This window comes from Trachypithecus francoisi, unplaced genomic scaffold (genome assembly GCF_009764315.1).
Source record: "Trachypithecus francoisi isolate TF-2019V2 unplaced genomic scaffold, Tfra_2.0 Contig01440, whole genome shotgun sequence".
Lineage (NCBI taxonomy): Eukaryota > Metazoa > Chordata > Mammalia > Primates > Cercopithecidae > Trachypithecus > Trachypithecus francoisi.
In genome coordinates this window covers 9,153,254-9,409,701 of record NW_022681431.1, presented here as the reverse complement: position 1 = coordinate 9,409,701, position 256,448 = coordinate 9,153,254, and the positions used below count along the sequence as shown (strand labels likewise).

Sequence of the window (256,448 nt, the reverse complement as noted above, 5' to 3'; positions counted from 1 at the left end):
CCCCACCGTGCAGCTACGGTGACCCCCACACCCGGGAGGAGTCTTCCGGGGCGCCCGCGCCCACACCCCACCTAGGCTACCTGCGAGATTCCTTATTTTCCAGTGCCCTCTTCTCAACGGGGGCCGATTCTGTGCTTGTGTCTGTCTAGCTTTCTGGACCAGGGCCATTGCTCTGTGGTCTGGATTTCACCAGCAACCCCCGTGGTTGATCTCGTGTTTTTCATTTCTGTCCTTTCGTCCTTGATAAACATTCACGGAAATAACCACCGAATAGTGGTGATGATCAAAACATACGAAGGCAAAGTTCTATCTTCCCAAAGACATTGTTATCGTCACCAGTACTCTAGACTGCCTCTCGAGAGGGGTTAGATGCTGGAAGAGGCAGCGGGGCTGGTGGTTAAGACCCCTAGGCTCGGTCTTGTGGAGGTATGAGTGGGAAAGCCATCTCTCTGGGTCAGATAAGGTCAGCCCCTACATGCTGAAGCCAATTCCAGGCTTCCTCACTAGGAATTATCTGTTAGATAATGCCGGTTCCTGTTTTCCATTGGATTCCACTGTGGCTTCCATTCAAGGCCCCCAGATTAGATCATAGCTGGATTCTGAGAGCACTGATTGATTGAAGTTTGTATTTACAGGGGCCTACCATCATATGCAAACGATGGTGGTAGTGAATTACACACCCGTGGTGGATATAGTGGACCTGTGCTCAGCATTCATTTCAACTTCCGTCCTCCTAGTTGAGATCTCGGCTTCCTGGTTTGCAGAGGTAGGGCACCTGGAAACTACATTACCCAAACTTCCTTGCAGCTAGGGTTCTGTATGCAAGTTAGGCTCTGCCAATTAGGCTGACTCAGAGATTTAAGAGGCAGAAGATTTAAGTGGCATCATAGCTTTTGACTGTTACTTCTAGCAAGCATAGAGCTTTTGAGATGTTGGGTTTTTGTTTTTCCCCAAAACCTCCCAGTGTCCAATCATTAGCTCTGAGAGTATAAATAGGCAAGGTGGTGGGGTCAGTGGTTTTCTGAACCTGGCATCGGGCAATGATATATTCTCAGAGTCACAATTGCAATGGAAATTCTTTGGATTACCTACTGGACTTAATAGAGGCAACAGTTTCACAGTGGGCCAAGCCCAAATTTCTGTCCATCCTCCCATCTGCCACCCCCAAACCCCAATCTCCCTGTGTTTCTCCCTGTGTCTTCCCTTTCTCAGTAAATGGTACCACGATTCATCCAGTTGCTCCTAATAAACACTCAGGAGTTGATTCTTCAAGTCTTATCAGTCCCCAACATGCAAGTCACCTGCAAGTCCTGTTGAATCTGTATGTAATATATACCCATTGTGACCACTCCTCCATCCATCTCCACTGTTAACACCTTGGTCCAAGCCACCATTACATTTCTCCTGTGCTCTGGTAATAGATTCCTAATTAGTTTCCCTACTTCCTGTCTTGCCCCTTGATAACCCATTTTCCATATAGCTGGCTGCAGAACATTCCTTTATTTTATTTATTTATTTATTTATTTATTTTTAAGACAGAGTCTTGCTCTGTCGCCCAGGCTGGAGTGCAATGGCGCGATCTGGGCTCACTGCAACCTCCACCTCCCTGGTTCAAGCAATTCTCCTGCCTCAGCCTCCCAAGTAGCTGAGATGACATGTGCCCACCACCCTACCTGGCTAATTTTTGGATTTTTAATACAGACAGAGTTTCACCATGTTGGCCAGGCTGGTCTGGAACTGCTGACCTCAGGTTATCTGCTCGTCTCTGCCTCCCAAAATGCTGGGATTACAGGTGTGAGCCACTGTGCCTGGCCAGAACATTCCTTTAAAATCATAATTCAGGTAATTTACACTCCTACTTAAAATCCTTAAGTGGCCTCATGTTGCATTTAGAATCCGAATCTTTGCTGTGGCTCAAGAGGTCATATGAGCTGACCTCATCTCTACCATGCCCCCTCTGGCTCAATGCTCTGTGGTCATTCTGGCCTTGCAGTTTTGCAAAGCCAGGGTCTCTTGCCTCAGGGCCTTTGCACTTGCAGTAACTTCTGCCTGGATTGGTTTCCCTTCAGATCTTGCAGTGGCTGGCTCACTCTCTTCATGGACTTTTCAGCTCACTTGTCACCTCCTCAGAGAGGCTTTTCTCACTACCCTCTTGAAAGTTGTCCCCTGTGCCTATCACTATCATAGCATTGATCACTGTCCAAAACTACGTATTATTACTCACTCATTGTCAGTCTGTCCAACTAGAGGCAGACATAGTATAAACAAGGATTCTGTCTATGTTGTATCCCTAGTATCTCTGCACAGAGTAGATGCTCAATAAATAATTGTTGAGGCCGGGCATGGTGGCTCACGCCTTTAATCCCAGCACTTTGGGAGGCTGAGGCAGGTGGATCACTTGAGGTCAGGAGTTTGAGAGCAGCCTGGCCAACGTGGTGAAACCCCGTCTCTACTAAAAATAAAAAAAAAATTAGCCAGGCATGGTGGTGTGCGCCTGTAATCCCAGCTACTCAGGAGGCTGACTGAGGCAGGAGAATGGCTGGAACCCAGGAGGTGGAGGTTGCAGTGAGCCGAGATCGTGCCACTGCATTCCAACCTGGACGACAGAGTGAGACTCCATCTCAAAAAATGAATAAAAATAAATTTTAAAAATTGTTGAATGTATTAACTTCTTTATGTCTCATTCTAGGGTGCATGTGGGTTTCATATGAAGACAAAGCATTCTAAATATTATGTCACTGTTAGGTAACATGACATGTTATGTTATGTTATATTATGTTATAGGCCCTTCCTCTCAGCAGGTTTCTAGAACTGAGTTCTCTCTTAGTACTGAGGAAAGTGATAAACTTAATGGAGAAAGGATGGGGGCTACAAATGAAGCTCAAGAGATTGGCATTGTCCCCCTCCCACCCCCCACAGTCAGGGACCACTGGGGGTGGAAGGGCCAGGATGGGATCCTTCAGAATACATGCTCACTGATTTCTTCGCTTGGTCTTTCACCTGTCTCAGGCCCATGTCAGTTCTCTGCCCATCCTATATGTACTTAACCTATTGTGTGCCCAGAGCTACCACTTAGCTAGCTTCCCTACCTCCACATCATTTGAGGGTTACCTAATCCCCAAGCCTGCCCAAGGAGTCAGACAAAGTCTCCTCTTCTTCCTTTGTTGCCCCAAAGACAAGGTCCCAAGCGCTCTTATGTTAGGATTGGGTTGCTAATCACTGCAGCAGAATAGTAACAGAAAGTTCTTGGAGCTGTGGTTCCTGACTCCTGCTGAGAGAAACCATTGTAAAGGGCAGGATCCCAGTGGTTTAGAATGAGCCACAGGTGGGGTTTGGAGTACCTCTTTCTTTCCCATAAAAACAGAAGCCGAGAGGCACCCTAAACTCCTTTACAGTGCTTTTTCTACACATCATTGGTGACTACGGACCTTAAGGGCCTCTCATTCTCCGTGCTTCTGCTGTGTCTTGGAGCAATGTCTCTGGGTTCCTCCTTACAGGGTTTCCCCATGGCTAGGAAGAAGGTACTGAGGTGAGTGTTTCTACATCAGGGTCACCACAAATCCTGCTAGGGACAGTTGAAGGGGCCTAGAAGGATTGCAAGGGTATTACTCTGCCGCGCTATGTTCTGCAGACAATGGCTACTGGAGAACTCCTCCAGCTTCCATAAGCAACAGATGACTTGGGAGTGTCTGGGTTGCCTGGGGTTCAGGCCTCCGGTTTTAAACAGCTTTCAAGTAATCTGGTAAACTCGGGTGCCCCCCTGTGGTTCTGAGTGGAACGTGTCCGTTTCACCTTCAGGGAAGGCGAGCAGGGTAGCAGGAGATATCCTCTGTCACCTTGCTACTCAGTGTGGTTTGGCCCACCCGCCACCAGCAGGATCTCAGGGCTCATTCCAGACCTGCTTTATTGGAATCTACTCTGAACAAGATCTACATGTTACAGTTTGGAAGGCACTGCTCCGGCAGCCCCCAGGATGGCCCTAAAGCCCTCCTCTTATCACTCACTGAGCCAAAGACCATGCAGCTCCCAGGCAGAGTTGACTCTCCCTAAGGACTAAAGAGGAAGATTAGGCCACATCCCATTTCCATACCCCTAACCACTTCCCAAGGTGTGCTTTTCTCAAAGCAGTATCCTTGGTTCTCCCTGGAGCTTTGGATCAATCTCTTCAAACCCAGGCATCAGGGCTGAGGGCAGTCAGCTTGAAGTGACTCGGCCCTGTCCTCATAGAGCTCATGACATTCATTTTTTCAAGCTGATTTGGTCCAGTCCATGGCATGTACAGCAGAAGGCCTGAGCTGTGCACAGTGCTGCTTGCTCCTTGCCAGGGTAACTGAACCCCTGTTGTAGAAGAAACGGGCCTGTTTATATAAGCACCTGTTATGGGATTAACCCCAAGAGTGTTGGTCTGAGTCTCAAGTTTTTTCCAACACTTCTGCACTGTGCTTCCATACAGATTGCTTCTCTAAACCATCTGGCTTTAAGTTAAACTTCTCTGAGCAGCTTGGATTTCTCCACAGCAATGGATCTTTTTGCATGGATCTGGATTCCATTTAGGGGCCCTGCCAAATGTCGAATTACAGATCAGAAGCCCTGGTCTCTACTTCTTCCTCTGTCCACAACTACCTCTGTGACCTCAGGCAAGTTGCAAATAAATGTGTTCACACCCGCCCTGACTTTGTCAAGGGACAGTGTGGCTGATGAAAAGTGTGTGCCTAGAAGCTTTGTGAGCTGCAAAGCACTTTCGGTAACTATGAAGCATTTTCAAAATGTATATGAAAGTGATTGCTATTGAAGCTTAAGATAATTTGCAGATGAAACCTAAGTATCTTTCTAATGCTCAGGAATGCTTGAAAGAAGGCAAAAATCCAACAGTTGAGATATACTTGGGGAGTCAGTCTCTTCTCCTGATCTCCATCCAGAGGGGATGATCATGTTTCTAGAATCTTTACAGGGTTGGTGTGAGTGTGTGTTGTTGGCAGGCAGGGAGTGGTCCCATGTAGTTAAACTGTTGCCTCTCTCTCTGTCTCTCTCTCTCTGTCTCTCTCTCTCTCTCTCTCTCTCTCTCTCTCTCTCTCTGTATGTGAAAGTGGTATCTGGTTAGGCCCACATGAGCTGTCTTATATGTCTCTCCGTGCAAAACCATGTGTATGGTTCTAGCTGTTAAGAGTTGAGAGGGCTGGGTTCTGGTTTGGTGGCCTCAAATAAATTCCTCAGACTTTCCAAGCCTCAGGTAACTTACTGGTTTATCCCTTCCAACTTGTGTACAGCTTAAGGTGGGGCCCTTCTGCTACTGATTTCACTGTCTAGTTTGGTTTCTGGGTCTCTTTTCCAGCGGGTCAGCCACTCTTTGCTGGTGCGTCCCTGTGCCAACTTCTGTACCTGAATTATTGCTCACTGAAGAGCTGGCATTTGGCTTTTTGGAAATTGTCTCTAACTCACTGAAAATGCAGGAAGCTTGAGTATAAAACTCACTCAGGAAAAAAAAAAAAGAACACATACTCAGAAGAAACCACAGGGCCTATCGGCCTGTCGTCATCGAGCAGACTAGAATAGTGTAGAAAACCCTAGGCAGAGAGGAAATGAACTTCAGAGAAGGGGAACACACGGCTGAGAAGAGAGAGGCAAGGGCAGGAGAGAAGGAGATTGCTGAAGCCTGGGGCCCCGAGATGGTCAGAGGATGGGAGACGGGGCAGTGAAACAAGGTTTCCTGTATCTTCAGCAGCAACAGACGTTTGGAAAGGTAGGAGTGAGGCTGGGCTGGGGTCGGACAGGAGGCCTGGGGGGCTGCTAGAATTCCTGGGGTGGAGAGGTCGTTTCATACTCAACACCCTTATAGGTCTAACTGTGCACCCACCAAGTTAGACCCAGAGCTCAACTTTGGGAGGGCTCTTTTCCTACCAGACTCTGTCTCCTGAACCAGGCCCCAACCAGGTCCCAAACTGTGCTCTTTACTGAGGGCTGTTTGCCCTGGGTGGGGGTAGGGGCTGTGCTAGCTTCATCTCTTGCCTCTTTTGCTCTCTTGCTCTGTGTTGACTTCATGGGACACCTTGGAAGGGAATGGAAGGGGCAGCTGGAGGGATAGTTTAGGATGACAGTAGAGGTTCCTTCCCCACCCCAGTGGGGTGCATGTGGCTGGTATTCACCTTGGACTGGGGCCTCTGGGGGCCTGGACCCCAGTCAGCTGTCCATCCTCTTTCTCCTTCCCTGGCCTCCTTGAACCAGGAAGTCCTCGTCCCCCAACCAACACTGGGGGGAACACCTGTCTCTCTCTCATGGCCCAAACTATCAAGCAGTGAGGCAGCAAGGTTCCGGAGGGTAGAGAGAAGTTCCTGGAGAACAGGGCTGCCGTCAGGATTTTGTACAGAAGGAAAATAAGTCGTCAGCCCGGGTCACATGCCGCCCTCCTCACTCCCTCCTCTGGGCCTCGGCCACTACCCCGCTTTCCTCTCCGGGACCGGAGTCTGCTGCGGTGGGCCTGTTTGGCCTTCTTGCAGCCTGCTTTGGGCTCATCCCTGTGTTGCTTTCTGCCTGGGCAGTCTCTGCTCCTGATCATGGCCCTCTTTCTTGGGGCTGGTGGCTGATCTCCGATTTTCTAATTCCTGCAGTCACTGTCCTCTTCTCTGCCTCCCTGGGTCTCCTGTGATCACCTCTCTCTCCCCATCTCCAAGTGGCTGCCCCAGTCCCCCTTCCATGGTTCCTCTTCTCCCCTTGGCTCACCATCTCCCATCTCTGGGTGGCTCCCTCCCGCCCCCGCTTCCCACGCCTCTGGCACAGAAATGGCGCCGCTTCGGGGCCTCACTGTATGGAGAATCGGACTGCGCCTTGGCCCGGCTGGAGCTGCAGGAGGGCCCGGAGAAGCCACGTCGGGGTGAGGCTGCCCGTAAGGTCATCCGCCTCAGTGACTGCCTGCGGGTGGCCGAGGCCGGCGGAGAGGCCAGCAGCCCCCGGGACACCAGTGCCTTCTTCCTGGAGACCAAGGAGCGCCTGTACCTGCTGGCGGCCCCCGCTGCGGAGCGCGGCGACTGGGTGCAGGCCATCTGCCTCCTGGCCTTCCCCGTGAGTCGCCCGGGGTGCCGAAAGGGCAACGGGGCGTGCAGGCCAAGGGTGTTAGATGCTTCCTGTGGGCAAGTGTTAGAGGAGTCAAGGTCAGGGTAATGGGGTGCTTCCTCGATGGCGGGGACCCGAACCCAGTGTGCAGACAAAGCCAGCAGGCTGAGGTGGCCTGAAAGAAGGCCTGGGCCAGAGTGGGGCCTGGTCGGGGAAGGTGGTGAGACCTGGGGCCTCCTCCCTAGGGGCAGAGGAAGGAGCTCTCGGGGCCAGAGGGAAAGCAGAGCCGGCCCTGCATGGAGGAAAATGAATTGTACAGCAGCTCGGCCACAGGTGAGGGGGCGGGGACTGCCCTGCTCTCCCCCGGGGGCTCTCCCCAGGGTGAGGTGGAGAGGAGGTGTGGGCTGGCTAGCTGCTGGCCCCGAGTCTTCCTGCCTTGTGGTTACTCCCAGCCTGGGCCAGCCCCCTTATCAGCCTCTCCTTTTCGCTTCCGGGTGCAGCCCAACCTCGGGGATCCTGCCCTGCCTTGAGTCTCTCCCTGGATTCACCTCATCTTACCTAGGGCCTGCTGGTGGGAGAGGGGAAGGCTGGGGGCCCAGGTGAGGGTGCTGCTTTTTTCTTTTTTTGAGACGGAGTTTTGCTCTTGTCGCCCAGGCTGGAGTGCAATGGCACAATCTCGGCTCACTGCAACCTCCGCCTCCCAGGTTCAAGCGATTCTCCTGCCTCAGCCTCCTGAGCAGCTGGGATTACAGGCTCCCGCCACCATGCCTGGCTGATTTTTTGTATGTTTAGTAGAGACAGGGTTTCACCATGTTGGCCAGGATGGTCTTGCACTCCTGACATCAGGTGATCCACCTGCCTCAGCCTCCCAAAGTGTTGGGATTACAGGCGTGAGCCACTGCGCCCGGCCCTGGATGCTGCTTTTGGGGAGCTGGTGGAGGAAGGAGAAGCTTTCATCTGCCTTCCATCTAAGCTCCACCTCCAGAGCCCCGGCAGTGGGAGGGCAGGGCCAAGGCTTCACCTGCAGCTGTGACCATAGGGACTGGGGTGGTGGCTGGTTTGGGGTGAGAGATGGGGTGGGGAAGACAAGACTGGCTCTGGCGACAGGGGCAGGAAGGATGTGGGCATGAGGTTGGGGTGGATGTGGGTAGGGGCATGATGCCTACTAGGGTAGGAGGTGGAGGTACCTGGCCTTTTGGAGAGTATGACCTGGTACAGAGCAGCTCAGCCTCCAAGACCCAGGTAGGGGGCCATGAGTACATGGATAATACTCTTTCTAGAAAACTTCCGGTACACTCATTTAGGACTGGGCAGTGGTGAGGCAGGCCAGTTGTTTCCCATTAACTGCCTTTGCCTTCTCTCTCTTCTTCTCCCCAGTTGCCCCCCACAGGGAATTTGCTGTGACCATGAGACCTACAGAAGCCAGCGAGAGGTGCCACCTGCGGGGGTCCTATACCCTCCGGGCTGGGGAGAGTGCCCTGGAGCTGTGGGGTGGGCCTGAGCCAGGGACCCAGCTGTACAACTGGCCCTACAGATTTCTGCGGCGCTTTGGGCGGGACAAGGTGAGTGGGAAGGTGCATCAGGGCAGGCTGAGAGAAAGGATAAGCTACGAACAAAGAGAGGTGATTGGGGAGAGGCAGAGGTGGACATCCAAGGCAGAGAGGATGGCGGGAGGAGGAGGTGGGAGGTGATCATGAGGTCAAGAGATTGAGACCATTCTGGCCAACATGGTGAAACCCTGTCTCTACAAAAAACACAAGAATTAGCTGGGCGTGGTGGCACGTGCCTATAGTCCCAGCTACTCGGGAGGCTGAGGCAGGAGAATCACTTGAACCCAGGAGGCGGAGGTTGCAGTGAGCTGAGATCGTGCCACTGCACTCCAGCCTGGAGACAGAGTGAGACTCTGTCTCAAAAAAAAAAAAAAAAGCATCCTGGTTCTGTGGCCTGGCCGATAACCTCCTTTCTCCCTGGCCCAGGTAACCTTTTCCTTTGAGGCAGGCCGGCGCTGCGTTTCTGGAGAGGGCAACTTTGAGTTCGAAACCCGGCAAGGCAATGAGATCTTCTTGGCCCTGGAAGAGGCCATCTCTGCCCAGAAGAATGCTGCACCCGCTACACTGCAACCTCAGCCAGCCACAATGCCCGCCTCGCTGCCCCGGCCTGAGAGCCCCTACTCCCGGCCCCATGACTCACTGCCGCCGCCTTCACCCACCACACCGGTGCCTGCTCCACGGCCTCGGGGCCCGGAGGGGGAGTATGCCGTGCCCTTCGATGCGGTGGCCCGTTCTTTGGGGAAGAACTTCAGGGGCATCTTGGCAGTCCCTCCTCAGCTCCCGGCCGACCCTCTGTACGACAGCATTGAGGAGCCCCCTCCTCCTCGACACGACCACATATACGATGAGCCCGAGGGAGTGGCTGCCCTGTCCCTGTATGACAGCCTGCAGGAGCCCCGGGGTGAGGCATGGAGGAGGCAGGCAACAGCTGACAGGGACCCTGGTGGCCTCCAGCATGTCCACCCAGCCGGGCAGGATTTCTCTGCTTCTGGCTGGCAGCCAGGAACTGAGTATGACAATGTTGTACTTAAGAAAGGCCCGAAGTAACAGAGGCAGCAGAGGGATGGTTCACCGCCCCCTGGCTTCTCCTGGTGACTCCTCCTGACCACTGCATCAGAAGAACCTCCTCTGCCCCTTCTAGAGCCCGAGGCCTGGCCTGCCTTCGTTGGGGCTGATAAATTGCCTCTCCCAGGGCCTGCTGGGTGAGTCACCATCCCAAAGCAGGAAGGGTGCCCTGGAGAGAACCACCCTCCTCCTACTCTTTTTCCACTTCCTCCTCTTTCTTTCCCCAGCTGAGGGGGAACCTGGGGCATTTAGGGCAGAGGGCAAAGGATGTCAGCAATTGCCTGGGCTGCTTGGCTATGCAAGCCTCCTGCCTGCTCATGGCCACTTCAGGGACAGCCCGGGCCCAGGCACCCAGGTGGATGGTGGCAGCTTCCTGCACCTTTCAGATTTCTCGGTGGCATTAAAGCATTTTTGGAACATTTTTGTGTGGCATGAATGCTGTGTGAGAGAAGGCTCCAGCTGACCACCCTTGATCACATCCTCTACCAGCTGCAAGGTCCCCCTGGGGCCTAGGCTGGGCCCCAAGCATCTACTCACAGAGGCCTGTAGAAGTCAGGGCACCCTGGGAATAGTGTTCAAGCATGTCTCCCTTTTGCTGGGATAAGGTCAATGTCAGAAAAATGGTGGGGGAAGCACTGGGGAGCGGGGGGAAAGCCGAACTGCAAGGAAGGAAATAATTGGATTGATGGAGCCTCTTACGCACCAGCAGTGGGAGTCATCAGCTGTGTGGTCCTGGGCCCTTTCCCTTCCCTGAGATTTGTGCACATCTTTGTAAAATGAGGAGGTTGCACCATGTGGACAAGGAGGAGCCTTCCAGCTCTGTGATTCTCATTGGCCCTGGGTTCCCAGGCCCCCGCACACCATTTCCTCGCAGCTCAGCCTGTGTCCTGGTGCTTGCTCCTCTTATCAAAACCTGCTTTCCTGGCTGGGTGTGTCCATGGACTTCAGCTATCAACCCAGTCCGCCGAGAGCACAGGCACTGTTTGTGAGAGGCTGTAGACGGCCTGGCCTGTGAGAGGCACACTGCCCAGAAGGGGATGAGATGAGACAAGGCACAGGTGTCTGTCACAGACTGGGTGTGAGTGCCACAAGGGACCAGACAGGGCCATGAGTGCCAGAGAGGTGACTATTTGTTGGGAGCGCAAAAAGACTTCGTATCAAAGGTACCATGTAAGGTGGGCATTTACGGGTGGGAAGGAGTTCCTTGGAGATTAAGGGAGTGTGAAGGAGCATCTTGGTTAGGAATGGGAGTATGGGTGAAATCATGGGGAGGTATGGATGTGTCATGTTCAGGTTGGAGTTCTATGCTCAGAGTGCAGGGAAGGTGAGACAATCTTGTTGGGAAGGCAGATTCTGACTGTATTAAGGGGAATTTGTACCTAATTAGAGGGAAAGGTGGAATGACTAAAGGCTTTTGAACAAGGAGTCCCATAAAAGCCGAGCTTTAGGGCAATAACCCAATAGCCCTGTGGAGGATGGACTTGGGGTGAGAGGGGGTAGGTTGGGGCTGAATTGAAAAGGGGAAATCTGCCAGGCACGGTGGCTTACACCTGTAATCCCAGCACTTTGGGAGGCCAAGGAGGGTGGATCATGAGGTCAGGAGTTCGAGACCAGCCTGACCAAGATGGTGAAACCCCATCTCTACTAAAAATATAAAAATTAGCTGGGCATGGTGGCGGGCACATGTAATCCCAGCTACTCGGGAGGCTGAGGCAGGAGAGTTGCTTGCAGTGAGCTGAGATCGCGCCACTGCACTCTAGTCTGGGCAACAGGGCAGGACTCTGTCTAAAAAAAAAAAAAAAGAAAAGAAAAGAAAAAGAAAAGGGGAAATTCATCTGGGCACCGTGGCTCACACTTGTGATCCCAGCGACTTGGGAGGCCAAAGTGGGAGGATCACTTGAGCCCAGGAATTCGAAACCAACCTGGGCAACATAGTGATGAGACCCGTCTCTATAAAAACAAACAAACAAACCAACAAACAAACTTAGCCAGGTGTCATGGTGCACACTTGTAGTCCCAGCTACTTGGGAGGCTGAGGCTGGAGAATCATTTAGCCTCTGCAACAGAGCAAGATCCTGGCTCAAGAAAAGTGGGAAAGGGAGAAATTCAGAAAGGACTGGATTCAAAAGATGGTATAGAGCTAGCACCTGTGGATCTTGGACTCCTAGTGGACTTGGAACACAGAGAAACAGGGTTTCTAGAGAGACTCGGGTTTGTTTGTTTGGTTTTTTTCCTCCTGAGATAGAATCTCGCTCTGTCACCCAGGCTGGACTATAGTGGTGCGATCTCGGCTCACTGAAATCTCAGCATCCTGGGTTCAGCAATTCTCCCCCCTCAGCCTCCCAAGTAGCTGGGACTGCAGGTGTGCACCACCACACCTGGCTAATTTTTTGTATTTTTAGTAGAGACAGGGTTCCATCATGTTGGCCAGGCTGATCTCAAACTCCTGACCTCAGGTAATCTGCCTGCCTCAGTCTCCCAAGGTTCTGGGATTACAGGTGTGAGCCACTACACCAGGTTAAATTTTGTATTTTTTTAAGTAGAGACATGATTTCACCATGTTGGCCAGGCTGGTCTCAAATTCCTGACCTCAAGTGATCTGCCCACCTTGCCTCCCAAAGTGCTGGAATTACAGACGTGAGCCATCGTGCCCAACCTGAGACTCAGGATTTGAGAACAAGATGAACTTAGTTTCTGATGCATTGAGATGGAGATGGCTAGTATTGATCCAACAAGATGAGTCCTGAAACTGGACAGAAGAGCTAGCGCTTAGGAGGGAGAAGGGCATAGACATAGGCATAGACGTCGACCTCCCACGTGTGCTGTGACCTCTGTTTCTCCTCTCACTGTGGCCTTTTCCCTTGTTGAAGGAACTTGAGCAATGGATCAGCTGCCTGGAGAGAGCCAGTGAGGGGCCTTCCTGTCTATGCGGAAGTCGCCCCCTGGCACCCTCCCTTCCCAGCCTCAGGATCACTGAAGGCTAGAAGGCCCCACTTCCAAGGATTTTACTCTTCCCCTCTTCAGGCCAGCTGTGGGAGTTGGGTGTTCTCTTTGGCAAGGTAGCCAAGTTTCCGATTTCCTAAGGTGGCATTTGAAGTGGCTGTCCCGGCTTAGCCCGGCAGGGGGCGGTGTTAACCTGTAGAAAAGGCCACTGGGGGCTTCACCACCACCAGGCTTAGGGGCTTGGCCCTGAAGGAAGGCATTTACTACCCGAAGGGCTTGGGGATAATTTGAGGAATCTGCATGTCAGAGCTTGTCCCTTCAGAGGCTCAGAATCCTACTCCCAGATGTGTGGACCCTGCCTTCAAGAAGTTCGGGGTCCTAAGCTGGACATCGCCCTTTTGTCCCCACTCGTCACTTTCCAGATCTAGGGACTTGGGTTCTTCCATTCTGATGCTCTCTGTGCCATGCAAGGGGAAGTGGTTGATTGGGGCTCTTGGGAAAGGTGGGGTGAGGGCTGGAGGGGCAGGGGAAGTAGTGTTTGGGGAAGTTGGGAGGGGTAATGAAAGTCCTTAAGACAGTTGTTGAGAAAATGCTGATCATGCCATTAGGGTCGCTCTCAGAAGATTTGATCCAAGGGGTGCTCCAGAGAATGGTGCATTTGATCCATTCTCTCCAGAGAATGGTGTCAGTGCCACTACAACCAACCTCAGCGGCACCATGGTCATCTGCAACGTATACCTTCCTCCATTCAACAAATGCCATGGGCCAGGCACAGTGGCTCATGCCTGTAATTTCAGCACTTTGGGAGGCCAAGGTGGGAGGATCGCTTGAGCCCAGGAGTTTGAAACCAGTCCGGACAGCATAGGGAAACTCTATCTCTAAGAAAAATTAAAAATTAGCTGAGTTTGGTGGTGCTTGTTTGTAGCCCCAGCTACTCGGGAGGCTGAGGTTGGAGGATTGCTTGAGCCCTGGAGGTTGAGGCTATAGTGAGCTGTGATTGAGCCACTGCACAGCAGCCTGGGGGACAGAGTGAGACCCTGTCTCAAAAACAAAAACAACAAAAAAGCAAATGCCATGGAGCATCTCTCACGGACCAGCCCCGCCTAGGAGCTGGGGAACAGCACAAACCCATCCCACCCTCGAGGGGCCTACAGTGTGGAGTGGGCAGGCACTTGTTCACTGAACACAGGAATGAAGGAGCTTGCCTGAGGGATCACCCTCCTCAAACAGACACACGGCAGTGAGGCCTGCTTAGAGGGTTCTTTTCTTTCTTTCTTTCTTTTTCTTTCTTTCTTCTTCTTTCTTTCTTTTTTTTTTTTTTGAGATGGAATTTCGCTCTTGTAGCCCAAGCTGGAGTACAACAGCAAGATCTCGGCTCACTGCAACCTCCACATCCTGGGTTCAGGCAATTCTCCTGCCTCTGCCTCCCGGGTAGCTGGGATTACAGGCACCTGCCACCACATCTGGCTAATTTTTTATGTTTTTAGTAGAGACGGAGTTTCACCATGTTGGCCGGGCTGGGCTCGAACCCCTGACCTCAGGTGATCCACCTGCCTTGGCCTCCCAAAGTGCTGGGATTACAGGTGTGAGCCACTGCACCAGGCCTCCTTGGAGGGTTTCTATGCCACCAGGATGCCCAGGGGCAAATTCATATGTAAGGAAACAGCTGCCCTCAAAGGGGACAGGGCAATGTCACAGCAAGTGATTGATCCACCCAGAAGGGCCTCTTGAAGGCTCCAGGGTTCGAAGTCAGACAGCTGTTGACACAGTGAGGTTTGCTGTCACCAGGATTCTTATAAACTGGTTTCATTTGCTAGTTATTATGCAGGGGTGACATCGGGGCAGGTAAGGATGGCTGCATGACTGGCATCTAGCATAGAGATGTGCACACACAGCACACAACATCATTCTTCCCGTTCCTTTTCTTCTCTGCTTCTCTTGCCTCATCTTGGATTTTCTTTCTCCAAAGCATAGAAGTGGTGTGTGTGTGTGTGTGTGTGTGCACGCATGTGTGTGTGTATGTGTGTTGGCCTGTGGTCGATAGTGTAAGCCTGTGACAGTGGGGGTGGCCAGGTCGTCCCCCCACTTCCCATCCCATGAGTTCTCCCCCTGGAGCTTCAGAATCTACAAAGACCCAGCTCCCTGGCGCTCTCTGCTCCTGCAGGCTCCTCCCTGACGACTCCACTCAAGTTGTTGCTGTCACTGCCTTTCAGCATTGATGCTAACCAGCCTCCTGCCTCCTGCCTCATGGGTGCTGACTCAATTAGCCAAGGTGCCCACCGCCTGCAAGGGCCATTTGTAAAACCAGTTGGGGTGGCTGGAGACCTCAGGCAGGGCAGGGCTGGGGAGTAAGTGCGGGAGGTTGGTGAGCTGTAAGGAGGAGGGAGAGGAGCCAGAGGAGCTGGGAGGGGGTATCTGATCTGATTAGGCCTCAAGCTGGCTTCCCCATGGCAGGAGGCTGTTCATCATTGCTCTGCTCCCATCTTCAGCTCCCGGGCGGGTCCAATGCTGGCCAGCATGAAGCAGAACCCATCAATCTCCAGGCTCTGGCCAGACCTGCTTCTCTCCTCCTTTGCCTCCCTGCAACCTCTGGAACCCTCTGCTTTTTCTTTTTTCTTCTTTTCTTTTTTTTGAGATGGAGTTTTGCTCTTGTTGGCCAGGCTGGAGTGCAATGGCATGATCTTGGCTCACTGCAACCTCCTCCTCCTGGGTTCAAGTGATTCTCCTGCCTCAGCCTCCTGAGTAGCTGGGATTACAGGCATACACCACCACGCTTGGCTAATTTTGTATTTTTAGTAGAGACGCGATTTCACCATTTTGGTCAGGCTGGTCTCGAACTCCTGAACTCAGGTGATCCACCCACCTTGGCCTCCCAAAGTGCTGGGATTATAGGCGTGCGCCACTGTGCCCTGCCTGCTTTTTATTTTTTTGAGACAGCGTCTCGCTTTGTCATCCAGGCTGGAGTGCAATGGCGTGATCTCAGCTCACTGCAACCTTGACCTCCTGGGCTCAGATGATTCTCCTACCTCAGTCTCCCAAGTAGCTGGGGCTACAGGACAGACCTGCCTACCATACTCAGCTATGCACCACACCCAGCTAATTTTATGTATTTATTTATTTATTTTATTATTATTTTTTGTAGAGATGGGGTTTTTCTGTGTTGCCCAGGCTGGTCTCAAACTCCTGAGCTCAAGCCATTCGCCAGCTTCAGCCTCCCATAGTGCTGGGATTACAGGTGTGAAGCACCATACCTGGTCAGAAGCCTCTTCTTGACTCTAGCTCCTGGATCTCTGGGCCAGAGACGGCTGGTCCGGGGCAGAGTAGGGGAACAGACTGGGGAGCACTGGGTTCTGACAGACTTGTGAGGGAGATGGGGTCCCAGTGCTTGGCTAAGTAATTTGGGGACCTGCATCCAGGGCGGGGTTGGCCTTGTGCGTCCAGGTGTTTGACTGGGGAGGGATGGGTGGGGTGGAGTGAGCGGTGTGCCGGAGGGGGCACCAGCATTTAGGATGATAAGAATGTTCTTGAGTTCATACAGCACTTTCTGTTTCCACACTGCTTTGGGGGCAGTTGAGTGTGGACTGTTAAGCACACAGACCATAGCCTGACTATCTGGGTCCAAAATCTGCTTCTGCAACTTGCTAGCTGTGTCTCTGGGCAGCTGCATCTGTTTCCACATATGAAAAATGAAGATGATGATAATATGTGTCTCAGAGGCTTGTGGTGAGGACAAAATGAGTGAATAAATGCCCAGCTCGGAGAACAGTGCCTGCCACACACAGAGCTCCGGGATTATCCATGATCTCATCTCACCTTCAACAGCTCTGCCAGGTGGGCAAGGCAAGACATCTCTGTCTTACCAACAAGGCAATGGAGGCATAGAGAAGCAGCGACCTCCTTGTCTTTGGAGGGTGAACTGAGGCTTTGAAGGTAGAAGGACTTGGTTGGGAAGGAGCTAGTCTTTTGATAAGAAAGCACAAAAGCGGAAGAGTATTTCAGGAGAGGTGAAGAGAACAGCATGAATGGCCTTTCAGCTGCTGGACGGGGGGCTTTAGCGGGGGCGAATGTGCACACCAGGGCAGAGCAATGCTCAAGTGGCCTATTATGCCCAGAAATGGGAGAGCCAGGAAGGGAAGATGCTTCACAGACTAGAAGACCTTTGGCTTCAGGCAAGGCTGGAGAACAGGCAGCCACGGCGGGGGCTTTCCTCCTTTCATCTGAGCTGCCACATCCACTCACCGCACAGCAGGCGGCTCATGGGGTGCAGAGGCAGGCTCCTTGCTGGGCAGGAGCACCTGGTTCATTTGACAGGGCTCACCAACTGATGTGATCAATATAGACCCCCGCGGCCACTGCCCTGCAGCCAGCCAGAGGAGCTCTGGGAACAGTAACCCTTCTAAGAGGAGGAAGCTGGGGAGGAGGTGGGCAGAAAGGAGCCAAGAGAGCATTCAGAAGGAGTTTACCATCTCTCCCACTAGACTGCAAATGTTCCAAGGGCAGGGTTCGTACTTTACCTGGTCCATTGTTCTATCCCTGACACTTAACACAATGCCTGGCACGAGGTAGGTACAAATAACTGCTTCTTGGTTGGAAAAATAAACGAAGCCCACTTTGCCTTTGAGGAACACAGGTGATCTCCAGTGTGTAATGAGCTGTGGTGCTCTAGAGGACTCTCTCTCCGTAAATAGAGCCCCTACTGAGGCCAAGAATCCCACCATTTGCATTTTGGGTAGAGCACCTTCCCTCTCCTAGCAGGCTTCTTGTAAAACACAGATGCTGTGGGGTGAGGCATCACTGGAGTGAATGAGGTCTCCCGAGCCCCCAGAGGGTGAGAATGGTCTTGAGCAGGACCTGCAGTTGGGGGCTGCTTGGTGTTGCATCTCTGATGCACTCTCCGAACCTGGCAGCCAGGCTTGCAGATGGAGGCACAGACAGGGCATGGACACTTTTCCCACCTCTCTCCGTGTGCCTATGTCCTCACCTCGGCCCTCGTCCTGCCCTGGATGGGGCTGTCTGGAAGCCCCAGGGGCTGCGAAACTCTTCATCACGGAGATTTCAAGGAGCATAATGTCTGATCCAGACAGGTTCTAACAGCATTCCAGCCTGAGGCCTTATTTTCGTACTTATGGAAACTGAAGACAAGTTAATTTTTAAATCCCTCTCAGGTGTTTTACATTTTATGAGAATTTGTTTATGGTTATGCTTCAGGGAAAGGACTCAATCACCAAAGTCAAGGCTTCCTGCATCCACAGGGAAATGTTTGTTGGTTTTTTATTTTTTATTTTTTTTAATTTTTTTTTGAGACAGAGTCTCGCTCTGTCGCCCAGGCTGAAGTGCAGTGGTGCAATCTCAGCTCACTGCAAGCTCCGCCTCCCGGGTTCACACCATTCTCCTGCCTCAGCCTCCCAAGTAGCTGGGACTACAGGTGCCCGCCACCACGCCCGGCTGATTTTTTGTATTTTTAGTAGAGACGGGGTTTCACCATGTTAGCCAGGATGGTCTCGATCTCCTGACCTCATGATCCACCCGCCTCGGCTTCCCAAAGTGCTGGGATTACAGGCGTGAGCCACTGCGCCCGGCCTCCTTTGTTTATTTTTTGAGACAGACTCACTCTGTTGCCCAGAATGGAGTGAGGTGGTACGATCTTGGCTCACTGCAATCTCCGCCTCGGGTTCAAGCAATTCTCCTGCCTTAGCATCCCTGGTTAGCTGGGATTACAGGCACGCACCACTGCACCCAGATAATTTTTGTGTTTTAATAGAGATGGGGTTTTGCCATGTTGACCAGGCTGGTCTGGAACCTCTGACCTCAGGTGATCCACCCGCCTCAGCCTCCCAATGTGCTGGGATTACAGGTGTGAGCCACCATGCCCAGCCAATGGGAGATAGTTTTTGACCTTTTATGCGAATGAGGGAGAGCAAAAGGGAGGGAGATTTCTGATTCCGTTCTACCTTCCTGCAAGGGCTATTATCATTGAGCAAGGGTTTCTTCCCCTCCCTAAGGCCATCACTGCATGGCTCTGAGCAAATTCACTGGGGAATGAGTGAGGGGCCCAGGCAGCTGAGGCTGAGCTGCTCTTTTCCTGCTGGTTACCTCGCTGCCCATGCTGGAAGGAAAGCTCTGCGGACTTACTCTCTTTCCATCCTCCTCTGATCACTACTCCCCTTATGTTACCATTGACCTTGATCCCTGAGGGGTAGCTTTCCCCAGCAGGCAACTTCAGAGGAGGTACAGCGGCCAACTCTGGGCTTCAATTCCTGCTTCCACCTACAAATAATAACCATTTGGCGCATGAGTATGCACGAGGCCATACAGGGTTAGGGCTGATGGGGTGAAGAAGTGAACTGGGATGGGTCCAGTTGAAGGGGAAGGAGTGGACACACAAAGGAACAAGCAGAGACGGGGTCTAGGAAAGGAACCAGAGGTTCCATGGTGATAAGGGGTCACCTAGGAATGGCTCGAGGGAGGGCAGCTGGGACAAGATGATCCTGCTGGGTCACAGGAGGACAAAGAGAAGCCTCAAGAGGTTGCTGGAGTAGTTACTAAAGCCAGGTTCCAGCCCTGCCAACCTGCCTGCAAGATTGAGTTGTCTGGCTGGGTGTGATGGCGCACACCTGTAATCCCAGTACTTTGGGAGGCCAAGGTGGCCAGATCACCTGAGGTCAGGAGTTCGAGACCAGCCTGGCCAAGATGGTGAAACTCCTTCTCTACTAAAAATGCAAATTAGCTGGGCATGGTGGCGCATGCACATGCCTGTGATACCAGTTACTCTGGAGGCTGAGGCTGGAGAATCGCTTGAGCCCGGGAGATGGAGGTTGCAGTGAGCCAAGATCCTGCCATTGCACTTCAGCCTAAGCTACAAGAACAAAACTCCATCTCAAAAAAAAAAAAAAAAAAAAAAAATTGGTTTGTCTGAACCTGGGGATTATGGCAGAGAAGCAATGAGAAAAAATTTGGTTTTCTCAGACTGTTGGCTGAAAGAGAAGGGAACCTGGCTGGCTCTGGAGTAGGAGGTAGGCATGGAGGAGGGGTTGAGGGCTCAGAAGCACAGCCAGCCAGGGTGGACTGGACACAGAGCACTCAGTAGGCTTTCATGGGCAGGCCTGGCAAGCTGGAGATGAGCCTTGCTGAAAGTAAGGACTGGTGCCCAGAGCCAGACATTCAGGGTCTGGGGCCCTCAGGGCCACTTGAGCCGAATTGACCAGCCATGCCCGGCAAGCCTAGCCTGAACCCACAGCAGAGACTGGGCCAGCTCTCTGCAGAGCATTCGGATCTTCAGGTATTATCGGACCCTCCAGACAGCCAATCTCTGTTCTCTCGGTCCTGACTTCTGGCTTGGCTGGCCCAGCACAGGGCCCTGTTCCCCAGCAGGCAAAATAGAGCTGCCTCCTAAAAAAAAAAGTCACTTTTGACTTTTTTCTTTTCTTTTCTTTTCTTTTTTCTTTCTTTTCTTTTCTTTCTTTGAGATGGAGTCTTGCTCTGTCGCCCAGGCTGGAGTGCAGTGGCGCGATCTCGGCTCACTGCAAGCTCCGCCTCCCAGGTTGTCACCATTCTCCTGCCTCAGCCTCCTGAGTAACTGAGACTACAGGCGCCCACCACCACACCTGGCTAATTTATTGTATTTTTAGTGGAGATGGGGTTTCACCGTGTTAGCCAGGATAGTCTCGATCTCCTGACCTGGTGATCCATCCGTCTCGGCCTCCCAAAGTGCTGCGATTACAGGTATGAGCCACTGTGCCCAGCCACCTTTGACTTTTTAAGATAGAGTCTTGTTCTGTCACCCAAGGTTGGAGTGCAGTGGCGTGATCTCACCTCACTGCAACCTCCACCTCCCAGGTTCTATGCCAGATTCTCCTGCCTCAGCCTCCCAAGTAGCTGGGATTACTGGTGCCTGCCACCACACCTGGCTCATTTTTGTATTTTTAGTAGAGATGGGGTTTCACCATGTTGGCCAGGCTGGTCTTTGACTTCTTTGATGGGGAAGGCAGGTGAGGACGCAGTAGGGCAGAGGGCACTGTGCTTGGACATTGTGGCTTGTTCATCAACCCATAACATCTGTAGGTCCGTGACAATGGATACTAGACAGGGAACTAAATTAGGAGCTCTAATCCCAGCTCTGCCACTAACTGGCCATGGGCTGTCCAGCAAGTCTCTTTTCTCTCTGGGCCTTATTCTCCCATCTGCAGAATGATCCTGGCCTGGATCAGGAGATCTTCAAAATTCCCATTAATGCTATATAGTCTTTTGTTTGGGGGAAATTGTCAGGAGAGCAAGTCAGCAGGAATGACTCTGCTAAGAGGGAATGAGGAAAATATAGGTTCAAAGTCTTTACTGAAACCCTGTGGGGCTCTTTTCTAGGATTCAGCTATGTCCAGAGCAATGGTAGGGTGGGTCCAGTAGCATGAGGGAAAGAGGAGCTCCCTGGGACAGAACTTACCCTAAAACAAGGAGATAGCCCTGCAGGTTCTCTGTGCAAAGCTTATGCAGCTTGAGCAAGGAGCAAATTTAGGAGGCACCATTTATAATGAGGGCTTAGGCAAGCGTGACAAACTTAACCAAGGCAAAAGAGCAAGCTGTCAGGTAGATGAGGTGCTTTGAGGATGGTATAGTGTCTACCGGGACACAATGGACTCGTGCACTGCACGAGTCCAGGTGGCACCATTAGACCACAGTGGAGTCACCTCTGGGCATCTATCTCTAGGACTTACCTCTCAACATGCCTCTTTCACTTAGAGTTCTTAAGGCCTTTGGGCATGCACTGCACATTTTGGTATTTGTCTAGTTGAGGTTTAAACAGAGCAGGGGATGGGACAATTTCGTCACTTTGCTACAGGATGCCAAGCACTGTCAGCCTCAGGAGTTTGGGAGTTGGTGGTGCCCAGCAAACACAGAAGTGTAGAAGCAGTGATCTCAGTGGAGATGGCACCAGTGCCAGAAGACACAGAGTCAGGCCCTGGGTACAGCCACAAATACCTGGGAGGCACTTTTCATGGACTTGTTTTGTTCATTAGCAGGCACCTCCAAGTGGCTGTAAAATCCAGCTTCACTCTTCCTGGGAAGCTGGTCTTATAGCCATCTCCCAGTCCAGCTGCCTCTTCTCCTTCCTGTCCTCGCTTGGCTGTGTCTCACCTGGGCTGGGTCCCAGTTGGGCTTACCTCCTTCAGCTACCAGAAACATCTGTCTCCAAGTGCGAATCATCCCTGACATGAGCCCTGCCCTCTTCATGTAGCTTTCTTCCTTGTCTTTCCTCTCAGCCATCAGCCTGGCTGATGCTTTTGTTACTTTTTTTTTTTTTTTTTTTACAGAGTCTTGCTCTGTCACCCAGATTGGAGTGCAGTGGCACGATCTTGGCTCACTGCAACCTTTGCCTCCTGGGTTTAAATGATTCTTCTGCCTCAGCCTCCCTAGTAGCTTTGAATACAGGTGTGTGCCACCATGCCCAGATAATTTTTGTATTTTTAGTAGAGGCGGGTTTCACCATGTTGGCCAGGCTGGTCTCAAATTGTTGACCTCAAGTGATCCGCCTGCCTCTGCCTCCCAAAGTGCTGGATTACAGGCGTGAGCCACCATGCCTGTCCTCTCTTGGTTCCTTTTACAAAGGGAGTCATGGACACAGAGGTCTCCCTTACAGGAGGAAGTGAGACAGCAGCTTCTGTTTATGGAAACCACAGTTAGCTGCAGAGGCTGCTTTGTCACAGCATGTCACATTGTCCCAAATACTGGGCATGGAGACCTCCTGGGGGGTGCAGTGGTCTTGACCCCTCCTGGGGCACAGGACTTTTTAGGATCAGAACACTGCACGTTTTTCTTTGTTCCTTTCCAGAAAGGCGTGGATGTTCTTTGTGTTCTTCAGATGAGGAAACTGAGCTCACAGAAACTGGATGATTGGCTCCAGGCCACTGGGGCTCCTAAGTGGCTGAGCTGGGACTTGGCCAAGCCCTTCCCAGCATGCCAGGCTGCCTGCTGGCTATGCTGCTCAATATGGTTCCTAGGGGAGATTCCTTCCTTTGTGACATGAAGAATTCCAAGGGGCAGTGGCAAGAGAACTAACTCCAGGGACTCTTCCCTGACAGCTGTGCTACCTTAGGCAAGTCACCTCGCTGCTCTGAGCTGGGGTCTCCCATCTGTCACATAGGTTTAGAAACAGGGTGGACCACATGGGGTTGTCACGTGGCTTAAATAAGCTCCTGGGATGAGAGTGGAAGTCGTGGACCTCTATTGAATCGTAAGTCTTGATCATCCTTTGGAGTCCTACATGGCAAACAAATGTCTACATTTTCCTCAGCTCATGTCTCGGGGTCATTGGAGCTTCCACGAGGCATCAGAATGAGAACAATGAGGATAGGGCACAAGACAGGCCCACTGAGGGGACCAGATCTAGAGACCCTTAGATCCACCTGCTGTGAGCTTAGTCAGCTCCCTCTAGGGATTGCCACAAGCTGCACAAACAGCCAGAACCAAGCGCAAAGGTCCCAGGGCAGAGGGAAGCTTTGGTACCTGTGGGCAGCTGACATGGCACCTGAGGGTTGGGCCCTGGCTCCTTTAAGAGGCTGCCCCTGCCAGCCCCTGATGTGATTCAGGCAGGTGGATGGATGATGGATGGTCCGAGGAGGAGGGGATTGGAGCCGGAAGAAGAATGGGATGAAGAACTGACCAGTCGGCAAAATCTCCAGCAGATCAATGGAGACCATCTGGATGGAGAGGCTGCACTTAGGGGCCAGGCAGGGAGCGCAGGGGCGCCCTGGAGCCTGTTATATGCTGCCCTGCTCCCGACAGAAGAAAGCAGCTGGAGTCTCACCCTGACTCTAGGACAGCCCAGAAACCCTCCTTGCCGACTGTACCCCAGGCAAGGCTCTGTCTAAGACCCTGGGAGAGGTTGTGTGGTCAGAGTGGATGTGCTGGCAGTTGAAGCTGTGCCCCAGCAACACAGAGCAGGTGGGGTTGGGAGAGTGTACTCCCATTGCAATGTCTGCATGCAGTCACATCTGAATGTGCCCTGGCTTGTCATTGCTGGTGTCCATGGGCACCCCGAGGTCACTGCTGGCTTGGGCCTTCAGGGTTTCCTCCTGCCCCCAGGAGGTGAGGCTCAGAGGGGCAGCCCTGCCACAGCATCAGCTCCAGGAGGCCCAGACGTGGGAGCAGCATCTGTTCCGAATGTCCTCTCCCCCGTGGCCAGACACAGTGGCTCACACCTGTAATCGCAGCGCTTTGGGAGGCCGAGGTGGGTGGATCACTTGAGGCCAGGAGTTCGAGACCAATCTGGCTAACATGGTGAAACCTCATCTCTACTAAAAATACAAAAAATTAGCGGGGCGTGGTGGTGCGTGTCTGTAATCCAGCTACTCAGGAGACTGAGGCATGAGAATCACTTGAACCCAGGAGGTGGAGGTTGCAGTGAGCCAAGATTGCGCCACTGCACTCCAGGCTGGGTGACACAGTGAGACTCTGTCTACAAAACAAAACAAAACAAAAAAAAGACTAGGCTGGGCACGGTGGCTCATGCCTGTAATCCCAGCACTTTGGGAGGCCGAGTCGGGTGGATCACGAGATCAGGAGATCGAGAACATCCTGGCTAACGTGGTGAAACCCCGTCTCCACTAAAAATACAAAAAATCAGCTGGGCGTCATGGCGGGCGCCTGTAGTCCCAGCTACTCGGGAGGCTGAGGCAGGAGAATGGCGTGAACCTGGGAGGCGGAGCTTGCAGTGAGCCAAAGTCACACCACTGCACTCCAGCCTGGGCGACAGAGTGAGACTCCGTCTCAAAAAAAAAAAAAAAAAAAAAAGACCGGACGCGGTGGCTCACGTCTGTAATCCCAGCACTTTGGGAGGTCGAGGTGGGTGGATCACAAGGCCAGGAGATCAAAACCATCCTGGCTAACATGGTGAAACCCTGTCTCTACTAAAAATACAGAAAATCAGCTGGGTGTGGTGGCGCTCACCTGTAGTCTCAGTTACTAGGGAGGCTAAGGCAGGAGAATCACTTGAACCCTGGAGGTGGAGGTTGCAGTGAGCCGAAGTCGCACCACTGCACTCCAGCCTGGGCAATAGTGGGGCAGGATTGGCTGAGCAGGCTGGGGTCCTCCCATGGAAAAGCCCCACCACCACTTTGCACATGGAACCTTCCTAAGTAGAGGGGCAATCTGAAGAGCACCCTCTGCTTTCAGGGGTTCCCCAGGCTAGCCTCTTGATTGGCTCCCTCAGAGCAGCCTGCACCCTGGCCAGACCAGAGCTGATGAGGGCTGTACGGGTAGGAGATGGTGACCTGTGCATCTCTTCAGAATGTCCTCTCCCTTGTGGCCGGGCGTGGTGGTTCATGCCTGTAATCCCAGCACTTTGGGAGGCCAAGGTGGGTGGATCCTTTGCCTGGGGCCTTTGCCTGGGGCCCAACCACATGCTTTGCATGAACTAGATGCTCGGTAAGGATGACTTCATCCATCAACCCCTGACAGCCTTCACTCTGTAGAGTCCCCTGCTTCATCCTTAATCATTCTGCCCTTTGCTATGGGGTCTGATGCCCAGAATGTCAGTATGCTGGCTCTTCCAGGCGGGCACCTGAGGTTCCAGGCCTAGTAACGCCTCCATGAAATGCCAGGAGGCCTCTGGGAGCTGAGGACTGGGCCACCCCTGGCACTAGTGGGGAACCCCTGCTCTAGAAAACCATGCCTCCCAGTGCTCCACGTCCAGGCCCAGCAGCTCCACTTGACTGTTGGGACAAAGATAAAATAAGTCCTTATGTGGAGGGGCTAGGCTGGGGAAGGGGAGCGTGATGGAGATTTCAGTGGTCAGGACCGCGGATACGTCTTCCCCAGGAATCAGAGAGAGCTGAACTGGGCTGAGGGGTCCGCTGGTGGTTGTGTGATGTGGGGGCCTGACTCCGGCGTGCTGATCTCCTTTGAGGCACTCTGAGTAGGATGGGAGAGGGCTCCCCAAATGCCTCCCCGTATAATTCACCCATTATAGCTTTACTCTGTTGGCTCGTGAAAGATTTTACCATTTCTAAAAGCTTCCCTTGTAAAATGCAAATACCTACATAAAGTGGTCATGCCTTAAGTTCATTGTCAGCCAACAACTCAATTTTTATCATTTGAGCGGAAAATAGGTGACAGCCAGAAATTTGATCTGGATAGAAGAATCAATGTGTGTGTGTGTGTGTGTGTGTGTGCGCGCACGCGCGTGCATGTGTGTGTGTGCATGTGCGCACGCGTATGTGTGTGTGTGTTTGGGTTGAGGGCAACAGATGTAGTTTTTCATTCATTCAACTGATATTGATCAAGCAGTAATGAAACGCTAAACAGTGTTCTTGGTCCTGGGGATAGAGAGTGAAAAAAAACAAAAACCTTTGCCCTTGTGGAATTTACCTTCTTTTGAGGGAGGAGGACACTAAACAAAAAACAAATAAAATTTATGATATGTCAAATGGCAGTAAATGCTATGGAGAAAAATACAGCAGCGGGGAGGGATAGGGTTATGGCTGGGGGAGGGAGCAGACCTTCTGGTTGTGGGCTTGGCTACCGGGGAAGGACAAGCCTCTTCTTCTCTGCAAGCACCAGGACTAAGGTGCAGTAGGCGAGGTGTCCAGGACACAGAACTGAAGGGGGTCCTTGCCGGCCCTCAGAGGCTGCAGGTGCCCTGGGGTCTGCCCTCTGAGTTTGCCCACCCCCTTCCTGCACCCCACGCCCCAACAGCCAGAGAACTCTCGGAGCCCAGTGGAGCAGGCTGTGGGGGAACCAGCCCCCTGGCAGACCACCAGCTGGAGATGTTCCCTGGGCTGTCAGAAGGACGGAGCGAGTGGAGTTGGCAAGCTCTGGACCAGCCCAGATTATGGGGGAATGAGGTGCTGGCTCCCAGGCATGGCTTATTACTCAGCCCTGTTCTGGGCAATTGCTCTTTTGTTTCATATCAAGATGGGGAGGGAGTGGAGCAGTACAGCCTTGTGGTGGGGCTTGGGTCACTCTGTAGCAGAAAGTGGAGGCTTGGGATGGTGTTGTGGAGGTTGCAGAGGGCATTTAGAGTGGGAAGTGTACAGGCTAGGTGGGTAAGGGTGTGTTTCAGAAGGTGCCTGGCCTCTTTCCCTTCCTGATTCCACTATTAAGGGTCTTCTTTGGGGAAGGGCAAGCATCTTCTCCAGGGAAGGGGATAGAGAAGAAAATAAAGGCATATCCCTGCCTCGAGGAATCTAGTGGGGAGGTGGACAGGTATTCAAGGTGTGGTGTGTTAGGTGCTGAGGGGCTCAGAGACACAGTGCTGGGGTGTGGGGGCCCAGAGGAAGGAGGCCTGACTCTGCCAGGGCACTCAGGAAGGCTTCCCAGGGGTGGTGACAAAGGAGTATCCCTCATGAGAACCCGCAGGGTCAAGGGACTGGGGCGCTAGACAAGGGAAGGGAAGGGCTGGAAGGATCTCAGTGATGATCTGCCCCAATCTCTTTCTTGACTGATAGCAAAACAGGACTAGAGTAGGAAAGAGAATTTTTCCAGATCCCACAGCTGCAGAGGGAGGACCAGAAACCTGGTCCCCAGGACTCTCAGTCCAGAGTCTTACCCTGTGGTTCTAGTAAGAGTTAACAGTAACAATCGCTTACTGAGCATTTGATTGTGTCAGACATTTACTGTTCTAAATGCATCCTATGTGTTAACTGTTAATTTTCACAAAAACTCCTTGAGGTAGGGATAGTGGCTATTACGTCCCCATTTTCCAGATGGGGAGCCTGAGACATGGCGCTTTGGCAACTTATTGAAGGTCACAGAGCTTATATGTGGGCAGCAGGGATTGCTCTAGAGTCAGTGCTCTCACCCTTGGAGGTGACGTGGACTGCTGGGGTCAACTGATTTCCTGGTTAAGGTAGGATGTGGCCCAGTGGCCCCTGTCTGAGCAGGGTTCTGGCCTGTGTGAGCTCTTCTCACTCCCAGAACCCTTCATGCTCCCTGATAGTCCTGTCAATTCTCCAGTGCCTCTGTTGCTTATGACTTTTTTTTTTTTTCGAGATTGAGTTTCACTCTTGTTACCCAGTCTGGAGTACAATGGCATGATCTCGGCTCACTGCAACCTCTGCCTCCCAGGTTCAAGCAATTCTCCTGTCTCAGCCTCCCGAGTAGCTGGGATTACAGGCATGCGCCACCATGCCTGGCTAATTTTGTATTTTTAGTAGAGATGGGGTTTCTCCGTGTTGATCAGGCTGGTCTCGAACTCCTGACCTCAGGTGCTCCTCCTGCCTCGGCCTCCCAAAGTGCTGGGATTACAGGCGTGAGCCGCTGAGGCCTACCGCTTATGACTTTTTGTAGATCCTCAGGCAGCGATGTGGTGGCAGCTAAACACTGGTGAACAACTGGCTCTGGGTGTGGGAGATGGGGATGCTATCACATGTAGCATTTGCTAATTTCCATGGTGTAAATATTCCCACCATGGCCTGTTTCAAGCTATCAATGGGATGTCAATTGGCTTACAAAACTCCTAAAAGATCTTGCAATCGGCTCTCAGTACAGGCAGACTCCAGCATACCACTGTGGCAGCCTCCCCACTTTGCATTACTGCTTGAAGACCCCTAATCCCTTCCCCTGCTGCCTCACTCACCGCCTCTGATTAGACTGCGTTCACATAAACGGGTATGATTTGAACATTCTCATCTTGGGAGGTCTGAAAATGGTTTTAGTTCCTCTGCTCAAAAAGAAATAACAATAAAAGATTCATGGAGTGCTTCCCACTATAATCATTTCCTGGAAGGGACTTTGGTGATTTAGTTCAAATCTTGGCTTTACAGATATGGAAAGTCCGCCCGAGAGTCAAGGGACTTGACCAGAGGCACACAGCCAGTAACTCACAGAGCCACAGCAAGAAACCAGGGCTCGGGACCCGTGGTCCCCTGGCTCACTCTTCTGCCACATCTTAGTGCCATTCTAGGTTCATGGGGAAGATTTGAAGGCAGGTAAGAAATGCACCACTCAATCGGGAATATCCTAAACATAAAACAATCAGAAAAAAATGCAAGATGATATTTTCGCCCTGCCACACAAGCCTAGGCTTTGAGCCAGTATCTTAAATGCTTCAAGTCTTAGCTCTATCATTTTAAAATGCAGATATTATTAATACTTACCTCACATTTCTCACAGGGGGATTGCGAAGATAAAGGAGATAAATGGCCAGCAAAGTACATTTAGGGTGAGGAAATACAAATAGCTCCTAAATGTGTAGAAGCATGCTGAACCTCATTCAAAATAAGAGAAATGGAAATTAAAATTACACCAATAAACAAGTTTTTCACCTATCAGATTGGCAAAAGTCCAGAAAGTTGGTAACACAGTTATAGTGGAGTTGTAAGGAAATAGAGAGTCTCCTATCTCTCATGGGAAGATAAATGTGTATAACCTCTAGGGAGGGTAGTTTGGCAATATCTCTCCACGGTTTAAATGCACATATCTTCTGACCTAGCAGTTCCATTTCTGGGAAATTGTCCTATAAATACATCTGCATAAGTGCAAAGGATTCGTTTATGGCTACTTGTTACAGAATGTTTATGATGGGAAAATATTGAGAAGAATGTAAATGCTTGGTAAGAGGGGTCTCTTTAAGATATTTTGTTTTCCCACACAATGGAGTATTATGCAGCTATAAAAAGGAAGGAGACAGAAAGCTTTGTACTTGTGTATAAGACATATCATCAAATGAAGAAAAGCAAGGCACAGAATAGTGTGTATAGATAGCATGCTACATTTTGTTTTTAAAAAGCAGAGAGGCTGGGTATAGTGGCTCACACCTATAATCCCAGCACTTTGGGAGGCTAAGGAGGCAAGATTGTTTAAGCCCAGAAATTAGAGACCAACCTGGGCAATGTAGTGGGATTCCATCTCCAAAAAATAAATGAATAAATAAATAAAATAAAATAAAATGAAAAGAGGGGAAATAGAAATATTTACTTATGCATACAGAATGAAATTCTAGAAGGATCTCTGAGGAAGTAAAACCAGTGGTTACCTGTGCGGGTTGAGGCTGGGGTTGGGAAGGGTAGGAGATGAGACTCTTCACTGTTGCCTTTTAATACAGATTTCTAAATTTTGAGTCTTGTCAGTGTATTAACAATTCAAAAATGTAAACTAAATATTCCTTTGTAAACTGCAAAGCACTGTGCAGATGCTAGTTACCTGAACTATTACTAATACAAAAATGAGCTAAATTGCATGGCTAGGATTACAGTCTGTAGGAGGCCGAGAGGAGAATGCCTGGGGGTTCTGCAGGGGCAGAAGTTAGAGTGGGGGTCTCAAAGGAAAAGTGGTCCTTGGTGTTTTACTAGAAAGTGATGGTCAGAATGCAGTGGTGGGTCAGGTGTTGGTGGCCATGACTGCTTCTCCTGCCCAGCTCGATCACTGTGATGGCTGTCTGTCACAGCTGAACTGTCTCACACATGACATGCAGCTTGTTTGGGTGATGGTGCTGAGACTCCACAGTTTGCCCAGGAATGCTGCCTCCAAAGCTCTGGCAGCTGTGCTGAGCTGCAGAAGGGCTGTTACCACTGAGTCTTCTGTTGGGCATGAGTGTGTGTGGCTGCTCCACTCGGATTAACCCATCTGATCCTCTCACAGTGCGTGCAGACAGAAGCTGTGATGATCTCCATTTCACAGATGATAAAACTGAGGCACAGAAGAGTCAAACACTTGACCCAAAGTTCAGCAGTTGGTGGTGACTCTAGGCAGCCTGGCTGGGGAGTGATCCTCTCAACCAGCACACACTACCACCTCCCCCACATGCTTTCCCTTTCTCCCATCGTGCCTGGATTAGGGTACCACCGGGGATCCAAAGGGAGCCTCCTGACTTGCTGTCATGTGGAAAGCAAGCATCACTAGTCAGGAGGGACCCCTTTGTCTCTGCAGGGTCTCACGTAGGGCAGGCAGAGTGCAGGGCACATCTGTGACTGCTCAGCCCATTGGGCTCTCCGCCTTTGGGACACAAATCCTGCTGCTTCACCTCTTCTCTCTGAAGGGCATTAGAGCACCACCTTCACCCCACCCCTGGGCCTCCTGACATCCCAGAGGCATATCTTAGCAGACAGAGGCCTCTTGTCAATTAGAGCAAGGCAAGGGCTGTGCTATCTGCAGAGGGATCGGGAGAGGCGGGGGTGCTGGCAAAGTGAGAGCATCATGTCTCCAATTAAAGTTCTGAGGATTCATCTTCTAACTCAGCCCCCCTCAGAAATTGACATTTATTAGGTTGTCAAAGCTGATTTTTCTTCTTGGCCCGTTCCTGTCGCCAACTGTGTGTGTGTGTGTGTGTGTGTGTGTATGTGTGTGTACATGGACATGAATGTAAATAAATACCTATATTTTGCTTTTCAAAAATTAAAAATGCAGTATTTATCCCTATCAGAGACCTGACTTCCTGATTCCTGATGGAATGGAAGGCCACCCAGAGGGCCAGGGCAGGCCTCGTGGGGCCTGAGGGGTTCTGAGACAGAGGTAGGCCTACCATCTGGAGGTGAAGCCGGCCTCATGCAGAGGCAGCAGTTGCCGGTTGCTGACTATGTGATTTTACAAGTGCCTCACCCCACCACCCTAAAAAATCTGTCTTCCCCACACGCCCCTAAACCTGGAATTTCACTTTTGGGGGCTCATTCCTCTGAATTTATTCATCTTTTTCCTAAAGTCTTTTTAAAAGTGAAATGTGAGTCCCTAAGAGGGGAACACATTAAATTGCTAACATCCCAGACAGAAGCATAGAATTCTGAGCAAAAAGAGACCCAGTAGTCTTATCTTCTCTTGTAGAGAGGAAACCAAAATCTAGACAGACTAAGGGATTTGCCCAAAGTCACTCATCACATTAGTGACAATGATGGTGCTGTCACTGAGTTCTCTAACTCCAAGCTCAGTGGAGTCTAGTTTATCAGATTTGTTTTCCTTTTCCTTTCCTGTCTCTCTCTTTTTCCCTTTCTCCCTTTCCTTCTCCTTCTTTCTTTCCTTCCTTCCCTCCCTCCCCCTTTCCTCCTTCCCTCCCTTCTTTCTTCCTTTCTTTTCATTTCTTTCTTTCTTCTTTCTTTCTTTCTCTTTTTCTTTCTTTTTCTTTCTTTTTTCTTTCTTCTTTTCTTTCTTTCTTTCCCTTTCTCTTTTCTTTTCTTCTTTCTTTTTCTTTCTTTCTTTGTTTTCTTTCTTCTTTTCTTTCTTTCTTTCTTTCCCTTTCTCCTTCCTTCCTTCCTTCCTTCCTTTCTTTCTTTCTTTCTTTCTTTCTTTCTTTCTTTCTTTCTTTCTTTCTTCCTTTCTTTTCTTTGCTTCTTTCTCTCTCTCTTTCTCTCTCTCTTTCATTTCACCCTGTTGTCCAGGCTGGAGTGTGGTGGTGCAATCATAGTTCACTGCAGTCTCGGAACTCCCTGGCTCCACAATCCTCCACCTACCTCAGCCTCCTGAGCAGCTGGAACTTACAGGTATGTGCCACCATGTCTGACTAATTCTAAAATTTTTGGTAAAGAGAGGTCTTCTTGTGCTTCCTGGGCTGGTCTTGAACTCCTGGGCTAAAGTGATCCTCCAGTCTTAGCCTCTTAAAGCACTGAGATTACAGGTGTGAGCTACTGCGCCTGGCCAGATCAGTTTTGTTCGGAGACAAGAAGAAGCCTGGCTGGATGCAGGTCCTGGGCTCACAGGTGAGGGAAGGCAAATGAGAAGAGGAGAAGACAGGAAAAAGGTAAGACCAATGTGCAAATAATTTTGCCCACTTCGTACTTTTTCTGATCATTGTATATGTTGTCATTTTCACTTTAATCTTTTGCATTTATGATTTGGGACATGAAAGTAAGAGACACAGTGGCTATCTGGTCTTAGCTTTCCTTAAGATGGCATATGACAAACTTTAGTTACCTTCCCCGCATTCACTATTTTTGCCATATTTTCTCGCCAGTTCTATTAATGTGACATAGCATTTTTCTTTCTTTTTTTTTTTTTTGAGACGGAGTCTCACTCTGTCGCCCAGGCTGGAGTGCAGTGGCCGGATCTCGGCTCACTGCAAGCTCCGCCTCCCAGGTTTACGCCATTCTCCTGTCTCAGCCTCCCGAGTAGCTGGGACTACAGGCGCCCACCACCACACCTGGCTAATTTATTGTATTTTTAGTGGAGATGGGGTTTCACCGTGTTAGCCAGGATAGTCTCGATCTCCTGACCTCGTGATCCGCCCATCTCGGCGTCCCAAAGTGCTGGGATTACAGGCTTGAGCCACCGCGCCCGGCCCGTGACATAGTATTTTTCATTAAATTAACTCATTTTAAAATTTGGTTTATTTCTTTGAAAAGGAAATTTTGGGCCGGGCGCGGTGGCTCAAGCCTGTAATCCCAGCACTTTGGGAGGCCGAGACGGACGGATCACGAGGTCAGGAGATCGAGACCATCCTGGCTAACACGGTGAAACCCCGTCTCTACTAAAAAATACAAAAAAACTAGCCGGGCGAGGTGGCGGGCGCCTGTAGTCCCAGCTACTGGGGAGGCTGAGGCAGGAGAATGGTGTAAACCCGGGAGGCGGAGCTTGCAGTGAGCCAAGATCCGGCCACTGCACTCCAGCCTGGGTGACAGAGCGAGACTCCGTCTCAAAAAAAAAAAAAGAAAAGGAAATTTTGTTTTACTGTTGTGCAAGGAAAGCCTGTTATCACTTGTTAGCAATCAATGGCAATCATAAAAATACATATAAGGGAATCCAAACAAGGTTATTCAAATTTACTTTGGTGCCTCTCTTGCTGAAAGCTCTTAACCTGTGGACGGTTTTCTCTTTGCAAAAAGGAAAATTAGCAAGTATCAGAAAGGCTTGAAACACCCACTAGCCACTAAGTGAGACTTCCTCCCTGAGGTCATCAGGGTCTGTATTGGCTTCCCAGGGTTGCCATGGACTGGGTGGCTTGAAACTACAAAAATTTGTTGTCTCACAGTTCCAGAGACTAGAAGTCTAAAATCAAAGTGTCAGCAGGGCCATCACTTTCTGAGAACTGTAGGAGAGAATCCCTCCTTGGCTGTCACAGCTTCTGGTGTTTGGTTGACAATTCTGTGTGTTCCTCGGCTAGCAGCCCCATAGCTGGAATCTCTGCCTTCTTGGTCATGAGCTCCCCCTGAGTGCTTTTGTCTTCATGGGGCTCTCCTCTCTTTATAAGTACAATGGGCATATTGGCTTAGGGGTCCACCTGTTCCAGTCTGACTTCATCTTAACTAATGACATCTGCACCAATCCTATAATATTTCCAAATAAGGTCATATTCTGAGCACTAGGGGTTAGGGCTTCAACCTCTCTTTTTGCAGGGGACCCAGTTCAACCCATGACAGGGTCTTTGAAAAAGCATTGAAAAGGGAGAACTTTTTTATGGTGTGGACAATGCCACTGAATGCCTGTCCAAGGGCCATCAGTGAGACCTGACTCCTTGGAGAAATGCTGCATTAAGGGGTTACGAGGAGGCTGTGAGCTCCCCTCATCTCTCAGAGGCAAGTGGCATCCTTTGGGCCTAAATGGGCCTTTGGTAACTTGGTTCTGGGGTCAGTAGGTGCCCCTGAAGTGGGGGTGGGTGCACTTGAGGAGGAGCAAATAGCCCCTCGTTGATCACAAAATCAACACCGCAGAGATTCTTTACAAGCAGCCAACATTTACTGAGATACTCTTGGGACAAAGACCCCTGTGTCCCTGGTTGTCTGCTCTCTTGAGTGTCTGGTCTTACCGGCTTGTCACTGGCAGCATCGGGCAGAAGTACAAAGGGGAAGGGTGGGCCAGGTGTGGGGACTGCGGAGGAGGAGGAAATTCTGTACTCCTGAGACAGAGGGGCAGCTGCGGCTCTGGGAGGACCACGTCAGAAGGACAGGCAGGCCCTTGTTAGCCACGTTCATGAACAGAAGCAGCGGAAGTCCCTGTTCTCCTAGAGCTGTGCCAGGGTCAGGGGAGGGGAGGCAGACAGATGATATGCCAGGTGGTAACAGTGGTAAGAAGAAAAATAAACCAGGCTAAGGGGAGAGAGAACATTCCCTGAAGAGTGAGTGGTGAGTGGACGGGCAGGAGCACCTCAAGCTTCCCTTGCAACAGGGGAGGAGGCTGGCGGGGCTGGGGCAGAGTGGACGAGAGGAAAGAGGCAGGAAAGGAAGGGAGAGGCAGGGGCCTGGCAGTCACACCTGGGTAAGAATAATTTATTCAATATTAAATGCCTAGGCATGAGTTTGAGTAGAGAAGCCAGGAATCTGACTTGTTTTCCATTATTTTATTGTAATAAAATACACACATGGCCGGGTGCGGTGGCTCAAGCCTATAATCCTAGCACTTTGGGAGGCCGAGACGGACGGATCACGAGGTCAGGAGATCGAGACCATCCTGGCTAACATGGTGAAACCCCGTCTCTACTAAAAAAATACAAAAACTAGCCGGGCGAGGTGGCGGGCGCCTGTAGTCCCAGCTACTGGGGAGGCTGAGGCAGGAGAAGGCGTAAACCTGGGAGGCGGAGCTTGCAGTGAGCTGAGATCCGGCCACTGCACTCCTGCCGGGCGACAGAGCGAGACTCCTTCTCAAAAAAAAAAAAAAAAAAAATACACACAACATAAATGTACCATCCTGACTTTTTTTTTTTTTAGACAGACTCTCGCTCAGTCACCCAGGCTGGAGTGCAGTGGCACAATCTTGGCTCACTGCAACCTCCACCTTGCAGTTTCAAGCAATTCTCCTCCCTCAGTGTCCCGAGTAGCTGGGACTACAGGCATGTGCCACCACACCCAGCTAATTTTTGTATTTTTAGTAGAGATAGGGTTTCACCATGTTGGCCAGGCTGGCCTTGAACTCCTGACCTCAAGTGATTTACCTGCCTCAGCCTCCCAAAGTGCTGGGATTACAGGCATGAGCCACTGTGCCTAGCCCATCCTGACCGTTTTCAAGTGTTCAGTTCAGTGGTATCAAATACATTCATAATGCACAGCAGTCACCACCATCCATCTCCATTACTCTTTCCATCATATCAAACTGAATCTCGGTACCCATTAAGCAACAACTCCCATTTCCCCTTCCCTCCAGCTGCTAGTAATCATCATTCCACGGTTTGTCTCTGTGAATTGACTTCTGTAGGGACCTCATATAAGTGGAATCATACAGTATTTGTCCTTTTGCATCTGGCTTATTTGACTTGGCATAATGTCTTCAAGGTTCATCAATGTCATGGCATATGTCAGGATTTCCTGTTTTGAAAATTTTATTTTTAGAGACAGGGTTTCACTCTGTCACTCAGGCTGGAGTGCAGTGGTGCAATCATAGTTCACTGCCATCTCGACCTTCTGGGCTTAAGCCATCCTCCCATCCCAGCCTCCTGAGTAACTGGGAGATACAGGTGCATGCCAGGCTGATTAAAACAAAAACCAAAAACCAAAAAACAAAAAGCTTGTTAGAGATGGGGTCTCCTTGTGTTGTCCAATCTGGTCTTGAACTCCTGGGCTCAAGCAGTCCTCCAGCCTTGGCCTCCCAAAGTGCTGGGAGATGTGAGCCACAGCACACAGCCCAGAATTTCCTTTCTTTTTTTCTTTTTCTTTTTCTTTTTTTTTTGAGGATGGAGTCTTGCTCTGTTGCCCAGGCTGGAGTGCTGTAGCACGATCTTGGCTCACTGCAACCTTCACCTCCCGGGTTCAAGCGATTCTCCTGCCTCAGCCTCCCAAGTAGCTGGGACTACAGGTGTGCACCACCATGTCTGGCTAATTTTTGTATTTTTAGTAGAGGTGGAGTCTCACCATGTTTGCCAGGCTGGCCTCAGACTCCTAACCTCAAGTGATCTACCCGCCTTGGCCTCCCAAAGCCTTTCTTTTTTAAGGCTAATATTCCATTGTAAGTATGTAGCACATTTTGGTTATCCCTTCATCCATTGTTGAACACTTGGGTTGTGTCTGCCTCGGGCTATTGTGAATCCTGCTGCTATGGACACGGGTGCACACATATCTCTTTGAGACCTGTCTTTCAATTCTTTTAGGTATATCCAGAAGTGGAATTGCTGAATCATAGGATAATTTTACTTTCTATTTTTGAGGAACTGCTATACTGTTTTTCCATTCTTTTTTTTTTTTTTTTTGAGACAGAGTCTTGTTCTGTCACTCAGCCTAAAGTGAGATGGCACAATCTCAGCTCACTGCGACCTCTGCATCCTCGGTTCAAGCAATTCTCCTGCCTCAACCTCCCCAGCAGCTGGGATTACAGGTGCCTGCCACCATGCCTGGCTAATTTTTGTATTTTTCGTAGAGACGGGGTTTCACCATGTTGGCCAGGCTGCTCTTGAACTCCTGATCTTGTCATCCACCCGCCTCAGCCTCCCAAAGTGCTGGAAGGAGCCTCCGTGCCCGGCCTGCTATACTGTTTTTCACAGTGGTTCCACCATTTTATATTCTCACCAAAGTGCACAAACAAGGGTTCCATTTTTTCCACATACTCACCAACACTTGTTATTTTCTGTTTTTTTTGTTGTTGTTGTTGTTTTATCTTTTTTTGAGACAGGGTCTCACTCTGATATCCAGGTTGGAGTGCAGTGGTGTGATCATGGCTCATTGCAGCCTCAACTTCCCAGCTCAGGTGATCCTTCCACCTCAGTCTCCTAAGTAGCTGGGGCCTAGCTAATTTTTTGTATTTTCTGTAGAGATAAGGTTTTGCCATGTTGCCCAGGCTGGTCTTGAACTCCTGGGTTTAAGTGATCTACCTGCCTTGGCCTCCCAAAGTACTGGAATTACAAGTGTGAGCCACTGCATCTGGCCCTATATATATGTGTATATATATACATTTTTTATAGTGGCCATCTTAATGGGTATGAGGTGGTGCATCATTGCAGTTTTGATTTGCATTTCCTTAATGATTTGTGATATTAGTGTCTTTTCATGCGCCTGTTGGCTGTTTGTATAACTTCCATGGGGGAGATGTCTATTCAAATCCTTTGTCCATTTTTGAATTGGGTTTTTGCTATTTTGTTCTTGAGTTCAGTAGTCTGACTTAGTTTTAAACAGATTACCCTGCTGCTGTGCTGAAAGTAATAGACTTTGAGAGGCAAAAGTAGGAGCAGAGAGAGGCTCCCACACTATCCAGACAAGGTGATGGTAGCTGAAGTGCAGGTGGCAGTGGTGAAGGTGGCGAATGGTGAGAAATGATCCAATTCCAGATCTACTCAGAAGGTAGATCCAGTGGGGTTTACTGACTGCATGAGCTTCCAGGGAGGTTTCAGGCTGACTCCAAAGTTTTTGGCCTGAGCTAGAAGAATGGAGTAGCCACTGACTGAGATGGAGAAGGCTTCAGGGTCAAGCCTGGAGGGAAGACTGAGGCTTCTGAGTGGAGTGTGTTGAAGTGAAGATGTGACTTCAAAGGGAAGATGGTTGCTAGGCAGTGGCATGGATGTGCCTGGAACTCAGGAGAGGGTCTGGGCAGAGAGGCACATTTATGAGTTTGTTATGAGTGTTTATATGGTATTTTAAAGCCATGAGAAAGAATGAGCTCACCTTGAAAGTGAGTGTTTACAGAAAAGGAGTCAAAGGATTGATCTCTAGGGCACTGCAACCAGCAGGGCTGTGAGGACAAATCAACAAAGACAGTGGAAAGGGAGTAGGTGGTGACTTGAGACAAGAACCGCTAGAGTGTTGTCCTGGAGGCTTCAGAAAGAAAGTATTTGGAGGAGAAGGACATGCCTCACCCTGTTCATTAAATGTGGCTGATTGGAGGAAATGTGTTAAAAGGAGGAAAGGCAGAGAAGGTGGGCTCAGAGGCAGGTGGGATGACAGATACAGTGGTGGGAGCCTGTGGCATTCATTGCTTCTTTTTTTAAGAATCATGGGCTGGGCCGGCGCGGTGGCTCATGCCTGTAATCCCAGCACTTTGGGAGGCCAAGGCGGGTGGATCATGAGGTCAGGAGATTGAGACCATCCTGGCTAACACGATGAAACCCCACCTCTACTAAAAATAGAAAAAAAATCAGCCAGGCGTGGTGGCGGATGCCTGTAGTCCCAGCTACTCAGGAGGTTGAGGCAGGAGAATGGCGTGAACCCGGGAGGTGGAGGTTGCAGTGAGCCAAGTTCACGCCACTGCCCTCCAGCCTGGGCAACAAAGTGAGACTCCATCTCAAAAAGAAAAAAAAAAAAAAGAAAAAAAAAAGAATCATGGGCTGAGACTGAGGGGTAGGGAGAAGGTGTGGGAAGTTTGAAGAGAGAAGAGAAGAAGCGAAAGTTGCTTCAGGAAACGTGGTGATTGTTGAGCTGCACTAAGGGCTCCCTTGACCAGTGGCAACTCCAGAATTTCTATGAGGGCCGGAGGGGTCTAGTTGGAAGGGAGCTTGACAATGAACTCACAAAAGAGCAGCATGAGGTTGTAAAAATGTCAGTCCTCCACATCAAGGAAAAGAGTAACGGAAGTGGAAGAAGAATAACCAATCCTGAAATAGCCTTGTAGGACCCCACAGGGTAGGTCTTACAGCAGTAGGGGACGGGGGTGGGAGGGCCTTCCGGACAGGGTGAACCCTATAGCTGGGAGCCAGGTGTCCTCTCTGTCACAGGTGTCCTTTCTGTCACTAGCTGTGTGCAGTCACCAGAAACACAGCCAGTGGGATGAGAAGGAAAGCCCAGAACCAGACAGACAAGAGCACCAGGGAGCCATGCCCCTGACCCATCAGGAAAGAAACTTCCGTAACACTTCCTTCTTGTCCCCTCTCTTCTCAAAGTAGCAGTCAGACATTTAGGCAGATCTAAGGGTATAGTCTGTATCTCTAAAGCACTTTGGTTGATTCAACACACATGCACCCACACGTGCATCCACACATCAAAGCAGTCATCTTGGGAGGCCATGAACTTATTACAAAGATGTTGCCATGGAACAAAATATTCCTGGAATTCCTTTATGGGAAATCCAACTGAGCGTGTGACATACTGTCTTGGCTGTTCTTTGTGGAGGTCACTTTTTGTATTTCAAGGGTAGACTGATTTCTGGGAACAGTCTAAAGTCATTTAGAGCCAAGTGTGATGACTACAATTAGGGATTAGAGTTTCTGTGGCCACTGATGAGGTTTGATACAGATAGAATAAAACTAGCGTTGTCTTGTTGAAAAGGGGACAGTTGTTTTATAGGATTTAATAAGGTACAGTGTGTAAAGTGCCTAGCATAGTTTTTGATCTGTAGCAGGCATTTCATAATTGGTAATTATTAATATTCCTAAAACAGAGACCCTGAAATCAGTACAAGGATTATTGAAATAAGTGATGTGTTCCCCAAGGTGACGGCTTTGAAGGCACAGACTTTATCTAGAATTATAAATTTTGCTAAATGTGTTTAAAAGAGCAGATTCACAATCTTTTTTTTTTTTTTAGATGGAATTTCGCTTTGTAAGGGCCTGGAGTCGGAAGGGCCTGGCATTGAGTTCACTTTCTGTCCAAGGCTCATGGCTAATCAATCTCTGAGCCTGCCTTCCTGCCTTCCTTCTTTCCTTCTCTTCTTTCTCTTCCTTCTCTTCTTTCTCTTCCCTTCCTTCACTTCCTTCCCTTCCTTCCCTCTTTTCTTTCTTTTCTTTCTTTTCTCCTTCCTTCCTTCCTTCCTTCCTTCTTCTTCTTTCTTTCTTTCTTCTTTCTTTCTTTCTTTCTTTCTCTCTCTCTCTCTCTTCTCTCTCTCTCTCTCTCTCTCTTTCTTTCTTTCTTTCTTTCTTTCTTTTCTTTTCTTTTTGATGAAGTCTGGCTGTGTTGCCCAGGCTGGAGTGCACTGGCACAATCTCGGCTCACTGCAACCTCTGCCTCCTGGGTTCCAGTGATTCTCCTGCCTCAGCCTCCTGAGTCGCTGGGGCTGCGGGCGCCCACCATCACGCCCAACTAATTCTTGTATTTTTTGTAGAGACGGTGTTTCACTGTGTTGGCCAGGTCGGTCTCGAACTCCTGACCTCAGGTCATCCACCCGCCTCGGCCTCCCAAAGTTTTGGGATTACAGGCGTGAGCCACTGCACCCGGCCGTGCATATTATTTATATACTAACCTATCTATAGAACCAAAAGTTGCAAGAGTTGCAGTTTGAAAAACAGGAGATTAAGTGTTCGATAATGCCGTTTCCAATTCTGATATTTTAGGCTTATTGCTAAGCCAGTCAGTGATCGATTGGTTTCATGTGCAGTTAAAAGTTACAGAGATATGTTTATGTAAAGCCATTAGCACAGATCAAGCTCAGAGTTAGTGTCCCATGACTGTTAATTGCTACTTATACTCTCATTTCCCAGGATTGACTTCAGCAACTTCTTCATTTTGGTTTTTCCCTATAGGCACTTCTCATTTTCTGCCTGCTGTGTCCTGTAATTTTTGATTGTGAGACAAAAAATTCTCTCTTCAGTCTCTCATCTTTCTCTCCAGGTTTTGTCTTCTGAATTCCTTCCCTTCACATTGATCCATATTAACAACCAAGCTCCAGGCCAGGCGCGGTGGCTCAAATCTGTAATCCCTGCACTTTGGGAGGCCAAGACGGGTGGATCACGAGGTCAGGAGATCGAGACCAGCCTGGCTAACATGGTGAAACCCCGTCTCTACTAAAAATTACAAAAAAGAAACTAGCCGGGTGAGGTGGTGGGCGCCTGTAGTTCAGCTACTGGTGAGGCTGAGGCAGGAGAATGGCCTAAACCCAGGAGGCGGAGCTTGCAGTGAACTGAGATCCGGTCACTGCACTCCAGCCTGGGCGACAGAGCGAGACTCTGTCTCAAAAAACAAAACAAAACAAAACAAAAAAAACCAAGCTCCAGGTCAGCAGGGATCATCCGATCACCTCTCACCCAATCACAGGCCTCAGTGGGCACTTACCTCCTGGGATTGGGCTTTGCAATGATTTTTGGCCTTTGAAGATTTTTCTTACTTTTCTACTAGCTCAGCTATGTATTTCTGAAATCCATTTATTCTGAGTTTCAAAATAAATGAATCCTTACTGGGAGGATTTTCTGGACATCTAAACTGCTTAGGACCTGGAAATGACAAGCCTTTAAGTACTTCTCAACAGAGAAATCCTACACACTGGAGGCCACCTCTCCTTCAACAGAGAAAGAGAAATGCACTACCTCCACTGGATAACCGAACGGCAAAGATCTTCCTTTGAGGGCATGGTGGGGTGGGGAGCAAATTAGGTGACCCTGAAGCAGCGTCTTGATTAAGAGTATGGTGGCCTGGGTTGGGCATGGTGGCTCATGTCTGTAATTCCAGCACTTTGGGAGGCCAAGGCGAATGGATCAACTTGAGGCCAGAAGTTCAAGAACGGACTGGACAACATGGTGAAACTCCATCTCTACTAAAAATACAAAAAATTAGCTGGGTGTGATGGTGTATGCCTGTAGTCCCAGCTACTTGGGAGGCTGAGGCAGGAGAATCACTTGATCCTAGGAGATGGAGGTTGCAGTGAGCCGAGATTATGCCATTGCACTCCAGCCTGGGCAACAGAGCCGGAACCTGTCTAAAAAAAAAAAAAAAAAAAAAAAAGGTATAGAGGCCTGAATTTCACCCCCAACTCTGGCTGTGATACTCACTGTGTGTTTTTGGGTGGACATAAGAACTGTAGCCTCATCTGTGTAGTGGACGTAAGAACTGTAGCACCTGATAGACCTTTTAGAAGATTAAATGAGCTTAAGTGCCCAGCATAGTGCCTGGCTCGTACCAAGTATTCAATAAATGTTGGCTGCCATGTTTTGTTTCTTTTCTTCCTTGGCTGCCTTAAGGCCATGGCGTTTCCCATCATCTGAAAAAGCAGGAGTCTCTGCACTAGGTGTCTGGGGACCTGGGTCACTGTCCAGCTGGGAGAATTGGGGCATGTCACTTCATCTTGCCGTTTTCTCACATATAAACGTCTTCCTCATCTGTAAAACGAGGGGGTGGACTAAGTGATTTCTAAGCATGCCTCTCGCCCTCATAGTCTGTGATTCTAGTAAGACTGGTGTGAAAAGCAAAATGTAACCCTCAAACCAGAGCATTTTCCCAGGCAGCCTTCAGTCTATCAGAGACTGTGCTTCCCAGAGCTGGTCTATTAAAGTTGGATCTTTGGAATTTGGCACCTATGTTCCCATAGGAGTAGTCTTTTAAGTGATGGTTAGGTTTCCGGGGCTAGCTTATGACACCCTGCTTACTGCACAGTGAAGCAGAGATTCTGCACATTTGCATTAGAAACAGTGGGAAACAATACTGTCACAACACTAGTAATTAAACCAAACAGAAAAACAATCCCATTGAATAAGAACTCATTTTTTATTTATCTAGAATCCTGGTGCTTGAGGGAAGCAGGTTAATTTAGAAGAGGAGGAGGTCTAGGAAACACGTAGGGGAGAATCTGCAATTTCGCTTCTGAGCTCTCTCGAGGGACTTAGACTGAGACTGGTGGCGTAGGTTCTTGAAATGTCTTATTTTGGTTAAAAATTCAAGGATACCTGCTAAACCATTGTATTTTTTCTTTGAGATAAGGTTGACCTATGTCTCTCATGTCTAAAGCCATCGTAATGATTTGAACTTACTAATAAAAAGTGAAGAAGGAGCGAGAAGAAAGGAAAATGAAAGATGAGAGGCAAGAATTCTCCTAGACATCCCCAACTGGTGACTCTCACGCATGTTTTGTTGGGCCTACCCATGCTGACCCACATAGCAGTTTAAAGTAAAAAAAAAATCACCTTCCAGGATATAAAAATTTCATTAAAATATATCCATGCTGGGTGCGGTGGCTCACTTGTAATCCCAGCACTTTGGGAGGCCGAGGTAGAAAGATCTCTTGAGGTCAGGAGTTCGAGACCAGCCTGGCCAACATGGTGAAACCCTGTCTCTACTAAAATTACAAAAATTAGTCAGTCATGGTAGCACGCCTGTAATCCCAGCTACTTGAGATGCTGAGGTATGAGAATCACTTGAACCCGGGAGACAGAGGTTGCAGTGAGCAGAGATTGCAGCACTTCACTCCAGCCTGGACACCAGAGTGAGACTCTGTCTCAATAAAAAAGAAAAAAGAAAATATTTCCTTTTTGGTCCCTGTAGGCATTTGTGTTTGAAGGCCCCAGGTGATATCATTCATAAGAGAAAGAGATTAAAAAGAGTTTGAGTGTAGGGCCAGGCATGGTGGCTCACGCCTGTAATCTTAGTGCTTTGAGAAGCTGAGGTGGGAGGGTCCCTTAAGCCCAGGAGTTTGCGACCAGCCGGGGCAACATAGTGAGACCTGTCTCTACAAAAAAAAAAAAAAAAAAAAATTAAAAAATCAGCCAGATGTGGTAGTGCACACCTATAGTCCCAGCTACTTGGGAGGCCGAGGCAGGAGGATCGCTTGCCCAGGAGTTTGATGTTATAGTGAACTATGATTGCACTGCTGTACTCCAGCCTGGGTGACAGAGCAAGACCCCATCTTAAAAAAGTGTGAGAGTGGGCTGGGTGCGGTGGCTCACACTTGTAATCCCAGAACTTTGGGAGCCCGAGGCAGGTGGATCAGGAGGCTGGGAGTTCCGAATCAGCCTGGCCAATGTGGTGAAACCCCATCTCTACTAAAAATACAAAAAAAAATGGCTGGGCATAGTGGAGTGTGCCTGTAATCCCAGCTACTCGGGAGGCTGAGGCAGGAGAATTGCTCAAACCCGGGAAGCAGAGGTTGCAGTGAGCCAAGATAGCGCCACTGCACTCCAGCCTGGGCGATAGAGCAAGACTCTGTCTCAAAAAGAGAGAAAAAAGTGTGAGAGTGGTTGCATGAAATAGATGATCTGAAGGAAGTAATAAAAGATAGAAACAGAAAAGGGAGGCAAGCCATGCATTGCCCCTGGGTCTGGAAGAGGGTCACGTTAGACAATTCCTTCTGTGGCCACCAGGTGGCCTTGAAGCTCTCGTACAGCTTGGTTGCTATTGGGAGTGACTTCTGGAGGGCTGGGAGAGGCAATGTGCAAATGTTTGGGACACTTCTATGTACTTAAGGTTTCTGAGTTAAGAGGCAGGATTTCCATGCTTGGCTAGTTACTACTATTCTCTGAACCAAATCCTGGGTGCCCTCAAAAGAATGTGCCTATATTTCTGATATAAGGGCAATTTGGCTGTGGTACTTGATCACTAGGGTGGATGTGGCTGACCTTGATGAGTGGGTGGGGCCCCCTCTACCTACACTGTTCCAGTTGAGACTGTTCCTAGCTCTGTGCTGGTTACTCGCAGGGACTGCCTCTCCTTGCCCATGTCACGGTGAGATGCTGCCTCTGGGTCTTCTTCCTCTCCCTGTACCTGTATCACTTGGCAGTTTCTGAGTTGCTGCAGCAGACCAGACTCCTCTGGGACATGGTTCTCAAGTTTTGAAGTATGCCAGTTCCAGCTGGGGGTGGGGCAGATGCAACATGCAGATTCCTGGGCTCCATCTCAAACAGAATGAAACAGATTTGGATGGGGTCAGCTCTAAGGTCTCTTTCAGTGCTGCAAGCTGGAATTTGACAGCACCGCCTGTATTTAGATTACTCCCCAGTCATGGTTATTCATGTCTCCTCTCAAGCTCACTTCCCTGGTGAGGCTGCAGCTGGTCACCCAGGGGCTCAGGGGTTAATTCCCTGATGCTCCTGGACTTGTTTACCTAGCCCCATCTTCTGATGCTGGAAAGGGGCCAGGAGCAAAGGCTCTGAGCACCCAGGGAAGAGTCTGGATTGTAGCCTTCCTGGATTCTGACAGCCTTTCTCCTCCAGGAGCACATGCTACAGGGCTGTGATGCAAAAGGAACCTGGGTCTGAGGTGTGCAGCATTCAGGATCCTGTAGGGGCTGTTCATGTGGTGAATGTGACGTGTATCTTTCTCTGTGTTTCTGCATTCCAATGCCCCAGAGCTTGCCTTCAGCTCACAGTATGGAGGGGTTATTGACTGAACGGTGACCCTCACTGCAAATTCGTATGCTGCAGCCTTCATCCCGACTCTCTTTGGAGATAGGGCCTTTCAGGAGTTGATTCAGGTTAAATGGGGCCATAAGAGCAGGGCTGTAATCTGATAGGATCAGTGTCCTTATAAGATGAGGCACCAGAGATCTCTCTCTGTGCACATATACTGAGGAAATATCATGAAAGGACACAGCGAGAAGGTGGCTGTCCACAAGTTAGGAGGAGAGGCCTCACTGGAAACTGAATCAGTCGGAGCCTTGACTGTGGATTTGTTGCCTCTGGAGCTGTGAAAAAATAGATGCATGGTGTTGAAGCCACCCTGTCTACTGTATTCTGTTATGACAGCCTGAGGTAACTAAGACAGGAGCAAATACTGATTCATTCATTCATTCAAGCAGGAAGTATGTTTATATGTAAGAATTACCTATAGGTAGTCTTTAAACTCATCTGGGCTTTGGGTGATCACATTGAAATCACTGTGGGTCAAGTTTTCCCCGTCTTGGTCCATAATTCCCCAGGAGTCTCCTATCTAGCTCAGAATTCCAGGCCACAGTCCCTCCATCTCTGTTTTGGCTCTTTACTTGCTCATTCCCAAATTACTACTCTTTGCCTTTATAAAAAAAGCCCAAAAGGTCCGATGCCATTCTGGAGCATAGCTTAGGTGCATACATGGCCGTGAGGCTGTATCTGTGTGGGTTTGTGTATGTGGACACCAAACATTCATGCAGGTCTGAATGGTCACATCGGAATCTGCATAATGAGGCTGTGGGTGTGCTTAGGAGTGTGATGCCACGTACATTTGTTCACATATATAAGACTAGATTGGGAACCTGAAACCCTGGGTTGATACTAATTTTCTGCCTTTCAGCTATGTTATTTTAAGCAAGATACTTAATTTCTTTGGGCCTCAGTTTCTTCATCAGTGAAACAGTGAGGATGGACTGGTCAGAGGAGAGCTGTAGGATGACAAGAGAGGGACTAGGCAAAGCCCTGTAAAGGTTCCAGCTGCCCCCAGATGAGAGGATTCCAGCCCTTTTCCCCCTGAGGCTGTGTGCCCTGGCCCTGACCCCGGACAGTCCCCTCCTCTGCCCTTGTGGCTTGTTGACCCTGATACCCAGAAGGGTGGTGTGACCACGAAGCAGGTGCCCTCTGCCAGGCCTGGGTTCCCAAGGCTGTTGATCACCTCCGTTTTCTCCTCTTTTCCCATGGGCCTGAGCCTGGTCCATACTCAGCATGCAGTAATTATTACTGAATACATAAATGAATGAATGGCACATTGTAGACACTCCATATCCAATTATTGAGTGAAATGAGGTGTCTTGGGCAGGTGGGGGTCTGCTCTTGTCAGCTGGAGTGAAGATGGGCAGATAAGGGAGGAAATTAGCATTTCTGGAGCAGCTTTCCCCTGAGAACAACACGAATATCTGCCCTATTGTTTGGGAAACAGAGGAAGGGCAAAGAAGCCCTCTGGGGGTGTTTGCAAGCATCCTCATGGCCCCAGAGCCAGGAGGGGGGAAAAGCATGTAATTAGAAAATCGTCGTCTCTTTGCCATATGATGTTCAACAGTTTCCATTTATTGAACAACTATTATGTGCCATGTACCAGGCTGAAATCCCAAACAAATTCAATCATTATCTCCCAAGAGAAGTTATCATATATATATATATATTAATTTTTATTTTTTTTTGAGATGGACTCTTGCACTTTTGCCCAGCCTGGAGTGCAGTGGTGTGATCTCAGCTCACTGCAAGCTCCGCTTCCCGGGTTCACGCCATTCTCCTGCCTCAGCCTCCCAAGTAGCTGGGACTACAGGCGCCCGCCACCACTCCCGGCTAAATTTTTTTTTTTGTACGTATAGTAGAGACCAGGTTTCACCGAGTTAGTCAAGATGGTCTCGATCTCCTGACCTCGTGATCTGCCCCCTTGTGGCCTCCCAAAGTGCTGGGCTTATAGGTATGAGCCCTTGCACCTGGCCGAGAAGTTATCTTATTTAATCCCTAAAACAACTGTGTGAGGAACAGGTGAAATGTGGCATAGGAAAAGAGTTTATAAACTGTAAAGTGCTTTAACATGTCAGGGATTGTTCCGAGAATGATTAGTTTCCCTTTCCCATCTCTGCAGTTTGCCTGGCAGCCACCCGGTGCAGGGTTGGCACCCACCTTGCCTGTCTCCTTCCCGGCTAATTGGGGAGGCTCTCCAGGCCTGATTTATGTGAACACTCACACATTCTCCCACTGAACATTATTCTAATCAGACACCTCATTATTGGAAGCCAGCCTCCTTGGGGCTGCCTGGACAGGGTTATTACAGGATATTATACAGACCATTTGCATGGCCACCTTCAGGTCATTTCCATCACTTTAAGCTACTTACAGGCCCATTTTCTTCCCCATAATATTTGCCTAATTCGATTACTCCATGGCCTTAGCTGGCTCAAAATGGAATCAAAAGTTACAACTGGGAGCAAAGTCAACTGGATCCTGACACCCTCTCAGTACTTTGGGGCCTACCTGGTCCCAGGTGACTGCTGGTGGAACCAGGCTTCCCGTCTGAAGGGGGACAGCTGAACCTGGTGAGGAGGGGGATGGGGTAGGAAAAGGGCAGCTTGTTGGATGGGCTAAGATTTATAGGTTGAGATGACACAGAGGACCCCTTTCCAGCCCCTGAGTTCACCTTTAGTAAACTCATTCAGAGTCCCCTGTATGTCTCCATCACAACCCTTAACAGACTTTGTTGTAATCCATCATGTAATATCTGTTTTTCTGCCAGGGAACAAGTTATGTGAGGGTAAAGACTGCTTGTCTTTTCAATCTTTGATCTCCAGCATCTAGCCCAGCACCTAATGCATAATAACTGATTAATGAATAGACAAACGTTTGTTGATGGACTCATTGAATGAATGACTCCGTATTGCTTTTAATCATTCTTTGCTAGGAATGTGTGTCTCTGCGACCGCTCAGTAATGAGTCTTGATTTGGTGTCAAAGCTCCTATTCCTTTTACATTGTTTGTCCTCCCCCTGTATCTGGTCCTGAAGAGTTCAGTCTGATATTCCTACTCATGTTCATGCACTGTGCTGGGTGAGAAGTCTGGGAGGACAAAACTCTAGAGCGGTGGTTCTTAACTGTAGAGCAGGGAACTCCCAGGGGACTTTCAGCAACGTCTGGAGACATTTGTGGTTGTCACGACTGTGGGGATACCAGCAGCATCCATTGGCAAGTCAGGGATGCTGCAAACATTCTGCAATTCACCGTAAAGCATAAAGGCATCCGGTTCAAAGTAGTGATGGTGCTCAGGTTGAGAAACCTCACCCTAAGGTAACCCAACACATTTAACAGAAGGAGGGATGTCAGAGTTCCTCAAGGTCAGCTGAATTTTGCTGAGGTTTAAGGGGATTTTTTTTTTCTTTTTCTTTTTTTGAGACAGAGTCTTGCTCTGTCACCCAGCTGGAGTGCGGTGGCATGATCTCGGCTCACTGCAGCCTCCGCCTCCCAAGTTCAAGTGATTCTCCTGCCTCAGTCTCCCAAGTAGCTGGGACCAGAGGCATGAATCACCATACCCAGATAATTTTTGTATTTTTAGTAGAGATGGGGTTTCGCAATGTTGACCAGGCTGGTCACAAACTCCTGACCTCAAGTGATCCACCTGCTTTGGCCTCCCAAAGTGTGAACCACCACACCTGGCCAATTTAATGGGATTTTTAGATGACACCCTCTTTTCCCTGCCCAAGTTCTGATCATGAATCAGGGAGGAGATCAAAATACCTTTTAGTTGCTGAGAAAGCTATTGCAGAACAGGACTTTAAGTCTGCTATTTGGAGGAGATTGCTAATTCTGCACCCCTGAAATGAATGTATTCATCTGCCTTGAAAACACAGTCCTTCATCTGGGGCCTAGCAGAGACAGGAAGAGGACACTTACTGCTCTGAGCCATGCATACCTAGCTTCCGTCCCCACTCTGATGAACTCTTCTTTTTTATAATTATTATTTATGTATTCTTTTATTTTTTTATTTTTTGAGACGGGATCTTGCTCTTTCGCCCAGGCTGGAGTGCAGTGGTGCAGTCTTGGCTTGCTGCAAGTTCCCCACCGCCCCCCGGGTTCATGCCATTCTCCCGCCTCAGCCTCCCAAGTAGCTGGGACTACAGGCGCCCGCCACCACACCCGGCTAATTTTTTGTATTTTTAGAAGAGACGGGGTTTCACTGTGTTAGCCAGGATGATCTCGATCTCCTGACCTCATGATCCGCCCACCTCGGCCTCCCAAAGTGCTGGGATTACAGGTGTGAGCCACCACACCCGGCCAACCTCCCTCTTCTATTAATAAATCTAACGTCTCCTCCTTGAGCTCCTCCCTCCTTCTATTCTGGAGTTTACTCGGACTTAAGAGGTCAAGCAGATCCAAGAGTGCAGCAGTGTGAAAACTCCTAAGTCACAAGACAGGTGGATGGAGTGTCCCTTGCCTGGATTCAGGGCTTGCAGCTCTGTGAGCTCGCACACAGCCTTAGCCCTTTTTCCCAGAGCGTGACAATATGTCAGGATAGGTGTCCACAGGGGCTGTTATCCTTGGTCTGCTTTGGAATTTGATGTGGGAAGTGACCCAGACCTTCCCGCAGTGGGCTTGGAGCACCAGATTACTGTGAGTCCCAGGACCTGTGCTCCACTGACACAGGGCTGTGGGAGATGGCTGGACTTCTGATAGGGTGGCTTCTAGGTCCCAGGAAACAGAATGGTAAGCGATGTGAACTTGGGAGCCCTCTCCGAGTGTGGTACGGAGGGTGAGAGCCAGTGCCTTTGAAAGGATCATGGCCGCTGATACGATGGGTATCTCACTAGTGCTGATACTGGACTGAATTTGAAATGTATCGTTCTTGCAACACTTCAGTGTGATCCTCAGGTGAGACAGAAACCCTCCAGAACATGCCTAAGATTGAATTTTTTACTGATTCTTGAGAATGGGGGCTTGTAGCCAAGTTCAGTTTGATTTAGACAAATGATAAAGTGACATTTCTTGCACCAGTTTGCAGAAGAAATTCCTACCAGTTACATTGAGCTGTATCAAACATTTTAATCTTTGTCAACCCAGTAGACAAAAACTGCATTCTTTCCCGAGACAACGAAGGGGAGAGGAAATCTGTCTCAGTAGATATTTTGAGGCGATGAAGACCAATTGAGGAAAGGATCCTCAAGGGCCAGCCAAAGACAGGAGAGGGACAGGGCGACTGAGAGGAACCACATGCTCCACCTGCCAGCCAGACCTGCCAGCCTGTCTCCATCCAGCAGACACCAAGAGATCCCTTGGGCTTGTTAAGGAGGTGCCACCTTTGCAGGAGCTTAGGGAGTTGCACACACTTGTCACAGGGTGTGGCCTCTTAGTTCTAGAATCTTTGCTCTTTAGGACACCTTTGCTACCCACCTTCCTATACCCACCTGTGCACTAACCCTCTTACTTTGTGTGTGTGTGTTTAATTTGTTTGTTTTGTTTTGTTTCGAGACAGAGTCTCATTCTGTCGCCCAGGCTGAAGTGCAATGGTGCAATCTTGGCTCACTGCACCTCCACCTCCTGGGTTCAAGCGATTCTCATGCCTTAGCCTCCTCAGTAGCTGGGAATACAGGGGTGCGCCACCATGCCCAGCTAATTTTTTATTTTTAGTAGAGATGGGGTCACCATGTTGTCCAGGTTGGTCTCGAACTCCTGACATCAAGTGATCTGCACGCCTCAACCTCCCAAAGTGCTAGGATTACAGGCATGAGCCACCACGTCCGCCACCCCCCTACTATTTTTTAAAAGAAAATATTCCAGATTCCAGAGCCTGGCACAGTGGCTCACGCCTATAATCCCAGTACTTTGGAAGGCCAAGGTGGGAGGATCATTTGAGCTCAGGAGTTCCAGACTGGCCTGGGCAACATAGCAAAATCCTGCCTCTAAAAAAAAAAAATTAAAAATTAGCTGTGTGTCATGGCATGTGCCTGTAGTACCAGTTGCTTGGGAGACTGAGGCGGGAGGATTGCTTGAGCCCAAGAGCTTGAGGCTACAGTAAGCTATGATCATGCCACTGTACTCCAGCCTAGATGGCAGAGCAAGAGCCTGTCTCTAAAAATAAATAAATACATAATCATAGATTCAATACAAGCCCCCTGAATACCCATCCCCAATCCCATAGTCCCACTTTCTCCTGTGAGATAATTATTCTCCTGAATTTGGAGTTTATCATTCCCCTCATAATTGTATATTTTTGCTGCAGATATGTTTCCAGAAACTATATATAAACACTTATATACATATACATACAAGTACATAAATGTATGTGTATACAAGTACATATAGTTTTGCATAATTAAAATGTATATGGACAGTATTATACTATATAAATCTGTAACTTGCTTTCTCCCTCTGAACATTGAGACTTAGCCTTGTGGTTTTTGTAATTTTGGTTCATTCATTTTCACTGCAGTATGTAATATGCCTTGTATGACTATACCAGAATCACTTCTTCATTTTTCTGTTAATGGTTGTTTAGATTTTTTCCCCATTTTCTTCTATGCTTGAGCACCTGAGTATTATGTGTGCAAGGTGACAGGGATCTCCTTATACCGTGCGTAGAGAGCTTTGCTGGGACATGTACATAGGAGCTGAATTTTGGGGCTGCGGAGGATATACATTTTTGACACTAGTGGAGATAGCTACATTGTTCTTCCAATTAATTGCTTATCAAACAGTGTATGAGAGCATCTGTTAGTCTATCATCAGTTGACATTGTCAGATTTAAACAATTTTTTTTTGATCTGGTGAGTACAAAACAATACCTCATTGTTTTAATTTGTATTTCAACATTATTAGTGAGGTTAAACATGTTTTCATGATTTCTGGCCACTGGGCTTCTTTGTTGTATGTGAATTGTCTATCTATTTTCTTTGCCCATTTTCCTATTGGGTTGTTTGTCTTTTTCTTATTGATATGTAGGAATTTCTTATAGGTTCTGACTATGAAGCTATTCTCAGTCGCATGCAGTCTGTGGCTTATCTTTTCATTTGTTCATGGAGTCTCTTGTTCTGCATAAGCCTTTTTAAAAATTTAAATTAACTGTCTTTCTTTTTCTGGGGAAGCCAGGACTTCTAAGAGATGGTGTCTTAGTCCATTTGTGTTGCTATAAATGAATGCCTGAGGCTGGATAATTTATAAAGAAAAGACATTTATTTGGCTCATGGTTCTGCAGGTTCTACAAGAAGCATGGCGCCAGCATCTGCTTCTGGTGAGGCCTCAGGAACCTTCCACTCATGGCGGAAGGTGTGGGGGAGGAGGCATCACATGGGAAAAGGAAGGAAGCAAGAGAGAGGAAAGGGAGGTGCCAGGCTCTTTTCAATGACTGGCTCTGGGAGTGGGGGGAACTCTCTAGGGAACTAAGAGGGTGAGAGCTCATTACTCGGGGGACGGCACCAAGACATTTATAAGGATCTGCCCCCATGTCCCAAGCACTTCCCACTAGGCCCTGTTTCCTGCACTGGGCCTCAAATATATTTATTTAGAGAAAGGGTCTTGCTCTGTTGCCCAGACTGGAGTCCAGTGGTGTGATCATGGCTCACTGCAGCCTCTGCCTCCTGGATTCAAGTGATCCTTCCACCTCAGCCTCCTGAATTCTGGGACTACAGGTGCATGCCACCACTTTTTTTTTTTTTTTTTTTTTTGAGACGGAGTCTTGCTCTGCCGCCCAGGCTGGAGTGCAGTGGCCGGCTCTCAGCTCACTGCAAGCTCCGCCTCCCGGGTTCACGCCATTCTCCTGTCTCAGCCTCCCGAGTAGCTGGGACTACAGGCGCCCGCCTCGTCGCCGGCTAGTTTTTTGTATTTTTTAGTAGAGATGGGGTTTCACCGTATTAGCCAGGGTGGTCTCGATCTCCTGACCTCGTGATCCGCCCGTCTCGGCCTCCCAAAGTGCTGGGATTACAGGCTTGAGCCACCGCGCCCGGCCAACACTTTTTTTTATTTTTACTTTTTGTAGAGATGGGATCTCACTATGTTACCCAGGCTGGTCTTGAACTCCCGGGCTCAAGCTATCCTCCTGACTCGACCTCCCAAAGCACTGGAATTGCAGATCTAGTTCACCTCGCCCAACAGCCCCTTGTGTTTCAGATGAGGATGATGAGGCTGAGAGAGGACATGGCTGTCCAAGGTCACATAGCTAGTGTTGGGCAGAGCTGGGGCCAGGGCCTGGACTAGTCATGTAGACACTCAGGCGGGGTGTGTGTGGGCACCCCTTCAAATAGGCTTTACCAAATATTTGTTCCATGCTCTGTCCGTGGGGTTGGAGTTGGTGCCTAATGAGAGTGTGGGGTTCCTGCCAACCCCTGTCTATTTCAGTTGGAGTGGGGACCAAGTTGCTGAAGAAGCTGTGTGTAGAGGCCTGAGTTTGAGGCACCATATGACTTGTTTGTTGCATTGATGTTTTGATGTCCCTCACAGACTCATGCCCAGGGTGTGTGCCCTGAATAAGTTTTTCTAGATCTGGGCTAGAAAGTCTCTTTGGGGAGGGGTGGGGACTGCGATCTGTGAGAGGCCTGTGGGTAGAGCAGGTGGCTGCTCCAAGGTCCTGCTAACCAGCTTGACCATAGGATTTTTCATTCAAACTGGGACACTTGAGAGTGTGAGGGGAAACTATTAATGACAGAGGGACAAACAGCAGTGAACTGGGAATATCTCAGGCATTCCGGGACATCTGGTTACCCTGCTTCTAGAGTCTGCCTTTCTGGTGGTTACATTCAGTCTTCCTCTGCTGATTTCTGGCAGTCTCTACCCCACCTTCTTCCCACTGCTCTGGAGGGATTTGGGGCCCTTTTCCAATCACCCCAGGCCCTTAACACCACTCTCTCCTTTGCAAAACTGCTTTTAGAAGTCCTGTCTCCTTCTGTCCAAATCTCATTCATCATAAGTCCCTTTGTGGCCACCCAAGCTTGTAGTCAAGCCTCTCCTGAGTTCCTAGAGCACTTACTCTACATTGTTTATTTAGACACTGAACTTGGAACTTTGTGTGCCTTGTCTCTCCCAGTTAGCGTGTAAGAAACTCAAAAATAGAAGCATGCATTACACTTCTTTGCCTCTGTCCTTCAAAGAGGCTGACTTGCCCTTAAGCAAAATGTCCCCTCTCAGCCTGTCCTGCTGTTTGAATTGGGGGAGGGAGTCTTTTTTCCTTTAGAAGAGTGAGTTTCTTTTTTCTTGTTTAATTTTGAAACGGAGTCTTGCTCGGTCGCCCAGGCTGAAGTGCAGTGGTGCGATCTTGGCTCACTGCAAGCTTCGCCTCCCAGGTTCACGCCATTCTGCCTCAGCTTCCTGAGTAGCTGGAACTACAGATACCCGCCACCATGCCCGGCTAATTTTTTGTATTTTTATTAGAGGTGGGTTTCACTGTGTTAGCCAGGATAGTCTCGATCTCCTGACCTTGTGATCCACCCACCTTGGCCTCCCAAAGTGCTGGGATTACAGGCGTGAGCCACCGCGCCCAGCTGAGAGTGGGTTCCTTTTTTGAAATAATTTGTCTCTGTAGCACATGGTAATTGCAACAGTCCTTACTGTGTCTAATCTGCACTTCTGTTTTTGTGGCCTTCTCTCCTCTTTTTAGGCTACTTTCAAAGGTAGTTCTCTGGAACCTGGCACAGCAGGTGGTTCAGCACATCAGCATGTCAAAGTACATGTTTGAGCTTGGTGATAAACACGTAGTCATAACCACTGAGCAGGAGCCTCTAATTTCAGGGCTGAGTACCTGTGGCGTCACTAAGAGAGAAAGCCCGCCTTAGAAAAGATTTTCAAAAAAGCCTTCTCATTGCGAGGCCATAGAATTAGTTTTAAGACTTCTTGACTTCTGTGATAATCTCAAAGGCTTCTTTATCAATGTGTGGCCAGACGATGTTGCTCTCAGGTCATAAGCAATGAGCTTATCAGAACTCTTTGTCATCTTGTGGCTGTGCATAGACCTAGAGGGGTGAGGTGGAGCATCACTGGTCAGAGATGGATTATGTTTATTATTATGTTCTGGTGCAGACTTAGAGGTCTATAATGGCTTGACATTCCTGGACGTGACCTCAGGATGGTGAGTCCAATACCACAAGACATTTTCCTAGTAGGAGTTAAATTGGTTTTGTGATTGTTGCTTCTTGAGGAAGAAACACTTCATAGAAATGGAGTTGCCACATGGAGGCTGAAAACCATTTTTTTGTTTTGTTTTGTTTTTGTTTTTGTTTTTTTTTGAGACAGGGTCTCGCTTTGTCACCCAGGCTGGAGTGCGGTGGTGCAATCATAGCTCACTGGAGCCTTGACCTCCCAGGCTTGAGTGATCCTCCCACCTCAGCCGCCTGAGTTGGAAGCTATTGTTTTGTTTTGAGAACAAACACGTCGTGAGCTGTACAAACCCTGCTTCATGGTGGGAGAGGTGAAGGGCTGGCTAATTAGAGTAGCAGGGATGTGATTGTCTAAGAAGGTGGCAGGGAGGTCCAATTGCACACTTGTTTTCTCTTCACTGAGGAAAGCTGATGTGTGCAGATGGTGTGGGATTTCATGAAGGCCTCTTACAAGTTTCTCTTCTGTTGATTTCAAGATCAGGGCAATAGGCCGGGCACGGTGGCTCAAGCCTGTAATCCCAGCACTTTGGGAGGCCGAGACGGGCAGATCACAAGGTCAGGAGATCGAGACCATCCTGGCTAACACGGTGAAACCCCGTCTCTACTAAAAAAAATACAAAAAACTAGCTGGGCGTGGTGGCGGGCACCTGTAGTCCCAGCTACTCGGGAGGCTGAGGCAGGAGAATGGCGTAAACCTGGGAGGCAGAGTTTGCAGTGAGCTGAGATCCGGCCACTGCACTCCAGCCTGGGTGACAGAGCGAGACTCCGCCTCAAAAAAAAAAAAAAAAAGATCAGGGCAATATCAGGCCGGGCGTGGTGGCTCATTCCCATAATCCCAGCACTTTGGGAGGCTGCAGTGGGAGGATCGCTTGAGGCCAGCAGTTAAAGACCAGCTTGGGCAACATAGTGAGACCCTGTTTCTACAATTTTTTATTTTTTTCTTAAATCAGCTGGACTTGGTGGTGCACACCTATTTTCCTAGCAACTTGGGAGGCTAAGGTGGGAGGATCACTTAAGCCCAGGAGGTTGAGACTGCGGTGAGCTGCCATTGCTCCATTACACTCTAGCCTGGGCAACAGAGTAAGGCTCTGTCTCAAAAAAAAAAAAAAGATCAGGGCATTTTGAAACTCTGGTTTCACATCTGGAGCTCTGGATGTATGGGGAAGTCCTGGGGCACACAGGTTCTACACTGTAAGGTGCTTGACTGTGGATGTCCCTCGATGAGTGACAATTATGTCCCTAGCAGTACTTTTATGGAATCATTCTGTTTTTTTTTTCTTTTTTTTTTTTTTTGAGACAAATTCTCGCTCTGTCACCCAGGCTGGAGTGCAGTGGTGCGATCTCAGCTCACTGCAACCTCTGCCTCCTGGGTTCAAGTGATTCTCCTGCCTCAGCCTCCTGAGTAGCGCCTGCCACCATGCCTAGCTGATTTTTGTATTTTTAGTAGAGATGGGTTTTACCATGTTGGCTGGGCTGGTCTTGAACTCCTGACCTCAAGTGATCTGCCTGCCTCAGCCTCCCAAAGTGCTGAGATTACAGGCCAATTCACTCTTAATAGCCCTGAGCAAAGTCCAGCAGGAGTGGGAGTTGATTCACTGCTGGGTGATACTTGCTTAAATGCCTTAATCACAGGACCCTGTGGTCTCCACAAAGTAAACCATGAGGCATCATTAGCATCAACAAGACTTACTGGGTTTCTGAAATATTTTCAGGTCACCTAACTTAATGATATTTCATGCTTCATCTTTTCCAAACCACTTCAACATTCTGTATTCTGAAGATATTTATTTATTCATTCATCAAACATCATGGGTAAGTGCTGCGGATACAGCAAAGAACAAGTCAGACATGGTCTCTGCCCTCACGCAGCTCACAGCTGATTGGTGGAGACAGGTTGTAAACAAGAAGGCATGATGAATGTTACGAAAGAAAGGAAAGTGAGCAGTGGGTGTCTAATGCAAAGCGGCCTTTGCCCTGACTTTCCTCCCAAATGCCCATTTTTTTGGAGGACATTTGAGGAAATCTGCTGGCATTGGCCCTGGCTGGGCTGTTCTAAGGCAAACCTAGTCCTCTGATTTCTTCCCCAGAAGCTTTAGCCCTGCCCACATGGCTTCTCCTAGAGGGAGTCACCCTGCAGGTCTGAGGTTACTGCTGGCAACGGAAGCACCTTGGGCACTGCAGTCTGCAATGTGCACACTGGCCCTCAGCTGCTGCACCAAAGGGCGGTAGGGAGAGCCCTGGGACGGCATGCTTGATGATTCCTTTTATTTTTTATTTTTTTATTTTTTACAGAGTCTTGCGCTGTAGCCCAGGCTGGAGTGTGGTGTAGTGGCGTGATCTCGGCTCACTGCAACCTCCACCTCCTAGGTTCAAGTGATTCTCCTGCCTCCACCTCCCGAGTATCTGGGATTACAGGTGCCCACTGCCACGCCTGGGTAATTTTTGTATTTTTGCTAGAGATGGGGTTTCACCGTGTTGGCCATTCCGGTCATGAACTCCTGACTTCAGGCGATCCACCTGCCTTGGCCTCCCAAAGTGCTGGGATTACAGATGTGAGCCACCACATCCAGCCATGCTGGATGATTCTGGAGGGGTCCTGGATCTAGCCGACAGCCACCCAGGAGCCGCACCACGGGGAGTGCTGCGCAGGTTCTCAAGTGCACATCTCACGGCTTCTCTGACAGATGAAAATAAAGATCTTGGAATTCCAGGTGATGTGGGCTGCACCTCCCTTGTGAGTTCAGCACAGTGAGTGCACTTAGAGTTGTCCTTTCTCTGGAGGAATCTGCTCTCTGAGCCTCCAAAGCTACGAGTGTGGGTGTGCCCTGGGCTGGGGTTGCTTTCTTTGGATGCAGATACAGACGTCTGGAGCTGGTGCTCCCTGAGCCCTGCTGCCTGGTCCAGTCGATGCTCTCTGTGCACTGTGTCATGGGAACAGCAAAGGCCATTCCTGTAATATCTGAGAGCTGGGGTTGTCTTAAGAATAAAGCACACTTGTTGAGGACTCTTTGTGTGCTGAGTGCTGTGCCAAAACTTTATGATTTCACCCCATTTCATCTCAATGTCTTTTCATGTAGGAATTGCCTGTTAGCTCCATTTTCTTTCTTTCTTCTTTCTTTCTTTCTTCTTTTTTTTTTTTTTTTTTTTTTTTTTTTTTTTTTTTTTTTTTTTTTTTTTTTTTTTTTTTCTTTCTTTTTTTTGAGACAGAGTTTCGCTCTGTCACCTAGGCTGGAGTGCAATGGCGTGATCACAGCTCACTGCAACCTCTGCCTCCTGGGTTCCAGCAAGTCTCCTGCCTCAGCCTCCCAAGTAGCTGGGACTACAGGTTTGTACCACCACGCCTGGCTAATTTTTGTATTTTTTTTTTTTTTTTTTTGAGACGGAGTCTCGCTCTGTCGCCCAGGCTGGAGTGCAGTGGCCGAATCTCAGCTCACTGCAAGCTCCGCCTCCCGGGTTTACGCCATTCTCTCGCCTCAGCCTCCCGAGTAGCTGGGACTACAGGCGCCCGCCATCTCGCCCGGCTAATTTTTTGTATATTTTAGTAGAGACGGGGTTTCACCGTGTTAGCCAGGATGGTCTCGATCTCCTGACCTCGTGATCCGCCTGTCTCGGCCTCCCAAAGTGCTGGGATTACAGGCTTGAGCCACCGCGCCCGGCCTAATTTTTGTATTTTTAGTAGAGACAGGGTTTTGCCATGTTGACCAGGCTGGTCTCGAACTCCTGGCCTCAGGTGATTGGCCCACCTCGGCCTTCCCAGAGTGCTGGGATTACAGGCGTGAACCACCACACCTGGCCTTCCATTTTATACAGAGGAACCTTGAGGCTCAGAGAGGCTAAGTTACTTGCTGTAGACCAAACAGCTGTGCACGGCTGAGATGGGACCTGAATGCAGCTCCTCTGAGTCCAAAGCCCAGGTTCTTTCTGCTGCTCACATCATGGCATGCTGTCTCCTGCTGCATCCAGCAGCCTCCCATACTGGGGCTTTCATTGGGCCCTATAAATGTCAAGCTTGATTTAGGGAAGAGACAACTGTGGAGGACTTTATTGTGAATTCCACATTGAAGGGGGATGGGCAATTTATCAACCAGGAAATCCTGACTGCAGTGTCGAGACTGATGGCATGGCTCAGAGATATAAGTGCTGCAGCTCTTCAGCCAGGCGCCAGGCCCTGTCCTTTCAACTGGATCCAGTCACTGAATCTGGGAGCAACCAAGGACATTAGCAGCTGCTCCACTGTCAGTATGTGTGTCCTAGGTAGGTCCTTGGTATCCCCAGGTGCCCATGAGCTCTGGCCCTCCTGCAAGCTCGGCTGGGCATAACTGGTCCAGCAGTCTGGCTGTGGTTCTTGTTTTGCAGTTCAGCTCCTCAGTGGCAGGATGCCCTCCTAAATCCTAGCCTTGCTGGTTGGAGATCTGTCTCTCTGGCTAACTTTTGCTAGCTTAGTGAAAGCCAGGGCTGTTTTCTGCACCTGCAGGTACTGGCTAGGATTCTGCTTAAATCCAGGCAGAGCTCTCTGAAATCATTGAGGACTCCCGCTGGGAGACCGGATCTGCTGAACTCATGTCTATCAGCTGTGGCTTGATTGGACTCAAATTGGGCTCTGTGATTTCAGCCCAGGAGTGGAGTAGTGGCAGCTCTACATCTGAGTTCCTTCTCTCAGATCCAAAATTATCCTCCTCTCCCTGCTGACCCGTGGGTAGGATTCCAGCATCTTTTGCGTCTGAGGCTCGCAGATTCTACCAGTTGATTCCATCATGAGGTCCAAAGTTCGTTGCAGTGAGTGATGGTACCCAGGAGAAGCATGATTTTAATCATCCCTCAAAAATGTGTAAATTGTCCTGGTTTTAGATAACGTGGGGCTGGGAGGGTTGGGGGAGAGAAAACCTGCAACAGCAAGTGTCTGCACCTTTCTTGGGGTCAGGACTACAACCTACTTCTTTTTTTTTTGAGTCTCACTCTGCCTCCCAGGCTGGAGTGCAGTGGGGTGATCTTGACTCACTGCAACCTCTGCCTCCCAGGTTCAAGCAATTCTGCCTCTGCCTCCTGAGTAGCTGGGATTACAGGTGCCCGCCACTATGCCCAGCTAATTTTTCATATTTTTAGTAGAGAGAGGGATTCACCATGTTGGCCAGGCTGGTCTCAAACTCCTGACCTCGTGATTCGCCCGCCTCACCCTCTGGGATTACAGGCATGAGCCACTGCACCCGGCCAGTGGTAGTAGTTCCAACTTCTTTTCTGAACGGTGTCCTCTGAATGTTTAAGGCAGTGATTCTCGACTGGGGAGGATTTTGCCTCCCAGGGGACATTTAGCAACATCTGGAGACATTTTTGGTGTCACATCTGGGGGCTTGCTTTTAGCATCTAGTGGATACAGACCAGGGACGCTACTAAACATCCTACAGCGCATAGGCTGGCCCCCTACAACCAAGAAATATCTGGCTAAAAATGTCAGTAGTGCCAAGGTGAAGAACTGTGACTTTCAGGTGAGAGTGGAAAGTTGATGCCTGAAGCCGGGGGCCAGCGTGAATCTGAATCACTCGCGTGCAGCAGTGCTTATGTTTAGAGCAGTGTCTTGAGCAACAGCTACAAGCTTAGTGGGTGAGGTCTGTGGTTACCAGCAAGACAGGCTCCAGCTCACAGCAGTGCTGGAGCTGCTGGCAGAGATAAGCCCCGTTGTGTGGCTGGGTGGAGTTCTCTATTCCCACGCTAAGCTGGGGTGCTTGCATGGTGTCCCTTTAGCACCCCTATACTGGGTCTACCAGACTTGGCATTTTCTGAACTAGTCTATTCTGGAGCGCTATGGGGGATGGGGCCCAGGGATCCAAATGCATACCCAGGGTCCCTTCTCCACTTCCTGCCTCCATTTTCCCCTCCTCTGCCTCTGTTTCTACCCCACCTTTCTTTAGGGCCATTCCACAAGTGCCTGTAGCCTCTAGTTTTTCTCCCATGACAGGATTTCAGAGCCAGACAGAAAGGACTCTGCTCCCATGTCAATGACAAAGACCTGTTTACCCACTTTCCAGGACAAGAAAAGCCCAGTTTTTAGAAGCACAAAGGCCCATCCTTCCCTCTTTGAGGGGGAAGTGAAAATGCTTCCCATTCCTCCATTTGAGAGGAGAATTTCTCGCTAAAGCAGCAGAAACTAAAACCAAACACAAATTGAGTCGCCCACTAACCAAGAGTTCAGCAGGAGTCTCTGCTAGGCATAAAAAACAGGTTTCTGTGCTGTGTGCTGGAGACCACCCAGTGCAACGTTCTCATTTTGCACATAGGACAGCAAAGGACCAGAGAGGGGAAGTAACTCATCCAAGGCCATTCAGGTGACTGGTGTAGAGCCTGGGCAGAAGCCAAGCTTCCTGATTTTGAGGCCGTTCAGCGTTGACCTCGCCCCCAAGTCATCAGGTATGGAAACTGAAGAGGTAGAAAACATTAGAAAGAAAGCACAGCACATCCCAACACACCTAATCACTGTGAGTGCTGGGAAGGTACTTCCCTTCTGGCCCCAACTCCCCAGTTGATTCCTCAGCTAGAAATAATGCATGGTCCTTTTTAAGGCCGTTTCACATCCATTATCTCATATGAGCCTCGGTTACTGTGTGAGGGAGGGAGGGCTGGGATTTGACTTTTGTTTCACTCTTGTCGCCCAGGCTGGAGTGCAATGGAGTGATCTCTTTTCACTGCAACCTCCGCCTCCCAGGTTCAAGCAATTCTGCTGCCTCAGCTTCCTGAATAGGTGGGATTACAGGTGCCTGCCACCATGCCCAACCAATTTTTTGTATTTTTAGTAGAGACTGGTTTTCACCATGTTGGCCAGGCTGGTCTCGAACTCCTGACCTCAGGTGATCCTCCCGCCTCAGCCTCCCAAAGTGCTGGGATTACAGGCATGAGCCACCATGCCTGGCACTCTCCTTCTTTATAGATAATAAAAGCAAGGTTTAAGCGGTGAAGTGATTTGCAGAAGGGAGATTAGAACCCTTATCTTTCTACGCAAAATCCCTCTGAGATGCTGCACTACAAGCAAGCTGGTTTACCGGAGACACTGCTCTAGGTGCCTCTGCTTCTTTTGTCTGTTTCCATCCACTGCTTTGTTATCGTTTACCACTTTATTCTTTGTTTTTTCTTTTTTTCTGATTTTTTCCTGGTTCCTTTTCCTGGTCCTTACATCCTTCAGGTCCGACGCTCCTGCAACCTACAGCAGGCCTGGCCCTTTAGATAGGTGCTCATCTGTATCCACGCGTCTCAGGCTGCGAGCAGATTCCTGATGGAGGTGGGGAGGCTCTGGGATGGAGTCTGGATTCCCTCGAGCTCGGGCACTTGGTTACTTTCCTGTAGCCCACTTGGGCTGTCTCAGTCTCCTGCTTGAATGGAGAGCACTGCTCCCTGCCCCTCCGCTTGAGGATGAATTCTGTCAAAAAGGGTTAAAAATTATAGCTGAGCTTAATCTGGATAGAGGTTGGGTCTGCTCATTTGCATATAAGCATCTCCTTCACTCCTAGCCCGGCAATTTGCATCTTATTATCCAGGTGCATCCTTGGTGATTTCTCCCGAGAATGGTTGGTTGCATTAGGCTCTATCCCTCTTTGGCCCTAGGAGCCTTTCTCCTGCCCTCCTGGCCCCAGTACCCTTGACCTGTCTCTGCAATCACGGCTGCAGGCTGTTTCCCAGTGCTCAATGGACCCCTCTGCAGAGCTGTTTCCAGGACTGACCAGGGAAATTGGAGAGCCAGAACTGGGGGTGAGGGTATGAACACAAAAGGCCTAATGTGTGTTCGCATGTGTATGTATGTGTACACTCATGAGGTATTTGCCTTAACTCCTCTATGCCCTTGTCCCCATCCCAGGTCATCCTTGGGCAGATCCTCTTTTGCTTTGAGACAGAGTTTAATACGCACTTTATGTAATGCCACCGAGGTAAAAGGTTGGGGAGGGGGCATAAGGGACAGGTTTGGTTTTGTGCTTTATCCCCCATGGCTGCTCCCCAGGTACAGACCCTGGGTCCAAGCCCTCCCGGTGAATCTCTGCTTTTCCTGGTGCTGATGTCTCCCTAGGGAAGCCAGCCCTGCACCCCTCCCCTTCAGTCCTACCTCTGAGGTCCCAGGCGGTTGTAGTAGGGGACTGGCCACATCCAGGGGTGAGCAGAGGGATCACTCGGAGGGAGGAGAAGACCTTTCGTGGAAGGTAGTCAGGGACCTGCCTGTAATGCAATTGCTGTGTTGGATTCCCTTCCGTCCGTGGCATTGCTTGATGAAGTGAATCAGAACCAGCTCTGCTACCGTAGAGAGTTGCAGGAGAGAGGGTGAAGCACAGTAGGTGGGAAACAGGCCACCGAAGCCAGAGCCTGTGCTGCGTTCACCTGGGGATACAGGGGTGGAGGAGATGGACAGGTGTCTACTGAATGGAACGCACAGTCTGGTGGTTCTCAGACAAGATCATATGGTGGAGTTAGAAACAGGTGAAGAGGGAGAATCTCAGGGCCCTGTGGAAGGCTTCCTGGAGGAGGTGGGCTGAGCTGTGACAAGCCTGCAGTTAGAGATGAGAGAAGGACCCCGAGGCAGGTGCATAGAGGAGGGAAGCCAGGCTGTTTGCATGATGACAGTGGGCCAGGATAGCTGCAGTCTAGAGCCTGCGCAGTGACTAAAAGCTTAGCTGCCTCAGGCAAGGCTCTTGGATTCTCTGAAGTCAATGTCCTCTATTATGAAATGGGAATGATAGTCCCAACAATCCCTTTCAAAGAGCTTTGGGGAGAATGCAGATGAGACAATGGAAGTGACCAGTGCTGGAGATGGGAGGGAGCTGAGAAGCTGAGGGCTGTGTGGAGGCACGGCAGAGGTCATGCAGGTGCTTGCTTTGGGCCTGAAGCATAGGGCCTCCTCAGGAGGTAAGGGGAAGAAGGTTCTTCCTAACTGGCTGCAGGGTCTTCCGGACCTCAGTGTTCCTATCTGTCATATGGGGTGGACAATCCCTGGAGTTGTCATGAGAATTAAATTAGATAATGTGTGGGATGCTAATATTGAAAACGAATAAAGTGATAGAATGCAACGTGTTATGTTTGTCAGCGGTCTGGAGTAGGAGGGTGGTGAGCAGGGCTGTGTCAGGGCTGGGGGAGACACTTGAGACCTTGAGGGTGCACCACTGAAGGAGCAGGTGCAGACCCTGCACAGGCACAGCCCTCAGAGGGAGGGCCTCCTTCACTGCTGCTCTCTGGGTACCTCTCTCACACTATGCTGGTCTGGGCCCTGGAGGTGCGAGCTGGCCTTCATTCAACTGCAGAGATGGGGACTTTGGGTGGCCAGTGGATTTAATGTTCTTTGAAAAGCTGGATTTATGTTTCTGCAGCCAAGCCCTGCCCGAAGTGATGGCACCATTCTCACTGGGGTGGTGAGTCCGTTTCATGTGGCAGTTCTCCGAGTGGGTCCCAGAACCTGTAGCATGAGCACCTCCAGGGAACTTGCTAGAAATTCAAATTCTCCACCCCACCCAGACCCACTGAATCAGAAACTGGGGACAGGGCCCAGCAAGCTGGTTTTTTTTTTTGTTGTTGTTGTTTTGAGGCAGAGTCTTGCTTGGTTGCCCAGGCTGGAGTGCAGTGGTACCATCTCAGTTCACTGCAACCTCTTCCCCCTGGGTTCAAGTGATTCTCCTGCCTCAGCCTCCCAAGTAGCTGGGATTACAGGTACCTGCCACCATGCCCAGCTAATTTTTGTATTTTTAGTAAGGCGGGGTTTTGCCATGTTGGCCAGGCTGGTCTTGAACTCCTGACCTCAGGTGATCCGCCTGCCTTGGCCTCCCAATGTGCTGAGGTTACAGGTGTGAGCCACTGTGTCTGGCTGCAAGCTGTGTTTTAACAAATTCCAGGTGATTCTGATGCCACGAATGTGTGGGAAGTACTGTGCTATGGACTGGTGGGCAGTTGGATCCTTTGTTGATGGACTGAAACAATATACCAGCATGGAAAATCACTTTCTCCTTCCTCCTCCTTCTTCTTTCTGTCCCCTCTTCCTCTTTTTTCCCCCGAGACATGAAATCAACCTCTAACACATGTGGTTCCAAACCTGCTTAGATTCTCTAGATCACCTCAGAGAATAGAAATGTATTTCTAACACTGCTTCCACTTCAGAAAAAGACTAAATGACTAACAAGTGTTTGAAGAGAGGTTCAAATACTATTAGTATGAATACATTGTCTGATAGTAATATCAGAGAATGTCAACCAAAACAATTGAGATGTGACTTTGCCGTCATCAGAATAAAGTCAGGAAAGTGGACAAAACACCTTTCTGAGGGTAACCAAGGACTCTACTGAATTTGCAGGGAGAAGCACAAACTGGTAGACTGATTTTGGAAAGCAATCTGGCAAATCCGGTGCTATTCATTTTTAAGAATTAATTTAACATGCCAGGTATAGGGCTTACTGTGTTTTAGATACCGTTCTAGGCAATTTACAGATACCAAGTCAACCAATTACTTATTTGAGTACCCATGACTTAGAAACTAATGATCCTACTCCTAGGAATGGATCCCGCAGAAAGTCTCCCACAGTCTCTAAAGGGACATATGTAGAGTGTGTTGTTTGTGGCAGAGGGAGCTGGAGGCCCCTTGGTGTCCATCATTGAGGGGACAGAAAAGCGAACTGTGTTGGGCCCCCTCTGGGATCCTACACAACTTTGGAGTCATCCAACCAGATACTGACAGCAACAAGGACAGAGCTGAAAAAAGTAAAACGCAGAATAACATTCAAAATACAATACCACTTATGAAAATTCAAAACACATTTTGAAAACAATGCTCCATGATGTATAAGGATATATACATATTGAAGACGTGCAGCAAACACATGAGGGGAGGTGCCTATAGTGCATATGATTTCTTTGTTTCTTTTACTTATTTACTTATATATTTATTTTTTTGAGATGGAGTCTCGCTCTGTCACCCAGGCTGGAGTATAATGGCACGATCTCGGCTCACTGCAACCTCTGTCTCCCAGATTCAAGTGATTCCCCTGCCTCAGCCTCCTGAGTAGCTGGGATTATAGGTGCCCGCCGTCATGCCTGGCTAATTTTCGTATTTTTAGCAGAGACAGGGTTTTTCCACGTTGGTCAGGCTGGTCTCAAACTCCTGACCTCAGGTCATCCGCGCACTTCGGCCTCCCGAAGTGTTGGGATTACAGGCATGAGCCACCGCGCCCAGCTACTTATTTTGAAACAGAGTCTCACTCTGTCACCAGACTGGAGTACAATGGCATGATCTCAGCTCACTGCAACCTGCACCTTCCAGGTTCAAGCGATTCTCCTGCCTCAACCTCCTGAGTAGCTGGGATTACAGGCACACGCCACCACGCCTGCCTAATTTTTGTATTTTTAGTAGAGATGGGGTTTCACCATGTTGGCCAGGCTGGTCTTGAACTCCTGACCTTGTGATCTGCTCACCTCGGCCTGGAGGTGGAGCTTGCAGTGAGCCGAGATTGCACCACTGTATTCCAGCCTGGATGACAGAGTGAGACTCCATCTCAAAAAAAAAAAAAAAAAAAAAGGAAGACCACATAATAGTTCTGACAGCTGCATCCCATGTGACACAATGACAGGCCATTGTGGGTGATTCACCCACCTCGGCCTCCCAAAGTGCTGGGATTACAGGCGTGAGCCACTGCTCCCAGCCTCTGGTCTCAAACTCTTGAGCTCAAGTGATCCACCTGCCTCAGCCTCCCAAAATGTTAGGACTACAGGCGTGAGCCACTGTGCCCTGCCGACTTTCTGTTTTGGAAGATTTCGCACATAGACAAAAGTAGAAAGAATAGTATCACAAACCCCCACCCTGTCTAATTCCGTTAGGGCTGCTATAATAAAAATACCATAGACTGGGCGGCTTAAACAACACATTTATTTCTTACAGTTCTGGAAACTGAAAGTCTAAGATCACCGCGCCAGCAGAACCAGTGTCTGGTGGGGGCCCCTTCCTGGTTCATAGACAACTGTCTTCTTGCTGTGTCCTCACGATGAAAAAAGGTGAGAAATATCTCTGAGGCCTATTTAATAAGGACACTAATCCCATTCCTGAGAGTTCATCCCTCATGACCTCATCACCACCCCCAAGCCCCACTTCCTAACACCATCGCCTTGGAGGTGAGGATTTCAACATATGAATTTTAGGGGAACAAAAACACTGAGTCTTTAGCAGAACCCTACCCTTCTTTAGCATTTATCAGCACATGGCCAATTTGGGGTATCAACAGAAGACCATGGCTTGGAATAATAAAAATATCTTCCAATTGTATAGAATATTCAGTCTTGCACACAAACATCTTTTACAGACGGTGTTTCATTCAGTTCTCACAACCACCATGAAGGAGATATTCTTCTTTCCATTTTAGAGATGAAAAGACTGAGGCCTCTGCCCATGGTTGATCCTGGTGGTGCTGGCCTGGGTGTTGTGGCTTCCCAGCCAGCCCTCTCCTCCGTATTCACCAAGAATGCCAGAGCTGTGTGTAGTGGTCATTAGCCCCACTCCCACTATGCACGAGTGCGGTGGCCCAGGGCAAGCCCTCTCCCTTTCTGGGTCTTGCCTAAGGGACTCTGCCTCTAGATGACCCCGGAGGCCCTTTCCTAGCCTGGAGTCCTGAGGTTCCTGCCACTGTCTCCGTGAGTCCTGCCTTGCCCCTCCCGGAGCTCAGTGCCCTCCTCCCTGGTGTGTCCTACTTAACAGGAATGGAGCAGTTTAGAAACAACCTAGAAAACCGAGAGAGGCAGCCCACGCAGCCCCACGGCCCCTCTCCAGGGGCCCAGCACTTGCTCTGGGTGACTGGTTGGGTTGTGACAAGCAGGGAGAGGGACCTCACTTGTCCCCCGTTTCCACTCAGGGCTCACTGTAGCTGTGGGGTTCTGGGGATGGAGACCTGGTGGCTTACAAGATTCTCGGAGAGAAAACCATGAGATTCTGGAAACTCCCTCAGGGGACCCTACTTAGCTCTCAGCCAGCACTGAGACCAGGTTCCAGAAACAGATCTTTTCTTTTTTTAACCAGCTTTTTCCCCCCATAGTGACCCACTTTTGTTGTGGAGGCCCCCAGGCGCTATGGCCACCTTCCTGAGTCTTTTTTCTGAAGGACGGGCTCCCTAAGGAGTCCTAGCTCCCTGCACTGTGTTTGGGAAGGCCCAGGCGGGGGCACAGAGTGCCTTCCGGGGTGAGGAGTGCCCCTCCTAGGTTCTCAGGGCCAGGAAACAAGTGTTCCAGGTTCCTGGAGCCACCATACAGCCCTCTGGTCTGGAGCCCTTGCTTCGTTTCTGAGACATAAATGGAAACTCAGTCCCTGAGTTCTCTGTCCATCTGCTGGGTGCCTTCGGGAGGTGGCAGGGGATGGGGAAAGGAGAGATGGACAAGGAGGTGATGGTGCCAGTCAGCGACACAAGAGCTGTTAACACAGGACCTAAGGATCATTTCACATGTAGATATTGACCACTCCCTAAATATCCAGCCTCGGAGAATGCAGGCTTAGCGAGCTCTAGGTCTAACAGGGAGCCCTTTGGGGGCAGCATGGGAGTTGGAGGCTGCAGCCACAGGGGTACACATAGAGAATTCCTGTTTTGTGACTGGTGTGGACTGGGAAATATGGGATGCTTGACAAGGAACAGGGGCACGTTCCTGCTCTCAGGGATTTGCAGTTTAGTTGTTTACACATATGCACACACACAAACACACACACATGCACACAAACCCACCCACCCACGCCCCCCCCCCACACACACAGAAAGAAAGAGAGAGAGAAATCATTGAAGAACAATTAAGCACTTGAATTCTGTGGGTGTAACCAAGGCAGTCTGAGAAGAGATTAGTCTAGGTGGGAACACACTAATACTGTTCTACGGCAGAGGTGGTGTTTGCATCTTCTACTTTGCACGTAGAGCTGTGCAGGAGCAGCACCAGGAAGGGGCACAGCATGAACAGAGAGGGTGGAAGTGCACATGAGCCTCGTTTGTTCCGAGGACTCTGAGGGAGATCCACCTGCCTGGGATGGCGTGGAGTCTAGAATACTTCATTCCACGTGTGTGGTGTTTGGCCATGGAAGGTAAAAGGAGGCCAGTGGAGTCAGGAAGCCTGGCAGACACGGGGTTGGGAATGCATCTTGGTTAGTCCAGGCATTGGAGCTGGTTCTGAATGATCTTCTCAAGCCCAGAGGTGGAAGCAGGTGTAGGAGGGAGAACAGGGCACTGCAGAGGCCTCAACAGAACCAGCAGGGCCTCTTTCCCTATTGCTGTGAACCAAAATGCCTCTTCCCAGCTCCTGTTCCACTTGCCATGCTTGCCAATCCATCCTTTCCCATGGAATAGGGATAATGATGGTTGTACCTTGGTGAGCTGATATTGTACCTTTGAGATTAAATGAGGAGGGATCTCACGTCTTAGTGACAGTGGCTCAACACTGGCCTTCTGATGCTCCTTGGTGCAAGCAGCCTGGGTGCCATGGAGGGTGGCAGCAGGCAAACAGGTTCCTGGGTGGAAGGGGCTGGGTACCCGGTGAGACCGCACCTTCAGGCTGCCAGTCCTGTGGACTGGAGGGGGAACTCGTGGTGCTTTGTCCTGGGCCCATCCATGGCTGCCCATGAACAAATTGGCACACACTATCCTCCTCTGAGGCCGGGTCAGCCAGAGCAGGGGAGATGACTGGAGGACCAGCTGCAGAGAGAAGCTACCCTCTCTGTTGATAGCTAGAGAATGTCAGAACGACCAGCAGTAGGGAGGAGCTTCCCACTCCAGGGATGACCTATCTGCAGAGGGTAACAACCCATTCCAGGGCCTCCCCTCTGCTAAGAGCTACAGAGACAACTGGATGACCTGCCAGCAGAGAAGAGCAATCCACCCCAGGCCTCCTCCTCTCTGCTGAGGGCTGAACACTCACTGGGACAATCTGGCTGCAGAAAGGAGCTACCCACAATGGGTCTCTGAGCTGTTCTACTGCTCAATAAAGCTCTTCTTCGTCTTGCTTACCCTCCACGTGTCTGTGTGCCTCATTCTCTCTAGTTGCAGGGCAAGAACTCGGGGCCTACCAAATGGCAAGGCAAGAAGAGTTGTAACACGAACAGGGCTGAAACATGCCCCTTGTTCACCACGTTGTGGACAAAGAGAGGGAGAGAAGAGCTGTGGCCCTTCGGGGGCCCAAACCTGGGAGCTCCCTAAGCCAGGTCTGTGACTCCTCTCTGAGGCCCTGTGATTCCTGGCATCTCTGAGCTTCCAGGTGCCACCACATTCCAGGCCGGCACTGGGGAAGCTGCTTGCGGTGTGCCTGGTCCAGCTGCAGCCTCACAGAGAATCGGTGCCCGTGCCGGCACCTGGAGCTGCCCGCCCCACTGCAGCAGCCGGCATGCCTGACCGTGCACAGTGACCGGACCCCACGATCGCTCACTCAAACACCCGTCCCCGCTCCACGCCTGGGTTGTTCTTGGCAGGTGTGGGATCCAGGCCCGTAGTGTGAGCCGAGCACAGGCTGAGTGGGTGGAACAAGCTGAGCAGGCCTGAGAAAATGCTGGGCAAAGGTGCCACTGGCCACAGAGGTTTCCAGCCAGAAAAGCGACACCCCAAAGATCCTGTAACATTAGCATAAGGCCTGGCTCTCTGAGGAGTCTGGTGGCTGATTGCTCTTCTGTTGATGGAGCACCTTCTTTCTTCATCTGGTTGATGTCTTTGCTTCCTTGAAGCCCGGCACCACCCCTGGCCCGGGACGGGGCCTCTCCGCACTCTGACTGGCCCTGGGGACGAAGCACCAACATGGCAGACCTTTCCCCCAGCGCATGGGGGCCTCCTCCCAGGGCCAGCGACTGTGGCTTCTTTAGCCTCTGTCTCCCCAGCACCTCTGTTCTGGCTCGTAGGAGAGGCTCAGAACATTTCTGAAGGAATGAATGAATGCACGAAAATGTGTAAGTGCTCTGCAAATTGGCAAGAATTCACAAAAGTTAGTTAATATGCTTCTCTAGAGACTGAGCCTTGGGCAAACACTTAATGAAATAAACAGGGCTGGATTTCAAGGTGAAGGCCAGATTGGAGCAAGTCTTGCAGGGATGGTTTTGGGGGTGGGGGTGCACATCCTCCTACATCCTCTTCTCAGCAGCCCCTCCACCAGCCCAGGGGCCCAGGTTCTCCTGGCTCCTCAGTCACACAGCCTGGTAGCAGCAGTGCTGTCATCTTCTTTTTATGGGAAATTTGCTCCCCACAACCCCACTGAAATGGTGTTTCTTCCTGATTATAGCATCAATCATTGTAAAACACTCAAATTTCAAACAGCAAAAATTCAACACAGAAGGTTAAAAAAAAAATCTCTTCTCTGGTGGGGCGTGGTGGCTCTTGCCTGTAATCTCAGCACTTTGGAGGCTGAAGTGGGCGGATCACCTGAGGTCAGACATTTGAGAGCAGCCTGGCCAACATGGTGAAACTCCGTCTCTACCAAAAAAATACAAAAATTACCTGGGTGTGGTTGTGTGCACCTGTTATCCCAGCTACTTGGGAGGTTGAGGTAGGAGAATCGTTTGAATATGGGAGGCAGAAGCTGCAGTGAGCCAAGATCGCGCCGCTGCATTCCAGCCTGGGTGACAGAGAGAGACCCTACCTCTAAATAAATAAATACATAAATAATCCCTTCTTATCCAACCCTGTGCCCCGTGAGAGAGGCACTGTTTAGACTATGTCCTCCCAGATGTTTCTCCTAGTGCATTCACTAATTTGCTTACTTGCTTAATCCATCCATCAATTTATTTATTTATTTTACAAAGGCAGGACTCTGCTAAGCATAGCTCTGCCATTTCCTTCTATCACCCAGCAACACAGAGTGGACAGTTATTTTAAAAATCTATATTGCACTCTTGTTAATGGCCATATAATGTTCTGTGCTATGCAGGAGGCATCACTTATGTGACCAGTCCTGGACTGATGGACATCTGAATTGTGCTAAATGGAAATTGCATTTTGCAGGAGGCCTGAGTGGCAAGGGCGATGGTTGGCTGGAAGAAGGGTTCCTTAATGGTAGAGTTTCAGGCGTAACACTAAGCAGCATTTCTTTCCTTCTTTGCTCCATCTCTTTCTTTTCGTGCTGCCTTTAACAAGATGGCAGCATGACCCATGCCTGAGCTCTCCCTTCTGTCCTGCTCTCCTTTCCCAAAGGGGTGAGGGGACACCACAGGTCCCAAGCACACCCCTATCCACCTCTCTTCCCGTATGGCATTGCCAGCCTGGTCTGCTTGTCTGCAGGGATCTGGCAGCCCCAGCCTGGCTCAGATATCCTTATTTGCTCAGCTTGGGAATTTGGCAGTGGAAGATCTTGACACATGACGGGGCTTTGGGGAGGGCCTGGGTAAGGGCACATGGTGAAGATGAGGACAAGATGAGGTGAGGGAGGTGGGCGGGTTGCAGGAGTAACAGTGACTAGGGCAGCAGGTTATTCGTCCCAGGAGATGGGGAGCCAGAGACGACAGTCGCTGCTGTTTGTTATGGCACTTGGGAAATTCGATGATGCAAACAAGACCTCATCCTCTGGTGACTATGAATATTCATTAGAAGCTCTTCTCTGAGCAGCTGGGAATTCCTCCAGGCTTACTAATGAACTTCTTCCTTCAGTCCAGGAGGGCTGGGAGGCAAAGGATGGGCTGTGTTCCTTCTTCATCCTGCCTTTCCTCCCTCTCACCCTCCTCTTACCCCCGCTGACCTCAGGAGTATGGCGGAGGTAGAACCAGGAGGGCAAGGCCTGGGGTCTATATTTGATCCCGAATTTGCAGGTTTTGCATCTGACCTTTTTGGAGCTTGAATTCCTCTCTGTGTCCTTCGCCTCCCCAGTGAAAATCCATGACCAAGGCTACTTCTAAAAAAGGGCCTGAGAGAGGAACATAGGGAGCTAGATGGAAATGTGGAGATGGTTTAGAATAGGTGGGGAAACTGAGGCTAAGAGCAGAATTAGCTTGCCTGAGTCATGTAGCAATTAAGCAACAGAATTGGAGTTGAACCCAGGCGTCTGAATCAGAGTCCTCACATCTTAGCTCCCTGTTCACCCCTGAAACCCGATTTGACCATTGGCTGTACCCCCAGTGAAATCCCATTGTGGACTCTTTGTGTATCTGGGCCTAAGCCACCTCGTCCATGAGGCCTGCCCTCTGCACTGCAACCACCTCTGCTTCCCGGACTCTGCAGTTCTTCTAGGCTAAAACACTCAGCACTTGGCACAGATGTCCTGGCTGAGTCGTTTATCTTTATAGGGGGCACCTGTTTCTTGAAGCTGAGGGTGGGGCCTGAAGTGTGGGAACCTACTTTCCAATCGCAAATCAGGACATGAGGTCTGGTGACTATGACCATTTTGTAGGAACCACAGGAAAGAATGTGTGAATCAGGACTGTCCAGATTAGGAGAGCCAGGAAAAAATATGTGTGCATGGACTGAATCGCAGACCAAGACTGAAAGAAGAAAGGAATCTCAGAGTTTATCTCTAGGCCAATGCATTTCAGCTTTTTTTTTTTAGACGAAGTTTCGCTTTTGTCAACCAGGCTGGAGTGCAATGGCGCGATTTTGGCTCACTGCAACCTCCGCCTCCCGGATTCAAGTGATTCTCCTACTTCAGCCTCCCGAGTAGCTGGGATTACAGGCGTGCACCACCACATCCAGCTAATTTGTATTTTTAGTAGAGACGGGTTTTCACTATGTTGGCCAGGATGGTCTTGATCTCTTGACCTTGTGATCTGCCCGCCTTGGCCTCCCAAAGTGCTGGGATTATAGGCGTGAGCCACTGCGTCTGGCCTTTTTTTTTTTTTTTTTTTTTTTTTTGTTAAAAACAACCACCAAACCTTTTTCCCAAGTGCAATCTTACTGGAAGCCTGACAGATAAAACAGACAACAGTCAGGCTGCTCAGGTGCAGAATGAGATGAGGGGTCTGGAGTCCCTCCTGCTTACTCCTCAGCAGCAACTTCTGACCAGGTTGGTTTCAAAACCATGATCTCTCCACCTCACTGGTTACACAGATTTAAAAAATCCCTGAGGCTCAGAGAGGTAAAGGATTTGCTGAAAGTCACACAGCTCCGTATAACAGGAGCGGAATTAGAAACTGGTTCTCAATTGTCCTGCCAGGGGCTCTGACCAGCATGGACCCTGAGTCTTTGAGGTGTCCTGGTCTAAAATCTGGGGGTCAGCCAGACAAGTGGGTCTCCATTCCCCTCCATCAGCCCTTGACAGTTGAGGCCTTTTTGATGCTGTTGAGTTTGGAAAGATTGGCATGGGAGAGGAGGTGGGCTTAGAAGGAGCTAGGAGTGCAGAGAGAAAGAGAGAAAATTGTTCCAAGTGGAATTTGATTTGGACAACAGTGCTTAGCGTGGGGGTCTCATTTGGTTCAGGACGAGGGGTGGGGAGAGGCAGGGAGGATACTGCTGCTGCTTTATCTCATTGAGGGAGGGGAGAGAATTGAGAGTGTTCAGGGAGCGTAAGCCTAGTCCTGTGCCTCTGCAGACTTTATCAGGGCCCTTAATGCAGCTGCAGCCTGTGGGACCAGCCTGTCTTGTGGCTCCTGCCATTATGTTGTTAGCAAGTGCACTGGACATTTCCAGCCCTGATGGCTGCTGGCCCTCCTGGTCCCACTTAGCTGCTCTTCTCTCCTCCCGGTACTTTCCATGGCTTCTTCCTAGTTCAGGGCCTTTGGAGCCCTTCCTGGCTGCTTCCCCTCTTCCAGGGCTTGTAGAGAATTCCATCCGAAGCTCCTTTATGTGCACTCAGGGACAAAAATAAGTAAACAGGAGGATGTGGAATAAAAGAGGAGGAAGGGCAAATATTGTCCCTCAGGGGAGGATTTTCATTTATCTGTAGCTATGCCTCTGGGGTTTGCCAAGACTCAAGAGAGCATGCAGGGTTTGGTCGGCTGGGACTCATCAGCTGGTGGCTAATTGTGTTCCCTGGAGTGGTGCCCAAACCCCACTCTGCAGATTGCCATGGCCTTTCCAAGCCACCTCTGCCTTCTCAGTTGGAGATGTTGTATTCTTCTATCATCGATCCATCCATTCATCCCTCCATCCACTCATCCATCCCTCCATCCATTCATCCATCCATGCATGCACCCAGTAAATAGTTCTTAGGAGTGCCTACCGGAACCAAGCACTCTGCTAGGTGCTGGACACACAGAGATAAGAAGGCATCAGGAAACTCACTGCTCAAGAAATTGTGAATGGGTAATAGCAGCTATAATACAAAGCGCAACAGGGATTTTGAGTTAGTTTTAGATTGGATTTATGCCTCCACCCCTCATTTGATAGTTAATGGTGTGATCATGTGTGAATTACTTAACCTCTCCGAGCCAGGACCCTCAAGGAAGGCCTCCCAGAATACTGACACCTGAGAGAGGCATTGAGGCACGAGGGGTTCCGCTGAGCCAGGATGGGAGAGTGCAGGGTGTCGCCCATAGAAAGGAGTGGAGCTTGGTTAGGGATGTGTGGGAGCACTAGTGAGGGGCAGAATGGAGATGCTGGGGGCTGGGGCCAGGTGGGGAGGGCACTGACTGCCAGGCCAGGGAGGAGTTGGTTCAGGAGACCAGGAGGGTTTTTGAGCAGGAGAGTGAGACGCAGCTCCTTGGCTCCCGGGGCAGAGCTAGCCTTCCAGTCCCTTGGTGCCTAAGCCACGAGCTTTCTCTCGGAACCATACATCAGGATCTGATGATGAGATTCCTAGGGGAGGACCCGCTCAGTGTCAGGACCAGCTAGGCGACCTTGGTGAATCACTTTGCCTCTTTGGGTCTCCGGGTCATTATCAGGTAAAAATAGAAACTTGAAAGCAGTCCTCCCTCCAGCGCTGGGCTCCGTCACTAGCATCTCTTCTCCAGTCTCTTTGTGCCTGCGTCTTTCTGCCTGTCCTCCTTCCTGCTTTGTCTGTCCATGGCCTGTGAGCAGGGTGGAGAAGCTGATTTGCTTCTCCTTCCTGGCACCTCCTTCCTGGGCACTGAGTTTCCCAGCTTTGCTGTTAGGCAGCTACTGCCCGTGAAGGTGAAACAGCTCTCACCTCCCTTCAGGGCTCCTGGGCACAGCTATCTAGGAGCTGATGCTGGCACTTCCTCTCACCTCCCCAGGGCACTGGGGAGGCAGTGGGCAGGGCAGCAGGCCTGGCTGGGTCAGAAAGTGCACAGCAGCCACCCAGGTGGGTGATGTCTCAGCCTGAAGCCCCTCTGAACCCTGACAGCAGGCAGCCAGGGAGGACAGGAGAGCTTCCTTGGTGAGTGGGAGCAGTTGCTTGGTGGGCCCCACCCCAAGGCAAGGCCCTGTTCCTGGGGAGAGTTTGTTCTGGTTGGCAGAACTTTCCGAGTTGGTGCCTGTGGCTGAGAATCTTCCACGGGAGTTTGGGTAGGGGGCACAAAGGCAATGGGTGGCTGGCTGGGCGTGGTGGCTCACGTCTGTAATCCCAGCACTTTGGGAGGCCAAGGCAGGCTGATCACTTGAGGTCAGGGGTTCGAGATCAGCCTGGCCAACACGGAGAAACCCTGTCTCTATAAAAATAAAATAATAATAATTTAAAAAATTAGCTATGCGCCTGTAATCACAGCTACTGAAGAGGCTGAGGCAGAATTGCTTGAACCTGGGAGGTGGAGGTTGCAGTGAGCTAAGATCGTGCCACTGCACTCCAGCCTGGGTGACAGAGCGAGACATAGTCTCAAGCAAACAAACAAACAAAAACAAAGGCAATAGGTGACATATTTTCTCCCTGCTTGGATGAAGCAAGTCACACAACCAGGACTGGCTTGATGAGTCAGTACAGGAGGAATCTTCCCACACTGAACTAGAAAGGTTATAGGGAAGCCCCTCCTGCCCACCTCAAATATCTCCCCTATTACACCTGGAGACCCCAATTAAAAGTAATTACCCCTGGCAGAGGACATACCTTAAAGTGACATTAGTGCATGCATTAGATTATCCAATGGCTGACGGAGAGTTGGAGAGGCCTTTGCAGGTGGTAAGGGGCAGTGCCAGGGGCCCCAGGGATAGGGAAATGAGACCAGAAAAGGTAAAATAAATAAACAAATAAATAAATGAATTAAAAAAAAAAAAAAAGGCTGGGCGCGGTGGCTCATGCCTGTAATCCCAGCATTTTGGGAGGCTGAGGGTCATGGATCATGAGGTCAGGAGCTTGAGACCAGCCTGACAAACATAGTGACACTCCATCTCTACTAAAAAAATTAGGTGGTGCATGCCTGTAATCCCAGCTACTCAGGAGGCTGGAGCAGGAGAATCGCTTGAACCCGGGAGGTGGAGGTTGCAGTAAGCCGAGATCATGCCATCCAACCTGGGCAACAGAGCGACACTCTGTCTCAAAAAAACAAAACACAAACAAACAAAACCCAACCAAACAAAACAAGAAGGAACAAAAAAAAAAAGACAGTCTTCTGACCACTTCCACTCCCACAGCCACCACGAAGTCCTCTGTATCCATCCATCCTGGGGAGGCGGCTGGGCTGAGACAGATTCCTCTGTAGCTAAATCAAGAAAGGCTTTGCTGGTGCAGAGTGAGGGTGGGGTCAAGAAACCAGCTCCAGTGGGGCTCACCTTCTGTCTCCTTTGTTTTTTAGCTGGGTGGCCCTGGGCAGGTGACTTATCCCCTCCAGCCTCAGTTTCTCCATCTGTAAGAAATCATTACCAATTACCAATTCCATAAGAGTGCTGGACGGATTTAGTGAGACAATGTGGCGTATTCAGAATGGTGCTCTGTAAGTGCAGAGAAGGTGTGGCTGGCTGTCCCGGTCGGGGAGGGTTCAGGCCTATGTTCCATGAAGCCCCTGGCTCCCTGTCTGCATATTCCTCGGGCTGCCAATCAGTCTTTCTTAATAAGCCTCTCTTTATCTGCCCCTCTTCTTCGCCGTTGCTCAGCTTGTCCTGTATCTCTGTCCGCTGTCATGTTATCTCCCTGTCTATCTTGTTCCTATCTCTGCTCTGTGCCTGGCTCCATCTCTCCCCACCTCCATCCCATCCTCCCTCCTTGCTCTGGGTTTCTCCTTGCCATCTGTCTGGCACACCCTAGTCCTATGGACCCCCGCCCCAGCCCATCACTATCACCCCCTACCCACAGCCCCCCGGGACTTTCCTGCCCGAGCCTGGCTCCCTGTGCCCGTCTTCCTGTGCCCCCTCTTTCCCACAACAGCTCTGGCCTGAGCCCTGTCCTGGCACTCCCACCCCACCCCGAGCAGGCGGCGTGGAGTGGAGCAATGCAGGCAGATGAGGGGGAGTGCGGTCTCCCGAGGTGAGGGTCGGGCCTGCTAATTCCCCCGCTCTGGGTGGAAGACGCATAGGCCTCATTCAATTATGTCACATCCACTCAGCCGCTCCACCCAGATGATACAGACCAGCCCGCTCACCCTCCCCTGCCAGGACCTAATGGAGAGAGATCTTCTTCGGCCTGGCCGACCACAGGGTCCTCCTGGACCTGTATGGGCCCAGCCTGTCTGGCCTCGGGGCTCTTGGCCCATTGCGATTTGCTGTTCACTCCAATTACACCCAACAATTGGCCTCTGGAGTTTGTCCCTCTCACTGTAATCATTATGGAATTGGATCTCAGGGCCTCTCATTCCATTACTGCCACCTCCCCATGTGGCCAAGGCCTGCAGGAACCAGGCTGGTCTTGCCCCTCCCTTGAGGCCCCAGCCCGTGGGGAAGCAGACCACGGAGGTGACCGCAGGGACACAGGGCCTGCTTCTCCCATTTGAAATACACACCTGAGAGCATCACCATGGTGTTCATTCCAGGCATCAGTCCTTTACTGACTCAAGTCTATGCCAGGTGCTGTGGGAGATTCCAGAGAAGCCCCAAACCCTTCCCATTCCTCAAGAAGTTCAGTCTGGGGAGACGAAGCCAACAGAATGAAACAGTTATGCCCAGTGCTGGCCATAAACAGAAGTGGATTCAGGAAACAGAAGATCAGGTATCTGGAGGACACACGTTTATTGGGAGTTTACTGGGTGGCAGATTCTTTCATGTGCATGATGTCATTCAATCCTCACCAGTCTGGAAGGAAGGGATTGTCTGCATGTTTGAGGGGTCTGGGGGTGGAAACAGGCCCAGAGTCATTGAGAGGCTTGTCTGAACTCAAGCCGCTGGTAAGTGACACAGCCAGGGCTCAATGCCTTAGGGTCAAATTGTTTCTTTCCCAGCGTCCTGTAGGAGCTGCCGTGTTTAGGGTAGGCTCTGAGGCAGGATAGGGTGGGTAGAGGGGAGGAGGGAGGACCTCAGGTGGGGGCAGCTGGAGCGAGTTTAGAAATAAGGACATTTCAGCCAGGTGCGGTGGCTCATGCCTGTAATCCCAGCACTTTGGGAGGCAGAGGCAGCAGATCATGAGGTCAGGAGACCGGGACCATCTTGGCCAACATGGTGAAACCCTGTCTCTACTAAAGATACAAAAATTAGTTGGGCATGGTGGTGTGTGCCTGTAATCCCAGCTACTTGGGAGGCTGAGGCAGAAGAATCGCTTGAGCCTGGGAGGTGGAGGTTGCAGTGAGCCGAGATCACACCATTCCACTCCAGCCTGGCAACATAGAGAGACTCTGCCTCAAAAAAAAAAAAAAAAAAAGGACGTTTCAGGAAACAACAGATGCTGGTGAGGCTATGGAGAAATAGGAACGCTTTTATGCTGTTGGTGGGAGTGTAAATTAGTTAAACCATTGTGGAAGACATTGTGGCGATTCCTCAAGAATCTAGAACTAGAAATACCATTTGATCCAGCAATCCCATTACTGGGTATATACCCAAAGGAATATAAGTCGTTCTACTATAAAGACACATGCACACGTGTTTATTGCAGCACTGTTTACAATAGCAAAGACTTGGAACCAACCCAAATGCCCATCAATGATAGACTGGATAAAGAAAATGTGGCACATATACACCCTGGAATACTATGCAGCCATAAGAAAGAATGAGATCATGTCCTTTGCAGGAACATGGATGAAGCTGGAAGCCATCATTCTCAGCAAATTAACACAGGAACAGAAAACCAAACACCGCATATTCTCACTTATAAGTGGGAGTTGAACAATGGAGAACACACAGACACAGGGAGGGGAACATTACACACTGGGGCCTGTTCGGGGGGTTGGGGGCAAGGGGAGGGAGAGCATTAGAACAAATACCTAATGCATGCAGTGCTTAAAACCTAGATGACTGGTTGATAGGTGCAGCAAGCCACCATGGCACATTTTTACCTATATAACCTGCACGTTCTGCACATGTATCCTGGAACTTAAACTAAAAAAATTAAAACAAAGAAGGACATTGATGGGGGTAAAGTGAGAGGGCTGTCGGCAGGGCAGGGGATACACTGTGGGGAATATGAGAAATATGGCCGGCTAAGGAAAGTGGGGGCCTTGCATGGCTCACAGAGAGTCTGGGTCTCAAAATTTGGCAGAAAGGATCACTTGCAAGGGAATGAGCAGCAGACCAGTACAGTGGGATGGTTCGTCCCTCAAAAAGACATGTCTACGTTCTGACCCCTGGTACCAGGGATTGTGAACTTATTTGAAAATGGGATTTTTGCAGATACAATTAAGGATCTGTAGGTAAGATCATCCTGGATTTAGGGTGGGCCCTACATTCAATGACTGCTGTCCTTCTAAGATTAAGGACAGGGCAATTTGAGACACAGAGGAGAAGGCCACGAGAAGACAGAGGCAGAGACTGGAGTGAATCAACCACAAGCAAGCCAATGCTGGGAGCTGCCAGAAGCTGGGAAAGGCAAGGAAGGATCCTCCCCTAAAGTCTTTGGTCCTGCTAACACTGTGACTTCAGATGTCTGGCCTCCAGGACGGTGAGAGAATAAATCTTTGCTGTTCTAAGTCACCCAGTGTGGGGTAATTTGTTGCAGCAATCACAAGAAACTAATACCGGCTGGAAGGAGTCTATTTGTCCCACACAAGGAAAGTGACAGGCAGGGACAGCAAGTGGGGAGCTGCTTTGCCAGGACAGTCTGGGGTCCACCCTCAATCCAGGGTGATGGTCTTCTCCCCAGCGATGTCCCTTGAGGCCTTGTGGAGTCCCCCCCACATGGCTCATGGCAGCAGGACTGAACAGGGGATTCAGCCCCCTGCCCCTTGCCATTGGCCAGGGAGGACATGCGGAATCCCAGAACGAGCGTCCTCAGAGAGGCCGGGGGAGGCAGTTTTAGGCTGCACAGAAAGAGGCCCTCCTCACACTGTGGGTAGTAAACATAGGATCGCATCAGCCCTTGAGAGGAGGTCCGCTAGAAATAGAAACAGGTTCCTTAGGGGCTGCGTTGACTTGGCGGACAGTGGCTCCGTGACATGGTAGTAAGGGGAATGAGGGATGCTTCAGGATGAGCATAAGGAAAGCCAGCTGCACCAACTCCCTCCCTGTCCACCGGCCCTCGGGGATACATGGGGTGCCTGTCACAGGGAGGAAGCCTGGTCTCCCTGAGTGGCTCCTGGACTCCATTTCCAGCTTGAACTTAAAGAGCAGAATTCAGGGAGATAAGCCTGGGTTTGATTAAGTGTGAGTTTGGTTTTGAGAGACATTTACAACAAATTGAGAAATCTCTGTGGGAGTTGATGACGGAGAGTGAGGTCAACAGCAGGTATGGAAGTTAAGTGAAAAGCATCTTACAGCAAGGGCTAGGGCCGGGAGCGGTGGCTCACGCCTGTAATCCCAGCACTTTGGGAGGCCGAGGCAGTTGGATCACTTGAGGTCAGGAGTTCGAGACCAGTCAGACCAATATGGTAAAACCCCGTCTCTACTAAAAATACAAAAATCAGCTGGGTGTGGTGGCATGTGCCTGTGGTACCACTTACTCAGGGGGCTGAATCACCAGAATAGCTTGCATCTGGGAGGCAGAGGTTGCAGTGAGCCAAGATCATGCCATTTCACTCCAGCCTGGCGACAGAGAGAGACTCTGCCTCAAAAGAAAAAAAAAAAAAAAAAAAAGCAAGGGCTCGGAATAGAGAGATGTGGGGCTTGAATGTTATCAAATGCTCCTCTGTTTGGAGGCTGGCTTGTGGGCGCAGGGAAGGAGAAATGGAAAAGCACGTCGAAGAGGGAGAGGAAGTGAGACTGGGGCCACTTATCTGACCACAGGCCTCAGTGCCCAGAATGTTCCTCTCTTTCCTCCCTGCTGATTGTAGCTGTTTGGTTGTGGTTTTTTCCTTCCTCGAGGGCGAGGTGTTTTCCAGCACCACCCTCTGCCAGAGCTGTCCTGTACCACACTCCCCTCTCTGCCTGCCTCCCTCCCTCCCTCCTGGACAGCACTAAGAAAGGAGACCCAGATAATTGTCAGCAGCCGAGGCCTCCGACTTGCTTCCAGTCTGTCTGTGAGGGAATGCTCTTAGTGAGGCTGCCTCAGTTTCTCTTTTTAAAATGGGGGCAGTTATTCTGGGATTCGCTCTGTTCAGAACTGATGCAGAATAGGATATCTTGGGCTGGGTGTGGTCACTCACACCTGTAATCCCAGCATTTTGGGAGGCCAAGGTGGGAGGATTGCTTGAGCCGAGGAGTTTGAGGCCAGCCTTGGCAACACGGCAAGACCCTGTTTCTACAAAAAATACAAAAATTAGCTGGGCATGGGGGCACACACCTGTAGTTCCAGCTACTTGGGAGACTGAAGCAGGAGGATTGCTTGAGCCCAGGAGGTTGAGGCTGCAGTGAACTGTGATTGTGCCACTGTGCTCCAGCCTGGGTGACAGTTAAAAAAAAAAAAAAAAAAAAGGATCTTCCTATCTGTCCCTCTCTGTGGCTCTAGTTTCTTCCTCCTCAGCTGGGAGGAAGCCAAAAGCTGACTGTCTGTGTGTATGTGATGTGTGTGGGTGTGTGTGCTCCTGTGTACTCTCACGCAGCTGAGCTCGGTGTGCTGAGCACCGGTCTGCCAGCAGGCCTCATTTGCTAGGTCAATGTCCTTTCTCCTTGCAACACACCTTTACCAAGCTTTCAAACAAACCACACTAAGGGGTTCTGGGCTGTGTCCAACCAACACTCTTGCTCCCCCAGTCTCTGCCCACATCTGCTCAGGAACCCCAAGGCCTATATATGCCTAATGTCTTAAAGTCATCCCTCCCAGAACATTACTGCTGCAAGGGTCTGGAAGAACCTCGCCCAGTCCCTTGGATTTCAGATAAGGATGCTGAGGTTGAGAGAGGACGTGGCTGTCCAAGGTCACATAGCTAGTGCTCAGCAGAGCTGGGGCCAGGGCCTGGACCAGTCACGTAGATGCTCAGGTGGGGTGTGTGCTGGCACCCCTTCAAACAGGCTTTCCAAAATATATGTTCCACACTCTGTCCGTGGGGTTAGAGTTGGTGCTTAAGGGAAGTGTATGAGAGAGTTCCTACCAATCCCCGTTCATTTCAGTGGAAGTGAGGACCAAGATACTGAAGAAGCCAAGTGTAGAGGCCCAAGTTTTGGGCACCATATGGCTTATTTGTTGCATTTTTTTGAGACAGAGTCTTGCTCTGTTGCCCAGGCCAGAGTGCAGTGGCGCGATCTCGGCACACTGCAAGCTCTGCCTCCCGGGTTCATGCCATTCTCCTGCCTCAGCCTCCTGTCTAACTGGGACTACAGGCGCCCGCCACCATGCCTAGCTAATTTTTTGTATTTTTAGTAGCGACGGGGTTTCACCGTGTTAGCCAGGGTGGTCTCGATCTCCTGACCTTGTGATCTGCCTGCCTCAGCCTCCCAAAGTGCTGGGATTTCAGGCTTGAGCCACCGCACCTGGTCTTCTTCTTTTTTATTTTTTTTTAAACAGGGTTTTGCTCTGTCGCTCAGGCTGGAGTGTGGTGGTGCGATCTGGACTCACTGCAACCTCTGCCTCCCGGGCTTAAGTGGTTCTCCTGCCTCAGCCTCCCCAGTAGCTGGGACTACACACATGCACCACCACGCCTAGCTAATTTCTGTATTTTTTGGTAGAGACGGGGTTTCACCATGTTGACCAGGCTGGTCTCAAACTCCTGACCTCAAGGGATCTGCCTTCCTTGGACTCCCAAAGTGTTGGGATTACAGGCGTGAGCACCACAGGCATGTGCCTGGCTGCAATTATATTTTTGTGTCCCTTGCAGATTTGTGTCCAGGTGTCCCGCCCCTTAATGCAGCTTGCTGGTCTGGAGCTCTGAGCCCCGCCTCCCCGCTCCAGCCTGCTTTCCTTCGAGCCCCAGCATCTCGCTCATTGCACAGGGATGTTGTGTGCCACGGGGGCTCCCCTCTCCAGGAGCTGTCACGAAGACCCTGTGCTCCCTTTGAGCCTCCTTCCTGGTCTCTGTCCCCTGGCCTTCCTCCTCTTCTGGCTCCTTCCTTCCCAATTCTTTTTTTTTTGGAGACGGAGTCTCTCTCTGTCGCCCAGGCTGGAGTGCAGTGGCGCGATCTCGGCTCACTGCAAGCTCTGCCTCCCGGGTTCACGTCATTCTCCCGCCTCAGCCTCCCGAGCAGCTGGGACTACAGGCACCCGCTGCCACGCCTGGCTAATTTTTTTTTTTTTTTTGAGACGGAGTCTTGCTCTGTCGCCGGGGCTGGAGTGCAGTGGCCGGATCTCAGCTCACTGCAAGCTCCGCCTCCCGGGTTCACGCCATTCTCCTGCCTCAGCCTCCCGAGTAGCTGGGACTACAGACACCTGCCACCTCGCCCGGCTAGTTTTTTGTATTTTTTAGTAGAGACGGGGTTTCACAGTGTTCGCCAGGATGGTCTCGATCTCCTGACCTCGTGATCCGCCCGTCTCGGCCTCCCAAAGTGCTGAGATTACAGGCTTGAGCCACCGCGCCCGGTCCACGCCTGGCTAATTTTTTGTATCTTTTAGTAGAGACGGGGTTTCACCTTGTTAGCCAGGATGGTCTCGATCTTCCAACCTTGTTATCCACCTGCCTGAGTCTCCCAAAGTGCTGGGATTACAGGCGTGAGCCACCGCACCCGGCCCTTCCTTCCCAATTCTTTTGTCTCCACGGCCTCTTTGATGCCTCCTACTTCTCCAAGCTCCGTGGCCTAGACTAATCTGGCACTTTTCCTTCCCATGTGTCTCTCTAAAGCTCATTCCTCAGACTTTTGCATTCTCAGAGCCGTGACAGCTTCATCCCCATCTAAGTCCCAGCTGTGTTTCCTGTCCTACATGCGGACTCTCTGGCTTGTCCCCTCCAGCCCTGGCACCTACCTTTGTGTGACTGTGAGAGGGACCACTATCTTTCTGCTCGATTTCTCTGACTACCTGAGGGTGTCTCATCAGAGACTCAGGTCTTTGGCTTAACTGCAGGTGCCCCTGGGAGTGGCCCCATAGGATACTGTTGTCAGTGCTGGTGTCTTTTTGGGGAAAATGGGGTGTCTAAGTTTCAGTGTGAGCTCATATCCAGCTGTCAGACAATGAGGAATGGTGTTTGGCGGATGTGTAGCAAGTGCAGATTGTCTAGGGCAGGAGTGGGTAAACCTTTTCTATAAAGGACCCCAGAGTAAAGAGGCTGTCGGTAGTAAAAACCTATCTAGAATAGTCTCTGTGGGCCCATAAGGTCTCTGTTGCAACTGTGTAGTTCCGCTGGGGTGGCAGAAGAGCAGCTCCAGCAGTGTCATGAGTGAGCTGTGCCCCCAAGTTCACATGTTGAATTCCGAGCCTCAGAATGTGACTGCATGTGGAGACAGGGCCGTTAAAGAGGTTATTAGGCTAAAATGAGGTCACTAGAGTGGGCCTTGATCCAATGTGACTAGTTGACTGGTGTCCTCATAAGAACAGGAGCTGAAGACACTGACACACACAGAGGGAAGACCATGTGAAGACAGGAAGATAGCCATCTCCAAGCCAAGGAGAGAGGCCTCAGAAGGAACCAACCCTGGCAACAGCTCCATCTAGAATGTGCAGACTCCAGAACTATGAGACAGTACGTTTCTCTTGTCTAAGCTACCCAGTCTGTGCTACTTTGGTGTTTTCTTAAGGCAGCCCTCACAAAGTAATACAGGCAGTTATGAAACAAATGAGTATGGTCGTGTTCCAATAAAACTTTACTATGGGCCGGGCGTGGTGGCTCACACCCGTAATCCCAGAACTTTGGGAGGCTAAGGTGGGCAGATTATTTGAACCCAGGAGTTAGAGAACAGCCTGGGCAACGTGGTGAGACCGTGTCTCTACAAAAATTATATAAAAAGGCCGGGCGCGGTGGCTCAAGCCTGTAATCCCAGCACTTTGGGAGGCCGAGATGGGCGGATCACGAGGTCAGGAGATCGAGACCATCCTGGCTAACACGGTGAAACCCCGTCTCTACTAAAAATACAAAAACTATCTGGGCGAGGTGGCGGGCGCCTGTAGTCCCAGCTACTCGGGAGGCTGAGGCAGGAGAATGGCGTAAACCCAGGAGGCGGAGCTTGCAGTGAGCTGAGATCTGGCCACTGCACTCCAGTCCGGGCGACAGAGTGAGACTCCGCCTCAAAAAAAAAAAAAAAAAAAAAAAAAAAAATTATATAAAAAAATTATCTTGGCATGATGACGCACGCCTTTAGTCCCAGCTACCTGGGAGGCTGAGGCAAGATGATTGCTTGAGCCCAGGATGTCGTGGCTGCAGAGAGCCACGATAATGCCACTGCACTCCAGCCTGGGTGACAGAGTGAGATACTGTCTCAAAATCAAAACAAAACAAAACAAAACAACTTATGAACATTGAAATTCAAATTTCATATTATTTTCACATGTGATAACATATTATTCTTTTGATTTCTCTCCCACCTCACCACTTACAAATTCAAAAAAATGCCAGGCATGGTGGCTCATGCCTGTAACCCCAGCAATTTGGGAGGCTGAGGCGGGTGGATCATGAGGTTAGGAGATCGAGACCATCCGGGCTAACACGGTGAAACCCCATCTCTACTAAAAATACAAAAAATTAGCTGGGCATGGTGGCGGGTGCCTGTAGTCCCAGCTACTTGGGAGGCTGAGGCAGGAGAATGGCGTGAACCTGGGGGGGGCGGAGCTTGCAGTGAGCTAAGATCTTGCGACTGCACTCCAGCCTGGGTGACACAGTGGAACTCCAACTAAAAAAAACAAAAAAAGAATTTCAAAAAAGCATTCTTAGCTTGTGGACTGTGCGGAAACAGGTAGGGTGAGCTGCATCTGGCCTACAGGCTGCAGCTTGCCATCCCCTGGCCTGGAGCTGTGGGATGTGGAGGTCAGGGTGAGCTGAGGCTGGGAGGGTAGATCAGGTCCACATGGGCAGAGTCTTGAGGGTTTCTTGAGCTTTAAATTTCATGGTGAATGAGAGTTGCTGAACATTTTAGAGTTGGGAAGTGCTGTGACTAAGACAGGATTTTCAAGGCAAAGCTAATTTTCCTTGATGTAGAAGATGGAAAGAGATAGGATGTCTGCTTTCTTGCTGCAGCCAGAGAGGTGCTAGTACAGCTAAAGTTGTTATTAACTCTTTAAGATTTCTTTCTCCTTTCTCCCCCAGTGAAATATTTTGCAATTGTGTAGACAGAACCTTGTCTCCAGAAACTGCTACCCATAGTTCTTAAAATACCTTCCCCTGTAGAGACTCGGGATACTGGATTGTAGCTACCTTTTCTCCAAATGTCTGGAAATTAGACATTCTAAAGTCTTCAACACGTGTCTCTCTGCTGTTCTCTTTCTGGGCTACTCTGAAGTCTAAGATGACATGTTCACTTTCTTCTAAGATCCTGTCTCTTCTGTCTATGGTTTCTGTCATTTCAGGTTCCCAGTAACTTCTTCCTGGTGGATCAGAATTAATCCTGAAAAGACTGTTGCCTTTGTTACCTCCTAAACCTTCTGGGGATGAAAGTGTGATCAAGGTGAGTTGAGAGGCTTTGAAATTCTTTGTTTCTAAGACAGTGATGCTCATGTGTGTTTGAATCAGTGTTAATGCATCTTGATTCTCTGCTGGGTTTGTGATCTGTATCAGGAAAGCATCATTCTGTTTTGACACCTCAAAATAGGAGGAAGAGAATGGCATCTGGGGTCCCAGGATATTTTCTGTAATCTGAAACCTGGTACATGGAACCATTTAGCACTGCTGTGGTCCTGAAAGGCAAGTGGCAGAGAAGCAAGAATGAGGGTAGTCCTACCATTTCATAGGGGGAAGGAAATCCGGCTTAGAGAGAGAGACAGCTAGTCCCCAGCAAGTCAGAGAAACAACACAATCGCATCTGCTGTGATGCTCCACGGTCACCAACACCCCTTGAGTCCCTGTTGGGCCTAGATGAGTCCTGCTTGCAGGAGGAAGTCCAGACTCCACCACCAGCTCCTACTATCTCATCAGCAGGCATCTCTACCCCGTTTCCTGATCCTCCATTTTAGGCAGAAAGGAGTTCTTACTCTTTCCTGTTCACCTCCTGTTTCTGGACCTTTGCATGTACTGTCCTCTGTCCCGGCGCCTTTCCTCTTCCTCTCATCTTCTAGGTCATAGCGGTCTTGGAGGCCCAGCAGGATCCCTTACCAAACTTTCAAACAAACCACAGTGAGGTTTGTTCCTCGGCAAGGCCCTTTCTAACCACTCAGGTCTCTCCTTCCTCTGACCTGGAAGCTTGTGTCGCCTGGACTCTTCGTTGGCACACATTGTCTTATTATATCTAATACTGAAACTTGGCATTTCATAAATTGCTTTGTCTCCAGCAGGAGATCACAAGGGCAGGAGTTGTCTTAGGAATCTTTGTGTGCCTGTAACATTTAGCATGGTGCTAGAACGTGGAGATTGCTCAGTGTATCATGTGGGCAGTCAGGAAGTAAGAAGGGAAGAAGGAGGGAAGGAGGGAAGGAGAGAAGAGAGAAGGAAGGAAGGACGGAAGGAGGGAAGGAGGGAAAGGAAGGCGAGAAGAAAGGAAGGGAAGAAGGAGGGAAGGAGGGAAGGAGAGAAGGAGGGAAGAAGAGAAGGGAAGGAGGGAAGAAGAGGAGGAGGGAAGGAGAGAAGGGAAGGAGGGAAGAAGAGGAGGAGGGAAGGAGGGAAGAAGAGGAAGAGGGAAGGAAGAAAGAAGAGAGAAGGAAGGAGGGAAGGAAGAAAAAGGGGAGGAAGAACAGAAGGTGGGAAGGAAGGAGAGAAGAAACACGGCTCAATGCCAAAACCCTTCATGCTGTTGGGACAGAGAAAAGTGCAGTCTCTAGGAAGGGAAGTGAGTGGGGAATTGGGGTTGGGTGACCTCCTGGGTGGGCAGCCAGGAGGGAAGTTAGCGCTGGGTGACGTGGAACCTGGGAAGGACCAGTTCCACTCTGGCAGCCATGTCATCTGAGTATGTGTGTGGAGGTGATGAGGGGAGTGCAGGAGACAGGGGACACACTTCCCCAGTCATGCCTCTATTGTATTTCTACCAGTGGTGGTGAGTAAAGCTGGGCTGGGGGAGGTGAGTGTTGATGTCTTTGGTGACAGGAGATAAATGAATTCATCCTAAACTGTGGCTCATTTTCCAGTACTAGGGCAGCTCAACTCTTGACTTTGCTGCCTTGGGGTTTTAATTAAATGTCAAATATAATTCAGGGCTGCAGTGTTGATGGGTGTATGAACATGAAGTCCAACGTCTCATCTTTATGGGTCTCCCTGGTACTTGCCTAATTTGGGGGGTTAATTGGTCACTCTTTATTTGAATGCCCCATGAGAAAACACTTGATTTCCCCTCTCCCCTCATCCTTGGTTTTGAAATAATAGTTGGATGAGAAGAAAAAAAAAGAAAAAAGTGGCTCACGCCTATAATCCCAGCACTTTGGGAGGCTGAGACAGGTGGATCACCTGAGGTCAGGGCTTTGAGACCAGCCTGGCCAACATGGTGAAACCCCTAAATTTTGTAAGAATACAAAAATTAGGCCAGTCACAGTGACTCACGCCTATAATCCCAGCTCTTTGGGAGGCTGAGGTGGGCGGATCACGAGGTCAGGAGATCGAGACCATCCTGACTAACACTGTGAAACCCCGTTTCTACTAAAAAAATACAAAAAAGTTAGCTGGGTGTGGTGGCGGGTGTCTATAGTGTCAGCTACTTGGGAGGCTGAGGCAGGAGAATGACGTGAACCCGGGACGCGGAGCTTGCAGTGAGCTGAGACTGTGCCACTGCACTCCAGCCTGGGCAACAGAGCAAGGCTCCGTCTCAAAAAAAAAAAAAATAAAAAAAATAAAAATTAAAAAAATTAGCCGGGCATGATGGTGGGCATGTGTAATCCCAGCTACTTGGGAGGTTCAGGCAGGAGAGTGGCTTGAACTTGGGAGGCAGAGGTTGCAGTGAGCCTAGATCATACCATTGCACTCCAGCCTGGGCAACAAGAGCAAAACTCCGTCTCACAATAAAGTGAAACAAAACAAAAATACCCCTTAAACTTGCATGTATGTTATATATAGAGAAAGAGCCAGATTGGGACCTAGGTCATTTGGGACCTACAGAAATATGGACATTTGATCTGCAATTTTTCTTCCCAAATCAGGCTGGGAGTGGTATAGCTATTGACCCATTTTCTCTGCTCAGTTCTTGGGATCTGATCAAATGTCCCTCTGCTCAGTGCTTGGGCCTTGATCAAGCATCCCACCAGCTTTCCCCTGCCAATTTTGTGAAAGTGTGAAGAGGATAGAAGCCAGGACAGGCCTCCTTGTTGTTGGAGGGAGTCAGCTACAGGCTAAGTTCTCTCATTGTGCAGTGAGGACTCTGACGCCCAGGGAGGGAAAGGATCCAGCTGACATCATAGCTGAGAACATGGCTGCAACCTTTCTGAATAGTGATTGATTGAAGTAGCGTGGGTCTCACGGAAATAATTAGGGTAACATCATGTCAATTCAATTCAACAAGTATTAAATGGTGACTGTATTAGAGGCTGTTAGACACCACAAAATTGTGCTGACATCATCTATGACTGTAAGGGGGTCAGGGTCCTTCCTTTATGTGATGGTTACAATTATTTCCCCAAACCCAAATATGATGACCATCTGACGTCATTGTTTGAAGCTTTGTGAACCTCTGCTTTGAATTTTGCATGACAAAGTGAATGTTTTCTATTCTTCTCCTAGCCCTCCTGGGTGGCCTCTTTCCCTCCACTGTGTAATGCACAGTCTATTCTCCAGACAAACCGAACCTCTTCTAGGTCCCAGGCATGGCTGATTGCACATGGCTGATTGCACCTGACCTCTCTCACTTGGGTTGGTTCATATTGCCTTGGGTTGTGAGTAGAGGATACTGGAGTAAGTGGGCTTAAACATATAGGACTTTATATGTCTCATGTGATAAGAAGGCCAAACACTGGCTGTTCAGAAATGCCACCATAATTCCAAATTCCCTCTCCCTTTCCACTCTACTGTCTTTAGCTTGTTGGCTTTTTGTCCTCGTGCTCAGTACCCGATGGTCACAAGATGGCTATAGAGACTTTAGGCATCACATTTGCATTCAAGACAGGAGGAAAGGAAAGGACAGCAGCAAATTCGTCTGCTCTTTAGCTTAGGAAAGCAAATGCTGTCCCAGAATCCTCCCTGGCAGACCCTCTTATTACCTTAAAAAACAGAGATCTGGGGTGTTGCTGTGTTGGCTAGGCTGGTCTCAAACTCCTGGCCTCAAGTGATCTTCCTGCCTTGGCCTCCCCAAGTGCTGAGATGAGATCACAGGTGTGAGCCATTTCACCTGACCCTCTCTTACTACCTTTATTGGCAAGGGCCAGTCGACCTGCCCACTGCCAAGTGCAAGAGAGGCTGGAAAACCAAGACTCTGGCAAATGGGCATAACGATTTTGCAACGGCCTCAGACCAGTCCTGGAGAGGCACCTGGGCCTGAGCACAGTGCACCCTAAGTATAACTGGGTCAGCTAGGAAGAAAGGGACAGTGAAGGTGATGGGCAGGCAAGCAAAGGGACAATGAAGGTGATGCGCAGGCAAGCAGTCCCCATTGCGTCTCTTCTTTCTCTTCTCAGAGTTAACTCCTACCTGGTCTTCAGGATTCAGCCCAGATTTGATCACAGCTAGGAAGTCTTTTTGGATCTTTGGGAGACCCAGCTGCTACCTCCTCTGTGCCTGGACACTTTGTGGCTTCCTAAATTGTAGCATTTTCTCCTTTGCTGATGTTTATTTGTGTATCTGCCTCTGTCTTCTGCCCGGTAAGTTCACCTGTATGGAAGCTGGGGCTGTCAGTTTCCTGCTCATTTCCCTCAGACCTTACCCTTACTGAGAAGTTTGCTCTGGGAACTTCACCTGCCACTGTTTGCATCTCTTTGCACGAGGGATTTTTCTGGAAGGTTACTCCACTCCCCCGAGTGAGTGGAGCAGGCTGGAAGGGCTGGGGCACTAACACCCCTCAGGAACAGCTTGAATCAATGCTGATGGGGAGCGGGTTGAGAGAGACCTCAGCTTCCTCAATCCTTTTTTTTTTTTTTTTTGAGACGGAGTCTCGCTCTGTCGCCCAGGCTGGAGTGCAGTGGCCGGATCTCAGCTCACTGCAAGCTCCGCCTCCCGGGTTTACGCCATTCTCCTGCCTCAGCCTCCCGAGTAGCTGGGACTACAGGCACCAGCCACCTCGCCCGGCTAGCTTTTTGTATTTTTTTAGTAGAGACGGGGTTTCACCGTGTTAGCCAGGATGGTCTCGAACTCCTTACCTCGTGATCCGCCCGTCTCGGCCTCCCAAAGTGCTGGGATTACAGGCTTGAGCCACCGCGCCCGGCCCAGCTTCCTCAATCCTAAAGTGGGGATAATTTTGAGGTGCGCTTTACACTGTTTTCCAGAGCTTCTCCATGGGATTGGGCTTCAGACATCCAGTGAGGTAACAGGCTTAATAAAATGCATCTTCTGGATCACTTTCCTTCATCCTGCTGGTGTTCTCTGCACTTCCCAGGTTAACCAGGGACACTGTGATCCTCAGCTCAGGATTGCTCCTGGGACCATCCGAATTGGGACAGTATCTCAGTCACTTCTGTATTCCCAGATATTAGCATAGTGCTTGCTTTACAGCAGACCACCGGAAGTTCTGTGGAATGAATACCTGAGGAGCTGGGGAGGCAAGACTCTATGTTTGTTACATACATAGAGTTTTGAGACAAAACACCTCGGGCAGGGTTACTGTAGAGACATTTGGCTGGGCCCAGAGGCTCACACCTGTTCTCCCAGCACTTTGGGAGGCTGGGGAGGCAGCAAGACCAGCCTGGGCAACAAAGTGAGACCCCATCTCTACAAAAAGATAAAAAAATTAGCCAGATGTGGTGGTGCATTTCTGTGGTCCTCCCCCCAGCTACTTGGGAGGCTGAGATGTGCGGATCACTTGAGTCCAGGAGGTTGAGGCTGAACTGAGCTGTGATTGTGCCACTGCACTGCAGCTCCCCTCCCCCCACTTTTTTTTTGAGACAGGGTCTTGCTCTGCTGCCCAGGCTGTAGTGCAGTAGTGCAATCTCGACTAACTGCAACCTCCGCCTCCTGGGTTCAAGCAATTCTCTTGCCTCAGCCTCCCAAGTAGCTGGGACTATAGGCACCCGCCACCATGGTCGTCTGAGTTTTGTATTTTTAGTAGAGATAGGGTTTCACCAAGTTGGCCAGACTTGTCTCAATCTCCTGACCTCAGGTGATCTGCCTACCTCGGCCTCCCAAAGTGCTGGGATTACAGGCATGAGCCACCACACCTAGCCTTTTTGTTGTTTGTTTGTTTTTGAGACAGAGCGACACCCTGTCCAGAGAGAGAGAGAGAGAGAGAGAGAGAGAGAGAGAGAAAGAAAGATAGATGAGGAGGAGGAGCAAGGGAGGGAAGATAGGAAGGAAGGAAGGAAGGGAGGAAGGGAGGGAGGGAGGGAGGGAGGGAGGAAGGAAGGAAGGAAGGAAGGGGAGAAAGAAAGGGAGATGTTTATTGCTTCTCTATATTCCCCATCCTCTTTGCAGTTAGGTGGGGGCTATGAGGCCAGGCCTGGCCAGTAGCTGGGGGTAAAAGGGACACAGGTCACCATGGGCAGTCCCTGGCTCTCTCTTTCCCTGCCACAGTTATCCATGCATTGATCCAGCAGGCAGGGTGACATGGTGCAAGCAGCCTAGATTTCTGAGCTACTACCTAGGGGACAGCTACCCTGGAGAGCTGCCAGACCTAGAGTGGACTTGCATAAGTGAGAAATCAACCATGTTAAGCTGTGGAAACATTTTTTTTTTTTTTTGAGATGGGAGTCTCCCTATGTTGCCCAGGCTGGGCTTGAACTCGAGATCCTCCCACCTCACCCTCCTGAGTGGGTAGGACTACAGGAGTGTGCTACCATGCATGGCTGTTTTTGATTTCTTTCCTTCCTTCCTTTCTTCCTTCCTTCCTTCCTTCCTTCCTTCCTTCCTTCCTTCCTTTCTTTTTTTTTTAAATTTGAGATGGAGTCTTACTCTGTTGCCCAGGCTGGAGTGCAATGGCACGGTCTCGGCTCACTGCAAGCTCTGCCTCCTGGGTTTATGCCATTCTCCTGCCTCAGCCTCCCAAGTGGCTGGGACGACAGGTGCCTGCCACCACGCCTGGCTGATTTTTTGTATTTTTAGTAGAGACGAGGTTTCACCATAGCCAGGATGGTCTTGATCCTCTGACTTTGTGATCCGCACGCCTTGGCCTCCCAAAGTGCTGGGATTATAGGTGTGAGCCACTGCGCCGAGCCTTTTTTTTTTTTTTTTTTTTTTCTGAGACGGAGTTTTGCTCTGTCGCCAGGCTGGAGTGCAGTGGTGTGATCTTGGCTCACTGCAACCTCTGCCTCCCAGGTTCAAGCGATTCTCCTGCCTCAGTCTCCTGAGTAGCTGGGACTACAGGCACCCGCCACCATGCCCAGCTAATTTTTAGTAGAGATGGGGTTTTAGCAGAGATGGGGTTTCACCATGTTGGCCAGGATGGTCTCGCTCTCTTGACCTCGTGATCCACCTGCCTTGGCCACCCAAAGTGCTAGGATTACAGGCGTCAGCCACTGTGCCTGGCCTTGATTTCTTTTGTTACCACAGAGTAATCTAGCCTAACTGGTGCTACCCATTCATTGACACTTATTTTTGAGCTCCAGGTGCCGGGGGAGAGGTAAGTAGAGAAACCTAGTTCCTGTCCTCATATGCTTTCCTCTCCCTGGTCAGAGTGGCTCCAGCCTGGCTGACCCCCTCACTCTCCTCTGTTCTCCCCCACTTCACTCCTGGTGTCTTTGGAGAAGTTAGGCAGATTTTAGGTGCTTGGTACTATTTAGGATGGAAGGCATTCATATCCAACGTTTTTCAATAGGTGTTGACTGCAACAAGCAGTAAGGAACGTTTTTTACATCACATCAGTATGCAACACATATATATGTTCATATGCATGCTGTGATCAATTTTTATCACAGACGATATCTCCTGATATTTTGTATTCTATTTTGTTAAAGAATGCTCATTGCAACGCACTGAATTGATGTCTGTGACCTGCTAATGATACACCACCTGCAGTTCAAAAAAGCCTTCCAGGAGCTGGAAAATGGAGGTAAACACTGTGGCCTGGGGGTGATCTAGGAGGGCTTCCAGGAGGAAAAGATGCTTGACCAGCCTTGTAGAGGATGGGTAGGGGCTGGATTGGTAAAAGTAAGTCATTCTAGGACAGAAGATTCTAGGAGGAATGGTGGCCAGACTATCTGTAGGGGAATAGGTATCTGGGGAGTAATGAGAAACAGGGAAGCAGGCAGAGGTGATGTTCAAAGTAGCTAGCACCTTGAACAGCGTGGGCTCTGATCAGTCAGAACACGCACCCACGGTGAACTCTCCCCACCTCGCCCCACTCCGGCAATGGTGCTAGTGTGAGGCTAACCCTCATGCTGGAAACGGGCTAGGCAAGGAGAGGGGTTAGAACCTGAACAGCGGTGGAGGAGGGCTGGGTACCAGAAGTTCTGCAAAACGGCAAAACAGTTCTGCAGTATGCTTTCTAAAAAAGAGCAGTCGATCCTCTTTGCGTGCTCTTCCAAACTCCTCAAGGTTGTGAACCTCTTATCCCTGGGTGAGGGTCATGTCGGGCTGAAGCCTGGCAGAGACGCAGGATTCCACCAACGGCAGGGGCGGGTCACACGTAGGACCCGCTGTGAGTGCCGGGGCACAGACACGCAGATCGCCTGCCAAGTTACCTGTGCTCCATGTTGCTGGACTGGATGCTGAGAGAGGCATCCGGACCTGGCTGTAGGTCCAGCCCCACAAACGTCCTTTAGCTTGAGTTTCAGTATCTAATAAAGGAAGTACAGCAAGATCTATTCTGTAGACTTCAGAATTACATGGTGAGCTTATGATGAGGAGCAGTGAGAAATTGCCTTGAAACGGAAAGTGTTTTACAAGCAGAAGCACTGCCTCGGGGTGGTATAGGGAGTACTTTCCTTGCAACTTTCCTGAGAAGGAAAATTTTGTTTAAATAACACAAATGTAATAATAGAACTGTCCAAGGTACATGATTTCAGCAATGAAATTTGTGGAACCTAACTCATGGTTCTCTTAGGTTTATAACAGTGTAAAAATAATACGTTTTTCATCGAGATAGAAATAAAAACAACAATAAAAATCTAACATTTATTGTGTGCTGATTATATGCCAGGAACTATACCAGGTACTTTGCATCTCATTTAATTCTCACAAACATCCTGTGCCCTGCATACTATTATTGTCCTCATTTTGCAAAGAAAAATGATGAGAAAGTTGGTATAACTCAACTGACAATGACACACTAGTTATTTCGTGTTGTGGCGAGAGCTAACGTTATGGTGTCATAGCACACACTGCTTCTCCTTCCTGCCAATGTTTGAGTCCTGTGTCCACAAAGCCAAGGCGTTATAGGATGGGTCAGCCCTCTAACCTGTTCCTGAGCTGTGTAGGACTGGATCTTCCCCACAAAGCCACTTTCTTCCCCCTTGCTCCCTCCAACCCCGCTCTTCTCTGATTTGTCTCTGCCAAAGCCTCTTACCTTTTCAAGACCTTGGGTAGGAGTGAGGGGTATAGAATTTGGGCTCTGGGAGCACAAGAATCCCATCATTTTCTGTGAGGTCTGATCAGTCCTCCTGTTAATTCAGGAGTGGGGTTGAAGTATGTGGGGGGTGGTGAATGGGGCAGACAGATATCTGGAAACTAAATCAGGAGTTTGGGGTTCTTCTTACTCCCATCAGCCTAGACACAAAAACCCAAGGGAGACCTGTAGGTTTTACTAGGTTCTCCTTGACCTTCTGTCAGTTTCAGTGTCCTCCCAGCTTTCATCTGCCTTTCTACATCCTCCCTGTTGAAGATCAACCTCCAGGCACTGTACTCAGGGCTTTTTTCCTTCTTGGTATAGTGTTTGTTAACAACTGGCCATATGTGGGCCTTACTGTCGGTGAGTTGAATGTAATCCGTGGAAGCCTGTAGCTGGGATATTCCAGCAGGTAGCTTTCTGGGCTTCTTCACTTGGGACACCCTCACACATTCCCAAACCCACTCAGATTCACCTCTCTCTGCCCTTGATGGTTATTTATGAGAAAGAATGGGATAATGGACTTGAATTTCTCGCCTGCCACTTTCTATCTTTGCGACCTTGGGCAAATCACTCCATTACCTCTATCCTGAAATGGGGATAATGATACCTCGAAAAGTTGCTGTGGAAATTAGAAATAATTTATATAAAGCGCTTACCATAGCAGCTGGCTTCAACAAATGGCCCTGGGGTAGTGGAATAAACCTGGTATCAGGAGAATCGAGTCCTCGTTCTGACTCTGAAACTCTCTGGCTCAACTTTAGCACGTTACTTCTTTCTTTGGAGCCTCTGTTTCTTCGTTTGTGGAATTAGCAGACAGGTCTGGATGGTAGTTGAGTCTCTTCCAGTTCTCATTATTGTCTCTGACCCAATCCCCAACCCCCGCAAGGCCTGGATGAAATGTTTTCCTGCTGGGAACCAAGCCAGTAAGACTCAACTTGAAATCCCAAGCACTGGAGTTCGAAGGTGCCTGCTTTTCCCCTGGATCTGGTTGGCTGTCTTTTGTAATGGGGAAAGGTTGGGTCCTTGGCTCTTTCAGGCCTGGTGTGGAGAGGAATGAGGGGCAGGAAGGAAAGAGGGAGGAGGACAGAGTGACCTTGAAGTTAGAGCCCCATCATCAGCCCAGAAATGACAGGTAAAGGAGGAGTTCTGGCATGTTGCTCTTCTCAACTTCAATTACTGTAATTCAGAGAAGACTTGCGTGTAAGCCTTAGAATTCCTCCATGGAAAACTGTGTCTTTGCAGCGTCCGCAGACAAGGACGTTAGCAAACTGGCAGTCATCGCTCCATCAACTCCCCACGCAGGGAGGGCCATCGCTGACAGATGGAGGTGTGTTGGCAGCATGGGTCAGAGCCTGCCTGAGCCCCTCCCGCCTGCCTGGCTCCCCTTTCTCTGCGATCACATGGCTGCTTAGCCACAGTCACAATTACAGAGCTATGAAGACATCTCTTACCTCTGGGTGGAGGGATGGGGTGGTGGAGAGAGGGGAAGGAGCAATTCTAGAGAGGTGAAAAGAAGACAGGATGGGAAGAATCATGGACATTGGCTTTGTATGTCTTTATGCTTGGCGGCACATCCGTGTCAGTGGAGCGTAGTCTCTGGTGGGTGCCTTCCTGTGTGTGCGCGTGTGTGTGCGTGTGCACGTGCGTGTGCATGTGTGTGATTCTCATGGTGAGTGAGGGGGAAGGAACAGCTGGCTTCCACACTTGAGGAAGTGCATCAGGCCCAGAAAGCCTGGATCTTCCCTGATTTTGGAAATGATTATTCAGTAATTTCAATGTTGACTCTTGGTAAAATTCCAAAACTGATGACTGAAACTAATGATTTGTGAGTTATTGGAAGAGAAAGGTGATTGCAGGAAGCCAGCGTGAGTTCACTTAGGACAAAGAGGGTCACTCCAACTTTTTCCTCCTTGTGATCGCTGTTTGATTAGAAAGTCAGTGTAACAGGGCACTTCAGCTTGGCAGGGGCGGTAGAGGGTGGCAGGTCAGAGGTTGCTCCTCTCCTCATCCATGTGCATATGGGACTGAAGTGTCACAGAGTGGCCTTGTGGGCTGTGCCTCTCTTATGTGTCTATTTTTATTCTGAACTTATATAGGGTCAGATAGGTCCCCACAGAGACTAGGGAATGGGACCCCTATCCTCACATGGCTGGAGAGAATGGCTGCAGTGAGGTGAGCAGGCAGGAAAGAACAGCATGTTCCCCGAGAGCACGCTCACCACAAGAGAAAGGGAAGCAGGACCGGGGCCAGGCCCTCAGGACCATCAGCAGGGGCAGCCGGCATGGATACCTGGCTGCTGCCAGAACCCAGGGCCAGTGTAGAACTCTGGGTGGGCCTTGGGAGAAAGCTCTATCTATCTATTTATTCTATTATCTATCTGTATTATCTGTCTACTATCTTCCTATTATCTATGTATATCTATCTATTATTCATCTGTCTGTCATCTATCTATCTATATTTAGACAGGGTCTCACTCTGTCGCCCAGGCTGGAGTGCAGTGACACAATCATGGCTCACTGCACCCTCTACTTCCTGGGCTCTCAAGCCACCCTCTTACCTGAACCTCCTGAGTAGCTAGGACTACAGGTACAGGCCACCATGCCTAGCTAATTAAGAATTTTTTTTTTTTTTGTAGAGATGGGATCTTGCTCTGCTGCCCGGGCTGGTCTTGAACAACTGGTCTCAAGCAATCCTCCTGCCTCGGCCTCCCAAAATGCTGGGATTACCAGCATGAGCCACCACACCCAACCTAAAGCTGCATACTTCTGATTAAAGGTGCAATACTTAGGTCCCAGACAGATGAAATGTCCTTCTTCTCACCTCACAGAGCCATCACGCCCACCCCCCACCGCCCAAATCAAGCAGACATCCATGGCTAGACCACACAGCAGAGTGAGCCTTTCTGAGTTTCTGCTTTCTTTGCAGGTAGCAGCCATATAGCCTCAAAAGGCCTGAGTTTTAGACAAGTGTATACAAACCTAGGTGTTCTTGGGAACAGCTGGGAATTAGACCCTTGGCTAAGCGGGTGGGGACTCAAGTGGGTTGGTCCGTCTGCGAGCAGGCAGTGCAAAATCATTTCTGGCAGCCTCGTGAATAAATGAAAAAAATAAAGTCTGGCTGGTAGCTTACTTGGGTGGATTTAGAGCTGCTGAACAATGGTTTGTAAAGGGCTTGCTGGGATCCCAAATCTCAGTCTTTCTCCTCTAGAAGGGGCACCTGGTATTGTACCAGAACACTCTGTTCTAAACCCTGCTTAATTCGACGATTTCATCTATGACGTGGACGAAGATACAGACAGCAGGATGATTAAATTTCTAGATGACAGAAGGGATAATTGAAGTTCAGAGAGATAGCTGAGGATTTGAAAGCATCCTGAGAAGCTGAAAGGATGCCTGAAACAAACAAGATGAAATTTAACAGGACCAAATATTAAGCCCTATATTTAGGTAATAAAAGTGAATTATGTAGGTACAGTATGGGAGAAGCATGACTTGGGAGAATTTCCAATTAAAATCCTGCGGCCGGGATGCTCTGAGCGCAGGCTGCCTGATGGGGGCAGCAGAGAGCAGGGTGCGGGGGAGGGGGGGTGGCCCGCAGGAGGGGAATGGAGCCAGCAGCTGAGGCCCCGGCAAGGGCAGCCGCGGGTCTGGAGTTGGAACGGGACGATGCGCCTTCAGGCCGGCAGAAGCTAGCAGATGAGGGCCGAGTTGTGGCACACAGGTGCCAGGTATGTGAGTTGTCTGCATCCAAGTGAGACTGAGTTCCCTTTGTCCTGGGCCACCTGTGTCCCAGGACTGCCTGCTCTGGTCAGCTGGGATCTACCCCTTCTCCAAGGTGGTTTCCAATGGCCGCACGCTTCAGTAGGGGCAGAAAATGGAAATGACAAAATGACAGAGAACACAGATGGGTGATAGCCAGGGGTTGGGGGAGTGTAGAATGACGGGATCTATGTGGCGAGGGAAGAGTTGCCAATCTTGATTTCCCAGTGTTGGTGAAGTAATCAAAGGGCACGGAACTATAGACACACATTGTAACCAAGTCAGTTTCCTGGTGTAGCATAGTTATGTAAATTGTAACTGTTCAAGGGAAATGGGCAAGGGTCTGTGAGATTGCTCTGTACTATTTTTACAACTTCCTGTGAGTCCAGAAGTGTTGTTTTAAATTAAAAGAAAACAAGAGCCAAGGTTTTCTCTGCAATGAGAGGGCTGGAGGTTGGGGGCTGGGGGGTGCGGGGGCAGATCTTCATTCACTTGCAGGATAGCTATCTGTTAGGATACCCTGTGGGGAAGGTGGGGGAGGACTTGTATGCAGGAGAAGGCCACGGTCCCTGGCCTTTGAAAAGCCTGTGACAAAGGGCCCAGGACATTAGGAATGTAAAACTTAAGCCAAGGCTGTTCCTCTGACCCGAGTGCCCTAGGTGGGTGGAGGACCCGGGAGGCACCAGAGTCTTGGGTTCCTGCCTACTGAGTTTGGTTACTTGTTGCCAGGGAGAAATGCTTGGGCATTTAATTCTAGGAATGGCACTTAAAAGGCCTCTGATCCAGCCTGGGAAAACCCATCCCAAGTTCTTTAAGAGCTGGTAAAGTCACATGTTAAGATCTTCTGCTTGGGAACTTAGAAGGGGTTAGAGTCCCAGGGGAGACACTCCCTCTCAATCTCAGTCCAGCACTGGCCAATGCAAGGACCCGCTGTGAGGATGCCTCACCGGGAGGCCGATTCCTGCTTCTGTTCCAGGGGAGGCCCGAGGCAGAAAGTACAGAGGGATGCTGCTGGCTGGGCCTCCACAGGGGCCCTCAAGGACTCTGAGGAAGTGGCTGCCCATGCCGGCTATGTCCTGGCCCCTGTCCTCTGCAGGCTGCTTCCCTTCTTGCCTGGGGCCCAGGAGGGGCCAGCCACAGGCCTGCTTTTGAGATTAGTGTGATTTAAAAATGGGTTTTCTGGAGAAGACAGAGTGTCAAGCAATTCTGCGAGGCTGTCAAGAGGCAGCTCCTTCCCCTGATGGGAGGCCAGGTGGTTCCCCAGGTGCTTCCTCTCCCAGAGTTGCTGGGAAACATGACTTCCTTTATACCCATAGGCTGGTGGCCTGGTGGCTGGGGGTTGCTTGGGTGCTGGGGGCTCCTCTGCAGCCCACCAAGTCTGGTTCCCAGGACAGGAGCCTCACTTATGCCTCAGTGCCTACCTCACTTCATTCCAGAGGCCCCTTTCCTAGAAGCCTGCACCAACTCCTTTTTTTCCCATAGAGTCCTTGAGAATTCAGGCTCTGTACCTGACATCCCTACTGTTACCATTGGCTCCACTGAGTGCCTGCAGCCCCCTCCCATGATGGCATATCCCAGCCCCTTGCTGCCATCACAGCCACTGAGAAGGGGTCTCTGAGTGACAGCTCCTTTGGTGCCTCCATTACCCCCAGTGCCAGCCAGGACCTGCCATTTCTCTGCTTCCCTGGGGCCCCGTTCTTTTGTATTCTGAGCATGCCAAGGAGCTGGCACCAAGTGGTCATACATTTTGATCTCTATTGGCAGCAAAAGCCCAGGAAGGACTCTGTCCAGGGGGGGAGGACTTGACGGGATTCTGGGGCTATGGCTCCAGGTCAGTGAGGGGGGTGGGCAGAGGGAGGAGGCTGACCTCCCGCAAGCTGGAGGGGATGCTAAGGGGGGAGTAGAGAAGGATCGCATGTTGTGGGTCACTTCCACCCCCACAGTCCACTGTTGTGGATGGTATCTGGGGGTAAGTTTGGGTTTGGGGCTCCTGTGTTCATCAGAGAAGAAAGCCGGAAGTGACGCGCTGGTGGCTCAGGTGTGGGAGGGGTTGGATCCCATCTGTCATGTGCTTTTGCATTTGGCTTTTTATGGAGCCTGTGAGGCTCACAAGTTCTCCTTGAGCCGAGCTGGTCAGAGACCAAGGCTTGTTTATTCTGCAGCCTATTTCAGATCATGCGTTGGGGGATGATCAAGGAGGGTAAAATATGTGTTCCAGTTCTGCCCAGGACTGTAGGAGAAGCAGCATCTGGTGGCTTAAGGTACTGGATCCCATCAGCTGCTGCAAATTTATGTTGCTGTGTGAGGGTGTGGGTGATGTTGCATTTGCTGTTGCCCTATTTCCCTTCCTGGGCCATGTTCTATAGCTAAAGACCTCTCCCACCCCTGGTGCCATTGGGCTTCCCAAGGAAGTTACTGCAAGGCTGTTTTTCAATGACCCAACAGAGGTTGCAAACTCAAGAGCCATTAGTGGCCAGACAGCAACACAAAAGTGTGGGCAACACAGTACGATGATGCAGGGGCCAGGTAGGGAACTGGGGGGCACAGGCATCAACTGAAATCATTCAGATACAGATTGTTCAAAAACTCTGCCAAAGGAGATACACCTGCAGGGGACATGCATTCCTTCCTCTCCTGCCCTTAGAAGGACTCTCTCGGTCCGGTTACTCAGGGTTCCTCCCACTTCAGCCAGCGACAAACGGGAAAAAGCATGGAGTGCGGGTCTAGGCTCAGCTCATTCACTTACTCCTTGCATGATGTTGGGCTGACACTTGACCTCTCTTGCCTTGCTTTACCCATCTGCTAAATGGGCACACTACTCTTGTTATCCACTCTGAAACATGGCCCCAAGGAGGAAATGAGACAGTGTATTTTTAAAATTCATACCCTGCTTCATTCCACAATGCATTTGAGGCAGCTTCTAAAAATACCCGTGATAAAAAGAGATAGAAATAAATAATATGTGAAATCACTTTGCAATTGTACCGTAAACTCATTTTCCTTATTGTCACTCGTAGCAGTGTGGAAGTGATAATAGATATATTTCCAGACTCATTTTCGATTCAACCTTGGCTTCAGGGCCTTCACTGAAATGCAGCTCGGGTGTGGGAAGATCAGACCCTGAAGTAGGCCATCCACATGGCCCTACGGCCCAAGGGCTGGTTTTGCTGGAGGGGGTTTGGGTGGCTGGGTGGTGGTCAGTACTGAGACTTCAGATCCTCTGGATAGAGACTCCTCCAGCAGCTTTGTTATTATTAATGCCAAATCTCCCTGAGCATACACTTTGTGCCTGGACCTGCGCTGGAGGCTCAGCAGCAGAGAAGAAAATGACCGAGTCCCGTCCTACAGGGGTTCACAAGGAGGGATAACGGAAGTGAAAGGCACGTATTAGGCTTACTCTGACTTGGGAAAATTGACTAATTCCTTTTTATTTCAATTCCTCGTCCATAAGATGGACATCATAACACCTCTTCCTCCATCATAGCAATGCTGGAAGGATAAAATGAGACTGCGCTCTGATAAGAAAAATTGCTATGCAAATGCAAGAAATCACCATCTCTATTCAGTGCTGCTCTAAAGTGATTTCAAAAATAACAGAGCCATTAGGATTTGGGAGCTGACATGACGAGAGGGTTTGCCTTAAATACTCCACCATGGAGTTTTTCAGGGGTCTGTGCAGGACTAGGAACTCAGGCCACAAAGATGAGCCCTTCCCCCAGAGAAAATGGAATGCCTACCAAGTTTGGAGGATGTGTTAAATATTTAATATGTGCCCAGCCCTGAAGTTGGCACTGTGGAGTGAAAAGGTGTTATGAGCTGAACTAGTTCCCCTCAAAATTCATATTTGGAAGCCTTGACACACACTACCTCATGTGAGTGTATTTGTAGGAAGGGTCTTTAAAGAGATGATTACATTAGGCCGGGCGCGGTGGCTCATGCCTGTAATCCCAGCACTTTGGGGGGCCGAGGCGGGCAGATCATGAGGTCAGGAGATCAAGACCATCCTGGCTGACACGTGAAACCCCATCTCTACTAAACAAAATACAAAAAATTAGACGGATGTGGTGGTGGTGCCTGTAGTCCCAGCTACTTGGAAGGCTGAGACAGGCAATGGCGTGAACCTGGGAGGCGGAGCTTGCAGTGAGCCAAGATCGCACCACTGCACTCCAACCTGGGCAACAGAACGAGACTCCGTCTCAAAAAAAAAAAAAAAAGAGATGATTACATTAAAATGAGGTCATTAGGATGGGCCCTAATCCAATCTACATCTGCATAGTAATTTTTCTTATCAGAGCACAGTCTCATTTTATGCTCCTAGCATTGGCATGATGGAGAAAGAGGTGTTATGATGTCCATCTTACAGACAGGGAATTGAAATAAGAAGGAATTAGTCAACTTTCCCAAGTCGGTATGTGGCTTTCACTCCCAGTATCCTTTCTTGTAAGCCCCTGTAGGATGGGATTTGGTCATTTTCTTCTATGTTTTCTCTGGAGTTCTTATAAGAAGAGGAAATTTGGACACATGAAGAGACACGAGGTGTGTGCAAGTGCAGAGGAAAGGCGATGTGAGGACACAGCAAGAAGGTGGCCATCTGCAAGCCAAGGAGAGAGGCCTCAGAGAAGCCTTGATCTCAGAATTCCAACCTCCAGAACTGTGAGAATATATATAAATTTCTGTCATTTAAGTCACCCAGATTACAGTACTTTGTCACGGCAGCTGTCTTGGTTTGTTTTCTGCTGCTATAACAGAATACCACAGACTAGCTAATTTACAAAGAATAGAAGTTTATTTGGCTTGTGGTTCTGGAGGCTGCAATCCAAGAGCATGGTGCTGGCATCTGGTGAGGGCCTTCATGCTGTATCATCCCATGGAGGAAAGTGGAAGGCAGGAGAGGGTGAGAGTGAGCAAGACAGCAAGAGATGGCCGAACTCACTTCTGTAACAAACCCACTCTTGCAATAATGAGCCCACTCTCTCAATAATGACATTTATGTGGGCTCTCAATGATCTCAGTGCTGAATACTACCGTAATGGCAATTACATTTCATTATGAGTTTTGGAGAGCACATTCAACCCATAGCAGCAACCTGAGCAAACCCATACAGATTTGTGCAGAAAAGTATGAGTAACTTGCTCCTTTAATAAATACTTATAAGGGACTATGGGATTATGTTAGGTACAAGAGATACAAGGATGAATGAGGAAGATGTGGTTTCTGTCTTTAGGAAGCTTGAAGTGACCAATAGGAATGTTGTAGCTGCCTTTGAGATAGGAAGATAGGACCAATCCCTGAGAAAATATGATGACATATGATTATGTGTGGATACAAAAAGTTTACATTGAAAACAGATGCCCCTCTATTTACAGTGGAGTTATTTCCCAATAAATCCATTGTGAATTGAAAATATCATAAGTCAAAAATACATTTAGGCCAGGAATGGTGGCTTGCACCTGTAATCCTAGTGCTTTGGGAGGCAGAGGTGGGAGCATCACTTGAACCCAAGGGTTCAAAAGCAGCTTAGGCAACACAGCAAGACCCCATCTCTACAAAAGTTAAAAAAAATTTAGCTAGGTATGGTGGCTTATGCCTGTAGTCCCAGCTACTCAAGAGGCTGAAGCAGGAGGATTTCTTGAGTCCAGGATCCTTGACTGCAGTGAGCTGTGATTGTGCCTCTGCACTCCAGCCTGGGTGACAAGAGCAAGACACTATCTCAAAAAAATACACTTAATATACCTAACCTACCAAAAATCATAGCTTAGCCTAGCCTACCTTAAATGTGCTGAGAACACTTACATTAGCCTACAATTGGGCAAAGTTATCTAACATAAGGCCTATTGTATAAGAAAGTGTTGAATATTTAATGTAATTTATTGAGTACTCTTCTGGAAGTGAAAAACAGAATGGTTGCATGCATATTGGAAGTAGTTTCTACTGAAAATGTATCTCTTTTCCACCATTGTAAAGTTGAAAAATTGAAAGTTGAACCATCAGAAGTTGGAGACCCTCCGTAGCTCTGACGTCAAGTGATAGAAACTCAGAGAAGATAAAAAGAAAAGAAAGCAAAAAGGGGCAGTTTTGTGGAGAAGAGTCTTGAATGATTGGGGCAGATGAAGATCTGGGCTGCCTCGACCCTTTGCAGGGCAGTTATAGGACCAGCAAGAGGTGGTTTACCAGAGGCGCCCATCCCTGGGGACTGAGCTCCAGGTGACTGGCCAAGACAGGCTTCTCCCCGAGGGAACTGCCATCCTCTGGGGCCCAAAGCTTCTGCCTTGCAGCCGCTGGGGTTTGGCCAGCCCTTCTGTGGTTATTTGCTGTTGTTTCTCCAGGCAGATGGGGACAGCTGGCTATTCATCAAGTTAGCAATTAACAAGTAATTCATTAGGTGCCTAATGAACAAATTATTAACCTGGCAAACCGTGTCCAGCCACTGACTGGGGAGAGAAATGGCTATTAATAAGGTCTTGGAGTGGCAGCTGCAGTTTAGTGGTTAAGGCACTGGACAGGACCTCAGGAGATGTGGGCTCTGGAAGCTTGGGCCAAATTGCTTTATGTCTCCCGGCCCCAGTTTGACTGCTCATGTAGTGGGGGTAACCAGACCCTGTTAATGGGCAAATGAAATGTCAGAAACTGTATGAATGCAGAGAATCAGATTGTATAAACTCCAAGGCCCCTTAGTTCTTAGTCTGCATGACTCTACCTCCCCAAGCCATTGTAACATATGGGCCACCGCATAACCCCGTAATTGGTAAGTACTCACTCGCTGCTTCAGCTCTTCCTGGAACTGTGCAGAGGGCTGTGCAGCATAGGGAAAATATGTGTAATATGTCCCCGGCTCTCATGGAGCTTACCATTTGATTGGGGCTACCAGATGTTCATGCCCAGCAAACTAACTAGAGTGTAAAGCAATTTATGATAGGGCCGAGAACTATAGAATTTCACAGAAGAAACAGAATTGTAAACTAGGATGAAGGGGAGGGGCTTACAGGAAGGTAGGAACTTAAAATATGACTTCATTGTGCTTTTTTTTTGATGAGAAAAATATTATGTGCTCATTCCCCCAGATCTCCAAATGGAGGAAACTGGAAAGAAAAAGGTAAAGATAATCTGTAATTTCATCACCCGGAGACAACTGCTGTTGACATTGCCTTGTGCATCTGAGGAGGACTTTGACAGGTGAGGTGGTGGGAGGATATTCTAGGTGGGAGGCATGCTTTGAGTGAAGGCTCTGGATTTGGGGAGAATGTTTGGTGGACACTTCCGGGGATGGATGTGTGGACCAAGCATGCTGGAATAGTGGTCCTGATGCAGAATGGAATCGGAGGCTGGAGCAGGGGAGAAAGGGCTGGAAAGGGCAGTAGGGGCCATTCACCAATGAGGCCAGGGTGAAAGAGGGTCGGGGGAGCTTATGAGCCCAGAAGCCCCAGCCAGCAGGCCAGACACTCTGCTCTTCAATAACACTCATGACACAATGGAACTTATTGATGTTGCTGCCCCACTTAGCAGAAATCCTGTACAAACCTCTGCAGGAAAATCAGGCAAATCTGAGGCTGTGCTCGAGCTGCCAAACAGAGCGTGGGGACAAAGGAAGAGGCAGGGTGGGCCCACTTCTGGTTGTTGTTAGGGGCTGTTTCAGGGGTGCCAGCAGGACTCCTCAGAGTAAGGCATCTGTCCTATTTTGTTCACCACCCAGGAGGTGTGACCTCGCTTCATCCCTAGGGCATATCTAATGCACCAGTTTTTTTTTTTTTTTTTTTTTTTTTTTTTAGCAGAGAAGTTTATAGTTGAAAAAACTCTTTTCTATAAGATAATTAAATAGATAATAGATATTTCTATTATTCCTGTTTTGCAGATGAGGAAATGGAAGTTCAGAGAGGTGAAGGGACTTACTTAAGGTTATGTAACTAGTGACAGAACCAGGCTGAGAATCCAGATCTTGGAACTGCAAATTGTGTGTATGCATGTGTGTGTGTGTGTCTGTGTGTGTATGTATGTATGTAAAATTAGTGACTCCATTTCACTATGGGGAGTAGTATAGGTTTGTGGTAAAGTGGAGACAGGGGACTGACTTCTGCATTCAATTTCCTGCTCTGATATGTTATGAATTAAAAAATATGAAGAATCTTTTACTTGTTCTTTATTATCTTCATATATCAAATGGGACTATTAGTACTATTTATCTTGCTGGGTTGTGAGGCTTAAATAATATAATACAGGTAATGTGGACTTAGCACACAGTAAGTGTTTACTTAATGTTAGCTATGGGCCGTGCACAATGGCTCACTCCTGTAATCCCAGTGCTTTGGGTCACTGGGAATTTGAGACTAGCCAGGGCAACATAGCAAGACCCTGTCTCTAAAAAAATAAAATAAATTAACCAGGTATGGTGGTTTGTGCCTGTAGTCCCAGCTACTTGGGAGGCTGAAGTGGGAGGATCAGTTGCACTTAGGAGTTGGAGATTACAGTGAACTATCATTGTGACACTGTACTCCAGCCTGGGTGACAGAGTGAGATCCTGTCTCTTCAAAAGAAAAAGTTAGCTATGATCATTATTGTGTTAACTCTGTGCTCTTCTGAGTCATAGAAATAACTTGAGTCTTGTTCCTCAGTTCTCTGCCATTGCCAGTCACTTTGTAGTTAGGAAGAATACATTTCCAGTTCTGCAGGGATTGCTTGGCTCTGAGGGGACCAGACTTAGAGTTCCCTAAAGGACTCTGATTAGCCAAACACCCCAGGTCTTTGTTGTCTGTGACAGAGGTCTTGATGCTCACCAGACATTCCATTTCCTCATATCTTCTAGTCCCACTGTTGTTAGACAGGAGCATGTAATTGATTCTGGCCGATGGGCTATGGGTGAAAGTGACAAGTATTCTGGCCAGCTCTCTGCACTTCAGTTGTCTCTCCTCTTGCCTCAATGACTGAAGAGGCCTTGTGTTCTAGGTGTAGCACTTTCAAGATGATAATGCATGAGTCAGCCTGGATCTCTGAGTGACTGTGTGGAGCAGAGAGTCCCCTGCCAAACTACACTGAACATGTTGCATGAGGAATAAATAAACCTTGGTGGTGTTAACCCTCTGAGACTTTGCAGTAGTTTGTTGCTGCAGCAATAAACTTAGCTTAATCTAGCTTAACTAATACAACCCATTTTTGCTGACTGAAGTCTGATATTTTACATGAATGCTTTGCACTATACAACTCTCCACAGCCTATTATAGAGTGGGTTCACACCCATCATCTTTTTTGATATCTAGAACAATTATGTATATGGAAGTACCTCCTGGGAAGAGCTTAGCAAATGTTATTTCCTTATGAAATGATTTCTCTAAAACCTCCATTTCTATGTGTATGCATTATCCAGTCAGTCCTTCTCCCCACTACACCATAATGCTACCACCATAGCTTCCAAACATTATTGCACTTATTCGTTTGTACATCTGCCTCCCGCTACTAGGCTGTACGCTTTTTGATCCTGTCTTATTGAAGACAGAAGGCCAGGCGTGGGGGCTCACACCTGTAATCCCAGCACTTTGGGAAGCCAAGGCGGGAGGATCACTTGAGCCCAGGAGTTCTAGACTATCCTGGGCAACATAAAGAGACCTCATTTCTATAAAAAATTTAAAAATTAGGGGGACATGGTGGTGCACGTCTGCAGTCCCAGCTACTTGGGAAGCTGAGGTGGGAGGAACACTTGAGCCTGGGAGGTCAAGCCTATAGTGACCCGTGATTTAGCCACTGCACTCCAGCCTGGACAACAGAGTGAGACCCTTTCTCAAAAAAAAAAAAAAAAAAAAAAAAAAGAAGAAGAAGAAGACAGAGGCAATGTGTCTATGTCAGTGCCTGGAACATAGTAGGTGCTTTAAGGCTGGTGGAATGAATCACCAATGATGTGAAATAGGCTGGTGGAATGAATCACCAATCATGTGAAATAGGCAGGGCAGGTGTTATTGTCCCTGTTTTACCAAGGCACAGCCAGATTTAGGGACTCTACCAAAGCCAGGCAGCTAGAAAGTGGCAGAAGCAGGATTGAGCCCCATCTCCTGACTAAAGAGCCTCAAGTAACAATCACCAGCTGTTCACTGAGCAGGTGATTTTGAGCATCAGCTGAGACGGGATGTGTGAGGGCAGTTTGTACAGGGTGAGGAGTGAGAAGGGTGAGACATTCTGATTCCTTTTGCATTTCCAATCTGCAGACCGCCAGTCAGGAGTCCCGCGTGGTGGTGTCAGAAACGGAAGGACCTAACTAGAGCAAGGCAGCGTGCTGAGGGGCGGAGGGGATGGAAGTTCCCTGGGGGAGGCCTTGCCTGCCACACCCTTATCTGCAGGACAGAAAGGACGCCTTTCTCATTCTCCAGCACTCGAGTCCCATTCATGCTTCTGGGTCCTATCCGAGGGGCGTGCTGGATGGAGCACTTGGCGTGGGCAGTTTGGCGAGGGCTGCGGGCAGCACCTTGTGAGGGGATGCCGCCTTCCTCAGGGCTGATGAGATGTGGGGCCTTTCTGTAGCAGGGATTTGTTTTAATGAGTTGTCAGATTCCCGCAGGGGCTGATGGTTTTTCGTGGCAGGATAAGTCTCTAAAAACCCACTGCCTTTACCCACTCTGCCTGAAGCACAGTAGGTATCTAATGCCTTGTTCCACAGAATCAAGGGGAAGCAGGAAAGAAGGCTCTCATTTGATCTCAAAAGGGCCAGGCCTGTGAAGGGTGTGGGTGGGGTGGGTGTGGTGAAGAACCTGCTGGGCTCCCTTCCTGCTCTCCCTCTGGCTGCATGAATTTCCTGGGCCCATAACGGTGTCTGTCTCAGGCCCCTTGCTAACAGCAGCAGGGCTGTGTTGGCTGCTGAGCAGATGACATTGCGTGTGGCTGGCTATTGGTTGCATATGTGCAGCCCATTTCAACGCTCTCAGAAGGCTCATTAGCAAGCACAACGTTAGCCCTGCCCTCCTGCCTCCCAGTCCTGCAGCCGCTGTGTTGGGAGGCCTGAGGTGACTCTCATTGAGAAATTAGACTATGGGTCCCATTCATACTCCTGGGTCCGATCCAAGGGGTGCGATGGATGGAGTATCAGGTGTGGGCAGTTTGGCGAGGGCTGTGGGCAGCACCTTGGGATGTCCCCCTTTCTCAGGGCTGGTGGGACGTGGAGGCCCTTCTGTAGCAGGGATTTGTTTTAATCAGTTGTCAGATTCCAGCAGGGGCTGAGTGTTTTTCTTGGCATAATAGGTCTCCTCCACAAATCTCCTTCCCTGTTTTCCTTAGGAAAGTGGGATGGTTTCTCTGTCTTCTGAAAAGTCTTGTGGATGCCCTCACTGGCCTTTTTTTTTTTTTTTGACACCAGGTCTCATTCTGTCACCCAGGTTGGAGTGCAGGAGTGCAATCATAGCTCACTGTAGCCTGGAATTTTTGGGCTCAAGCCATCCTCCTGCTTCAACCTCCCAAGTAGCTGGGACTACAGGTGTACAACACCATACCTGGCTAATTATTTTTTATTTCTGTAGAGATGGGATCTCACTGTGTTGCTCGGGCTGGCCTCCAGCTCCTGGGCTCAAGCCATCCTCCTGCCTTAGCCTCCCAAAATGTTGGGATTGCAGGCGTGAGCCACCATGCCTGGTCCCCTATTGAACTCTTATGGTATGGCTGGGCATAACACAAGTCTTCCATGGTGTGAAGGATAGAGGGCTTCTCAGTCACCTCATAGAAGCCCAGATTCTACAACTGGAGGGGACTCAGAATTCATGGAACTAGAACTTGCAGATGGGTTAGATAAACTTGTGTGCCACTCCAAGTGACTGGTTGTGTGCCTAGAGCATTGCATCCAGAAGTCTTACAATATCTGCCATGATTAGGAGAGGAAGTGGCATGTGAATGCTGCAGATTCACCTTCTCGGATCTCATTCGAATCCCTTCTTCATGGTGTGGGACTTCTAAAGTTGGAGATCTATTATTTTGCATCAGGGCCTTGTCTCTCTGTTAACATTTCTTTAAAATGCGTATGCCTCAGAGGGGTGTAACAAGAAGCTATTGAAGAATTCAGTGATTGATTGAGATTGATTGCCAAAAAGGGCCATTATCAGTTTTGCTGGTTCTGGAAAAAGAGTTTACTGCACCAGTATCTCTTAAAATAAATAGATGATCGCTTCCCTTAGGATCTGTTTACAAGACTGTCTTCCAAAGTGGCAGTTGGCTGAAAGGAAATGGGAGAACAGATTCGTCTGGTGGAAGGTGAGGTTGGAAGCTAGCGGTGTCCCCTAGCCAAAGTGCACCCTGCAATGGGAACACCAGGGGGCCAGAGGTACAGAGGCACTGACTACCTGTGGGAGGGCACAAGGCCAGCTCTACCTTTTCCTCTATTTAGAAGCCACCAGCTCTTGATCTCCCATCCAGAGAGCCTTGCTTGGTTTGTCTGCACAGGACACAGGCTTCTTTTTGGGGGAGCCCTGTATTCCTAGGACTGTTGCTAGCTCTTTGTGGGCCATGCCTCCATTGCCCACTTCTAGGGGGATTGGCTTGGGGACTGCAACCCCTTTGTTTCTTCAGACTGACAAGTGACGTGGTTCACTGGGCGGGAGGGTGGTGGGCAGGGGATCACACTGCTAATAGGTAAGAATGAGGCAGTGTATTGTGTGGATTGGGAATTCTAATGAGTCTGTCTCCCATGAATGCACTGAGTCTTTATAGAATTAGACTTTAAAGTCAAGAGCATAAGTCAATCTAGCTTGAATTAAAATAACTTAAATGGCTAAAAAATCCTCTGGTCAGGGCTGGGTGCAGTGGCTCATGCCTGTAATCCCAGCACTTTGGGAGGCTGAGGCAGGTGGATCATCAGGTCAGGAGATTGAGACCATCCTGGCTAACATGGTGAAACCCTGTCTCTACTAAAAATACAAAAAATTTAGCTGGGCGTGGTGGCGGGTGCTTGTAGTCCCAGCTACTCAGGAGGCTGAGGCAGGAGAATGGTGTGAACCCAGGAGGTGGAGCTCGCAGTGAGCCACGATCGTGCCACTGCACTCCCGCCTGGCTGACAGAGTGAGACTCTGTCTCAAAAAAAAAAAAAAAAAAAAAAAAAGAATCCTCTGATCCTCTGGTCAGATTGATCAATTTTCCCTAAAGAGAACGAAAGGGGAGGAAAGAGAAACATTTATTATGTGGGTCAGTTAGACCCTAGTGAGTCCCAAACAAGTAGATAAGTGGTTTGAAACAGGCTAGTGATCCTGGGACTCAGCCCCAGCGCTAAGGTTATATTGGGTTAGAGGCATCATTTGCCCATTCATTCATTCTACACTCATTTGGCAGTTATCACGGGCCAGCCCCTAAGGCTATGGTGATGAAGAGGATATAGGTCGTGTTCGAACAGAGCTCCGAGTTGAGTGAAGAGTACAGATAAGAATGGGAGATTTCAACAGGATGCAAGAAGAGCTAAGAGAAGCATACACAGTAGGACCTGGAGGCCTCAGTATTCTTACTTGTAAAAGGGAAAGATCCTTTTTACAAAGAAGTCCCAAGTCACTGGAGTAGCAAAAGCTGTCCCAAGTAGTACAGTGGCCAGGGAGTACTCATCCTGAAACAGATAGCAAAGGATGGTCCCCAGAACTCACCATGGGATATGGGCTGCCTGGAAAAGTCAACAGGTTCTTACATCTGCAGGGCATCGCTTACATTTCAAAGCATAGTCATATTCAGTGTCTCATTTGATCATCCTTGTCCCTTGTGACAAGGGCAGGGTAGAGGACTGTTATCCTAAAGGAACTAAAATCACATGGTCAGCTGGTGGCAGAGCTGGTAGCTGAATCCAAGTGTACCTTGCTGGCTCATTCCATGAGGTGAACTGGATGGAAGATGAATTTGGGGAGTTAGGTTGGAGCAGAGATGAGGAGAGCACTGAGATTTCAATGGTGCATACATCCTTCCCTCCCTCTCTCCCTCCATCCCTTGCTTCCCTTTTCTTCCTTTCCACTAGGAAATCCTTCCTAAGGGCTGATCATGGGCACTGTGCTACCCCAGACTGTGCTGAACTCTTTTCTGGGCTGGCAGCAAGTCCGGGTCAAAGCTAGAACTCAAATCCTTGTCCAAGCCTCTTTCCATAATACCAGGTGGGATGTTCTCCCAGGAGTCAGGTAGGAAGAATATGAAAGGCCGGGCCCATCCCAGGGCAAGGGAAGATGGCAGAATCCTGGGCTTCATCACCGGGAGGAGGGCAGAACGCCTAGCCCAGCCTGCCCCTCCCCTCCCACAGAGGAGGGACTCACCTGTTTTGTAGTGGGGAGGCAGCAGGTGCCTGTACCCCTGGGAATGTCCCATCCTGGAGCCCACTGTGTGGACTGGATGTGATGGTGACTATGTGACTTATGCTGGGGAGTAGGAGGGGGAATTGTAGCTGCTTGCTATGGCAAGGAGCAGCCTGCTGCCGTTGAAAGCAAACAGCATCCACAACAGCCAGCACTTCAGGGGTAGACATGCTGCTTTCTGCCCAAAGGCCACTGCAGTCCGAGTGACTTCCGGGATCCTCCCTATATACTGGATCCTTGTGGACATGGGAGTTATGGAAAGGCAAATTCCATGTTGGCATAAGGAAAAACCACTCACCAGCCTGGGCAACATGGTGAAACCCCATCTCTACAAAAGGTACAAAAATTAGTTGGGTGCCTGTAGTCCCAGGCGTGCACCTCCATGCTCAACTAATTTTTGTATCTTTTGTAGAGACAAGAGGCTGAGGCAGGAGGATCACCTGAGCCTGGGGAGGTTGAAGCTGCAGTGAACTATGATGGCACCACTGCAATCCAGCCTGGGTGACAAAGTGAGACCCTGTCACAAAAAAAGAAGGAGAAGGAGAAGAGCCACTCAATTGTCCGAGTTTTCTGTGACTATAGAATGCGGCCCCTGAGTCAAACAAGATCCTGTCACTGGAGATGTTTATTTATTTTTATTTTTATTTTTTTTTGAGGCGGAGTCTCGCTCTGTCACCCAGGCTGGAGTGCAGTGGTGCAATCTCGGCTCACTGCAAGCTCCGCCTCCCGGGTTCACGCCATTCTCCTGCCTCAGCCTCCCAAGTAGCTGGGACTACAGGCGCCCGCCACCTCGCCCGGCTAGTTTTTTGTATTTTTAGTAGAGACGGGGTTTCACCATGTTAGCCAGGATGGTCTCGATCTCCTGACCTCGTGATCCGCCCGTCTCGGCCTCCCAAAGTGCTGGGATTACAGGCTTGAGCCACCGCGCCCGGCCATACTGGAGATGTTTATATGAAATTGTCTTTGTTCTTAAAATTAAAAAGTATTTTATTTTATTTTACTGAAGCATTTAAGCAAAAGATAACTCACAAATAGGGAATTTGGGGTTAGGACACCTTGGTCCAGTCCTAGACCAGCAGCTTCATGACTGTGTGATCCCTGTCACTTAGTGGGACAGATCACTTGATGCCTGGACTATATGTCTTCCCATGTGAGAGACACTGACTTCAGAGAGCTCTTGGGAGGCCCAAGGGAGGCAAACTTGCAGAAAAAAGCACCAAAGGCTGTTGAAGGCTGTGCACTTGCTGGTAGTTTATTATTGTTGTCATGGAGGGTTCCGTCCAACCTACAGCAGGTGATGACTAAAATTCTACCATTAGCAATTCGTTCTTTGAGGTTAGACATTGCTCCACCACCTGGGGTTTCCTATTCTGGAAAGAGAGGATAGCAGGAAAGCAGGAGCGCGTGGGGACAGTGTGGGGAAGGAGACAAAATTCTAGATGATGGGAAAAGAAGTTTCCAGAATGAAAGTCAAGGTGAGGGGGTAGGCATACAGCTAAATGTGCTCATCTGGCCAAACTCTGGGTTGGGCCTAGGGAAGGCATGTATCCTCAGAGAGAGATACTTGTCTCTGTTTTCTAGCCAAAGCCCCTTGGGAGCCGCCCTCTGTGTCCTGCAGTCGGACCTGTGCCTTTTGAGTGGCAGTCCAGCTCAGACCTAGCTCTTGGCTAAATAGATACTGTCTGTGGGAGCTGTTGGGACTGAGAGCTCTCTGCAGGGGGCGTCAGGCAGCAGGAGCCGGCTCCCCAAGGCTTGGCAGGAGGAGTCATTGCCCCTTTTCCTTGATTCTGCCTTGACCTTGGGTAACCTGGCAGATGGCCAGTGTCTTAAGAGATGTGGTGGGTGTGTGTGCCCAGAAGAGAAGCTGTGAGGTTTCTCCAGGCAGTTTTCTTCTGCAAACACAGCACCAACTTCAGGACAAGGCTGGGGCGTAGCCAGTATGGTGCCAACTACAGGGGGAGTGCAGTGTCACTGGGGCAGCAGGGGTAGACCAGACACCCAGCTAGGATATTTTAGGTTTAGGATAGCTAAACAGAAGGGTGGTTTACTAGCTCAGCTCCTGCTGCCATCGGGCAGCTGTGAAGGGGGAAGGTGAGGAATGAGGTTTCACAGTTTTCTTGGGAAGTCTGGGATTTCTGGTGAAACAGGAATTCAGAGAAACAGCCCTTCCCAGGTCTGTCTTGGATGACACAAAGACGATACCAGATGACTTGAGTGCTTTTTCCCTGCCCACCATGATCCCCTATTGTGGGACAAAGCAGCAGAGAAGCCCGGGCCTGTAATAGGTGGATGCCTGATTTCTGTCCTGTGAGAGAGGCAGGGTTGGAATTGGAAAGCCCACTGGACAAGTCCTTAGCACTGCCACTTGCTGGCTATGTTTTAACCTTGGCCATGTCATGAGTGGTCTTCAAGAGTGAGTTTGCTCCCCAAGGCTGGGTGCGATGGCTCACACCTGTACTCCCAGCACTTTGGGAGGCTGAGGTGGGTGGATCACTTGAGGTTGAGAGTTCGAGACCAGCCTAGCCAACATGGTGAAACCCTGACTCTGCTAAAAATACAAAAATTAGCCAAGCAAGGTGGCCCATGCCTGTAATTCCACCTACTCGGGATGCTGAGGCATGAGAATTGCTTGAACCTGGGAGGTGGAGGTTGCAGTGTACTCAAACGGTGCCACTCCACTCCACCCTAGGTGACAGACTGAGACTCCATCTCAAATTAAAAAAAAAAAAAAAGTGTGTTTGAGTTTGTTCCCTGAGAAGGGAAACTAATTCTCTCACGCCTCCCTCCCAGGAATGTTGTAAGGACTTCGAGATCATGGATGTGGAAGATGCTTTGTACAGCCGGGAAGTACAATAGTCACATAAGGTGGTCTTGATGGCTTCCTGTCGGAGCAACTTCCCATCTGCTTCCCCGCTCTGCCCACTCTTTCCAACCCCCATGGGAGCTGCAGCAGCTGCAAGTTCCTCCCTCTCTAATGGGCTATCCTGGGGCTTGCAGGACTCCCTGGGATGGGTGGGGCTGCAGAGAGGTCTGTGAGGCCCTGGGGAGAGGCTGGGTAAAGCCAGAGCTCCACCTCCTGCCGGTGCCTACCTCTAAAGAGAATGATGAAGCACTGAGAACACTGACCGAAATCAATTAGAGAAATCAATGGCCCTGAGTGCAGTATGCATTTCTTCCCTCCTAGCCCAGTCCCACCCAGCCTGCCCCAACAGCCCTGTTCGTTCTTTGGGATCAGATGGTTTATTTAAATTCCTGCTGGTCTCCATTCCCAGACTACTGTGCTCATTCCAGGCTGTGACTCTGGGATCTGGAGTGTGGAGGGAATGTTGGGGAGGGGTCAACCTGCCAGTAGGAGGGAGGCAGGGGCTGGGAAAGCCCATGCATGACCCAGGCCCAGGGCACTTAGCTGGGCACCAAGCTGGGCACCTGAAAGAATCTTTTCTAGGCTCTAGACTTGAACTCCAAAGGTTACGCCACACAAAGTCCACAGTAAATATTTTATTTATCTTTTAAATAAAAAATAAAGTGCTTGGCTGGGCGTCGTGGCTCACACCTGCAATTCCAGCACTTTGGGAGACTGGGTAGGGGGCATGGATCACCTGAGGTCGAGAGTTCGAGACCAGCCTGGCCAACATGGTGAAACCTTGTCTCTACTAAAAATACAAAAATTAGCTGGGTGTGGTGGTGGGTGCCTGTAATCTCAGCTACTTGGGAGGCTGAGGCAGGAGAATCACTTGAACCTGGGAGGTGGAGCTTGTGGTAAGCTGAGATTGTGCCACTGCACTCTAGCACTCTAGCCTGGGCGACAGAGTGAGACTCTGTTTCAAAAAAAAGAAGGTCACTTTCAGGATATGCTTAATTTTTTTAGAATAAAAAATAAAACAAGGTCCAGAGTAAAGATTTTTTTTTTTTTTTGAGACGGAGTCTCACTCTGTCGCCCAGGCTGGAGTGCAGTGGCACTATCTCGGCTCACTGCAAGCTCTGCCTCGTGGTTTCAGGCCATTCTCCTGCCTCAGCCTCCCAAGTAGCTGAGACTACAGGCGCCTGCTACCAAGCCCGACTAATGTTTTTGTATTTTTAGTAGAGACAGGGTTTCCCTGTGTTAGCCAGGATGGTCTTGATCTCCTGACCTCGTGATCTGCCTGCCTCGGCCTCGCAAAGTGCTGGGATTACAGGCGTGAGCCACCGCGCCTGGGTCACAGTAAAGATTTTAAAAGCAATTTCAGGCTGGGCACAGTGGCTCGGACCTGTAATCCCAGCACTTCGTCAGGGTGAGGCAGGAGGATGGCTTGAGGCTAGGAGTTCAAGACCAGCCTGGGTAACATATGGAGGCCTCATCTCTGTTAAGTAAATAAATAAGCCAGGTGCAGGCCTGTAGTCTCAGCAACTAGGGAGGCTGAGGGCCAAGGATGACTTGAGCCCAGGAAGTCAAGGCCACAGTGAGCTATGATTGCACCACTGAACTCCAACCTGGGTGACAGAAACGTCTCAAAAAAAAAAAAAATTATGTTGATTCTCATGATATTTTCACACTGTTGCTGGACAGGGAAGGGAGGAAGAGGGTATCTCAGGTATTCTGAAGGGGAATATAAACATGTGTGGGCCTGGAAAGCCACCACTTTTCTTGTTGATACAAGGCACAGAACTTACCCATGAGGGTTGCTGGATCCTGACTGCCCGAGTTTGAATCCAGATTCTGCCACTTAAAATATGACCTTGGGCGGCTGAATCACTTCTCTTGCCTCTCCTCTCTCATTTGAAAATGAGGCTATTAATAGTACCTAATAATAGCCATCGAGTTATTACAAAAATTGAAGGAGTATTAACATGTATCTAGCCATAAAGTTGGCTACTTTAATTATTATTTTTCCAAGGACAAAAGCTGAGCCGCTAGGCTGGTCACTTTGTCTTGGCCTGGCGACTTTCCCTGTGTTCCAGCATCATGCTGATTCATCCTTAACACTGCTTCTAACAACCCTCTCCCTCTGTCCACGCCCACTGCCACTCCCTGTTGGGCCCTCATTACCTCCGCCTGGGACTGTTAAAATCGCCTCCTAATTGGCCCCTGGTCTCTATCCCTCACACAGTTATCAGATCAATCTTCCTAAAACATTATTCTCATCATGACACTTGCCTGTTCAAAAACCTTCAGTGGCTCCTGGTGTGTGAGTCTGAAGACTGTAAGGCTTAGTTCTCCACTTGAGCACCCCAACTGGACCCTCTAGTTCTTCCCCAACCTGTGCCCTTGGCTCCTCCCACCCACTGGATTGTTCCTTTCCTGAGAACTTTCTCTTTTTTTGAGGCAGGGTCTCGCTCCGTTGCCCAGGCTGGAGTGCAGTAGTGGGATCTCGACTCACTGTAACCTCTGCCTCCCAGGTTCAAGTGATGCTCCTGCTTCAGCCTCCCGAGTAGCTGGAACTACAGGTGTGCACCACCACACCCGGATAAGTTTTCTGTATTTTTTGCAGAGACGGGGTTTCACCATGTTAGTCAGGCTGGTCTGGAACTGCCAACCTCAGGTGATCTGCCCACCTCTGCCTCCCAGAGTGCTGGGATTACAGGCATGAGCCACCGTGCCCAGCCTCCTGAGACCTTTCTAACCACTGTGCTCTTGCCTCCGCTGTTTGCTTGCCTGGAGTGTCCTCCTCTGTGCTCAGCCAATTCTACCCATCCTTCCAGCTCCAGCTTGAATCCTACCCCTAGCAAGTTCTCTCTGACTGCACTCCTGAAAGTCAGTGGTACCAACTCTTCCTTTCTCTCACTGTGCCTTTGGTTTTTTCAGTATCTTCTCATAGCTACACGCCTGACTCTATAAATGCTTCCAGGGCAGGGGCAGTCTTGCTGTATTCCCCAGAGCCTTTGTCACTGTGCTGGGGCCAGAGAAGGCATTCAATAAGTCTGTGCTGATGGATTGATTGTGGGGTGCCCTGGATCAGGCTCTGTCCCATAGACGAGGACGCTTCCACCTTGCCAGTTCTGTGGCTCCTGACAGTCTGAGCTGGATGTGAGACACCTTCTTTTGACTGCTGGTCGATTTTTATCTCATGGGTCAGGGAACCCTCAGCCTTCTTCCCTTCACAAAGGAATGAGACTGTGGTCAGTGATCAGTGTGGCCCAGGCCTGGGTGCGCATGTGTATGTGTGTTGGGGTGGAGCTGCAACGCCCTCCCCTCTGCTGGTCCTTCTTCCCTCTCCTGCTGTCCAGAGAACCCACTCCATAAACAGAGAGGACTAGACAGATAAGAGAAAGGGAAGGAATGGAAGGTTTCGGTGTTCCCTTTCCCTCCTCTGCAGATTCGGACTCTGGGATCTGTGATGGGGAGGGGCTGTGAGCAGGAGGCTCAGCTGCCAGTGAGCTCAGGAGCACTGGAATGAGCCAGGAAGGCTGTAAAAGGCCTCAGGCACTATGGAGTGTGTGGAAGTGTGTTGGTGGGCCTAGGGCTTGCTTCCTACCTGCTAGAGACTTCGCCTTTCCCTGTGACTACCTCTTGCGACATCTGCTCAGTAGTCTCTGTTGCCCTTGAACCCCCATAGCTTTTTATTTCTGCTCTCATTTGCCCCTTAGGTTTTATTGCCTTGTCACAGGTCCTTAATTCTTCTTGTAGAACCCAGAGTAAACCAGTAAACAACTTTATATGGGCAAGGCATTGTACTAGCCACTTTGTATAGTATCTCATCTAATTTCTACGAGGTTGGTTTATTATCTTTTTTAATCCCCATTTTATAGATGAGATGACTGAGGTTCAGAAGTCCTCTTATCTATAAGGTGGTATAGTACGTGTCCAACTGTGTTTCCTCTGTAGATCCTGGCACAAGGGGGGTCCTTCCTCACGGCAGATGCTCTGGACATACGGGAAGATGCTATTTTGAAGAGCAGCTTGGGTTGAGTGTTGGGGTGGGCAGAGGGTGGGGTGTCATGGGATATGTTTGTATAGGCAGTAGGTAAGAGAGGGTCCAAGGTCAGAGCGCCCTGTAGCCACACGAGCTGAATGCTGGTGGTGACTCATTGGTGTTCTCTACTGTCTTTGGGATGGCTGGGTGATCTTGGGTCCTAGAAGGGTCACTTACCTCCTGCTACTGGAATCCTCTCTCCTACTCCCGAATGGGAACTCAGAGCCATCCCCAGGGCTTCATTGCTGCTTTCTCATTTTCTGGATAGGTGGGAGGGGAGAACTACCATATATGATTCAGCGAGTTTCCCTCATTATGCTCAAATGAGGTTAAAAGAAAGTGAAATTCTTTTTTTTTTGTGTGTGTGTGTGTGGGGAAGGGGAGAGGGATATGCTGAGCAGAAATTCTGGAGTTTGGAGCAGGGTCCTTGGAAGAGGGAAAGCCTGCGTGAGATTCCGAAACGGGTGGTGGTGGGGAATATTTGGACAACCAGAAGACCCTGGAAGTCAGGGAGGGGGGAGTGGGGAGAACATTCACTTAGGCCAGGCTCCCAGCCTCGGGCCTCCAGGCCCAGACTGCCTGGCAGTGTAATTCCTGTCAAGTTTTATCTTTTAACCTACACTTATCCAAAGCCAGTTCCTTACACTCCCCAATTTTTGGAAAAAAAGCCAAGAGACCTGGTCAGATGCGAAGTCACTTCCCAGAACAGGAGAGGCTTGGAGGAATGACAGGGAGAGCAGGCCTAAAGGTGGCTTTCCACAACTCCAATCCCTAAGCCCTCTGTCCCAGACTCGCCACTACCCAGCTAGGGCCTAGGCTCTAAGCAGGCACCACTGGATGGCTGGAGAAGATGGAGGGAGGAAAGTCGATGCCCCAGGACGGACCACAGGAAAGCGGCGTTCACAGGAGACCCGCTCTCTGTGCTTCCAAGGCCAGGAGCAGCCGCCTTCCCGCCCAAATCCGCAAGATGGAAGTTGCTCCCTCTAGCTTTCCCAATAGCTAAGGCTGCTGGTTTTGTGAGTGACCCATCCCTTCTCGTCCAAGTCGATTTCTAGCATTTACTGGATTCCAGAGTCTTGTTATTTAAGAATGCATCTTAACCGGTACTACTTAATTCATCTTACGTGCAGCCCAGATTCAGTTTTGGGCAGCACGAAAAGTTTCCGAGGCGCTGCGCGTACCCCACCCCAGTACACCGCGTGTGCGAGCCGAGCTGCGCGCGAGGAACGTGGCGCCAAGGCCGGGGGATGCCTGATAGCTCCCCGGCATCCCGGGTGCCCGGCTGCGTGGGTGTGAGCCCTCGCGCGACCGCGGGCCCGCGTCTCTCCCGCTCTCACCGGAACGTGACCGCAGCCGTACCTCTCCTCCAGCCCTTTCCCAGCTAGACGCTTCCTTTTTGATCCTTCTGGACGTTTATTGTAAATTCTGTGACTAAAACACGCCGGTGAGCCCGGCCCACCGACAGATCGATCAATCGCCCCCTTCCCGGCTAAGCGGGGAGGAAACACTCCACCCTGGAGCCTCGGGAGCCGGGAGCTGCCTTGGGACGAGCTCCTCGGAGCCCAACAGGCCGCGGAGCCCCGGCCCGGGTCGGTCTCCGGGCGCTCCTGCCGGGGTGGGGTGCAAGCCTCTGCCCGATCCCTCTGGGGCGACTCGGGCAGGTTCGCTGGCCTCCGAGGAGGTGGTCAGGGCGCCCCGGCGCAGCAGGCTTCTTTCCGAGCCCGGGGAGAGGAGAACGACTGGGGGGGAAGGGGCGTCTCGAAGGGGTGGAGGCCGGAGCGGGCGGGAGGCGAGCGCGCCGCGGGCGTGAGGGCAAAGTTCCCGAGGTCCGCGCGGAGAGCACACGTGTATGTGCGCGCGGGGTAGGCCGGGGCCGGCAGGCTGCACTGGGGTCGGGGGCGCGCGGGGCCGGCGCCGGAGGGTATACTTCCTTTCCCCGGCACCATTGGGGAGACGCTCTGTCGGCCTCGGCTCCCGGGCGCAGGGACGCCTCAGCCTACGGAGGGTGGAGCCCCCCGTCAGACCCCGGCCACCAGGCTAGGATTTTTCTAGCGCCCTGCCCCCCGCGCCCCCGGATGGCTCGGGCGCCACGGACTCCGCGCCCTCCAGCCTCAGCTCAGCTCCCCAGGCTTCCCAGACCCGGCGGCGCAGGGGGCGGGGGCGGGGGCGGGGGCAGTGGGGGTTGGAGGGCGCAGCCCGTCCCCAGGGTGGGGAGCGCTGCGCGGTGAGGAGGAGGAGGGTGCCGACGCTTGGGTGGGTTCGAGCCCGAGCCGTAGCAGGGGGAGTCAGTCAGTTTCCAGCCAAGGCAGCAGGTCAGTCCCAGGAAGGGCGGGCGATTGAGCCGAGGGAGCCGGCGGCTGGGCTCTCCTCTCTGCCCGCGATTCCCGGCGCCTCCGCCACCGCCACCGCCACCGCCGTGTCGTCGCCGCCGCTGCAGAGCATCGCCGCTCCGCCGCGCTCCCGCGCCCCGCGCCGCCAGCCGCCTGGGAGCCTGAGCGCCGAGCCCGGGGCGGAGGAGAGGGGCGCGGGCTCGAGAGCCGAGGCGAGGGAGCCGCGAAGGGGGAAGGGGGCGGGCGGAGGGAGGAGCAGGGAGAGTGGGAGAAGGGGGAGGGAGAGAGGAGAGCTAGGGAGAGCTGGAGAGAGCGAGAGCAAAGAGCGAGCGAGGGAGAGGAGAGAGGGAGAGAGAAAGACACACGCACGCAGAGACACACGGTCACTGGAATTCCATTAGAAAAAAGTGAGCCGAGCAAGGGTTAGCGGGAGATTTTTTTTGAATCTTGTCTTCGTCTTGGTGCGAAAGAAGCGACTCCAGTCTCTCGTCCTCGAAGCTCCGACTGGATTGTTCCTGGGCGCTGACACCCGTCGGTGGATTTCATTCCTATTTGCATTTTATTCCGACCCCCTCCCTCGCCGCTTCCTTCCAGCCCTTTACTCGCAAATCGCCTCTCTCCCCACCTCACCAAGCCCTCCTGGGAAGCGCAGGGGAATTGGACCCGCGGGGACTCACGCCTTCCCGGACGATTGGAAGGGAGGGCTGACCCCAGGACCGGGCTCTTGGCTTAGAAAGCCGATACACAGATACGCGTATATTTGATTGTAGCGGGCAAGGGGGGCGTCGAGAGGCAGCCCACCGCCCTCCTCTCACCCCACCCCCTCCAGCCAGAGGCGAGAATCGCAGGACTCGGGATCTTCATCGGGTGGACTAGCTGGGATCTCCGCATTGGATTTGGGGCTGATTACCACTGCTTGACTATTATTGTTGTTATTATTATTTGTTTTTACCCAAGGGAGAAAGACAAAAAACGGTGGGATTTATTTAACATGATCTTGGCAAACGCCTTCTGCCTCTTCTTCTTTCTAGGTGAGTACCTGCGGGCGGCGAGCTCAGGGAGAGGCGAGAAGCCGGGGAGGCGGGGGGCGAGCGGAGCGCCGGCGGGGGGCTGGCGGGAGGCCGGCGGGGAGAGCGCGCCGTGGAGCGAGCCGGGCCCGGCGCTGGCGAACCGAGCGGGGCCGGGCAGCGGGGACGCGGACGAGGGACCGGAGCCGCGGCTGGCTGGCGACGTGGGGGGGTCGGGAGGGAGACTCAACATCCGAACCGGCCCCGCAGACCCGCACACACACACACACCCGCGCTCGCTCACATGCCAGTATAGCGCTCATCTCCCCCGAAATAATGGGTTCGAATTGCGGCAACTTAAGGAAAAAAAATATCGAACTCTTGATCTGCAAGGAGGGAGGGAGGGAGAGGCTCCGAGGCGTGGAAAGAACAGTCCTGCCGGGTCCGCCTTTCCTGGTCTGCTCCCTGAGTCGGTCGTGGTGGAGGGCGCGGGTTTCTCGGGCGGCTACTGCTTGGACATCGCAGGGGGCGGGGGGAGCGCTGGCAGTCACTCCCCACCTGCCAGCCGCGCCTGGCAAATGCAGCCCGCGTCCCCAAGCCCTGAGCCCCTAACCGGCGGCTCCACTCCCTGGAACACTTTTCAAGTTTCTCCCTACCCAGTCCCGAGCCAGATGGGTAGGCGGGAGCGGAGGGTTGTGAGCAGCCGTTCCCGGCCTTCCCTCCTCCACCTCTGGGGGCCGCGGACCCCCGTGACTGGTGGGAAGAGACCGGAGGGAGGCCAAAGTTTGCTTCCTCCATTGAAGAGGGTGGGAGGCGAGGGAGGAAAAACGGGTCTTAACAAAGACCACTGCTCCTTTTGTAAGAGCCCCCCCTCCCGACCCCGCCTCCAGGACAGGGAGGAGGGGCTGCCTGGCGCCCCGAGCCCCACGCAGTTTCTTTTCCACACAGAATTCCCAGCCCCTCGCTACCTTAGCTTAAGCTAGGTGAACTCTCAGCTGCTTGGGAAATGGGTCTAGAGAAGGAGGGAGGTGAGGAATCTCCGGAGGGAGGTGAGGAAAGGCGGGCGTTTGCAAGGCTGTGCACCACCGAGGTCCCAGGCAGGGCTGCTGCGAGGGAGTAGATGCTCCCATAGAGGGAGCTGGGTAACTACTGCGTGTGTGTGTGTCTGTGTGTGTGTGTTTGTAAGGAGCACACGTCTGCTTCAGTGAGGGTGCAGTTCTACCACCTTGGCTTGCTGTGTAGCCAGTGTTAAAGCAGGCTGCCCAGCCAGGGTCATGATCGCACCCTCTCCCTCCTGCAGCAGGGGATCCGGGAAGGCCCTGAGTGGGGAGGTAGGAGGTGGTTACAGGAGGATGTGTGTGGTCGAAGAAGTGCCCACCAGACTAGGATAAGGGACCGGAGTCATTGGGTGTCCACACAGGCTCTGGACTCTCTGCCTGTCCCCTATGCTTCCTGCCAGGTGCGAGTCTCCAACGGGGCAAGGCCCTGCTCTGGTGTGTGGCCTTAGAGGTCCTGCCTCCCTCAGCCAGAGGCAGCTTTTGTCTGGGGTGGGAGGGGCTCATCGAGGAAGCTGGAAGGTGCTCTGGGCCGGCTGTGATCCCGAAGCCCTTTCTGACAACCCTGGCAAGTGGACTCTCGTTCTGAAGGGGCTACTATAAAATCTGACCTTTTCTTCCACCGCTGGCTTGAAAACCCAGCCTTCTGGGTCTAAGCATGATCAGGGCCAAGGGGAAAAAAAATTGTATTTCAGGCAAAGCAGCCCGATTGTCTACTGCTGAGCTGCACACCCCAGGATGGGCAGGGCTCCCAGGTGTGGGTACCATCTGGGGTCGGGGGCTGGAGAAGAGCAGTGTGGGCCCCTGGTCATTGCAGGCAGGCTTTCTTCAGCCAGGCAGGCTGAGGAGTCCACCTTTCTCCTTCTCAGAAGTGGGTGTGTATGCGTGTGCTTGGGGGATGATCAGAGAGGCCCATCCCAATGTCTGCAACCCTGGAGGCTGAGTGTTGAGAGGTGGGGGTGAGAGCAGAAGAGCAGCAGGCTCAGCATCCCCTTGGGTCACAGCCCTTCAGTTTCCTTTCCCGGAGAAGTCCCCTTCCAAAGCTGGGCTGAGTGGAGTGACCACAGATATTGAAAGGCTCTGGGTTAGGCCAGTGGAAAGGAAGGGATGGGTTGGTGTTTAGGAAACTTCAGCCCTGGGGCCCTTTTCCTGGCAGGGAGTTGGTTGAAAATTCCACTGAGTGGGTCGGTGGAGGGTGGGGGGAGGTTTTGCTGGGGCTTGAGACTTGGTAGTCAATTTCAGCTGGGGGCAGAGGCCTTTTGTGTGCCCCTACAGTGAGATTCTGAGTGAGGTCGGAGCTGGATAACCCATGGTGGAGAGAGAGAGAGGCCTTTCTTGCCTAGTGTCTTGACCTCAAGTGCTGACCCAGGGAGAGAAGGAGATGGGGAAAGTGACTCGGGCATGGGTGTTGGGCTGGCCAGGGGACCACTTCCGACTGGCTTTCTAGCACATGTTCTAACTGGTGGGATGTTGGATGCAGTAGGGCAGTTGTAGCTCTGTGTTGCTTCTCCACCCCCCTCTACCCCCGTGTCTTGTTGGATCAAAGTTTTCTTCTAATTTAGGATTTGGAAACATCACCAGGATACCCCCTGCCCTTCACTCTCTTAGGATTCTTAGCTAAAGGCTGCATGCTGCATGCTGTAGGGATTCCTTTCTCTGGCTAGGCTTGATTTGTTCTGGGGGTCATGGAATGAACTAGAAGAGTCAAGGATGGTTGGGTGAATGGATGCCCTGGCCCTTCGCAGAGTGCGTCCCTTGCCTGGTCACACGCGCCAGGTGGCAGGATGGGGGAAGCCCTCTCTTGGCATGGGAGCCTCCCTAAGATTGTGTAAGGATCATCCTGTGGGGCTCTAGGCCTCAACTGCAGGACAAGCAAAGTAAAAGTCCTTGTGGCCTGAATCCCCTGGGCTAATCTGACCTTTAAGCACGCTGTGAATTCTGTGCCTCCAGAAGGCTAAGGAAGCCAGGAAGTTCCATGCCCAGGCCCCCTATGACAGTGCAGTCTTCGTTTCAGTCAAGGTGGGAGGGCATTAGCCTATGGGGAGGCAGGGGGTGAAGTCGGTGGAGGGCCCAGGGCTGTGCTGTTCCAGAGGCTTCCGCAGGCTGGTTGGGGGCCGCAGGTGCAGGCGGGGCCGTGTCAACTCATCTGCTCTTGGGGGCCCAGCTGTACCCGGGTCCTGCTCAGGGAGGTAGGAATCTGCTGAAGCCGGGAAAGAAAGATGCTGCCTCAGCTTGTGTGGAGGACACCTCTCCAGCCTTTGCCCGACCTCAAAGTCCGCGCTGATTTCTTCTCTGGTCTTGTCTCAGCCTGGCCGCATCCATCAGCCTTCCTCTTTTGGGGCAGAGGTCTGGTCAGTGGGAGAAGGGCACGTTTTTTGCTCTGGGCCCGGAAGAAGCCTTCTGTACCCCAGGCCCACCCCTACTGCTCTTCTCTGTTGCCTCCTGGAAGTGGGTCTCCCGCCCGCCTGGTCCTGCAGGGAGTGGATGGATTCCTGTTCCCTGGGGGCTCTCGGGAGTGAAGGCCCGCTGTGCAGCGCGCTGCCCCTAGGTGTCGCTGTCTCCCTGCGGTAGCGCCCCCCCTGAGCAGGGCCTCCCAGGGGAAGGCCTGAGAGCGGCTTTTCTGGGTAGGGATGGGGGATTCTGCGGTATTGAGGAGGGGACATCTAGCCTAGGATTTTATTATGTTCTAGAGCTAGATGAAGTCGAGGAGGCCTCCCAAATTACTCTTTGGGTCCAGGAAAGAGCAGTCATGGCTCTGGGCCCTGGTGCGTGCTTTTCCTGGGGGCAGGATCTGGAGTTAGGGGCTTAGCAGAGGACAGGGGGGCTGGGAAGACCATGTCTGTGTCTGGAGGAAACCATTTTAGGAGCTTGGCTTTGAAAGGATCAGGCAAGCCTATCCTGCCGTTTATGTCTTCTTCCTTGTCCCCTCCCTCCTGAGGCACTGTAGGTGTGGACACTGGGGCCAAGATGGGAAGGTGGCCTGATAGGGGGTTGCACATTGGTGGAGGAGCAAGGTTCCATTTGCAAGGCTGGGGTCCGAGGAGGGGAGCTTTTCCCTTTTGCAATTATTTGGCTTTTGGAAGGAAGAACAAAATAAGAGACAGAGGGGAAGGGGGTTTCACAGGAGGGTGGAGAGGAAAGAAAAAAGAGGAAAAACAAGGCCATTCAAAGATAAGAGGTAAAAGGTGATGAAGAAACAGACCTCTTGGGAGACTGTTAGCAAGAGAAGCGCAAGATACAGCCAGGCACAAGCAGAGCTAGAGTGGGGAGGAGAGAGCAGGGTGCGCATGGGGCATGGATGCTCCCCAGGCTTGACAAAAGCATTTTCTATTGGAGGGGTCCGGGGTGGAACTCGTCTCGCGGACGGCGAGGGTTCAGGTCTCCATCTGGTGTGAAGTTGTACTGGAAGGTGTGGAGGGGTGAGGCGGGAAAGGGGTAGCGGCGCTACGCCTCTTTCTTGGGCTTGCGGGAACGGCAGAGTTAGGCTCATCTCTCCCTGTCTTGTCTTAGAGTCAGAGTGAGAGAGTGAGTACACTGGGAATCTGAGGGGGCGTTTCCATCGCTGTGTGTGACCTTTATTTGTCATCACCCTTCTTCGGGCCTCAGTTTCCCTAGGGTAAAATGTGGGGTTGGACTCCATGGTGTCTATAAGGTCCTAACAGGCTATGACAACGAAATTACTTGGCACTGCTTCCAAGGCCTAGTGCAGCGCCATGGGTGGGCCTCTGGCTGGAGGTTTATTGGGGTTTATAGGAGGCCTGGGTGGTATGAAAGTGAGATCTTCCCCACTCCCTGCAGTCCCCAGCAAGCTGTGCAGCCTCCAGCCAGCCGTGCAGTCCCCAGCTCTCTGCTGAGGCTGTGACATTCTCATCTGGGCTCCTGACGTCTTAGACCGTGGTCTTGAGCCAGGATCTTCCTGGCTTTATTGTGCCGTGCTCCTAGGCCCAGGGCCGCTGCTGAGGAGGAATGGAGTGCAAACGGAGAAAACTTGCTCGTCCATCCAGGGGAGGATGACGCCTGAGTTCTCCCTCGGGTGTGAAGAGGGCTGCCCACAGAGTCGCCTTGGTGTGCTTTGGTGTGAAATGGGTGTGACGTTCCCAGCAGGGCCCAAGGCCTCTATCTTGGGTGGGAGATTGTGGCGGCCGTCATTCATGCTTGTCTTCCCTCCCCACCACCCAGACGAGACCCTCCGCTCTTTGGCCAGCCCTTCCTCCCTGCAGGGCCCCGAGCTCCACGGCTGGCGCCCCCCAGTGGACTGTGTCCGGGCCAATGAGCTGTGTGCCGCCGAGTCCAACTGCAGCTCCCGCTACCGCACGCTGCGGCAGTGCCTGGCAGGCCGCGACCGCAACACCATGCTGGCCAACAAGGAGTGCCAGGCGGCCCTGGAGGTTTTGCAGGAAAGCCCACTCTACGACTGCCGCTGCAAGCGGGGCATGAAGAAGGAGCTGCAGTGCCTGCAGATCTACTGGAGCATCCACCTGGGGCTGACCGAGGGTAAGCCTGAGCGGAGCTGGCCCAAGGGGAGGGGGTGTGGCACAGGCTGAGAGCACGTGCGGCAGGCCAGGGGTTCAGGAGGGAGGACTAGGTGATGGGGTGAAGTGGCCAGCTGTCTATGTCTACCTGCTAGGGGAACCTAGAATGCAGAGAAGTCGCCGCCCCACCAAGGAGGGTGGCATTGTCAGAAAAGGCCAGGAGAGACAAAGAGGGGGCAGAAGGGACAGCTGGAGAGGAGAGAGGGAGGTGGTGGGAGGAGGAGAGCACAGGATGGAGGAAGCGGGGTGAATGGGGTGGGGGAGGTGGGCAGGGGTTGGGGAGGAACAAGACCACGTGATTCAAGCAAGGACAGTGTGAAGTGGTTCCAAGAGAAGGTGAGGGTAAGAGTGACCAGGCAGAGATGGATAAGTGAGAACCAGGAAAGAGAAGGGGCAGGCTGGGTGCAGGCAGAGAAACCAGCCACTTCAGCTGTCACAACTGCTGCCCTGCCCCGGCTGCTGTCCTGCCCTGGGGCTGATCCCAGAGCTGGCTGCCCCTACTCTGCCCTTCTGGCTCTTGCCTCCCTGCTTCCAGGACACCAGCCCTTCATGTGGCTTCTGTACCCCATGGCTGGCCTGTCACCTTCTACAGGGCTTGGGGCAGTGTGCAGGCAGCAGGCCCCACATCCTTTGGCAAACCTGCCCAGAGTCACAAAAGTAGAACCTATAATCCCTCCGCCAATAACACACTCTCACATCCCCTTCCCCTCCAGACCTGGGTGTGGAGGATTTGCATCTGTTTAGGAGGTGAGTCACTGTAACCAGTTTATTAATTGAACGCATGTTTATTGAGAACGTATTGTCTGCTACGTTCTAGGTGTTGTAGGAACAGTTGAGGGTAAACTGGTGCAGCCTCTGGCCTCCTGGAGCTGAGTCTGGGTGGGGTGTGGATAAATAAGAGGGCTTCTCTCATTTGATGGCTTAAGTGCTGTGAGAGGGAAGACACAGGGTGTGATGGTAGCAGCTTGGAGGGGGCGTCCACGCCCTTGCTGTGAAATCTAAAGCATCTTCCTGGAAGAGGCAGGCTTCAAGCTGAGGCTGAAGAGTGAGTCAGAGTCACGAAATGGAACATAGGTGAAGGGAGGCAGGAAGAGTGTGGGAGGTGGAGGGAACAGCATGGAAAGGCCCAGTGTGAGAACCGAACCTGTTTACAGAGCTGCAAGTGGCCTAGAATGGTAGTGGGTGGCAGGTGGTGTGTGGCGGGTGGTGGTGGAAGTGGGGAGGAGAATTAGGGGCAGAGGGAAGGATCCCTGAAGGGTTTTAAGGGCGATGATGAGATCTGTGCTTCAGCAAAATGTTTCTGTGGTACCAGTAGAGAGAGTAGATTAGAGGACTGTCCAGAAGCTGCTGCTGTGATACAGGCCAGGAACAGCTGTGGCAGAACCAGGACAATGGCAAGGAAGGAGAAATGGGTCTAAGAGCTATTTATTTATGCATTTGTTATTTTTATTGGGGTCTCACTATGTTGCCCAGGCTGGTCCCAAACTCCTGGGCTCAAGTCATCTGCCCGCCTCAGCCTCCCTAAGTGTTGGGATTACACGTGTGAGCTACCACACCCAGCTAATTTTTAAGTATTTTTTTTGTAGAGATGGGGTCTCGTTATGTTGCACAGGCTTATCTCAAACTCCTGGGCTCAAGCAGTACTCCCACTTTGATTTCCCAAAGTTCCAGGCTTACAGGTATGAGTCACTGCCCCCCAGCCCTCTGAGAGCTATTTAGAAGAGAGAATCCACAGGTCTTGGTGACCGACGGGAGAGGAGAAGTTGAGGGGAGAGAGGAGTCAAGGAGGGCACCCAGTGTCCTGTCTTAGGCAGCTGAGCAGGTGATGGAGGCCTAAGAAGAATCAGTCCAGTCTTTGAGTGCAGAGAGGAGGGCAGGGGGATGGGGAATCTATTTTGGGGCCCGTGCCTTGTTGACCACACCCTGCAGACATGCAGGTCTGGAGTTGAGGGAGGAAGTGGGTCTGAGCGAGACTGAGGAGTGGACATGAGCCTGCAGGTGGAAACCAGGGCCAGAGGGGTGGGTAGGACCACAGTGAGAGGAGGGCGGTAACAGACCCTGGGGACCAACCCCGGGGACCATGGCATTTAAGGATTTGGGGAAGGGAGCCTGCAGGGAGCTGAGAAGATGCTGGGGAGAGGTGGGAGGAGCAGCAGGAAAACAAAGGGAGGCTCATCCCAGAAGAGAGGACCCTCAACAGGGTTGGATGCTTAGGGTAAGCTGAGGCTGAGGCTCTTAGATTCTTAGGTACCTACTGTGTGCCTCAGAGGGTGACACACTGGAGGAGCCATGCTCCCCATGCCAGCCATCGTATGGGGCAGGAGACCTTTTCCCTGGGCCCTCCTGCTGGAGGGAGGAGCCTGGTTAGGGAGCAGACGGGATCAGGGGGATTGGGAATGATGAATGCAGATGACTCTTTCTGGAATTATAGTGTAAAGAGGAGAGAACAAAGGATGCTTAAAAAAAAAAAAAGATGGGAGAGGATTGAGCAGTTTAAAATCTAAGGTCGGACAGTAGTGATGGCGATGTTGCCATGAAGAAGACAGAAGGGTCTTCTGTGGAATGATGCCCTTGGGAAGGGGAGGGGCTGGGTCCAGGGCACACAGTGGGCCAGGGGATAAGCCTTAGAACAGGGGAGCCAATGCTCCCTCTAGGTGCTGGGAGGGAGGGAGGAAGTGGCTGCAGGTGTGAAGCCAAATAGACAGGGATCCTTGACCAGTCAGAGATGGCTCGAATATGTTCTAAATATAGGAATAAGAAATGCGTATAATTACTACCATCATTAATAGCAAAGTATTCCTCATGAATCAGGCGGTGCCTTCTCCCTAGCAACCTGGATTTCTAGAACTAGCATGAGCAAAGGGAGCAATACTGTCCTGAGCGTACTGCACTCTATTCTTCAGGAGATAAGGCGCTGTCTTCACCCAGAGCCGGACTCTGTAGCGTACAAAGAATTAAAGTTCTCGATGCCTGAGCTGAGTAGTTTGTTTCTTGTCTTCTTTCTGGCAGCCTTCGGTTTCCACCCAAGGGAGACTGGGCAGCAGGTTTGGGTGGGCTGCAGAGTTGGACAGGGGAGGGGACAGGGCAGAACTTTCAGCCAGAACAGCCGGGTTGAGCACTTGGGCCTTTTAGCACCAACAGCCCTTCCCATCTCACTGGCTCCCTCTTTATCACTGCATCAGGCCACAGGAGGACTGTGCCGATGGGATCCAAGGGAAATAAGCATGATGCTGTGTGCATTTAGCTGCACACTGCTGTGTGGTTTTCAAGGCCGCTTGACTGGGAGTGCCTGACTGCAGATGATTTCTCTGGTTCCAAATCTTGTTTTTTTGAGACAGGGTCTCACTCTGTCGCCTAGGCTAGAGTGCAGTGGCATGATCACAGCTCACTGCAGCCTCCATCTCCTGGGCTCAAATGATTCTCTCACTTCAGCCTGCCGTGTAGCTGGGACCACTGGAGCCTGCTGCCATGACTGGCTTTTTTTTTTTTTTTAAAAGCAGAGATGAGGTCTTACTATGTTGCTCAGACTGATCTTGAACTCTGGAGCTCAAGCAATCCTTGTGTCTCGGCCTACCAAAGTGCTGGGATGATAAGCGTGGGCAACTGTGCCTGGCCTTGAGTCTTTTTATTTATTTTTTAATGAGACAGAGTCTTGCTCTATCACCCGGGTTGGAGTACAGTGGCAAGGTCATAGCTCACTGCAGCCTCAAGTTTCTGGGCTCGAGTGACCCTCCTACCTCAGCCTCCCGAGAAGCTAGGACTACAGGCACGTGCCACCACGCTTGGCTAATTTATTTTTTATAGAGGTGGGGTCTTGCTATATTGCCAGGCTGTCCTCGAACTGCTGGCCTCAAGCAATCTTCCCATTTTGGCCTCCAAAAGTGTTGGGATTATAGGCATAAGCCTCTGCGTCCCGCCTGGTTCTAAGTCTTGAGATGGTTTATTAATTCATTTATTCAACAACCATCGGTTAAACACCGACCGTGTGCTTCAGAAGGTAACAGCACTGTAGGAACTGTGTTCCCCGTGCTGGCCAGCAGGCAGGTCGGGAGACCTTTCCTCTGGGCCCTGCCTAGAAAATACACTCTTACTTTTTTCCTTCCATAGAAGAATGCATCTTTTCCCCGGAGGGGAATTCCACCTTCTCCTGGGTCTTGGGAGCCCAGAGGTAGTTTCTGCCCAGGGCTGACCAGGGGAAGCCAGGAGGCCTCCAGGTAGTGTTCTTGTGAGTGGCGGGGTCTACCTGAGAGGTAAGCATCCATGGCCTGTTGAGCAGTCTCCCTGAGGGGGACTGCGAGTCCTTCCTCCCTGTTCCTTGATAACATGTAATAACCTGGTGCAGGCCTGGGACTGCGGAGAGGGCAAGAATCGCTGAGAGGAGCAATGTGTGTAGGCTTGAATTTTCCTTCTGATTCTCAGCCTCTCCTTGGCCCCTGCTGGTGGGCGTGATTTACCATGGGGCTCTGCTCCGCCTTCTTCCGCTCTGTGGGACTTAGCTCTCAGTATGCAGTCGAGGTGCACAGCAGGTGCGAAGAGCCTGTGGTGGGAGTGGGGAGAATGGAGAGTGGGCTGGGGTAGGAATGTGACCTCAAGACATGGCTGCTGAGCTCCTAGAGTCTGAACTGCAGAGGATTCAGGCTCCCCACTACCATCTGGCAGGGAAACTGAGGCATGGATGGGTGAGATAGCCTCCCAGGGCACACAGCAAGCTCATGACAGGACCCAGAGTGGGTCCCAAGTGCCCCAACTCCTTATCCAGGTCCCTTTTCACTGCCGGGGGCAGAGATCCCATGGCTTGGGCCCCGTTTTCCTCCACTGCCACCATTTCCTCCATTACCACCACCATTATTTACACAGGGGACTGTCACTGTTGGCTGCATGGGAACTTTGAGACCAGGTTTCGTGCCCTCTGCAAAGGTGACACTGAAATTCAGGGTCTTTTGGTCTGAAGATGAAGAGCAAGGGCTTCTTCCATTCCCAGAATCTGACATTCTGGCTCTGGTTTCAGTGGCTCATGCCTCAGGATTTCTCACTGGTGAATTCCGCGGCAGAAACAGGCTACACAAGTTGACTTAAAGAGGCTGGGCCCCTCCAAACCAGTTCCGGAAGAGGCTGTTCCCACCCTGCCACCCCTACGCCATTAATCAGACTGGCCTAGCTCTACCTAGGCCCGTGGCCTATAATCCCAGCACTGAGGCTGAGGAGCACGGATCGCTTGAGGTCAGGAGTTCGAGACCAGCCTGGCCAACATGGTGAAACCCCATCTCTACTAAAAATACAAAATTTAGCTGGGCATGGTGGCAGGCACCTGTAATCCCAGCTACTCAGAAGGCTGAGGTGGGAGGATCGCTTGAACCCAGGAGATGGGAGTTGCAGTGAGCTGAGATCATGCCACTGCACTCCAGCCTGGGTGACAGAGTGAGACTCTGTCTCAAAAAAAAAAAAAAAGAAAAAAACGTCTTCGTTTGGATGAGGCTGTCAGCAGATTCCAGCTGGGCACCTGCTGTGTGTCCTGGGTGTTGCAGGGCATGAGGGATGCTCTTAGGAGGTGACTTGAAAGATGGAGGCTATTCCTTATGCGGGGAATGTGCCTCCTCCTTGTCATTTGGGGCTGTCCCTTTTCCTAGGGGTCTGCCGGGCATAACAGGCAGCCTCCTTGCTCGGTGAGCCTGCAGGGGGCTAGTTGAGTCTCCACTTCCAGCCTCTGGGTGACCACATGCAGAGGGGTTGCAAAGCCCCTTTCAGATCCGTGATACCTTGCTGCAGGTAGCCCTGAAGAGGCTGCCCCACCTGTGCTCACTCCAAGGCAGAGGGTGCCTGCCTGGGCACTGGGCCCTCCTGCCTGGATGTGAAATGAGTGTGTGAGGCTGTGGGTCATCACCTGTGCCCTGCTTCTCACTACACACACACACACAACACACGCACACACGCGCAGGATGAGTGATGAGCCGTCAATTTCCCCTCGCTGGTACCATCTCAAGAGGCTATTTTCTTTCCTGCTGAGGCCTTAGCAGAGGAGGGTGGGATTCCTGACACAGTGGTGGGGTCTTAAGGGGAGCCCTGGGCCATCCATCTCCTGTCACTCACTTGCGTTTCCATTCCTGAGCCCCCGAGGCAACCAAAGCCTCAAGGAAAGGTCCAAGGACCTGCAGGTGGTGGGGAAGACAGGAGGGCCCTGCGGGAGAGGGGTCACGCAGACTGAAGCTGGGGATCAGATCACCCACTGAGCGGAATTTCAGCCCCTCCAGCAAGATTCTCCTGGCGACACGATGGGAGGCAGAGAGGAAATTCTGTCGTCCTCAGTGACCTGGGCGGAGCTGGCATGGTGTGATGGGTGGAGCTGGCATGGTGTGATGGGAAAGGATGCTGGTGGGAGGGCCAGGACAGCAGAGTCTAACTCTGGCCCTTCCAGGAGTAGCTGTGTGATCTCAGGCAGATTTCTTCACCTCTCTGGGCCACCTCAGAGCCCTCTGTTGTGAAATGGGGAATGGTCATGGAGAACCCTTTGACTTCAAATCCTGCGATTGATACCTGGCTTTACGTGGGCCAGCATTGCCCCACTTCCCCCAGACGTACCTGGAAGTTCTTCCAAGGGGGTTGGCCATGCAGTGTGGTCACAAGAGAGAAGTGTCAGGCAGTTCTGAGCTGCTGTCAGGGAGCTTCTCCTCTAGTTGGGAGACAGACCTGCCTAGGTGAAACGCAAACATTTCGTTGCTAACGTGCTCTGGTCCTGCACTCTTCACTTTGGGAAGGGCTGCTCTGTGTCTTATCCCCTGGGTGGCACGAGCTTTCCCCTGTTAGAGAGCTTTCCTCCGGCAGAGTTGCTAAGTGCCGGCAGCACTCTGGCCCGGAGAAACCTGTGTCTGATGCCTGTTTTGTCTTGCAGGTGAGGAGTTTTACGAAGCCTCCCCCTATGAGCCGGTGACCTCCCGCCTCTCGGACATCTTCAGGCTTGCTTCAATCTTCTCAGGTAAGTGAGCTCGCACTGGGACTTGGCCAGTTCTCCTCTTGTCCCTGTGGCGTGGCAGATGGAGCACTGGGCTTGGACAGGCGTCCTGGCATCTGATGATGGCCCTGCTGCCCATCAACTCGCCCTTAACAGTTCTGAGCCTCAGTTCCTCCTCTGTAAAGAACACGATGCCCACCTCCCTGGGTGCTTGTGTGGAGCAAGGTGTTGATGGAAATTGTCTGGTCAGCTGGCTGTCATGGGGTAGGGCTTGAATCTGGAACCTGGTGTCACCCTTCTATCTTACCCTTGTTCCCTCTTTCCAGTTCCCTGGCTCTCCTGCTTTGGAACCCTTCCACTTGGTCATGTTGCTTACCCTGTCTGGGCCTTGGTTTCCTCAGTTGTGATGGGAGAGTACCGTCCTTACCTCATTGGATTGCCGTGAGGTCTAAGTGGGTCAGTGGGTGGTGAAGTGCTCAGCACGCTGCATCAGTCAGCGTCAGCTGTGGCTTGGTGTTACTGGTCCTATGATGATTTGTTCTGCCCTGGGTTTTCCCTTGCTCTTGAGGGCTCTGTTTCTTGAACCACATGAAGGGAAGTGTCTGCAGGAGTCGCTCTGGTCCTCAGGCCACCCCCTGTGCCGTCCACCCTGGGAGGTGATACAGTCTGCATTGGGTTCTAGCTTTGTCTGCCAGGCTCCACATGTAGGGGCCAGGTGAGCTCTGGGGGTCTTTCTTCTTGGCTTTGTTCTCTGTGGCATCTGGGAGACGCTGGGCCCAGGGCAGCCCACCCTGCCTGGGCGCTAGGGAGGGGCTTCCGGTCTTGGGAGTGCTCTGTGGGGGTGGGGGGTGAGCTCCTCTAGGGATTGGTGGAGACTGATGCTCCGGGGGTGGCCAGAGTGGGACTTGTTCTCAGGGATCTTTGAGCACAGGAAATCTGGTTTACAGGCAGTTTTGTGGCAGTCTTTGAAATCTTCTGGAGTTTCTATGGCAGAGCAGGGTTTTCAACAGCAGCACTATTGACATTTTGGCCTGGGTAATTCTTTCTTGTGGGAGGAGCCGTCCTGTGAGTCTGAGGATGTTTAGCAACGTCCCTGGCCCCACTGCATTCCAGCAGTGCTCTTGCAAGCTGTGACAACAAAGATGTCTCCAGACAGGGCCACATGTCCCTTCAGGGGCACAGTCACTGCCAGTTGAGAAGCACTGCTGTAAACCGTGAGCTGAAAGCATTTCCAGTGGGGCCTTAAGCCCTTTCAAATAAAGAACTCTCCAGGGCCATGTTTCTCAACCATTCTTTTTTTTTCATTGTTGTTTGCTGGGGAGAAAAAATAATTCTTCCTAACTAGAGAGATTAAATACCAAGGAATAACATTTTGTCTCGAAGGTTTGGGTTTTGGAGGACCATAAGCCATTTTAAGATCTCCTTTTTCTTTTCCTTTTTGCCCACTCAAGAACCAGCTTTTGCTCCCTTGAGGTGAAGCCCTTCCATCCCGTGGAGAAAGCACGCTCTAGGAGATTGAAACAGGGATGATACACGTGTCCCTGGTGGGAGAAATCTTGGATGCCCAGGAAGGGAGGTATTGGCCAGGGGGTAGCCGTCTGGGCATGGCATTGGGCGCTGGTGGTGGTTGGGGTGGTGGTGAATGGAGTGGAGACCTCAAAGTCAGCTGTGTTGAGCACCTTGCCCTGGGCTCTCAGCATCATAACCCCCCTGCCCCAGTGGGATCATAACAGAGGCTCTGAGCTCAGAGCAGCTTCCATGCTGGCCTTGCCTGTGGGCACCATGGCAGCTCTATGGTAAGTCTTGGCCAAGGGCTGGACTGGATGGGGTTGACTGAGAGTCTTTACTGCACAGGCATTCTGATTCTTACATTTCCTGATGAGTTTTGCATGGAAATCCACTTCGGACCATTCCTTCTGAGGCAGTGCTCTGGGGCTCAGAAGCAGGTTGAAGACGCCATTAGCCTGTGGATGCTATAGTGGGCACGCCCTGGTGGCCCCCATATGCACCCACGTTCTACTCTGTGTGAAGCTCAGGTACTGGCAGATGACTACTGCGTGCACAGGTGACACTGAGCTTCTCTCCAGTAATAAATAGCTTTGACTTGCTCCTGGATGTTGAAGCGCAGAGATCCTCACCTTAGCCCAAGCCCCTGCTGCTCCTTGGACTCACACTTAAATACCTTCCTAGCAGAAAATCTTTACGTAATGGACTTGACACTCTGGGGGACAGGATGTTGACAAGACAAATGAGGAAATTACTAGGTCTGCAGCTCACTGAATCAGCCCGCTTTCACCTGCTGCCCAGAGATAACTGGGCCCTATGCACCTCTGGGTTTCTACGCAACACTGCTCCAGGGACCACTCCCTGCCATGAGGGCTGGGCTTTGGGGACTGTGCCGGTCCCTCCTCATTGCCTCTGCTGACTCAGCTCCACCCAGAGAAGCCTTAGGGGTAGGTAAGTAGGCAGCTCTGTCTGGGGAGACTTGGGCACGTAGTTGAATAGGGAGGCCCTGGCCCTGCTACAAAGAGACCAAGCTGGGGCTGGGCACAGTGGCTCACACCTGCCTCTAATTTCAGCACTTGTGGAGGCCAAGGTGGGAGGATTGCCTGAGCCCAAGAGTTTGAAGCTGCAGTGAACCATGATGACACCACTGCATTCTAGCCTGGTCGACAGAGTGAGACCCTGTCTCAAAAAAACCTCCCAAAACACACACACAAAAGAAACCAAGCTGGCCATGGTGAGGAGCTCAGCAGAAAGGAGGCGAGAACGGGAGCTGGGAGGCGGTTCCAGTGCAGTTCCCACCATAGATCACCTGTAGGGTCTTGGGCAGGCTCATTTCATGTGCCAGATCTTGTGTCTGAATGAGGACATGAGCTTGGAGCAGTGCTTCCCAACCTTTGTCCCATCAAGGCACACAGAAAATGGTGATGTGGCAGGGTGAGCAGACCAGCTTAGTGCTCAGGCCATCACGAGCCTCCTGCTTGTCAATATCCGGGCACACATATCCCCCATCTGTGTGTGGTACGCTGGCTGCAAAGTCTTGTTGTGAGTAACCAAGAACCTGCGCTAGAACTTTGGCATTAAAAGGCTGTCACCCCGCAGGATTGCACGAAATCCTGTGGGAAGCCCCTCCCCACCCCGACTCATATTGCCTGCATGCTGCCCCCTCCACTTCTTTGTGTGGAAAGACTGTGGGTAGGGAGGGAGGCATGGAGTCTTGGTGGCTGCTTCTGGTCTATACGATCTCCAGGTGGGACACCAGGGAGGATGCCCCTGTGTCTTTGGGACTCAGTTGCTACTATCTGTTTACCAGCTCCTGTCTGTGAATTCAGGGCTCCGTTATAGGGGCCTCCTGGAATGTCTGTTCTTCCTCATCTTTTTCTGTTGGGGTTCTCGGAAACTCATACTGGGATTCTGTTGCAAAGAAAGCTGCCAGGATTCCTGCAGCACCCTCCAATGTCCAGAAGCCTTGGAGAAGGGCAGCTTCTTCCGTCCTCTCTGCCCAGTGCTGCCTGACAGACCCTGGACTCAGCGGTGGGTCAGCGAGTCCTGAGTCCAGGACCAGGTAGGGAGCAGTGTGGCTGTGATCTGAGTCACAGCGACAGTGATGTTAGACATGTCCACATGTCCTACCCTCCCCTTGTATGTGGGAAGAGATTTCATGGAGAAGTGAGTTTTGTCCTGTTCCTAGCAATTCAAACTGCCCTTGAAAGCGTGAGACAGTATTTAGGGAGGTGCCTGGAAGAGCGCGGGCCTTGAGCCAGACAGTCCTGGGTTCGAATTCTGACTAGGCCTTTTAGGGGTGTGTGATCTTGCGGCTCACTATGGCATTTTTGAGCTGTGGTGCCTACATCTGTAAGATGGACGTGTGATGCCCTAAGAGGGTTCGGTGGGAAGGGATGTCGGCAAAGTGCCCACGGCGCATCAGGAACTGAGCCAGCTTTGGCGCAGTGGGTCATCTTCTGTCTGCCTGAGGTGCTCAGTGGAGGCAGAGGTTGTTTAGGTGGGTGCAGGGGTTGAGGAGGTGAAGTGGAGCATCCTCCTCATCCCCAGGCTCCATGACCCTGTGACTGCTGAATCCCAGCTGATTTCACCTGGGGAGGCAGGAGAGGGTGGAACCAAGGTGGAAAAAAAGGAAGAGATCTTTCAGGAAGAGAGAGGTTGCAGAGGGAAGGAGGACCTGGAAGGGTGGTGTGGAGCCAGCAGGGATGTGGGCCTGTAGAACTAGATAGAGGTGGGTGGACGTCAAAGTGGTGATGAAGAGGACTGGGCGGGTTGGGCAGAGGCGTCCTCACCAATACTGGGGCCATGCCTAAGGGACGGGGAGAAGTGGGCAGATGGCCTTGACTGTCATTAGGCGCTGTGTCTGCATTCTCGTGAGGGGCAGGGGCTCCGGGGTCTGGCCATGCTGTGCAAGTGTGGCTAGAGGCTTGGGCATGTGGCATCCTTTCTGAAGCTGGAAGGGAATTTAGGGATTATGGAGGCCCACCCCTTCACCTGACAGAAGGGGAAACTGAGGCTCAGAGGGACGGCACACATGTCGATGGGATTCCAATCCCCGTCCCACCTCTGAAGCACTTCTCCTCTAAGCCCCAGTCCTGTTCTCTTGCCCAACCTGGGGCCAATGGCAACACCTACCTCTGAGAATTTTTGTTAGGACTAAATGAGATAGTGCGGGTGAGTGCTTGGCCTGAGCCTGGCATGCTGCTCTAAGCTGTGTTAGCTTTTACAACATTAGTATGGACTGGTTTCTCCAAGGTCCAGTGGCAGGTTGTGGCTGGGCCAGCCTAGAGCCCGGCATTCTGGAAACTGTGCGTGCCTTTGCTGATGCGAGGCCGCCTTTCACGCTGGGATAGTGCTTGGTGGTGACTGGAGTAGAGGTGATCAGGTGATTTCCAGAGAGCAATGGGCCCCTGAGGCTCAGAGGGAGTCTTGGGTGGGGACGGCCATCACGTGCTGTGCTGTGACAGATAGAGGCTGGTGAGTGGCCTGGACTCAGTAGCCTTTGTGGACTGGAGGTGGAAGAGATGGCAGTGTCTATCATGGTTGGCCAGCATGTGTCTGGGGTGGGCCATCTTGCTTGGTTGGAGCCTGGAGAGGGCCAGGGATGTTCTTGTTAGATGCTCCTGTGGTCCTTGTTGGAGGGCGGGCTCAGGAGAAGAGGGAACTAGCACTCAAACGCTACCCCTTGCCAAGAAGCCTTGCATACAGCCTCTGAGAGGTGACCACCACCATCCCCTGGTGCCACAGCACTTTGTCCTTTATCATGGTGCTCGCTTCCACGTGTTGGGGGCATGTGTGTGATTGTATGTGTTGGTCTCTGTGTCCTGTGCAGCCATCACCCTCTTTGTCCTCTGTGTGTGTGACACTGTCCTTTGTATCTAATACACGGCCACCGAGGATCCTGGCATCACGGCTGGAATGTGGACTTTGAGACCGGCTAGTCCTCGTTTTGAATCCTGGCCTTACCCTACTGTGAGAGCTCACTGGACCCCCTGAACCTCATGTTTCTTATCTGCAAGATGGAGCAGTCCAGCTGCCCTGCAAGCATTGGCACTCAGCGTGCCGGGACACAGGAGCACCCTAAGTGCTGGCGAAGGGTATCACTATTTGCGGACTGGAGGGAGCTGATGGCTTTGCGAGAGGTGCTAAGCAATTGTGAGGTGTCACGTGTGTGTGACATCTTAGGAGTATCTGGGGCATTGAGAAGGGGCGGGTCCTGGCCGGGGTGTGCAGGAATTGCTCATGGAAGGGACAGGGCAAGGCAGGGCAGGGCAGGGCAGGGGCAGGGCTGGGGCAGGGCTGGGGCCAGACCTCAGAGGAACATGTTTTGTTCAGTAAATACCGAGTGCTTCGTGTGTTCTGGAGATGGTCAACCACTGCTGTAAGAGAATCAGACCCGTGTCCTCACTGTGTGGTGCAACAGGCAGATACTCACTTAGGGACTCCCTAAGTGGCTTCTTTTCAGTAGCAGTGTAGACCAAGTGCTGCCCCAAGAGTTCAGGGGAGGCAGCAACCAGCAATGACTGGGGAAATCAGGGAAGTCTTGTAAGAGGAGAAAGTGCGATGTGGGAATGGTGTTCCTGGTGGCATCATGGCTGGGAGGCCTGGCTGAGCCTGGGGAGATGAAGGAACCCCAAGTCTTTGAGCTTGGGGGCTCAGGGGACAATGAACAAGGATCCTTGTGGCAGACAGGACAGTGGCCTCTCTGGGGTGCTCCAGCCCAGGACTTCTCCGTGGCAGAACTCAGGATGACTGCCTGATTAGGGAGCTCGGGTCCCTAGGGAGGAGTTGGTCTGCCCTTGGTGTGGGGAGAGACTTATCCCTGGGCTCAAAAGTCAGTCCCCAGGAAGACCCCCTGTGGCCCTGGTGGGGGCTGGGGGAGGATTGGACCCGGCTTTGCTCGGCCAGGTGTCTAGGGAAGCCCCTTGCCTTCCCGGGGTTGGCTCCCTCTGTGCACCCCAGGCCTGGGGGCAGGAGACCTAGCCTTTGTGCGGGCACCCCCTCCTCTCCTTGGGCTGCTGAGCCAAAGAATACAGGGTGAGGCTTTAATGTTTCAGCAGGTCGGGCTGGTGCCTCTCAGAGACCCCCTTCCGAGGCCACCCTGTGATGAGATGGGGGCACGGGGCTGAGGGCAGGGAAGAACCGGAAGAACAGCAGAGCAGCAGCTCTCCCTGCCCCCTTCGCGGTGGCTCGGGCGATAAACTGCTTATCCTCAGGTTGTCTCCCTGAGCCGAATGCAGAAGTGTGTTATTTAAATTTCAAAATCACATTCTTCTTCTAACAGCTGTCAGAGGCTCTGAGTGTCAACGAAAATTGGGCTTTAGCTGCAGCTCTGTCACCTCTGACACCTCCCCTTTCAGGGAGAATTCATCTGATGGCCAGGGAGTGGGTGTGGGGTGCAAGAGAGCGGGGGCTGTGGGGACAGGGAGAGGTGGACTGTCAGGTGGTGAAGACAGGTGACTGAATGGCTCTCATGGTGCTTGGGGCCGCCAGGAGGAAGGCAGCTTCCATTTCCACAGGTGCCAAAGCTGGAGGGATCGACATTTTCTCTCTTCTGTTTTCATCTGCTCTCTCTCTCTGTCAACGCCAGTGACCTCAGGCTCTTGTCAGTGGGTAGAAGGATTTGCCGGCACTAAGGTGTGAGCAGGGTGTTGGTGACTTCATCTTTGGTTGCCTTTGTGTCCAAGTAAGAAGTTGCTGTGAGAAAGACCAGGAGAGAACAAAATGTAGCGCCCCCTTCCACAACCAAAGCCTCTTTCATGGGAGTATTTCAGGTGCTGCGGTTGAAGTGAGATATTGCTGGATGAAGGTATTTTCTGGTACCCTCCAAATAACATCTTCCAGGGAGCCACCTGCCTGCTTCTCCTTCCATGTGTGGGGCAGGCCCCGCCAGCGGCTGGGGTGCGGGGCAGCTCTTGGCCAGATGCCTCTGCTCGGTGCTGCTCCTGAGACGGCGCTGGTGGGGCTCTGCGCTCCCTGAGCACGCCCTGGCTTCGCCATCAACTGCACTCGCTCCGGCTCAGAAAACAGGATGTGAGCACCTGCCCTGGGCACTCCCCTCCAACCTGTGCCTGCAGGCTCCTGTAACCCCATGCTGTGCACGGTGAGCAACAGCGAGAGGGGGTCATTGTGTGATGGGAACACGTGTGTGTGTCTGGTGTGTGGAGAGTGTGAGTATGCATGGCATATGCATGTGGTGTGTGAGAGAGGGGGTGTGTGTGTGTGTGTGGAGATGGTAGATATATATAGGCAGTGGTGTGTGTGTAGTGGTGTGTTTATGTGATGTGTGTGAGGTGGTGTGTGTGGGCATGGTGATATGTGTAGGTGGTGATGTCTGTGTTTGTGTGTGTGTATGGATGCGTGTGTGGTGGTGTGAGGTGGTGTGTGTGTCTGTAGTGGTGTGCGTGGGGTGTGTGAGATAGTGTATGGAGTGCCTGTGATGTGTGTGTGGTGGTATTGTGCATGGCAGTGTGTGTGCAATGTATGTGTTGATGTATGTAGGTTGTGGTATGTAGTATGTGTTTGAGGTAATGTATGTGTGTCAGTGGTGGAGTGTGTGTAGGTGTTTGTGTGTGTAGGTATGTGTTAGCGTGTGTGGATGTGGGGTAATGTATGTGTGCTGGTGTGTGTGATTGTGTGGGACAGGGTGTGCGTAGGTGGGATGTGCATGAGGTGTGTGTGGAGTGCATGGGTGGGCGGTTTGTGTGTGTAGGGCTGTGTGTGAAGTAATATGGGTGGTGTGTATGTATGGTGGTGTGTGTGTAGGTGTGTGTAAGGTAGTGTATGGGGTGTGTGTAGTGTGTAGGTGTGAGGTGGTGTGTATGTAGATGTGTATGAGTATGGGGTGTTGTGTGTGTTGCGTGTGTAGGCGTGTGGGGTGGTGTATGTGTGGGGTGGTGTATGGTGTAGGTATGTATGAGGTAGTGTACGAGGTGTGTGTGGGTGTAGTGTGGAGTGGTATATGTGTGGGATAATGTGTTGTGTAGGTGTTTGAGGTAGTGTGTGGGTTGTGTGTGTGGTGTGTATGTATGTGTGTGTGGGGTGGTATATGTGTAGGATGGTGTGTGTGTAGGTGTGTGTGCATAGGTGTGTGTGTAGGTGTGTATGGGGGGTAGTGTATGGGCTGTTGTGTATGTGGTGTGTATGTGTAGTGTGTGTGTAGGTGTGTGTGGGGTGATGTGTGGATGTGTGAGGTAGTGTATAGGGTGTTTTGTATGGTGTGTACATAGGTGTGTGTGGGGTGGTGGTGTGTAGGGTGTGTATGTATGTAGGTGTGGGGGTGGTGTATGTGTGGGGTGGTGTAGGTGTGTGGTGTAAGGGTGTGTGTAGATGTATAGGGTAACGTATGGGGTGTTATGTGTGGTGGTGTGTGGTATGTGTGTGTGGGGGTGGTGTATGTGTAGGTGTGTGGTGTGTGTAAGGGTGTGTGTAGATGTGTATAGGGTAATGTATGGGGTGTTATGTGTGGTGTGTGTGGTATGTGTGTGTGGGTGGTGTATGTGTGGGGTGTTGTGTGTGTTGTGTGTGTAGGTGTGTATAGGGTGATGTATGGGGTGTTGTGTGTGGTGATGTGTGTGTAGGGGTGTGTGTAGGTGTGTATGCAGTAGTGTATGGAGTGTGTGTGTGGTATGTATGTGTACTATGTGTCTAGGTATGTGGGGTGGTGTGTGTGAGGTAGTGTATGGGCTGGTGTGTGTGTGGTATTGTCTGGTATGTAGGTGTGCGGTGTGGTTTGTGTGGGGTGGTGTGTTTATTGGTGCATGGTGTGTATGTAGGTGTGTATGGGGTAGTGTATGGGGTGTGGTGTGTGTATGGGTGTAGGTGTGTATGGGGTGCAGGTGTATATGGGGTAGTGTATGGGATGTGTGGTGTTGTATGGTGTGTATGTAGATGTGTGTAGGGTGATGTATATGTGGGGTGGTGTGTGTGAGGTAGTGTATGGGCTGGTGTGTGTGGTATTGTCTGGTATGTAGGTGTGCGGTGTGGTTTGTGTGGGGTGGTGTGTTTATTGGTGCATGGTGTGTATGTAGGTGTGTATGGGGTAGTGTATGGGGTGTTGTGTGTATGGCATGTGTAGGTGTGTATGGGGTGCAGGTGTATATGGGGTAGTGTATGGGATGTGTGGTGTTGTATGGTGTGTATGTAGATGTGTGTAGGGTGATGTATATGTGGGGTGGTGTGTGTGAGGTAGTGTATGGGCTGGTGTGTGTGTGGTATTGTCTGGTATGTAGGTGTGCGGTGTGGTTTGTGTGGGGTGGTGTGTTTATTGGTGCATGGTGTGTATGTAGGTGTGTATGGGGTAGTGTATGGGGTGTTGTGTGTATGGCATGTGTAGGTGTGTATGGGGTGCAGGTGTATATGGGGTAGTGTATGGGATGTGTGGTGTTGTATGGTGTGTATGTAGATGTGTGTAGGGTGATGTATATGTGGGGTGGTGTGTGTGTGTAGGTGTGTGGTATGTGTGGTGTGTGTGTGAGGTAGTGTAGGTGTGTGTGAGGTAGTGTATGGGGTGTTGTGTGTGGTGTGTGTATGTAGGTGTATGTGTGTAGCTGTGTATGGGGTAGTGTATGGGGTGTTGTGTGTGGTGTGTTGTGTGTGTGGTGTGTGTACATGTGTATGGGATAGTGTATATAGTGTGTGGTGTGTGGTGTGTGTAGGTGTGTGTGTACGTGTGTATGGGGTAGTGTATGGGGTGTCGTGTGTGGTATGTGTGTACGTGTGTATAGGGTAGCGTATGGGGTGTGGTGTGCATAGGTGTGTGTGTACGTGTGTATGGGGTAGTGTATGGTGTATTTGTGTGTCAGTGTGTATGGGGTAGTGTATATAGTGTGTGTGGTGTGTGTATAGGAGTGTATGGGGTAGTGTATGGTGTGTGTAGGAGTGTATGGGGTAGTGTATATAGTGTGTGTGTGGTGTGTGTGTTAGTGTGTATGGGGTGTTGTGTGTGGTGTGTGTGTACATGTGTATTGGGTGGTTTATGGGGTGTGGTGTGTGTATAGGTGTGTGTGTACGTGTGTATGGGGTAGTGTATGGTATATGTGTGTAGGTGTGTATGGGATAGTGTATATAGTGTGTGTGGTGTGTGTGTACGTGTGTATGGGGTAGTGTATGGGGTATTGTGTGTGGTGTGTGTGTAGTTGTGTATGGGGTAGCATATGGAGTGGTGTGTGTATAGATGTGTGTGGGTATGGGGTAGTATATGGTGTGTTGTGTGTGTGTGTGTAGGATAGTGTATATAGTGTGTGTGTGTAGGAGTGTATGGGGTAGTGTATGGTGTTTTGTGTATGGGTGTGTGTGTGCGTGTGTATGGGGTAGTATATGGGATGTCGTGTGTGTGGTGTGTGTAGGTGTGTATGGGTAGCGTAGGGAGGGTGGTATGTGTATAGATGTGTGTTAGTGTGTATGGGGTAGTGTATGGTGTGTTGTGTGTGTAGGTGTGTATGGGGTAGTGTATATAGTGTGTATGTGGTGTGTGTGGCATGTGTGTAGGAGTGTATGGGGTAGTGTATGGGGTGTTTTGTATGTGGTGTGTGTGTGTACGTGTGTACGGGGTAGTATATGGGATGTGTGTGTGGTGTGTGTAGGTGTGTATGGGATAGCATAGGGAGTGTGGTGTGTGTATAGATGTGTGTTGGTGTGTATAGGGTAGTGTATGGTGTGTTGTGTGTGTAGGTGTGTATGGGGTAGTGTATATAGTGTGTATGTGGTGTGTGTGGCGTGTGTGTAGGTGTGTATGGGGTAGTGTATGGGGTGTTGTGTGTGGTGTGTGTGTCGGTGTGTATGGAGTAGTGTATGGGGTGAGGTGTGTGATGTGTGGTGTGTATGTGTGTATGGGGTAGTGTATGGTGTGTTGTGTGGTGTGTGTACATGTGTATGGGGTAGTGTAGTGTGTGGTGTGTGGTGTGTGTAGGTGTGTGTGTACATGTGTATGGGGTAGTGTACGGGGTGGTGTGTGTGTGTGGTGTTTTGTGTGTGTGCGTGTCAGTGTGTGGGAGTGGCTGTGGGTTTTTGGCAGTGGCCTTCTGTCTGAAGGGATAGGGAAGGAAGGGAAGAGGGGACAGGGAGCGAGGGGCCAGAGTGGCTCAGAACAGCATCAGCTCCGACCATCAGAGGAATGACCCTCCAGCCCCCTGTTCATCCTCTTAGGGGAGCCATGGAAAGAGGGCTCAAGGGTGAACAGGGAGGGGCATTAGAAAAAGGGAGGCCATCTTTGCCTGATCAGCAACAGGAATGAGTAGAGTGCACTTGGTTTGTGTATTTGGGGCCTCCTGTGTCTGGAGGGTTCTGCAGTAACTCAGGGAGCTTAGGCTCCGAAGGAAGGTGTGTGAATTTATCCCCAGATATTCGCTGAGCACCCTCTGTGGGCATTGCCTTGTTCGAGGTGCTGAGGATACATCAGCGAACAACACGGACGGGTGCTGCTCGTATGGAGTTTATGTTCTTCTATTAACTGGAGACAGAGAAAAATAGAAAACAAGCCAACAAACAAATTAACAAGACATGTGAGATAGTGAAGAACGCCAAGCTGAGAATTAAAATAGCATGATGGGACAGAGGTGACTGAGAATGCCAAAATCTGACTCACAGGAAGGATCCAGCCATGGGAAGATCAGGGAAATGGCAGAGGGAACAGCTAGCCAAATGCCTGGGTGGGGTCCTGCCTGTGGAGGGTGGGACCCAGGGAAGCACATGTGGCTGGAACCTTTTATTTTAAGAGTGATGAGAAACCACTGGAGGCATTGAGGCAGTTGACTAGCACAGTATGATCTATGTGTTTGAAGAGATGACTCTTGCACTCTGGAGGATGGATCATGGGGGTGGGCACAGAGCAGAGTGGAGCCAGGGAGATCAGTTAGGAGGTTGCTGCAGACGGTCGTAGGTGAGATGGAGAGGATGCATGGGCTTGGAATATATTTTGGAGGTGGAGTTGAAGGGAAGTGGGATGAATTTATGGATAACTTGATATTTTAGACTTGAACAACAGTGATGCCATTTACTAGGATGGAGAAGATGAGGGGAGGAACAGATTGGGAAGTTCAGTGGGCAGAAATTAAGAGTTCTGTGTTGGCCGTTTTAGGGTGGAGATGCCAATTAGGTCTCCCCCCTGGAAGTGCCAAGGACGCAGTTAGATGTAGGCCTGGAGTTCTGGGGAGAGGTCAGGGTTGATACATGGATTGAGAGTGATTAGTATATAGATAGTGTTTAAAGCCATGGAACCATGACATCATGGAACGAGGGTGTATAGTCAGGAGAGAGCGAGGCTGGGTCTCACCATCTAGTAGAGGAGGAAGAGCTAGCAAAGGCAGCTGAGACTAGGGCCAGAGAGGGAGGGAGAAATCAGTCAGCTGTGTCAGGGAAGCCAAGACAAGTAGAGGTGTCAAAAAAGGGGAAGTGGGCCAGGTGTAGTGGCTCATACCTATAATCCCAGCACTTTGGGAGGTTGAGGCAGGCGGATCTTTTGAGTCCAGGAGTTCGAGACTAACCTGGGCAACATAGCAAAACCCCATCTCTACAAAATATACAAAAACTGACAGGCATGGTGGCACATGCGGGTGGTCCTAGCTACCCGGTAGGCTGAGGTGGGAGGATTGCTTGAGCCCACAAGGTCAAGGTGGCAGTGAGCTGTGATCATGCCACTGCACTCCAGCCTGGGTGACAGAGTAAGACTATGTCTCAAAAATAAATAAATAAATAAATAAATAAATAAATAAATAAATACATAAAGAAAAAGAAAGAAAGGGGAAGTGGTTAGCCTGGTCAGATGCAACCCAGAAGTCAAGGCAGTGAAGTTTAGAGAAGTGACTTCCTGATTCAGCGACAGAGACATTGAGGCATGCCTCTGTCTCAAAGCCTCCAATGGTTTCTCATCACTCTTAAAATAAAAGGTTCCAGCCACATGTGCTTCCCTGGGTCCCACCTAGGGAGGACCCCACAGGCAGGACCCCACCCAGGCGTTTGGCTAGCTGTTCCGTCTGCCATTTCCCATGATCTTGCTAGAATATCGTTCTTGGAGGGTGAGGTTGAAATGTTGATGTGGGGAGGATGGAGGAGAAAATGTGAAGGGAGCAGGTAAAATCAGCAACCAGAAATCTACTCTTTCAAGCTTTGCTAGGAAGGAGAGGAGTGAAATAGGGGGCTGGGCGGTGGTCAAGGGAAGGCTTTGCTTTTGGTTTTGTTCTGTCTTGAGAAAAGCAATGATGGTGGTACATTTGTAACTTTTGGGAAAGATCCCGAGAAAGAGTGGAATTGAAGGACGTAAGCAGGAAGGGGCGATTTCAGGAGTGATGTCTTCAATAAGTGAGGAGGGATGGATCCCTGTGGCATGCACCAGCACGCATGGCAGGGCAGCCTTTGACAAGGCTGGAGCTGGGTTCTTCCAACAGAGAGAAGGCGGAGCTGGGTGTCCAGGTGAGGCAAGTTGGTCACTGGTGGGTGAGAAGGCGAGGGCATTTCTGTCCAAATCTATTTTCTCATCAAATATGAGTTAAGGTGCTATGGTCTCAATATTTGGTCCTGCTGCCCAACAAATTTATAGGTTGAAATCCTAAACCCCAAAGCAAGGGTGTTAGGAAGTGGGGCCTTCGGGAGGTGATTAGGACGTGAGAGTGGAGCCCCTGTGAATGCGATTAGTGTCCTTCTAAAGGAGACCCTGGAGAGCTCACTTGGCCCTTCTGACAAGTGAGGAGGACACAGCCAGAAGACGGCTGTCTGTGAACGAGCAAGTGAGCCCTCACCAGACACTCAATCCACCAGCACCTCAATCTTGGACTTTTCAGCCTTGAGAACCATGAGAAATAAATTTCTGTGATTTATTTATAAGCCACTCAGCCTATGCTATTTGTTATAGCAGCCCGAACAGACCAAGACACAAGGTAATTAGCTTAAGCAGGGGAAGGCAAGAAATGGCTGCTTTAAGGCATTTGGAGCTGGAGATTGGGACTTCAAAATGAGACCAGTCAGCCCGTGTGTGTGTGTGCGTGTGTGTGTGTGTATATGTTACCTAGTGACCTTTGGCTGCTCAGGAGCCGGCATGGAGTTGGGGTGGTTGGGTTTCATGGGGGTTATTGGGGTTGGCTATGATGGAGTAAGAGAGGAGGAGGAGAGGGGCTGAGGAGCTCAGGGTGTTGCGTGCAGGCTGGGAAATGTAGGTTGGGTAAGGAGGAACTGAGGACAGGGTAGGGGGACGGGTGAGGGAGAGCAAGTGGCCGGGTCAGTGGGTCAGGGTCTGGGAGAGGTTAAGGGTTTACTGAAGTGGGAATTCCAGAGAGGGAGCTGGAAGGTGAGGAGAGGGTGGCCTGAGGTTGGGATGTGTGATGTCAGCCTTTCAACAGGGATTTGGATGTTGATGAAGGTCAAGGTCAAGGATATGACTACGGCAATGGGGAGCTAAGGGCAGGAGGAGATCACTGCAGGCAGATAGAGTGTTGTGCAGTCAAACTGTCCCTGTTGCGTGGAAGCCTCTAGGAATGGTGCCTGGGAAGGGATGAACCGGAGATGGTGAGCCAGGTGTGAGGTCACTCTTGAGAGAGGGGAATGGCAGGGTTGGTGAGTGACAGCCTCCAGAGGAGTGGGGGCAGCTGATGACATGAACTTCCCAGGAGGACAGATGGGGCAGAAATGATGAGGAGAAAGGAGACCCCCAGCCATCCATGAGCTGCCCAGTGACCACTTCTTTCAAAATTAGGATGCTAAATAACAGAGTCGCTGATTTTACAAAATGCATTGATTTACCCAAACTAAGTCTTTGGATTGTTTTTCATAGTTTTAGAAATTGACATTTAATGGTTTTCATGGCTTTTGAAGATTTTTGCAAATGGTTTTCATAGCTGTATTTTAAGATATGTTCAGTTTTTGGGGCGCTAAGGGTCATGAGTTGATGTGGACTTCTTATGGTGAGAAAAGCATATTTCATAATCAGTAAACAAAAGTTTAGCTTATGAAGGGCGCTTCAACTCCTGTGTCCATTCTCTACACCATCAAATAAAAAATGCTAAGGAAAGATTTAGGTTATCGCATCAATATGAAATGCCTCAAATTTGGTTTTTAATGGTTACAAATACAAAATTAAACCCAACTCATCATTGTGGGAATTGGTGTGAGAACGGTAAAAACCTCAAATATTTAAAAAAAACCCCAAATACCAAAACTATATTCAAAAGAAATAGGGCACTCAAAAGTGGTTGAAAAAATTCCTTTGAATGTGAAAGAAATTTTTAGTTGTCAGAACCACAAAATTAAGACTAACCTGAAATTTGAGGACTTGGAGAAAGAATTTTAAGTGTGGTTAAAATTTGACAAAATATAAAATGCAGTTTGAAAGGTTCCAAATTGATTTTATTTCAAATTGATGTTCAGTGTATTTGCCATTCATCAAATTGATTTTTGGTGGGTTAACCTGCTTTCAAAAATGCAGGTTCACCTGGAGAGCGCTGGGTGGTCCCAGTGTCATGGTGGGGCTGGGAATGTGGGGAACGTTCAGAAAGAAAGTTGAGATTATAAGGAAGCTTGAACTAAGACTTCCCAGGAATGATTTGAGGAGGGTGAGCACCCTGACCTACAGAGCAGTAGCGGACAAGGGTTCCCCAAAGAGTTCAGGTCCCATTGGATCCTTGGGCTTTGATTGACAACTGAGAGGACTGAGAGGCAAGACTCTGGGATTGGTCTTGTTAGCTACTGGGGATGGGAACACCAATGTATTGCTTCCAGCTAGATGTTGCGGTGCTCTTGGCCCCCACTCCCGGTGGTGAAGGGGCCCAGAAGGGAGGAAGATGCCCCGAGATCTTGCTTGGGATGGAGCAGAGGAAGCCCTGAAGATCTTTTGCTTATGAAGGGAAGACTGGGGACCGTTTTATCTTTTGCAGCATAGTGTATAGAGGCTGGAGCACAAGGGACTGTCTTCTTTTCTTAGCAGGGCAGTGTAATGTGAAGGTAGCCTGAGAGGTGAGATGGGAGGGAGGACCTTTCCAGCCACGGGACACTTTATTTTTATTTTTATTTTTTTGTTTAGACAGAGTCTCGCGCTGTCACACAGGCTGGGGTACAGTGGTGAGAGCCCTCAGCTCACTGCAACTTCCACCTCCCTGGTTCAAGCAGTTCTCGTGCCTCAGCCTCCTGAGTAGCTAGGATTACAGATGCGCACCATCACGCCCAGCTAATTTCCATATCTTTAGTAGAGATGGGGTTTCACCATGTTGGCCAGGCTGGTCTTGAACTCCTGGCCTCAAGCGATCTGCCTACTTCGGCCTCCCAAAGTGCTGGGATTACAGGTGTGAGCCACTGCGCCCGGTCAGGTGACACCTTTTTAAACAAGCAACATTGCCTGTGCACTAAGGGTTGGAAACTGTAAGGGGTATTTTCATCCACATTGTCCCTTTTTTTCTTAGCGTAGTCCTCTGTGTAGGCAGGTAGGTATTCTATCTCAGTTTTGCAGGTAAGGAAAGTGAGGCTCAAAGAGGTTACACAATCTGTGCACACTTGCTGTGATAGTGGCCCAGCCAGGTCCTCCGTCTTCCCCACAAGCCACTGCTGGACCAGGGTCTCTGCTTTTTCTGGGACCCCACACTCAAAAAGGAAAGTTTCCATTTGTTTACTTGTGATCTCTCACCTGAGCTAGAATGTGAGCACCAGGAGGGCAGGAGACTTGGTGGTTTTATTCGTCAATCCAGGCTTACTTTCCACATAGTGGGTTGTAAGTGTTTGTTGCAAAAAATAAATGGATCTTGAGGGCAGACTGGGGTTAGATGCCCCATGAGGAGATCCAACATGAAGTGTGGAGGTGATGCTCATCCAGCATGAGGTGTGGAGATGACAGTCATCCAGCATGAGGTGTGGAGGTGATGATGGTCATGGTGGCTTTAACCCTACAGGGAGGACTGGGATTAGGGGCAACTCCCTGGAGTCTCTGCTCCTGGACCCTCCCTTTCTCTAGCTGCCCTTCCTGTCTTCCTTCCAACCCTGCTGAGAGTTTATTTATTCTACATCTCATTGTGAGTTGCCCCTCCGCTCACCCTTATGCCCCTAATTATTTGGGGGTGTCAGTTGACCATCCTCCTTTTTGAAACTCTTGCCTTCCATGAAATCAGCATCTCTTGGTTTTCTACCAGCTCAAGGTCCACTCCTTTCCAGCCTCCATTGAACATAATGGAGCTCTGTCCTGACTTACTTCCTCTTCTTTGTTCTCATCCCCAACCTAGGGAGCCTCACTGAGTTATGTGACTTTCTACAGCCTCCAGTGTCAACCATGCCAAGTTTTGTGTCTTTAGCCCAGACCTCTTTCCTGAACTCCTGGCTTGTGGACCCTTCTGCCTATTCAACATCTCCGCTTCGACATCTGACAGACATCTCAAACTTAAGTCAAAAACAGAATGGTCCATTTCATTCTGCCTCTCTTCTTTCCAAGTCTTTCCTTTTTCGTGAGATGATATCTCCATCTACTTGGTGCTCAGGCCAAAAACCCAAGAGATTTTCTTGATTTCTCTCTCTCCTCCCACTCAAAATATAAGCAATCCTGTTGGCTTTATCTCTAAATTATATGCAGAATGGATTCACCTTTTGCCCTCTCTGCAGTCACCACCCCACCCCAGCCTCCACTAGCTTCCTGCTACTGCAATAACCTGTGACTGGTCTCCTTTTCTGCCTGCCACCCTCAGATATACCCTCAGTTCCATGTGTCAGTGAATGAGATCATGTGCCTTCCTCCTTAATGCTCTCCAGCGCTTTGCATTTTAGAATAAAATCTGAAATTTTTACCTGGCCCCCCAAGGTCTCTCCTGATTGTCCCTCTGACTTCTACTTCCTCTAAATTCTGCCTCCTCCGGGAAGCTCCGGCAACCTTACCCTTTGTTTTGACTAGGAATGTGCCAAGCTCATAGCTGTCTCAGGATCTTTGTGCTTGCTCCTCCTTTTGCTTGGAATTCCCTTTCCATGTTTTTGTGTGTGTGGTCCATTACTGCTCGTCATTTAGTCATTCTACCTCAACTCGATGTCATCTCCTCGGAAAGGCCCTCCCTCATTCCCTGGTCATTCTTTTTCTTTTTCTTTTTTGAGACGCAGTCTTGCTTTGTCTCCCAGGCTGGAGTGCAGTGGCGCGATCTTGGCTCACAGCAACCTCTGCCTCCCAGGTTGAAGCGATTCTCCTGCTTCAGCCTCTTGAATAGCTGGGATTATAGGCACCTGCCACCACACTCGGCTAATGTTTGTATTTTTAGTAGAGATGGGGTTTTACTCTCTCGGCCAGGCTGGTCTTGAATTCCTGGCTTCCACTGATCCACCTACCTCAGCTTCCCAAAGTGCTGGGATTACAGGCCTGAACCACTGTGCCCGGCTGGTCATTCTCTTTTAAATTCCCTTATTTTGCTTTCTTTAAATTTCCTCCCTTCCTCCCTCCCTCCCTCCCTGCCTGATCTTCCTCCCTCCCTTTCCTCCTCCTCCTCCTCCTCCTTCTCCTTCTTCTCTCTCTCTCTCTCCCTCTCTCTTTTTCTCTGTTTTTCTCTCTCTTTCTTTCTTTGAGCCTGAGCCTCACTCTGTCGCCCAGGTTGGAGTTGGAATGGTGCGATTTTGCCTCTCTGCAACCTCTGCCTCCTGGGTTCAAGCCATTCTCCTGCCTCAGCCTCCCGAGTAGCAGGGATTACAGGTGCACGCCACCACTCCCAACTCATTTTTGTGGTTTTAGTAGAGACGGGGTTTTGCCATGTTGGCCAGGCTGTAACTCCTGGCCTCAGTGATCCGCCTGCCTCGGCCTCCCAAAGCGTTGGGGTTACAGGTATGAGGCACTGCGGCCGACCTTATTTATGTATTTATGTGTTTACTATCAATCTTTCCCTCACTAGAATGAAAGCTGCAGGAGAGGGAAGATTCTTTCTTTCCTTCTCATAGCTGGATTTTAGGGCCTGGCATATAGTTGGTGTATGAAAATATTTGTTGACTGGCTACTAATGCAGGGACTCAGGTTCTACTCCGGCAGAGGTGGGTATTGTTGGGTATCTGTGTGTGTGTGTTCCTTGGTGTGCACACATGCTGTTGAGTTTGCACAGTAGCAGAGTAGGCTCCTTTTAGCCTGCCACGGTGGAGCTGTGGCTCCGGCTTGAAGGAACGAGGTGAGACAGCAGGGCTTTCCCTGGCCCTTCATCTCTCAGCGTCTTGCACTGGTGTGTTGGGTGCGCAAGTGGGAGAGGCACAAAATGTAAGGGATTATGCAGTTCAAAACCTGTCATTATTCAGGTAAAGAAATGAGACTGAGGCCGGGCGCGGTGGCTCATGCCTGTAATCCCAGCACTTTGGGAGGCCGAGGTGAGCGGATCATGTGATCAGGAGATCGAGACCATCCTGGCTAACACGGTGAAACCCCATCTCTACTAAAAATACAAAAAAATAGCTGGGCGTGGTGGCAGGCACCTGTAGTCCCAGCTACTTGGGAGGCTGAGGCAGGAGAATGGCATGAACCCAGGAGGTGGAGATTGCAATGAGCCGCGACGGTGCTACTGTACTCCAGCCTGGGGGATAGAGCAAGACTCCGTCTCAAAAAAAAAAAAGGCCGGGCGCGGTGGCTCAAGCCTGTAATCCCAGTACTTTGGGAGGCCGAGACGGGTGGATCACGAGGTCAGGAGATCGAGACCATCCTGGCTGACACGGTGAAACCTCGTCTCTACTAAAAAAAAATACAAAAACTAGCCGGGCGAGGTGGCGGGCGCCTGTAGTCCCAGCTACTCGGGAGGCTGAGGCAGGAGAATGGCATAAATCCGGGAGGCGGAGCTTGCAGTGAGCTGAGATCCGGCCACTGCACTCCAGCCCGGGCAACAGAGCGAGACTCCGCCTCAAAAAAAAAAACAAAACAAACAAACAAAAAAGTAATGAGACCGAGAGAGGCACATAGATTTACCTAGGGTCTTCTTCAGCTTGGAGAAGCAGAGACAGAATTAGGAACCACGTTCTTTAACCCCTATTTAAGTAGTAGAGCTCTACATCTTGGCCCAGGGGCCAAGGGTGGGCTCAGGGACAGACACTGCAGCTACAAATGGGATGAGGGGCAGTTTCCTAGGAGGCAGGAAAGGTGGTTAAAACACCTGGGTCCCCATTGCCTGGGAGGCTTTACAGGATGGGGAGCCTCTCCTTTCTGCCCACAGGCTCATTTGTTATTGGAAAGTCTACCTTGAAGATCCTCTCTGTCGGGAGGTGGCAGAGGGGGATGAAACCATTGGGGGGTGTGCTTAGGTGACAATAGCTGGCCACAGACCATCTTCTGTGAAGGGTGGGTTTGCTAAATTGTGTGTTGGGTAAGGTGTGTGTGTTGGGTGAGGGGTGTGTGTGTGTGTTTGGGGAGTGGGCCAAGGGCAGCCCTGCTCCTCCCCTAAGCACTGGTTCTCAGTCTTTGGAAGGTGGCCTCAGAATCACAGGGAACTTGTGAAATCCAGATGCCCGGGTGCTAGCCACAGAGCTCCTGACTCAGTGGGCCTGTGAGTCACAAATGCACCAGAGGTCAAGTGCCTTTTCTCTAAACCAGTGACTTCCTCCTCTGAGTGCATTGCACACCACTGCTAGAATGGGAGATGGGGCCAACGAATACGTATTTTTATCTTTATTGCATTCTAATGTGTTAGAAACTTTCAGAACCAATGTAGGTGTTATCATTTAGGATAAATCTAGATAGGTATTGAAAAATGTAAAAGGTGAGTCAATAAGGATTTAAACAGATTCATTATTTAAGAATTAAGGGATTTAGGCCCAGCGTGGTGGCTCATGCCTGTAATCCCAGCATTTGGGGAGGCCAAAGCGGGCGGATCACCTGAGGCCGGGAGTTCGAGACCATCCTGGCCAACATGGCAAAACCCCGTCTCTACTAAAAAATACAAAAAATAATTAGCCAGGTGTGGTGGCAGGCGCCTGTAATCCCAGCTACTCTGAGGAGGCTGAGGCAGGAGAATTGCTTGAACCTGGAAGGCAGAGGCTGCAGTGAGCTGAGATCATGCCACTGCACTCCAGTGGGTGACAGTGAAACTCTCTTAAAAAAAAAGCATTAAGGAATTTAAAGAAAAAATTAATTAAACGTCAGTAGTAGAGGTGGTACTGTTAATATGACCAAAACGAGATAGGAAACTGAAGTTTGGTAAACCCATCTCAATATAAAAGTGAAATACATATTTAAAGAATATGAGTTTAAAGAGCACTCATATGCTTGCCTTCTGGGGATAGGGAGTTCCACTGTCTGGAACCACAGCTCAGTGGTGCAGATGGGCTCTTGGCTCAGGGCAGCACCCCAGGAATTAACAGGAGAGGCTGAGCTGGGTGTGGCTGGGGCAGGGCTGTTGGGGAGGCTGAGCTGCAGCCTCTGGTTGTGCATCCCCCAGCTGGCCTGCCCCTCTGCTGCTGGCTGTGCTCCCTGGCTGGTCTGCGTTCCCCCGGCCTGGCCCTTACCCAGGGAGGAGGAGGGGAGGAGATGAAGAAGCCAGAGTGTCCCCCAGGGCCAGGAGCCGAGGGCTGGGAGGATGACTTAACTGAGGTTTTGGAGAAGGCCAAGTGTTGTTAAATCCCGCCTCCCTCTCCCTTGGGTAGCTGTTTACCATTTACTCCTTGGCCATCAAGGCTGCTCTCAGCCGGCCTGGGAGACCCACTGGGGCTGGCGCTGGAGCACGTGTTGAGCTCAGGCTCTCCAGGGCCAGCTCAGGCCTGGGATCAATTTCTAGCTCCCGAATCTCTCTCAGGTCTTGTGTGGTCTCAGCTCTCAGTGCAGGGGATGGGGCAGGGAGACGGAAGGGGCTGGGTTTCCTGAATCCCCATTCCCCACCCTTTGCACATTTTAGTTCAGGGGCTGTAGCCCCCGTGCCAGGCAAGGATTGTGAGGGGTCTTGGTAGGTGAGCTTTGTGTTTAGAATCCCCTACCTCCTTCTTCCCAGTGGGGACTCACCTTCCTGACAGGAGGGACAGGAGCCTTAGGGTGGATGGCAGGGCAGTGACTGTCTTGGAAGGGATGTGCGTCCAGTTAGCCTGCTGCAGATGGCAGTGGCTGTGCCTGTGCCGAGCCCTCACCCCACCATCTCCCTCATGATGAAAACGCAGTGCAGGCTACCTCCTTGGCGAGGTGCTTGGCAGAGCCTCAGAGCCCAGGCCCGCTCCTGGGGGCCTTTCTTCCATCATCTGGCCCACTTGAACCGGTTCCTGCCAGGAGGATTACAGGGGGCATCTTCCTGGTAACCAGGTAGGAGCTGCGTTTCTCGTTTTTTTGTTTCCTAGGAAATTTACCAAGTTTTGGCCCAGGAGTTTACATGTTCTGCCCCCTAGCAAAAGCTTTCACTATTCAAGCTCCAAATGGAAGCCATGAAGGCTATAATTACACCAGCACTAGCTCAGGAACCTGCTGAGAGGAGTGGGAACGGAGCACCTGGGGAACCTGGGGGCAGCCGCAGTCCTAAATTAGCTGCCATTCCGCTTGCAGTTGCTAACCTCCTCTCTGGGGTCCCTCCTGTTGTCTCTCCTCCACCTTGGCCCCAGGCCGCTCCACTCCTCCAGCCAGCAGCCAGCCAGCCTCTGACAGGTGCATCTCATGGCTGGCTTGGGAGAACCTGTCCCTTAGAGGCAGTGTCCCCACAATAGCCCTTGTGTTGACAGGGATCCTGGGGTCCTTCTGGCCTGGGCAGAATGGTTTGGTAGCAGCTCAAGGAATTGCCTGAGAGGCCACATGCCCCAACGTGGCTGAAGGCCCTTGTCTTGGCAGTCCTTGCCTTGGTTTCCATGTTCAGTCACATTGAATTGCTTGCAGTTCCTCCCAGCGGTTGCCCCTGCTCCCTTCTGTGCCTGGGATCCTTTTTCTGCTGTCTTCACTTCCTCCGAGTCCTCCTGTAGGTTTCAGCAGAGATATCACTGCTCCCAGGACCCACCCCCCCCACCCTAGGTCTGGACAGGATGCTTTTCTCTCTGCACTTGACTTCCCTGACACAGAACTCACATTGGCATGGGCTGGTCCTCTGTCCCTAGCTGTGTCTCTGGCAGGGTTGCAGGCTTAGTGTCTGAGGAAGTGCCTGGCACATAGTAGGTCCCCATTAACTATATATTAATGGATTGATTGGGAAAACAATTCCCTTGATTCTCTTTCTGCCTTAATTTCCCCCAGCCTCCATTTTTTCTTTTTAGTAAAAGGCTTATTTCTTTAAGAGTGGTTTTAGGTTCATAGCAAAATTGAGAGGAAGGTACAGAGTTTCCATCTACCTGCTACTCCTCCCCAGGCACAGCCTCCCCAGCTATCAGTATCCCTCTATAGAGGGAGGCATTTGTTACAATTCTTGAACCTACATTGACGCATCATTATGAGGCAATGCCTAGAGTTTACATTAGAGTTCCGTCTTGGTGTCATACATTCTTTGGGTTTGGACAAACGTCTAATGGCATGCATCCTCCATTACAGTATCATACAGAGTGGTTTCATTGCCCTAAAAATGCTCCATGCTCTGCCTCTTCCTCCCCTACTCCCCACTGACTCCTGGGAGCCACTGATCTCCCTGTTTTCCCTTTTTCAGATTGTCATACCGTTAGAATCATAGAGTATGATATATGTCTCCTTTCATGTAAGTTTTCTCCATGTCCTTTCATGATTTGATAGCTCATTTCCTTTTATCACAGAATAAGATTCTTTGTCTGGATGTACCCTCCCCTCCTTTATTTTTACAACAAGAAGAGAGGGCACTTTTCTCTTTCTGCCTTTAAAGGGCTATTGTTGGCCAGGCGCAGTGGCTCATGCCTGTAATCCCAGCACTTTGGGAGGCCAAGGTGGGTGGATCACCTGAGGTCATGAGTTCAAGATCAGTCTGGCCAACATGGTGAAACCCCATCTCTTCTAAAAATAGAAAAATTAGCCGGGTGTGGTGGCAGGTCCCTGTAATCCAAGCTACTCAGGAGGCAGGGGCAGGAGAATCACTTGAACCCAGGAGGCAGAGGTTGCGGTGAGCCAAGATCGTGGCATTGCACTCCAGCCTGGGCGACAAGAGCAAAACTCTGACTCAAAAAAAAAGAGACTGTTGTTGGCCAGACAAAGGGTTGAGGTGAATGGCTTAGTCTTCGTTGATCATCCCCCAAGTTTCAGGTCTGGGCTGAGCCCCACGTGGTCCTGTGTTGATCACTGTTGTCTACTCCGTACCATTTTGCTTGCTTAATAATATTAGCCAACATTTTTTGAGCACTTACTGTAAAATAGACACTGGCCTAAATACACTTATTCCATCAGCCCTTAAATACCTATTGCATAGCACCTGCGCGTCAAACACTGGGTACTGGGACACAGCACTGAGCACAGCCCTGCCTTCCTGGAGCTTGTGTTTGATGCAAACAAACAAATTAGTAAGTAAGTACATACCATGGCAGATAGTGATGATTGCTGTGGAAAAACAGATCAGAGTAGAGGATACATGGAATGTGCATGGGGTGTTGTTACTATGTGTGGGGTGGTCAGGAAGGACTTACATATTAGATAACATTTGAACAGAGTCTTGAAGTAGATGAGGAGAGTGGTTGTATGGCTGTGGTTGGGAGGGAGAGACTTCCAGGCCAAGGGGAGAGTAAGTGCAAAGGCCCTGTGGCCAGGCCATGATGGGAGTGTTCCAGGAATATCCAGGAGGCTGGGTTGACTGGAATGGAGTGAAATGAGCCAGGAGAAAGGTATAGGAGGTGAGGCCATATACAGCCTTGCTGGCTGATGGAAATATGATATGCATCACATATATAATTCTACATTTGCTTGTAATCACAAAAAAGAGGTGAAGTTACTTTTATTACTACGTTTAACATCATAGATCAAAAATACCCCTTCGATGTGTAATCAAAGTAAAAAATTATGAGATACTTTACATTATTGTTTTCTTTTCTTTTCTTTCTTTCTTTCTTCTTTTTTTTTTTTTGAGACAGCATCTCCCTTTGTTGCCCACACTGGAGTGCAGTGGTGTGCTCTTGGCTCACTGCAACCTCTGCCTCCTGGGTTCAAGCGACAAGTGATTCTCCTGCCTCAGTCTCCCATGTAGCTGGGTGTAGTACCACGTGTCACCATGCCCAGCTAACTTTTGTATTTTTAGTAGAGATGGGGTTTTGCCATGTTGGCCAGACTGGCCTCGAACTCCTGACCTCAGATGATCTGCCTGCCTTGGCCTCCCAAAGTGCTGGGATTATAGGTGTGAGCCACCATGCCCAGTCTACATTATTTTTTTCTTATTACATTTTCAAAATCTGGTATGTGTTTCAGGGCCTTGTGTGAACATGTGAAATGCCCTAGCCACATTTCGGATTCAGCAGCCATGTGTGGTGAGCGGACAGCATTTCAGAAAGCACAAATTGTTCTGCCACAGCAAATCAGACAGCGCACATATAGAGGTGTGTAGGCCATGCTGAAGTCCCCGAATGAGCTGGGGAATCCACAGGGGGTTTTGGAGCCTAGGAGCGATGGCTCTCTGCCGTAGGTTCTGGAAGGTTCTCTCCGGCTGCTGTGATGAGAGAAGATTGTCATGGGTTGGGGTATGGGGGCACAGGGCAGAGCAGGAGGCTGGGAGAAGGAGGCTGTTAACAGGCACAGTGTCAGTGGCTCGGATCCAGGTGGCAGCAGTGGCGGTGGTGAGAAGTGGCTGGATTCTGGTTGTATTTTGAAGGTGTAGCTGCCAGGGTTTGGCAGTGTGTGAATGAGAGAGGAGTCAAGGAGGCGCCGGGAGTTTTGGCACTGGCAACTGGAAGGATGCAGTTGTTTCCAGCAGGATGAGGAAGGCTGTCAGAGGTGGAGGGAAGCTCCAGGTTTTGGGGGAAAATATGAGGTTGGGTTTGGATGTGTTAAGTGTGAGATTTGGGTATTAGGCTTACAACTGGAAGTGTTGAGTTGGCAGATAGACAGAGAAGTCTGGGGCTCAGGGCAGAGGTCTCATCCAGGGGTTGGAATGTGGGGGTTGGAAGCACAGTTATGGTGTTTCAGGCCATGAGATGAGCCGAGAGTCCCAGGGAGAAGATACATGTAGAGAAAAGGAGGCTGAGACCTGGGTATGGAAGATGGGACCAACAACAACAGGCTGAGCAGGAGACTGTGGGGAGGTGGCAGGGAGCCCGGCAGAGAGTGGAAGGAGGCAGGAGGGAGGAATTGGCTGTGTCCAGTGCTGCCGATGGGCTGAGGGAGATGAGGCCTGTGGATTTCCCAGCATCCATCAGACAGGCGGGGCCAAATGCCCGGCTGAAGCGGGTCCAAGAGAGAATGGGAGGAAAGCAGGGGACAGCTGGTGTAGACAACTCGACTGAGGGGTTTTGCTTTAAAGGGGAGCAGAAAAATGGAGTGGTAGCTTAAGAGGGGTATGGTCACGAAGAGGTCTTTTTAAAATTGAAGATGGGTGATGTAATAGCTTATGGGAAAGGTCTAGAAGACAGCAAAATCATGACGTAGGGGAGAGAGAAAAAAACGAGCTGTTTCATTCTTGCTCACGAAGGCCCTGTGTGGTAGATACCAATTTGTGGACAAGGAAACTGAGGCAAAGGTTCAGCCATTTGTCCCAGGTCACACAGCCAGTAAGTATCAGGGCCAGGAGTTGAACACTGATGGCTGACCTCTAGAACACCGCCAGCCTTGGCCATTGTGCTGTTCTGCCTCTTGGTTTGCTGGCTGGAGTTGTGAGCTTTTCCAGAGTGGGCCCTCCTCTTGCACTTTTATATCTAACACAGCACCTGGCAGAGGGCTGTGCAGAGGTAGGACCTGATCAATCTTTAATGGGCAAGTGATTAGAACACCAGGAAATGTGTGCTGGAAGTGCTCAGTCGCCTGGCCCCGTGAGAGGGACACGTGGCCTGAGCCTGCCTCACCCCGGGTCCTTCCCACCACCTTGCTGGGCCTTGCGTGGAGAGAGTGGTGCTCAGGAAATACTGGAAAGCATTTGTAGGGTGGATGAAGAACGGATGAGGAGCATACATTGACGGTTCTCGCTGGCATAACTGCACTTCTGGGTGTGACTCGGGTTTCTGTGCTGGGCAACCTCGGGCAGACCCCTTGTCCACACAGTGCTTCAGTTTCCTTACCTGTAAAATAACAAGGTTGGGCGAGGTGATCTCCCATCTGGCTTTCACCAGAATGCCTCAGGAGGGCATGTGTGTGCTGTCTGCACCCAGGCTGCTGACGATCCCATCATGAGCATTGTCTGACCCCAAATGCCAGTGTCCTGCTGGTGGGTGCATAGGGGCCCCCTCGTTGTGTGACGCTGAGCCAGTCACTTTACTTCCCATATTTGTAAACAGGGCCATACACACCTAGTTGCTTGCCTTTTAGGCTTGTGATGAGTTTTAAGTCCACTGTTGTCCTAGATTGCCATGGTACAGCTCACCCTGCACCAGGCGCTTCCTAAGCACTCCCTCAACCTGTATATTAACTCCTTTACTCCTCACCACAGCTTTAGGAGGTAGGTCCTGTGAAATGATCCCCATTTCACAAAGGGGGAAACTGAGGCACACGGCCTCTGACCTGCACTCTTGTTCCTCCTCCAGGGACAGGGGCAGACCCGGTGGTCAGCGCCAAGAGCAACCATTGCCTGGATGCTGCCAAGGCCTGCAACCTGAACGACAACTGCAAGAAGCTGCGCTCCTCCTACATCTCCATCTGCAACCGTGAGATCTCGCCCACCGAGCGCTGCAACCGCCGCAAGTGCCACAAGGCCCTGCGCCAGTTCTTCGACCGGGTGCCCAGCGAGTACACCTACCGCATGCTCTTCTGCTCCTGCCAAGACCAGGCGTGTGCTGAGCGCCGCCGGCAAACCATCCTGCCCAGCTGCTCCTACGAGGACAAGGAGAAGCCCAACTGCCTGGACCTGCGCGGTGTGTGCCGGACTGACCACCTGTGCCGGTGAGTGCCGCGGCAGCCCCGGGGGTGCTGGCAGGAGGGGGCTTGCGTTGCTGGGCTGTGTTTTGCTTTCTCTACATTCCTTGGAGTGCATTGAATTATGACCCTGAGTCCAGCAGAGAGGGTGTCAAAAAGGGTAAAACTGACTTGGAGATGTGCAAAGTGAATTTTGCATTTCATTCATCCATGCATCCATCCATCTCCTTTGTTCATTTGTTCATTCATCCACTCAGAACAGGTGTATCTTTTGCTTACTCTCGGCTCAGCTGGGGAAACCAAAATGAACAACCCAAGGAGCTTCTAATTTAAAACCATAGACTCCTTGAGCCTTGGAATAAGAGACCTTTGGGTGCAGTGGCTCATGCCTGTAATCCCAGCGACTCAGGAGGCTGAGGCAGGAGGATCACTTGAGGCCAGGAGTTTGAGACCGTCCTGGGCAACATAGCAAGACTCAGTCTCTACATATATATGTGTGTGTGTGTGTATACAGACGCATACATATACACACACACATATATATACTTATATATATTATATAGAGCTAAGTTTCAGCTCAGTATAACCATGTATCCCCCCAAAACTACCTTCCTAATAATGAGCCTACACTTGTTAAGCACTTACTGTATTCCAGTCTCTGCGCTAAGCTTTGGACATACGTTATGTCATCTAATGTTCACAATAACCCTGTGACGTGGGTTTTTTTACTCCTGTTTTATAGGTGTAGGGACAGAAGGTCAGGAAAATTTTGTAAACTTGCTCAAGGTTACACAGCTAATGAGTGGTAAAGTCAGGATTCAAAGCTACGACTGTCCCACTCCAGGACCCACTCCTCACCCCGACACTAGATTGGATCGGACCTGAATACAGAGTGAGCTGGCTTTATATATATATATACACACACACACACACACACACACATACATACATATATACATATATGGCCTTTAGACAATTGTCCTACTTCTAAAGAAAGTTTCTGCCTAATATCCCAGCATATGTCACGTGGCTATCAGGAAAGGTGCTCTCATAAAACAGAGAGGCAGCTCACTCTGTATTGACATATAGTCCAGTCTCAGTGGATCATATGAGTGAGGAATGGGTCGGGGTGAGGAGTGGGTCCTGGAGTGGGACAGTCGTAGCTTTGAATCCTGACTTTACCACTCATTAGCTGTGTAACCTTGAGCAAGTTTATAAAATTTTCCTGATCCTCTGTCCCTTCACCTGTAAAACAGGAGTAAAAATACTCACGTCACACGGTTATTGTGGACATTAGATGACATAACGTATGTCCAAAGCTTAGCGCAGAGCCTGGAATACAGTAAGTGCTTAACAAGTGTAGGCTCATTATTAGGAAAGTAGTTGTTTTTTTTGGGGGGGGTGGTGCATGGTTATACTAAGTTGAAATTTGGCGTTACGTAATGCTCATGTTTGTCCTTTTTCTTTGCTAAGTATTTATTGAGACTCGGTTGTGTGTAGCTCTTGATCCTAAGGCCTGAGTATACAGAGGAAACAGACAAAGAGGGAGGTGATCCCAATTCAGTGGGATGAGGCTGTGGGCTCCCAGAGGAGAGAGCACAGGAGAAGGGTATCTGCCGCATCCTGCATGTCCTGGGGAGGGGAGGAGGCCTTGAGCTGAGCCTTGGGAAACAAGAAAGAGAAAGCTGGGGAAAAAGCCTGTTGGAAAAGCATGGCACAGGGTGGAAGTGGGAGAGGACCTGGGCTCTGAGGAGCTGCAGGTATTGGGCATGGGTAGAGTGGGCCATGATGGGAGTGAGGGGGAGGCTGCTGGAGAAATGGGGATAGAAGTGGGTGCAGGTGTTTATAGATTGCCTGTTGTGTTCTAGACACTGTTCTAGAGGCTTTATGTCTCATTTAATCCTTGCAACAAAACTGAGGTAGGTACTATTATCTTTATCTGTCAATGAGGAAACATCTGGCAAGTTACAGAGAAAGTAACTTGCTGAAGGTCACACAGCCATACATTTCAGAGTCAGATTCCAGCTAAACTGCTTCTTTCCAGTATTATTGAGTGCTCCAGACTAAGACAGTGAGTGTGGGTATGGAGAAAACTGGATTATTTCAGAGGAAATTGGGAAGTGGCCTTGATGGGACTAGGTGACTGGCTGAAAGTCACCTGGAGATAGAACCCTGGTGGCAAGAACTATTTCTGTTTTGTTTACTCCACACCCTGCCCTGCATGTAGATCCTGGCATGTGGTGAGCATTCCATAAGGTTACTTGAATGGATAAATGGATGGTGTCTACCATGTTTCCTAGTTGAGTAACTCTGGGGAGATGGAGCCACTCATTCGGGCTGGTGTTGGACATGCAGCATTTGAGGGACCTGGAGGACTATTGCCAACTTCATGGCAACACCTAGGGGGCACTTGGACTTGTGGGTTTCGACCTCAGTAATGAGGCTGGAAAGAAGAGATGGGTTTGGGAGATATTGGGTACTTTATTGGTGATCAAAGCCACAGCAGTAAATGAGATGGCCTAGGAGGGGTTGCTAGAGCTCAGGAGGGAGTCTGGGCTGGAGATGCCTGAAGATTTGGGCATCCTCGGTGTTTAAGTGATAAGGCTTGGAGCAAACAGTGGAAGCAGAAATCTACTGGGAACACCAGTGCTTAAGGGAGGGGCAAAGGAAGTGGGATGTGAGACTGGAAGGGAAGGGGATTTCAGAGGGAGGAGGTGACCGAGCTGTGGTGTCTCACAGAGTGTGTATACCTGTGTGTGCATGTGTGCATGCATATGTGTCTGCCTGTGTGCATGTGCATGTTTACGTGTGTTTGTGTGGTGGAAGATGGACTGCAGTGGGCCCACGCCTGGCAGGGAGGCAGAAGTAGAGGTATTGGGCACAAGCTACCTTCTTCAGAAGGAACCAGGGCCAGGGCCAGGGGCTGCAGAGAGACGGGAGATGGGGAGGGAGAGCTGGGGCCCTGTGCACACTGAAGGCGAAGTGCTACTTTGTATGGTTTGCAGAACAAGCTCTCCTGGGGTTTGGAGAAGGGCCTGATCCCAGAGCTAGCTGCAGGGCTCAGGGAAAGCTCTGTGAAGAAGGTGGGTTTTTGTCTTTTGCTTACTTAAAAAAAATATATTTTATTGCCTACACAAACCAATTGAGGCGATTGAAGATGAAACTATGCATACCACAATGAGGAGGGCCAGCCTTAGAGAAGAGGAGGGAGCAGATGTGGCCACACTGCCATTTGCCATCGTGACTGAACTTGAGCTCCGAGCTTCTTTGTTGCTGGGATAAAGAGGAGGCTTGATGGGTCACATAACCCCCCAACCAGGATAGATGGGGTCATGATCTGAGACACATTCGCTGCTTCTTCTGAATGCTAAAATGACCTTTGGGGGCTGCATCCTACACAGCTGCATGGAATGATGGAACAGATGGGAACCGGAGCTTGAAGGAACTGGAAAAGACCAGCATGAATCCAAGCCCAGGACCCAAGCATCGGAATGGGCCAGGCGCACTCAAAAGCTGGAGGACTGCAGGGGGCCTGGCGACGGGGCCTGGAATCAAGCCGTTCAGGTGTCCGAACTAGGCATCTTGGGCAGAGGAGTGACTGGGACACTGCACCCATTTTATTAGTATTGCTTTAAGGAAGGATGGATAATACGACAATGTAGTGGACAGCTCCTATGGGGTCTGCAGCCCTGAGATGGGGGAATTTGGAGTAGGGTGATTTGTGGCTTGGAGAATGTCTGTGTCTGTTTAAAGAACGTCTGTGTCTGTTTAAAGAACTAGAAGCATTTTTTCTTTTCTTTCTTTCTTTCTTTTTTTCTTTTCTGGAGGTGGGGGAAGCTAGGAAACAGGAGAATCAAGCGATACACTTCACACGGTGGAACCCGAAAGGGCATTTAAATAGCACTAAGTATTGGGAGGGTCAGGACTGAGGAATCCCGGGAGCTGAGGGCTGACAGTTTCTGAAGTGTGCTGAGCCAAGCAGATGAGCTTCTTGCACTGGGAAATAAATTTAAACAATGGCGACTCTAGGGCCCACAGATAGTGCTGTGTCTGGATTATTGAATTAGGTACATGGCTCACTTTAGGAGGCCTGGGATCCTGAGTAGGAAATTCTGATTGATCCAGGATGTGACTAGGTGAGCTCCTGGTCTTGAAGCAGGGCGTTCTTCCAATCCATCTCTCCCTATCTCCCACCAACACACCCATCTGCATGCAAATTTCAATATGGTCCTAAAGAGGTAGGGAAGGAATGAGGGTGGAACCTGCATTAGAAAAAGTCTGGCAGGAGCATGGAGAAGTGTCCTTTAGGGAACCTTGTGCATGATGGAGAGTTGAGGTTTGGGGTGGGGTGCATTGAGACATGCATCCGGAGCCACAGAGACTGAGACGCACAGACACTGCAGGTGGTGGATGGAGGTGGCTGTGGTGGTGCCCCAGAGTCAGGGGACCTACCTTTACTCTTCACCTGCCTGGGGCCTCCTGCATGGTCCTCGGTGGGCCATTTCACTCCTCATGCCCTGGGGGGTCTTCATCTATCAAATGAGAATCCTGAACCAGGTCATCTGTAGGGACCCCGAGGTCTTATAAGTCTATGGTTCTGATTCTGTTGAAGCAGTTTTCCTGTTTGCCTTCTCCCTCTGCTCCTGCCCTCTCCATGGGAGGTTACTTTACTGGAGAGATGAGCTGTTGGTATAAGGGGAAGTGACCCAGCCAACCTCATCAGGGTGTATGGTGTGGGAGAAGGTATTTGAAGGGCCTGGAAGGAAAGGAGTGGCTTCTTTCCACACTCTTGCAGGCCTGACTTGCTGACCCAAGCGTTGCTTTCCCCAGAATCCACAAAAGTGCTCAGGTGTCCTATGGATGCCTGTTGTCAGCATCAGAGGTGACAGGTGGCTCAAGAGGGGCCCCTGGAGAGCAGGAAGCTGGGTCGTGGCTCTCGACTGTGCCTGGGAAGGGGTGCACTTCTTCTTTTCCCTGGTTTGACTTCCTTCAGGTTTCTGCCCTCCAGGATGGGGACCGCAGGTGGAAATCTTCATTCTGAAAATGGAGAGCCCAATGCCAGGGTGTTTTCAGCAGGAATTGCAGGACCCCCAACCTGCCTTTGCTGGTACTTTAATGAATGAAGCCAGCCTTGGTGGCGTCCTGGGAAAGCCTCTCTGGGCTTGCGACTCTGGAAGTGAGGCTCCAGCTCTTGGGCGTCTCCTAGGAACATGCCCATGCTGCAGTGCTGTGGCACCCAGCCCTGATGCAGCCAGGCCTGCTTGGCCCCTGTGGGCCCTCCTCCTACCGAGAGAGTTGGCCTAGAGATGCCCAGGCTTCCTGCGGGGTGAATCTTGGCCCAGGATTCTTGGGGGAGGCTCTTCCAGAGCCCACCTCACCTGGCACTACATGAAAGAAAGTGCATCTATTCGCTGTGCGGCGTACCGTGTGGCAGGCCTCGTCCATCACCCGTGTGAGATTTAGCAGGCTCTGCGTGCTGTCTTATTAAATGTCACCAGCGATAAAATGTTGGAGGTTTCCTTTGATCTAGGGTTTAAAGATGCATTGGTTAAACAAGGATATCTGCTTGCTGGGCCTCGGGGTTTTGGGAAGCACTTCTAAATCCCCCCATCATCCTTTGAACTCGGAGCAGTTTGGGGTCAGTGGCTGAGGATGGAGCCTCTGGGAGTGGAAGCTTTGGGCTCTACCGACAGTTCCACCTGGCTTTGAAGTCGCATCTCAGGAACCTTGGCTCTGTCTTTGGCCTTTGTCTGGTTCATATCCCACGAACCTTAGGGCTGTGGGCTTAAGCTAAGTGAGCATCTAGGGATAGACCAGGAGAGATGTTTCCTTTAAAAAACTTCTGATAAGGAGCCTGGAAAGCCTGGAGAACTTCTTGGAATGCATCCATGGCATTTGGCTGGATTGACTCTAGCCCCCACAGTGGGCCAAGATCTACATTTTAAAAACACAGTCTTTCAGTTTTTACCCTCTCAGCTTAACAGCCATTGCAAAGATGGTGTCAGATTGTGTGTGCGTGTGTGCGTGTGTGTGGTGGTTGGGGGGTCGTGGGAGGATGGTGCTGTTGTTTTCTAAACTGTGTCCCTACCAGGCCTCATTTGGAAGCGGTCCTCTGAAATGCCCTGTTCCTCTTAGTCTGCCAAGAGAACATAAATAACTCCTTACTGGCTCAGTGCCATCTCCTGGGCTGTAATTTCACCTCTGGGTGCTGAGGATGTGTATAAATAGATTCCAGCCTGGAGCTACCCTGGCAACCTGGGCCCTTTCCTGAAATGGACACTGCCCTTGTCAGAGAGGCTTGTTGGCAGAGGAAGTTGGGCTCACCTCCCTCAAGGCTGTCCTCAGCGGGTGGGAAGGAGTCCCTTCCACACACTCTCCTTCTTGCCCAGCATAGGGGGTGTTCAGTATCTTCAGGCAGTGTGGATGAACAGGTCTGGCTTTCATTCTTGGCTCCTTGGGACTGTCCCTCAGCTTAATGGCTTCCCATAGGATCTGTTGGCTGATGCTTTTAGCAGATCATGTCTAAACGGCAGCAAATGATTACTTGCGCGGGGGTAGGTGGACTGCGATGCTTCCAAGCCTTCCCTCCCTTTAAAGGAGAGGTCATTGAATATCTTGAAATTATACACAAAGTTTTGTGTGTATTTTCTAGAAGGAAGTCTGTTGCATTCATTAGATTCTCTAAGGGTTCCTTGATCTCCCAAAGCATAGGAACTTCTTCCTTCTCTAGATGACCAACTTGGATTGGCTCCCTAAAGAAGGATTTTGAGTCTGGCTCCTGGTTCAGTAGCAAAGAGGGCTGTGACTGATTAGTGATGCCTGCCACAGGCATAGGAGGGGCAGCGTGAATGCTCCACGGAACCCAGCCAGTCCTCCCTGGGGCCAGCAGATTACCAACAGCAGGAGGAGTGGGAGGGTCCTGTGACCATTTCTTTTTTTTTTGAGACGGAGTCTCGCTCTGTCGCCCAGGCTGGAGTGCAGTGGCCGGATCTCAGCTCACTGCAAGCTCCGCCTCCCGGGTTTATGCTATTCTCCTGCCTCAGCCTCCCGAGTAGCTGGGACTACAGGCGCCTGCCACCTCACCCGGCTAGTTTTTTTGTATTTTTTTGGTAGAGACGGGGTTTCACCATGTTAGCCAGGATGGTCTCGATCTCCTGACCTCGTGATCCGCCCGCCTCGGCCTCCTAAAGTGCTGGGACCACAGGCTTGAGCCACCGTGCCCGGCCCATTTCTTTATTAATTTCACTACTCTTTATTCGTCATCCACTTTGGGCCAGGCATTATGTTTGATTGGGAGAGTTAATGAAGTAGGTAGAGGTCCTTGTCCTTGTGGCACTTAGAGCCTAAGGGAGAACTCTGTGGCTATTGTATCTGCTGTGGGAGAGGAGCCCCACTACCCTTGCAGCTACAATTGTGTAGATGATAGCTTTTTACTCAGGTTCTCTTGAAATTCCAATTCTACTAAGTCTTCCCTGGGTCACCCTGCTGGCATTGCAGAGCAGCCCTTTCTTAGGGGAGATGAGTCACAGAGAAGTAAAATCTCACCCGGGGTCCCACCTGGCCTGGAGCAGTGTCCAGAGTCCAACAGCCACATCCAGCCCCAGAGCAAAGCTGTGCAGAGGAGTGTGGGGGAAAAAGGCCACCCCCTTCCTGAAGAACCTAACTGCAAGGAGCCGAGACCCTGAGATGAGCTTCCCTTTGGGGATCCCATGTGGCTGCTATTGCTGGTCTCAGTAGGGGCTCTGCTCACTCTTTAACTCTGGGCCAAGGGTCCCTGAATGACCCCTCCTGGAATTTCCTGCAACATGTTGAGACAAGGCTGGAATGCTGGATATTACTGTACTAAAGCCTCTGGGGAAATAAACACACAGAGAGAAGCTCCAAACCAGAGCTCTAGTTTACAAGATAGGGTTCATGCATCACCCTGCTGTGGCTGCTACCGCTTGGCAGGGCTGCACAGAGCCTTGACCTTAACTTTACAGGGTTCTCTCAAGGCATTTGGGCTCCAGAGGCTCACACCCCAGGTAGATGAGATGCGGATCCTCTTTGGCTAAGGCTCCCACTTGTGGAGTTTGCTTGAGGACCCAGGCATCTCTGAGTGGCTGGGGAGGAGTGACCCATTCGTGACGTGTCACTTATGCAGGGAGTATCCGAATGCAAACCAGCATTGTTTGTTCATACCAGAGGCCTCACCTACAACTGGGCGTGTGTTTGTTCACACAGGGGCAGACACACTTTCAGCCACCCTGGTCTTGCATTGTTCAGACTGGCTCCCTGAGTGTTTCTGCTTTCAGTCACTGGCATGGACTGTCTCCTTGCCTGGTATCTTAGTCAGTACAGGCTGCTGTAATGGAATACCATAGACTGGGTGGCTTCAACAGCAAACATTTACTTCTCACATTTCTGGAGGCTGGAGATCTGAGATCCTGGCTGGGTTTTGATGGCACCTTGATCTATAAAGGCCTTGTGGTGAGGGCCTTTTTTTCCTGGTTATGTCCTCTTACGGTCTTTATTGATGTGTGCACGCAGAGGCAGAGGAGAGAGAGAGAGAGATCAATCTGGTGTCTGTTCCTCTTCTTATAAAGCCACTAATCCCATCATGAGGGCCCCACCCCCATGACCTCATCTAACTCTAATCACCTCCCGAAGGCCCCATCTCCAAATACCATCACACTGTAGATTAGGGGTTTAACATATGAATTCTGGGGAGACACAAACACTACGTTCATAACATCTAGACTTCCCTTCCATCACGCCTGTTTGGCTCCCATCCTGTATCTCCCCTGGCCCCTGGTTTTCCAGACACTCTCTAGAACTTGTCTGTAGCCTTCCTATGACATCACGTGACTTCCCTTTAATATTTTTCTTCCCAATCAGGCCTCTGTTTTTTAATATTCTCATTTTATATTACTACCTCATTGGCTTCTTTCTTTCTTTCTCTCTTTTTTGTTTTTGCTTTTTCTTTGAGACGGAGTCTTGTTCTGTCACCCAGGCTGTAGTGCAGTGGCGTGATCTTGGCTCACTGCAACCTCCGCCTCCCAGGTTCAAGCAATTCTCCTACGTCAGCCTTCTGAGTAGCTGGGACTACAGGTGTGCACCACCACACCTGGCTAATTTTTGTATTTGTAGTAGAGACGGGCTTTCACTGTATTGGGCAGGCTGGTCTCGAACTCCTGACCTCGTGATCCGCCCGCCTCAGCCTCCCAAAGTGCTGGGATTACAGGCGTGAGCCATTGAGCTTGGCCAGCTTATTTCTTTAACAGCTATTTGCTGTGTGCCTACTCTGTGGCAGGCACCATGCTAGACATTGACTGCCCCCTGAAGAACACAGTGTTGGTGGTCTCTGCCCACTTGGAGCTGACAGTCTGATGGAGGAGGCAGATGGTGAGCAAGCAGACAGACAAGCATCTAGATAATGCTGCTGACATGAGCAGGATGCAGAAAGAGAGAATAACAGGGGCAGAGAGGGGGAATCTGCTTGGCCAGGAAAAGTTTATCTGCAGGACGACATTTAAACTGAGACCTGAGGAATGGGAAGCCTGGTGTCAGATCAAGGGGAGAAAGAGCATCACATGCAGAGGGCATAGCGTGTGCAGAAGTTTGCAGGAGGGAAAGGGGGGAAAGGTGTGGCTGGGCAGCAGGGCTCACAGACAGAGGCACAGGTTGAGGTTGGGAGGCAGGCAGGGGCCAGATCACTCGGGGCCCTGTAGGCCACAGCAAGGAGTTTGGACTTCTGAGTACAGTTGGAAAGAAACTTCTGAAGCCAAGCAGTGCATTATGAAAATTGTGATAAGAAAGATGACTCTGGCTGCTGTGTGGAGAATTAAGGGAGGAGGCAAGGACAACTGCAGAGAAGCCGGGGAGGAGGTTATTTTAGCATTACTGGATCAGAGATGATGGCCACTCAGCCCAGGGTGGTGGCCAGGTGGAGAGAGATAAGTGGATAAATTGGAGATATTTCAGAGGTAGAAATGATACACCTGGTCTGTGGCCTGAGGGTGATGGAGGAGCTCGAGGATGACTCACGGGCTTCTGGCTTGAGCAGCTCGGTGGTGATGGTGTCACTTTCTGAAATAGTGAAGGCCTAGGGGGAAATAAATCAGGAGTTCCATTTTGGGCATGTTAATTTCGAGATGCCTTTGAGACATTCATATCTGGCACTTGACTGGGGTTGTAAATTCTGGGGTCATTAGCATATTTATGGCATTTAAAGCTAGGGGAATGAGTAGGATTCTCCTAGGGAGAGTCCGGCTGGAGAGGAGGCACTGGGAACCTGCCAGGCACCCTGTCAGTGCCCAGTAGTGCTGGGTGCTGTTATTACGGTGTCCTAGGAGTCAAAAGAACATGTTCTGAAAAAGAGGGAATGGGTAGCTGTGCCGTGTGCTGTGGAGAGGTCTGGAAGGATGAGGACACCTGGGTCACCATTGGATTTGGGGACGTGGAGGGCCTTGGTGACTCTTATACAGAAGTTTTGATGGATTGGTGATTACAGAAACCTGATTGGGGCTGGAGAAATGTTGGCCAGGTGGTTGGTTAGAGCTTCCTGGGGAAGACTTCAGTGGAAAGGGAAGGTGTCTGCCCCTTGGGTGGAGACATGGCTGAGGAGAGCTCAATAGCGGTTTGGCTCTGATGACTGAGGAGAGCTCAATAGTGGTTTGGCTTTGGGAAGTGCGGGGTGAGGTGGAGGAAGGTGGGAGAGTGAGGGTGACCCTGCCATTGCAGAGGAGCCAATCCCAGCTGCTCCGCCCTTGCACTGGGCAAGTCTCAGCCTTGGGACATCCTCTAGTGTGGGGAGCACACCGCTGTTGGTCTTTGATGCTGACTCTGTCCACTGCACTGTGCTTAGGACCCTAGAATGTGCCACCCACCATGTCCTCCCTGGGCTCGGAGGGGCCATGGTATGGCTGCCACCAACTCAGCTTCTCCTGCTATGGCTAAAAGAGTCCTTCAGGTGTGGGAAGAGATTCTTCTCCACACCAGTGTACTTTTGTGAGCAATCTGGATGGCCCAGCCCCTTAGAGAAGCCAGCCCTTGGGCTGCGCAGAGGAGCCTTGCTTTTCAGCTTTCAGTTGTCGTCCTCAAGGAGGCATTGGAACAGTGCAGGGACTGTTTTGAGAGGTGCCCTTGGCTCCTGCAGTGGAAGTCCTGCCCAGGGTGTTTTGAGGATGTGGCCTTTCCTGTGGCAGCCTTGGGATGTGCTCTGCCTTCCACGTGGGCATCCCCAGAGGGAGGTAGCCCTGCTCCCTTTCTTGTGAAGTGGCTTGTGGCACCTGGGTGTCCTGGAACCAGCTCTCAGCTTCAAGGCCCTTTTGGGGTCTCTCTGGGAAGACTTGGAGGCCTCTCGCAGGTAGCCCTGTTATCTTAGGGTTCTCTAAATGTGTTACTTAGTAGGAGGACAAAGTCAAGTCAGGTGGAAGGGGTCCTGGATTAGGAGTTACACACTACCCCTGGCCCAACACTAGTCCTCACACTACCCCTGCCGATAACTACCTCTCTGATCTTGATGGAAATTAGGGTGAGTTTCTTTGTCAGGTAGTGAGTTCCCCATCCTCAGAGGTGCAGAGGCGGGAGGTCCTCTTGCCAGCATTAGAGGAGTGTCAGGGAAGGGTCTTGGAGGTGAGTGGACACATCAGATCACTACTGGCACTCTCCTGTTTAGAGCAGAATGAGGACATTGACTTATGAGCAAAGAAGCAGTGAGCTATTTGCTCCTCATGTAGAGGGAGAGGGAAATTTGGAGATCACTGTCCCCCGTCTCCCTGGCCCAAGACACATTCTCTCAGTTCAGAAGGAGCCCTCCGGAGCACGTGACCCCTCTTCCCTCTGTCCATGCGGATGCGCTCTGACCTCTAGGACCAGGAGAAGAATCCTGATGAGCTAGGGTCAGACAGATGCTCACTCAGCAGCTGCAGGAGCTGGGCATGTTCTTCAAAGTGTGGAGCTCCCATTTTCCTTGTCAGAAATAAGGTCAGTAGCACCTCAGTGGAAGCTCTGGAGTCCATTCAGGAAGCCTTTTGTGGAGCTCTGTGTCTGGCAGCCTTGCACCTGGGATGCTCGAGTGAACCGTAGACCTTCCCTAAGGCGCCCACAGGCTCGCCCTGGCTGTGACATGTGGGGCCGGTCCCCACAGGCTTGGTGGGGCTCTTGAGAAGGCCTCTTGGAGGTGGCATCTAAGCTGGGTTTGAAGGAGTAGTAGGCCTGAACTAGGAGGAGGCCCTTCTCTCTGCTCCTTACAGAGGGCACATGTGTGTAAAACTAGAGGTACCCCAGAGGAAAGAGGGACCCAGCTCACAAAGCCCTGGACGTTGGGCCAGGGAGTCTGATTTTTCCCAGAAGACAGTGGGGAGCCATGAAGTATTTTAAGCAAGAGATAAACATGATTCAGTTGGTGTTTTAGAAAGATCCCTTTGACTGCTGTGTGCAGATGAGTTGGAGGAGAGCAAGGCTGGAGACAGAGTCCCTTTAGGAAGCTGAAATGTGATGGAGTCTGAGATAGGACCAAGGCAGAGGGCAGGTGGTCAGAGACCTTCAGAGGTCAGCTCCCAGGGCCTCACTGGATACAGACAGTGAAACGGGGAGTTTGGGATGGTGCTAAGGTCTGTGGCCTGGTGGCCAACTGGTTGGTGAGGTTGTCACCTGAGAAAAGGGGGTGGGGAGGAGGAGGAACAGGGGGAGGGGGATAAGAAGGGGGAGGGGGAAGAGGGGGAGCTGGTGGTCCTTGTCTGGCATGGAGGGACAATGTTTGGGTTTCAGACTTATTTGAAAGCCTTCGGAACATGCAAGAGGAAATGTCAAATCCAAAAAGTGTTTGTGTATCTGGGAGTTTGGGAGAGAGGCAGGGACTTGGGATGGAGATTATGGGATTAAGGGAAATAATGCATGAAAAGCAGCGAGCATCGTGCCTGGCACACAGGCACGTGGTAAACATCATTCCTTCAAAGAGTGTTTAAGCTCATTTGGGGAGACAGGGCTCACCCGTGTGAACCACTGTTAACTACGAAGAGGAGGCCCTGTTTAATTAGGTGTTGTAAGGATTAAACTGCTCGCTGCGGGCATTCTGAGAAGGGAAGCCATGGGGCTGGAAGAGCCAGGGAGAGCGGTGTAGAGACAGGGTCCTTTGGCAGGCGCCAGAGTGAGGGAGGCTGTCCTGGGCAGAGGCTTCTGGGAGAAGAGGACGGGAGGGGGAGGCAGGACTGAGCCTCTGGGACGGCGGGACTGTCCTGCTCAGGGCAGAAGGTGCCGGCTGAGGGAGGAGAGTCTGTGCGTGTAAGGTTGGAGATTTGGGACATCCTGGGAGACACTGAACAGGCAGGGGCTCCCCTGTTCCTCCCGGGCCCTGCACCTACCAGTCCTCAATTCCAGCCGGCTCAGGGTTCTCCAAAGGTGTTGTTTGATAACAGCATGAAGTAGAGTCAAGTGGAAGGGGTCCTAGATTAGGAGTTACACTAAATCCTTACACGACACCACTCCTGCCAATAACTGTTTTGTTTTTTTGTTTGTGTTTTGTGTTTTGTTTTTTTGGTTTTTTTTTTTTTTTTGAGACAGTCTCACTCTGTCATCCAGGCTGGACTGCAATGGTGCGATCTTGGCTAACTGCAACCTCCACCTCCCAGGTTCAAGCGATTCTCCAGCCTCAGCCTCCCAAGTAGCTAGGACTATAGGCACGTGCTACCATGCCTCATTAATTTTTGTATTTTTAGTAGAGATGGGGTTTCGCCATGTTGGCCAAGCTGGTCTTGAACTAACTCTATGATCATGTTGGAAATTACGGTGAGTTGCTCTGTTGGGTAATGAGTTCCCCACCTCAGAGGGGCAGAGGCTGCAGGCCCCCTTGCCAGCATCAGAGGAGTGTTGGGGAAGGGGGCTCTTTTAGGTCCCTTCTGAGCATGTGTAACTCGGACCAGCTGTCTCTTGGAACAGGTGAAAGGAATAGATGATCTGCTCTTGGAGGTCTCCCCTCCCCTCCCCTCTCCTCCTCTCCTCTCCTCTCCCCTCCCCTCCCCTCCCCTTCTCTCCCCTCCCCTCCCCTTCTCTCCCTTCCCCTCCCCTTCTCTCCCTTCCCCTCCCCTCCTCTCCCCTCATCTCTTCCTTTCCTTCTTTTCTCTTACTTTTTCCCCCTAATTCTCAAAATGAAATTCACTTTACTGCTTTTGTTGATTATAAAAGTCCTATGTGCTCATTATAAAAATAATTTCAGGACAGAGCACGGTGGCTCATGTCTATAATGCCAGTACTTTGGCAGGAGGATTGCTTGAGGCCAGGAGATTGAGACCAGCCAGGGCAACATAGTGAAACACTGTCTCTGTTAAAAATACAAAGGAAAAAATTAGCGAGATACGGTGGTGCCTGCCTCTAGTCCCAGCTGCTCTAGAGGTCGACATGGAAGGATCGCTTGGGCCCAGGAGTTTGAGGCTGCTGTGAGCTATGATCTTGCCACTGCATTCTAGCACGGCAACAGTGAGACCCTGTCTCTAAAAAATTAAAAAAAAAATCAGACAAGACAGGAAGGTATACCTAAAGAAAGTAGAAATTATCTTCATTCCTAACACCCCAGAATAAGCCACGGCTAGCATTTTGGAGAATATACACTTTCAGCTATTTTTTTAGGTGCATATACATGTTTGAACAAAAATGATGTCACACAGTATGTGTTGTTTTGTAGGCCTTTTCTCTCTAAATACATTGTTAACATTTTCCCACTGGCTTTTTATGAGAGTCTGGTTTTTCCTGATGGGTGTGGGTCCCTGTGGATACTTGAACAGCTTGGCTTTGCACACTTGTCCATCTATTCTCATTTAAGAAATGCATGTCTGGACCCGAGCCTGCCAGATGGTAGGAAACAGCCATGTGCTAGGCTTTCCAGGGGAAGGGGATGCACAGGCAGTAAGACCCTCAGAGAGCTCTTGGATCCCCGACGTGGGACTTCCCAAGGTGAAGGGAGGTGAGGGAACCCAAGTGAACCAGTGGTCTTCACAGCAGGTGGGGAGTGTTTCTGGGCAGTTTCAGTTTCTTGAAAGCAACAAGAGTGTGGCTAGGTGCTTCAGCTTACACACCTGGAATCCAAGCACTTTGAAGACTGAGGCAGGAGTCCAAGAGCAGCCCTGGGTAACATAGTGAGATCCCATCTCTACAATTTTTTTTTTTTTTTTAATTAGCTGGGTGTGGTGGCATGGGCCTGTAATCCTGGCTACTCGGGAGGCTGAGATGGGAGGACTGCTTGAGCCCTGGAGGTCAGGCAAGGCTGCAGTGAGCTGTGATCATGCCATGACACTCCAGCCTGGGTGACAGAGTACAGACCCTGTCTCAAGAAAAATGAAAACAACACAATAATGAACACCCGGCCATATTCTTGTTGCTTTCATTTGGGCTTATGAAACCTTGCCTTTAAGGAGGTTGGGCCAGTAGGAGGTCCTCAGAGAGACCAGACTCAGCACCAGCAGTGGGTGGGGAGGGTGGGTCTCCACACAGCGGCTCTCTGTGCCCTGGACCGCCTTGCCTACTGGCCCGAGCACTCTGCCTCATCCCCTGTGTGTGTGTTTGAAGGAGAACTGGTATAGAGGTGGTCGCTGGTATTATGGTGCATAGCAAGGGGCCTGGCAGGGGTGGATGGGGGCTTTGGTTTCCACATCTTTCTACACATTCACGATGGGATAGGATAGATGTGTGCTGTCGAGAAAGGCAGTGACTGTGGGGCCTTGGAAGACATCGTTGTGCCTGAAAACATGGTTGATGGACTCCACAGGATCTGAGACTTCACCTTTGTGAATGCTGAAAATTTGAGACAGGTGTCAGTCAGTTAGAAAGCTTGTTTTGCCAAGGCTGAGGACGTGAGCCCATGACACAGCCTTAGGAGGTCCTGACTACAATGTCCCCAAGGTGGTCAGAGCACAGCTTAGTTTTATACATTTTAGGGAGACGTAAGACATCAATCAATATATGTAAGATGATCACTGGTTTGGTCCGGAAAGGCGGTGGAAGCGGGGAGGGGGTTTCCAAAAGATGAGAGACAAAGGGTTGCATTCTTTGGAGCTTCTGTTCTCAGTGAGCAGAGGGATGACTCTGAATAGAATGGGAGGCAGGTTTGCCCTGAGCAGTTCCCAGCTTGAGTTTTCCCTTGATCTTCATGATTTTGGGGGCCAAGATATTTTCCTTTCACACCTTGCAACAGAGGAGATATAAAAGATCATCAGCAGAATTTCATCTGATAGACAAAAGAAGCTGAGGTCCAGAGAGGTAAAGTTATTTGCCCAATGTCACCCAGCTAAGGAGTGACAGGACCCAGACAAAAGGTCAGGTCTCGCCTCCCTGGGCAGGTGCCCTGTTCTTCGAGGCAGCTTCCAATGCATAGGGCGAACTAGAGAGTGAGTCAGAAACCTGGGCCCCAGTCTTGGGAGATATCCCACCTTTAACCCTTAGTTTCCTTATTAAAAAGAATGGACAGAATCAAATCTGTCCAGAACACCTCACTAGTCCGTTGCAGATAAAAAGAGAACCGCTGTGAACGTAGTTGGAATGCTGCAAAGTTCAAAAATGTGATGTTTCCCAGTGCCTCTGCTGGCCAGCAGACCTGGTCTGGTTCCAGTGGGAGAAAGGTCTGGCTGTTGGGTAGACCCTAGGAAGGCAGCAGGGGCAGAGTGGCAAGGAAGGCTGGGTGCTTGGATACATGCGGAGCCCTGGCAGTGGCTTCTAGCTTCTAGCTGCGGGTAGAAGGTCGTAATACCAGCTGGATTTCAGGCTAACCCAATCTTGGCAAAAGGGAAACTGCCTCTGCTTCCTTCCCTTTTCTTCCAGCTGTTTCCCAGGGAGCCCAACAGACTGCCCCGAGCCCCTCCACTCCTTCCAGAAGCCAGGCCAGTCCACTGCACGCTGCTGGCTTTGCAGGAAGGGGTTGGGGTGTTGGGGAGCCCATTGGTGGCGGCCCCCAGTTCAGAAAGCATGGTCCCCTTTCCCCTTTCTCCATGAGGACTCAGGCCTGCATCGCTCAGGTTCCCCGCCCTCCCTCCTCTGTGGATCCACCTCCCAGAGGTCAATGGCAGAAAGGAGGGGGGAGAAACAGATGATGATGACTTTGATTTTTTTCTTTTGTCGGAGCCTGGGGAGGGTGGTTGTTTTGCTTCCTGGACCTCAGCAGAGGATTCTCTGCCAGACAATCATGTCGGCACTTTCATTGCTTTCTGATGCTCCTCTAACTGCGCGGGGTCGGCTATTAAATGGTCATCAAACCTCAGCCTCTATCCCATCAATAGTCATAAAGTTGGGGAGATAAAAGCCATCAGTTTTCCATTATAGCTGAAAGCAATACTGTAGATAGCTATTTTCTGAATGCTGCAGAGAGATGTATTTTAACTGGAGCAGGGTATCCAGTGGCCCCCGGCTCAGCCGTGGTTCCTGTTGGGCCTGGGATAACCTGCCAGGTGTTTAAAATGGGGGAGGGGCTGCGGCTTTCTCTTCCTTCGCCCTCTCTCTCCTCGAAGAATTGAATGGGCAGATCATCAGGCTTGGGGTGCAGGACGAGGGCTCCATGGTGGGACTATGGGCTTCTACCTTTCATTCTAAGCAGATGCTGGGGAAGAAGGCAGTGAGTTGTTACCTGCTCATTCTCATGAGAAAGGACCCTCCTCTCCCTGATCTTGGGCTTCCGGCAGGCCAGGGCCTGGGTGTGGGGTAAGTGTCTGCTCATCAGATGATCTTCGGGGAGCTTGGGAAAGGCAGGGGAGGTCGATGCCTGCAGGGTGGGTCTGCGTGGACCAGGAGCGGCTGCAGCCGGAGGAAGCTGGGTGCCTGGGATGCGGAACGTTTCAGCGGGTGGCGTCTCCTGATATACAGTCCCCTGTAGCTTCTCACAAACGAGCAGGCCATTTGGAAATGGATTTTGCAATCAAACAGCCCGGCAGCCGGCAGCCAGCAGATAAGTCCTCAGAATGAACTTTTCATTGCACTCATACCCCAAGGCTCTCCTGACTCTGTCTCAGAAGAATCTGGGTGCCAAGACCTCCTGCCTCGGTTTCCACATCTGCAGTGGCCTTTCCTGGCGACCCTGGCCTCCCTGAATGGGTGACTTGCCTCTGGCTTTCCTGCCTCTGGGGTCTTGCAGGAACAGGTTCCCCTGCCTTGGAAGTGCGCATTCCTGAGCTCTGTGAAGCCTGTCCATCTTTTCCCTTTCAGAGCTGTTCTTATGTGTTGAAGTGGTTACGTGTGTGGATTTAGCTCCACAATACTCTAGGGGTGTTTTCATTTCCCAGTGTTTTGAATTCCTTCAAGTTCCTCCTGCCTAGCCTGGCTAGCAGGAAATGTAGCCGCAGTGAACCCAGCCGCTCCTGTCTGTGGCCTGCAGGACCCTCGGACTGGGCTCACAGGACTCATAGACGAGGCTAATCTGTGCTCTTGCACCTCCTCCTGCTGGTGTCATGGGGGCTCCCCGGTGGATCCTTCAGCGTCTGCTGGGGGCTCTGCCCTGGGTGGACCCATTTGCCCCCCATGGCTGTAAACTCCAATGACCCTGGATTTGCACAGAGAGATACCCGCCTCTCCTCTCTGCAGACTCATCCCTCACAGCCATGGGGCTCCCTGTTCTGCAGCTGCCAGTGCCTTGCATCTGGGCCATAGGACAGTGGCCTTTCCCACCTGCTGGCCGCTCCACTTGGCAGGCTCTGGGCATCTCCAGCTCTTGACCATTCTTCTTACAGCCTCTGAAAATGAGGCCTCTTCTTAGTGACAGAGACAACGAGACTTCCCGACCTCAAAGTCCTGCTTGTCCCCTGGAAGGGACACATGGAGGCGAAGGGAAAACACATCTCATTTATTTTCCGTCTCCCCTGCTGTGTCTATAGGAAGGTAAGAACCAGCTTCCTTGTGTTCTATGCAGTGACACCAGAGGCTCCTGGCCCGCAGACATGTTCACTCACCCCTGCATTGGGCCCAGGGCCTGGCCCGATGACTCAGGCCCATAAATACTTGGGAAGTTCTTAAATGCTCTTTGTCTCCTTAAACAGAGATAGTGGAAGATGCCTTCACCTTTTCTTGGTGACACAGTGTTATTCTTGACTCTGGGTAAACCCGCACAATGGTGTATGCCATGCCTTCAGGTGCTACTGACTTACATGGAACGGTTGGACCCCACGGTAATGAACCCCAGATACTGTGACTTTTGAGTCATTGTTGTTTGCTTTTCTAGTATTTATGTCTCCTTCGCTGTTTGCTGTCACTTCTTGCTGCAGGTTCTATCTGCCCCTCGGAGCTTTCTTCCATCATTCTTTCTCCTTTGCGGGTTTTCTGTGGCACAGAAAACCAGATAACCGAACACATCGGAATTATGTATGCATGAGGAGCCGTTAGACTTTAACAAGGGGCATAAAGGATTTTCTTAGGAGTAAACGATCTGTTTTGGGAAACAAACTTGTCTGTTCAGGGGACTTCTTCATTCCTGGCAGGCTGCCAGATGAGTGACCTACAAGTGTGCTGTTTTGGCGGAGCCCTTTTAGATTAAAAAATATATTTTAAATGACTTTGGAAAAGGGAGAAGAGGGCATATGAAGGCCTTTTGGAGTTAGAGTTGGCCATTGAGATGGATATGGATGATGGACCTTCCAAGATTCCTCTCTGTTCCTTTGCTAAATGACATGGCCACATCGTCATCGTTCTCAGCTCTCCTTGGTGACCTAACATATTTTGACCCTGTTTTTGTCACAGACTGTGGGTCCCAGGGTTTGATGAGGGCGGTTTGGTCTCAGTGGGTGGGGTTATGGCACCAGCATAGAACATTGACTCAGAAGACGAGGCTCTCATGCTAAAGCTGTCACTGCCTCACCATGTGACGCTGGGCGAGTTGGTGGTGACAGTAACACTTGTTTTAGACGGGGGTGCTGGGAGGATCAGGCAGAAAGAGGGCATCACATGGCAGGGCCCCTTTCAAACAAGGGGACATGCAAGCTGAGTTAGTGTCTGCAGCACGAGGAAGGGAAGGATCCCGGGGCCAGAGTTCCCGGATCCCAGCCCAAAATCTACCCCGTCTCACTGTGGAAACCATGAGGAATGCATGGAACCTCTCTGGGCCTGCTCCTTTATCTTGATAATGAATACTTAACTCAAATTCTGTGCTTCCTACGCTGTGATTTACCTTATTTCTGAAATGTGGGGAAAGGAAAGAGGGAAGGTACGGTTTGAGGAGAAACATGGGCTCAGGGCATTAATAAAGCGCGTGCTGTCCTGGGAGGTAGGACCGTGAGGGCTGTGCATTCTGTGACCATTCTGCCAGCCTTGTCCTTCTGCAAGTTTGAGCGAACTTGGGTGGACTGTGTGTGTTTCTGAGCGTAGTATCTGTGTACGTTTGTATGTGTGAGAGAGACACTGAGTGTAGTATCTGTGTGCATTTGTATGTGTGAGGGCGATGGTGCTGGAGAGGCACCCGGAGAATTAGGAGCCACTGGGAGAATTAGGAGAGGGTCTCTCTTTCTGCATTGGCGTGGAAGGCTCAAACCCTTGCTCCCTCTGTGGTGCAGATAGGGGCCGAGGAGGGACCTTGGGTAACCCACTTCCCCCTCTGGCTGCAGCTCCTTCATTTCTGTTGCGAGAGGATGGGTAACCGGGGTTTTTTTTTTTTTTTGAGACAGAGTTTTGCTCTTGTTGCCCAGGCTGGAGTGCAATGGCATTATTTCGGCTCACTGCATCCTCCACCCCCCGGGTTCAAATAATTCTCCTGCTTCAGCCTCCCGAGGAGCTGGACTACAGGCATGTGCCACCATGCCTGGCTTATTTTGTATTTCTAGTAGAGATGGGGTTTTACCATGTTGCCCAGGCTGGCCTCGAATCCTGATCTCAGATGATCCACCCAGCTCAGCCTCCCAAAGTGCTGGGATTGCAAGTGCGAGCCACCGCACCTGGCTGGGTGATCTGGTTTCTAAGCCCTTCTCATACCATAACACTGAGAACCCAGGAAACACCTTTACAAGGCCACCCCTCCCACCAAGAGAGGCCCTTGGGGTCCACCCTGTAGCTCCTCCTCCTCCCTGGATTCCCCAGAGTGTGGTGGGATCTCTGCCTCCCTAATTCCAGGCTTGTTGGATCTGGGAGCAGTCCTGTTGAGCAGAACAGTTGTTCTGTTTAGTATGTGTGCTTCCTAGGCCCGGAAACAGGAGCTCCAGGCAGGCCAGGGTGGGATGTGGTCTCTGGAAGAGTGGAGAGGAGAGTCGTTCTCTGGTGACTCTGAGAAGTCCGTTGGGGGTGGTGGTGGAAGGGAGGGGAGACTCAGTGTGTGGATTCTTTGGGCTGTGAATGTGGGTTTATACCAGGGTGTGTGAGCGAACAAGTGTGTGTGGGCTTGAGAAAGGGATTCCCCTGCGAGCTTGTCTGTATGTGTCTGTGGATTTTGACAGCATTGTAGGTGCTCCTTCTGTAAGGAAACTGCCATCTTCTTTAATGACGGTGAAGCCCAGTTTCTCTGCAGATGTGAAGAGGGGAAATCTGTAAGTTCGAGGAAGGGCAGGCGGGTCTCCCAGGCCCCGCTCTCACTCTCTGAGACCTTCTTTCCCTTGGGGATCTTTTGGAGGGGACCTCAGCCATTCCCTGTTGGCCTGGAGGGGAGGGGCAGCCCTGTTGCCCTTTAATACTTAGGTCCCAGGGGGAATGCCTATCCACTTTTAAAGCAAATAGGTAGAGACAGGGTCTCACTCTGTTGCCCAGGCTGGAGTGCAGTGGTATGATCACGGCTCACTGCAGCCTCAAGCTCCTGGGCTCAAGTGATCCTCCCACCTCAGCCTCCCGAATAGCTGGGATTACAGCATGACTCAACACACCTGGCTCCTGTCAACTTTCTTTTTTTTTTTTTTTTTTTTTTGAGACGGAGTCTCCCTCTGTCACCCAGGCTGGAGTGCAGTGGCCAGATCTCAGCTCACTGCAAGCTCCGCCTCCCGGGTTCGCACCATTCTCCTGCCTCAGCCTCCCGGGTAGCTGGGACTACAGGCGCTGCCACCTCGCCCGGCTAGTTTTTTTTTTTTTTGTATTTTTAGTAGAGACGGGGTTTCACCGTGTTAGCCAGGATGGGCTCGATCTCCTGACCTCGTGATCCGCCCGTCTCGGCCTCCCAAAGTGCTGGGGATTACAGGCTTGAGCCACCGCGCCCGGCCTCCTGTCAACTTTCTAATGCCCCACAGCTCAGCCACAACCAGGCCGAGACATTTATGACAGCTAAGTAAAGGCCCAGGAGACAGAGATGAGCAAAGTCACCTGGGCTGCCTTGTTTTCCAGGCCTGGGTTGGCCCTGTCCTGCTCTGGTCTTGAACTGCCCCATGTGGTGGGCACCACTGTGGAATCTGCCACTTGGGCACAGGCCTAAATGCCCAGTTCTGCTGTCCAGACCCCAGACAGCAAGGCTGCAGAGGAGAACTGCCCTCTCCATCCAGTAGTATTAAGGTGACCCTGAGTGAGCTCTTGTGTGTTAGCCACTATGTTACCATTTTAGGAATTTCCATGTCAAACCGTGCATACGTACTCTATAACCCTTTGAGGTCGCCACTCTTAGAATTTCTTTGTGTTCAGATAAGGACACAGGATTAAAGATTTTAAGGGACTTGGCCAGGGTCACATGGCTTATGATAAGGTCGAGCAGAAACCTGAAGCAGGGCCTATTCTGAGGGTTGTATTTTCCATGCATCCTGCACTTTGTCTCCAGATGTGGTCCGTGGACGCCACGTCTCCATCCATCATGGTGCTTATGAAAATGCTAGTTCCTGGCCAGGTGCCATGGCTTTTGCATATAATCGCAGCACTTTGGGAGGCCAAGGGGGGTGGATTACCTGAGGTCAGGAGTTGGAGACCAGCCTGGCCAATGTGGTGAAACCACGTCTCTACTAAAAATACAAAAAATAGCTGGGCTTGGTGGTGCACACCTGTAATCCCAGCTTCTTGGGAGGCTGAGGCAGGAGAATTGCTTGAACCCCGGAGGCGGAGGTTACAGTGAGCTAAGATCACACCACTGCACTCCAGCCTGGGCAAACAAAACAGCTTGTTCCTGGGTCCCTCCTAAAACCTGTGGAAACTGAATCCTTGGATGTAGGGTCTGGGAAGCCAGTGTGTCCTGGGTTCCTTGGGGGATTTTTTCATGGTGAGGGTTGAGAACCACAGTGGGCAGGCACATCCTGGCCCGTACCTGGAATCAGTGCTGTGTGGTGGCCTGTGGACGGGGAGTCCCACAAACTAAATTACTTTTGACCATCTATTACCATGTGCCTAATGTGTGTGATGAGGAGTTTGTTTTCTGATGTTGCCCCTGCCCGTGCATTTTCTAGAACTCTTCCTATGGTAGAAGGAGTGTGCCTGGGCTGAAGAGCAGCCCAGACTCATCTGCACAGTACATCTGCACACTTTTGTTTTAATATCCAGCTGGCATTTTTACTATGGAAATAACCCCCGTTTGTTTATCCTCTGGAAAATAATCAAAGTATTTTCCATGAATCCAGACAGTCCCTGGACATGGGCTGTCATTGCAGAGAGACTGCAGTGGTAAGGAGAGGACAGACGATTGGCCTGGGCCTCAAAGACTGAGGGAGGCCCAGAGGGGAGGCTGCTGTCTGCAGGTAGATGAGGAGCAGCAGCGTCCACCCCGCTGTTCTGGCTGACGTGGCCTGTCTAACCCTGGTCCGGAGCACGCCTGGCCCTGGGGAAAGGGCACTGGGAATCTAGGAACCCATGCCTTTGGTCATCCAGCCTGCCTCCTGCAGGGGGCCGTGATGGGGAGGTGGTGTCCAGGCGTGGTACGCTGAGGCTCAAGCCCCACAGACTTCTGCCCTGGCAGAGCACATGGAGGAGAGGAGCACACTGGGACCTACGCCCCAGTGGGTCACGCAAAGTCCAAGGCCTGGGGACTGCACCTGGAGAGACCCCCATCCTCTGTTCTTATATAGAGGAGCCCCTAGCAGAGGCAAGGGAGACCCTGTCCCCTGCACCCATGGGAGGTAGGACCCAGCCCCAAGTGGCAACAGAGCCTGTGACCCTGGAGAGCGAAAGCCTCTCCTTGGAGCAGTGAGCACTCAGTCTGGACGCACAGAGGGTTCAGCCTGCATCTGAATCAAATTGGGGTGAGGGAAGTGAGACCAAACACCTCGTAGAAACAGAAGGGGATTGATGAGTGTAGTGGGTTGAATAATGTCTGCCAACATTCATGTCCACCTGGAACTTCAGAATGTGGCCTTTGTTTGAAAATCGGGTCTTTAGGGCCGGGCACGGTGACTCACGCCTGTAATCCCAGCACTTTGGGGAGCTGAGGCAGGTGGATCATGAGGTCATGAAATCGAGACCATCCTGGCCAACGTGGTGAAACCCAGTCCCTACTAAAAATACAAAATTAGCCAGGTGTAGTGGCACGCACCTGTAGTCCCAGCTACTCGGGAGGCTGAGGTAAGAGAACTACTTGAACTAGGGAGGCGAAGGTTACAGTGAGCCGAGATTGGGCCACTGCACTCCAGCCTGGGAGACAGAGTGAGACTCTGTCTAAAAAAAAAAAAAAAAGAAAAGAAAATAGTGTCTTTGCAGATGTAATTAAGACAAGATCATGCCACATTAGGGTGTGCCCGAAATCCAGTGGCCGGTGTCCTTATAAGATGGGAGGACACACAGAGACACAGGGAAGAAGGTGGTGAGACGATGAACACAGATGTTGAAGTGGTGCAGCCACAAGCCACGGGATGCTGGGCACTACCAGAAGCCGGAAGAGGCAAGGAAGGGCCCCTCCATGGAGCCTTCAGAGGAGGCAAGGTCCTGCCAACACCTTGATCTTGGACTTCTGGCCTCCAGAACTGTGAGAGAACAAACTTGTGTTATTTTAAGCCACCGAGTTTGTGGTGATTTGTTACAGCTGCCCTAGGAAGCTAGTGAGGCGGGATTTCTCATGCTTCTCCAGGGGCTGTCCCCAGCCAGAGAAGGACTGTCTTGTTCATGTTCCTGTGATCCCTGAGGTGGGTGGTACCTGGCTGCCTTCATGACAGTTAATATCCCCCGAGAGCTGGGCAGCAGGGGCTCGGATGTGCAGGTACAGCTTAAGGAAGACCTGGAAACGGGAAGGGGGATTTCTGAGCAAAGGGAGAGGAAGTGGGTGGGTGCCAGAGCTCTGGTTGGAGAGGGTGGGGTGGAGTCCCCCTGGGGTGAGGGATGACTGCGGTGTTCTTGGCAGAGGGAGGTGCTGGAAATAGACCACTGTTTTGAGGGCAGAGGCGAAGAATAGGGGGGCTACCTCTTTGAAAGGGCCTGGCTTTCCTCTTGGCAGCAAAACTCAGTGCCTAGCTCAGGGGAACTCTCAGGAGAGAGAGCCACAGCGTTTGAGATCAGGCAGCTCTGGCTCTGCCCTTGTGACTGTCACTCCCATCCTGGGGTCTCTCTTGGATTCTGCTGCCGTTACCACACCCAACCCCAGAGGGCGATGCTGGATGCGTGTTGGAACAGCAGCCTCAATCTGTGCATGCCTCTGAGAGGCCAGGCGGGCCTTGGGCTTGCACCACAGAGAGACCCGGGCTCAAGTCCAGGCCCCACACTTCCTGGCTGTGCCACAAGTCATTTAGTTGCTCTAAACCTCAGCTTCCTTCTCTGTAAAGTGGGGAATTTTGCACTACCTGTGTGTCTCAGGGTGTTCATGAGGATTAAATGCACTAATGCTTTTAGAGTGCTCAGCAAACACCTAGTAAACACTCAAAATTGTTGGATATTATTATTTATTTTGAGTTTGGTTGGTCTCTTAGTAAATATAAAGATAGGACTAAAAGGAAATTATAGAAAACATAAACCATAAAAATACAGGTTTCTAAAGTACAGGTTTCAGCCTGAGTGTCTTGGCTGGCTCAGCATACTGGTGGCTGTCTCCCTGCCCCAGGCTGGGCATTCACTGGCCTTCCGTGAAGGGCTTCTGCCCTGGCCTCTTGCCCTCTTGAAGCCACTGAGGCCCTTCAGTATCCTGTTGCTGACCACAGCTGCCGATTGCTTTGTGGTAGGATCTGGTCTGCAAGTCTCACTCTTCGTCAGGAGCTCGATCGGAACAACCCAGCCCTGAGGTCTCTGCTTCGGGAGGAAGTCAGGAATCTTCTTGAGATGAACTGGTATTAGTTTTGGCTCCTCAGCCTCTCCAGACTGGCTGGCTCTGCTTTGAAGATGGAAGCTTGGGTGATATCCTTCACTCATGTCTGTTGCTGTCCCCTGCAAATCCCTTTCAAATCGGAGTCAGTCAAGCAGGATGGGTTTAGGAAGGTTTGCAGTGTGAGGGTAAGTAGGAGGAAGGTCTAGCTGGGAAGGCCAGTGTCCAAGGATTGTGCTGGTGTCCAGGGACTGTGCCAGTGTCCAGGAACTAGAGGATAGGCCCCCATTGCTGCTGGCCATTGCAGCCAAGGCAAAACATCGTATGTGTCCCACAGAGACCTCCACTATCAGGGACTCTGTATGATGCCATTCCATGTGCTACCTGTATTTGAGCCTAGGGGTGGGCCTTTAGCGGGGAGGTGTCAAGGGGGCTAATACTTCCCCTGCCAACTCCTGAATGCTCCTGGGATGGGATTGTTTTTGGTTTCCTTTATGTTGTTTCCATGCACACGGCCTTGCCATTGTCTCAGGGCCCTGAGTACCTTCATTAAAATGTCAGACTTCACCACCTGCAGACCCTTTCCTTGCAGATCACCAGCCATCTGGTCTGGAATTGCCATTCCCAGTTTGCCTCCTGGTTTACAGGGCTTTGTCTAAGGCCTTCCAACAGTGTTTTTATCAGTCCATTACTTGCAGACCTACTACTGCAGAGGAGTCTATCAAAGGGCCATTCAAGGAATAGTCCTCCTATTAGCTGTGCCACTGGTCGACTTTCCTCACTGCCACAGATTTGCATATATCAGAACTCATGGTGCTTCGTTCCAGAGTGGCGATACGGGCAATCTGCTTGCTTTTCTCAGCTCCCCCACACCGACCCCCCAGCAATATCTGGATGAAAGTCTGCCTGTAAGGACATCTGGTATATCTCCCGTAGGCCAAGGGGCAGCGAGATGGAACACCAAGAAACACCAGGCCCCCCACGCAAGACCATCTGCAGGGAGATACTGTCAGGCTCTGCTGCTGGGACACGTTATCTATTTGTGCAGGAAGTGGAGGATTGTTCCCTAGGGCCTGGGGTCAGAGGTAGTCATCCTGGTTCACTTTTCTCCCTGCAGATTCTGTAGCTCTGAGGGTATTGTCCGCTCTGTGGGCAGATGGCCTCTCTTATTTCCTGGTGAGCCTGGGCCATGGTCTCTGGCTTTCCATACACTCTACCCTGTCAGCCTCCATTCCTTCTGCCCTGTTTGACTTTGTTCCCTGGGGCTTGTCTGTTGAGTCAGCCCCTGTCTTCTGCCACTTGCTGTGGGGACTCCCCTTGGCTGACACACCAAGATTGCTTTTGACCTAGCACCCCAGATACCTGCTGCACAAGCAGGATGAAGGAACTAGAGATTGTTCTGCAGGAAGTGCTGCATGGCCAATGGTCTTATGGCCAGCCCACTTTCTAGCCTGTTGAGAAGAGGACTGAGCGAGTGGTTTTGGCAACCTTGCTCCTGCTGCAAAATTTCCCGGGGGGACCACAAGTCTTCCCAGTGGACCTGGAGGGGCGGGTGGGGGGCTGTTCTTTCCACCCACTGGAGAGAATCAGAGATTGGTGGTGGAGCCCTCGGGGGCCTCCTTCTGCCCTGTGCTGGGGTCTTGGTGCCTGGTAAGGCTTCTGTTCATGCATCCAGGCCCTCCGGGGAACGTAGAGATTCCAGCTCCAAAAAGCTTTCCCGTGGCTGAATCTATTCCTGCTCTCTGCAGTCCCATTGAACTTGCTGGCCTTCCTTCTCTTCCTGGATCTGTCCTTCCTTGTGTCTGGATTTAGACTCAGATGTTTCTTCCTTTGGTACCTTGTACTTCTATATCCTGTCTCCTGGCAGAGCCCTGCAGGGTGGTAAGAGGGACCTCAGTAGAAGACATGAAGAACCTTGCCAGATGCCAGAACCTGCCTGTTCTAAGATAAATGCATTCAGACTCTTGATGAGCTAAGAGTCTCCTCGTTCCTTCTTGCTTGGTGTTAGAACTTTACATAGGAGTCCCATCCATGTTCTGCCCTGTGGGAAGAGTCTACCTGATGCTTTATCTTTTCCTTGGATGAAGCCAGAGGCTTCAGTTCAGATTCTCAGAAGCACCTGGGTCCTGATGCTCAATTTCTTTACAGCAGAGGTTTTGAGAGGGTTGGTAACAAATCCAGAGGGACGCAGTGACCGCCTGCTCTCCCAGGCCTGAGTGGTCTGCTGTGTCCCCTCTGATTTTTATCGAGCCCACTCCACGTGGGGAGGCACTGGTGGGAGGTGATTCATTGCAAGACTGTAGCTGTATGTAACCAGCGCTGGGGCATGCACTGCCTACATGGGGAGGCCTTGGCTTCCAGGCCATGGGCATGGCTCCCAGTCCTCCGATGTCAAAAGGAAATCTAACGTCGTCACCTGTTGTGGAGTCGGAGGGTAGAAATAGAGAGGACCCTTAGGGAGAGGGCTTAGGGAGAGGGCCTCTGATTGGGGGGAAAAGGGGACTCTTTCACTGAGGGTGTGTGGCCATGCATGCATCGGTTGGAGCGGCAGGGACTTCGTGTGGGTCTGCGTGTGGAGACACGTGGGAGAGCTCACTGCATGCGGGCGAGACCAAGGGCCCATGTTCTCTCCTCCCTGGATGCCGTATTCTGTGCACCTGAACTTAAGCTGACAGGTTAGAAATCCCCCAGTTCATGGATTTTATTTTTTGTAAAGTCCTTTTTGTAAAACACTAACCTCAGCTAAGAGAAAAGAAGGAAGAAAAAGAAAAAGAGCTGAGTTCAGCAGCTGCAGTTTGCTGTATTTTTCATCTTGCATCAGCAAGTTGGGACCACAAATAATCTGGTCTTATATGCTCCAGTGATGCTGCTGTTAAGACTTCACCCTCCTCCTAAGGCGCTGTATTCCTGGGAGCCCGCATGGCTCCCTTCCCCAGCTCCTGGCTCAGGTGGCCAGGAGGTGGGCGGACAGGGCAGGGAGTCCAAGTAGGAGGAAGGGCACAAAGGGGGAAAAGCGCTGGCTAGCAAGGGGGTGTGTAATTAATTTCTGAATGGTTTCTGGGATTAGCTAAACATTTCCTTTGAACCGGTTCCCCCCAGCCTCACATCCTTTGTTAGTTCAGGAAAAATGTCATTTATAATGGATGTTGCCTTGATAAACTGCTCTAGAGAAGCACAGCGTTCTCATTAGTCTGTATAACGAGAAAGACTCCTAGTGGTGGCATAGCTGCCCAGATATTTGCCTGCTAGGAAAAATATTTGTCTACGCAGTTTTCTCTAGAAGGCTTGGAATGGAGGGGCCGATGCCCCCTGAAGCGTGTGGCTCTGAGAATGTATTTGCCCTGTGCTTTTTTAGAGCAGACCCCAGCCATGCCTTGTCCTCCCTGCTCCCTGGTGGGTCCGGGATGTGGTGGGCAGGCTCCAGCCCACAGTACTCACATCAGTGTCTTTCTCCCTGCTTTGCCTCCTGTGCTGAAAGCTGAAGAGAATTTGGGTGCAACTGGACTGCCTTTTTCTTATTCCCAAGAAGAAAGATCATAAACAGGTATACAGTGAATTCTGTTTTTCAGAGCTAGTTTCGCAGAGGGTGGTTTGGTTTCATCTCCCAAACACTCTTCTGTGTGGGTATCACAGCCACTTAGGCATGGAGAGGTGCAGCAGGCATTTTGTCCCAAATCCTCCGCCTCGTCTCTGACTTCCTTTGCCCTTCTGCGTGTTTCAGAGTGGACACTCTACCCAGCCTTCCTCCACAGGGACCCATTGGATTCTCCTCTCTAGGTCCCAAGGCACTTCCTTGTGTTAAGTGTGGTGCTCAAGGATGTGTTAATTCTCGCAGGCCCCTGGGGCCTCCTTTAGTGAATGGCTGTTATCAGAGAAAGCAGAGACACTTTTCCAAGTTTCTAACCACCACCAGGGAGGATAAGAGGGAGCGGGGGAATGGCAGACACACTGGAGGGCATTTTTGGGAGCTGAGCTATCTTGGTGCTCAAGTTAATGAAACATTGACACATTTTGCTGTGTGCTAGCTGAAGATCTGCCTATAGTTGTACTTTTCAAGGGGAGGTGTTAGGAGAGTTCTTAGATCTCCTGCTGCTTAGAGAAAAGTCCTCCGTGCCTCCAGACACAGTCCCAATCAACCAATCCCTTCACTTGCTTCCCCTCCCTTCCCCTCCCTTTTTTTTTCTTAATCATTCTCTTCCTCCCTCCATCCAGTGGCAACTGAGTCCCTTTTGGGTGTCAGGCACTTCTTTGGGCACTGAAGGTTTAAACATGAATAAGATGGTTTCTATTCTGAAGGAACTCGTAGCTTAATAGGAGAAGCATATTTAAAATGTAAGTTATGATACAGTGATGCAAGTGCAATAATTGGAGTTTGTGAAACATGATTAGAGTTGGGGCAAGGCATTCAGGGTAGGTTTTCTGAAAGAACTGGTACCTGAACTGGGTTTGGAAGGGTGAGCTGGAGAAAGTTGAAGGAGCACATGGCTGGGGAAGGCTTTCTCGGCAAGGGAAGCAACACAGGACCAAGGCGTATGAAACATCATGGCTGGGGAACGTGTGTTTGAAGTTTCTATAGGGTTTGAGATGGGAGAGAGGAGAGATGAGATGGCAGAAATCAGTACATCCTGATCATGGATGGGGATCAGGGTGGCAAAGATGGGGTGTGGAAGCCCAGGGACTTCTCCTTCAGGGACTTAGACTAGAAATACACAGGGCTCCTCATAACAGCCAAGGCTGGCATGCCAGGCATGGTTCCTTGTACTTCTTGGGAATCTCAGTTACTCTTCCCAGAAACTCCTTGCCCCCTTTTATGGATGAGGAGCTCAGTCACAGAAAGGTGAGTTGCCTTAGACTATTCCCTTTGTGACTGGCAGAGCTGAGACTTGAACCCAGGGGATTTGGTGCCTGGGGTTTTGCTCTCAGCCACTGTGCTTTCTGCCTCTCCGGAGTTCATGCTAAGCCTAAAATGCCACTCAGTTGAGGCTGAACATTCATCTCTGACCTTTTCTCCGTATGTTGCATTTCAGGAAATGGGATTTGATGCAAGAACCTATCTGAATCTTTGTAACAATATGCCGTGGAATAATTGGGTTTGCATGGATTGTGAGGCTGAGAAACACATTCTGTGGAAGTTGAAAGGAGAGGCAATGTTGGGAGTAGCAGAGCTGGGGAGGGGGTCTGGGTCTTTGAGTAGGAGGTCTTCAGAATCGGGAATGGGAAGAATGAAGGCTGGAGCTGCTAGAACTAAGAGCAGAAGAACTTGGCTAATGAGACTTCAGATGTCAGGGTCTTAGGACAAATTACTGGTCTAGGAAGAGCATTTGAGAGAGTGACCACTGCAGGGGCACCTGCCACCCGCTCCTCAAGGGAGTAAACCTGGTTCTTTCTACTCATGAGCAGGATGGGAGGGGAGGGGTGGGGTGGGGAGGGAGAAAGGGAAGAAACCACCGGCAAGAACCATATCAGCATTCAGAGAAAGCTGAAAGAAATCTTTCAGCTGGCTGGCTACCTAGCTCAAGGCTAACCACACTCTTAACACAATAATAAGTCAGTCCTCACTGAATAATTAAATAGAGAGGCTTCATAAGTATTGACTTAATGTGACAGCAAGTCTATAGTGACTCGGGGTTTGCTTATGTAAACACAATCTCTTGTTCAGCTTACTTAGCAGTTCAATGAAATAGAACAGTCCTTCAATTAAAATCAAATGATGCATACGTTTAATTCTTTCTCCTCTTCCCTGGTAATAAGAGGTTTGAAACATAGGTGAAGGGATTGGGGAGAGAAGGGGATCTGCCCATCTGCTTGTGTTTTTGGAGGACATGAAGGAGCATATCCAATGGCGGTCTCGTGGAGGAGGCTGTGGCCTTGGCTCCCATCTCTGGGCCCTGTGAGAAGATCCCGGTGGACTTGGGTTGGCTTCTGTCCCATCTAGGCCCTCCTGACTCTCTTCCAGAGCAGACTTGCTGTGGTTGGCATATTGGTCTCTTGGTGGTGGCTGGGGTCTGATTGATTGCTTCTGGTCAGCCAGGGTTCAGTACTCAAGCCACAGCCCTCTTAGGTCATTTCCAATGGTCACCTTCATGGCTCCCCCAGAGGAGAGAGGGGACAGTGGGTGAGCTGCAGGCTGGATGGGAAAGGGGAGCCAAGAAGGCAGGTGGCACCACAGTGACTCCCTTGGATGGCTGCAGGAGAGAAAGAAACCTTTATTTTGTGGCTTCAGAACACTGAAGGAGGGGTATGGGAGAGGGGTATGGGTAGGGGGCTGGGCAGAGTTGGGGACTGGGGGCAGCACAGCAGAAGGGAAAACCCAGAAAACCTACTGGCTTTGGGGCTAGGACTTGAACCTAAGTCTTCTGGCCTTGCTGCTGTGTTATTTGTGAGTTAATTAACCTCTCTAGGGCTCTATTTCCTTAGCAAAATGGAGCAATGATACCAGTGTCAGAGAACTGTTCGATTACCACGCAGTAATGGTAACAAACCCTCGTTGTGTGGCCCTGTGCTAACAGAGGAGGTGCTTGTTAATAGATCAACGAGAACATGGCCCTTTGGCTTGAAGGGACATAGCTCCTGCCTTCTACATGGTGTCTTATGCTAAGGATTGGGTGGTGGAGCCTCCTAATGTTAATCACCACATCAGTGAGCATTGAGGGAGTGCCCACTGTGTTGCAGGCACTGTTCACACACATGCACACATTTGTTCACTGGATATTTCATTTAATCCTTGTAAGAAATGTATTAGTCTGTTTTCACACTGCTGATAAGGACATACCCAAGACTGGGCAATTTACAAAAGAAAGAGGTTTAACTGGACTTACTGTTCTGTGTGGCTAGGGAAGCCTCACAATTATGGCAGAAGGCAAGGAGGAGCAAGTCACGTGTTACGTGAATAGCAGCAGGCAAAGAGAGACAGTTTGTGGAGAAAAACTGCTCCTTATAATAACCATCAGATCTTGTGAGATTTATTCACTATCACGAGAACAGCATGGGAAAGACCTGTCCCCATAATTCAGTTACCTCCCACCGGGTCCCTCCCACAGCACATGGGGATTCAAGATGAGATTTGGGTGGGGACACAGCCAAACCATATCAGAAAATACGCAGTTAAGTAGCATTATTACCTCCATTTTGCAGATGAGGAAACTGAGGCCTCCTTTAATTACCTACTCAAGATCACACAGTCAAGTGGAGCTGAGCCAAGGTTCAAACACAGTCAGCGTGACTTCAGAAATTGGATCTCATGGCTGGGTGTGGTTCTGTGCAGGGTCTAGGTAGAGGGGTTCTTGAAGAAGTCAGGACCTCTTGTGGGAGGAGATCAAAGATTTCTATTTCCAGCAGCCCCCTGAGGTCTTGGTTGTGTCCTGAAGGGTTTGGTGGCCATTTCCCAGGATAGTCCTAGGCTCTCTCTCCAACCTGCAAGCCCCTAGTATCTGCAGCAGCGCAGGAAAGAGTAGCCAGGTCTTCTCTGAGATGATGGCTTTTCTGTCTTAGCCACTTTGTCTTAGGACAGAGAGTCAGTTGAATTTGCTGAGGCTTCCAGAACCAATAACATTTTCTCTAACAGAAGGCTTAGAGAAATCACTGTTTATAATAACTCTGGATTTGTGAGGCCTAGTTCAATTAAAGTTAAAGAAATAATTACAATCATATGGCGAGTTTATTAAAAGTGAACATAATGAACAGTGTCTTCTATTAGCATCTTTTGAAATATACTTCTGAAATCTTGTTGGTTCGTAACATTTTCTCCATTTGTAACTGGGGGGCATAAACTCTATTGTCTCCTGCTTTTTAACCGCATAACATGATTTCATGTTTAAATTTTCATACATTGACACGATCTACGTCCTTGCCATTTTGATAACAGTGTAGCTTTCCCTGGTGTTAATATCTATCTGAGCTGTTCCTTTCAAGTTAAGCTGGAGAAAGAATCCAAGGCCAGCTCTGTCTTCTTTCATTAATTTGATCATCATCTGTCTTCAAAGTTGCTCTCCTTGAAGTGCTCCTGTTACTGGGAAGTACGGGAATTCTTGATTCTTGTCTAACTTGGGAGAAAGAATTCAGCCAAGTGACACACAGTGAGGGTTAAGCAATAGAGTTTCTTGAAGGAAGATGAAGTAAGCTCCAAGAGGGGAGCTGGCTGACCTGGCTGGAAAAATAGCAGTAGCAGTGTTTATTTAAAGAGATAGTGCACTCTGAAGGACAAGACCGAGCAGGCTGCTCAGAAGAATGAGCCAGCAGCAGCTAGTGCTGGGGGACTCTCTTAATGAGAATCTTACCTGATTATTCATGAAGGGGAGTGAGGGGTTGTTTTGGGAGGTTCCTTTGGGCATGCCTGCTCTAGGGCTGTGCATGCTAGTCTGTATGTTACATGTCTCATTGGCATTGAAAATCTCCACGCAGGGCTGTGTTTTTTACTATTATAATGAGCAAAACTCTCCTCTTGGGTGAGTTATTGGAGGCGTATGCATGCCTGTCAGTGAGGAAAGTCCCACCCCGTTTATCTCTGGCTATGGCATGATAAGTCCCTTGAGGGCTGGAGGAGCCCAATCACAAAGCGAGAAGTAGCCAGTGTAGCCATTGTCTTTTGTGCTGAGTGTCAGTGGGCAGCATTTCTGGGACTTCATTTCCCAGGGACTCCCTTGCCTGCCTACTTCTGGCCATCTGCCTACTCCAACACTCCTGCAATCCTGGCTCTTTTGCATGGGCTGGACAGACCCTTTGTGGGTTTTGTTTTTGGCCCGTGTGGCCTTTCTGATGTGTGCTGCTTCTGATCACTTAGGACCTGGACAAAGAAGATCATGCAGAATTAGAGAGCGAAGCTAAATAATAGTCAAGAATGTTTCTTTCTTTCTTTCTTTTTTTTTTTTTTTTGAGATGGAGTCACTCTGTTGCCCAGGCTGGAGCGCAGTGGCGTGATCTTGGTTCACTGCAACCTCTGCCTCCCAGATTGAAGTGGTTCTCCTGCTTCAGCCTCCCAGGGAGCTGGGATTACAGGTGTGTGCTACCATGCCTGGCTAATTTTTATATTTTCAGTGTAGACAGAGTTTTGCCATGTTGGCCAGGCTGGTCTCGAACTCCTGACCTTAAGTAATCCGCCTGCCTCTGCTTCCCAAAGTGTTAGGATTACAGGCATGAGCCACCACGCCTGGCGAGTGTTTCTGTTCTAAGTGACAGAGACCCAACTACCTTAAGAAAAAGAAAAACAGAATCAATTGGCTTGCATAATAAAATATAGAAAAGGCAGGGGAGAATCCCAAGGACTGGAGTACAGATAAGTCTCGGTCTCTCTCTCATTCTCTCTCTCGCTTTTCTTGTACCTTGTTTCTGCTTCTCCCTCCAGTTAGCTGCATGTGTATTCTTACTAGGATTATGAGGCTAGAATTGTGGTTCACATCTGTGGTATCTTAGAACCAAAAAGAAAAGCATGTTTTTCCTTGCCTGTCCCATTAGGAAAACTTCAGACAAGGACCCTATTGGGCCCAGCTGATGTTATTTCCTTATCTCTAGGCCAGTGTGGCCAGTAGAAAGGGGTGCTGGGGCTTCCCAGCCCGGGTCATGTTTCCCCCTGTGCCCAGGAGGTGGCATACAGCCTTTAATAGAACCCCCTGGCCCTTGGGAGGCCGAGGCAGGCAGATCATGAGGTCACGAGTTACAGACCAGTCTGGCCAATATGGTAAAACCCCATCTCTACCAAAAATACAAAAATTAGCCAGGTGTGCTGGTGCGCGCCTGTAGCCCCGACTGCTCGGGAGGCTGAGGCAGAAGAATCGCTTGAACCTGGGAAGCAGAGGTTGCAGTGAGCCCAGATCATGCCATTACACTTCAGCCTGGGTGACAGAGCGAGACTTCATCTCGAAAACAAAACACACACACACACAAAACCAAAACTACCTGGCCCAAGGAGGAAGTCCTCTTCCCCAGCCCACCCCAGGGGAGCTGCTGTTCTGGGCAGAAAGAATAATAAGTATTCACTGTACAGTTGAAGAATAAACAGAAAGGAAGGAAGCCAAGTTGGTTCTTGACTTCATGAAACCAGAGGTGGCGAGAGGACACAGGAGAGGATGGAAGATCAGGTTGTTTACAGTGAGCCCTGGAGGTCAGAAAGCAGCCATGTGGGTGACATTCATTTTCCCTTTTCTCAGTGTCACATCACATTGAACCCACTAACGAAGGCCTGCACTGCCAGAGGGGACGTTAGAAAGCCAATCCAGAGGCACTTGGGTCTATTAAGGCCATTTTCTCAGCATTTCCATAAATCGTCTATGAAACCTATCATGAGTAATTTGCACTTCTTGGAAACCCTTTTTTCCGTCTATGAAATAAATATTCAAGTGCCCCATTCCTTTGTGACAGGCAGTGCTGGTGTCTGCCCCTGTTCCTGTCGGCCGCCTTACCTGGCCGTGGTGTGCTGGCTGCAGGGTGTGTGACTGTGCGATCCAGCCTTTCTGAGTTTCTGTGTCCTTATTGTGAAATATGCTACTTCGTGGGATTTTTCAGAAAATTAAATGAGATTATAGCACCTGACACATAGTAAACATCAACTTCCTTTCTTCCCCCTCCTCTTCCACTTCTGCAATGAGGACAAACCTGGTTTCCATGGCAGTAACATAGCAGGTATCACCTGATAAACGAGAACTTCATTCAGGCCTGGAATTCTGGAACTTTTAGGGGCTGAGGTGGGTGGATCACTTGAAGCCAGGAGTTTGAGACCAGCCTAGGTAACATGGCAAAACCCCATCTTTACTAAAAAACACACAAAAAAATTAGCCAGGCATGGTGGCACATACCTGTAATTCCAGCTGCTGTGGTGGCTGAGGCACAGGAATTGTTTGAACCTAGTGGGTGGAGGTTGCAGTGAGCCAAGATTGTGCCACTGCCCAGCCTTGGCGACAGAGTGAGACCCAGTCTCACAAAGAAAAAAAAGAAAAAAAAAGAACTTCAGATTTCTTCAGAACTTCAGTATGTATTGATCAGCATTGGAAAGTTTTGGGGTTCCCCAGTATTATTCTACATCAGACAAATTTGGGAAAGTATGCTTTTGGGAAGGTGTTTACAGCCTGGAGCAGGGGAGGTTTCATTGATAACAATCTCCTGTATGCCTCCTCTTGGTGAAGAAGCATAGTGCTGGGAAGTATGTTTCCAAGTGTAACTGTGTGTCTCTGTGGTGACAGGAGTGTGTGTTTGTATACAAACATGTGCACTCTTTTCCATGTAACTGTGAACCTTCTCCAGTTGTGGTTCAAAGCACTGCTTTTTTTTTTTTTTTTATGGCTAGGCCATAAAGTGTGAATATTTAAAGCTGAGACTAGGAGGTGAGGTCTGAAAGGTACCCACAAGCCCAGCTCTGAAACCTGTCCTGGTGGCCACATTCTCAAACTTCAGCCTGCCTCAGAATCACTGTGAGGGCTTGTTAAGGTGCAGATTGCTGGACTCTGCTCCTACAATTTCAGATATTGCTTGTCTAGGGCCAGGCAGGGAGACGGGGGTGGAGCTAGAGAATCTATATTTCTAAGAAGTTCCCAGCTGATATGATGCTGTTGGTCTGCAGACCACACTTTGAGAACCAGTGACCTATATAGAAAGTCCACCTGTACCCCCGCCAATCTGGATGACTTCTGCTTGTGTGGTTCGATCTTTGCACACTCAGCCCTGCTCACTTTCCCTTTGCTGGGGGCTTATGTACTCATCAAGTTGTGTTGCCAGGTGGGTGTGGTGGCTCGCACCTGTAATCCCAGCACTTTGGGAGGCCAAGGTGGGTGGATCACTTGAGGTCAGGAGTTTGAGACCAGCTTGGCCAAGAAGGTGAAACCCCATCTCTACTAAAAATATAAAAATGAGCCAGGCATGGTGGCGCACACCTGTAATCCCAGCTATTGTGGGTGGGGCTGGGGTGCTGAGAATCACTTGAACCTGGGAGGTGGAGGTTGCAGTGAGCCGAGATCGAGCCGCTGCACTCCAGCGTGGACAACAAAACAAAACAAAACAGAAAAAAACAGTGTTGTCAGATCCAACAAATAAAAATATTGGATGCCCAGTTAAATAAATACTCTGGGTAAAAAAGAAAAACTGTTTAGTATAAGTATTTCCCAGATATTATGTGGGACATACTTATGCTAAAAAAAAAAATTCATTGTCTGAAATTCAAATAAACCTACACGTTCTTCGTTTAATATGGCAACCTTTTCATCCGACTGGGTGTCTCTCTGTGTCTCTGTCTCTCTCCCTGTCTCCTGCTGCTGCTTTCCTGCAACTGAACAGGCTACAGCTGCCAAGGAAACACGCCCAGAGAGGGTTTATGTTTTCCGGACAGATCCACCTGCTGCCCTGAGCTCACTTGGCAGACTTGACTTGGTCTCAGCCGAGATGGACTTGGCTCCTCTTCATTTTGGTTCTCTTGCTGGCTCTCTGTTTTCTTCCTATCTGTTTCTCTTTCTCTTTCTGTCTCTCTCATGCCATCTTTTATGTCATCTCTCATATGAGGGATTTAAAAGGCAGGAATCTGCGAAGTGATGGGACTGATCCAGGAAAATCTGTTCTCAGCAGCAAGACTGGAGTCCAGGAGTGACCTCCCGGTGTTGGAGGAGAGTGACGTTTGGCCTAGAGAGGGCACAGAGATCACCAGCAGCATGCCTTATATTATGAAAAGGATAACATTTGCCTTGGAGAAGTTTGCCTAGCAGTGCTGAGGCGAGGGGTCATGGCTGGAGTGGGACAGTGTCCAGGGCTTGAAGGAAATTGACACTACGTGGTCTCTAATGCTGGCAGAGGGAGCCCACTACTGTGGACTTGATCACACATGGAGGGGCAGAGAGAAATTCGAGCAGTCAAAGGCCTCCTGGAGCCTTGGTCTTGGACTCTGTGTCCTCCTAAATAGCTCCATTTGTCACTTTCTCTTGCCAACGCTGCTGGACGCTGAGGATGGAGCAATGGAGGAACAGAAGGCTTAGCCGCTTCTCTTCACTTTGCTGTCCCCTTTGCTGTCTGCCGGCCTTAGGCCTGTGTTCTCCCCCTCCCTTTGCTATGAATAGCTCTCCAAGGCCCTGGCACCAGCAATCAGGCCTGCTTTCAAAGAGGTAGGTCATAACCTCAGAGGAGTGAGGAGGTGCTCTTGTCAGTGGTCACCTGGGGCCTAGCCAAGGGGCCCTGTGTGCATTGCCCTGCTTTAAGGGCTGTGTTCCTCTTCCTGTGTCCCCAGCATGACGTGGAGAAGGACAGTGGGGTCAGGAGGCCCTGGTTTCCAGTAGCCTGGGGCACGGTAGGATGGGAGAGCAAGAGGGAGCCCCGTCTCCTTGATGCATTCACTTGCCCTGTGTGGGACCCAGATCCACGTTGCAGGATCAGTGGGTCTGTTTTTCCTTCCGTATCAGACACCAGGGAAAGCTGATCCTGCTGTGCACTTGCAGTGGCAGGCACAGCGCTAGGCAGAGAAGGAAGATGAGGATGATGCCTCCTGTCTCCATCGGGTGCCTGCCATTCTGAGCGCCCTCACGCACTGTCTCCTTAGCTCTCTTTTGCAGCCCAAGTGGGGAGGTTGGCAGGCGTGACTCTCCCTGTTTGTTCATTGGGGACACTTAGTCCCAGAGACATGACAGGCCAGCCCAAGGTCACACAGCCAGCGAGCGAGGGATGGAGCGTGGCCATGCGACAGATACCCCCTCCTCTCCCAGTGGCTGGGTCTGCCCCTCTCCTCTTCTCAGAGGAGTCCCTCTGGCCAGCCCCAGCTTGGTCTGGATGCTTTCACCTTCTGTTTCCTGGCTGGCTTCCTCTACTCCCGCCTCTCTCCCTATGGCCTTCCTTTCCTTGTGGCCCATCAGGGAAATATTTGGGATTCCCCAAAGGGCAAAGCAGCAGTAGCCATGTACTCCCCATTCATGCTGCTGTTCCTTCTCCAGCATGTGGGGCTGGAGACATTTGAGAAGCTGCATGGATGGTGAGGCCAGTTGAGGTCCTGAGGGTTCACAGTGTCAGGGATGGGAGAACTGGCCTTGCAGGAGGGAAACAAGGCTCCCTGTGTGCTGAGTGGGAACTGCGTTGCCTGGGAGGCTCCCAATACCTGCAGAGAGTGTGTGGGCCCTCCGGTTTGCTGTGGTGGGCAGTGTGCTCCCCCAGGGAGATAAGCAAGCCGTGACCTCCCACTGCCCCTGTCCCTGGCCCGTCAGGCACGCTACCCTGGCTGCCTTAGCTGGGGTTTCCTTTCTGAGGTTGTTTCCACGCTTGCCATTCCCATCTTTTATCTGTTAGCCACGCGGCAGGGCTCGATGTGTATTTGGAGAAAGGATGCATGGCTATCTACACCTCGTCCCTGCCCAGAGGTGCCGCTGTGGAGGATGTGGATGAGGAGATCAATGGAGTCTGCCACTCTGGGAGTGTGTGTTCTAGTTGGAATAAATCCAACAGGGAAAAATCAGGAACTCCTCGTGCAATGAAGCTTTCAGTTGCCTGGTCCAGGCTATGTATGTATAGCTAGAATATGGAAATGGAAGAAATCCACACAGCTAGGTGGGAAGGGCTTCATGGGGAGGAACTGGTGGTGGGGCAGGAGAGAGGTGAGCCTGATGTGCAATGGCCTGGCATTAGAATGGACTCCTGCATTAGAGCTAAGACCTGGTGCTTGGATGCCCTTTGGTGGGGAGAGGATGGGAACCAGCGGCTTTGCTCATTATCGAGTGGCCTCCTTGTCCCACACCCTGAAGGAGCTAGGTCCTGCCTTTATCTTCTTGCCCCCCCTGCAGCCCACTCCGGTGCTGGGACCTGATCGTGTGCCCTTAGCTTCTTCTGGAGGGAGACATTTGGCCAAAGCAAACCGTGAAGTCTTTGAAAGGGCTGCATTTGTTTCCTGGGGCCGCTGTAGCAAAGTACCACAAGCTGGGTGGCTTACAACAGAAGTTTATTCTTTCGTTCTTCTGGAGGCCGGAAGTCTGAAACCAAGGTGTTAGCAGGGCCATGCTCTCTCTCAAGCCTGAAAGGGAGTCTCTTGCATGCCTTTCTCTTTCTCTTAGCTTCAGGCACTGCGGCAGCGCTGAGCATTCCTTGGCTTCTGGCTTCATTGCTCCTATCTCTGCCTCTGCTGTCTCACGGTGTTCTTCCTGTGTGTCTGTCTCTTCCCTTCTGATGAGGACACCAGTCGTTGGATTTAGGGCCCACCCTAATCCACTGTGACCTCATCTTAACTTGATTACATCTGCAAAGATCTTATTTCCAAATGAGGTCATGTTTATAGAGCCTGGGGATTAAAACTGCAACTTTTTTTGGGGGGTGGGGCAAGTTCAACTCAACAGATTTTGTCTCTAAATCCCATCTACCTGTTAGAGTCTCCGTCTATTCTCAAGCCACCTCTTGGGTCTCTGGAGGTCTGGGACATGGAGACCCCCCCTTCCCCTCTCACAGCACTCTCATTTGCTGGCTGCGGAGGGGGATGGGTGTGGGTTTTGACATTTGAGATGGAGTCGCCGCCTGCAGGGGTGAAGGATTGCTTGGCAATGCTGCTGCTGCTTGTTTTGAGGAAGTGGAGGGTGCATTTCTGGGCAGAAGAGAAGGCAGAGACAACTGCAGATTTCCTCCTCTTTTCCTTTGGAAGACATTGCTTTCCTGAGGTGCAGCATGATGGCTCTGGAAGGGCCTTCAAGGACTCCAGACCCTTCTCCCACACAAGAGCACTGGGACTTGCCAGAAATGGCACCCACCTTGTTGGAGCTCTAGACTTGAGTCTTGGCTCCACTACTCAGTGACTCTGATCTTGGGGGCAACGTTGCTTAGCTTCTCTGAGGCTTGGCTTCTTCATCTGTAAAATGGGATGATAATAACTGCTTGTCAGATCTCATGCAACATTTGTGAGGGTTAAATAATAAAAGATGGATATGAAAGTACCTTTTAAACCATCATTGTGATAAAATACATATAACAGAAAATGTACCATGTAAGTGTACAAGTCAGTGGTGTTAAGTATATTCACATGGTTCTGGAACCTTCACTGCCATCCATCTCCAGAACTTTTGAATCATCCCAAACTGTTAAAGTGCCGTTTAAAGTGCTAATTAGAGTACTTTTTATTCATTTGATACATAAGAAACTGGAGTCCCTGAGAAGCAGGGAACTCGGGCATAGTCACCCAGGGAATTAGGGCAGAGCTGAGCCGACTCTTGGTTTGGTGGCCATGGCCTTCTCTCAGCCTGCAGGGACCTGGGACACATCCCAGGAGGGTTTCCTTCTTCTCTCAGACCCATCCCTCAGGATCACGGGGGCCTCTAGAGAAACAAATTTGTCCAGTGGTGGGACATACTCAGCCCGTGCCTGCATGATGGGGCCCCCTCAGCAGGCACCAGCACCTTCTCGTGGAAAGCCTGCATTCTCTCTCCTGGCTCAGGCTGGCTCAGTCCCTCTCAGCCTCCTGTCTCTCTCTGCCTCTACCTGTTCCTTTCTCAAATGGGACAGGGTTCCAGTGGAGAACCAGGGGAGCTGAACCTGGGGTGAACTTGGAGATGGCTTCATGAGGTTACATATGTGCAAAGGGTGTGGACAAGGGATTTGGGTGACCTAGGTTCTGGTCCATCCTGCAGCCAGCTTGTCGAGTCGCCGTAGAATTCTCATGGAGTGCATGGTGGTTGAAGTCCTACTGTGTGCCCATCATTGGGAAATATCCATGAACAGACCTTGTTACTAGCTACTTGGAGCTGCTGTGAGACATAGTCGATGTGATACATAAGGACTGTGTGTGTGTGGTCAAGGACACTCACCTGTAGAAGGTGACGATTGTCACTTGACGTGGCAGAGAGGGGAGCATCCTCTCCCAGCCCAGGCTGATGGTAACATTCCTGGCCAGGGCCCAGGGCGGGAGGAAGAGAAAGGAATGGAGATCGCCATGCATACTAGACTTGGATGCCCTGTGCTCCGTGGAACCTTCCATGTCTAGGTCTGGAGCTGAGGTCTGGGGACAGACCCAGCTCAGACACTGTCTGACTTCAAGTGGCTCATGGCCCAGTGGGGACCATAGAGCTGTGCACAAGGAGTTTTGATGCAGTGTCATCGATGCTGACAGAGGGGAATGGGTGATGGCGTGTTGTGGTCACCAGGGGAAGGGAAGGCCACTTCTGCCTGGTGGGAGTGGGGTAGGGGACTGGGGTAGGGGTGGAGGGATGGCAGAGGAGCCTTTGCTCTGGCTTAACGCAGAACAGACCAGTGGAGGATGCCCGTGGCATGTCTCACCCAGGGAGACTCTTTTGCCTCCCTGGCCACTGGCTTCCTTGACCCTCAGACGGGTCCTATGAAGCATCTAGGGAAGGGACTATTCACCCATTTTGCAGGTGAGATTTTGCGGTGCTGAGTTGAAGCACTTGGGCAGGCTCATCCAGGACTGCAGCCCCACAGAATGTGGACCCAGCTTTCCTGCCTGGGGTCCAGGCATCCTCCACAAACCCACCCGGCTCCTCCCTGTGTTGCTTTGCCTAAAAGAGCCATTTAGAGCAGGCTGTTTCTGTGCCTTGTGGGGTCCTTTGCATCAGCCAATCACTCAGTTTTTCTTTTTTTTTTTTTTTTTTTTTGAGACGGAGTCTCGCTCTGTCGCCCGGGCTAGAGTGCAGTGGCCGGATCTCAGCTCACTGCAAGCTCCGCCTCCCGGATTCACGCCATTCTCCTGCCTCAGCCTCCCGAGTAGCTGGGACTACAGGCGCCCGCCACCTCGCCCGGCTAGTTTTTTGTATTTTTTAGTAGAGACGGGGTTTCACCGTGTTAGCCAGGATGGTCTCGATCTCCTGACCTTGTGATCCACCCGCCTTGGCCTCCCAAAGTGCTGGGATTACAGGCTTGAGCCACCGCGCCCAGCCTACTCAGTTTTTCTTAAGTCGCACTGTGTGCCTGTCTCTCTGGGAAATCTCTGTCCTCAAGGAGCTCACAGCTTGAGCCCCCACAAAGACTTGGTTCCCCCGACTTTCCTCCCCTCCCTCTTCCTGGCTTCTTCCACCCTGGGAGGCTGCAGGGAGGAGATGCCACTGGCAGGACAGAGGAGACAGAAGGCAGCCAGACTGAACTGCTTTTCTCCATTGCATCTTCTCCCCGCCACCAGGTCCCGGCTGGCCGACTTCCATGCCAATTGTCGGGCCTCCTACCAGACGGTCACCAGCTGCCCTGCGGACAATTACCAGGCGTGTCTGGGCTCCTATGCTGGCATGATTGGTAAGCTGTTCCTGCACACCTGGGTTCGGTGGGTCCTTGCTGTCCCCATCTCAGCAGGGCGGGGGCCACAGCCCAGCTCAGGGCCAGCCAGGGGAGACAGCCTGAGCCTGGCCTTCTCTGCAGCAGATTCAGAGAGAGCTGTGAGGGGAAACCAGCGGAAAGGCAGTTCTGTAGCAAGGAGGAGGACCCAGCTGTTTATCATGTGGGGAGGAGGGCCCCAGGAGCCTTCTAAGCTTTTGAAATAAGAAGCAAAGGTGGGCCGGGCGCGGTGGCTCACGCCTGTAATCCCAGCACTTTGGGAGGCTGAGACGGGCGGATCATCAGGTGAGGAGATTGAGACCATCCTGATGAACATGGTGAAACCCCGTCTTTACTAAAAATACAAAAAAATTAGCCGGGTGTGGTGGCGGGTGCCTGTAGTCCCAGCTACTCGGGAGGCTGAGGCAGGAGAATGGCGTTGACCTGGGAGGCGACAGAGCTTGCAGTGAGCAGAGATCAGGCCACTGCACTCCAGCCTGGCGACAGAGCGAGACTCTGTCTCAAAAAAAAAAAAAAAAAAAAAAAAAAGAAGCAAAGGTAACATTTGTGGCACGGTTCTGACATTCCAGGCTCTGCACTGAGCAGTTTACATGGCCTGTCTTACTGAATTCTCCCAACAGCTCTTGCTAGGGGTTGTGATATCTCTATTTTATAGATGAGGAAACTGAAGCTGTAGAGAAGTTGAGTGACTTGCACAGGCTCACTTCGCTGATAAATGTCGGCACTGGGGTCCGATCCCAGGATGCGAGCCTCATTCATCCTGATTCTAGAACACTGGCTGCTTGTTGGTGAAGGAGAAAGCACGGGCCCACACTCTGGGAGGGGCTCCAGGGCATTTTCTCTGCCTTCCTGGTGGCGAGGAGCCCAGTGTCCTCTATGCTGCTGGTCACTGTGCCCCTGCTGACCCCATGGACCCTGGGATAGTCATGCTCAGAGTCAGGAGTGTGATTGGGATGGATGTGTGTTTGGGGGCCAGGTGAGAGGATGGGTACTAGGCCTCTGCCCTGCTGTGCCTGGGGTCGGTCTATGGGCCCAAGGGGAAGGCCCCACTGCACCTCTCTCCTCTCCCCCACCTTTCTTCCTGCCCAGGGTTTGACATGACGCCCAACTATGTGGACTCCAGCCCCACTGGCATCGTGGTGTCCCCCTGGTGCAGCTGTCGTGGCAGCGGGAACATGGAGGAGGAGTGTGAGAAGTTCCTCCGGGACTTCACCGAGAACCCGTGCCTCCGTAAGTTCTGGATGTTCTCCCCAACCCCAGCAGCCCCTCCCACCCCTCCTGGAGTCTGTCCTGGCCAGTCCCGTCTCCTTCCGTGGGGATGGCTGGTGATGTATATGACGCGTCTCTGCCATGGGTGTTGCCCATGGGGACCTTGGGTTTTGAGCTCTTGGAGATTCACACCAGAACTGTCAGTAGGCCAGCCTCAGTTTACCACCAGAGGCCTTGAGCCTATGTCAAGCCTGTTACTTGGTCTGGTCTGTTACTGGGACAGCTTCAGCCAGGTTCCTTTGGAGACTGAGCCCTCTCATGAGGCTCGCTGGCGTCTGTCATACCTCCCTTTAATGAGTTTGTTTGCCCCTGGAATCGACTTCCTTTCACATCGTCAAACTCCTAACCCAAAAGCTAGAGAGACTTTAGCCACAGTCTAGCTCAGTCTGCCTTTGATCTTCCCAGCCCAACATCCATTGCCACCCATGCCCACCTGAAGGTTTCTTCCCTGTTTCCTTCCCTCCTTTATTTATTCTGTCCATCTCTCCATCCTTCTGTTCCTCCCTCTCTGTGTGGCACTGGAGATTCAAGGATCCAAGTCATTGAGGAGGTATAGCCTGATGGAGGTGGACTGAGAGGGGTCACTCATGATCACAGTGCAAGTGAGCTGCTCTAGAGGAAGGGTCTGCACAGGGTTCTCGAGGAGCCCAGGGTGGGGATGCCCAAGTCAGCCAGAAAGAGGAGGGAGGCCCTGAAGGCTTCTTGGAAAATGTATCTGTGGATGTCTAGCTGGGCATCGGTCAGTTAAAGAGGCAGGGGGTGCCTGCCAGTCCACCCTGGGCAGAGGTCCTGGGCTCCACAGAAGACCATGGCGGGTGGAGGGAACTGCCAATCATATAGCCTTGCTACATAGCACTGAAGATGACCAGAGTGGCAAGAGTTATCTGGACAGGTAGACAGCGTCCTTGTCGTGCAGGGCCTTGTAGGCCTGAGGCATTTAGATCTTCTTGTCCTGCAGGGGTGACAGTGGTGGTATGGGTGTTTGAAGGAATGTCAGCAAGGGTGTGAGATCAGATCAGCATTCCAGAAAGCGAATCTGCCTGTGTTGTGAGGCAGTGGGGGTCAGAGTGAATCAATTCCGACAGGTGATATGACACAGAGAGGCCCATCAGAAGGCCATAGTAGCTGCTTACAGGGGCACAAATGGTGGCTGTGAACCAGAGCAGTGGGAGGGGAACAGCAATGGGAAATGGGGTGGAGGGATCTTTAGGAGGTGGGCTCAGCGGGCTGCCAGCAGGTGTGCAGGGAGGCACCATGGGTGACCTTCAGAATTCTGACATGGGGGACCTGGGTAGATAAGAGATGATACCTTCAAGGCTGCGATATGAGGGGTCAGAGGGAAAAGAGCATTGACAAGGGTAGGAGGAGACACCTAGCCCAGGCTTAGACCTAACGAGTTTGAGATGCATGTGGCACGTGGAGGCGGAGATTTTCTAGGCACCTCTCTGGATGGTGTGGGAGGAGCAGAGACCACCCAGGGAGAGTCTGTGGTGTGGAGCAGGCAGAGGGCTGAATGTGGGGCCCCTGCATGCCAGGGTGGGGACCTGGGAACATCCGAGGAGGCACAGGGCCTGGAAGAGCCTGTGACTAGGGAGCTGGAGATGAGGAGCTTCAGGAAGTGTGGCCGGTGGCACCATGCAGAGGAGGTGGCCCCCTCCTCCCCTAGGCTCCCCTGCATCCCACCCCCTTCTTTTTCTCCTTTTTTCTTCTGTGTTCCCCATCATGTACACTTCTTGCTGTTCTGGCTTCTTTGGGTTTTAACCTCTCTCTTGCTATATTCTGTAGCTATGAGACCTTTGTAGGTATCTGAAAAAGGTTCAGCAGAAGGAATCTGCCTGTACCATGCCCTGTCCCAACTTCTGGACTATTCCAGGGAAGGGGATGGTCAGGGTGAGGAGCAGGGACAGGAGTGATGGACATGGGTCCTGACTTTTCTGCATCTACCCTCACCCCCATCCCAGGGAACGCCATCCAGGCCTTTGGCAACGGCACAGATGTGAACGTGTCCCCTAAAGGCCCCTCATTCCAGGCCACCCAGGCTCCTCGGGTGGAGAAGACGCCTTCTTTGCCAGATGACCTCAGTGATAGCACCAGCCTGGGGACCAGTGTCATCACTACCTGCACGTCTGTCCAGGTGAGGGGGGTGTGGCTGAGGCGTGGGGGGAGCACCATGGCGCCGGAAGTGGTGTGGGAAATGACTCAGCTGAGGCCGGGGAGGGAGGGTCCTCCCTTTTGTTCAGAGACCCGAGAGGCAGGGAGGAGCTGCCGGGGGTCATTCTTCACCCGTTCCTTCATTTGGGCATTCATCTTGCAAGCGTTAAACCCCTGTTACATCACAGTGTTATACTTGCCTGGCAGGCTGTGGGGTCTGAAGAGCAGGCAGTGGGGCGCAGCCTGGGTGCAGGTGCAGGGGGAACAAGTCCTGGCTGTGTGTGGGGCAGTGAGGCACCCGTCTGAGTGGGGCAGCAGGCTCATAGGGTCAACAGTGCACATCCACAGTGCCAGGATGCAGGCTTGAGCAGGGACCCAGCTTGGCGGAGGTTCAAATCCTTCCTGGTCACCCATTGTAGAAGTGCATGTGCCTGTTCTGGTTAGGGAAGCCCTCCCCTTCTCTTTCTGCCTCCTTCTGCTTCCCTTGTGTGCCCCCCTGCTCAGGAGCAGCTGACCTCCAAGTGCCCTCTTGGCGGCTGGGTGGGCAGCTCTTCCATGTCCTGCTCCTTCCACTTCACTCCCCTCCTGATTGGAGCTGAGGTGCTGTTGTCACCCTTGGGCAGCTCCTAATGACACTGGATATGCTTGAGTGGCTGCGAGCAGGGGGCTTGGGGTCCTGCTCCGCAGACAATTGCTCAATTTCATGGTAGAGTGGCGGGCAGCTCGGCCAGTCAGGGCTGTGCCACCTGTCAGGTCATCCAGACCTCACCAACCTCCTGCATGCATCCTTCGTTCTGAGCCCCTTGGGCTGGCCCATCTGGGGAGAGGCTGACTCAAGAGGATGCTGGCAACCTTCCCAGGACTCCCACTGTGCTTCCTTGTAGTTGTAAAGTCCAAAGCCCTGGCTTTGGGACCCCCACCCAGCCCCCTTCACCGTCAGCCCTGATGATTCTGAGGCCCATTTAATTTTTTTTCTCCTGCAGTTTGCCAAGCCATCGGTTACTTGGTTTCTTTTAGCCCCTACCTGGTTTTCTGTGGTCTCACCATTGGGGGACTTGCTGAAATCTTGGTTTGATCTCAGTGGAGATAGGGGTGATCTGTATGTGGGATGATTTATGTGAAAGTGCTTGGTCAATGGAGGAATGCTGCACAAATGTCAGGTGTTACAAATCCGGGGTCTGGGGAGGCTGCCTGGCGGGTGGCTGGAGGCCTGTGGACTAAGTCAGTCTGGGCAGGACAGCTGAGAGAGCCTCCCAGGAGGAAAGGAGGGGAAATAGACCCTCAAAAGGTATCCAACCACCACCACTCTCCAGGTTTCTTAGAGAAATGGAAGAGGAAGGGCCTCTGATTCAGTTTTAATTATAATGTTTTTAATGAGCACCTACTATCCCATGCTGGGAGCTGGAAGTGTCAAGTGAATAAGCCCTCGCCCCTGCCCTTGGCTTGCCTGGGGCTGGTGTGGGTGCCTTCCCTCCTCGCCAGCCCACATCTGTCCCCTGTCTCTCAGCTCTCCTAGCTTGGACCATCTCTGATTGAGTGACTCTGTGGTGGCCCTTGTGGAGCCTTGGGTGTTAGGGGCACCCATAGCTATAGGAAGGAGTCCCTGAGTGATCGCAGGGACTGAGAGCTGAGCCTGGATGGGAGGAAGAGTTGGGGGAGCCTGTATACCCTAGATACAGTGTAGAGACAGAGGCAAGATTGTTTTGCTGCTCTCTGTCCTTCCTTCTTCCTTGGGGGAAGGCTTAGGGAACCCCAGTGATGGTAGCCAGTTGGGTCCCTACATGGGTATCTGTATGTCAGGACTTGAAGGACCCTCCAAGATCTTCCCAAACACAAGCGACCAGAGGCCTGGTGACGACAGCAGCGTGTCCACAGCCCCACAGCCGGTTGGCAGTCGAGAAGGGCCAGGAACCCTGTCCCCCGGCCACCTTCTGCTTCCTCCTCCTCCAAATCTGCTCCCCGCAAAGGACTTTCCACGGTGGGAGTGGGGCTGTTGAGGAGGGCGGTGGGTGTCTTGGACGCCACCACACTAGAGTCAGGAGCCCCGTCCAAGTTGGCCCTGTGGCTGGTGTCTTAGGTCCTCCTCTCAGAAGTGTCTCCTTCAGGGTGTGGCCCCCTCTCTGGGCAACCCTGCCTGCCTGGGGCTCTGTGGACCTTGGAGAGGCCTGACAGGGTCTGCAGAATGGTCTCTCCTGGAGCCTTCTGGCCCGGCCCATGTTTCTTAAATATATACCTCGTCTGAATTCCCTTGCCCTTCTCTCCACCCCACTGGGCTCTAGAGCAGGGAACCTGAGTGTCAGGTCAGTCTTGGACACGTGCAGGATGGGTGAGTCAGCTGCTGACCTGCACTTGGCCGTTCCTCTGAGCAAGATGTGTCTCCTTTCCCTCTCCCACTCCTCTCTACCTGGTGCGTCCTAGCCCGATGTCACCTCTTGGGAATGCCTTCTCCGATTCCACATCAGGTTGCCTTCCGCCTGCTTTGGGCTCCCGCTCTGCGTGTTCATGGCCCCATCGTGATGTGTTCTCCTCTCCCCTGCTAGGCCAGGGTCCCCAGAGGCCAGAGTAGCATCTCACCCTTCTGTGTCACCCTGCGTAGCTGGGTGCACAGTGCTTGGCATGGAGTGGGTGCTCCATTCAGGTGGAAAGAGAGACCCCGGAGTCCCCAGTTCATTGGATTTACTGGAACTCCCTGCTGTCCTAGAGGATGGGATCTGTATGTTTCAGTGCCCACAGCTCTCCTCCTCCTCCTGGGTGCCCTCTGTAAGCACAGGCAGCTGCAGAGGTGAAGATGCTTTCTATTGAAGATGTAGGAAGGTTTGTTAGAGACTCTTGGTTTTATGATGGGGCCTGGACCAGGGCAGTGCAGTGGGGGCTGAGGTGAGATGGGCAATGGTTGGTGCTTCCCTGGCCATGGCCTACTGTTCTCCCCAACACTCCCCTGGGGCTGCTCTGGGCCCAGAATGCCAATTTGCAGGGCCCCATCAGATCAGCTGGAGCCCTACCTTTCCCAGCACCGGGGAGCCCTACAACACACCATCTCCTTTGCCCCCCGTCTTCACCTGCCCACCTGTGATTTGGACTGCCAATCACATCTTGGGCAAATTAAAAATGAGTTTGAGAGAGTGCGCCAAGGCCCCCTCACTGCATGCCTGCTGCCGACTCTGCAGCCAGTGGCCACCTCTCTCTCCTCCCTCCTCCTGCCTGCTCCTGGATGGGTCTCATACCCAGCACACAGGCCTGTGGACCTCAGAGCATGGGACTGAGAGATCTGTCAGTGCATTCATTCATTGACTCAACAGAAATTCTTAATTGCACATTATTACATCGCAGACACCAAGGCTAACAAGCATTCTGGGCCAGGACTGTGGTCCCGGTGCTGGAGGATGGACAGGATGAAGCTCAGATATCTATGAGGGAGAATGTGATTTGTGCACCTGCTGCGTGTAGGACTGATAGAGGATGATGGGATCCAGAGGATGGAGAGAGTGCATTGACTCAGGTGGAGACCAAGGACCCATGGGCGTAGCAACGCCTCCTGCTAGGCCTGAAAAGAATCGGGAGAATGGGTGTGGGGTTGCAGTGGACGGACTGCCCCAGGTGAACCAGCAGCGGAGCCAAGGCACAGTCAGGACAGCATAGAGTGCTGAGTGGGGGTCTACTGTGCAGAGAGGGGGTCTGCTGTGCCTGGTTTTACAAATGAAGTGTTACTGGAACACAACCACACTCTGTCTGCATTGTCTCCTGTCACAGGCAGCGTTGAGTTGTTGTGATGGAGACAATGTGAGAGGTGTGAGTTACTGGGGATGGCCCAGGTCAGGGAGGAAGGCCAGGGGCACTGAGATTTAAGGGTGGGACCAGGGACAGAAGCAGGGAGCTCTGGAGAGCTGCAGCTCCAGCCAGCAGGAAAGCACTAGACCAGCGAGTCTCTGGGGCTGCCGGCCCAGGCTTTTGGGGTAGGCAGGAGGTGGGCAAGGAAGAGGAGGAAGACAATAATTTCCTTCTCACTTCCTGGGCACCGGAGTGTCCCTGGGAGAAAGCTCTGGAAGGATGAAGCATGCCTTTCCTACTGTCCTTCCTCTGTGTGTGCGTCCTTCCCCCAGTGCCATCTGCAAGAGCCAGTTATTAATGCTTCTGCGACCCCCTTGGGGGTCGGCTCTTCCCAGAGTCCACGTGCTGCTTCCATGGTGGAGGATTTACTGTTAGCAGCCCTGTGTCCTGCCATCCTTGCAGTCTAGGCCTGTGCACTTTGGGACTGGAGCCACAGACACCTCCAGGGGATGAGAGGCTCTGAGTAGGGACGGAGTCAGCCCAGGCTGTTTCCCTAGCCTCTCAGGCATCCTTCTCTCCCCTCTGTGTATTCATCTGCTGTGAAGGCGGTTGTATTAGTCTGTTCTCACACTGCTAATAAAGACATACCTGAGACCGGGTAATTCATAAAGGAAAGAGGTTCAGTGGACTCACAGTTCTACATGGCCGGGGAGGCCTCACAATCATGGTGGAAGATGAAGAGCACAGGGACGTCTTACATGGTGACTGGCAAAGAGAGAGCGTGTGCAGAGGAACTCCCATCTATAAAACCATCAGATCTCATGAGACTTACTACCACGAGAACAGCACAGAAGATACCCACCCCCATGATTCAGTTATCTCCCAGTGGTTCCCTCCCATGACACACAGGAATTATAGAAGCTACAATTCAAGGTGAGATTTGGGTGGGGACACAGCCAGACCATATCAGTGGTTATGTGCGAGTCTATAGTTTCTCTATTAGAGTATGAGCCCCTGGAGGGTAGGGAGGCACTGAATTTGAGACACTGGTGGTTTTGGCATCAGAGGTGGTCTCTCTCTCTGCCCCTCACCCCACTGGGTGCCGCTTTCAGAAAAGGTCAGCTGCTGGGCAACACTCCTACCCAAGAGCTGTGTCGCCTCTGGCAGAGACTGCACCTTGGGGCAGACGTCCCTTGGGGCTGGCCCAGGGAGGTGTTTCACTGTCGCCTGATAATCAGCATCAGATGAGAGGGTACAGTGGTTGTCCTCAGCCCCCTCGCCTCCTACTTTGTTCTCTCCCCAGCCCTCTATTGCCTCCTTCCTCTATTCCCTCTGTCTTCTGTTCCTCTGTCCCCTCCCCTCCTGCTATATTTCTCCCTCAGCTTCCTCCCCTTACCATGCCCTCCCCTCCCCTTTCCCTCTGTCCCCTCTCCCTTTCCTCTGCCCCTTCCCTTTTCCCTGTCCCATCCTCTCTCCTGTGCCCCTCCCCTACCCTCTGTCCCCTCCCCTCTCCTCTGTTCCCTCCCGTCTCCTGTCCCCTCCCCTCTCCTCTGTTCCCTCCCGTCTCCTCCCCTCTTCCTCTGACCCCCCTTCTCTCCCCTCCCCTCTCCTCTCCCCTCTCCTCTCCCCTCTCCTCTGTCCCTTCCCCTTCTGTCCCCTGCCCCCTCCTCTGTCCCCTCCCCTCTACTGTGTCCCCTCCCCTCTCCTCTGTCTCCTCCCCCTCCTCTGTCCCTTCCCCTCTCCTCTGTCCCCTCCCCCTTCTCCCCCCCATCTCTTCCCCTTTCCTCTGTCCCCTCCCCTCTCCTCTGTCTTGTCCCCTCTCCTCTGTCCCCTCCCCTCTACTGTGTCCCCTCCCCTCTCCCTCTTTTCCTGATTCTCTTTGTCTGCTTCTCCCTTCACCTGGTTTCCTCTCTTCCTTCCACCCCTTTCTTCACTCTCCTCTTCCCTGTCATTTTTCCTGTGTAATACTTGCCAGCGTCCCCTCCCCTCTATCCTGTTTCAGAGGAACTTGTCAAGTTCTGCTCACTCCGAGGAGCAAAATCCAGTTGCAGGCCCCCCTTGTGAGCCTTCAGATCCTCTCTCTTCACACCTGGCCAAGCCCCAGGCCAGGGAAAATGCTGCACTTGGTAGGTGCTGGGTGCTTTGTCAGCTGCTCTGCATGGGCTGACCTTGGGTGTAACCCTGCAGAGTGTCTGGGTCCGGGGCTTCCCTGAGAGCAGCACCCACAGCCACAGCACGTTGTGCAGGCCCCACCCTGGGGCCCTTCTTGTCGGTTGTTTTCTCAAGCCTTATTTTGTTAGGCAGTAGACTATTGTCCAAACAGTTTTATGCGCACCTCTGATATACAAATAAGCTAAGACTCCAATACACAAAACAGCTAAGACTCAAATACACAAAACAAATAAAAATGGAGCTGCTTTGGTGGACAGGCAGTGAGGACCTTGAGTGCAGGGGGCTTCTGCCTCTGTGATTCCCTGTGGGTTCCTTTAGTTTAGTGAGGAAAGGGGAGGGGACAGAGGAGAGGAGAGGACAGAGGGAGAGGGGAGGGGAGAGAGGAGAGGGGAGGGGAGAGAGAGGGGGAGGGGACAGGAAAGGAGGAGGGGACAGAGGAGGGGGAGAGAGAGGGGGAGGGGACACTGGAGCTGGGGAGGGGACAGGAAAGGAGGAGGGGACAGGAGAGGGGAGGGAAGAGAGAGGGGGAGGGGACACAGGAGATGGTGAGGGGACAGAGGAAAGGGGAGGGGAGAGAGGAGAGGGTGGGGGGACACAGGAGATGGGGAGGGGTCAAAGGAGAGGGCTCCCAACGGTTTAGTGAGCTCTGTTGGGGGTAGGGACACAAGGATAAGACAGGGCCTCCCAGAAAGGGCAGGGACTGGCCTGTCACACCTAAAACAATGAGAGTAGGAAGTGATGCTGGGCGTCCATAGGTGTCAGTCCACAGGCACAGACTCCAAAAAGCCATAGGATGTCACAGGTGGGGACTGAGGTGACTGAGCAAGGATTGACCAAGGGACTCTGGAAGGCAGATGGGAGGCCATGATGACAGCACAGCCTCCGAGGGGGTGGGCGTGTTCTCTTTCCCCCGACATCCTGCCCTGTGGCCTCACACAGTCTTCGCTGGAGCAGCACCAAGTCCTGGGGAGTGGAGTCCAGGCCTTGGGTCTGGAAGGGTTATAGAGCACAGGCCCTTCTCCAGAGGGCAACAGCTGGGGAGTTGGCTGGGCATCACCTTGGCACCTGGGGACACTCCTGGTTCCGTTCTCGCTGTGCTAATCATCACCGTGGTCCTATCTCCACCATTGGCAGTGACTCTACTCTTGGCCAGGGTCTCCATGTGACAGCTGGGGTCTTGTTTAGCTGACCAGATGCCCTGGGTGGCAGATTGCCTGTGATGTCCAAGCGGTTATTAATACTTCTGGCCAAGAGTAGTGATTGCGGCATAATTTCTTGGGCTTCCCAGTTGCTTCTGGTGGCCAGAGCCTCCCTGGAAGTGGCCTGGGAACAAGCCATTTGAATCCTGGATGGAAGCGCTGTGTTCCCAGCTGGTTCCCATGGATCTCCATTACAGTGATGATAACTGCCAGGGTAGAGAATCCTGGAATCATCACCAAACCAGCCTTCTTCATCCCTCACCTTGTCCACAGTGCTCCCACGTGGGCACATTCGTGTAGGACAGAAATGAGCTGGTGAAATTGCCAGATATCCACCTAATGGGTACCAGTGGCAGACATGACTAATCAATCACGCCTCTCTTCCCCTCAAGCCCAGATGAACGCTTATGATCTTTTTCTATAGAGTCCTCCATTAGCCATGGCAAATTAACAGGAGTTGGCCGGCCCTTGGAGGCCGTTTCTGATCTGTGGCATTCATTCATTCATTCATTCATTCATGGATGCAGGCATCTAGTGAAACATTTGTTGAGTTGTTATGAACCAGACACTGCTCAGTGTAAGGAAAAGAAGACACAGTCCCTGCCCAAGACTTGCTCTGAGTATGTGGACAGACATGTAAATGGCTGATGACTATATAGTGCGGCTAGTTGGGAGCAGAGTTAGAACTCTGTTCTCTAGGAGCCAGAGGAGTCGGTTCCTAATTGCTGAGGGTGTCAGAGAAGAACAGAAGCATTTTGTGCTGCATGGAATTGAGCCACCCCTCTTCACTGTGTGCGCTGGCTGTGCTTAGCGAAGCCAACAGTGCCTGGCCTCATCTAAGTCTCTGGACAAAGCCCAGCCAGGAACAGCCTGGTGACTTGTCCTGACTGGCACCTTCTCTCTCGCAGGAGCAGGGGCTGAAGGTCAACAACTCCAAAGAGTTAAGCATGTGCTTCACAGAGGTGAGTTGGGGGCAGAGTGGGGATGGGTGCAGAAGGCTGGGCCGGGAGGGGCGGCATTTCCCTGGCGAGCCTCAGATCGAGCGCCCTCAAATCTCATCGCATGGGCTGGGCCAGCTGAGCTTGTGGACCAGGGTGGGCACTTACTCTGCTGGGGTGGGGTGGGGGAGTGCAAAGGCTGCATCCAGGGCCCCTGGCTCTCTCCTTGGGGAGAGACAAATGGCTGCTCTGAGCAGAGGCCCTCCCATACCTTCCTTACTCTTTAGGACAATTGTGTTGACCACCTGCTCGGCACTGTTTCCGTGATATTTAGGAGGCACAGAAGTGGAAACAGACACAGTTCTTTCCTTGAAGAAACCCCCAGCACAGGAATATATCTATATCTATATCTCTCTATCTCTCTATCTCTGTCTCTATCTCTATCTCTATCTCTATCTCTATCTCTATCTCTATCTCTGACTTACAGACCCAAGATAGTAACTTAGATGAGAAGAAAAGGCAGTGTGAGACCTCACAGAAGAGAGAGAAACTCAGACAAAGATGTTCAGGGAGGGTTTCATGGAGGAGGAGGGATTTGAAGAAACTGAGAAACAGGGAGAATGTGGGCTCCCTCCCCTCCCCTCCCCTGCCCTCCCCTCTCCTCCTACCCCTCCCTGCCCCTCCCCTCCCCTCCACACCCAAGCCCACCCCTCCCCTCCCACCCCCCACCCCTCCCCTCCCCTCCCCTCCATACCCCTCCCGCCCCTCCCCTACCCACCCGTCCCCTCCCCTCCACACCCCTGCCTTCCCCTCCCCTTCCCACCCCTCCCCTCCTCTCCCCTTCCCGCCCATCCGCTCCCCACCCCTCCCCTCCCCTCCATGCCCCTCCCCACCCTTCTCCAGCCCTCCCCTCCCCACCCCTCCCCTCCTCTCCCCTCCCCGCCCGTCCCCTCCCCACCCCTCCCCTCCCCTCCCCTCCATGCCCCTCCCCACCCTTCTCCAGCCTCCCCTTCCCACCCCTCCCCTCCCCTCCATGCCCCTCCCCACCCTTCTCCAGCCCTCCCCTCCCCACCCCTCCCCTCCCCTCCCCTTCCTACCCCTCCGCTCTCCTTCCCCTCTTGTCTCCTTCCCCTCCTCTCTCCTTCCCCTCTCCTTCCTCTCTCCTCTCCTTCTTCTCTCCTCCTTCTCCTTCAGCTCTTTATACCATCTGCCTCCTCACTGGGACACAGGTCCTCAGCCCCGATGCAGGGAGGAGTAGCCTGTTTTCCTGGTGACCACTGCCCGCCTCTCCAAACCCCAGGGCTTGCGACCAGAAGGGACAGAGCACTCCCTTTTGCTCCTGCCTGGGCCAGCTCCAGGAGAGTCAGCACTCCCTTCAGAGTGCAAAGGAGGGTCCCTGTGGATGGAAGAAAGGGGCTTGAGGTGTCCAGTTCCCGAGTCCATTTCTCTGCCTGGTCCCAGGCCTCCTGATTGTTTTCTTTGTTTTCATTCTCTTTGTTCCTGATTCTCCTCCTGCTCTGGATTCAGCTCACGACAAATATCATCCCAGGGAGTAACAAGGTGATCAAACCTAACTCAGGCCCCAGCAGAGCCAGACCGTCGGCTGCCTTGACCGTGCTGTCTGTCCTGATGCTGAAACTGGCCTTGTAGGCTATGGGAACCGAGTCAGAAGATTTTCAAAAGCTACGCAGACAAGAACAGCCGCCTGACGAAATGGAAACACACACAGACACACACGCACCTTGCAAAAAAAAAATTGTTTTTCCCACCTGTCGCTGAACCTGTCTCCTCCCAGGTTTCTTCTCTGGAGAAGTTTTTGTAAACCAAACAGACAAGCAGGCGGGCAGCCTGAGAGCTGGCCCAGGGGTCCCCTGGCAGGGGAAACTCTGGTGCCGAGGAGGGCACGAGGCTCTAGAAATGCCCTTCACTTTCTCCTGGTGTTTTTCTCTCTTCTGAAGCAGAGACCGGACAAGAGCCTGCAGTGGAAGGGACTCTGGGCTGTGCCTGAGGCTGGCTGGGGGCAGGACAACTCAGCTGCTTCCCCACGCTGCCCACTCTGGGGACCTGCTGGGGGCTGGCAGAGGGCATTGGTTAGTGGGGCAGCGGGACTGGCCACGGGGGTCCACCTTCAGCCCTTCGGCTTCGAGGATGGAGGTGGTTTTGCCCTCCCTCTCTGCCCTCGGGTGGGGCTGGTGGGTCTGCAGCTGGTGTGGGGACTTCCCCACGGATGGCGGCGGAGGGGGTTAGCACTGCGCTGGGCTCCTCCTGACTAGCACAGAGTGGTGGGGCTGGGGGCCAGCTCCACGAGGCCTCAGGAGCTCAGCCTGCCTGGGAGAGCCCCTTGTGGCAAGGCAGCAAAACTCGGGCATCAGCTTCTTTCTTGGTGGCAGAAATTTTGAAGTCAGAGAGAAATGGTCCTTTGCTGGCTTTTTTTTTTTGGTTTCTCGTGGGTCCTTTGGCAGGTCTCCCTTTGGGGAGAGGGAGGGGAGAGACCATAGCCGGGTGTGTATCTGCAGCACCCTGTTCCCTCGAGCTCTCCTGCTCTCCTCTCCCTCCTCTCCCACTTTCTCTTTCCTAATTTCCTAGACATACGTCAAGTGTATGTACACACTGGGGCTCCTCTCCCGACATATATGTATATATACATCCATATACATATATTGTGTGGTTTTCCCCTTTCTTTCCTTTTTTTAAGCAACAGAACTATGGAAACAATACCCCAACAGATGAGCGAAAATGTATTATTGTAAAGTTTATTTTTTTTAATACTGTTGTCTATAATGGGGAAGAAGGACATTGCCCCCCAGTGCCCTGCTCCAGTCAGCCTGGCTGGGCTCTGGTGGGGGCTTCTGATCCGCATCCACGCTTAACCAAGGCTCCAATAAACGTGCTAGGAAGCAAGCCGCCTCTGCCTCGGTCCCGTGGGGTTTTGCCCCCATTTTGTTCTTGGTCCGGTGTTAACCTGCGTAAGTGGCACTCCTGGTGGGCTGGGGAAATGTGTGTCCATGTGTGTGCCTGTGTGCATGTGTGCATGTGTGTGCACCCATAGGTCTGACCCGTGTGTCCGCACTGTGGGTAGATGGAGTTCCGTTAGGTGTGTGCCTGTGTGCATGTGTGTGCACCCATAGGTCTGACCCGTGTGTCCGCACTGTGGGTAGATGGAGTTCCGTTAGGAGCTGGTTTGACACTGGGGGCGGGATCTGCGGGTCTCTGCTGTGCTGAGCCTGGTGGGCTGTTCTGTTCCCTCCTTGCTCACCTCTCCAGTCGGCACAGATGCCTGTGGCTCCCAGACTGGAAGAGAATGTAGTGGACGTGGGCATGGTGGGGAGCGACATTTTGGCATCGCACGTTGGGAATGTTTTATTGTCAGGCTGTCTGGGTGGCCCTGTTAGTCTTACATAGAGCAAAGTGGTATGTCCCTCTGGGACTCCTGGCTTATTTGAGATGTGTAATTGTGAGTGCAGTGACCTGGCCTTTTGGGTTCCACCAGAGGAGGAGATGATTGTGAAATGTTCTGGGGTCATGGTCTGAAAGCGTAAGTATTTTTTGGGTCTCCCTCTATTCCTTCCTTTCCTGTTTCTCCACTTGCTACCCAGGCCCCACTTGGATGCTAGGCCTGCCATAGTCTCCAAGAGAGATTCTCCCCAGAGAGGAGCAGGAGGATGCCTGCCGGCCAAGTGTGTGTGTGCATGTATGTGAGCATGTGTACATGTGTGTGCGGGCGTGTGCAGGCTTGCACATGTTCATACGCACGTGTGAGTATATACCCATGGCAGGAGGGAAGATGGAAGACTGGCAGGCAAGAGGATGTTTCTACTGTCAGCCTGGCCTTCAGGGCTGCATGTGAGCCCATCACATTTCAGCTGGACAACAGGATGCAGTTTTCCTGTCTCCCAATCGCAGGTCCTCAATGGCTTTTGCTTCTGGTTGTACATATGTGAGCAGCATCCGTTCACGGCATTTATCACTGTGGTGTATTGCCTTCTAACCTCTGCATGGAAGGAGTACAGTGAGCCAGCCAGGTCTCTGTCCAGCTATCGCTGGCCTTACTGAGGGTAGACGTCATGGCATCCACTTAGGAATCCATGTTCTCTGCACACAGCAAAGACCATTTAATTTAAAAAGTACTTTACTGGAAGGCTATGGGAGAAGGTGGCTCACAGAATTAGTGGAAGGTGGAGGAATCGGGAGGCGAGGGCAGTGACCAGAGGGCATCTGAGGGGCTGGAAGGCAGGATCTGCAGGGTCATCATTCTGCTGCCAGCCATTGCCCATGTGACTGAACTGGGCCTTATGCCTGCCTTCTGCCATAGTTGGGTGTGAGAGGGAGGATATATATGTCATGTCTGGTATCTCTAATAGGAGGTAAGCCCTTAGGCTACATCATGGGGGAGAGAAAATTTCCCAAGAGGAAATTGAGGTGCGGTTATGAAGGAGGAATGGATACTAGCTAACTTTACTCTGCCCTAAAATGTCTCCCTTTCCAAGTATCACATGGCTGAAATTTTACGATTACGATTATTCATTCCTTTGGTTGAGATGATTCTTATTTGTGATTCTCTCAAAATATGCAAATAGAACTGGAAGAGTAAAATGTTACTATCTTAATGTTAATTAATTTAATGGTGTGAGTGAATTCTAGTAACATTAAGACATTTGAGACTAGACATTGAAATTGGTGTTGAGGGACCAAAACAGGAAGTTAATCATGGAAAGATTGGTAGAGACCACCAGAGATAGATTGTTTTTTTTTTGAGACAGTCACACTCTCACCCAGGTTGGAGTGCAGTGGCATGTTCTTGGCTCACTGCGGTCTCTGGCTTCTGGGTTTGAGCAATTCTCGTGCCTCAGCCTCCCAAGTAACTGGGATTACAGGTGTGTGCCACTATGCTTGGCTAATTTTTTTTTTTTAAATATTTTTAGTAGAGATGAGGTTTTGCTATGTTGGCCAGGCTGGTCTCGAACTCCCGACCTCAAGTAATCTGTCCGCCTCGGCCTCCCAACGTGTTGGGATTACAGGCGTGAGGCACCACGCTTATCCACCAGAGACCGATTTTTAGATTATCTTAGAATTGCTGTGGGAGACTGCAGCCACATGCAATCCAGGGCCCTGTGCCTTAGCCCCCGAGTCAGCAAAGGGTATAAAACTAGCTTTTGGTACCACCAGCCCCCTGAGGATTCCTGATCAGGGTGTGCCTCTATCTGTAAGTCTGGCTCACTGCTTTTTCTAGGCTCTGATACCTTGTCAAGTGTGAAGCCATATAAGGTGGCCAATTCAGAAGCTCAGGATTGGGTGAGCAGTGTCTCAGGTCCCATGTTGACCCACAGTGGTCCTCATATCAGGGCGCCTACCTGGTATCAAGACCAAACACAGTGTCGTCATTTTAGTTCCTGGCACTCCAGGCCCTGCCTTTGCAATTGGCTTGGCACACAGGTTTCCCAGAACTGGGCTCAGCACTGCTCTTGCTGGTCCTGCCCTGATGGGGATGCTTAGGCCCTGGAGGTGCCCTCCTGTCTCCCACAGACCTTCCTGATGGTAATCCCAGGCCTGCCAGGATGGACACCTTTGGCCAATCCAGACTTTCATCCTGCTCACTGAGGAGCCTACTGGGTCTCTGGTTTAGCCTCCCAGTGTCAGCTGCCTGCTGTTTCCTGCCTCTGAGGGTCTGATAGCCCACCTGCTATGGCTTCACTTCATGCCAAAGGGGCTTGTGTGTGCATGTGTGTGTGTGTGCATGTGTGTGTGTGCGTGCATGCCCCCATGGCTTCACTTCTGCCAAAAGGGGCTTGTGTGTGTGTGTGTGTGTGTGTGCATTCACTGATGGCGTCACTTCATGCTGAAAGGGGCTTGTGTGTGTGCGTGTGTGTGTGTACATCCACACATATGCACCTGTCTCTAGTTCCCAGCCACAGACCGTCAAATGCCTAAGATGTAGACTTTCCTTTACTCACGAAGATCAAAGCCCCGGTGTTCACTGCCAGCTGGAGAAATTCTTTACTAGCATTTTCTAATCTGTGAAGTCAGTTTAAATTGGGCTGCCCCTCCCAAGTATGCTGAGACTGGTCACGTGCTGCATATTTTAAAAAACTTATGTATTTATTTAAATATTTTTATGATTTTTTGAGACAGGGTCTCACTCTGTTGCCCAGGCTGGAGTGTGGTGGTATGATCATACCTCACTGCAACCTCAAGCTCCTAGGTCCAAGTGATTCTCCCACCCTAGACGCCCAAGTAGTTGGAACTACGGGTGTGTGCACTACACCCTATTCATTGTAGTATTTGGTAGAGATGGAATCTCACTATGTTACCCAGGCTGATCCCAATTGTCTGGCCTCAAGGGATCCTCCTGCTTCGGTCTCCCAAAGTCTGAGATTACAGGCGTGACCCACCCATGCTCCTGGCCCATACTCTGTTAATACAAGTAAACAGATTCATCACCTGTTTGTTGCTCATTTTTTAAGAGTCTCAGTGGGGGTAGGTAATTTTTTTTTGGCTGGAGTGCAGTGGCGCAATCTCATCTCATTGCAACCTCTGTCTCTCAGGTTTAAGCGATTTTCTTGCCTCAGCCTCCTGAGTAGCTGGGATTACAGGCACCTGCCGCCACACCCAGCTAATTTTTGTATTTTTTTTTTTTTTTTTTTTTTTTAGTAGCGATGGGGTTTCGCCATATTGGTCAGGCTGGTCTTGGACTCCTGACCTCAAGTGATCTACCACCTCAGCTCTCAAAGTGCTGGGATTACAGGCATGAGCCACTGCACCTGGCCCATTCATCTTTTAAAAATTGATTAAATTTTTTAGGAAAATACAAAGTCATTTAGAAGCCATACCGGTAAATAAGGTTGATGACATTCTCTGTGGTGAGTTTACACGGTGGAGTGACTGCCTTCTAGTCATTTACGGGTGACTTTCAGGCACTCTTGTTCAATCTTTGTTGCCTCACCTGCAAAATTGTATTAGATGGTTCAGGTCCTTCTCACCTCTAAACAAACTCTGGAAGAGGGGAGAGAGACCGAGACAGAGACGGACAGAGGCTGCTGAGGCTGACTAAGCAGTCAGCTGGGCTTTTCCAGCCCAGCGCATCCCCTCCCCTGCAAGGCGTACCTCCAGCATCATGAGCGATGGGGGTGATCACAGCCTGCTGAGGTGACCACATTGAATCTTTAAGGTCTGATGTGTTTTCTAAAAACCCAGCCGTATGGCTTCATCACTTTACCTCCTACGTTCAAGCAAGTGAGTAAATAGAAAGGGCTCTGAAAACCTCACAAAGATGTTGTTTACACAATCAAGGCCATGCAGAGCGTCAATTAAGCAGACGTATTTGCCACATTCCTCTTTTAGTGTGAAGTGGAGGTTTTGTGCTGTACCTTCCAGAGTGGAAAAATGGTATCAAACATTTTAGGAGGATTTTAATAGCACTATTGCAAACCAAACCAAAACCAAATGTAGATATTTAAAAATACATATATTGAAGAATTAACTCACGCTTACATAGCCCTCACCATGTGCCAGACATCATTCCAAAACTGTATGACTAATACCTCATTTCATCCCCATTAGGATGCAGTGAGGCGGGTGGTGCAGCCCATTCTACAGACAAGCACACTGAGGTGTGGCGAGGTTACTAACTTCCCCGAGATGTTATGGGGTATGGCAGTGCTCAGATGCAAACTTCATGGGCTGGCTTGGGGCCCTGTGCTGTAGCTCTCATGCCAGGCTGCCACCTTGAAATGAGTCACACATGCCACCTGTGTGCTCTGCCTGTGCTGACCATGGGAGGCTCCACTTAACTGGGCTTCATCATTGCTCCAGCAGCCTTGCGCTTGTGCAGGTCAGCAGTAACAGGCCATCCACAGATGCAGGACTGAGTATACCTTTGTGGCCTTCACAAGGGAGCCCGCAGGGCAATGAGGAGGGAGTTATATAAGTGACTTCATTAAATCAAGCACGGTGTAAATGAAGGAGTAGGGAGGAGGGAGGGGGGAGGAAGACGCTGTCCAAGGACACAGGCCCCTGCCCAGAACCTTTGTGGTGGGGTAGGGAGATGGGGGTGGCATTCTACTTCAGGGCTTGCCATCCTGATTTTGCTGGGATCGATAATGACCTTGCTGGGAATGGCTTTGATGGAAGGTAGCTTTTCCAGGAAAGAGACTAACCAGCTAGGATCTTGCTTGCTTGGACCTGCCTGGACAGCTCTTACCTTGGGGGCGCCATGGTTAAAGAAGATAGTGTGTAAGTTTGGGAATCAGGCAGACCTGAGTTTGAGTTCCAGACTGGCCACTGACCAAGAAGGTGACCACGTCCAGTGTGAGTTTCAGTTTGCTCATCTGTGAAATGGAGATAGTGGTCCCTGCCTCCAAGGCATGGTATCAGGATTCAATGCAGTACCCTGCCACCTGCCCTGGCACATGGGTGCTCAGCCATTCCCTCGGCCCAGTGGCCACCCTGCCCCAGCTCCCAGGACTCCTCAGCACCTGCTGGCCACCAGGCTCCTTTTGGCAGTGAGAGAAGCTGCACTGGGACCCGTGCTTGGATCTTCTTCCTTCCTTCTCCTCTCTGCGGCCTAAGAAGCTTTCACGGATTCCCCGTGGCAGACAAGAGAACATGACTGATCAGGCCCCGGGGCTGTGTTCTTGCAAGCATTGCCAAGTGGAATTGAGAGGGTGGGAAGAGAGAAGAGAGAGAGAAAAAAAGAAACTTCCTTGTGTTGGTAAATCAGAGTTGAAGTGATCTGTGAGCCACTGAGGACGGTGGCTACAGAAGATGCAAATGTCACGCTCTTTGGAGTCCCTTTGACTGGCTTCCCCCTCTCCAGGCGTGCAGGCAGAGGACGTGCTGCCAGAGCAAGTGCACCAGCTCAAAATAGTGAATAAATATTGATCAGATGGGGAGCTGAGCTGAGGGGAATGTCAACACCGATGGGAGGTGGGCTGGTGTGGGGTCAGCCTGTCAGGCCTGATGCAAAAGCGGAGTGAGCTTTGCTATCTCAGGCTCCAGATTCCTGCAGGGAGAGCCCCGGGAGGGTATGAGTTCTGAGTCACCTTGATGTTTTCTAACTAGAGCCACTTCTCCTTTGTGTGCTTTTCTGTATAGAAAGAAGGCTGGCAGGGGCTGGGCGTGGTGGCTCACACCTGTAATCCCAGCACTTTCAGAGGCCTCAGTGGGTGGATCACCTGAGGTCAGGAGTTCAAGACCAGCCTGGCCAACATGGCAAAACCCCATCTCTACTAAAAATACAAAATATTAGCCGGGTGTGGTGGTATGTGCCTGTAATCCCAGCTACTCAGGTGGCTGAGGCAGAAGAATCGCTTGTACCTGGGAGGCAAAGGTTGCAGTGAGCTGAGACCATGCCACTGCACTCCAGCCTGGGCAAAAGCGTGGGACTCCGTCTCAAAACAACAACAACAAAAAGGTTGGCAATGGGATGAGAGTCTGATGACATAGTATAGTCTTTTCTTTCCTTAAAGAGTCTGGAATATACCAGAAGGAGCGTCAGGGGATCCAGGTTCGAATACTGGCTTTGCCATCCAGCAGCTGGTGACATCAGCTAGGTTACTGAACTTCTCTGAGCCTTGGAAAGTTTGCTTTAGGTCAGGGATGGGCACGCTTTCTCTGTAAAGGACCAGATGGTGAAAATGACAGGCCTTGTGTGCTATGCCATTTCCATTGCAACTAGCAACTGTTCTGCTGTAGTTCCAAAGCAGTCATAGGCGATGTCAATGACTAGGCATGGCTGTGTTCCAACAAAACTTTATTTACAGTAACAGGCACAGGCCAGATTTGGCTCATGGTCTATAGTTTGCCAACCCGTGCTCTAGATGACCTCTGAGATGAAGGTGTCTATTCCAGGCAGTTAGAACTCTGAGGGTTTGCAGCGGGCAGTGACTGATGGGTGACAGGGCTGAAATCCTCAAGTTGGAGGAAGAGAGAGGGCACGCTAGCCCATTGTGCAAAGGGAGGTGAACTCACAGGGGAGTTGATGGAGGAGAAACCTGGGAGGAATGGTCCTGCACGAGGTTCAGGGGGTACAAGGAGAGAAGCCAGGTAGCCTGTGGACCAGGCATACATAGGTGTGGGCTGGAATGTGCGGGCTTTGCATGCCTCAGTGAGATTGTACTCTGCTCAGGGGCATCTGGTAAGCAGGGTGAATGGGGCTGAAATCCACCCACTGTCAACTCACCCATCTGTGCACCTAACCTGGGCTTCAGCTCTGAGGAAGGGGCATCATTCTGTAATTTGCTCCAAGGTTTCTCTGTGTACCTGCAGAGAACCTGTGGCCAAGAGCAAATGGAGCTGCCACCCCAGTGACTGGGGAGGGGACAAGGGTCCCGAGTGCACAGAAAAGTCCCTGAGAGCCCTGCATGGCTGTGGGCAAGTCGCTTACCCTCCCTGGACTCTCCTGCCCTCATCTTCAAAGGGAGAGGTCAGAGGGGCTGCTCCCCAAGCTTCCTTCGGCAGTGGGATTCTGTAATTCTGTGTCTGGCAGCCCTTCCTGAACTCACCGGCCTGGGACAAAATGACTTGAAAGGAGGCAGAATTCATCTCCCTTTCAGCAAACATGGCCACCTGCTTGGTTGCTTCAGTTTTCCTCTGAGTCTGTAGTCCAGAGCTGTGGACTGCCACCTTAGAGCTTGCTCTGTGCACGGCACCTTTCATGCTGGCTTGTTCCCACTCCTTCAAGATAGCATTTTTTGGGAAGCCAACGTCTGGGGCCATGTGAAGCAATGACCCAGCCCCCGCCTGGCCTCCCTCCCTGGAGGAGGGCACACTTGAATCACCACCTTGACCTGGACACTGCCCAGCATCAGAGATCTTGAAGTCTCCTATGCATGGACCACCCCGGCAGAAAGTGACTAATCTCGTCAAACATCTCTGTGGGAGGTTTGCACAACCACTGTGGTGTGCCTGACTCTGTGTGTTGAAGCTCTCGCAGCCAGAAGAGAGGCTTCCAGGAAAAACTCTTTGATTTTTTCCAGCCCGGCACAGTGGGCTCACCCCTCCCCTCTCCTTCCCTGCCCACCAATACACAGGAGGCTCATAATGTAAGATGAGGTTGCTGCTCTCACCCTACTCCATTTAAAAGTCAGGGTCCAGCCTGGTTGGCCAAACAAATCCTTGTGGAATGACCCCGCCTGGCCCAGTTCATCCTTCACTTTTATCCTCAGTGGAAGATAAAAGGCCTTTTTCAGGGGCCCCAGCAACCTGAATACTCTTAATTCTCATCTTGCTAGAAAGCTGGCTGAGTGGGAGGCTGCAGTGACATGAGGGATCTGTACTAAAATATCTTCTTCTGGGAAATGTATTTCTGATATTTCTACCTGGAGTGCGTGGTGGTGATGGGGGCTGCTGGAATAACCTTCTCTTCCAAATGGAGGAGACTTGATCTTCTTCACAACTGGAAATGGTCCAGGGGAGCTGTGGTCCCAGGTGATGACAGTGATGACCTAGCCCGACCCCTCAAACTCACCTTCCTGCATCTTGATACAGAGTCCCAGGGCAGCCTCGGAGAGGACAGGTCTAGAAAGAGCACTGGGCAGTCTGAGAAGTGTTTGTGGAGGCAGCCACACTGCTGGGTCCCTGCTGTAGGCGGGAAGTTGGGCTGAGCCGGCCCTGTGAGCATCCTTCCTTTTTGGGAATTGGTTGGCAGGTCTAGGAAGTCCACACCACCCAGGATCTGCCTCGCGGAGTCTGCACCTTGCAAAGGATCCCGTCAGAGAGCAAGTCCTCCTGGGGAGGGCTCTGTTTAGGGCAGGCCCTGGGAGCATCCACAGAATGAAATTGGACAGTGGCAGGACAGTGAGGGGACTCGAGGGTACTACTCGTTCACAACCAACATGACTGATGGAGTGATTGATTTCTGGCAGCAAGATGAATGCTCCCAGGGATCCCCCTGAACAGGAGTCTCTCTCAGGGATCCCTAAGGATTCTCTTTGTCCTCTGCAAGCCCCCCGACTTCCACCCTTGGAGCCAGCTGTCCCCGTGACTCCTCCCCTTTCTCCTCTGCTCGCCCCACCTGCTGTGGTCAGGCCGGGACTACCACATACTTGAGCATGCAAGTGTAGGATTTAGAAGACAGGTGTGGGACTCTGGGTATGATAAGTGCATACTGATTAGGTCACCCCTAGTTGCTGTGTCCTGTTAGAAATTCAGCTTGGCACAGACTTGGAATCCAATCATTCTTTTCTAGGAATTCCCTCTTTCATCCTTCCTTGTTAGAGCCTCTTCCGCCTGGCTGGCTTTCTGTCTTTCGCCTTCTGCTGCCGGAGTTGTGTGCAGTGTTTGCAGGCCCTGGAGAGGGAAACGGCTTTATCCCCCCAATCCTGTGCTTCAGGTCAGGATTGCTCTTCCTCTCCGCTGTCTGGACCCAACTGAGCATCATCTTGGGGGATCCATCCACTCAAAGCCCCTGAATGAACCTGCTCTCTGAGTCCATCATGATCATTCCATCTTGTGTTTTCCACTGTCCAGGCCAGGCCCTTACAGGGTCCTCTCGCCTCCTGGGGAACGGAGTTGAGAGAAGGAACCCGCTAGAGACACACTAGCATGTTAGGTGATCTCACTTTACCCACGTAGTTTGCCTGAGTATTGTTACCAATTTTTTACAGTTAGCCTCTTGGAATTCCGCTGTGTATTTCCTGGCTTCTTTCCATCAATCTGGGGCAAAACTCCCCTTGTTTGAATTAATCGGGAGGCTTTCAGGGAGACTTATTTAAATGAATTAAAAAATTTGAATTACACAATTTTGCTTACACAAATGTACTATAATCTGTTTCAAGTGGAACCCAGCCCTTACAAGTCCTCCCTATAAGGCCCTCCATGGTCTGGCTTACTACCTTTCTGACTCCTCTACCCTGCAGGGTCTTCCTGGCTGTTTTTGTACGCCCCCAGCCGATTCTTACCTCCAGGTCTTTGCAGTGGCGGTTCCATCTACCTAGGACACTCTTTTCCTGGTCAATATCGTAGCTAACTCCCTCACTTCCTTCAGGTCTCTGCTCCAACATGAGCTAATTAAAGAAACCTTCCCTCTCCAGGGAACCCCTTCCCCCTGCTAGTTTAGGACTTCCTATTCTCTATCACTTTACTTTTCCAAAGCACTGAACCACCTTCCAACAGACTACATATGCATGCATGTTCACATATGTGCATGTGTCTGTGTGTATAATTGTTTATGATCTACTTCCTTCCACTAGAATGTAGGCTTCAAGCAGGCAAGATCTTCCTCTGTTTTTTTCTTCACACCTCTATCCTTAGCTCCTAGAACAGTGTCTGGCAGAGAGTGGGACTTCAGTAAATGTTTGTTAACTGACTGAAAGAAAGTAGGCATGGAGTTTCGGTGGGTCCTGGGAGAGTGTTCAGGTAGAATGTGAGGAAAAATGGGATGGGGAGAGGAACAGAGAGGATTTTGAATTAGCATATCAAAGCAGATCGCAGAGAGTGCTGGCCTTAGCTTTTTTGTATCACTCAATCAAGGCCACACTGCAGTGCGTTAACAGCAGAGCTGAGACTAGAACCCTAGATTGTATTTCTGAGTCCAATCCTCTCCGACCTTGGAAAATGGTTTCTTCTCTTAGTGGGTTCTGCACATGCCGTACAGTCTCACTTTTGATTAATTTGCTTAGCAAACACTTTTCTTGTCAGTAGAGCAAAGGGAACTTTCCGTCGAGCCATTGAAGCATGGTGGGTTTTGGCCCAGTAGGATTTGAAAGAGGGTGTTTTGGTGAGAAGCTCCAGGGTGGGGGGTCTGGCTGTTGTGGGAGACTTGGACATCTGCTGAAACAAGTTCAGTCGAATTCCTCCGCAGAAAGCCTGCCTTGCAATCAAGCTCTAAGCCGTCTGATTTCTTCATCCTGTCCCTCCAAATAACTACGTGTCCTGGTTTACCCAGCCTCACCCTCCTACTTAAAAAAAAATGACGTTCCAGCGCAAAAAATACCCTGAGTCTATGTCTCTTTCTGAATTTGCACCAGGCGTGCGTGCTTGCTGTGCGCTGTGGCCAGTCGCTGTCTCGGTAAACAAACGGGGAAGTTATCCAGGGAAAATCTCCCCAGTGCTGAGCCTGGGCCTGGAAGGGTTAAGAGGAGCCTCGGGAAGGGGAGGGGGCAAAGAGGGGAGCAGCTGGGTTTTGTTGACTAAGGGGGGGCTAATGATCACAGAAAGAGGAATATCAGGTCTTGCTTGTTCAGGTATGTGATTGAGAAAGGCCATCAGTAGAAGGAAGAGGAGCTTATTAGAAATCACCAGGCCATTATAACCAAGATCAACAGCTGCCTCTTGAAATGGGAAGGAAATAGATGCAACCTCAGAGGACGATCACATTGAAAGATTCCAGTGTGCCTGGGTGAGCGGACATCACTTCATAAAAGATTTACTTGGGCAAGCAGCCTCCTTGATAGTAATTGTCTTTTCTCCAGTCATTAGTGACAGGAGTGCAGGACACTGGTTGAAGACAAAGGTCAGGGGTCAGAAGCAAAGGGCAAGGATGAGACCAGCTGAGTAAAATTTCCAGCTCCTCTGCCTCTGGGGAGGGGCCACACAGCTGCTGACTTTTCTTCTTCTTTTTTTTTTTTTTTTTTTTTTTTGAGACGGACTCTCTGTTACCCAGGCTGGAGTGCAGTGCCGCAATCTTGGCTCACTGCAGACTCCACTTCCCGGGTTCCAGCAATTCTCCTGCCTCAGCCTCCCGGGTAGCTGGAACTACAGGTATGCGCCACCAAGCCCGGCTAATTTTTGTGTTTTTAGTAGAGACAGGGTTTCCCCACGTTGGCAGGCTGGTCTCAAACTTCTGACCTCAAGTGATCTGCCTGCCTTGGCCTCCCAAAGGGTGGCTGACTTAAAGACAGGAGAAAGGAGGAACCAGGAGTAGCAAGCCTTAAGTTTTCTAAATTTACTAACAATCTTGTACTTAAACGATGCTGAGTGTATATAGGACACCATGCTGTCGTTCCTGGGGAGGGGGAGTCTAAAAGGGCCTGCAAATGGTCCTGCCTGGTAGAGAGAGGAGCTTCAGGGAATGTTTGTTGATTGACTGAAAGTAGGTATGGAGTTTCAGCAGGTCCTGGAAGAGTGTTCAGGGCAGCTCGGTTGGATTGAGGGTGCCACAGGCGTTTTCTATTTTCTGTACTCCCATTCTGCAGTGAGGGGACAATGGTGAGTATATATATGTGATACATGCACACACACAGAAGTTTCTCCTTGGCAAACATAGAGGAAGGTGGAATTGTTTATTCATTTGCAATTATCTGAGCCAAACCTTGGGTTCCTTTGGGAGAAGCTGATTGACTAACAAATCAAAGGGAAGCGGACTAGAAGTGACTGGGCCATAGAGACTAGACGCCTTCCTTCTGGCCCCGCATTGACCCTGTTGTAGTGGCATGAGGTGACCACAGGGCCCCGACTGGGCCTGACTAAGGGTTGGGGAGCCCACTCTGTGGGCGGATGCTGCCGCCTGGGTGCCTGACCTCTTGTCTCAGATGCCGGCCGACAGCATGCCTGTCCTGGGCCGTCTTCAGTGGCCCCATGATGCCATTCTCCCTGTGATAACTTGTAACTAGTGAAGAATTTTGCCAAGCTTATCATTTGGGCTTTAAAAAATGCCGTTGATTACTTGCACATGAACTCAGAGTAATCAAGGGAAGAACAGATGGAAAGAATGAGGCATCCACAGAGGCGGCTGGTGAGAGGGTTTCCTCTGCCTTTCTTGAGCTTCCCTGCGTGGGTGGAGATGGCCCCATACAACACGGACTGGATTTTGGGCATCATAACCCTCCCGCTAGGGTCCAGGATGTGTCTGCCCTCAGAGCTCTGCTGAAGTGGCTGTGCCCTCGAGGTGGAAGACAGGCAGAGGGCAGAGGGGCCGTAACCAGCTCCTCATCACTGAGAAACAGTCGTTAGCAGAGATCCTGGGAGCTCCAGCACTTGGCTGACTGTTGCCCAGGAAGAATGATTCCTTCTGCAGGATGCAGGGGTGGGGAGGAGGTGTCTGCCTGGGAGTCAGGAAAACAAGGCTGTGGTTTCTGCCTGGTCTAGGTCACTTGCCTTCTGTCTGCCTCAGTTTTCTCTTCTGTCAAATAAGTGGTTTGGACCAGGTGGGTGTCCTGGTAAACAGCTCCAGGAGATCTAGAATGACTGGGCAAGGTAAGGTATGGATGGGCAGCTTATGAAACTGGGCTGTCTCAGTGTGGACCAGCTCAGTCTTCGGGTCACTCAATAAGGTCTAGCTATATGACCTTGGGAAGCCACTTAACCTCCATAAGCCTCGATTTTTCCCTCTGTGAAGAGGGTTATGTGACATTTGCTTTGAAGAGTTGGGGGTAATGAATGAGCTCATGCACATGACATGCCTAGTGCAGGGCCTGGGATGGAGTAGGCTCTTAAAAAATAGGTTCCCTTTTCATTTCCTTTTTCCCCAAGTCCTCGCTGCCTGTGTTTCATTCTTCTCATTCCATTGCTGAACCAAATTTGAGAGTTGGAAAGCTGTGTTAAGAGACTGCAATAATTTGATTCCCTGTGTAAACGTGATGACCGGAGGACATTCTAACGTTCTTACTCTTGGTTCCAGTGGGGTTTGCTATCAGTCACAGCCACTTCATGAAGGCTTGCATTGTTCAAAAGCTCATTCTGGAAGACACTGTTCATTACAGAAAATGTCCCTTTGATACGGATGTATAAGACCCTAGATCTTAGTACAAGAAAAATAGTCTTCCTTGATGTTAGACCATGATGGAGCAGACCTTATTTTCCCTTTGTGCTTTGGTTGCCAGAAAACACAGTTAAGTTTGTGCTCAAGAGCTATGATGTCTGACATACTTATACTGCCCAACCTCCTTTTATAAATCTCTCAAGGAAAACTTCTCTGGCTCCCCAGGGCTGGGAAAGAGGCCACCTTTAATGGTCCTGGATGATCTGTGCCCACTTCCATCCGAACACTCTCAGGCTGATTGTCTTATTTTCTTTTTCTCAACACACACATGCACATACACACACTTTAAGTTCCTTAAGGCCATGGAGTGTGTCATTCTGCCCAGTACACCCAGCACAGAACACATGGTATCTGAAACTTATGATATACTCCATGAATACTGATTGAATAAAGAGGTCAATGAGTGAACAAATGATTAAAGAAAGCACTTTAGTTCAGGTTTCATGTTTAATTATCCTTCCCATTCTACTCTATGGATTTTGATCTTTTACACTTGAACTTTTGCAATGATTGAACACTTTTGAGTAGAAACAGAACTTCAGGCTGGGCGCAGTGGCTCACGCCTGTAATCCCAGCACTTTGGGAGGCCGAGGCAAGCGGATCACTTGGGGTCAGGAGTTCAAGACCAGCCTGACCAACATGGTAAAACCCCATCTCTACTAAAAATACAAAAAAATTAGTCAAGTGTGGTGACACATGCCTGTAGTCCCACCTACTCGGGAGACTGAGGCAGGAGAATCTCTTGAACCCAGAGGCGGAGGTTGCAGTGAGTGGAAATTGTGCCACTGCAATCCAGCCTGGGGGACGGAGTGAGACTCCCATCTTAAACAAAAAAGAAAAAAGAAATACAACTTTAAACCTTTTTGGAATTGTGTGGGGTGGAGTGTAAGTAAATGAATAAGTAACAGAGTATCTCTTTCACAAAGCCTTCCTTCTTTGCCAACTGCAGCCAGCGAGCCCCTTGTGCTCAAGAATGTAGATTTAGAATGAAGCAGGACATGTGTTTCTATTCTGCTCTGTCATATGACAGCTGTGGAACTTGGGCACATTCTTCACCTCTCTGACCTTGTGTCTGCTTATAAAATGGAGGTAGCAATATCTCTTGCAGAGGGTCGTGGAAGATTCTACAAGAGTGCGTAAGTAAAGTGGGTAACAGAATTCTTGACCCATAGCAAGTGCTCAGCAAATTTTTATGATGAGTGAAAAAAAAAAAAAAAACGTTTCTGGTTCAGTGATTTGATGTGCCCTAAGTCCTGACATTTAGACTCAAATGTAAGCTCCTTGAGGCCAGGCATCTTGCATGACACTCCTCTTATGTCTTTTTTTTTTTTTTTTTTTTTTTTTTTTTGAGGCAGAGTTTCATTCTGTTGTTGCCCAGGCTGGAGCATAGTGACAGGATCTCAGCTCACTGTAATCTCTGCCTCCTGAGTTCAAGCAATTCTGGTGCCTCAGCCTCCCGAGTAGCTAGGACTACAGGTGTGCCCCACCACATCCAGCTAATTTTTTGTATTTTTAGTAGAGACGGGGTTTCACCATGTTGGCCAGGCTGGTATTGAAGTCCTGGCCTCAAGTGATCTGCCTGCCTAGGCCTCCCAAAGTGCTGGGATTATAGGTGTGAGTCACTTTGCCTGGCCTTCTATGTCCTCTTGACCACTTAGCTTGGCGGTTGGCGTATTGGCTCTGCAAATCCCTGAATAAACCTCTGAACATCATTGGAGAGAAGGTTCAGGCATTCAGTCTGGTGCATAGACTTGTGGCACATAGGTCTGGGAGGGGCTTTTGAGATCAGGTGGTCTGACTCCCCATTTATGGGAGAAATTAGAGTCTAGGAAGGTGCTGGCCTGGAACTCAGGCCCTTGGCACCAGGCAGGGATGCATTTCCTGCCACAGTGCTGCCCCACTTGGCCATGAGCAGAGATGGCCCAGTAGGTCAGCCATCTCAGCACGTGGCCTTGGCCAGGCTGACACCAGGCTGTAGTAATTACCCATGGCACAGGTGTGGAGCTTCATGTTTTCAAAGTTCTATTTCACAGCCATGCTCTCTTTTCATCCTCACAGGGAAGATATGAAATAGGCTGAGCAGCTGTTTTTGTCTGGATTCCCCATGGGAAGCTTGAGGGCTGGAGAGGTTAAGTGATGGGTTGGAGCTCCCTTGACCAGTTAGTGGCAGAGCTGGGATAAGAACTACAGTCAGTGAGCCCCAGCTCTGTGTTCTCTGCCCTGTGCCTGAAGAGGGAGGGGGGATGCTGCAAGCGACGGCATCTAGAAGTTGGTACCATCTCTGAAGTTTGCTCTGAAGAAGGTCAGAGCCTGAACCCAACCAGTGTAGCCCAGGGAAACTGAGAGGGCCTGGCCTTTGACTGAGTCCACCTTTGTCCCTGACTAATGTGACATGATGGCAGCAGGGGGAGACCAGGGCTAACTTTGAAGGCCTTGATTTGTCTCTGGGACTGGGTTCAAAGTCAAAAGCTGTGACAGGCAGTGTTGCCAAAGGCTGTGTTAATAACATGGTGGTAGGGAAGAGGACTGCGTGTGGAGAGTAAAGGCTCCGTGCTCGCCTCTGAAGCTGTATCACCACGCACACACACGCCTCCGTTTGGAGCGGGCACTGGACACACACACGGATTGGCATTTAGCAACTTTCCAAATGTGAATCTCAGTATAAAATTAAATCCACGTTTAAGGGCTTTTAAAGCATAGCTGATTTCTTCAGCAGCTCTTTACGCAGCACTCACTGATTTATAATCCAGGCGGTAACTCACTCCGCATTGCTGGGAGCTGGGTGTTAACCCTTAGCTAGAAGAAACACAGGTCTCCCCGTGTGGACAGCGCAAGTCTAGCTCCCTGGGCCTGTAAAACTGTAAGACAAAGACCATCTGGGAGATGCTACTGAGTCACCTCCCCCTCCATCCTGATGACCTACTTCCCCTCCTGGTCCTCTGGAGTTCCTTACTGGCTAGGAGCCTGAGATGCAGGGAAACATATTTATTCATTCAGCAGCTTTCATCCAGAGCCTGCTATGTGCTGACTACAGGGGATCCAAAGGAGAAACTCCCTTCAAAAACTCCCCGAGGAGTCCAAGCTGGTAGCCTGGGCTTTCCCATCTGCTGTATGAGCGACGGCTGCCCATAAACTCTTGCACAGCAGCCGCCGCCTCACACCATCCCAGGAAGAGAAGAGACACTTGGATGTGCCCCCTGGGAGGGTCCCCAAGCCTTAGCCTATCCTCTTTCCCTTCAGGTCGGCAGGCTGTTCTCTGACTATTTTAAATTAAGTCTGATCTAAGGAGGCAAAAGTCCCTTCTCAATACTTGGGCTCATGCAAGCAGATTTCTCTGTGGTCTCCTCCTAGAGAATGACTCAGGCCTTAGGGGGTGTTTCTTCCACTTCTGTAGGGGAGTATTTGTGCTAATTATTTGCTGCTTCCATTACATAACCAGGCCTTTGTCAGCTGTTTTCCAATGGGACCGTCTGTGAAATTAGGGTTTGCTGTTCAGGAAGCATTTCTGATATATGCTCTGGGAAGTCCACGGTACTGTGATTTTGCATCTGCCCTCTTGGACTTCACATGCCACTGGGTGCAAACCCAGACTGCAGAAGCCCCAGAGTGCTCAGGTACTCTCTGCTGCAGAGGCAGCCTCTCTTAAAGAGGATGCATTCAGGAAACGCTCTGCATTCATCTTCAGAGGCAGGGCCCAGCACACCTGGCTCTGGCCACAGCTGGAGTGGGGATGACTTATTGGAAAGGGCAGAGTACAGTAGAAAGAGCTCTCCTTGTAGGAAATGCCTCTGTTTATCTGTGCTCAGCCCGGGACCCTTTTGTTAAATGTAATCCCAAGCTTGAAACCCCATTAACTAAACTCTCATTAATGGCAATGGCAGTAGCTAACATTAATTGCATGCTTTTTAGGCACCAGATACTGGCTGGGCATTTAACGTGCATTATCTTATCTAGTCCTATTATAATCCTCTGAGAAGATGCTATTCTTCTCTTCATTCTACAAGCATGGAAACTGAGGCTAAGAGAGGCTTGCCTTGTCCAGGATCACTTAGTTGGGGTAAGTGGTAGTGGTGGAGGGCAGGGATTTGTCCCCAGAGCTTGTTTTTATTGCTTTGTTTGCTCATTCATTTTTACAAACATATATTGGATGCTTTCTGCATGTCCAGTGCTGAAATACAAACGTAGTATTTGTACATTTGTTCATCATCTTCCCCTGGGGAAGCTCAGAGCATAACGGGGGAGACCTTCTTTGAGGTCTACAATGTGGATGTAGCATACGGGGATGCATGCAGCACATAGCACTGGGTGCTTCAAGGAGGTGGCTGTATTAGGGTTCTCCAGAGAAACAACCAATAGGACATATATTATAAGGAATTGGCTCACATGATTCTGGAGGCTGAGAAGTCCCATGATTTGTCATCTGCCATCCCCCTGTGGGTGGAGTCAATTCTAGTCTAAGTCTGAAAACATGAGAACCAGGAACACTGGTGGTTTAAGTCTCAGTCCCAGGACAGGCAAAGAGTAATGTTCCAGGGTAGCAGTCGGGGGAGAGAGAGAGAGAGGGAATGAATTCCACTGTCCTCTGCCTTTTTATTCCATTCATGCCCTCCATGGGTTGGATGTGCCCACCCATGTTGAAGAGGACAGGTCTTCATGCAGTCTTGAGATCCAAATGCGAATCTCTCTTGGAAACACTCTCACAGACTCACCCAGAAATAATGTTTATAATATTTAACCGGATACCCAGGTACCCTATGGCCCAGTCAAATTGACACATGAAATTCATCACAGTGGTTGAGTGTCAGCGATTGTCACATACAGGGATGGGTCAGGTGGCTTCTGGAGGCGGCGAGGTGCTGGAGATGAATCTGGAAGAGTAAGCAAGAGATGGCAGGCAGAGAAGGTGAAGAGGGCCTCCCAGTAGGAGGAGTGCCTGTGCAAATGCAGAGAGGTGAGAGGGATGGCTGCCCTGGGCATGTTGGTGCAACAGCAATACGGTGGATCCTAAAGTCAACAGAAGGCCCATAGGTCTGGGAGGAAAGGCTCAGATGGGTGGGGGTGGGACCTAAGTGCAAAGAGAAGGGGAAATTTACATCATGGGTCTTAAGGTTGTGCTGAGGTTCATCTTTGCTATCCATAAATGCCTCTTTCTCTAATCCTTGACAGTTAAAGCCCATTTTGTGTGTCCCCTACCCGCTTTGATGTCAGTGTCATACAATTCCACCCCCTATACTACATGGTCTAAATGTGTATGTCCCCCAGAATTCATATGTGGACACCTAACCTCCAAGGTGATGGTAATAAGAGGTGGAACTTTTGGGAGGTGAGTAGGTCTTAGGAGTGGAGCCCTCCTGAATGGAGTTTGTGCCCTTATAAATGAGGTTTGAGGGAGCTGCTGGCCGTTTCTGCCATGTGAGGACACATACAAGCCACTATTTATGGGGGACAGGCCCTCACCTGACATTCAATCTCCTGGCACCTCAGACCTCTCAGCCTCCAGAACTGTGAGCAATAAATTTTGTTGTTGATAAATTACCCAGTCTAAGGTATTTTGACATAGCAGCCAAATGAACTAAGACACCCTGCATGAAGCTGCTGCAAGCTACCGAGTCCAGCTATATGCCCTGGGGTGTTTGAGGATCTATATCCTTGCAACTCCCCCTCCCTGGTCTTAGCTTATAGGAAGCACACACTGAACTTGTAACTTGACTTCGTTTGTTCTCCTCTTGCTTCCCCAAACCACCTACAGTGACACTGAGCAAGGCCAGTCCTAAATGAATGTTCAGGAGATTCTGAACTTAGATCATGTGTTTAGTGTGTCCTGCTAAACGTCCTCAATTCCCCTTATGTCCATAAAAAAATCAGAAATAATAGGAGGAACTAGAAAAAACTGGGGTAAACTTTGGCCACTAAATACTATTATGGTAGGGATGACTGCGGTGAGTTCAGGTTAAACACAAACCACATTGTTTCCTGTCACACACCTGCCCCAGCCTCAAGACCCTCCTGCAGGTAGAACAAATTCTCTCTCTCCCATCGGACCACCTCTTTGGATGAGAAGACTCAATATTGCCAAGAAATCAGTACTCTCTAGGTAATTTATACATTTAACACAATCCCAATAATATACCTACAGGTTTCCCCCCATTCTCCGCTCCCTTGGAGCTAGACAAGGTTGTTGAAAGTTTATATGGAAATAGAAACAAGCAAGAAATATAAAAATATCTTAAATTAAAAAACAAAAAACAGCAGGCTAATGAGTGGAGACTAGCCCTACCAGAAAATTTGGAAACACTATTATCTGGATAGTGAAAGCAGCATGGCATTGGCATGGGTGGATAGACCAAAGGGGTATAACAGCAGGACCAAGACAGCCCAGAAGCCACATAAGAATTAGGAAGTGATGCAGAGATGCAGATGGCATCTCAAATCCATATGGTAAACATGAGTTCTTAATAAAGGGTATTGGGACAATAGAGTAGCCATTTCTGGAAAAAGATAAATTTGGCTCCATACTTTATATCATGCATGGGGAAAATCTCCAGATGGAGCAACAATTTAAACATTAAAAGCAAACCTAATAATGCTACAGGGAAACTTGGAGTTCACTTTGGATGGGGATAGACTTTCTATGATTCAGAATCTAGGAGCCATAAAGAAAAGATGGCCAGGTGCAGTGGCTCACACCTGTAATCCCAGCACTTTGGGAGGCTGAGGCAGGTGAATCACCTGAGGTTGGGAGTTCAAGATGAGCCTGACCAACGTGGAGAAATACACTACTAAAAATACAAAATTAGCCAGGCATGGTGGCACATGCCTGTAATCCCAGCTACTTGGGAGGCTGAGGCAGGAGAATTGCTTGAACCTGGGAGGCAGAGGTCACGCCATTGCACTCTAGCCTGGGCAACAGGAGTGAAACTCCATTAAAAAAAAAGATAAAGAAATTTGGCTATATAAAAATAAAAATGATTTCTGCATTCCAAAACACCACATGCAGAATCAAAAAGCAAGTGACACTGAGGAAAAAGAGAGTGAAGAACATGAATGTTGAGTTCACAGAAAAAAAATGCAAATGCTCCTTCATCATTGGAATAGAATAGATGTGCAACCCATTCCTAATGAGAGAAATGCAAATCAAAACCACACTGAGAGACACCATTTCTCATCCCTCTGATTGGGCAAAAATACAAAAATTTGACAAAACACAGTGTTGGCAAAATTGTGCAAAAGAATGTGATCTCTGCTATTGCAGACAGAGTGTGACATGGAATAACTCTATGGAATGAATGTTGGTAAGGTCCAACACCATCATGGATGCCTTTACCCTTCCACCTACTGCACTGTAGGAATCTATCCTACAGATACACCTGCACATGTATGCAATCACATGTGTACAAGGTCATTCATCGTGGCATTGTTTATAATAACAAAAGTCTGGAAATAACTCAGTATCTGTGCGCCGGGGACTGCATGAAGCCTCCTGGCACATCTACCTAGTGGAAGACTCTGCAGTGGAGAGAAAGAAAGAGGAAAATCTACATATATGGATATGTAGAGAGCTCCAGGATAGTTTGCTAAGTGAAAGAGGGAGGGACAGAACATGTAAATAGTATATCTTTTGTGAAAGATGAGAAATGAGAATATATAAGAATATATATATGTATATTCATTTGTGCTTGCATTTGCATGAAGAAACATGGGGAAGATAAACAAGTGGATCGAAGGGTATTCTGTGGTAGAGGAGGCCAGGGTTAGGGAGATGTAGGAACCTGGCTTCTCTGGGTTTATCTTTGTATGGAATTTGGAATTTGATGAATATAGATATGTTACCTGACTTAGAAACCTGTGTTCCGATCTGGCCAGATTAGAACAATCCCATAGGTTATGTGTTAAAATGAATCCAGAGTCCCAGGTTCCTGTGTGTGGTGGGGCCAAGGAATGTGCATTTCCCCACGGGCATCAGGTTATTCTGTGGTTTGGGAAGTTTGGGAAACTGTTGAAGCTCATGCTCTTGATGCCACTGAGGCTGCAAGGAGCCAATCAGAAGAGACAATCCCTGTGAAGGTCCCAACCCTCACAGTGTCATGGTCCTCAAACCTGAAACCCCACGTCCAAGTCTGATGGGAATGGGAGTCCCACTCCTTCCCCTTGAAACCCTGACCCCACGAGGCCAATCTCCCACCCCCAGAGGAGCACTGTGCTGTTGGGCGTCTGTCTCCAGCAAGCCAAAGTATTTTGTTAGATTTTAGTTTCCACAATTTAGAGTATAAAAATGACACATTTATTTTTGTTTAAACTATGAAATGATTGTTGACCCTTGAACAACACAGGGGTTGGGGTGCTGACCTCCCCACACAGTAAAAGCTCTACTTATAACTTTTGACTCCTCTAAAATTTAACTAATAGCCTGCCGTGGATCCGAAGCCTTACTAATAACATAAAGTTAATGAACATAATATTTTCTATGTTATACGTTTTATATACTGTATTCTTACAATATAGTAAGCTAGAGAAAAGATGTTATTCAGAAATAGGAAAGACAAAATAGATTTACTCTTCATTAGGTGGAAGTGGATCATCACAAAGGTCTTCATTCTTGTCATTTTCAGGTTGAGTGGGCTGGGGAGGAGGAGGCTGGTTTTGTTATCTCAGGGGTGGCAGAAGTGGAAGCAAATCCCGTGTAAGTGGATCTGTGCAGTTCAAACCCATCTTGTTCAAGGTCAATTGTATATTATAATCTTTATTTTATTTTATTTTATTTATTTTTGAGACAGAGTCTCACTCCGTCGCCCAGGCTGGAGTGCAGTGGTGTGATCTCAGCTCACTACAACCTCTGCCTCCCAGGCTCCAATGATTCTCATGCCTCAGCCTCCTGAGTACCTGGGATTACAGGCGTGCACTACCATGCCCAACTAATTTTTGTATTTTTAATGGAGACAGGGTTTCACCATGTTGGCCAGGCTGGTCTCAAACTGCTGGTCTCAAGTGATCCACCTGCCTCTGCCTCCCAAAGTTCTGGGATTACAGGTGGTAGCCCCCATGCCAGACCTATAATCTTGAATACACTTTTTCAAACTCCTCCTCCTCCCTCTGCAGGGAATCCCGATAGCTCCAATGGATATTCCTTTCCCACTCCCAAACCTCATTTGAGAAAAACTGATGGAAGAGGCTTAAAAGAGATCCCTCCAGTGCTTCCTCCCCTCCCAGGAAACATTCCCTCCCCTTTTGTAAGAGCTAATGCAGTGAGAAAGCCTAGGCCTGAGAGCTGGATAGGGGCTGCCATGCCAAGTTCCCTCTGGCCCTCTAAAGATTTCTTGAAAATCAGTTTGCAAAAGGCAGATTAGTTGGAGAAAAGGCATGTAAATTTATTTAATGTGTGTACATGGAAACCTTCAGAATAAAGGCCCAAAGATACAGGGGAGATTGTCCATTTTTTTTTTTTTTGAGACAGAGTCTCGCTCTGTCGCCCAGGCTGGAGTGCAGTGGCTGGATCTCAGTTCACTGTAAGGTCCGCCTCCTGGGTTCACGCCATTCTCTTGCCTCAGCCTCCCGAATAGCTGGGACTACAGGCACCCGCCCCCTCGCCCGGCTAGCTTTTTGTATTTTTTAGTAGAGACGGGGTTTCACCGTGTTAGCCAGGATGGTCTCAATCTCCTGACCTCGTGATCCGCCCGTCTCGGCCTCCCAAAGTGCTGGGATTACAGGCTTGAGCCACTGCACCGAGCCAGACTGCCCATTCTTATGCTTCGGTTCAACAAAGGATGGACAGCTGTGTAGAGATATGATTGGACTAAACGGGCTTGATCTAATGCTAACAGACTGGGTTGGAAACCCAGCGAGGCCTGTCTGTCTAGATTCTTCCTGGCCTCTTTGAGCAACTTGCCTTCCTCCTGGGTGTGGGACAGGCTCTCTCTGGAATGAGGGTCTCATGACCTACAGTCAAACAAGGTAGGTCATGGCCAGTTTCTACAAAGAAAGGCAGGGGAAAAGTTAAAGTCATATTTTTAGGTTTTATGGCTGGCTTTGAAGAAAAGGGGTCCTGGTTTCTGTGACCCATCTTGGGGAAGAGGGATTGTAGTGTCTATGGGTAGCCTCGAGGGAGAATGAGACTAGAAGATAGGAGGGCAGGAGAAGGGCAAAGAAAAGCTTTTGCTTCTGAGGCTGTTTCTGAAGCCTTCATTTTGGGGTGTTGTTTTCTGAATCCCAACACAGCTAATCTCCACGGAGCACTGCAGGGAGTAACCCACATCATGATCATGGGGTGGGTACAGGGGCTATGAGGCTGGTCTTGGTACTTTGAGAGAGTCTGAGGCCGTCTCCGAGAGGCGATCTAGAAGTTAGGAAGATGTTTGTTTGGAGCTGGCGCCAAGAATTGGCCCTTTAACTCACTTGGCCGGCTGGGCATGCTGCCAGGAGGACCCAGAAGGGCCCTGGGTCCAGTACATTTCCAACTAGGCTCTCTGTGGACCCACAGCCCAAGGGACAAGGTGGTTGCAAAGCTGTGCACTGAGCCACGAATGCTGGCCACGTAGCTCAGTGGTAGCACGGGGCCTCTCAAGCTTAGCCTTTTGCCCCATCTCTTTCCTGGCATTGATTTTCTAGTTTGTTGCTTTTTTTTTTTTTTGTATCAGAGGACAATGTCTGTCTCCTTCCTATATCTCCCTGAAGTCCTAAAGGACTAATGAGAGCCTGTCTTGGAAAAACTTGGGGTTCTTGACATGCTGTTAACAACTGGGAATTAAGACACAGAGATTGGACTTGCCAAACCCCAGCCTGTGGTAGGTATTGGGTGGAGGTGTTGGCAAGGGTAGCCCCATGTCTCTCTACCACCCTGCCCTGCCTGGATCCTGTGACTCGCATCACACCTCTCTGGACCTTGACCCCTATGCACTGTTGGTTGTGGGTCCTGTTGCCCATGGCAACGATCATGTTGGAGGAGGGAGTAAAGGTAGCCATGAGACCTGGGGCAGCCTCCCTCTCCTCTGCCAACCTCAGTTTCCTCCCCAGGCGAATGAGGAGCTGCCCTAGGTCATCTCTAGAGGCTTCCCAGCTGAAGCTCTGGTTCCTGCCTGGCCTGCTGCCCAGCACTGGGATCTCTCCAGCAGACATTCATGATGAGGAGAAGCCCCTTGCCGGAGAGGACAGAGCAGCTTTTGCTGGAATAAAGAATGCAGGGAAAGAAGGCCTGAACAGGAAGCGCCCACGGGCACTGTACCTGTCCACAGGCTGACAGTGGCATGTGGAAGCTGGCTGCTCCTACCCACTGCTCCCACTTGCCACTCCTGGGTCTGTGTGGCTTTACTCCCTCTGCACCCAGGGAGAATTAACAATGCATCTAATCTTCAACCCCATCTGGAAACAGATGTTTTTCCTCCCTCCATTATTTTCTGTAAATTTTGCAGGCATTCAGGCCCCATTTCCTGCCACCCCTGCAAGCTCTAGGCAGTTCTCCCAGGTTCTTGAGCCAAAGCCCTAGGAGAGATCCAATCTGAGCGCTGGGGACCCCACAGCCCAAGCCGCTCTGCTCACCCTCCATGGACTGTTTTCCTTTTCTTCATTCCCCTTCCTCCTCCAGCGTGAGCTCAGGGGAGTCTGGGGGTACTTCCAAAGAGGCCCCACTTTGAGGAAGATTCTCATCCTTACTGGGGCCCAGAGGCTCTGGGGAACAACCCTGGGCCAGTGTGTGTGATGAGTATTTGCAGGGGACTGCTGCTTGCCGGGGACCATTTCATGGGCAGCCAAAGATGTCTTTGTAACCTTCTTATGTTCCTTTCTGTGTTCTTTGGGATCTCCTCTCTCTTTGATAACATCATTCTACCCATACTTGTTGGCATAAGGCCCTGATTCTTTTTTTTTTTTTTTTTTTTTTGAGATGGAGTCTCACTCTGTCGCCCAGGCTGGAGTGCAGTTGTGCGATCTCAGTTCACTGCAAGCTCCACCTCCTGGGTTCACGCCATTCTCCTGCCTCAGCCTCCTGAGTGGCTGGGACTATAGGCACCCACCACCATCCCTGGCTAAGTATTTTTAGTAGAGACGGGGTTTCATGGTGTTAGCCGGGATGGTCTTTATGGCCTGACCTCGTGAGCTGCCTGCCTTGGCTTCCCAAAGTACTGGGATTACAGGTGTGAGCCACCACACCCGGTCAGCCCCTGATTCTTGAGGTCCCCATCACAGAGTCCTACTCCTTCCTAAGTGACAGGTGCTCAGTTATTCTTTCAACAAACACGGATTGACTGTTATGTGCCAAGGGACATAGCAGTGGAGGAACAGCCGGCTCTGGCTTCTAAGAACTGGTGGTCGAGTAGTGGAGGAAAAGATCATTGAGGAAGCGACAACAGTGTGATCAATGCTGCAAGGTCTCAGCACAGCCCATGGGGCTCAGCAGAGGCTTCTGGAAGGAAGAGATGTAAACATTCCCTTCCTTACCCCTGAAGCTCCTCTTCCCACAGTATCCTGATGGTTTTGGAGGAGAGCAAATGAATGGAAAAAATTCCCTGACGTGGGCGAGACTCAGGTACAGGTTAGTTCTCTCCAGATTGTTTCCACATTACACAATGGAGCTTTTTAACCTGACTTGACCTAATTGCGTGTCCTGGAGGGAAGGCCCCTTCCTGTGGCCCTTGATGTCTTAGTTTCTGCACTAGTTTCAACCCATGCCTTCCTTCTGAAAAGCTGACAAATTCTCATATAGAAGATCAACATACGGTGTGTGTGTGTGGTGTGTGTGTGTGTGTTTAAATACTATTTTTGGAGGGAAGCTGGCACTGAGAGTCCAGAGACCTGGATTTGGGCTGCTATTAATTAGCTTTGTGGCTTGGGGTGAATCGTCACACCTCTCTGGACCTTGATTTCTTCCTAGAAGAAGGCAATGCCGTGTGCCCTGTCTGCTTCATGCAGAAGCTACTGGGAGAGCATTAGAGTGTCTGTGTAAGTGTTGGCCCAACACTGGAAAAAGTCTTCTCCAAGTACCAGGAGTCACCTTTGCTTGGTGTATTAGTGAGGGTTCTCCAGAGCGGCAGGACTAATAGGATAGACGTATATATGAAAGGGAGTTTATTAGGAGAATTAACACACATGATCACGAGGTAAAGTCCCACAAGAGGCCGTCTGCAAGCTGAGGAGCCAGGAAGCCAGTCCGAGTCCCCAAACCTCAAAAGTAGGGAAACCAACAGTACAGCTTTCAGCCTGTGGCCAAAGGCCTGAGAGCCCCTGGCAAACCACCGGCATAAATCCAAGAGTCCAAAAGCTGAAGAACTTGGAGTTCGATGTTTGAGGGCAGGAAGCATCCAGCACAGGAGAAAGATGAAGGTCAGAAGATCAGCCAGCCTGCTCCTTCCACCTTCTTCTACCTGCTTTGTCCTAGCCACGCTGGGTGTTGATTAGATGCTGCCCACCCAGACTGAGGGTGGGTCTCCCTTTCCCAGTCCACTGACTTAAATGTGAATCTCCTTTGGCAACACCCTCACAGACACACCCAGAAACAATACTTTGCATCCTTCAGTCCAATCAAGTTGACACTCACTATTAACCATCATATTTGTCCTCACATGCTCAGTAACATGGGGCTCACTCAGGTCAGCAGGTTGGGACCAATTACGAGCTGGGGTCCCCTCCATCCATATCCCCCAGGTCTCCACTTCCCATTTCTGTGAGTCTGTTCCCGGCTGCAGTGAGCTTTTGCTTCCAGCACCTGCCTCTGAGGAAGACAGCTCTGGGGGTACTGGAGCTGCCTCGCCAGGTGCCAGGGACTCACCCCATCCCCAACTCTCCATGTGTTCCCTGGGCTTGGAGGAGGGTGAGAGTCTAGCTCACTGGCCTCACCATTAGGGGGTCTCTGTTATCTAACTGACACTCGCGAACTTCGAGGGATTGGGCTGAAGTCATCTAAAGGGGACCTTGCCTGATATTCCACTTGTGCTTGGCTCCTTCTACATCCCTGTCACGTGTCCCCCCTCTTCCTTACAGTTTTCTCTTGGGAGCACTTCCTTAAAAAGTCACCACCATATGAAGCCTGGCCTTAGAATATCATGGTCTGTTAATGGGCATCTTGACCTTGGGGAAAAAAACTCTTTGAAGATAATGTACTGTCATGTTTCAGCAAGGATAAAAGGGTGAAGAAAGAGAAGAAGCAGTTGAACAATTATTAAGCACCAACTGTGTGCCAGGCACAGTGATAAGTGGCTATTTCACCTGATCCTTAAAACAAAAAACAAACAAACAAAAAAAAACTCCACACAAATCTGTATGATTGCTATACTTCCCATTTTATGGTTGAGGAAACTGAGGCCCAGAGAGTTTCAATATGTCACCCAGGTAATGAAGTTAGTGACGTCTGACCCTGGGTCCCACACGTTTTTCTGATTCCTTCTGTCACTTCCCTGGTATGCTGTGGATCTGGGGAGCCTGGGGCTGGCTTGCGGGGTACTTGTGAGGTAAGGGAGGTGTCTCTCTCTCTGTCTCTCTTTTTTCTTTTTGAGACAGAATCTCACTCTGTCACCCAGGCTGGAGTAGGGTAGCTCAATCTTGGCTCACTGCAACTTTGCCTCCTGGTTTCAAGCAATTCACCTGCCTCAGCCTCCCGAGTAGGTGGGATTATCTATGCGCACCACTATGCCCAGCTAATGTTTGTATTTTTAGTAGAGATGGGGTTTCATCATGTTGGCCAGGCCGGTATGGAACTCCAGACCTCAAGTGATCCACCTGCGTCGGCCTCCCTAAGTGCTGGAATTACAGGTGTAAGCCACTGCTCCTGGCCAGACATCTCTTTAGGTGAGCCTGGGCCTGGACACAGCCCTGGTAGTCATATACCTGAGCACAGGACAGCCTTGAGTGTCTTTTGTTTCTCTTCTGGTGGGGAGTGCATGACCCTCTCCTACCATCTGCAGGGTGTGTATGATGGAGCTGCTGTCACTTTCTTTTCTCCTGGCCCTATCAAAAGAAAGGACATAGGATATCCTCCTGGGGCTGGGAACACATGCTAAACCAAAAGCCCTGTGGCCTGGAACCACTCACTTTCTGCCTTCTGGGTCTCTGTCTTTTCATCTGTCGAATGGAGGTGGCCATATCTGTGTGTGGCCTTCTTCATGGAGTTAGTAGGGGACAGAAGGAGAGAGCAGACATTGAAGCTTAGCAGGGAGAGTGGCCAGACAGCCCCATGGAAATGCCAGGGGTTCCAATTCTGGAAATGTACCTGCTCCATACCTCTGCCCTCCTGCACCTGAGCTGCTCATGGACTGGGGGTTAGGGTCCATGCCACAGGTGACTGATCCTTTACAGGACAGCTGCCTACCACCTACCCCTGCTCCCAGCTCCTATGCAGTCTGGCCTGTAGTTAAGTGTCCCCTTCCTGGCCCTCCCCAGGCAGCCCTGTAAATAGCCTGTGCTGAATTCTGCACACACCTCAGTGGAAGGGGAATTATTTGCCAGATATACAGTGCATGAGAGAAGGGCCTCTTATGAGTCAGTGTTCAAATATGTTACTGGCTCAATAAACAGAGGTTTGTTGTAAATTAAGAGAAGGAAGCGAGGTGCCTGCAACAGCCCTTGTTCATTTACTGTTTTCTATTAGCAGCACTTTCCCCTAAGTAGTGCCTAATGCCCTGGGAGCTGTGGGGCAGGAAGCTTGGTCGGGGGAGGGTGGGCGGTATAATTACACTACAGTTGTTAGGTAGTTAGAGCTACACAGTAAGGCCCAGAGATGGACAGGGGCATCCCCTAAGGGACTTGGCTGGGCTCCTGTGTGGGATGGGGGCTGCTGGGTGGATTGGCAAGAGGCAGTAGGAGGTGGTGGTGAAGGGAGGAACAGCCTGGGCAAGGCTGGCAGGCAGATCTGGAAACAGAGGCTCTGCCTTTCATGGCTGGGATGCGGGGGGTTGCTGGGGTCGTGGCTATTGGAGCCCTGTGGTTGATTGACAGGTATTGGTGAGGCATGGCAGACTGTGGCTGGCACTGGAGATGAATGAGGCTGAGGTGGGAGCTGGGAGGAGTGTGAGGTGAGGACGGCTGTTGGGGAGGGGAAGGAGAGCGCAGAACCCAGGTTGAAATCCAACCAGGCTGCCATTGCCTCAGAGGAAGCAGGCTGGCTGCTGGGTCTCACCTTTGGCGGTGTTTGGTACTTTCAACTTCTCAGCCAGGTCCAGGGTCCCATCCCCCAACAGTTCCCCATTCTGAGCAAGTTTAGATGGTTAAGGTCAAGCTACCCACTCCTTGCCCTGCCTCTCCACCCTGTGGCCTTCAGAAGCTCACTTGCCCTCATGTCAGGCATCCCAGGCTTGAGAAATGTTAGGTTGAACTGTGGGTTTAGGGTGGGAACCCATCTGGTCCTTGACATCAACTGTCTCTGCAGGTGTCCCCTGAGCTGTCACTGTGCCCATCTGCCATAGTCGCATGTCCAAGGGAGTGCTACTGGGACATCCCTCTTCCCCCAGCTGGCCTGTTGGGCTGTGTCTGTCATCTCCTCTCAGCACAGGTGAATAGCATTTAGAAAGTTCGGGGGGCATCCTTGAACTCTCAGCAATGGAGTTGAGGGTTCCCCTGCCTCCCTGGTCCGAGTCCTCTCAGGTCCCAAAGGACACAAACTTTTGACATACTAGAGGCCAGAAGAGGCTGCAGTCCTGTTTGTTTTCTGTCCTGCAGGTTCCTGCCCCGAAACAATGGTCAAAGAAAGTTCTAGTGCTTGAATGGGAGAGGGGGAGGGGAGTAAGGAGTAGATGAAAGATGAGTGCTGATGTTGCCTGAATCCTTTCTGGTCTCATGGAAATGTTGGCATTAACAGGGACCTTGGGCAGCATGCGGTTCGGGTTCTTAATTTATGGCTGGGGATCTGAGGCCCACCGTAGGCAGATTCTGAGTGGAGAGGGCACCCCTTCCCTGGCAGAAGAATTTTCAGTTGACATACTGGAATGTACATGGCATGGTGGGTGCCCATAACATTTTAGTTGAATAAATGAATGAATGAATGGAAAGTGGGGCAGCCTCTAGTGAGTGAGGAGGGAGGAGATTCAATGGGAGCTCCAGAGCTTCTCCACTTTTCTTTCCTTCCCTCCCTCCCTCTTTCCCTCCCTCTCTTCCTTCTTCCTTCTGACATCATGGCATGCATAGAAAATGATACCATTCAGCCGGGCACGGTGGCTCACGCCTGTAATCCCAGCACTTTGGGAGTCTGAGGTGGGTGGATCATGAGGTCAGGAGTTCAAGAGCAGGCTGGCCAAGATGATGAAACCCCATCTCTACTAAAAATACAAAAATTAGCTGGGCGTGGTGGTGGGGCCTGTAATCCCAGCTGGTCAGGAGGCTGAGGCAAGGAATTGCCTGGACCCGGGAGGCAGAGGTTGTAGTGAGCCAAGATAGTGCCACTGCACTCCAGCCTGGGAAAAAGAGTGAAACGCTGTAAAAAAAAAAAAAAAAAAAAAAAAAATACCATTAGCAGGGCACACCAGAATAAATCAGGGAGAAATTATTGTCTTGTAAACCTGTAACTACTCCTGCCCCATCACTGTGCTGCAGCAGGCTGACTGGGAAGCTCTGGATACCACCTCCCCACTGGGACCCTAGA

General features: G+C 50.8%; 2 protein-coding genes and 1 long non-coding RNA gene across 9 annotated transcripts; 2 read left to right on the top strand and 1 right to left on the bottom strand.

Annotated features, from left to right (window-relative positions):
- The first annotated feature begins 5,435 nt into the window (after positions 1-5,435).
- On the top strand, positions 5,436-10,081 carry DOK2 (docking protein 2). 2 transcript variants are annotated; one of them, XM_033227251.1, is made up of 5 exons: positions 5,436-5,740; positions 6,775-7,056; positions 7,293-7,380; positions 8,425-8,609; positions 9,024-10,081. In XM_033227251.1, exons 1-5 carry the CDS (start codon positions 5,678-5,680, stop codon positions 9,642-9,644), a joined length of 1,239 nt encoding a protein of 412 aa, XP_033083142.1. In that variant the 5' UTR covers positions 5,436-5,677; the 3' UTR covers positions 9,645-10,081. The 2 variants fall into 2 exon arrangements, with proteins under 2 accessions (XP_033083142.1, XP_033083152.1); XM_033227261.1 differs by lacking the exon at positions 7,293-7,380 and having other exon boundaries at positions 5,544-5,740.
- Positions 10,082-55,408: 45,327 nt separating this feature from the next.
- On the top strand, positions 55,409-225,099 carry GFRA2 (GDNF family receptor alpha 2). 6 transcript variants are annotated; one of them, XM_033227203.1, is made up of 11 exons: positions 86,278-86,327; positions 88,145-88,242; positions 108,155-108,266; positions 130,831-131,145; positions 138,070-138,153; positions 166,114-166,468; positions 210,553-210,662; positions 211,791-211,931; positions 213,932-214,104; positions 222,169-222,222; positions 223,726-225,099. In XM_033227203.1, the coding sequence occupies exons 4-11, from the start codon at positions 131,004-131,006 to the stop codon at positions 223,846-223,848; spliced, it is 1,182 nt and encodes a 393-aa protein (XP_033083094.1). In that variant the 5' UTR covers positions 86,278-86,327; positions 88,145-88,242; positions 108,155-108,266; positions 130,831-131,003; the 3' UTR covers positions 223,849-225,099. The 6 variants fall into 6 exon arrangements, with proteins under 6 accessions (XP_033083103.1, XP_033083094.1, XP_033083112.1 ...); XM_033227212.1 differs by lacking the exons at positions 86,278-86,327; positions 88,145-88,242 and adding an exon at positions 55,409-55,479; XM_033227221.1 differs by lacking the exons at positions 86,278-86,327; positions 88,145-88,242; positions 108,155-108,266 and adding an exon at positions 124,888-125,620 and having other exon boundaries at positions 130,872-131,145.
- On the bottom strand, positions 198,239-203,133 carry LOC117092930. The gene is made up of 3 exons (XR_004440978.1): positions 202,889-203,133; positions 199,616-200,640; positions 198,239-198,679 (listed from the first exon to the last, which is right to left on the bottom strand). It is a non-coding gene; the product is annotated as an uncharacterized LOC117092930 (long non-coding RNA).
- Positions 225,100-256,448: the final 31,349 nt, after the last annotated feature.

Excerpts from the sequence above, each read along its gene's own strand:
- GFRA2 (XM_033227185.1), top strand. The coding sequence starts at position 130,662 with ATGACGCCTGAGTTCTCCCTCGGGTGTGAAGAGGGCTGCCCACAGAGT. Across the intron at positions 166,469-210,552 it reads CGGACTGACCACCTGTGCCG|GTCCCGGCTGGCCGACTTCC; the intron begins GTGAGTGCCGCG and ends CCCCGCCACCAG. Across the intron at positions 214,105-222,168 it reads CTACCTGCACGTCTGTCCAG|GAGCAGGGGCTGAAGGTCAA; the intron begins GTGAGGGGGGTG and ends TCTCTCTCGCAG.
- DOK2 (XM_033227251.1), top strand. The coding sequence starts at position 5,678 with ATGGGAGACGGGGCAGTGAAACAAGGTTTCCTGTATCTTCAGCAGCAA. Across the intron at positions 5,741-6,774 it reads AGCAACAGACGTTTGGAAAG|AAATGGCGCCGCTTCGGGGC; the intron begins GTAGGAGTGAGG and ends CCTCTGGCACAG. Across the intron at positions 8,610-9,023 it reads GGCGCTTTGGGCGGGACAAG|GTAACCTTTTCCTTTGAGGC; the intron begins GTGAGTGGGAAG and ends TCCCTGGCCCAG.